Source organism: Amblyraja radiata, chromosome 12, assembly GCF_010909765.2.
Source record: "Amblyraja radiata isolate CabotCenter1 chromosome 12, sAmbRad1.1.pri, whole genome shotgun sequence".
Lineage (NCBI taxonomy): Eukaryota > Metazoa > Chordata > Chondrichthyes > Rajiformes > Rajidae > Amblyraja > Amblyraja radiata.
Window position 1 is genome coordinate 57,327,084 of NC_045967.1, and position 282,393 is coordinate 57,609,476.

Sequence of the window (282,393 nt, forward strand, 5' to 3'; positions counted from 1 at the left end):
GCCCCCCATTTTTACCCTGATCATAGCTGCTTACCTGCTTAGGTTCCCAGTGCTGAACACTCCCCTGGTCCCAGCTTTGACTGCACACCTAGTACTATTCCAGACCTTGACTCTGGATGCACACTTGGCCTTGCTCCCAGCCACTCTGCACTGACAATATATCTGGCCCACACATAAAGCCCCATATCTGACCCCCTGGACTTAACCTATTACGTTCAAGTCCACAGGTGCTTATCCAATGCGTTAATCTTTTATGGGGCACTTCACAGACCAAATTATGTATAACTAAATTTGCTACATCCATTGGCTTCCTTGTTATCTAACATGCTAGTTACTTTCTCAAAGAAGTCATCAATTGGTTGAACACAATTTCTCATCCATAAATTTATACTCACTCAGCTGTATAAGTATTCTGTTATCATTTCTTTCATTTTCAGAACAAACTGCCCTGAAATCATTTTCACTCGCAATATTTTCAGTATTTTGCTGTCTTCCTCTCAGCTGGGACTTATCCAAAATGCAAAGTCTAATAACTATATATTTGAGCAATATTATTCTATTAAATGTGATCTTGAGAGTACATAATATTTTCTGTGGTATTCATAACACAACAATGATAAAAAGATCTTTGTTTTGATTGCACCTACCAACATGCATACACTATTATATTACAGTTAATATGTACCGAGGGCAAATTTTTGTTCCAATGCTCCATATTCCCAATTACTTTTACATTGAAGTGATTGAAATCCAAGTGAAGTTTAAATGGCATCATAAAAGTAAAACCTCCGAAATGGATTCATTACATGGTTGGTTGGGGTCAGTATCAGCACAATTACTATATTAAACTTTGAATCTTCAGATGTCCTGGTTCAAGCTAAAACTAAAGAAAAATAATAATCTCCTCACACATTCCCCTGCAAGTATCTGTCACTCCTTTAAAATATGCCCCTTCTTTGAACAAGCTCTTAAATATCGCATCTTAATCAGTTTCCATCTGATTACACTCCTTGAGGATGTTCATCTACATGTTCAATTAATAAAACAATGAGATTGGGGACATTTCTATTCAACCTGTCAAAGGAATTGGGAGGGGGGGGGGGTTAGAAATAGTCAGCGAGGTAAACAAACATAATAGTTGAGTGGCAAATGACAATAGTGCCACCTTCCCAATATTTAACTGAAGGAAATAATGGGTTATCGGGGCTGTATGTTGTGACAGACAGCCTGACACCTTGCATGTAATTTTAATATTACACTTATCTCATCCCCCTGGAAATTCCGGATTAATAAATTAAGGTTTTGTCAACTAATTACAAATCAATAACATTAGCCAACTCCGAAACATGAAGCGCTGTGCATTGGGATCCAGACATCAAGGACAACTGGCCTCAGTTCCCCGCTCACATCTGGCAGTGTTCTCCGTCTGAACCAGAAGCCGTGGAGCGTTTTTGAAAGTGGGGAGGCTGAGCAATCACAGATCACTGGCCTTGGGGGTACCCGGTGAGGGAATGGAGCAACCGAGTGGGGGGAGGGTGTGAAAGGGGGGTATGCCCCCTCCCACGGTAGGGACTTTTTGAAATTTGATGTATTAAAATCATGTTTTAGTGCATTGTAGATGTATGATTTCGATGTTTTTTGTATTAAGAATTTTTAAGAGGTGACTTTTTAAGGGGTAACTTTTTCCACACAAGGGGTGGTGGGTGAATGGAACAATAGACAATCGGTGCAGGAGCAGGCTATTTGGCCCCTCGAGCCAGCACCGCCATTCTATGTGATCATTGCTGATCATCCACAATCAGTACCCCACAACAAGCTGCCTGAGGAGGTAGTTGAGGCAGGGACTACCAAACATTTAAGAAACAGTTAGACTTACATGGATAGGACATGTTTGGAGGTATGGACCAAAGGTAGGTAGCGTAGCTGGGACATTTTGGCGGGTGTGGGCAAGTTGCGCTAAAGGGCCTGTTTTCACACTGTATCACTCTATGACTACATTATACCTCCATCATGCATGAATGCTTCAAAATCAAGTGATCGGATTTTATTGCCATATACTCAAACGTAGAAACATAGAAAATGGGTGCATGAATAGGCCATTCGACCCTTCGAGCCAGCACTACCATTCAATATGATCATGGCTGTTCATCTAAAATCAGTACCTTTCCTGTTTTTTCCCCCATATCCCTTGATTTTGTTAGCCCCAAGAACTAAATGTAACTCTCTCTTGAGGACATCAAGTGAATTGGCCTGCACTGCCTTCTGTGGCAGAGAATTCCACAAATTCACAACCTGATCGCAGCCTGATCCATTCCGATCACCGGGGCGAATTTGGCAGCGACGCAATGCCTCCGACGTCTCCGATGGCCCAGGACTCTTGCACTGAGGCTGCTCCATGGCCGAAGCTGCAGCAAGCGACTCGACAGCCCGGCAAACACTTGCCAGCCCCGCTCCCCGTCCGCATCTGTCCCCGCCGCTGCTTCTGCTTTCAACACCCGTGGCCCATGCAGTTGATATAAGTTTTGAAATTTTCGTTGATCACAGAATTACTCACAGAGCGGGAGAAATTTGTGATCAGTGTGAGAATTTGGCGAAATGCATGATTCTCACGCACAATTCATGAGAGTTGGCTGCCCTGCCTCTCTATCCCCCTCTCTCCATCTGTCTCTCCCTCTCTCTCCTCTCACCCCCTCTATCTGTCCCCTTCCCTCTCTTATCTCTCCCCCCTCTCTCTCACCTCTCTTGCCCCTCTCTCACCCTCTCCCTCCCCTCACTCTCTTCCCCCTCTCTCCGTCCCACCTCACTCCCCCCCCTCTCTCCCCCTCTCTTTCCCCTAACTCTCTCTCCCCCTTTCTCCTAACTCGCTATCCCCCTCTATCCCTCCCTCTCTCTCCCCTTCTTACTTCTCTCTCTCCTCTTCCCTCTCTCCCTCTCTCTCTCCCCCTCTCCTTCTCCCTCCCTCTATATCTCCTCCGCTCTCCCCCTCTCTCTCTCCTCTCTCCCCCCCCCCATTTCTCCCTCCCACCTCATTCTCCCCCTGCTCTCTCTACCCTCTCTCCCCTCTCTTTTTCCTGTCTCTCACCTCTTTCTCTTTGCTCCCCTCTCTCTCTTTCACCCGTTTCTCTCTTCCCCTCCTCTCCCTCTCCCCCCTCTCTCCCTCTCCCCCCTCTCTCCCTCTTCCCCCTCTCTTTTACCACCCCTCTCTCTTCCCCTCTCTCTCCCCCCTCCCACTCCCCTTCTCTCCTACCCTCCCTCCTCCCTCTCTACCCCCTCTCTCTCTTCCCTCTCTCTCCATCTCCCCCTCTCATTCTCCCCCTCTCCCTCCCCTTCCCTCTCTCTTCCCCCTCTCTCCCACATCACTCGCCCCCCTCCCTCCTCTCTCCCCCCTCTGACCTACCTCTTTCTCCCCCTCTCTCTCTCTCTCTCCCCCTCTCCCTGCTCTCTCCACTCTCTCTCTCCTCTCCCCCCGTCTCCGTCTCCTTCCCCCCTCTCTCTCCCCCTCCCTTTGAGAGTCTCTGTCCCCGCAGAGACTCTCACGGCAGCGGCACAATGCTTCCGACGCCCAGGGACTCTTGCACTGAGGCTGTTCCATGGCCGGAGCTGCAACGAGTGACTTGCCAGCCCAGCAAACACTCGCCAGCCCGGCAAACACTCACCAGCCGGCAAACACTCGCTAGCCCCGGCTCCCCGCATGTGTCCCCGCCACCACTTCTGCTTCCATCCCTCCCTCAGCCCTGGCTCTCCAACACCCGCGGCCCATGCAGTTTATATGAGTTTTGAAATTTTCGTTGATCACGGAATTTCTCATGACAGAGCATGAGAAATTTGTGATCAGCGTGAGAGCGCGAGAATTTGGCCAAATGCGTGATTCTCATGCTCAAAGTGTGAGAGTTTGCAGCCCTGCAAATGATCTTGGTTAAAGACAGTCCCGTGTGCTGTTCCATTCTTTGACTTGCAGGTCACAGCTCTTAGAAAATAAAAATAAATGTGAATTTGGAGAGAGGTAGAGTGCAAGAGAGAGAGAGAGAGAGAGATGAAGTTACAGTTTGGAAGATGGGGGAAATCGTTTGGATTGGACAGAGAGGATGGGACTTCCATGTGTTAAGCAGCAATACAACAGACAGCTTCAAGTCATTTTCAACTCTGCACTTACCACAATGCCAAAAGGAATGATTGTATCATCACCTGCCTGGAGATGTGCTGATGACAGTCTGAGGGATAAATAAAAGTTATACCAAGGATAAACACGGGTTGTCACAGGATTATTTATTGAACAGTGAGCATTCAAAGAAACCAAGTACAACACAGTTGACAAAAGTGGGGGGTAAATAAGAGCTTCACCGAGGTTGGACAATTTGTCACGGGATTATTTATTAAACAGTGAGCATAGAATGAGACCAAGTGCAACATCAGTTGACAAAGGTGAGGGCTACACCGAGGATAAACACCTGCTGTGGAGGAATTATTTATTGAACAGTGAGCATAGAATGAGACCGAGTACAACAGTTGACAAAAGTGAACTTACCCACAGGCCGAAGTGTGAGAGTGGAAGAAAGCCCCGGCTTGGATCAGACCCGGACCCGCCGCCAGGGGCGATGGCCTGATGTCCCCATGTCCCGCTCCCGCCAAGCCGAGCGGCCGCCCAACAGCCGCCGCCAACCGCGCGCCCTCTGTAAACCGCCCGCTCATTGGCCGAGCGCTCGAGAGCTCGCTGGCCGCGTCGCGCGGCAGCCGACAGGCGCCATTTTGTGGCCGTTTTCCCGCCCGTCTCCAGCTCGACCACCGCCGCCGGACTCTCAGCTTCCCCTTTCACTGACAGACACGTCCCCCCTTTCCGCCTTGTCTGCCTAAACCTACGTGATCTCCCGGTTTCTAAACCCTTTAACTCCACCTCTCATTCCAAGAAAGGTCTCGACCCGAAACGACACCCATTCCTTCTCTCTCTCGAGATGCTGGCTGACCCGCTGAGTTACTCCAGCCAGTTTGTGCGTCTATTTTCTACGTCGACCTTTCTATCCTGTGCTTCCACCATTGTTTGAGTGGGCCCTAATGTAAATTGGATGAACAGCACCTCATATTTTGCAGATTATAACCCAGGGTATGATATTGATTTCTCTAACTTCAAGTAACCCTTGCATCCCCTCTCCCTCTCTCCCCAACCCTTGTTCTCAGATTAGTCCTGATTATTTTTTCTGCTTGTATGCCTCGTTGTCACCTTCCCCTCAGCTAACAATGAACAATGCGGAAGATGCTGGCTTAAACCGAAGATAGATACAAACAGCTTGAGTAAGTCAGCGGGTCAGGCAGCATCTCTGGGGGAAAGGAATAGGTGAAATGTCGGGTCGAGACCCTTCAGACTGAGAGTCAGGGTAAAGGGAAACGTGAGATATAGAGTAGCAATGTTACAAAATTTTGAGATTTTAAAAATCAAGTCTGTAATTTATCCCATCAGATAAAGCATAAAAATAAGTTTAATTTGACATCTAATTCACTTTCATATCTCAAGTATTTAAAAAGTTATGGCCATTTTCATACTCGGAAATGAACATCTTGTTCCCTATTGATTTTCTATGGACATAACAAAAAAGTTGTGATCGTGAACAGTCAAAAGCCCATAACTTTCTTAAAAATTAAGAGAACTGAATGAAATTTTCAGTTATCATAGATTGAAGCATTCTGAAACAAATATAAAATAATCTTACTTGGATGACCTGAAATTAAAGCATATAATTAGTTAGTTACCTAATTGTAGCTAATTTCAGACTTCAATTACTAGATCTAAACATCTATCCATATCTTAATAAATGATTAACATTTTTAAATAGCCTAAATGTCCAAATAATATTCACAAATAATTCACAATAAAACATGATATTTAAATCTCATTTACATTAATTTATAGGCCAAATGGAAGGAATTCAGTGTTCAATTGCTGTAAATAAATGCCCATTTAAATCAGCTTTCTAGTGGGTCTCTGTGGAACGCGCTGGTTTAGAACGTTCACATTGCGGTAGATTTGTGCCCCAAATGCCGAGAAAAATACTGCGCGATATAATGGGCCCAAAATGAGCTACTCGCAATATTAAATTTTGTATAAAAGGATCTTTAGAAGCCCTTTTGAATGTAAAAATATACAACCTACCTTCTGCTATTTTCTTTATGAGACCCTGCGGTTGCTGACGGTCGCGGGTTTAAAGTTTGATTTTTAAACTACTATAACTATTATTCAAGGCCTTTAAACCTAATAATAGCTTTTGCGACGGGGTCTATCAGCGATTTTTCGTTAATAATTAACTAGGCTGAACATTTTCGATTGGAACAGCTTAGAGAAAATCGCGTTTTAAACCCGCCCCCTCTAAACGGCGCCAAAATCGCGCACAACCTCAACGGCAGATATTCAGCGACGCTTCAGGTAGGCTTTGCAACATACCTATATAGAGGTGATGTAAAGATATAGAACAAATTAATGAAAGATGCAAAAAAGTAGGAGGTATCACAGAGGGGAAACTGAGAGACAATGTTTCAGAACTTGTCGGACTGAGGAGAAGAACTTCTTCAAATGGTCGCATCAAATGAGACAAAACCTGGTAATTAATCATGTTTTCCTTCTACTACACCATACTAGGGGTGATAGTTCTTACTTTCAAGGTAAAACCTCTTGAACCAGAACAATTGTAATTGTAGTTTCTCCTTTGATCTAACAGTGTGTCACTGCCCTCTCCTTACCCTTCAATGAGCTTCTTATCTCTCCCTCTCCTTTCTGGTATCTAAATTAGCTATCACGCACAACTTTCAAATATTTCAAAGCCACACTTTTGTGGTTTCAATGGTTACACTTTCACTGACCCATAGACCTCAATCAGTGAAGATAGGTGATAACATCTCCACTATTCTCAACATTGGTGCCCCATAAAGTTGCTTTCCTAGCCTCCTACTATACTCCCTATAAACTCACAACTGTGCAGCCAAATTCGATTCTAACTCCATCTACAAATTTGAAGATGACACCCACTGGGGTGAGCTAGATCACAAACTGACGAGACAGAGTGCAGGAAGGAGATAAAGAATTTAATGATATGATAGAGAACTTAATCACAGCTGGATAGCTCACAACCCAATGGTATGAAGATTGTATTTTCCAATTTTAGGTGACTTCTAACTAACCCCCACATCCCCCCCTTCAACGTTGCTGAAATCAAAATGGTTGAGAGCTTCAAGTTCCTTGGTGTTAATATTACTACCAATCTGCCGTGGACCAACCACATTGAAGCAACAGCCAAGAAAGCACACTGATGCTTCTACTTCCTTTGGAGACTGAAGAAATTTAACTTATCATTAATTACTCTTACAAACTTCTACAGATACACCATAGAAAGCATACTGTTGGGTTGCATCACAGCTTGGTTTGGGAACAGCTTTGCCCAAGACTGCAAGAAACTGCAGAAATCACATGAACCACACTCCCCACTATCGACTCCATCTACACTTCACTTCACAAAATTTGCACATTCTTCCTGTGACCTCATGGGTCTCCTCTGGATGCTCCGGTTTCCTCCTACATACTAAAGACGTCATTTTGTCGAATATTTGAACTCTGTAAAATGCACCTGATATATAGGGAGTTGAAGAGAAAGTGGTATAACATAGACCTAGTATGAATGGATGATCGATTGTCAGCAAGCTGTATCTCTAAATTAAACTAATGCTGAGGACTAGATTTTACACTCTACCTTTTCCTTTGCTCTACTGATTGTAGTTGAATTTAGCCTGATTTTACTTATGTGTAGTATTATCTGATCTGATAGGATAGCATGCCAAACAAAGCTTTTCACTGTACCTTGCCACATGTTACAATAATAAACTGCAATAGTTTTGGGTAGAAAGACAGTTGTAATATGGTCACATAATCACAATGGTATAGCGAGACACGAGTTGTTAAACAAAGTGATCTTTATTAAGTTGAACAAAGAACAGCTCACACGCGACTGGGGAGGGTTCTCCCAAAGTTCCATATATATCACAGGGCACACCCCTAAGCCACGTGACCACTTCTTCCCGCCAAACCTAGTCACGTGACCTTGCCAGTCCGAGGGCCGAGAGTTCACCCAACCTCCACCCCCAGAAACAGAAGCACGAAAACAAAAGGCAGCCGGACTTTGTACACAGGGGACACAACCGGTAATGGCGAAATCTGAAACGGCCGGGACCGCGGGCGTCCCCGACGACGAGGCTGGGCCACCTGCACTGGTTCACTAATGTCCAAATGGACCGGCTTTAGGCGAGCCACCGACATAGTTGTGTGCCGAGCCCCCCATGTCCAAAACAAAAGTGGCAAATCCATGCTGCAGCACCTGCAACGGACCCTCATCCGGACTCTGCAGCGGCGAGTAAGCGTTGCGGCGCAGGATCACATAAAACAGTCCTGGAGAGCAGGGTGAACATGGGAACGAACCATCCCATGGCGAGATGTCGGGACAGGAGAAAGAGCTCCCACCCTCTCCCGCAAATGAACCAACACATACGAGGACAGCTCCTGCAACCCACGGGCCGCCAAAACGAAATTCCCTGGAGCCGTAAGCTGAGTACCATAAACCAATTCCACAGAGGAAGAAGCAAAATCCTACTTCGAGGTGGTACGAATCCCCAGCAAAACCCACGGCAACTCATCCACCCACTCCTGGACCGTGAGCCACGCCTTCAGAGTGGCCTTGAGATGACGGTGGAACCGCTCCACCAAACCATTGGATTGTGGATGAAAGGCCGTCGTGTGGTGTAGCTGTGCCCCCAACAGGCGGGCCATAGCAGACCACAGCCCAGAGGTGAACTGAGCCCCCCGGTCCGGTGAAATATCTACCTGGACACCAAAACGGGCGATCCAGTAGGCGGTAAGGGCACGGGCACACATCACAGCAGAAGTATCAGCGAGTGGGATAGCCTCTGGCCACCGCATGAAAGGATCCACCACCGAAAGGAGATGCGTGACACCCTGGGACAGGGACAGCAGACCCACGATATCCACATGAATGTGGTTGAAAGACATGCCACATGAAACGAGCTGCCACCAACGCAATTGTCGCTCGGATGGAAGGGTGAACCTACCTGTGGATGATGTCGGACACCCGACGGCGCCAGGTGGCAGGGACGATGGGCCACAGCTGACCAGTGGAAACATCACACAGGACTGTAGCACCAGCAGGATCAAACACCAAAGTCTTCTTACACCAAACCGGAAATCACAGTACGGTAGGCGGGCATCTCATCCTCCAGCTGAGCAGCCGCCAAGGCAGAATAATCAATACCTGGGGCCACATCCAGGACAGCACCGATGGCGGAACAATGCATTGGCGACCCGGTTACTTTTACCCTTGATGTAACGGATGCTGTTTGTGAACTCCGAGATATACGCCAGCTGATGCTGTTGCCGAGAGGACCAGGGATCCAACACCTTTGCAAACGCAAAGGTGAGGGGTTTGTGATCAGTAAAGGCATTAGAATCCCGGTCCTCCAGGAAATAGCGAAAGTGTCTCACCACCAGGTATAATGCAAGGAGCTCCCAGTAAAAGGCACAGTACTTATGCTCCGCTGGGTTGAGTTCTCGGCTGAAAAAGGCCAGGGGCCGCCAGCACCCCTCGATCAACTACTCCAGCACACCACCCACAGCAGAGTCAGAGGCGTCAACCTTCAGGACGGTCAAGACTTAAGTCCTCGGGTGGACCAGCATCGTCGCATGTGCCAACGCTTCCTTTGCACCATCGAAAGCGGCCACAGCCTCGTCGGTCCACTGAACGCCTCGCTGCTTGCCGGCCGATAACCGCATGCTCCGAGCCACCGCAGCATGAACCGATGGTAAAAAGTCACGAAACCCACAAACTCCTGGAGCCCTCACACTGTGAAAGGGAACCGGTGAATGGCCTCTATCTTATCCAGGAGCAGGACCGCCCCGTACTGGGTCACACGATGACCCAGGAAATTAATCGAACTGATTCCGAACTGTCCAGATTGATGGCCAGGCCGTGCTCGCTGAGCTGCTGGCAGAGCAATTGGAGGTGGGCACAATGCTCCTGGCGAGAGCGGCAGGCAATGAGAATATCATCTAAATAAAACAGAAAGTCCAAGCCGCGACTCACCATGTCCATCAGGCAGTGGAAAGTCTGCGCGGCGTTTGTCAGGCCAAAAGGCATACGGAGGAATTCAAACAGTCCGAAAGGAGTGACAATGGCTGTCTTAGGCACATCCTCCAGTCGCACAGAAATCTGATGATAACCCTGTACCAGGTCGACCTTTGAAAAAAACTTGTCCCCAGCCAGATGGGCGGAAAAGTTCTGAATGTGTGGGATAGGGTATCGATCCTCAGTCGTGACGTAAGGAGATCGACTCAAACGTTGCAGCATGAATGAGGCGCTGCCCCTGCACATCCTAAAATAACCGTTTTGGATCGTTGGAGTCACGAATATAGCGAGACACGTGTTGTTAAACAAAGTGATCTTTATTAAGTTGAACAAATAACACCCACACGTGACTGGGAGGGTTTCCCAAAGTTTTATGTATATCACAGGGCACACCCCTAAGCCACGTGACCACTTCTTCCTGCCAAACCTAGTCATGTGACCCTGCCAGTCCGCGGGCCGAGGGTTCGCCCAATAAGTGGCCTAACCACAGGGTGGCGTTACAATGGGTTACATATCTGGTAGGAAAATGCATGTGCTATTCTGTGTTTGTTGAGACTAATTCATCTTACATTGTAATGTGTAAACAAACAAATCCTCCAGACATACGATGTTTGATCATCTGTAATGTAATAGACAAATGCAACTTTCTAATATTTTACATAGGTTACAGTGTTTTCAAACGATTGAGAACTTACTAGCTTTTGATAATTTTGATTATTGCTTTACCAAGAGGATGGAGAGACTGATTGTTTTCTCCAGTGTGCCAGAGGTTGAGGGGATGTAATGAGTCAACTCGAACACACATCAAGATACAACGCATCTATCTATATTACTAAAAGTCTATATTACTAATATAACCACTTCCTGTTGTTCTGTATATTGATTTTAGAAAATAAATGCTGCCACTTATGGCTGTGATTTTTGGCCATTGTACTCAGAGTCCCCTTCCCCTGCGCAGGACAAGAGGATTTTTCTCATCGATGAAAAATAAGAGTTATTAGTGTTTTAAAAATGTTGAGATTCTTTCTCCTGAAGGCCATGCCCCTTCCGGAGGGACTATAAACCCAGAAGTGTTATGTGCCTCAGTCAGTTTCTGCAAGATGGGGAAGCGAGAGGGTTACGAATCTCAGTCTGAGCTGTGAATAACACTGAACACATGTCTACTAAACAGTGAGTGGTTTTACTGACCTGTCAGTGCGCTTAATGTGGTTTGAAAATATAGTTTGGAAATGCTAAAGCTGTGTTGCCTTTGGTTTGGAAATGCTAAAGCTGTGTTGCCTTTGGTTTGGAAATGCTAAAGCTGTGTTGCCGAATTAAAGTTGCCTTGCCTAATTAAAGTTGCCTTGCCTAATTAAAGTTGCCCTGCCTAATTAAAGTTGCCTTGCCTTCTATATTACTAAAAGTCTAATCTTGACCACTTCCTGTTTGTGCTTTATATTGATTTTAGAAAAACGCTACCACATACGGCTGTACTTTTTGGCCATCTTACTTAGAGCCCCCCTCTGCTCATCAGGTGCCGAGAATTTTTCTCATCGATGAAAAATAAAAGAGTTATTAGTGTTTGGTGGCCTTGCACCCTGCTTGAAATGGAATTTCAAGGAATAGCCGTGTCAACTGCCAGCCCACCAGCCGTGAGTGAGTGAGCTGCCAGCACAACAGGCTTGAGTGACTGAGCTGCCAGCCCAAGAATCCATTCGATCTACAATGTCCATACTAGCCCTCTGGAAACCAGTCCCTTCAGCCCACAACACCCGTACTAGCGCTCCAGAAAGCCCCCCCCACTGGCCACCAATATTGGAATTGCTGGAGAGGTGGAATATTACGTTGGGGGACCAGCCCTCCCGTATGATTCTGGAACCCAACGGGTCGCACTTAGTCTAGTATTTATTAAATCTACATATAGCACCTCAAGGCTCTCGCAATTTCGCGATCTCCCGCAGCTGCGGGAACCCCGGACTTTAAACTTTCCCACGCTGGCTGTGGAACTCCCGACCCGACTGAGGATCCCAGGTACGGTACCTGGAGACCCCCAGGATGACCCCCAGAGCCGACGGGCTGGATCTCCCAGGAACAACGGAGCTGGAGCTGCCGACTTTGAGGGAACCCCCGTTCGTTACGGAGCTGGAGCTGCCGTCTGTGAGGGAATCCCCGTTCCAGCGCAGGTCCGCAGAAACAGCAGGTACAGCAAGTACAGTACCTGGAAACAAAGTGGAAGCCTCCATTGTGTCCGGAAACGTGGCCGACGGGCAGGACTCCAGGTCAGAATGAAGCGCTGGGGACTTTGGCCCCCTCTCCCTACTATCCTACTGGCTAATGTACAGTCCCTTGAAAATAAAGTGGAGGACTTAAGGGCAAGACTGCTTTATCAAAGGGAGCTGAGGGAATGCTCTGTGTTCTGTTTCACAGAGACATGGCTCACCCCCAGCTCCCCAGACTCAGCGGTCCAGCCTGAAGGGTTCTCCATCCACCGTATGGACCGTACCCTGGCATCTGGGAAAGGGAGAGGAGGGGGCATCTGCCTCATGGTCAACTCTGCGTGGTGTTCCGACGTGGCAGTCCTGTCCAACTCCTGCTCTCCACACCTCGAACATCTGGCGGTGAAGTGCCATCCCTTCTACCTCCCAAGAGAATTCACCTCCGTTATCCTGACCGCGGTCTACATCCCACCCCAGGCAGACGTCCGTCTGGCACTGGAGGAGCTGCACGCTGTGGTCAACAAACACCAGACGTCTTACCTCGAGGCATTTACCACCATTGCTGGGGACTTCAATAAGGCGAACCTCAAGAAACCACTCCCCAACTTCCACCAACATGTCTCCTGCTGCACCAGAGGACCTAACAACCTCGACCACTGTTACACCACCATCAAGAATGCCTATCGTTCTATCCCTCGCCCTCACTTCGGTAAGTCCGACCATACCGCGGTGCTGCTTCTTCCTGCCTACAGGCAGCAATTAAAGAGCGCACCCCCAGAAGTGAGGACAGCACAGAGCTGGTCGGGGGGGGGGGGGGGGGGGGGGGGCAGAAGAACAACTCCAGGACTGTTTGGAGTCTGTAGACTGGGCAATGTTCAAGGACTCGGCAACGGACTTGAACGAATACGCCACAGTCGTTACAGACTTCATAAAGAAATGTGTGGAGGACTGCATCCCTACAAAAACCTTCCGAGTGTTTCCCAATCAGAAACCTTGGATGAACTTTGAGATCTGCACTCTTCTAAAGTCCAGACACAGGGCATTCATGTCCGATGATACAGTGGCCTACATGAAGTCCAGATACGACCTTGGTAAGGCCATCAAAAAGGCCAAAAGGGACTTCTGCTCCAAACTGGAGGATGAGACAGGTGTTCGGCAACTGTGGCGGGGCCTGAATGCAATCACCTCCTACAAGGCGAAACCAGGAAGCAGCTCGAATGTCGGTGAAACGTCACTCCCTGACGAGCTCAATGCGTTTTACGCACGCTTTGACAGGGAGAATACTGATGTGCCTTCCCGATCCCCCATTCGCTGTGATGGCATTTCAGTCTCAGTCACAGAGGCCGACGTCAGGAAATCCTTCAGAGGGGTGAACCCCCGAAAAGCACCTGGTCCTGATGGTATACCCGGTCATGTTCTAAAAACCTGTGCGGACCAACTGGCGGGAGTTTTTACGGACATTTTCAACCTCTCACATCTGAGGTCTGAGGTCCCCACCTTCTTTAAAAGGGCATCAATTATACCGGTGCCCAAGAAGAGCAAGGTGACATGCCTCAATGACTATCGACCAGTGGCACTAACGACGGTGGTGATGAAGTGCTTTGAGAGGCTGATCATGGAGCAAATCAACTCCTACCTCGACAAAAACCTGGACCCACTGCAGTTCGCTTACCGCCACAACAGATCAACGGTGGATGCGATCTCGCTGGCCCTCCACTCCGCACTGGACCACTTGGACAACAAAAACTCATATGTCAGACTGTTATTCATCGATTACAGCTCGGCATTCAACACAATCATCCCCTCCAAACTGGTTACCAAACTCGCAGAACTGGGTCTCTGCGCATCCCTCTGCAACTGGATCCTCGACTTCCTCATCCACAGACCACAGTCTGTTCGTATTGGTGGAAATGTGTCAGCCTCGATAACAATCAGCACGGGAGCACCTCAAGGCTGCGTGCTCAGCCCCCGGCTGTACTCACTCTATACCCATGACTGCATAGCCAACCACAGTGCGAACTCCATCATCAAGTTCGCTGACGACACCCCTATTGTAGGGCGTATCACTGTCCATATGGTGCCAGCGCAATAACCTGGCCCTCAACACCAGCAAAACCAAGGAACTAATTGTGGACTTTGGAAGGAGTAGGAGGGGGACCCACAGCCCCATTTATATCAACGGTTGATGGTTGAAAGGGTCAAGAACTTCAAATTCCTGGGCGTGCACATCTCTGAAGATCTTTCCTGGTCCGAGAACACCAACGCAATTATCAAAAAGCTCATCAGCGCCTCTACTTCCTGAAAATATTACGGAGAGTCGGTTTGTCAAGGAAGACTCTCTCTAACTTCTACAGGTGCACAGTAGAGAGCATGCTGACCGGTTGCATCGTGGCTTGGTTCGGCAATTTGAGCGCCCTGGAGAGGAAAAGACTACAAAAAGTAGTAAACACTGCCCAGTCCATCATCGGCTCTGACCTTCCTTCCATCGAGGGGATTTATCGCAGTCGCTGCCTCAAAAAGGCTGACAGTATCATCAAAGACCCACACCATCCTGGCCACACACTCATCTCCCTGCTTCCTTCAGGTAGAAGGTACAGGAGCCTGAAGACTGCAACAACCAGGTTCAGGAATAGCTACTTCCCCACAGCCATCAGGCTATTAAACCTGGCTCGGACAAAACTCTGATTATTAATAACCACTTTCTGCTATTTACACTTTATCAGTTTATTTATTCATGTGTGTGTATATATTTATATCATGGTATATGGACACATTTATCTGTTTTGTGTAAGCAGGCTCTTGATAATATGAAGTACATAATAGGCGGAGTCGCTACTAACAAACACTATAATTGGCTAGTATGAAATAGCCAATCTACATCCTTGTAGAAACAAAAGAAGCATCGGTGGCTAAGCAATATAGGAGGGATGTTAATAATACATTTGCAGAATCACACAAAATCGCCATATCTAACGGGTGGCCTGCAAACCCTTCCAGCCTGTGTGTGGTACGAGTCTGCCTCATCTCCTTTCATTGGAGAAGAAACCGGGGAGGGGGGGAAATGACCAGTGCCCAACTGGCAGGGAGGGTCTGAAAGATTAATACTATGATGCAAACGTTGACTGAAGGGCAGAGTCAGTATGGGGAGACGTTATCTCAGAAATACGACAGGCATGTTCTGCTTGTTCTAGGGTTAAATCAGTGTTGCTGTCAAAAATTCCTCCCACAAGCTTATCCCGAGTGAGTTCATCCCGTAAATCACGAAAGCGACAGTGTGCAGCCATGTGCTTCAAACCGCCAATAAATTGTTCAATTTGTTCGTCAACCTGCTATAAACAAGCATAGAACTTGGTCCTTTCAATAATGTAGTTAGAGGGCAGGTCACACAGCTCTCTGAACTTTCTGATCAAAACCACAGGGTCGTCGATTGTTTCAGCAGGCACTCTGACATAACCATCATCTTCCAAAACACCAGGAGCAAAAGTAAAGTTGTCAGCACGATTCATTGCATCAGGTCCCGCCAAATTAAGCAGTACAGAGACACACCTCGGGGGGGGTTATTTCGATGAACGATGCGAGCATCATGAGTGTAGTCACGCACGAAAAGACGCCAGTGTTCAGCTTGTGGGAGGAATGCTTGACAACAAGCTACGAGGTGAGCCCCCTCGCAACCCCTGCACTGGGTCTGCAATTCGTTGTCAAAATTGCAACTATTTCCATGCTACAGGTCGTCAATTCTGTGCTGCCTATAGGAAAACCTGTAATTTCTGCAAGAAATTAAACCATTTTGCTCGGTGCTGCCATTCCCGTGTGACGCCTGCAACTTCAAGGACGAGCCTGCACCTGCTTCAACATGAGTTTACTGATTATGACTTCCAAGAACCTGATTCGCAATCCCACTTCTGACACCATGTAATGAGTCGACTCAAACACACATCAAGATACAACACATATTTATTAAATTCACGTATAGCAAGGATCTGCAGTAATCACATCACTGAGCTGCTATTCATTCTAACTAGTGTAAGCAGGCTCTTGATAATATGAAGTACATAGTAGGCGGAGTCACTACTAACAAACACTATAACTGGCTAGTATGACATAGCCAATCTACAGGGGATTCCTGATAACAGTATATAAAATTATGGGAGGCATAGATAGGATAGTCCGTCACAACCCTTTTCCCTAGATGGAACTATATCATAGTACATAGCTTCATGGTGACTTTAAGAATCATGTAACAGACTATAAAGCGAAGGCATGCAGTATCACTGGTGACACTGGGTCTTTTCCCAATAATTTACACTTTAAGTAGAAGTTCCATAGTGTTCGGGGAATCAGCAGCATCAGGGTTGTTTCGGTATCTTTCCCCTCTGTGCTGTTCCAAATATGGACCCCAATCAGGAGCTGATCTGCAAGCAGCAGAAAGTTTCTGCAAATAGAAAAGTGAAACATTTCATACATTTTATTTATACATTCTATTTACTTATACATTTTATTTGATTTTTTTCCATCATTAACTTACAACCAAGATCACAGTCTTAGAATAAAGAGGAAGCCATTTCAGACTGAGGTGAGAAAAAACCTTTTCGCCCAGAGAGTTGTGAATTTGTGGAATTCCCTGCCACAGAGGGCAGTGGAGGCCAAGTCACTGGATGGATTTAAGAGAGAGTTAGATAGAGCTCTAGGGTCTAGTGGAATCAAGGGATATGGGGAGAAGGCAGGTACGGGTTATTGATTGGGGACGATCAGCCATGATCACAATGAATGGCTCGAAGCGCCAAATGGCCTCATGCACCTATTTTCTATGTTTCTATCAACCTAGAAACCAATCAGGATTTGCTTCATTCCAAGACATGGCAGCTTATATGAAGCATGTAAATTTATCACAGGATGCAACTCTGATGTCCAAGGTTCCATTCATAGACTGCATTGAGATAATCTAAATTGAACATAGAACACAGCACACATATAGGCTTGTCAGCCCAGTGCCTGCACTGAACATGATGTCCAGTTAAACCAATCTCCTCTGTCTGCACGTGATCCATATCCCTTTATTCTCTGCATCTCGATGTGCATATCCAAAAGCTTCTTAAATCGACCTATTGTATCTGTGGCATGAGACATCAGATATCAGAATCAGTTATGTGCTTCAGTCAGATAGCTCTGTTACTGCCCCATATCTCTCCTCATCTTCCTGAACTCTAGTCTCTGGTTTCATGTGAAGATGAGAACTGGGACCCCCAGTCAGAGTCATACCTTATGCAGTGTGAACCAGACCAGACTGACTGACCTGTACCAACCCAAGCATCACACAAAGAACAGTGTGCTCAGAATCTGACTCAGAGCCCAAACTCAATTCAGAACCAATAGTCTGAAATCACTCTCAGAGCTTTCACTGATTATACAGCACAAGAAAGGCTCATTCATCCTCGGAGCTTCATCCCTCCACCCAACCCCTTACCACTTTGTGTCCATCCTTTACAAATATTCCTCAATTACCACAGGTGAAGCATTTCACAACCCAGTAATCTGTACACCTTCCTCCCCACTGCCTTCGCACAATGCAAGATATTGAATAAAACAACCACAGTCATCTTAGTGACGTGGATTTGCTCTTTGAAAAATGTCAAGGTGTTTCCTCACCTGATACAATGTGGAGCCCTCAGCTTGGCGAACACTCACGATGGCAATGATGGGGATCCACATAATGCAGAAGATGATCATACACCAGCCGAGTGCTACTGCCCAGACGGGGTACTGAACGTGTCCGAATGTTGGTCGGGTAAATGTCGCCAAAGACCAGGCTAAGATTACCTGTTTTAAATGATTTTACAGAGACTGATTAGAAAATGAATGATTGCCGGTGGTTCACTTATTTTCAGTTTAAAATTATTAGAAGATGTGACCTTACCACCAGCAAACACGGCGAGATAAAACACCAGCACACTTTCCACCACAGCCAGAACAGCCAGCTCCTCTCCCCAATCATCATCTCAATGTCCTTGATGAATCTGTTTACCCCTGTGGACAGCAGGAAAGCAGAGATGCTCAATCACTTGTTTTTGTTTCTCATGGTGTGTTAATGTTGCTGTTAAAGTCAGTTTCAGTTCAGTTCAGTTTATTGTCATGTGTACTGAGGGTTTTTTTTTGCGTGCTAACCAGTCAGCAGTAGGTCCTTCTCCAACAGTCCATGAGAAGGTGGTAGTGAGCTCAGTCCTGGAGGTGATGTTATTCCCAGTGTTGTTACATTGTAAGTTTGACATGATGAATTAGCTGTGAACCCACTTTGGAGGGTATTGTGGGTCTGGAGGCACATGTAGACCAGATTTCTGAATGGGATTTAGTGACAATCTGGTGGTGTCATGGTCATCTGTAAAGTAATTAGCAGGTTTTTTTTCAGTCCAGATTATTTCACTGAGTTTACACCTACCTTCTGTGTTGGATGTGATCTCATACTTCTGGATGTTTAGTCCAGGGTTTTCATTACCTACTACATTATTCATAATTTTTTCTACATTTTATAAGAACTAGGTCCAAATGAATGTATGAATGAAGACAAGGTGCAGAGGCAAGGAGAGAGGCAACATTGGATATAGAAAGGCGGGATTTAGGAAATCTCAGAAAGCAGGAGAGTATGGAGGCACAAGAGACTGGAGATGCTGAGATTAAGTTTAGATATTGGATGAAACAAAGTCTGAAAGGAATGGAACTTAATGTGGATCTGCTTAAATGTGTTCACTTTAGTTCCAGAAGCTTTAGACAACGTGAGGGCAGTCACAGAGCTCGGAGTGTGATATTGCTGCCGTAACTGAAGTTTGCCTTGAAGGGACAGGAATACCAGCATAACATTCCCAGACATTGGGATGCCACATTAGATAGACAGCTGGGTAGAAAAAGCAATACTATGTGTCCAGGCCCCAAGCACTCAGAGGGAGATGGAAAAGCAAATATCTGAGGAGAAGACTATTGAGATATTGCACAATGCATGTCATTCTGCAATACCCAGGATTTCTGCAAGTTCCCATCAATAACTACACAATTTTGCTCTGTGCATTCACACCCAGCACTATCATTCCTGCTGACTGTTCATCCGCTCCACACTGGGACATAGCCATAGAGCCAGAGTTACACAATGCATAATGGGTTGGCCAGAGGAAGAAGTGTTATTTTAAAGATTGACAAGCTTTCCATTGATCAGCCTAACAAGAGTACAGCAGTTGCGAGATTTTCATCCATTTCCTGTCAGATAAGGTGTAGTTTGGTACTTACTGTTTCCATCGAGGTACAAAATATGATAGTATGCATTCAAAGATAATACCATGCATGTCAGCAATCTCTTCTACAGAACCTGGATTGGTGTTGGCATTGCTCATAACAATGATTTAGCACATTGGCCCATCAGTTCTTAGCAACTCCTGGACTGTTCTTCCCACACTGGACTGGAAACAGGGTATTCTGAAAGTAAACCCTTGTCAGAGCAGGAGGGTGTTGGGAGGTTTCCAAAGAGGACACATTGAGGATTATGATAAAATATCTTCCCAGTACATGCGGACCCCAATGTCAGTGAATGTATTGAGCAGGATGAGCAAAAGATCAAGGGGAGCTTAACAAGAGTTCAATAACAACAGAAAACGCAGGAACCGTTCAAGTTGGCCAAAGAAAGAAAACGAGTTAATATTTCAGTTCAATAACCTATCACTACAATTGTAAACATTAGTAAACAGTGTTTTGTCTTGCAGGGAGGGAATGTTTGTGAAAGAGTACAGACCAAGATTGGCTCCTTATACTCTTGATCTACTCAATCCCTACCCTGCCATTTCTGCCCCAAGTGCCTCCCTTTGCTGTGTTTCCCCATATCCTCTGGCCTTCCCTCTCTGACACTGAATGATCAGTCCTCAGCAGAGGTAGACAAAAATGCCGGAGAAACTCAGTGGGTGAGGCAGCATCTTTGGAGCGAAGGAATCGCTCCATAGATGCTGCCTCACCCGCTGAGTTTCTCCAGCATTTTTGTCTACCTACGATTATTCCAGCATCTGCAGTTCTTTCTTAAACAGCCCTCAGCAGAGGCTACTTTATCATGCCTCTTTATCCTCCATATTAATAAAATCCGAGTCAGACTTGACATTGAATGCTATATGATCTTATGACTCATTCCCTGTCACATATTGGCCTCGGGAACCACTTGGGAAAAGGACTTTAAAGAGCTTCTTCATTATCCAAACATCTTAAAGCATCAAAGGCTCCTGATAGCAGAACCTAGTTAAGCTGTTTTTGCTTCCTCTGAAGATCGGATAGCAAAGATTTTAACAGTTATAGGCCAAATGCGAGTAAATGGGACTGGCTTAGGTGGGACACCTTGGACAAGTTGGGCCAGTGAACCTTCCATGTTGTGGACTCTGTGACTCCACACATACTTTGCAATTTAATGATTTGATTTGTTTCAATGCTTTTTATGTTGTGCATACCATATATCCAGCTAAGACCGATGAGTTCCAGCAGAGCGACTGTAACGAGAATCCATCCAGTACAGAAATAATCGGTTAAATGCATCCAGTAAATTCCTGCCTGAAGTTAAATGGAAAAATAGAAAATATTGCAAAAGGAATCCCAAGCATTCAAAGTTCCAAAATATAAAGCTAAGAGGATTAATTTTACTATAAATCATGCAATTCTACATTGCTTCATTTTCATTTATTAGAATCATAATCATAGAGCACGAAAACAGTCCTTATGCCCAAATAGTCTATGCCAACCAAGACATCCCATCAAAGCAAGTCCCATTTGCTTACATTTGGCACATATTGCTCTAAACCTTTTCTATCCACACACCTGTCTAAATGTCTTTTTAAATGTCATAGTACCTGCCTTAACTACCTCCTTTGGCAGCTTGTTCTATATACACACCACAAAAAGTTGGCCCTCAGGTTCCTATTAAATCATTCCCCTCTCATCTTAAACCTATGTCCTCTGGTTCTTGATACTCCTACACTACCCGGGGATTTATTGCATTATATTCTGGGATCAGATATATAGCTGTTTAGTTTAGTATAAAGATGCATGATGGAAATCGGCTCTTCGGCCACCGAGTCCATGCTGAGGATCGATCAACCGTTCTTTAGACATTATAAAACAGAAGATTCCTTTTGAAATTGAGGGACCAAAAAATAGCACAGAAGACCATTGTTCATGTTCCCTCGTGTCAATACTTGGAGCATTCATGATTTAGAGCAAACATACTTTAAAACATAAACAGGAAATGCTGGAGATACACACTCAGTATTAATGGAAATAGAAACCGGTCTATGGATTTGGTCAGAGAGCCATCGTCTGCTTCTTATTTGGGTTCCTGACCCAAAGCGTCAACGTGAACAAGAAGCATTTGTGTACTCCATCAACCAACTCTAGCATTCAGCATTTCAGTTTCCCAGCTGACATCAGGCTGCGTAGACTTGTCTTTCATTGTAACTTACCTTTTTTCATTGACCTTTCCTATATCTTCATGGGGATAATTGATAACAATCCATTTCACACCCTCATGGGGGGCTACACTTCAATCCATTAGTGTTTAAAATCACTTCATTTAAGTTGAATAACAAATGTTGTACCTACCTTGCAATTAACTCCATTTGGAGACACAAGTAACTGCAGATGCTGGTTTACAAAAAAAAAAGACACAAAGTGGTGTAGTAACTTAGTGGGTCAGGTAGCATCTTTGGAGAACATGGAGAGGTGATGCTTCCGGCCGAGACCTTTCTTCAGACCAACTCGAGATAACTCCATTTTCCTCACTGAGCATCCCAGATGTTTGAGCTCCCTCTCCTCTGGCCTGCCCAGCTTCTCCCCAACCCCAAAATATAATTTCAAGTTTCATGCTCTGAATTTCCCTTTATCTCTGATATTCCTCTAAATTGTAGCTCCCTCTTGTAATCAAACGTGGACACGTAGTAGACAACCTACCTGTGTTACATACACAAGACCGAGGAGAAATAGCAATGCACAAGCACCAGCCGTCAACAAAAGGCGTTTTGATTGCAGATGCTTGGGATACTGGTCCATAAGGGATGTTAGAATTGTTTCTGATGAAACAAAATGATAAATGAGGTTAGAATTATAAGCCTGTGATTAGTGTAGCAATGTTACAAAATTTTGAGATTTTAAAAATCAAGTCTGTAATTTATCCCATCAGATAAAGCATAAAAATAAGTTTAATTTGACACCTAATTCACTTTCATATCTCAAGTATTTAAAAAGTTATGGCCATTTTCATACTGGGAAATGAGCATCTTGTTCCCTATTGATTTTCTATGGACATAACAAAAAAGCTGTGATCGTGAACAGTCAAAAGCCCATAACTTTCTTAAAAATTAAGAGAACTGAATGAAATTTTCAGTTATCATAGATTGAAGCATTCTGAAACAAATATAAAATAATCTTACTTGGATGACCTGAAATTAAAGCATATAATTAGTTAGTTACCTAATTGTAGCTAATTTCAGACTTCAATTTACTAGATCTAAACATCTATCCATTTCTTAATAAATGATTAACATTTTTAAATAGCCTAAATGTCCAAATAATATTCACAAATAATTCACAATAAAACATGATTTTTAAATCTCATTTACATTAATTTATAGGCCAAATGGAAGGAATTTAGTGTTTAATTGCTGTAAATAAATGCCCATTTAAATCAGCTTTCCAGTGGGTCCCTGTGGAACGCGCTGGTTTAGAACGTTCACATTGCGGTAGATTTGTGCCCCCAAATGCCGAGAAAAATACTGCGGGATATAATGGGCCCAAATTGAGCTACTCGCAATATTAAACTTAGTATAAAGGGATCTTTAGAAGCCCTTTTTAATGTAAAAATATACAACCTAACTTCTGTGGTTTGCTTTATGAGACCCTGCGGTTGCTGGCGGTCGCGGGTTTAGAGATTGATTTTTAAACTACTATAACTATTATTCAAGGCCTTTAAACCTAATAATAGCTTTTGCGACGGGGTCTTCCAGCGATTTTTCGTTAATAATTAACTAGGCTGAACATTTTCGATTGGAACAGCTTAGAGAAAATCGCGTTTTAAACCCGCCCCCTCTAAACGGCGCCAAAATCGCGCACACCCTCAGCGACAGATGTTCAACGACGCTTCAGGTAGGCTTTGCAACATACCTAAGTAGTGGTGTGTCTCAGGGACCAGTACTGGGCCCATTGCTGTTTGTGGTTTATATCAACGATTTGGATTAGAATGTACAAGGCATGATTAGTAAATTTACAGATGACATTAAAATGGATGATATTGTAGATAGCGAAGATGGTTTTCAAAAGTTACAGCAGGATCTTGGTCAGTTGGACAAATGGGCTGAGGAATGATTAATCAAGTTTAATACAAGTGCGGGGTGTTGCAAATTGGGAAGTCAAACCAGGGCAGGACCTTCACAGTGAATGGCAGGGCTCGGGGAGTGTCGTAGACCAGAGGGATCTAGGAGTGCAGATACATAGTTCCTTGAAAGTAATTTCATAGGTAGATTGTATTTTTTATACATTTCGAATGTTTAAAAATAGAAAATAATTAAAAAATAACTTGAAAATTAAATGCAGTGAAGCCAACTAATACAGGAACATGAAAATTAGCTGAAACTTTGTAAGAGCCCATTGTCAAATTGAGATTATTGTGTTGGGAAACTGCAGGCGGTTATAACCATATAATATAACCATATAACAATTACAGCACGGAAACAGGCCATCTCGACCCTTCTAGTCCGTGCCGAACACGTATTCTCCCCTAGTCCCATATACCTGCGATCAGACCATAACCCTCCATTCCTTTCCCGTCCATATAACTATCCAATTTATTTTTAAATGATAAAAACGAACCTGCCTCCACCACCTTCACTGGAAGCTCATTCCACACAGCCACCACTCTCTGAGTAAAGAAGTTCCCCCTCATGTTACCCCTAAACTTCTGTCCCTTAATTCTCAAGTCATGTCCCCTTGTTTGAATCTTCCCTACTCTCAGTGGGAAAAGCTTATCCACGTCAACTCTGTCTATCCCTCTCATCATTTTAAAGACCTCTATCAAGTCCCCCCTTAACCTTCTGCGCTCCAAAGAATAAAGTCCTAACTTGTTCAACCTTTCTCTGTAACTTAGTTGCTGAAACCCAGGCAACATTCTAGTAAATCTCCTCTGTACTCGCTCTATTTTGTTGACATCCTTCCTATAATTAGGCGACCAAAATTGTACACCATACTCCAGAATTAGCCTCACCAATGCCTTGTACAATTTTAACATTACATCCCAACTTCTATACTCAATGCTCTAATTTATAAAGGCCAGCACACCAAAAGCTTTCTTTACCACCCTATCTACATGAGATTCCACTTTCAGGGAACTGTGCACAGTTATTCCCAGATCCCTCTGTTCACCTGCATTCTTCAATTCCCTACCATTTACCATGTACGTCCTATTTTGATTTGTCCTGCCAAGATGTAGCACCTCACACTTATCAGCATTAAACTCCATCTGCCATCTTTCAGCCCACTCTTCCAACTGGCATAAATCTCACTGTAGACTTTGAAAATCTACTTCATTATCCACAACCCCACCTATCTTAGTATCATCTGCATACTTACTAATCCAATTTACCACACCATCATCCAGATCATTGATGTACATGACAAACAACAGTGGACCCAACACAGATCCCTGTGGCACCCCACTAGTCACTGGCCTCCAACCTGACAAACAACCATCCACCATTACTTTCTGGCATCTCCCATTCAGCCACTGTTGAATCCATCTTGCTACTCCACCATTAATACCCAACCATTGAACCTTCTTAAACAACCTTCCATGAGGAACCTTGTCAAAGGCCTTACTGAAGTCCATATATACAACATCCACTGCTTTACCCTCATCAATTTCCCGAGTAACCTCTTCAAAAAATTCAAGAAGATTAGTCAAACATGACCTTCCAGGCACAAATCCATGTTGACTGTCCCTAATCAGACCATGTTTATCCAGATGCTTATATATATTATCTCTAAGTATCCTTTCCATTAATTTGCCCACCACTGACGTCAAACTAACAGGTCAATAATTGCTAGGTTTACTCTTAGACCCCTTTTTAAACAATGGAACAACATGCGCAGTACGCCAATCCTCCGGCACTATTCCCGTTTCTAATGACATTTGAAATATTTCTGTCATAGCCCCTGCTATTTCTACACTAACTTCCCTCAATATCCTAGGGAATATCCTGTCTGGACCTGGAGACTTATCCACTTTTATATTTCTCAAAAGTGTCAGTACTTCCTCTTCTTTGAATTTCATAGTTTCCATAGCTACTCTACTTGTTTCCCTTACCTCACATAATTCAATATCCTTCTCCTTGGTGAATACCGAAGAAAAGAAATTGTTCAATATCTCCCCCATCTCTTTTGGCTCTGCAGATAGCTGTCCACTCTGACTCTCTAATGGACCAATTTTATCCCTCGTTATCCTTTTGCTATTAATATAGCTGTAGAAACCCTTTGGGTTTACTTTCACCTTACTTGCCAAAGCAACCTCATATCTTCTTTTAGCTTTTCTAATTTATTTCTTAAGATTCTTTTTACATTCTTTATACTCCTCAAGCACCTCATTTACTCCATGCTGCCTATAATTATTGTAGATCTCCCTCTTTTTCCGAACCAAGTGTCCAATTTCCCTTGAAAACCATGGCTCTTTCCGATTTTTACTATTTCCTTTCAACCGAACAGGGACATAAAGATTCTGTACTCTTAAAATTTCACCTTTAAATGTACTCCATTTCTCTTCCACATCTTTCCCATAAAACTAAATGTCCCAATTTACTCCTTTTAAATCCTTTCGCATCTCCTCAAAGTTAGCCTTTCTCCAATCAAAAATCTCAACCCTAGGTCCAGTTCTGACCCTCTCCATAATTATATTGAAACTAATGGTATTGTGATCACTGGTCCCGAACTGTTCCCCAACGCATACCTCTGCCACCTGACCAGTCTCATTTCCTAACAGGAGGTCCAGCACCGCCCCTTCTCTAGTAGGTACTTCTATGTATTGCTGCAAAAATCTATCCTGCACACATTTTACAAACTCCAACCCATCCAGCCCATTTACAGAATGTGTTTCCCAGTCTATGTGTGGAAAATTGAAATCTCCCACAATCACTACCTTGTATGTAGACTCTGTGAGTGTTCAGATGGTGGGCAGTGTCCGGAGAGTGGCACATTATGATACAGTACATTGGGAAGGGGAAAGCTTCATGGACACTTTGTTCCACATCTCCGTTCTGAATGGCCTACAACTTATTCTTAAACTTTAGATTAAGTACTGCAGGAATGTTTGGTCAAGAAGGACAAGAAACTGCAACAAGCGATGCAAGCATGGGATCAAGAGGTGATATTGGAGGAGCCTCAGCCCTTGCATTTGTCTAATGGATAGACAATATTTTGACAAGAGCCCACAACACGGTGGAAAGTGTGAAACTTGACCACAATACTCATGGCATTGGGACTGTCCATGATGTGGTACGTAAATAAATGTAATAATGATGGTTGACAGTGTATTTAGTGGGGTGAATATACGTAATTATATGTATTCCCCAACACAAGACGCAAAGACTTTGCTGCTTGGCCAGTGCTAAGATTAAGGACATCTCAAAAGACTATTAAAATCACTTGGAGAGGAAAGGGAATTTCCAATTATAATGGCCCCTAGGGAACTAAAAATATAGATAGGACAATTAGGTACTGGTGAAGGAGAATCTAAATTAAAAAGATGAACCACAGACAATTATCTCCAGTTTAATAAACTGACCCCGAAGAACCCCACCAACTGAGGAAGCAGATGAGGACAACTTCCCCTCTTCATTCAGTACTCCAATTATTCTGATGTGTGGTAAAGCTTGGGGGGGGGGGGGGGGGGACAGACGGCATAATTAATATCCCAAGAACTGGGTGTAGTGGTTGTGGATGGCCCAAACCGGGAGTTTAGTAATCACTGGAGTAACTGGAAAACGGGTTACATTACAAACATTACAAACATGCCCAGTGATATTTACTTCACTTTTCACAATTCACTTCAATTGTTGACTCATTTAAAACAAGCAGCCAGATGCTACTAGAAGGCAATGAGTGGAGTATTGTCTGCACAATACAATACAAAGAACTGTTGCACAACAATGCCAAGAAATACATTCTGCACTTTGAATCTTTTTCTTTGTTCTAACTGTTGTACGAGTTTGACTTGATTGCATTTATGTATAGTTTCTGTATCTGATTTGATTGGATAGCATTCAAAACATAGCTTTTCACTTTACCTTGGTACAATAGACAATAGATGCAGGAATAGGCCATTCGGCCCTTCAAGCCAGCAGCGCCATTCAATGTGATCATGGCTGATCATCCACAATCAGTATCCCATTCCTGCCTTCTCACCATTTCCCTTGACTCTGCTACCTTTAAGAGATCTATCTAACTCTCTCTTGAAAGCATCCAGAGAATTGCCCTCCACTGCCTTCTGAGGCAGATAATTTCACAGATTCACAATTCTCTGGGTGAAAAAGTTTTTCCTCATCTCCGTTCTGAATGGCCTACAACTTATTCTTAAAATGTGGCCCTGGTTCTGGACTCCAACATCGGGAACATGTTTCCTGCATCTAGCGTGTCCAATTCTTTATAATTTTATATGTTTCAATAAGATCCAATCCAATCCAATCCAACTTTATTTGTTAAGCACTTTAAAACAACCAATGTTGACCAAAGTGCTGTACAGAAGAATAAACAAGACATCATAAACAGACAACATAACAGCAAAGTGCTTTACATAAATTAAATAATAAGTTCCATTACAAACCATAGAAAAAGGTTAAAAAAAAAATGAATAAAATGGACACAACACATTTTAGAGTTCAACACAAACGTCCCCCCACAGCAGAATCAAAACTTTCCACTGTGGGGAAAGGCACCTGAAAGTTAAGTCCTCTTCCACTGTGAGACACCCGAGTTCGGGGCCCATTTGTGGCCTTGCAGCCAGTCCGATGATTTTCAGAGCCCTCTTGCCGTGAAGATGGAACTTCGGCGTCGGGTAAAACATTCCTCAGCGGCTTGGAGAAGATCCTCTCTCATCCTTCTAAATTCCAGAGTATAAAAGCCCAGCCGATCCATACTGTCAACATATGACAGTCCCGCCATCCGGGAATTAACCTTGTGAACCTACGCTGCACTCCATCAATAGCACGAATGTCCATCCTCAAATTTGGAGACCAAAATAGCACACAATACTCCAGGTGTGGCCTCACTAGGGCCCTGTACAACTGCAGAATGAACTATTTGCTCCTATACTCAACTCTTGTTATGAAGGCTAACATGCCATTAGCTTTCTTCACTGCCTGCTGTATTTACATGCTTACTTTCAGTGATTGATGAACAAGGACCCACCAGATCTCGTGTACTTCCCCTTTTCCTAACTTTACACCATTTACATAATAATCTGCCTTCCTCGTTTTGCCACCAAACCTCACATTTATCCACATTATACTGCATCTATCATGCATCTGCCCACTCACCCAACCTGGCCAAGTCACCCTGCATCCTCACAGCATCCTCCTCACAGTTCACACTGCCACCCAACTTTGTGTCATCTCCAAATTTAAAAAAAAAAATGTTTTTGATAGGGGGCGCCGTCCTGTGTGGTATGGCTGCCCAGCCTGCAGCTGTCTGTTTTTCATCTTTTTTCTTATTTTTAGTTGAGTGTTTTGTTTTTAGGAGTCCTAGCCTTTTTTATGTGGGGGGTGGGGGGGTGGGGGGGGAGGGGGAAACTGCTTTCTAGGGTCTCCTACCTGGTCGGAGAGGCAGCTTTTCTCCAGGCTGCAATTTCGACCCGTCCTCGCGGCCTACCAGCGGGCCTGGAGCGGCGTTTCCTGAGGGGACCGCCCAGAACCTCGGTTTCGGTGGCGGCACAGCGCTGGAGCGCTATTGAGGAGCGGGCGATGCCTTGCCTGGGTCGCCGCGCAGGAGCTCCGGTGAGCTGAGACCGGCGATGAAACATCGCGGAGCTGCGGGTCTGTGGAGTGGCCAGCCGTGGGCGGCGGCGTTGACTTTAACATCGGGAGCCTGGGATCTCTCAGCGAGATCACCAGTTGTGGAGCTCCATCCGGCGCGGCCTTGTTGGCTTCGGAAGCCGCGGTCTCCGGTAAGAGAAGCGGCCGTTCCAGGTGTCCCAAGCTGCTGTGAGGATGCTCCCGACGCCGGAGCACCATCACCCCAGCGAGAATGGCCTGGAACATCAGGCCTCCGTAGAGGCAACTGTGGATGCCTCAATAGGCCCGACTATGGGTGAACTGGGGATGGGGACTGGACATTGTGCCTTCCCCCACAGTGGGAGCCATTGTAGGGGGATGTTATGTTTAAATTTCTTTATTATTGTTATGTCTGTATTCATTATGTGCTGCATTGGCAAGAAGTATTTCACTACACCTAGGTGTATGTGACTAATAAAATAACCTTTGAACCTTTGATTTGCTAATGTTACTTTTAATCCCTTCATCTAAATCATTAATGTATATTGTAGATAGCTGTGGTCTCAGCACCGAGCCTTGCAGTACCCCACTAGTCACTGCCTGCCATTCTGAAAGGGACCTGTTAATCCCTACTCTTTCTTTCCTGTCTGCCAACCAATTTTCTATCCATGTCAATACCCTACCCCCAATACCATATGTAATTTTGCCCACTAATCTATGTGAGACCTTATCAAATGCTTTCTGAAGGTCCAGGTACACTATATCTACTGGCTCTCCCTTGTCCATTTTCCTAGTTACATCCTCAAAAAAAGATTAGTCAAACATGATTTCCCTTCGTAAATCCATGCTGACTCGAACTGATCCTGTTACTGCTATCCAAATGTGCCGCTATTTCATCTTTTATAATTGACTCCAACATTTTCCCCTCCACCAATGTCAAGCTAACTGGTCTATAATTCCCTGTTTTCTCTCTCCTGCCTTTCTTAAAAAGTGGAATATCATTAGCTACCCTCAAATTCACAGGAATTGATCCTGAATCTATAGAGCACTAGACTAAGTAGGACCCGTTGGGTCCCAGCTTCATACGGGAGTGCTGGTCCCCCAACGTAATATTCCACCTCTCCACCAATTCCAATATTGGTGGCCAGTGGGGGGGGGGGGGGGGGGCTGAAAGAACTGGTTTCCAGAGGGCTAGTATGGACACTGTGGGCCGAACGGATTCTTGGGCTGGCGGCTGAGTCACTCAAGCCTGTTGTGCTGGCAGCTCACTCACTCACTGCTGGTGGGCTGGCAGTTGATTCACGGCTATTCCTTGAAATTCCATTTCAAGCAGGGTGCAAGGCCACCAAATTCAAGTGCAGTTTCTTACCACTTCAAGCAGGGTGCAAGGCCACCAAATTCAAGTGCAGTTTCATACCATTTCAAGCAGGGTGCAAGGCCACTAAAGACAGTGAGTTGTGACCTCTCCCTCCTCCATCTTGCAGAGACTGAGCCATGCCCACACTTCTGGGTTTTATAGTCCCTCGCCCCTCCCAGCAGAAGGGGCGTGGCCTTCACGGCATGATTGACAGGAGAGAGAATCTCAACATTTTTTAAAACACAAATAACTCTTTTATGTTTCATCGATGGGAAAAATCTTCGGCACCTGATGAGCGGAGGGGGACTCTGAGTAAGATGGCCAAAAATCACAGCCGTACATGGTAGCGTTTTTTTCTAAAATCGATATAAAGCGCAAACAGGAAGTGGTCAAGATTAGACTTTTAATTATATATAGGAGGCAAGGCAACTTTAATTGGGCAAAGCAACTTTAATTAGGCAAGGCAACATTAATTAGGCAACACAGCTTTAGCATTTCCAAACCAAAGGCAACACAGCTTTAGCATTTTCAAACCAAAAGCAACACTGCTTTAGCATTTCCAAACCAAAAGAAACACTGCTTTAGCATTTCCAAACCAAAGGCAACACAGCTTTAGCATTTCCAAACTATATTTTCAAACCACATTAAGGGCACTGACAGGTCAGTAAAACCACTCACAGTTTAGTAGACATGTGTTCAGTGTTATTCACAGCTCAGAATGAGAGATATGACCCTCTCGATCCTCCATCTTGCAGAGACTGACTGAGGCACTCAACATTTCCGGGTTTTATAGTCCCTCCGGAAGGGGCGTGGCCTTCAGGAGAGAGAATCTCAACATATTTTAAACACTAATAATTCTTTTATTTTTCATCGATGGGAAAAATCCTCTTGTCCTGCACAGCAGAGGGGGACTCTGAGTACGATGGCCAAAAAACACAGCCGTAAGTGGCAGCGTTTTTTCTAAAAATCAATATACAGAACAACAGGAAGTAGTCAAGATCATACTTTTAGTAATATAGATTGCAAAATGGTCACCAATTCATCCATTTGATTTCTAGAGCCATCAGACCCTGGGGATTTATCAGCCTACAGTCTCATCAGTCTACCCAACTCAATTTCCTGCCTAATGTGAATTTCCTTCAGTTCCTCCTTCACCCTAGGTCCTCTGGCTACTAGTACATCTGGGAGATTGTTTGTGTCTTCCTTAGTGAAGATCCAAAGTAACTAGTCTTCCATTTCCTTGTTTCCCTTAATAAATTCACTTGTTTCTGTCTTCAAGGGTCCAACTTTGGTCTTCGCAATTTTTTTTCCTCTTTACATACCTAAATAAACTTTTACTATCCTCCTTTATATTCTTGGCTAGCTTATTTTCGTACCTCATCTTTTCTCCAAGTATGGACTTTTAAGTTATCTTCTGTTGCTCTTTAAAAGTCTCCCAATCCTCTGGCTTCTCGCTCATCTTTGCTATATTATACTTCTTATCTTTTATTTTTATATAGTCCTTGACTTCCCAGTCACCCCTTACTCCCCTTGGAATCTTTCTTCCTCTTTGGAATGAACTGATCCTGCACCTTATGTACTATTCCCAGAAATACCTGCCATTGTTGTTCCACTGTCATCCCTTGTAGGGTATCTTTCCAGTTAACTTTGGCCAGCTCCTCCCTCATGGCTCCATAGAATAGAATAGAATGCCATTTTATTGTCACTATACACATGTACAATGAGATTAAAAGCAGCTCCTACTCAGTGCAGACATGTAATTAGTGCAAAAAACTAAAAAAACAAGGGGGGGGGGGGGGGTAAGGTGCACAGTTCTGCAGCGCTATATACATATCTATAAAAAGACAATGGATGAATAGAGTGAATAAATAGGATTCCTATATACAGTATGGGTTATTGCACATATTTAAAAAAATTACAGTTACAGTACAAATTACAGTAGGTGGATAGATGGAAGTCCGGGGGTTAGGCTGTGAAGTCAGTACATGTGTGAGTTCAGGGAGGTTATGGCTTTTGGAAAGCAACTGTTCTTGAGTCTGTTTGTCCTTGTTCTGATGCACCTATAGCGCCTCCCTGAGGGCAGCATGTCGAACAGGCCAAATGCAGGATGGGAGCTGTCCTTGATGATGTTCTTCGCCCTGCTGAGGCAGCGGGAGGTGTAAATGTCCATCAGGGAGGGGAGAGGGCAGCCAATGATCTTCTGTGCTGCCCTAACTACCCTCTGAAGCCTCTCCCTGTCTGCCATGGTGCAGCTGCCGTACCATGCTGTAATGCAGTATGTCAGCAGGCTCTCAATGGACGAGCGGTAGAAGGTCAGCAGCAGGTTGGAGTCCAGGTTGTGCTTCCTGAGGACCCTCAGGAAGTGCAGCCGCTGCTGAGCCTTCTTGATGATGTCTGTCCAGGAGATGTCAGCGGAGATGAGGACGCCGAGAAACCGGAAGGTGTAGACCCTCTCCACACACTCGCCGTTGATGTATAGGGGGGCTAAGTCGGTGCTGTGCCTCCTGAAGTCGACAATGAGCTCTTTTGTTTTCTTGGTGTTCAGAGCCAGGTTGTTTTCTGAGCACCAGGCTGTCAACTTCAGGACTTCCTCTCTGTAGGCTGCCTCGTCTCCCCTTGAGATGAGTCCAACTACTGTAGTGTCGTCAGCAAACTTGACGATGCGGTTGTTGTTGTGGGCCGGACTACAGTCGTGGGTGTTGAGACAGTATAGGAGGGGGCTTAGCACACAGCCCTGTGGGGAGCCGGTACTCAACATGCGAGTGGAGGAGAGGTGGGGGCCGAATCTCACAGTCTGGGGCCGGTTGGTGAGGAAGTCCTTTATCCAGGCACATGTGAGAGTGGGGAGGCCGAGAGTGACCAGTTTGTCGATGAGAATGTCCGGAATGATAGTATTGAAAGCTGAGCTGTAATCCACAAAGAGCATCCGGACGTAGCTCTGCCCCAGCTCCAGGTGGCTCAGCACAGAGTGGAGAGCTACGGTGATGGCGTCTTCTGTGGATCTGTTTGGGCGATAGGCGAATTGGTGGGGGTCGAAGTCTGGAGGGAGATAGTCCTTGATGTGCTGGAGGACCAATCTCTCGAAGCACTTCGTGATTACCGGAGTGAGGGTCACGGGACGGTAATCATTTAGGCTGGTGATGGGAGACTTCTTCGGCACTGGGACGATTGTGGCTGATTTTAGGCAGGACGGGATAACTGCCTGGTCCAGGGAGAGGTTGAAGATTCTGGTGAAGATGACGGTGAGCTGGTGGGCACACGCTTTGAGCACCTTACCAGGTACTCCATCTGGGCCGGCAGCCTTCTTGGGGTTCACTGCCAGGAGCACCCGCCTGACATCGTGCTCCCTTACAGTGAGTGGAGTAGTACAGGAGCCAGGTGAGGGTGGGAGCAAGGCTGTAGCAGATGAGTGCTGCTGTTGTGGTGTTTCAAAGCGGGAAAAGAAGCAATTTAGCTTCTCTGCCAGCGGCGCACTCAGGTCTTCTGTCGTTGTGGCACAGCCTCTGTAGTTTGTGATGTCTTGTATGCCCCGCCATACCTCCCGTGTATTATTGCTGGACAGGTGGGACTCTATGCTCCTCTTATGGTCCACCTTGGCTTTTTTAATTCCACTTTTCAGATCGGCTCGAGCAGCCCTGTACAGAGCTCTGTCACCTGACCTGAAGGCAGCATCGCAGGCTCTGAGGAGTGTGCGGACCTAGCTGGACATCCAGGGTTTCTGGTTTGGGAAAACCCGAATGTTTTTGTCCACAGTCACGTTTCCGATGCAGAACTTGAGATAGTCCAGTACCGTTCCTGTGAATGTTTCCATAGTCCGCTTTGTTCAACTGTAATATTGACACTTCCGATTTTCCCTTCTTCCTCTCAAATTGTAGATTAAAACTTATTATATTATGGTCACTACCTCCTAATGGCGCCTTTACCTCGAGTTCCCTTATCAAATTTGGTTTATTACACAACACTAAATCCAGAATTGCCTTCTCCCTGGTAGGCTCCAGTGAAAGCTGCTCTAAGAATCCATCACAGAGGCACTCCACAAACTCCCTTTCTTGAGGTCCAGTACCAACCTGAATTTCCCAGTCTACCTGCATGCAGAAATTTCCCATAGCATTACCTTTGTGACATGCCAATTTCAACTCTTGATTCAGCTTGCATCCTATATCCAGACTACTGTTTGGGGGCCTGTAGATAACTCCCATTAGGGGTTTTTTACCCTTACAATTCCTTAGTTCTATCCGTACTGACTCTACATCTCCTGATTCTATGTCACCCCTCAAATGGGACCGAATTTCATTCCTCACCCACAGAGCTACCCCACCCACCTCTGCCCACCTGTCTGTCTTTTTGAATGGACATACACCTTTGAATATTCAGTTCCCAGCCCTGGTCCTCTTGCAGCCATGTCTCTGTAATTCCTACAACATCATACTTGCTAAATTTCTAACTGAGCCTCTAGCTCATCCACTTTATTTCTTATACTTGTGCATTCATATGTAATACTTTTTTACCATTACTCCCCTCACCTTTCACATCGATTCCTATTTCACTTGGCCATTACTCCTATCCTTTTCTGAGCTTTCTGCCCGTTAATTCTGGTGTCTATCATACGTTTTCTTATACTCTCTTTCCCTTTAACTCCATCCTTATATCTACAGTTTGTCTCCTCCCTCCCTAGTTTAAACCCACACCCGTGATGCAGTGACAACCCTGCCTGCCAGAATGTTGCTCCCCCGTCTGTTTTTTTGTTGTTTTTTTTTAAATTTATTAGAAGCAATTTTACAAGGATAAAACGTTCGGCAGCTACAATTATACAATTATTGTACAGCTTCATTTTTAACCTTATAACCTAAATTAAGAAAAAGGAGAAAAGGAAACAAAGGGAGAACAAGAAAAGAAGAAAGGAAAGAATGAAGAGATAAAATAGAAAAGAACGAGAAAAAGACCCCTAAGCTGCCAAAGCAGTGCAGCAGAAAGAAAGAGGAATAAGAAAAGATGGAGATATACCTTGCCACTCCCCCCCCTCCCTCCAACCCATCGAAGCATCGGATTTAAATTTAAATTTGTATTTCACCATACTATTGTTGTAAAAATTCTGTAAAGTGTATCCATGTCTGAAGAAATTGATCTGGTTTTTCTGCCAAGACAAGCCTAATGTTTTCCAAGTGTAGTGTCTTGGACATATCTGTAATCCACATCTTCACTGTGGGGACTGTTTGTTTCCAAAATGTAAGTATTAATTTTTTCGCCATTATTAGGCCTTGGTTGAGGAAACGTCTTTGAAATATCGTTACCTTAGAACAGGCCTCTGACATACCTAATTTGATCAGTCTTATATCTGGGTCCAATTTAATTTTAAGTGTTTTGGAAAAGGTATCAAATATTCCCCTCCAGAAGTTTTTTAACTTTGTACAGGAAGCAAAAGAATGGGTTATGGTCACTTCTTGGAGAAGACATTTATCACAAATAGGAGAGACATTTGGTAAGATCTTGTTCAACTTAGACTGAGTAATAGAGTCTGTGCAGTACTTTAAATTGTATCAGAAAGTGCCTAACATTAAGAGAGCAGTAATGTATGTATAAAAGGCTTTCCTCCCAACTACCTTTGAGATTGATAAGCCCAATTCATCTTCCCATGCTCGCCATCATTTCAGAAGGTGGGATATGTGCAGTTAAAAGGGTATTGTAAATATAGAATATTAACTTACTTGTGTCCGCCTTTCTATTCATGCATTCGTCTAATATATCTGGGCCCTTAGAATGACAATCTTGCGGGTGTTTTCACGTCTCGGATTTGAAGATATCTACTAGCTTTCAAATGATATTTCTCCTGTAATTCTTGAAACGAGAGGAAAATCCCCTTCTCGTAAAGATCTCCCAGCGTTTAATTCCTGAGTTTTCCCATTGTGCAAACGCTTTATCTAAAGTAGACGGTTTAAACGAGGGATTGTTGGCGATTGGTAAAAGGAGCTAAAAATTTCTCAATTTGAGAGTTAATTTCAACTGTTTCCAAATTCGTAGGGTGCTATGAATTATCGGATTTTTCTCATACATTGAATTATTCAGATGCATTGGAGAAAGAAGAATCGCGCCTATATTGAAAGGCGAACAATCTTCCCTCTCCATTTTTAACCAGTTTACTTGTTGACGTATCATCCATCCAGTAGATTAAATTTTTAATATTAGTTGCCCAGTAATAGAAAAGAAAGTTGGGGAGAGCCAGTCCACCATTTTCTTTAGGTTTACATAAATGTCGTTTATGAATTCTATGAGTTTTATAATCCCAGATAAAATTTGTAATCACAGAGTCAAGTTTTTTTAAAAAGCTTTTAGGGAGATAAATCGGTATTGATTGAAATAGGTAAAGGAGTTGTGGATGGAAAATCATCTTTATAGCATTTACTCTACCTATAAGGGAAATAGGAAGTGTTTTCCAAAATTGAATAAGGGCATTTAATTTAGTGGAAAATTTAATGGTGGAAAATTTGCATGGAATAGAGAGATGTATTTTCTAGTCGCATAAACTCTCCCCCGCCTGTTAAGGTGCAACCCGTCCCTTTTGTACAATTCACCCTTACCCCAAAACAGATCCCAATGGTCTAAGAATCTAAATCCCTGCTTCCCGCACCAGCTCCACAGCCACACATTCAGATCCCCTATCTCCCTGTTCCTGTCCTCACTAGCACGAGGAACTGGAAGCAAACCGGAGATAACCACCCTGGAGGTCCTGCTTTTCAGCCTTCTTCCTAGTACGTGACAATAATAAACCTAAACTAAAGGGGCTGTCCCACTGCGGCAACCTAATCTGCGAGTTTAAACGAGTTTGCCCTCAACTCAAACTCGCAGCATGGTCGACACGTGGTCCTAAGAGTCCTATGAGGTCACTGGAACTCTCCTTCATGCTCGAGGGAAGTTCCTGAATACTCGCCGCCTCAGCTAGGTTGTGAAAAAATTTTCAGGATGTAGAAAAAACTTCCACAAGTAAAAATTGGTTGGCATGGTTCTTTTTAACTCGTAGTGCAGTGGAGTGGGGTCGCTATTTAGTTACAGGCAGTCGAGGGCAGTCGTTGGCTATCTCCTTCGCTGACCATGCATTTTAATTGGCTCACTGGAGTTTTCAGGAACAAAAAAAAAAGACCGGTAGGTAAAATGCCCGCTAAATTTTATTAAATGTTGTCTGACTTCTTAGAAGTGTCTCCACTCCTTCTCCTCCCCCCCCCCCCCCCCCTTCTCTCCCCTTCTCTCTCCTTCTCTCCCCTTCTCTCTCCTTCTCTCCCCCTCTCTCACCTTCTCTTCCCCCCCCCCCCCTCCGTGCTCTCTACAGGACTTACCGTACACTGTGCAGCCGTCTCTTACCTTCCTCTTCATCGTGGGTGTGAATTTCAGGCAGCGCTCCCCCGCTTTCCCTGGCTCCCGCCTTTGAGATATGTTTGTGTGTGTGTGCGGTCAGTCGATCCAGCTCGCGGTTTCATCACTGATGGTTGATCCAGCTCGAGGTTTTCCAGACGAGTGCCGTCGAGCTTAAAGGTCGAAGGCACTCTTCTGAATTCGCGGATTAGGTCGCCGCAGTGGGACAGCCCCTTAAGACTAAAGAAGCTAGGAATGTTCATCCATTATCGTACAGGCAGCAGAAATTTCTCATGGTATACAAGAACAATTCAGATAATTTCACTTCAAAAAAGGAAGAACTTCGCTTTCTTACCAAATGTTCCAAACTGAGTGTCGATTCCCAGTGTGATCAGCATGAAGAAAAACAAAGTGGACCATAGAGGAGCCCACGGTAACTGCGCAAGTGCCTCTGGGTAGGCGATGAAAGCCAAACCGAAACCTGAACAGTGGATACAATCAAGAGTCAAGTCTTTTGTTGTTATATATCCAACATAGAACAATGAAATTCTTACATGCAACAGCACAACAGAATATGTAAACATAGTACAATGTAAACAATATAATAAATGAGAGAGAGAAAAAAAGGTTTAGTGTGTGTGTGTGTATATATACACACATACTCACAAATACACATATATATGTACAGACAAAAAAACAAACAATAATAGTGTAATAATAACAATAAAAGTGTATTGTAGTTCAGAGCTTATTTGAGGTTGTAGTGAGGCTGTGGGAAGAAGCTGTTCCTGAACCTGGACCTTACAGTTTTCAGGTTCCTGTACCTTCTTCCCGATGGCAGGAGTGAAATGAGTGTGTGGCCAGGATGGTGTGAGTCTCTATTTTTGAGGCAGCGACTCCGGTAAATCCCTTCGATGGTGCGGAGGTCAGAGCCGGTGATGGACTGGGCAGTGTTCACACCTTTTTTTATTCTTATTAGCTCCTGGGCATTCAAGTTGCCAAACCAGGCCGTGATGCAATCAGTTAACATGCTCTCTACTGTACCCCTGTAGAAGTTCAAGAGAATCCTCTCTGGCACACCCCATATCCATATTCTTCTCAGGAAGTAGAGGTGTTCATGTACTTTCTTTATAATAAGTGTGCTGGGTCCAGGAAAGATCTTCGGAAATATGCACACCCAGAAATTTGAAGTTTTTGACTGTCTCCACCATTGTCCCGTTGATATAAACAATATTATGGATCCTCATCCAAAGTCCACATTCAGTTAATTGGTTTTACTGAAATTGAGAGCCAGGTTGTTGTACTGGTACCATTTGGTCAATCGGTTGATCTCACTTCTATACTCTGACTCATCACCATCTGTAATTCATACAACAATGGTGTTGTCGTCAGCAAACTTGAAGATGGAGTTTGCACTGTGTCCGGCTACATTGTCATGAGTATAGAGCGAGTAGAGCAGGGGACTGAGCACATAAATAGCTCGTTTTAAGCTTGCCCCATTCTAGTTTCAGTCAAAAATCACTGAGTCAACCACTTGAGCATCTAAACTTTATTTTGACAAATCACAATTACAGTTCCCATTACTGTACCTAACCACCGTGGGTTCGATCCTCATATCTGCCTGACCAAGCCCTATTTAACCTCGCTCAAGCAGAGACACTTCAGAAGGTCACATGGTCATAAGCGTTCTCCCAGAAGATCGACACAGGACCTCGTGGGAGTGTTCTTTTATAGGTCCACGGACCTTGAGGGGCCGAACCGCATGGGGGTGGTCTCTATACAGTCCAATAACAGATATCGATTAACACAGTATATGATAGACATTTCCCTAACCCAATAATACAGTGACTAATACATTGTATTCCAACGGCGCTTCTGAGAGGAAGCAAACATAGCAACATTTACCTAGATATTCAAGAAACCCAAACAAGGCTTAATACTTAATCCAATCAACATCTAGCAAAGTAAATCTTTGCAACATTATATACAATGTGTATGTCTGGTTTGCATTCATTCAATCCATTCCATGCAATTTGCAATAATTGTCAGGATCAGCAGATGTTCTCTTCCTGCAGCACTTATCTAGGCTCTAGACGAACTGACACCATTCTGCAGCTTGTCCTATTTCTGCAGGCACATTTAAATTGACCAAATGGCCTAGCAGCCCAGAAGCCTTTACTCAATATTAGTGTCCTGGCCTCTCCAATTTGGCCAGAATTAACAAGCACAAAGCCTTGAGGTGCTCCCGTACTGATTGTTATTGAGGAAAAACTGTTTCTACCAATTTGATCAGACAATAGTCTGTGGATGAGGAAGTCAAGGATCCAATTGCAGAGGGATGTGCAGAGACCCAGTTCCGTGAGCTCGGCAACCAGCTTGAATGCCATTTGAGGCACACAGAGGGTTGACAGAACTTTGTTTTGCTAGGATGGATAGAACAAATACTAAAGGACGTAACTTTAAGGTGAGAGGGGCAATGTTTAAAGGATTCTAGACCAAGGGAGACCCGTTGGGTTGCGGGGGGGGAGGGGGGGTTGGCCTTCGGCGTCAAACACACGCACACACTAACTACCCCCCACACACACTAACCCATCCCCCTGATATATTAATATTATTCATTCGCTCCTTTTACCCCATCCCCTGCCCTATCCACTCATGCATAACCCCCAACTGTGCAGACGCGGCTAGAGAGGGGGGGGGAGAGGGAGAGGGAGGGGGTAGAGATTGAGGGGTGGGGGGATACGCGGCATCACGGGAGGGCGGGTTCCAAACGCAATTCTCCACCACTCACCCATAGGTCCCAATATTCACCACTCCCTAGAGAGGGGGAGGGGGGTGCAGAGAGGGAGGGAGGGGCAGAGTGGAAGGGGACACAGAGAGGGTGAGGGGGCAGAGAGAGACGGGGGGCAGAGAGGGAGGGCCCCCTCATCCCCCCTCTCCTCCCTCTGCCCCCCTCTCCTTTCCCCCCACCTCCCCTTCTCCTCCCCCTCTCCCCCCCACCCTCCAACCCCCCTCTTCCCCCCACCCTCTCTCTTTCTTTACCCCGGGGAGGGAGTGGAGAGGGAGGGGGTAGAGGCACCACCTGCCTAGGTCGTAGAGCAGCAGCCTCCCCACCAGGCCCCGGGCCCGAGCGAGGATGCTACCGCCATGGACCAGAGTGAGGCCCGGAGCGATCTGAGGACAGTGAAAAGCAGCGGAGGGCCGGCCGATCATGGCTTTCGCGAGGGGAAGCACACCCACCAGTGTGTCAGACAATCGGACGGGGGAGAAGGAGAGGAGGTCATCACCTGTGACAACTGCCACGGCCACTTTTCCACTGCACTTGTCCGCGGCTGCGCTGAAATAAGGACCATCGTCGCCATGTTGTTGAACTTGAAGGAGCCCAGTGGAGCGCGCTGCATGACTTGATCACGTGTTTAACGGCTTCAATCCATGGCCCTGGGGGGGTGACCCATTGTGCCACATTGTGCCACGTAACGCGCAGCTCATGGCTGAACGTTTAAATCCTTGCGCAGCTTGCCGCGAGGAGCAAAGGCATTGTGACGTCATCCAGCTCGCTTCAGCAGTTAGATTTTTAAATTATTTCAGATTGGTGAACAATTTAGTAAAAAAACTCAGGAATTAATTCATCAATTTTTCAGATGAGGGGATTTTTGAAATCATGTGGTAAATCTCTACCAGAATATGTAAAAATTTCACCGTTACCGCGTCAGGTTTGCGAGGAGATGTGAATCGCATACAAAATTACACACACACACCCACACACAGAATTTTATATTATACTAGACCAAGTGCAGACCCGTTGGGGGGGGGCGACATGCGGCATCACACACACTAACCACCCCCACACGCACACTAACTGCCCCCCTTGATATTATATTAATATGATAAACAGTGTCTAGGTGACGCGACCGATGTTGCAGCGGCCTCTGCAGTCCGTCTGTCTTTTTTTTTTGTCCCGTTGAATGTATAGTTTTATTGTGGATTTTATATTGTTCTTAGCTGTGTATATGTAGGGGGGGGGGGGGGGACTTTTAAATATCTTCCCTGTACGGGTTACCTGACCTTTTCTCTGTCGGGTCTCCGTTGTCTTTGGGGCCTAGCACCGTGGAGCGGCCTCCGACCTGAACGACTTGGGGGCTCCAGTCGTGGTGCCGGCGGAGCTGCAGACTTACCATCTGGCCGACTTCGGAGCGTGGAGAGCTGTGTTGGCGCGCTGCTGCGGCCGGACTACAGAGCTCGGAGGCTCCAGCCGTAGGTCCGGTGGATGGTGACATCGGGAGCTCGCGGGTCCCTGGTGGGAGACTGCTTTTCGGAGCTCCCGCAACGGCAACTTCTGCCGCGTGAGTTGGGTTGAAGATGACCGAGAGCGGGGCCTTACATCGCCCGGTGCGGATTTAACAGCCATGGGACTTGGCATCGCCAGCCGGGGCCTCCAACATTGAGACCCGGAGCAGAGCCTTACATCGCCCGGTACGACCTTAATGGCCACGGGACTTGCCATCGCCCGCCAGAGGCTTTAACATCGGGAGAAGAAATGGAACACAGGGGAGAGACAAGACTTTGCCTTCCATCACAGTGAGAAGGAGATTCACTGTGATGGATGTTTGTGTAAACTGTGTTGGCTGTGTGTCTTGGTTCTTTTCTTGTGTATGACTGCAGAAACCAAATTTCGTTTGAACTTCTTTTGAAAAAATTCAAAACTGGCCGCGACTAAAAATAGGTTGCCGTTTTAAAACTCGGTAATTTTTTAGTCGAAGCCGGTTGCGATGCTAGTTGAAGGTGGTTGCCGGATGTTGCAGGTGGATGCCGGAGGTTGCATGTAGTGAAAGGTCTTACCACCTTCAACTAGCATCGCAACCGGCTTCGACTAAAAAATTACCGATTTTTAAAACGGCAACCTATTTTTAGTCGCGGCCGAATTTGAATTTTTTGAAATAATCGCCGGAACATAGAAGAAGCGGAAACCACTTTCAACCATTAGGGAGACTGACAAAAACCTCCGGGAACCTCTGGGAACCGCACGGAAACTTTGGGTGGGGCGCAAACTCTCCAGAGGTTTCCGTTCCATGGGACAGGGGCATAAGGAATCCTGTTTGAAGATTTATTTTATTCTGATTATTCCCAATGATGAATTACTGATCGCTTTTGATGAAACAAAAAGAATGCCAGAAATGATCAGCAGGTCAGGAAGCATCTGTGGGGAGATAATCAAACCGGTGAGGAGGGCAGTGAGGTTCCCTACTCCAGCACCATCTTCTCCGACAAAATCCAGTACAGCGAATCTGACACCACAGTTACCTGACTGAGCGACCTCTGAAACAGGCTTGTCCTGTACGTGAGCCATGTGTCCCAGGACGGAGAAGATGGCAAATCCGGCAAACACACTCGTGGCACAGTTCACCACACAGACAGTGATGGTGTCTCTGAAACAGTTGTTGTGGAATTTGTTGTAGGACGACAGGGTTATCAAGTTACCCCATCCCACTGCAAAAGAATAGAATATTTGTGTTGCAGCATCTTTCCAAACCTGTGGAACAGAAAATAAAATTAGTCAGCACAGGGATATTAAATTAAAACGTATTCAGCAAGTTTGGATCAGAGTCAGAACCATTTTCCCAGCATAAAAATAACAAATATGAGAGGGCATGGCGCTATGGAGAGAGGGACAAAGTTTAAAGAAGATGTGCAAGGTAAATGTTTTAAACATAGCATGGCAACTGCCTGAAAAACACTGCTGGAGCTGGTGGTGGAGGCAGATTTGAAAGGGGCGTTGAAGAAACTTATGGATAGGCACATGGATATGCAGGTAATGGAGAGATATGGATCATGTGCAGGCAGATGATCTCAGCATTATGTTGGGCAAAGACATTGTGGGCTTGTTCTTGTATTTTCATTTTCTCACCACTGACTTCTCACTTTTTCACTCAGAGGATGGTGGGTATATGGAACAAGCTGCCAGAGGAGGTAGTTGAGGCAGGTACTATAGGTACTGAGTTAATAGGCCCTTCAGCCCAATTTGCTGATGTCAACCAAGGCACCATCTATTCTAATCTCATTTGCCCTTGTTCCATATACACATCACCCTCTGAGTGAAACCATTGCTCAGGTTCCTATTGATTCTTTTCCCTCTCACAAAAATATGTCCTCTGGTTCTTGAATCCCCTACCCTGGGGAAAAAGACTCAATACATTTACCCTATCTATTCCCCTCATGATCTTATAGATCTCTATAAGTTCTTGCCTGCCCAACCGTTCCCTATAGATAGACACAAAATGCTGGAGTAACTCAGCGGATCAGGCAGCATTTCTAGAGAAAAGGAATAGGTGACGTTTCAAGTCTTGTTCATACTCTCCTTATATTGTGCACAATTTTGGTCTCTTAATTTGAGGAAGGACATTATTGCTATTGTGCAGCATAGTGCAGCGTAGGTTCATCAGATTAATTCCCAGGATGGCGGGACTGACATATGATGAAAGCATGGGTCGACTGGACTTGTAATCATTGGAATTTAAAGGATGAGAAGGGATCTTACTGAAACATAACATTCTTAAATGATTGGACAGGCTAGATGCAGGTAAAATGTTCCCAATGTTTAGGGAGTCCAGAACCAGGGATCACAGTTTAAGAATAAGGGGTAGACCATTTGGGACTGAGATGAGGAAATACTTTGTCACCTAGAGAGTTGTGAATCTGTGGACTTCTCTGCCACATAAGGCAGAAGCTCCAAAGACCGAATGGTCTACTCCTGCACCTATTTTTCTATGTTTCTATAGCTCAGGCCTTTGAGAACTGGTAACATCCTTGTAAATCTTGTTTGCACTCTTCAACTGGTAACATGACAATCGTTCAAGCCGATCATTTTAGGGCCTGGTTCTCTTTTTTACACAAATAGCTGATTCCGTACCAGTTAGTCTAACATCGGTGGTGGGGAAACTGCTAGAGTCAGTTATTAAAGATGGGATAGCAGCACATTTGGAAAGTGGTGAAATCATTGGACAAAGTCAGCATGGATTTACGAAAGGTAAATCATGTCTGACGAATCTCATAGAATTTTTCGCGGATGTAACTAGTAGAATGGATAAGGGAGAACCAGTGGATGTGTTATACCTGGACATTCAGAAGGCTTTCAACGAGGTCCCACATAAAAGATTAGTATATAAACTTAAAGCACATGATATTGGGGGTTCAGTATTGATATGGATAGAGAACTGTCTGGCAGACAGGAAGCAAAGAGTTGGAGTAAACTGGTCCTTTTCAGAATGGCAGGCAGTGACTACTGGGGTACTGCAAGGCTCAGTGCTGGGACCCCAGCTATTTACAATATATATTAATGATTTGGACGAGGGAATTGAATGCAAAATCTCGAAGTTTGCAGATGACACAAAGCTGGGGGGCAGTGTTAGCTGTGAGGAGGATGCTAGGAGGCTGCCGGTGACTTGGATAGGCTGGGTGAGTGGGCAAATGCATGGCAGATGCAGTATAATGTGGATAAATGTGAGGTTATCCACTTTGGTGGCAAAAACAGGAAAGTAGACTATTATCTGAATGGTGGCCAATTAGGAAAAGGGGAGATGCAACGAGACCTGGGTGTCATGGTGCACCGGTCATTGAAAGTAGGCATGCAGGAAGATTGTTCCCGATGTTGGGGAAGTCCAGAACAAGGGGTCACAGTTTAAGGATAAGAGGAAAATCTTTTAGGACCGAGATGAGAAAAACATTTTTCACACAGAGAGTGGTGAATCTCTGGAATTCTCTGCCACAGAAGGTAGTTGAGGCCAGTTCATTGGCTATATTTAAGAGGGAGTTAGATGTGGCCCTTGTGGCTAAAGGGATCAGGGGTTATGGAGAGAAGGCAGGTACAGGATACTGAGTGGATGATCAGCCATGATCATACGGTGCAGGCTCGAAGGGCCGAATGGCCCACTCCTGAACCTATTTTCTATGTTTCTACAGGAGCCACATTGCTTCCCACTCTTATTGACAATAGTTGCAGAACAAAATAGCATCAACAAGAAATCACTCGGGTCAGGCAAAATAATAGTGAGCCCTACTTAATACTACTTCAGAAGTTGAGCCAAGGTTCGGAAAATAGTTTTTACAAGAATGTTGCCTGTAGTAGGGGGTATTGTGACTTGGATAGGCTGGGAGAGTGGGCAAATGCATGGCAGATGTAGTATAATGTGGATAAATGTGAGGTTATCCACTTTGGTGGCAAAAACAGGAAAGTAGACTTTTATCTGAATGGTGGCCGATTAGGAAAAGGGGAGATGCAACGAGACCTGGGTGTCATGGTACACTAGTCATTGAAAGTAGGCACGCAGGTGCAGCAGGCAGTGAAGAAAGCGAATGGTATGTTAGCATTCATAGCAAAAGGATTTGAGTATAGGAGCAAGAAGGTTCTAATGCAGTTGTACAGGGTCTTGGTGAGACCACACCTGGAGTATTGCATACAGTTTTGGTCTCCTAATCTGAGGAAATACATTCTTGCCATAGAGGGAGTACAGAGAAGGTTCACCAGACTGATTCTTGGGATGTCAGGACTTTCATATGAAGAAAGACTGGATAGACTCGGTTTGTACTCTCTAGAATTTAGAAGATTGAGGGGGGATCTTATAGAAACTTACAAAATTCTTAAGGGGTTGGACAGACTAGATGCAGGAAGATTGTTCCCGATGTTGGGGAAGTCCAGAACAAGGGGTCACAGTTTAAGGATAAGGGGGAAATCTTTTAGGACTGAGATGAGAAAAACATTTTTCACACAGAGAGTGGTGAATCTCTGGAATTCTCTGCCACAGAAGGTAGTTGAGGCCAGTTAATTTGCTATATTTAAGAGGGAGTTAGATGTGGCCCTTGTGGCTAAAGGTATCAGGGGGTATGGAGAGAAGGCAGGTACAGGATACTGAGTTGGATGATCAGCCATGATCATATTGAATGGCGGTGCAGGCTCGAAGGGCCGAATGGCCTACTCCTGCACCTATTTACTATGTTTCTATGTATTACTTACAAGAAGAGGTTGGACAGACTTGCATTTTTTTTTCTGGATCGCCAGAAGGAAGACTTGAGAATATAACTCAGCGGGACAGGCAGTATCTCTGGAGAGAAGGAATGGGTGACGTTTCGGTTCAAGACCCTTCTTCAGACCTCTACCCGAAACATCACCCATACCTTCTCTCCAGAGATGCTGCCTGTCCCACTGAGTTACTCCAGCATTTTGTGTCTACCTTCGATTTAAACCAGCATTTGCAGTTCTTTCCTACACACGTGGGAGTATATAAACTGGGTTATCGCAACAACAGACACCATTCCCCCCATGATCTGTTATAATAATTTTCTGTATATCTGGTGAGATTCCCTGGTGAGATTACCTCAGCATCAACCAGCTTTGAGAAGTCCGACTGGTTTCCAATGTAGAATTCAATCCCTTTCCGGGCTCCCTCCAGGGTCAGTCCTCGGATCAGAAGTACGGTTAGAACTACGTACGGGAATGTTGCAGTGAAATAAACCACCTGGTCAGGGAGAGGGATTGTTAGATTGTTCTGTGTTGTTGTATATCTACACCACTGAATTCAATTAAAAGGCAAACAGGAGGAACTATAATCAAAGCAGAGGATAAAGCAGGAGAAACTGGATGAGAACTAACAACATGGAATTAAAGCATGGAATAGTCTTCACCCTACCATAGTTACCCAACCAGACGCAACAAATTTAAGGTAGCTGTTCTTCTCCAAGAGTCCTTATTTGCTTAAGTCCACCCTCCGCCACCTCCAGTTTAAATTCCATTTGGAATATTTTGGAGGCCCAAGAACCAAGAAGAACCAAGAACCAAGATGTATGTTTGATGCTGAGTTGCGCAGTGAACTAAATTTAAATGGCACATAAGAGATAATTTAGTGATACATCATGGAAACAGGCTCTTTAGCCCACCAAGTCCATGCTGATAATCAATCACCTGCTCACAATAATTCTATGTTATCTCACTTCCGCATCCACTCTCTACACATGTGGCAACTTACAGAGGGCCAATCAATCTACAAACCCACACGTTTTGGGGATGTAGGAGGAAACCGGAGCACATGGAGGAAACCCACGCAGTCACAAGAAGAACGTGCAAACTCCACACAAATAGCCCTGGAGTTCAGGATCGACCCCGTGTCTTTAGCGCTGTTAAGCAGCAGTTCTACCAACTACACCACTCGACAACCACCGACTGGACAATCATACTTTGTACCATGAATGCAGCGGATAAATAATGGAAAACAGATCACAATAAATTTGACATGAAATGTTGGTGGTGGATTTCTATGTCATTCTTCCTATTCAGTTGAATCACATTTCCCTAATTGGAAACCACCAGGTTACTGGGCCAGCCCTCATCTGTCCAATCACTGGGCCGGTGCTGATCAGCCTTCCAGCTGTATATTCACCCACAGTCCTGGAAGAGTGACTGAAAGCCTGAGACCAGGGGCCGGTTGCAGCAGTTTGGGGACTCGCTGCCATTCCTTCACCCAGGTACAATTTTCAGATGCCCCGCTCCCCTCGCACAGAACCAGTGGTAACATCAATGAGATTTCCTTGTGTAGAAACCCATATTTTATCACCAGAGTTTGACTCATTTCTTTAACCTTTCTGAAATTATTTTACCTTTCCTGAAGACTTGATTCCTTTAGACAGGGCGGCCCCAACTATCAGCCAGGCCAGAAGCAGACAGAGAGCCACGTGCCAGACAATCTCCCCCATCTCATCTATCGACCTTGACCGGTGTAAAACCTTCTTACTGAATAAGATGAAAATAAAATATCACAGCTCATGAATTAGTTCAGTATACGCCATCATTATGAGATACGAACCATGAGGCATTCAACCAATCATTTAATATGTTAAAAATCAAGTTTAGCATGTATCAAAGGCAAAACGCATAAAAGTTTGCCAAAAAAGCAATCAGCTTCCAGCACAGAAAAACCGAGGCAGAATAGTGGCACAGCAGTAGAGTTGCTGCCTGATAGTGCCAGAGGCCTGGGTTCAATCCCAACTATGTTTTGAAGAATGAACCCAGGAATTAGTAGGTTAGCCTATGATGAGCGTTTGTCTGCACTGGGCTGGAGTTTAGAAGAATGAGGGGGAACCTCATTGAAACATAGAGAATAGTGAAAGGCTTGGATAGAGTGGATGTGAAGAGGATGTTTCCGCTAGTGGTAGAGTCTTGGACGAGAATTAAAGGACATTCTTTGGAGGAATTTCTTTAGTCAGAGAAATCTGTGGTAAATCTGTGGAATTCTTTGCCACAGAAGGCTGTGGAAGCCAAGTCAATGGATATTTTTAATTTCAAGTTCAAGTTTGCATTTATTGTCACTTAACCAACTAAGGTACAGTGAAATTTGAGTTACCATACAGCCATATTAGGTGGAAATCAACAATACGCACAGCCACATAAAATAAAATTTAACATAAGCATCCACCACAATGAAATCCACATTCCTCACTGTGATGGAAGGCAATCTTCCTCCTTTCTACACCCGTGGTCGGGGCCGCTGCCGATGGTCTGATGTTCAAGCCCTCTCGTCGGGATGATCGAAACCCTGGCATCGGGATGGATGGGAACAGTCCGGCATGGAGCTCCCGAGTCGAGCTAGATAGGTTCTTGATTAGTACAGGTGTCCGAGGTTATGGGGAGAAGGCAGGGGAATGGGGTTAGGAGGGAAAGATAGATCAGCCATGATTGAATGGTGGAGTAGATTAGATGGACTGAATGGCCTAATTCTACTCCTATCACTTATGGGTGCTGTCTGTATATTCTCTCTATGACTGTGAGTTTCCTCTGGGTGCTCCGGTTTTCTTCCACATTCTATAAAAGGTTAATTGGCTGCTGTAAATTGCCTGTAGCGTGTAGGATGCAAAACTGTGATAACATAGAACTAGTATATGGATGATCGTTGGTTGGTGGCACTCAGTGGTCTGAATGTCCTCTTTCCTCGTATCTTTAAACTAAACTAGGCAGTGATAACAAAAAGATGCAAGAAACAAAAGCAGTGTCATATAACTTGGAAACAGGCCCTTCGGCCCAACTCATCAATGCTGACCACATTGCACATCTTAGCTGGTTCCATTTGCCTTGGTTTGGCACTTATCCCTCTAAACTTTGCTGCTAGAAAGAGCATGGTCTGAAATCTAGGACCATTTCAGAAGTCAGCAAGAGGGATCAAGAAACTGAGAAGGAAAGAGGTGATAGAATATTAGAACAAACTGACACAAAACATAAAAATGCACTGAAAAAACTCATAGAGATGCAAAAGGGAATTAGACAGACAATAGGTGCAGGAGTAGGCCATTCGGCCCTTTGAGCTAGCACTGCCATTCAATGTAATCATGGCTGATCATTCCCAATCAGTACCCTTGCCTTCTCCCCATATCCCCTGACTCCGCTATTTTTAAGAGCCCTATCTAGCGCTCTCTTGAAAGCATCCAGAGAACCCGCCTCCGCCGCCCTCTGAGGCAGAGAATTCCACAGACTCACCCCTCTCTGTGAGAAAAAGTGTTTCCTCGTCTCCGTTCTAAATGGCTAACTCCTTATTCTTAAACTCTTGCCCCTGGTTCTAGACTCCCCCAACATCGGGAACATGTGTCCTGCCTCTAGCATGTCCAAACCCATAACAATCTTATATGTTTCAATGAGATGCCCTCTCATCCTTCTAAACTCCAGAGTGTACAAGCCCAGCTGCTCCATTCTCTCAGCATATGACAGTCCTGCCATCCCGGGAATTAACCTTGTAAACCTATGCTGCACTCTCTCAATAGTAAGAATGTCCTTTCTCAAATTAAGGGACCAAAACTGCACACAATACTCCAGGTGTGGTCTCACTAGGGCTCTGTACAACTGCAGAAGGACCTCTTTGCTCCTATATTCGATTCCTCTTGTTATAAAGGACAACATGCCATTCGCTTTCTTCACTGCCTGCTGTACCTGCATGCTTACTTTCATAGACTGATGTACAAGAACCCCCAGATCCCGTTGTACTTCCCCTTTTCCCAACTTGACACCATTTAGATGGTAATCTGCCTTCCTGTTTTTGCTACCAAAGTGGATAACCTCACATTTATCCGCATTAAACTTCATCTGCCATGCATCTGCCCACTCCCCCAACCTGTCCCAGTCACCCTGCATTCTCATAGCATCCTCCTCAAAGTTCACACTGCCACCCAGCTTTGTGTCATCTGCAAATTTTAGATTAGATTAGATTCCTTTATTGTCATTCAGACCTTTCGGTCTGAACGAAATTTTGTTGCCTGCAGTCATACACAATAATAATAAATAACAAAACATACAATAAACAGACCACTGGGCCCGCGGCCGAACCTCCGAAGTGATGTCGCCGCCGCCTCAGCTCCGATTCGGGCCGCTGCCGAAAGCCGGAACACCACCTCAGCGAGTCGGGCCGCCACCGCCTCATCTCCGAGTCGGGCTGCTGCCGAAAGCTGGAACACCACCTCAGCGAGTCGGGCCGCCACCGCCTCATCTCTGAGTCCAACTGCCTCAGTTCCGAGTCGAGCCGCCGCCAAAAGCTGGAACACCACCTCAGCGAGTCGGGCCGCCACCGCCTCATCTCTGAGTCGAGCCGCCGCCGAAAGCTGGAACACCACCTCAGCGAGTCGGGCCGCCGCCTCAGCTCTGAGTCCTGCTGCCTCAGTTCCGAGTCGGGCCGCCGCCGAAAGCTGGAACACCACCTCAGCGAGTCGGGCCGCCGCCTCAGCTCCGAGTCCAGATTTGCTAATATTACTTTGAATCCCTTCATCCAAATCATTGATGTATATTGTAAATAGCTCCGGTCCCAGCACCGAGCATTGCGGTACCTCAAAACCTAATCTGGTTCGCTTACAGACCAAGATAGGAAAAATTATAACACTTATGTTTTGCAAGAATGTTTTAGAAAACTCCCACAAATGGTGATCCAGAGTGAGTATGAGACTCAAAGAATGAGGGGAAAAAAGAAAACATATTAGAGAAATTAATAGAATTTAAAATTAATATAATGCCAGGATTTGGTCATTTCATTTATCTGAAGCAGATAACAAGTAGTGGTTGTACTGGATTGGTTATAAACACTTGACAGATGCTTTGACAGTGTCTTGGACTTGTAATGTTAACATCAATTCTCTTCCCACCGATGCTGGTCGATCCTCTTTTTCTTCTGGATTTCTGAAGCTGGAAGCGAGGGACGTAAAGCGGTGGTCCGACCAGTCAGAGACCATGCTGCAAGATGCACTGAGCAATGTCGACTGGAATATGTTCCAAGCAAGTTCCAGTGACGTCAGCGAGTTCGCGGAAGCAGTCACGGACTTCATCGCAACAATAACCGACAACATCGTCCCCACGGTAAGGGTAAGCACCTTTCCAAACCAAAAACCCTGGGTAGACAGATCCGTTCGTGTTGCTTTGAGTGCTCGCACCGCTGCCTACAACTCGGGCCTGGCATTAGGAAACGGATGTCTACAAGGTAGAGTCCTACCGACTGCGAAGGGCGGTGAAGGACGCAAAAAGGAGGTACAGGGACAAGATGGAGTCACAGATGGAGCAGCAGGACACCAGAAGCCTGTGGCAGGGGCTACGGACTGTAACCAACTACCGGAGCACCCCACCCTCATCGCAAGTGCCGGCACCTCCCTAGCTGATGACCTGAACTCCTTTTATGCTCGTTTCAACATGGGCAACACCACCCCAGGTCTGCCGACTATCAACAATACCACCAGCGGGCTGGCAACAGGAGCTGAAGGGAGGAATGTGCACACATTCTCGCTGTCCGAGCATGACGTGAGGAGGGCTCTGACACGGGTGAACACGAGGAAAGCTGCAGGCCCCGATGGCATCTCGGGGCGAGTACTCAAGTCCTGTGCTACGCAGCTAGCTCCGGTGCTCACTACAATATTCAACCTCTCCCTGGACAAGTCCGTGGTCCCTGCCTGCTTCAAAAAATCCATCATTGTATCGGTACCAAAAAATGCCTCCCCAGCCTGTCTGAATGACTACCGTCCGGTGGCCCTTACCTCGGTAGTCATGAAACGCTTTGAGAGGCTGGTGAAGAAACACATCTGCGCCATCCTCCCTCGTAACATGGATCCGTTGCAGTTCGCATACCGTCCGAACAGATCCACGGGAGATGTGGTCTCCCAGGTTTTGCACACCGCTCTCTCTCATCTTGACAGTCAGAAGGGGGGCTATGTGAGGATTCTGTTCATAGACTTCAGTTCAGGCTTCAACACGATAGTCCCCACCAGACTGGCCGAGAAGCTACTGGAATTAGGGCTCAACACCCCCCTGTGTGCCTGGGCCCTGGACTTTCTCACCGCCAGGCCCCAGGTAGTCAAGATGGGAAGGAATACATCGAAGTCCCTCACCCTGAGCACAGGATCGCCCCAGGATTGCGTCCTCGGCCCCCTATTGTACTCCCTGTACACACATGACTGTGTGGCTAGGTTCAGCTCCAACTCAATAATTAAGTTTACTGATGACACTGTGGTGGTGGGCCTGATCTCAGACAACGATGAGAAGGCCTACCGGGAGGAGGTGGCTGATCTAGCACTCTGGTGCCAGGACAACAGCCTCCTCTTGAACATCAAAAAAACTAAGGAGCTGATCGTGGACTTTAGGAGGGCACATCATCCGAGGACGTACAAACCATTGAGGATAAATGGGGATACTGTGGATAGGGTGAGCTGTTTCAAATATCTGGGAGTCCACATCTCTGAGGATATGACATGGACATCACACGCCGCAGCACTCGTGAGTAAGGCAAGGCAGCGCCTTTACCACCTCAGGCAATTGAGGAAATTCAGAATGTCTCCGAGGATCCTCCAGTGCTTCTACTCAGCGGCTATGGAAAGCATCTTGTCCGGAAATATTACCATCTGGTTTGAGAATTGCTCTGCCCAGGACAAGAAGGCTCTGCAGAGAGTAGTGCGATCGGCCGAACGCACTATGGAAACTTCACTCGCCCCCCTGCAGGAACTATACATCAGGAGGTGCAACTCCAGAGCCAATAAAATCATGGGAGACCCCTTCCACCCCAGCAACGGACTGTTCCAGCTGCTACGGTCAGGCAAACGCCTCCGTTGCCATGCTGTGAGAACGGAGAGGTTGAGAAGGAGTTTCTTCCCAGAGGCTATTTGGACTGTAAACTCCTATCTCACCAGTGACTAACTTTATTGAACGTTTTTCCTTCCGCTCACAATATTTAAAATGTAAAAGAATATGTGATTGTGTTTATAGTTTGTTTGGTTGTTTGTTTGTTTGTCTTTTTGCACAAAAGTCCGCGAGCATTGCCACTTTTCATTTCACTGCACATCTCGTATGTGTATGTGACGAATAAACTTGACTTGACTTGACTTGACTTGACTTCTAGAGTTGCATTCATGTTGTTAAAGTAGAGTACATGACATTGCAGGCAATGTACTGGCTTGGACTAATGATTAATTAACGGGCAGAGCAATAAAAATGGATCATTTTTTGGTTGAGACACAGTGATCAGTGCAGTACCACAGGAGTCAGTGCTGTGACCCCAGCTTTCTCAATCTTAATCATTGTTAGAAAGGGGATCAAGTGTAATATATTTATAGGTTCATCAATGATATATGGCATAGTGATAATGTAAGGAAGATTCAAGGAAGCATCAGAGATTTGCAAACAGGTTTAGTGTGAAGAACAAAGCAGTTATAATAAGGGAAAATGTGAAGTCATCCACTTTGGCAAAAAAAGTAAAAAGTTGGGTTAAATTTTAGGAATGCAGAATGGTTTTGGTCGACAGATGGACCGCAGGGTTCTTGTATATGTATCAGAGAAAGAGGGTTTAGCAAGTAAATGTGAAGTAGAGTCATAGAGTCATGAAGTCATATAGCACAGAAACATGCCCTCTGGACTGCAGCCTATAACATCCTGAAGCCTCGGTCTGCGGAACTTCTAGCAGTAGGCATGCAGTGGACTTTACCATTGCGTAGCGGGCCGATCCCTTGCCGGGGATCGCTGGAGAAGGGCGCTGACCCCCGGCCTATAACTTCCTGAAGCCGCGGTCTCCGTTAAGGAAGTGGCCGATTAAGGAACTCCAAGCCGAGTGTGTTCGATCTTTCCCGACGTCGGAGCTTCCTTCATCCCGCCGAGCGGGCTTGCGCATCGGGCTGTCCGTAGTGGCGACTATGGAGTTGTCAAGGCCCCCGACCACAGATGAACAAAGGAGGAAGATTGACTGAACTTTATTGCCTTCCATCACAGTGAAGAATGCTGTGGTGGATGTTTATGTTAAATTCTATTGTGTATTATGTTCTTTTTAAATTGTATGGCTACATGGTAACTCATTTCACTGTACCTTAATTGGTGCATGTGACAAATAAATGTAAACCTTGAACCTTGGGCCAACTTGCCCATGCCGAACCAAGATGTCCCATCTATGCTTATCTTACCTGCCCACGTTTGAACCATCTCTCTAAACCTTTCCTATCCATGTACCTGTCCAAGTGTCATTTGAATGTTGTTGTAGCACCCGCCTCAGCTATCTCTTCTGGCAGTTAGTTCTATGCACCCACCATCTAAGATGGCACCCAACCGAAGCGACTCTTTGTGTGCTAGTCACAGAAGTGAATCTGCAATCACACATTATAACCGCTCCCCTCTTTTAAATCTCTACTCCTACGTCAACATTTCTTACTTTAACTATGCTCTTCTCAATCTCCTCTCAGATCTGTCCATTCTCCGACTCCTGGTACCGGAAGACCTATCGCATCAGTACCTCATTGGAGACCGTCGGACTATCTTTACTGCCTTTATCTTGCACTAAACATTATTCACGTTATTCCCTTTGTCATGTACACTGTGAATGGTTCGATTGTGACCATTGTCTTTCCGCTGACTGGTTAGCATGCAACAAAAGCTTTTCACTGTACTTCGGTACACGTGACAATAAATAAAACAAAAACGAAAAAAAGAGACTGTATGAAAAAAATGTCCCTCAAGTCCCCGTTAAATGTTTCCCCTCTCGCCTTAAACCTATGTCCCCTCGTTCTTGATTATGCTACTTTGGGGAAAAGGCTCATCCTATCTATTGCCCTCATGAATTTATACACTTCTATAAGACTACCCCTCAGCCTCCAAGGAATAAAGACCTAACCTGCCCAACCTCTCCCCGTAGCTCAAGCCCTCAAGTCCTGACAAAATCTTCGTAAATCTTTATTGTATTTGTTCCAGCCTAACAATGTTCTTCCGATTGCAGGATGAGGAGACCAAAAATGAACACAATACTACAAATGCAGTCTTGTACAACTGTAACATAATGGCCCAACTTCTAACATCAATACCATGACTGATGAAAGCCAGCATGCCACAGGGAATGGTTGGACAGGTAAGGAGTTGGGATGAGGCAACAGGATAATCTTCTAAAGGTGTATAACATCATGAGGGGAATTGATAGGGTGAAAGCACAGAGTGTTTTACCATGATAGGGGAATCGAGAACCAGAGTACACAGATTCAAAGTCAGAGGGCAAAGATTTGATAGGGACCTGAAGGACAACCTTTTCACTCAGAGGGTAGCGGATATATGGAATGAGCTGCCAGAGAAAGTAGTTGAGGCAGGCACTATAACAGTATTTAAAAGACACTTGGACAGGAACATGGACAGGAATAATTTACAGGGATATGGGCCAAATGCAGGCAAATAGATGTTGGTTGAATGGGCATGTTTCTGTGCTGTATGATTATGTCTCCAAGTCAAACTCTTATAATCATTCATCAAACCAGACATTCACTTGACTATCCTCCCCGGAGGAAGCGGCAGGCAGTATGGTGCCTCTTTCTCCAGCAAGTTACTTACTCCCAGTATTGCTCGGTGGGGCCTTGGTGAGGAACATAGATTTCCGATCCATTGGAACAGGTTTTGTTGTTTGCCTGCAGCCAAGTTGTATTCACGATGTCTGTATAACCGCTGTCCAGAGTGAGGTTGCAGAACGGATCTGGAAAACGTGGGTTGGCATTTACTAGATCATTTCTTTTGAAACAAAGAGACATTTCCAGTCAAATAATCAAGGTTACTGTTGTTCTCAGATTGAATCAGTCTGATCCCTTTAATCAGCTGAGAGAGGGCTCAGAAGAGTCAGACATAAAGAAACTGTCTGCTCTGGTTATCACTCGGTCAGTGATGGTTGATTTTCAATCACACTATAATGCTGGTACTCTGAATAAGCATAAGATTTATCACAACTCAATGCCAGACAAAAGCCAAAGCTCCCGACGATGGGGCGGCCTGCGGCTGTGGATTGGGAACGAGGCTGGAGGCCTTTACGATGTGCTGCGGTCTCGATGCCTCCCGGATCGTTGCGTAGAAGCCCGAGTCAGGGGTAGCGGCTGACGGAGCACGCGGCTGGGGCCCGGGTCCACACCACGGAGGTGTGAAGTGGGGCGTCAACAACGGTGAGACCTCTCGGCGGTGGTGAAGCCTCGCGGCGGCGTCGATGCCTTGCGGGTCGACAATCGATGATAGCATAGAGGACCATAGAAACATAAAAACATAGAAAATAGGTGCAGGAGTAGGCCATTCGGCCCTTCGAGTCTGCACCGCCATTCAATATGATCATGGCTGATCATCCAACTCAGTATCCTGTACCTGCCTTCACTCCATACCCCCTGATACCTTTAGCCACAAGGGCCACATCTAACTCCCTCTTAAATATAGCCAATGAACTGGCCTCAACTATCTTCTGTGGCAGAGAATTCCAGAGATTCACCACTCTCTGTGTGAAAAATGTTTTCCTCATCTCGGTCCTAAAAGATTTCCCCCTTATCCTTACACTGTGACCCCTTGTTCTGGACTTCCCCAACATCGGGAACAATCTTCCTGCATTTAGCCTGTCCAACCCCTTAAGGTTGGACCACCGTGAGGGAGGGGGGAAAACAATAGAGGTCCGGCGTGGGGAGACCACCCCGACGTGAGGGAGGAGGGGAGAGAACAATAGACAGTGGGGGAGGGGACAATGGACAATTGGGACCCGGCATGGGGGAACTCATGTGGGGTGGAACAAAAGGAGGAGCCAGCTTGCTGTGTAACTTTGTCAGCGCCGTAGTTGCAAGCAATGAATCTCACTGTGCCTAGTCACATGTGACAGTAAAGTATTCCTACTCCTATATTATGGCAGTTGGAATGTTGGTGCATTGGTAAAACGTTTGGTACGAGAATGAATGCCTCAGTCCAGTGAAACAGCTCGGATCTATTTCTTGTCATTGTGTTAGCAGGCTGGGATGGACCTGTTGACTGCAAATGGAATGTTTTCTGAGACATAAGGAAGCCACAGGATTATTCATAATGCAAATAACATCCATAAGAAGGAGGGAGGAGATGTTTTGTTGCGATCAGATACTGACCAAGAGCAGGGGTATCATATCTGGTTGGAAAAGAAGTAAAAGCTAAGTGCAGATTGGTCATGAAAATACTATCCGTGATGAAAAATCTTAAGATTGGATCATACATGTAATAATAATAATAATAAGGGATCAGCGGGTATGGAGAGAAGGCAGGTACAGGATACTGAGTTGGATGATCAGCCATGATCATATTGAATGGCGGTGCAGGCTCGAAGGGCCGAATGGCCTACTCCTGCACCTATTTTCTATGTCTATGTCTAATACCAAAGGGCACAACAGTGACTGGATGAGTCGTGATATTTAGATCGCCTGGACCTGTGTCGAATAAACATGAACAAACATAGGAAATAGGTGCAGTAGGCCATTTGGCCCCTTGAGCCAGCATCATTCAATATGATCATGGCTGATCATCCATAATTAGTATCCTGATCCTGCTTTTTCCCCCTTATCCCTTGATTCCATTAGCACCCAAGAGCTAAATCTAACTCTCCCTTGTAAACCTCCAGTGAATTGGTCTCCACAGCGTTCTGTGGCAGAGATTTCCACAGATTCACAACTCTCTGGGTGAAAAGGTTTTTTGCTCTCATCTCAGTCCTAAATGGCCTACTCCTTATTGTTAAACTGTAAATGTTGAATAATTATTGTACAGACATTACTAAAAAAACAGTACCTCTGGGTGTCCGACTGCAGGTTTCATCCGCACCCCACCAGCTGAAGCAGTCTGACCACGGCAGAGGGGATTGGAAGGAGGCAAACAGGTAGAATAGGCTGTAGGCGATGATGCAGTTGTAGGAAATTGCTGAAATCACTGATAGAAAGATCATAGTGATCCCCACACCTTAAATTAAGAAACAAACAGTTAAATCAAGAGTCAAGAGTGTTTTATTGTCATAGTAAGTAAACTGACTCATTCTTCCCCATTAGTTCAGTTGGCTGGATGAACAGTTGCCATTTTTATTACAAGGAGCCCTTCTTAATTGTAGAAATATGCCAGATGACCACAACTGCAGGAAATCACACTGCCTGGAGTTACTTTAGCTCAGACATCAAGTACATGCTTACATTTGATGTTAAAATCAACGTGTCAAAGTGCTGGAGGAACTCAGTAAGACAGGCAATGGACTGCAGGGAAATGGACAGATAATCTTGGGTCAGGACCTTTCGTCAGACTACAATTTTCGCTGAAGTAAGGTTTTGACCCAAAAACGTCATCTGTCCATTTCCCTCCACAGATGCCACCTGACCAGCTGAGTACCTCCAGCGTTTGTTCCAGATTCCAGCTTCTCCAGTCTATTGTGTCTACATAAAGTAATGGAGTCATAAAGCGCAGAAACAAGCCCTTCTGCCTAACTTGTTCATGTGGACAAAAATGCCCTGTCTCCACTTGTCCCACCTACCTGCTTTTAGCCCACATCCATCTAAACATTTCCATCTTTTACCAATTACTCCCCGTAACTTCCACCTGATCCGTTGTTTTCTGATGGAAGTATCATTAACCGGAGAGTTTACAGAAGATGCAATTCAGTTCATTTTGGGTTATTGTCATGTGTGCAGCGGTGCAATGAAGAGCTTTTGTTGTGTGCTGGCCAGTCGGCAGAGAGACAATACACGATTACAATCGATCCGTTTACAGTGCGTGGATGCATGATGAGGGAATAACGTTTGGTGCAAGGTGGGGTCAGCAAAATCCAATCAATGATGGTTCGAGGGACATCAAAGAGGTAGATAGTTCACCCAAAGAGTTATGAATCTGTGGAATTCACTGCCACAGAAGGCTGTGAAGTCCAATTCACTGGATGTTTTCAAAAGAGAGTTAGATTTAGCTCTTGGGGATGAAGGAATCAAGGGAGTTGGGGGAAAAAGCTGGAACGGTGTTCTGATTTTAGATGATCAGCCATGATCATATTGATTGGTGGTGCTGGCTCAAAGGGCTGAATGGCCTACTCCTGCATCTGTTTTTCTATGTTTCTGTTTCTATGTTTCAATCCATGTACCTGCCCAAATGTCTCTTAAGTCATTTGATGTTAACTTTCAGTAAGTGAGCCAAGATTTACACCTTAGTTCCAAACTTATAGAATAACTTTGTAGGGATGATATAAGATTCAGCAAAATAAACTCTGTTGCAATATTCAAGAATAAACTTTAATGGTGATTTGGAACATTGCGAAAGCGATCAAGACACCCAAAGTTACGAATTCCAACTGAACAGCAAGAATCTCATAACGTATGAGGAGCATTTCAGGGCTCTGGGTCTATACTCATTAGAGTTTAGAAGAAATAGAGGTAAACTGATTGAAACCCACCGAATAATGAAAGACCTGGATAGGGTGGATGTAGAGAGGATGTTTCCAGTAGTGGGAGAGTCTAGGACCAGATGCCACAGCCTCAGGATAAATTGATGTACCTTTAGAATGAAGTTGAGGCGGAATTTCTAGCCAGAGGGCGATGAATCTGTGGAATTCATTGCCACAGACAGCTGTGGTATCCAAGTCATTGGTTATTTTTCAAGCAGACTTTTATTGGCTCTTGATTAGTAAAGGCATCAAAGGTTCCGGGGAGAAAGCTGCTGCATCACAGCTCCAGTAACCTAGGTTCAGTCCTAACCTCCAGTGTTGGCGGTGTAGATTTTCCATGTTAACCTGTGATTGTAAGTTATGGTGTTATGTTTTGGTGACTGATGTTGCTCTTTCCGATCACCACTGTGTATTTTTTAAAACGACCATCTCTGCTAGCAGTATCAGAAAAGAACCAGAGGTGATCGAAAGGCGCTGTATCAATGAAAACACCGGCGCATTGTTTACTCAGGCCTATACACCACCACCAACTCTGCCCTCGGCCTCTGTCGATGACCTTGTGGATGGTTTTAGCTCCAATGTTATGACTCTTATGGATGCTATTGCACCACTAAAGACCAAGGTTTTATCTGGAAGGAAAAAGTCACCATGGAGAAATGCCACAGCAGTGAGATCCCAAAGAACAAAGTGTAGACAGGCCGAACGTAGGTGGCGAAAAACCAAACTACAGGTCCACTACGACATCTACAAAGACAACCTCCGTATCTATAATCAGGAATTGAAAGGGGCAAGGCAGTCCTTTTTCTCAGAGGTTATCAACAAAATTAATAATTCCCGCACCCTGTTTGCCGTTGTCGATAGACTGACAAACCCCTCATCATCAGTCCCTCCTGAGCTCCTGTCCAGCAAGTCGTGCAATGACTTTGCAGATTTCTTCACCGATAAAATTCTGAAGATAAGACAAACAATGTCTAGCTCCACCTCAGGGAACATGGCTTTGTCACCTATGCCTCCAGATTCACTAATGAATCTACAACATTTTAAACTTTTAGATTGTGCATCTCTGACTGAAACTGTTCAACAGCTAAAGTCCACTACCTGCTGTCTTGATCTGCTGCCCACAAGCTTCTTTAAAAATATTTTTAACAGTGTTGCACCAGAAGTACTGAACATAGTAAACACTTCCCTTCAATCGGGGCATTTTCCCAAAGCCTTAAAAACAGCAGTGATCAAGCCCCTATTGTAGAAGCCTAATTTGGATGCCTCAGCTATGAGCAACTACAGGCCCATATCTAACTTAGCATTTTTGGCAAAGATTATTGAAAGGGTAGTTTACCAACAAATTTACTGCTTTATGACCCAAAACAATATTTTTAATGTTTTCCAGTCGGGATTTCGGCCACATCACAGCACCGAGACTGCACTCACTAAGGTCCTAAACGACATACATCTAAACAGTGATGCATCAAAAGCTTCAGTTTTGGTACTCCTAGATCTCAGTGCTGCTTTTGATACGGTGGACCACAACATACTGCTTGACAGACTGGAGAAGTGGGTGGGACTCTCTGGTTCTGTGCTGGACTGGTTCAAATCTTACTTGAAAGATCGGGATTATTTTGTTTCCCTTGGTAATTTTGAATCAGAACGTACAAAACTCACATGCGGGGTTCCTCAGGGCTCCATTCTTGGACCCATTTTGTTCAACATTTATATGCTCCCCCTAGCTCAGATCATAGAGCATTTTAACATATCCTACCACACTTATGCCGATGACACACAACTATATATCGCAGTGTCACCACATGACCATAGTCCCCTACACTCACTGAGCCAGTGTGTCAAACATATCAATGAGTGGATGAACCAGAACTTCCTCCAGCTCAATGCAAATAAGACAGAAATTATTGTCTTTGGTCCCAAAAAAACAAGGCTAGAGGTGAGTGCTCAACTCGACTCAATTGCACTGAAAACCACAGACAAAGCCAGAAACCTTGGTGTAGTTATGGACTCAGATTTGAATTTTAACAGCCATATAAAGACCATTACCAGATCTGCTTATTACCATCTAAAAAATATTGCAAGAATCAAGGGATTTCTGTCCAAAGAAGACACTGAAAAACTTGTTCATGCATATATTTTTAGTAGGTTAGATTATTGTAATGGCATCTTTACAGGTCTCAATAAAAAATCAATTAAACAACTGCAGCTTATCCAAAATGCCGCTGCCAGAGTCTTGACCAACACCAAGAAAATGGACCACATTACACCTGTCCTTAAAGCTTTGCACTGGCTCCCTGTGTGTAAGAGGACAGATTTTAAAATTCTGTTACTGACCTACAAGGCACTGAATGGTCTAGGTCCAAAATACATCTCTGACCTACTTGTTGTATATGAGGCGCCTAGACTCCTCAGGTCTTCAGGGACAGGTTTACTCTGTGTTCCCAGTGTCAGAACTAAAAAGGCTGAAGCAGCATTGGGTTTTTATGCTCCACACCTGTGGAACAAGCTCCCTGAACACCTGAGGTGTGCACAGACTGTAAGCGCATTTAAATCAGGCCTAAAAACACTGTTGTTTACTATAGCTTGTCCATAACCCGACATGCAGGTAATCTTAACCGTCTAATTTTAACCCTTTTATGTGCTCTTTAAAATCGTTTTATTGTTTCATTGACGTTGTTTTATTATTCATACATTTGTCGTATTGCTTATTTTGCAATTTTTAATTATTCGTAATATATTTTTTTATTAAAGGTAATCAATTACAATGCTTCAAACAACTTTATATCAAATTAATTCAATTTGCATTAAGTAAAACACTAGTAATACTTATCTACTGTTTTTTTAGAAATAATGATAGAGAAAGAATAGAGAAAGAATAAATCATTAAGAGAGTGATTAAATAATAATTTGATTATATATAGGAAAGAAAAGAGAAACGAAAAAAAAAAAAAAAAAAAAAAAAAAAAAAAAAAAAAAAAAAAAACATTTTTAGTAACCACAATATGTATTATTAATAACACTACTACAAGTGATAGTATCAATAAAGACATATATGTAATTCCAATATAAAAATGAATTATTCTCACCAAATCCCGCAGGGTGCACGTCGAGCTGTGTTGCCAAGAACAGCTACTTCTCTAAATACTGTATATATGGAGACCATATCTGTTCAAAAGAATTAAACTTGTCCAATAGGACAAATCTAATTCTTTCCAGATGTAACGTCTCCATCATCTCTGTTGCCCACATTTTGGTTGTGGGGGATAATGTTCCCTTCCAAAATTTCAATATGATTTTTTTTCCAATTATTAAACAGTAATCAAAGAAATTTCTTTGATTTACTGTAAGTGATAGATGTAAATCCGGAATTCCAAATATTATTAGCTTTGGGTTAGGGTCCAATTTAACTTTGATGACTTCAGAAATAACTTTAAAGATTTCTGTCCAGTAATAATTCAATTTAGGACATGTAACGAAACTATGTATTAAATTTGCCTCTGCTTTCTTGCACTTATCACAAATAGCGGAGAGATTCGGAAAAATACTATTTAATTTAGTTTTCGAATAATGTAACCTATATAATACTTTAAATTGTATCAGTATATGTCTGGCGTTTAATGAACACCGGTGTATTCGTTGTAGACTTTCTTCCCAGTTTTCTTTTGTTATAGCCAATCCCATTTCATTTTCCCATGCTTGACGATATACTTCCGTTATTGGATTCTCCTTATCCAAAATGATGTTATATATATAGGCTATTAATTTTTCTGTATTTGGATATAAATTAAACAGTTCATCTAACAATCCTGCTTCTTTATTTTTATAATCTTGTGTATTGGATTTAATATAATCTCTAATTTGTAAATACCTAAACAAATGTTGTGGAGACAATCCATAAATATCTTGTAACTCCTGGAATAAAAGAAATTTTCCTTTTCTATACAGATGTTCTATCCTTGTAATTCCTAAATCATCCCATTGTTTAAACCCCCCATCTAATATAGCAGGTTTAAACGATGGATTATTCATAATTGGTAATCTAAATGAGAGATTATCCAAGTGTAGAGTCTTAACTATTTGTTTCCAAATACGTCTATTATTATATATTATTAGGTTGTCTTTATAATATTTTTTTTGTACTTCCGTTGGTGCAAAAATTATCGAACCTACATTGAAAGGTAGACAGTCCTCCTTTTCTATATTTAACCATGTCGGTTCATGATCCATATTTACCCACCAGAAATTCATATTCTTAATCTGAACAGCCCAAAAATAATATAAAAAGTTGGGAAGTGCTAATCCTCCATTTATCTTAGCTTTGCATAGATGTTTTTTATTTATTCTGTGATTTTTATAATCCCAAATAAAGCTATTGACAATATTATCAATTTTTTTAAAAAAAGTTTTCGGAAGAAAAAAAGGAATAGCCTGAAACAAATATAACAACTGCGGTAGAAATACCATCTTTATGGCACTTATTCTACCAATCATGGATATAGGCAGTGTTTTCCAATATAAAATATTTTTTCTAAGTTTATCTAATAGTTGAGGATAGTTGGATTTTATTAATGAGTTATGAGTTTTAGTTACGTTAATCCCTAAATATTTAAGTTTGTCTGTAACTACTTTTAATGGGTATTGTTGTAATGTATTAAGATTTATTCCTGTTATTGGCATAATCTCGCTTTTATCCCAATTAATCCTATACCCAGAAAATGCACCAAACTTAGTTATAATGTTTAGCAGGTTGGGAATACTAATTTCCGGTTTTGTAATATAAATCAAAACATCATCTGCATATAAAGAAATTTTATTAATTGTTGTATCAGTATTATAGCCATATATTTCAGGTTCAGATCTAATTTTTTCCGCCAATGGTTCTATCACCAATGCGAACAATAAGGGTGATAACGGACATCCCTGTCTGCATCCCCTAGAGAGTTTGAATTTGGCTGATAAAATTTGGTTAGTCAAAATTCTTGCCATAGGATTCGAGTATAAAATTCTTACCCATTTACAAAATCTATCCCCCAATTGAAACTTTTCCATTATATTAAATAAATACATCCATTCCACCTGATCAAACGCTTTTTCTGCATCTAGTGATATAACCGCTAGTTCCGTATCTCGTATTCTTTTTGAATATATAATATTAAACAAACGTCTGAGATTATGGGATGAGTAACGTTTTGGGATAAAACCTGTTTGATCATAATGTATTAATTTAGAGATCACTAAACTTAATCTCCTAGATAAGACCTTAGTTAATATTTTTTGGTCTGTATTTAAAAGGGCAATCGCTCTATATGATCCAGGATCTTCCAAATCCTTATCTACTTTAGGGATGAGTGTAATTGTGGATTCATTTAAAGATTCTGGTAATTTTCCTTGGTCATATGCATATCTATACATTATTTGTAATCTTGGGGAAATCAGATCTTGAAATTTTTTATAAAATTCTGCACTCAGGCCATCTGGGCCCGCTGCTTTTCCGTTCTTAAGCGAACTAATTGATTCTATAATATCTTTTACTGTTATTTCAGCATTTAACAATTCTCTACCTTCCTGATCTAAGCTATTGATTTGACATTCTTGTAAAAATATTTCCATACTATCTGTTTGTCCTGTTAGTTTTGACGAATAAAGATTTTTATAATATTGTAAAAATCTATCATTAATATCTTTTGGAGTAATTAATATATTTCCATACTCAGATCTAATTCCGTGTATCATCTTCTCATCTTCTAATTTTCTAAGCTGTCGTGCTAGTAATTTTTGTGGCTTATCTCCAAATTCAAAATACACTTGCTTAGTTTGTTGAAAAAGTTTAATCACTTGATTAGAATATATTTTATTTAATCTATATTTTACTGATGCAATTTTATTACTTAACTCTTTGGAAGGCTGTTTTATATTTTCATTATCTAGACGTTTTATCTCATTTTCTAAATTTTGTTCTATTTTTCGATTTTCTTTATTGAGATGTGCTTGTGCGGATATTATTGCGCCACGCATGAATGCCTTAAATGTGTCCCAAAATAGTGATGGAGAAGTTTCAGGATTATCATTAGTTTCAAAAAATAATTTAATCTGATCCATCACATATTTACAACAGTCATTGTCCTTTAATATCTGAGGGTTAAATCTCCAGGTAGTAGTTTTATTAGATATATCTTTTAATTTTATCTTAAATGTTAATGGCGCATGATCCGAGATGATAATATTATGATATTTTGCATCATACGTAAAGGGAAGTAATTTAGAATCTATTAAAAAATAATCTATCCTCGAATAGGTTCCATGTACGGGCGAGAAAAAAGAATATTCTCGTCCGGATGGGTTATCTAACCTCCAGATGTCTTTAATATTAGATGTATTGATAAAAGCATTTATGAATTTACTTGATTTCGAGGCAGCTTTCCTTTTTGCGGATGATCTATCTAGATAATTATCTAAAGTACAATTTAAATCACCTCCAATTATTAAATTGTGTTGAGTGGATATAGGAATATTATTAAATATTTTCTTAAAAAATAATGGATTATCAAAATTAGGGGCATATATATTCATTAAAATTACCTTTTTTGAATATAATTCCCCTGTAATTATTACATATCTGCCTTCTTTATCCTCTATAATAGAACTTTGTATGAAAGGTATACCTTTGCGAATAATTATTGCAACTCCTCTAGATTTATGAATAAATGTAGAATGATACACCTTAGAAATCCATTTAGCTGTTAATCTATGTTGAGCATCTTTTTTAAGATGAGTCTCTTGAAGGAAAATGACATCTGTCTTCAATCTGTTCAACTGAGCTAATACCTTTCCCCTTTTAATTGGTTCATTAATGCCTTTTACATTCCAACTGCAGAAGGTTACTCCATCACCCCCAGTCTTCACCTTTATATCATGCATTTTACTATTAGGGCGGCTTTTTTTGGAGTAGCCTTCTTGACTCACCCAGCTCCCCGTTGCACCCGGACATCAATCCAATGAGAATTTCTTTCCACCTTAATCCACATCTATGTCTTCTTAAACTAAATACACAATATCCTTCACATCTACATTCAAATAATATATAATATAAGATCAATAAAAAACAAAAACAATAAGAAATATCAATAATAAAAAAAAAGTAAAGGGTGTTAATAGGGTGCTCAGAAAAAAAAGAAACTACACTTGTATAGTGTGTAGTATGTGAAGGTGAAAGCCACACTAACGTGGCCATTAATCTAAAGACTTCCGTTTTTTTAATAAAAAAAAGATGTTGATTATACCAGCTCCTATCTCAAATGCTATATATATTGGGGTGGGGTACTAACTTTATATACTTAGTACTTAGTAATTATTTCTATTATTCATATTACTATTTGCTAATTACTAATATCAATTGTATTTAATACTATAATATGTAATACTATTATCATGGAATAATCAAATATTTTCTAATAATTAATACAGAACTACTACTAAATGCCCATTATTCAACTTCCTTCTAAGTGAGTATTTCATAACCACAGGTCGATGATAAAAGTTCAGTCCTCTCCTTCTCCCTCGGGTTCTTCCTCCGCATCTTCTCTCTCTTCATCTTCTGGCTTCTGCTGTATGCCTCGGGCGAATTTCAATGCTTCAGTATGCTTAACGAAACGATATTCCTTGTCATCATAAGTTACTCTCAGTATTGCTGGGTACATCAAGCCATATCTCAGATTCTTAGTATTCTGTACATTCCTCAGAATACCTTTTGTTTCTTTAAATAGAGCTCTTTTCTTGGCCACTTCTGCAGGGAAGTCTCTAAAAATACTGATGTTGTCTCCCTCGTATTTCAGGTTTCTCTTTTTTATTATTATCTTCATCATTTCTTCGAAGACATGGTCAAAGGCCACTTTTACAATCATTTGTCTGGGCGATGAACCTATCCCAGGCGCCCGTCTTAGAGCCCTATGTGCACGACTCAACAGGGGTTCATGATCCAAATTCAAAATATCCATTAAAAGTTTTGCAACAAATTTTCGAGGATCTTGACTCCCCTCACGACCTTCGCTCAGACCAACTATACGCAAATTTTTACGGCGTTGGCGTCCCTCCAGATCGATACATTTCTCGTTTGTTTTATGTAATAATTCTAAGAGGCGTTTGTTCTCGGCACGGAGTTTTTCGGTCTCCTTAGTATTCACTTCAGCAATTTTAGTTAGCTCTTTAATTGCTTCGCCTTGTTGGTCTAGCGAAATTATAGTAGGATCTATCTTGTCATCCAGCTTTCTTTCCATCCCAGCAGCTATTTCCTTTACATCCTCAATTTGAGTTTGTAACTCGGCATTAGCCTTTTCCTTCCACTCATCCATCATACTTTTTACCGTCGTTATAACTTGTTTTATTAAGTCTTCTTTATCTTCTTTATTTTTCTCGTGAGACACCAGCATATCCGCTTTTAAACTTTTTATCTCCTCCATATACTCCTTCCTCTGCTTCTTTATCTCCTCCATATACTCCTTCCTCTGCTTCTTTATCTCACCTAGAATGGTAGTCTTAAGTTCCTCCATTTCAGCTTTCCTCTGTGAGATATCTTCTTGAGAAGCAGAAGCAGCAGCAGCTCCAGAGCTGAGGCCAGTTTCCCTTCTCGTAGATTTTTTTCCAGCGGTGGGGGTGGGGGAGCGCTGGGTCATAATTTCTTCTTAAAATCGCGCGCCTGATGACGTCACGCACCTTTTAAACGCTGCCGGAGCCGTTCACAATCGATCTCCTGTGGTAAGTGCGTTTGTTTGACCCTTTTACCCCCGTTTTAAATTCAGTTTTTTTCGGAGCTGTAATGGCGCGATTCCACTCACATCGTGGCGCCAACCGGAAGTCGCAATTTTTAATTATTGACTATTTTATTTTTTCTTTCCTGTAAAGCACCTTGAATTGCTGTTTGCACGAATGGTGCTATACAAATAAATTTGCCTTGCCTTGCCTGTAAGGGTTTCCATGGGTGCTGCATTATTTCCCACATCCCAAAGAATTGGTAGATTGAAAATTAGAAACACTAGATGTTGGTAGTCTAAAATAAAAACTGAAAATGCTCAGATCAGATTAGGCAGCACCTGTGGAAAGAAAAGCAGAGCTAATATTTTGAATCGAATACCCTTCATCAGACCTGGGAAAGAGTGAAGACATTTCAAATTGCTCAGAGTTGTCTGGGCCCACTCCAAGGCTCGGACAGCATTATCGGGGGCCAGCACAAAGGTAGGACCGGTAACCAGCCTGAAGGCTCGTCGGAGCACGGCAGAAAGCTCATCTGGATCGGGGAAAAAGCCCAAAGGCTCATCTGACATCATCACCAGGAGGGAATTGGACACGTCGGGCATTAGAAGTAGACCAGTAGGAGGCTGATCCAGGATAATGGCTGCAGAGCCTTCAAAGTAGATAGGCAGAAGGCGTCCCTGGGACACAAAGATGGCTGGAGTAGCGGAGGAGAGGGATGTTGAATTGCTCCAGCACATCAAGCGCATGGGACGACCTGACTTTACGCTTTAAATAATGGAGCCAATAATGGCGGCACCTGCATGTGTACTATATGCAAAAGGAATTTCACTGTGTAGTTACATATGTGACAAATAAAGCATAATTGAACTACAAAAATAGACACATATTACTGAAGTACCTCAGCGGGTCAGGCAGCATCTCTGGAGCATGTGATTAGGTGACATTTCAGGTCAGGACCCTTCTTCAGACTGATTGTAGTAGGAGGGAGAAAGGTGAAAAGAGATGGGGTCGGACAAAGCCTGTCAAATGATAGGTAGATACAGGAGAGAGGGGTTTGATTAGCAGATGGGTGAACACAGGCAGAGTTGAAAGAAGACAAAAAACTAAGATTAAGAGTGAAGTGTGAAGCCAGAGGGGATATAGGTGGAAGGATACTGAGGGAAGGGGAAATGAGAGCAGAATAGAAACATAGAAACATAGAAAATAAGTGCAGGAGTAGGCCATTCGGCCCTTCGAGCCTGCACCGTCATTCAATATGATCATGGCTGATCATCCAACTCAGTATCCTGTACCTTCTCTCCATACCCCCTGATACCTTTAGCCACAAGGGCCACATCTAACTCCCTCTTAAATATAGCCAATGAACTTGCCTCAACTACCTTCTGTGGCAGAGAATTCCAGAGATTCACCACTCTCTGTGTGAAAAATGTTTTTCTCATCTCAGTCCTAAAATATTTCCCTTATCCTTAAACTGTGACCCCTTGTTCTGGACTTCCCCAACATTGGGAACAATCTTCCTGCATCTAGCCTGTCCAACCTCTTAAGAATTTTGTAAGTTTTTATAAGATCCCTCCTCAATCTTCTAAATTTTAGCGAGTACAAGCCAAGTCTATCCAGTCTCTCTTCATATGAAAGTCCTGACATCCCAGGAATCAGTCTGGTGAACCTTCTCTGCACGTAGTAGGCACGTAGTAGGCACGAAAGTAGGCATGCAGGTGCAGCAGGCAGTGAAGAAAGCGAATGGTATGTTAGCTTTCATAGCAAAAGGATTTGAGTATAGGAGCAGGGAGGTTCTACTGCAGTTGTACAGGGTCTTGGTGAGACCACACCTGGAGTATTGCGCACAGTTTTGGTCTCCAAATCTGAGGAAGGACATTATTGCCATAGAGGGAGTGCAGAGAAGGTTCACCAGACTGATTCCTGGGATGTCAGGACTGTCTTATGAAGAAAGACTGGATAGACTTGGTTTATACTCTCTAGAATTTAGGAGATTGAGAGGGGATCTTATAGAAACTTATAAAATTCTTAAGGGGTTGGACAGGCTAGATGCAGGAAGATTGCTCCCGATGTTGGGGAAGTCCAGGACAAGGGGTCACAGCTTAAGGATAAGGGGGAAATCCTTTAAAACCGAGATGAGAAGAACTTTTTTCACACAGAGAGTGGTGAATCTCTGGAACTCTCTGCCACAGAGCGTAGTCGAGGCCAGTTCATTGCTATATTTAAGAGGGAGTTAGATGTGGCCCTTGTGGCTAAGGGGATCAGAGGGTATGGAGAGAAGGCAGGTACGGGATACTGAGTTGGATGATCAGCCATGATCATATTGAATGGCGGTGCAGGCTCGAAAGGCCAAATGGCCTACTCCTGCACCTAATTTCTATGTTTCTATGTTTCTCCCTCTATGGCAAGAATGTCTTTCCTCAGATTAGGGGGGAATAGTGGGGGAAATGGATGTGCATCTAGGTAGGGCATGGGGAAGAGATTGGGGAAAAAGGCTGGTGGGAGGGATAGGCTATTATCCAAAATTAGAGAGCACAATGTACATATTATTGGAAAGAAGTTAGATTTAAATTGAGGAGAGGTTGGGGAGTGTTGGACCAGACAAATGGAAAGACAGGCAAAGGGATAGGGTGCGGTCATGGTGATAAATCATTGATGAGGGGAGGGGAAAAACTCAACCAAAGGAATATAAGAGCTATGAAATGCAACTGCATCAGAATAGCAAGCATGTCAGTTAACTATCAGTTATCCATATCTCTCATGAATTTAGATATTTCTATTGACCAAATTGACATAACTGAATGAGCATTCACCTTGTAACATTGGCACGGCTTTCCACACTGCAATTGGTCCACGACTGGCAAACTGCCCAAAGGACGATTCCAAGAAAAATACCGGCATCCCAGCCATTGCCAACATTAGTAAGTAGGGAATAAGAAATGCACCTGAAAAAATAACAACGGCATTTGAGAACAAAATTAGCTGAGGCAAATACGTACCTCTAACATGACCATTCTTTTCCCACCAACACTGACATTCTGATCAATAACTCCCGATTCTCAACTAATATGTACTTTGCTGGTAGACTCAACAATCTTCCTCTCCCCCCCCCCCCCCCCCCCCCAACCTCTATGTAACCAACTATCTACCACTCTACCCCACAACTGAGACATCAATCCTGAGAGAGAAAATGTATTTATCTTCAGTCTCTGTGAACTGAGACCATGCCAGGGCCCTAAATAGGTTCACTGAAGTAACTTCTGTGAATATAGTAACATAGCCCACATGGTAAGATAGCCCAGAAAGTTAAGGCTCAAGAATCTGTGGCATGCTGGTAAGCTGGATCCAAAGTTGGTTTGGTGAGAGGAGGCAGAGGGTGGCAGTTGATGGGTGTTTCTCGAACTGGAAATCTGCAACAAGTGGTGCACAACAAAATTGATGCTGGGATTTTTGATTGTAAGATATAATTAACTTGTATTATATAATTAAAGTCATAAGGCCATTTGGCCCATCAAGTCTACTCCGCCATTCAATCATGGCTCATCTATTTACCATATAATAACCATATAACCATATAACAATTACAGCACAGAAACAGGCCATCTCGGCCCTTCTAGTCCATGCTGAACACGTATTCTCCCCTAGTCCCATCTACCTGCACTCAGACCATAACCCTCCATTCCTTTCCCGTCCATATAACTATCCAATTTATTTTTAAATGATAAAATCGAACCTGCCTCCACCACCTTCACTGGAAGCTCATTCCACACAGCTACCACTCTCTGAGTAAAGAAGTTCCCCCTCATGTTACCCCTAAACTTCTGTCCCTTAATTCTCAAGTCATGTCCTCTTGTTTGAACCTTCCCTACTCTCAGTGGGAAAAGCTTATCCACGTCAACTCTGTCTATCCCTCTCATCATTTTAAAGACCTCTATCAAGTCCCCTCTTAACCTTCTGCGCTCCAAAGAATAAAGACCTAACTTGTTCAACCTTTCTCTGTAACTTAGTTGCTGAAACCCAGGCAACATTCTAGTAAATCTCCTCTGTACTCTCTCTATTTTGTTGACATCCTTCCTAAAATTAGGTGACCAAAATTGTACAGCATACTCCAGAATTGGCCTCACCAATGCCTTGTACAATTTTAACATTACATCCCAACTTCTATACTCAATGCTCTGATTTATAAAGGCCAGCACACCAAAAGCTTTCTTTACCACCCTATCTACATGAGATTCCACCTTCAGGGAACTATTCACAGTTATTCCTAGATCCCTCTGTTCAACTGCATTCCTCAATTCACTACCATTTACGATGTACGTCCTATTTTGATTTGTCCTGCCAAGATGTAGCACCTCACACTTATCAGCATTAAACTCCATCTGCCATCTTTCAGCCCACTCTTCCAACTGGCATAAATCTCTCTGTAGACTTTGAAAATCTACTTCATTATCCACACCACCTATCTTCGTATCATCTGCATACTTACTAATCCAATTTACCACACCATCATCCAGATCATTGATGTACATGACAAACAACAGTGGACCAAACACAGATCCCTGTGGCACCCCACTAGTCACTGGCCTCCAACCTGACAAACAGCCATCCACCATTACTCTCTGGTATCTCCCATTCAGCCACTGTTGAATCCATCTTGCTACTCCACCATTAATACCCAACAATTGAACCTTCTTAACCAACCTTCCATGAGGAACCTTGTCAAAGGCCTTACTGAAGTCCATATAGACAACATCCACTGCTTTACCCTCATCAATTTCCCGAGTTACCTCTTCAAAAAATTCAAGAAGATTAGTCAAACATGACCTTCCAGGCACAAATCCATGTTGACTGTTCCTAATCAGACCCTGTTTATCCAGATGCGATTTCTCCCTCCTAATCTCATTCTCCTGCCTTCTCCCCATTACATCTGACACCTGTATTAATCAAGAATCTATCTATCTCTGCCTTAAAAATATCCACTGACAGCCTCCACAGCCTTCTGTGGCAAAGTATTCCACAGATTTACCACCCTCTGAATAAAAAAAAATCTCATCTCCTTTCTAAAAGAATGTCCTTTAATTCTGAGGCTATGACTTCTAGTCCTAGACTCTCCCACTAGTGTACACAAACATCAAGACCCGGAGCAGGGCCTTACATCGCCCGGCGCGACTTTAAGTGGCCGTGGGACTTGCTAGCGCCCGCCGGGGGCTTTGACTTTGACATCGGGAGAGGAATGGAGAGCAGGGGAGAGACAAGACTTTGCCTTCCATCACAGTGAGGAGGAGATGCACTGTGATGGATGTTTGTGTAAATTGTGTTGGTGTGTGTCTTGGTTCTTTTCTTGTATGACTGCAGAAACCAAATTTCGTTTGAACTTTATGTGAGGTTCTAATGACAAATAAACGGTATTGTATTGTATTGTAGTGGAAACATCCTCTCCAGATCCACTCTATCCAAGGCTTTCACTATTCGGTAACTTTCAATGAGGTCCCACCCTCATTCTTCTAAACTTCAGCGAGTATAGGCCCAATGTTGACAAACGCTCATCATAGATTAACCTACTCATTCTTGGGATCTTTCATGTAAACCTCCTCTGGACCCTCACCAGAGCCAGCACATCCTTCCTCAGATATGGTGTCCAAAATTGCTCACAATATTCCAAATGCAGTCTTAGAGCCTCAATATTACATCCCTGTTTTTGTATACAAGCCCTCTTAAAATAAATGCTACTATTGTGTTTGCTTTCTTCACTACCAATTCGACTTACAGATTAACTTTTTAGGAATCCTGTACCAGCACTCCCAAGTCCCTTTGCACCTCCGATTTCGGGATTCTCACTTCATTTAGAAAATAGTCTATGCCTTTATTCCTACTACCAAAATGCATAACTCACACTTTGCTACACTATATTCCATTTGCCACTTCTCTGCCCACTCTCCCAACCTGCCCAAGTCCTGCAGAGTCCCTTGTTTCACGACATACCTGCCCATCCACCTATTTTCATATAATCCCCAAACTTTACCACAAAGCATTTAATCCCCTTGCCCAAATCATTAATATCCAATGTGAAGAGTAGCGGCCCCAGCACCGACCCTTGCGGAACTTCACTAGTCACTGGCAGCCAACCAGAAAAAGCCCCCTTTATTGCCACTCTTTGCCTTCTGCCATTCAGCCAACCTGCTATCCATGCTAGTATCTACCCTTTGATACAGTTCCTTGGGCTCTCACCTTCCTAAGCAGCCTAACGTGTGGTACCTTATCAAAGGCTTTCTGAAGATTTAAGTAAACAACATCAACTGACTCTCCTTTGTCTGTCCTGCTGTTTCTTCTTCACAAAGGCATGCTGACTTCGGACTATTTTATCGTGAACTTCTAAGTACGCCGTAACCTCATCCTTTATAATCTATCTTCTATTCATAACTAAAACTCTCATCTTGTTCTCTTCTGGTTTGCGTTGTTTTTACATTTGCACAAAAATGGTACAATAGCGCTAAGATTTCTCGCCACGTTACTTATCGTTGTCCCGTGCTGCAAATGCACCAAGTTTTGTTCCGATCGGTGGTATATTTTAAAAGTTATTAAGGTTAAATAATCTTAAAACTGTGCATGTGCAGATTGATCTCCCCTCCTGTCAGTCACGGCTGGGATGGCGATGTCCCTTCCTGCACCATCACAGCACTGATTGGTCACCTCTGCTGCCAGTCACCGGCCATGGCCCACCTCCCTGCCGGCGCGGCCCGCCTCTCTGCCGGCGCCCACCTTCCTGCCTGCACCCACCTTCCTGCCTGCACCCACCTTCCTGATGGTGCCCACCTTCCTACCGGCGCCCACCTTCCTGCTGGCGCGGCCCTCCTGCCTGCCTGCCGGCGCGGCCTTCATGCTAGGGATCCCGAGACCTGGGCGCTGGGCCTGGCTCTGAGGGCGTCGACGTCTGATGCTCCTCCGGGGCACGCAAGAAGGGAGAGGAGCGGCAACCTTGAGATCCTGGGGAGGTGGGGAGGGAGAATGGGGGGATTGAGGGAGAGGAGGGGGTAAGGAGGTAGAGGGAGGGGAAAGTGGAGGAGGTTAGGAGGGAGATTGGGGGAGGAGGGTGGATATAGGGAGAGGAGGATAGTAGGGAGAGGAATTATGGAAGGAGGGAGGGAGTGACTGAGGGTGGGGAAAAGGAAAGGTGAGGGAAGGATTGGGGAGGGTAGGAGGAGAGGGGGAAGAATAGGGAAAGTGGGGGAGGAGGGGGAGTAGAGGGAGAGGAGGGTGAGTGGGGGATGTAGGGAGTGGGGAATAGAGGGAGAGGAAGGCAGTGGGGGAGGTGAGGAGGGATAGTCGGGGATAGGGGAGGTAATGTGGGCGAATAAAGGGATAGGAGGGGGGTAGGGAGGTCAGGAGTTATGGAGGGAGGGAGTGACTGAAGGTAGAGGAAAGGAGAGGGAGGGATTGGGGAGGGGAGGAAGAGAGAAGAGGGTGGGTGAAAAGGGGGAGGGAGTGCTGGGGATGTGGAAAAATGAGCTGCGCCTGCACAATTGGGGGGCTATGCGTGAGTGGTGGAATATTGCGTTGGGGGAATGGGTCGTGTTGGGGAACTGGTGAGTGGTGGAATATTGCTTTGGGGGAGCAGACCTAACGGGTCTGCACTTACTCTAGTGGACTCTAAAATCTTACCAATCACTGAAGTCAGACTAACCAGCCTATTGACTTGTCTGATATGTATGGGCTATGTTTAGTAAGTTTGCAGACAACATGAACATTGGTGGAGTCATAGGTAGCAAAGAAGGTTGTTAAAGGATACAGTGGAATGTGTATCGGGTGGAAAGTTGGGCAGAACTGTGATAGATAGTTATTTATATCATACAAGTGTGAGCTAATACACTTTGGGAGGTCATTTTCTGGTAAGAGATGAAGAATAAATGGCAGGGGCTGTAAGAGTTTTGATGTATGGGGAGACCTTGGGCTGCAATCTATAGCTTCCTGAAAGGGACGACACAGTTTGAGAGAGTTGTGATAAAGCTGTATGACATGCTAACATTCATAGATCGAATATTGAGTATAAGATTTGGGACGTCCTATTGCAATTGCACAAAACATTCATTAAACCATGAAGGCAATCATTGTTCAAGCAGTAGTTGTTTCCAAATCATAATAATTCCAATTAACTAGAATGTTCCATCATCAGCAACAGAAGAGATATCTGGGTTATTAATTCTGACCTTGTTTACTTAAATAAAATTCAATTTCTATACAACCACCAATCAAGTAGAATGCAGATTGTACCAAATGTACTAGATATGCAAAAAGTATACCCGGAAAACCCCCCATTGAATACAATATTTAATAAATAATTTTAATAAAGATTAATAAAGTATCATTTTCCAATGCAATGTTACACTGAGACCTGACAACTGTTCTGGCAAATGAAATTCAAATTAAGCTTCCAGACAAATGCTGGCCAAACTTGCTATTTACATGATGGCATGCACATTGACACCCCTGGTTTCACCCAAACTGAAAACAGATTAACCAGTTATGTCAAAGTTAGACACAAAATGTTTGAGTAACTGAAAGGTCAGGCAGAATTCCTGGAGAAAATGGATATATGACGTTTCGGGTTGGAACTGTATGTCATTCCTGTGTGTGGATCTTTTACTCAGCACTGTTTGCCTGCATGTGAGCTACTAAACTCTTTGAAATATTTCAAAGGAATAAAAACATGTTGTGTAATGTAGGCCTTTCAATCAGGAAAGAGTATACCGTGGAGTTCAGCTGAATAAATGAAGCCACACAATGTCTATGCATGAGTACTAGACTCAGTCCAAACTATCCTTGACTTACCGAGTGACGAAGGGAGAAAATTTAGGCCTGGCACAAATAAACAAAATAAATGGTCAACACAATTTAGGAGTGAAGATGATATTTTGTAAAGACTGAATATCTGTGGGTGTGTCTAAAAATGTATATGTTCAAAAATGCCAAAGAGCTAGACATATAGAACATAGAACAATACAGCACATGAACAGGCCCTTCGCTCACAATGACTATGCTGAACATGATGCCAAGATCAACTCTTATCTGTCTGCACTTAATCAATATCCCTCCAAATCCATGTGCCTATCCAGAAGCCTCTTAAATGCCACTGTCATATCTGCCTCCATCACCAGTCCGATCAGCATGTTCCAGACACCCACCACCCTCATTGTAACAAAAACTTGCTCCACACATCACCTTTAAACTTTGCCTCTCTCACCTCAAAACTACGCCCTCTAGTCTTTGACATATCCATCGTTGCATGCGCCATTGCAGGAGTTCGCCATCCCTCGGCAGCAGTTTGACCACATTCACGTGGACATGATGGGGCCGCTGCCGCCGTCCCAGGACATGCCCTATCTCTTCACCGTGGTGGACCGCTTCACATGGTGGCCTGAAGCCATTCTGCTACCTGATTCCTCAACAGCCACTTGTGCTTGAGCCTTGGTGGTGCAATGGATCGCCCGGTTCAGTGTGCCACTGGACATAACATCCGACCGGGGGCCTCAGTTTACGTTGGAACTGTGGTCGGCCATGGCACGACCCCTGGGGGTTCGCCTACACCACATGACAGCGTATCATCCGCAGGCGAACGGACTGGTGGAGCGGTTTCACCGCCAACTCAAGGATGCCCTGAAGGAACGGCTGAATGATCCAGACTGGGTGGATGCTCTCCCGTGGGTTTTGCTGGCGATCCGCACTGCACTCAAGGAGGACTTGGCCTCCTCCTCCGCAGAGTTAGTGTATGGGTCTCCGTTGATGGTGCCCGGGGAGTTCGTCCCATTGGCACGGGGCCAGGTGGAGCAGCCTTCAGACACTCTGCAAGTTCTTCGGCAGACGGTGGGAAAGCTGGCGCCTGTGCCCACATCTCGTCTTGGATCCTTCCGTCCGCACGTTCCCTCTGCTCTGGAGGACTGCTAGTTCGGCTTCCTTCGTAGGGATGATCATCAAACACCTCTCCAGCGGCCGTACAAGGGTCCCTTCCGCGTCGTAGAGCATGGCTCATCTACATTCGTCCTGGACATGGGGGATCGGCATGAGACTGTTTCGATTGCGCGGCTGAAGCCGGCGCATATTCACGTTGATCGGCCAGTGCTGGTAGCGCGGCTCCGTATGCGAGAGCGCCCTCTGTCTAGGGTACCTCCTCCAGTGGCTACTCCATCCTCTGCACCTGTTGGTCAGTTGCCTGTTCCTGTGCCGGGCATGGTATGCACCCGAGCTGGCTGCCATGTGCGCCCTCCTGTACGTTTCGTGCGTCGGGTTCTTGGGGGGGTTCTGTAGTGGTCCCTGGGGGTTAGGCCGCTCCTTAGGTCATCCCACCCCGCTATTGAGGGACAGGGGCGTTGGTCTGCCACTTGGTTTCCCGAGGTCCTTCTTGGGGGTGTGTGTGTTCTCGCTGTGACATTAAACTACTGTTGAACCTGGCTGACGTCTGGCCTTTTCCTGACCTCGTCCAGGCCGCTACATTCTTGTGAAATCTGCTTTTCAGGTTCTGGATGCGCTGCACTTTGGCAGACCTTTTGAGGCAGCGACTGCGATAGATCCCTTCGATGGTGGGGAGGTCAAAGCCGATGATGGACTGGGCAGTGGTCATAACTTTCTGCATTCTTTTCCGCTCCTGGACGTTCAAGATGCCGAACCAAGCCACGATGCAGCCAGTCAGTATGCTCTCTACTGTGCACCTGTAGATATGGTGCCATATGCTGTCCATATGGTGCCAGCGCAATAACCTGGCCCTCAACACCAGCAAAACCAAGGAACTGATGGTGGACTTTGGAAGGAGTAGGAGGGGGACCCACAGCCCCATTTATATCAACGGGTCGATGGTTGAAAGGGTCAAGAGCTTCAAATTCCTGGGCTTACACATCTCTCAAGATCTTTCCTGGTCCGAGAACACTAATGCAATTATCAAGAAAGCTCATCAGCGCCTCTACTTCCTGAGAAGATTACGGAGAGTCGGTTTGTCAAGGAAGACTCTCTCTAACTTCTACAGGTGCAGAGTAGAGAGCATGCTGACCGGTTGCATCGTGGCTTGGTACGGCAATTTGAGCGCCCTGGAGAGGAAAAGATAACAAAAAGTAGTAAACACTGCCCAGTCCATCATCGGCTCTGACCTTCCTTCCATCGAGGGGATTTATCGCAGTCGCTGCCTCAAAAAGGCTGGCAGTATCATCAAAGACCCACACCATCCTGGCCACACACTCATCTCCCTGCTACCATATAACCATATAACAATTACAGCACGGAAACAGGCCATCTCGGCCCTACAAGTCCGTGCCGAACAATTTTTTTCCCTTAGTCCCACCTGCCTGCACTCATACCATAACCCTCCATTCCCTTCTCATCCATATGCCTATCCAATTTATTCTTAAATGATACCAACGAACCTGCCGCCCCCACTTCCACTGGAAGCTCATTCCACACCGCTACCACTCTCTGAGTAAAGAAGTTCCCCCTCATGTTACCCCTAAACTTCTGTCCCTTAATTCTGAAGTCATGTCCTCTTGTTTGAATCTTCCCTATTCTCAAAGGGAAAAGCTTGATCACATCAACTCTGTCTATCCCTCTCATCATTTTAAAGACCTCTATCAAGTCCCCCCTTAACCTTCTGCGCTCCAGAGAATAAAGACCTAACTTATTCAACCTATCTCTGTAACTTAGTTGTTGAAACCCAGGCAACATTCTAGTAAATCTCCTCTGTACTCTCTCTATTTTGTTGACATCCTTCCTGGGCGACCAAAATTGTACACCATACTCCAGATTTGGTCTCACCAATGCCTTGTACAATTTTAACATTACATCCCAGCTTCTATACTCAATGCTCTGATTTATAAAGGCTAGCATACCAAAAGCTTTCTTTACCACCCTATCTATATGAGATTCCACCTTCAAGGAACTATGCACGGTTATTCCCAGATCCCTCTGTTCAACTGTATTCTTCAATTCCCTACCATTTATCATGTACGTCCTATTTTGATTTGTCCTGCCAAGGTGTAACACCTCACATTTATCAGCATTAAACTCCATCTGCCATCTTTCAGCCCATTTTTCCAAATGGCCTAAATCACTCTGTAGACTTTGGAAATCCTCTTCATTATCCACAACACCCCCTATCTTGGTATCATCTGCATACTTACTAATCCAATTTACCACCCCTTCATCCAGATCATTGATGTCAAACAACAAAGGACCCAACACAGATCCCTGAGGCACCCCACTAGTCACCTGCCTCCAACCCGACAAACAGCCATCCACCATTACCCTCTGGCTTCTCCCATTCAGCCACTGCTCAATCCATCTTGCTATTCCTGCATTTATACCCAACAGTTTAACCTTCTTAACCAACCTTCCATGAGGAACCTTGTCAAAGGCCTTACTAAAGTCCATATAGACAACATCCACTGCTTTACCCTCGTCAATTTCCCTAGTAACCTCTTCAAAAAATTCAAGAAGATTAGTCAAACATGACCTTCCAGGCACAAATCCATGTTGACTGTTCCTAATCAGACCCTGTTTATCCAGATGCTTATATATATATTATCTCTAAGTATCTTTTCCATTAATTTGCCCACCACTGAAGTCAAACTAACAGGTCTATAATTGCTAGGTTTACTCTTAGAACCCTTTTTAAACAATGGAACAACATGCGCAGTACGCCAATCCTCGGGGACTATTCCCGTTTCTAATGACATTTGAAATATTTCTGTCATAGCCCCGGCTATTTCTACACAAACTTCCCTCAATGTCCTAGGGAATATCCTGTCAGGACCTGGAGACTTATCCACTTTTATATTTTTCAAAAGTGTCAGTACTTCTTTTACTTTGAAACTCATAGTATCCATAACTACTCTACTCATTTTCCTTACCTCACATAATTCAATATCCTTCTCCTGGGTGAATACCGAAGAAAAGAAATTGTTCAATATCTCCCCCATCTCTTTTGGCTCTGCAGATAGCTGCCCACTCTGTTTCTCCAATGGACCAATTTTATCCCTCGTTATCCTTTTGCTATTAATATAGCTGTAGAAACCCTTTGGATTTACTTTCACCTTACTTGCCAAAGCAACCTCATATCTTCTTTTAGCTTTTCTAATTTCTTCAGGTAGAAGGTACAGGAGCCTGAAGACTGCAACAACAAGGTTCAGGAATAGCTACTTCCCCACAGCCATCAGGCTATTAAACCTGGCTCGGACAAAACTATGATTATTAATAGTTTTGTCCGAGCCAGGTTTAATAGCCTGATGGCTGTGGGTAAGTAGCTGTGGGGAAGTAGCACACCAACCTGGCTCTCAACACCACCAAAACCAAGGAACTGATTGTGGACTTTGAAAGGGGTAGGATAGGAACCCACAATCACATTTATATAAATGGGACAAAGGTTGAAAGGGTAAAAAAATTCAAATTTCTGGGCGTGAATATTTCCGAATATCTTTCCTGGTTCCAGCACACTGATGCAATTATAAAGAAGGCACATCAGAGCCTCTACTTCCTGAAAAGATTATGGAGAGTCGGTATGTCAAGGAGGACTCTCTCGAACTTCTAGTGCAAGTTCAAGTGAGTTTATTGTCATGTGTCCCTGTATAGGACAATGAAATTCTTGCTTTGCATCAGCACACAGAACATAGTAGGCATTTACTACAAAACAGATAAGTGTGTCCATATACCATATATAAACAAGATCAGAGGTTTAGTTATGTATAGAAGATAAATAGACAAACAAGAAGTGTTTATGGTGGACACGTCTCTTTTCATTCCACCTGTTGTTGGATTTCCTTTCACTGCTGTTTCTACGGGTATTACAGTGGTTGCAAAACTGCTTTCTTTTGGTCCTGATCTTTCCCATGTTTTAGCAAAAGAAGAACCTTTGACAGTTGGCATTTGTTCCAGGATCCTGAATGCTTCCAAAAAGTGGATCTGACATTATCTCCACTTGCCACTCTAAGAAATCCACCAGATCAGGAAACTTAGCTCAACGTCCATGCGTTTTCTGTATCTGACATGCACTATCCCTCCACTTGTCTCTGAGCCTGTAAGGCAATTTTAGAAGGATAGTCTTCATATTGGTAGCAACATTCATTTCCTCCAGGTAGGTGAGATGTTCCATTGCATTGCAACAACCTCTAAGAAACAACAAAAAGGCATGCAATGCCTTCATATCCTCCGCCTTGATAACTGACCAAGCAAAGGCCTTGCTCATGTATGCACTGGCAATTTTGTGTTCATTACCAAGAGCTTTTGCCTTTTAGCTTCGATTCCCATCAACACATTCTGTCTTTGTTGCAGGCAGACAAAATGCTGGAGAAACTCAGCGGGTGCAGCAGCATCTATGAAGCGAAGGAAATAGGCAACGTTTCGGGCCAAAACACTTCTTCAGACCTTTCTGTCTTTGTTGCACCTGATCAGACCAATACTTATCTGTCTGTAGATTTAATTTAGCAGCTCCTTCTTCCATAAAAGAGCTCATTCCATGAGATACTCTTGAGCCGCTTCTGGAACCCTTGCCCTCAAGTATATTGATCCTTTCCTCAGTTTTCGACAGCTCCATCTCCAACTGTTCCATCTCTCTTTTGAAATGTTCTTCTTGTGCGTCATGCTCAAGCTTGGCTTTGGTTTCTGCCAGTACAGCCTCTGTTCCATTGCTCCTTTTGTGCCTCTAGCTCGTGCCTTTTTCTCCTGACGGCAGCCTGTTCCAAGAGAGCAGCCCTATCTGCTTGAATTTCACTACGAGCCGAGACCCTTGAAGATGCACATGTTGCATAACCAAATTTGGGACTTGATCTTCGTCTTGAGACATTTGAAATAGGTCTTCAGGTCTAATATTCCCTGGTTTACAACACTTGGTTGTTTAGCACCTCCAACCGTCGAGTGCGTAATTTGTTGTCCAATTTCAGATAACCACCTATTTACATCTTCCATTAAACCATCAAAAAATTCCATTCTTTCTTGAAACCACTTATTTTGCCTTTCACACTCCTCTTCAGGCAGTGGTATTTCCAGTAATGACTTGTGATTTCCTCTTACTTCATTGCAGAGTTTGATTAATGGAACCAGGTTAGATTGTACTTCCTTCGCATTTTCATCTAATTTCATGAGTTCCTTCAGCTTTTCAATTCACTTGTTAGCTTGATTACATACCGTGTGGCTTGACTTCTGGTGTCTTTCCAAGAACAATGCTTGGCCTTTGTCGGTGAATTTAATGGTTCTTTTTTTCACATTTTCCAGAATCCTGTTCCACTTCGCCCTCTTGTGGCGGAGCTTTAAACATACTGGTGGTTATCCCTTTAAGACGCGTCAATGTAATGACGTGTTGACGTAAAGCCATTTGCTTATCAGGCTGGAATTCAAAACAATCAGCGGGAATTCAAAACATAGATAACATAGAGACTCTCAAGGTCAGTGTTTCCATAATAACAGCCATTTTCAAGTCAGCTTCATGCAGCTTTTCAATCAAGCTTTTTAGCAGTTTCAATACAGCTTGCAGCCTTTTAAATACAGCCTTCTTGGCCATTCCAAATACAGCATCTCCTATAGAAGTTGTTCCAAGTAAAGCTTTTTAGCTTTTCCAATACAGCATATTGCAGCTTTCCAGTAAAACTTAATGCAGTAGCTGTCCATTTACTCACGATTCCCTGCGCTGACTTTCAAAGTTTCCAATCTTCGTATTCAGCTAAGCGCAGGTGGTGACCTTGTCCAGTTGACGACGTCAGGCAGATTCTTTGTTCCAGTTTTTGCTTCAATCCCACTCATAGAGAGGAGTTGTTTTACTTTAATGTAATGGCAATTTTAATCCTTTGCATTGTCATTACTAGACAGGCAGGGAGGAGTGAACAAATTTACACAGTCGATAAGAAAAATGAATCTTCCAGTCGTTATTTCCAGTTTTCATTGATTCTTTAATGGTTGTTGTAAAAACAAAGAAGTGAACATACCAGATCCTCTTTATTCTTATCCAAATTGTAGCTTTTCGTTCTTACTATCTGAACTGGTAAAAAAAATGCATTCCTTCTCTCCTGCCGGCTCCAGTCGAGCTGACCACTCCCAATGGTTTCGCTGGCCTAATGATTAGGCCCAAATTTAGATAAAGAGAGGCCCTAAGCTATTTCACTTGTGAGGCCCCCCCGCCCAATCCCCCACCCCCATGACTAGAGGACCATGACTACTCGACAGTGACAGTGTGAAACTTTTAGATCCTAATGTATGTTGTCATTAAACAGTTGGTTTTAAAATACATATTGGATTCACCGTGGAGTGGTAGGCCCTAATCCGATGTATGTCACACCCATCTACGTATCAAAAGACCACCCCTAAACGTACAAAATAATTCTGCAAGAAATATCTAGACAAAATAATAAAATATGCTAACAGTAATCAGCCTAAACAAGAATGGCTCCTACAGTGTCCAATTATATACATTGCAAGAAAAATGTATGATTTAAGGTTGTGAGATTTTTATCAACATTATTGAAACCACACTTTTACCCTGCATAATAAATGTATGTTTGAATTTAATGCTATTTCTAAATCAATTAATTGTTGACATGATTTCTGCCTTTCCCTCTTGAGTATTGTGAAACCTCTACAGTACCTCCTCCGTTCCTGTATGCCAGGTAAGGGAATCTCCAGACGTTGCCCAGACCCACAGCACAGCCGATCACTGAGAGCAGGTAGTCGGTCTTCGAGGACCAGTTGCTTCGCTCCACGTTCTCGTCACTTTCACCCACATCTCCATCGGCGGCAGACTGGGGAGAAACAGACAATGGAATCGTGGGAGTTTCATCTTGTCGGACCTCAAGCAATGAGAACCGTTCCCACCCACCATTCACACACTGAGCTATTCTCAGTATACAGCAATCAGATGGTAAGTTGTCAACATCCAGAACCCCACATGCTGCTCCTTTAGAGGCTGAGATGGTGAGAAATACTGGTAATGCAGAATCCAGGGCAAAAATCAAAAAGGGCAACTTTTCAGCATAATAGTATAAGGGGTATGAGTGTTGTAAAAACAAGCCTGAAGGCTTTGTGTCTCAATGCAAGGAGCATTCGTAATAAGGTGGATGAGTTGAATGTGCAGATAGCTATTAATGACTATGATATAGTTGGGATCACGGAGACATGGCTCCATGGTGACCAAGGCTGGGAGCTGTACATCCAGGGATATTCAATATTCAGGAGGGATAGACAGAAAGGGAAAGGAGTTGGGGTAGCGTTGCTGGTTAGAGAGCAGATTAACGCAATAGAAAGGAAGGACATTAGCTTTGAGGATGTGGAATCGATATGGGTAGAGCTGCGAAACACTAAGGGGCAGAAAACGCTAGTGGGAGTTGTGCACAGGCCACCTAACAGTAGTAGTGGAGTTGGGGATGGCATCAAACAGGAAATTAGAAATGCGTGCAACAAAGGTAAAACAGTTATAATGGGTGACTTCAATCTACATATAGATTGGGTGAATCAAATTGGCATGGGTGCTGAGGAAGAGGATTTCTTGGAATGTATGCGGGATAGTTTTCTAAACCAACATGTAGAGGAACCAACGAGAGAGCAGGCTATTCTAGACTGGGTATTGAGTAATGAGGAAGGGTTAGTTAGCAGTCTTGTTGTGCGTGGCCCCTTGGGCAAGAGTGACCATAATATGGTTGAGTTCTTCATTAGGATGGAGAGTGACATAGTTAATTCAGAAACAAGGGTCCTGAACTTAAAGAAAGGTAACTTTGAGGGTATGAGACATGAATTGGCCAAGATAGACTGGCGATTGATTCTTAATGGGTTGACGGTGGATATGCAATGGAAGGCATTTAAAGACTGCATGAATGAACTACAACAATTGTTCATCCCAGTTTGGCAAAAAAATAATTCAGGGAAGGTAGTGCATCCGTGGATAACAAGGGAAATCAGGGATAGTATCAAAACAAAAGATGAAGCGTACAAATTAGTCAGAAAAAGCAGCCTAAAGGACTGGGAGAAATTCAGAGACCAGCAGAGGAGGACAAAGAGCTTAATTAGGAAAGGGAAAATAGATTATGAAAGAAAACTGGCAGGGACAATAAAAACTGACTGCAAAAGCTTTTATAGATATGTGAAGAGAAAAAGATTAGTTAAAACAAATGTAGGTCCCTTGCAGTCAGAAACGGGTGAATTGATCATGGGGAACAAGGACATGGCAGACCAATTGAATAACTACTTTGGTTCTGTCTTCACTAAGGAAGACATAAAAAATCTGCCAGAAATAGCAGGGGACCGGGGGTCAAATGAGATGGAGGAACTGAGTGAAATCCAGGTTAGCCGGGAAGTGGTGTTAGGTAAATTGAATGGATTAAAGGCCGATAATTCCCCAGGGCCAGATAGGCTGCATCCCAGAGTACTTAAGGAAGTAGCCCCAGAAATAGTGGATGCATGAATGATAATTTTTCAAAACTCTTTAGATTCTGGAATAGTTCCTGAGGATTGGAAGGTAGCTAATGTAACACCACCACTTTTTAAAAAGGGAGGGAGAGAGAAAACGGGGAATTACAGACCAGTTAGTCTAACGTCGGTAGTGGGGAAACTGCTAGAATCAGTTATTAAAGATGGGATAGCAGCACATTTGGAAATTGGTGAAATCATTGGACAAAGTCAGCATGGATTTCTGAAGGGTAAATCATGTCTGACGAATCTCATAGAATTTTTCGAGGATGTAACTAGTAGAGTGGATAAGGGAGAACCAGTGGATATGTTATATCGACTTTCAGAAGGCTTTCGACAAGATCCCACATAAGAGATTAGTATACAAACTTAAAGCACACGGTATTGGGGGTTCAGTATTGATGTGTATAGAGAACTGGTTGGCAGACAGGAAGCATAGAGTAGGAGTAAACGGGTCCTTTTCACAATGGCAGGCAGTGACTAGTGGGGTATCGCAAGGCTCAGTTCTGGGACCCCAGCTATTTACGATATATATTAATGATTTGGACGAGGGAATTGAATGCAACATCTCCAAGTTTGCGGATGACACGAAGCTGGGGGGCAGTGTTAGCTGTGAGGAGGATGCTAGGAGGCTGCAAGGTGACTTGGATAGGCTGGGTGAGTGGGCAAATGCATGGCAGATGCAGTATAATGTGGATAAATGTGAGATCGACTTTGGTGGCAAAAACAGGAAAGTAGATTATTATCTGAATGGTGGCCGATTAGGAAAGGGGGAGATGCAACGACACCTGGGTGTCATGGTACACCAGTCATTAAAAGTAGGCATGCAGGTGCAGCAGGCAGTGAAGAAGGCGAATGGTATGTTAGCATTCATAGCAAAAGGATTTGAGTATAGGAGCAGGGAGGTTCTACTGCAGTTGTACAGGATCTTGGTGAGACCACACCTGGAGTATTGCGTACAGTTTTGGTCTCCTAATCTGAGGAAAGACATTCTTGCCATAGAGGGAGTACAGAGAAGGTTCACCAGACTGATTCCTGGGATGTCAGGACTTTCATATGAAGAAAGACTGGATAGACTCGGCTTGTACTCGCTAGAATTTAGAAGATTGAGGGGGGATCTTATAGAAACTTACAACATTCTTAAGGGGTTGGACAGGCTAGATGCAGGAAGATTGTTCCCGATGTTGGGGAAGTCCAGAACAAGGGGTCACAGTTTAAGGATAAGGGGGAAATCTTTTAGCACCGAGATGAGGAAAACTTTTTTCACACAGAGAGTGGTGAATCTCTGGAATTCTCTGCCGCAGAAGGTAGTTGAGGCCAGTTCATTGGCTATATTTAAGAGGGAGTTAGATGTGGCCCTTGTGGCTAAAGGGATCAGGGGGTATGGAGAGAAGGCAGGTACAGGATACTGAGTTGGATGATCAGCCATGATCATATTGAATGGCGGTGCAGGCTCGAAGGGCCGAATGGCCTACTCCTGCACCTATTTTCTATGTTTTTATGTTTCTATGTTTCTATGACAGAGACCTCAAACATTCATTGTCTAAATGAACATTTAAACAATGAAAGACCTGGATAAAGTGGATGTGGATATGTTTCCACTAGTGGAAGAGTTTCGGACCAGAGGGCAAGGTCTCAGAATAAAAGGATGTACCTGTAGAAAGGAGATGAGGAATTGTTTAGCCAGATGTGTCAGTGGAATTCATTGTCACACAGCTGTGAAGATCGTTTAGGGGTATTTTTAAAGGGGTGATAGACAGGTTCTTGGTTAGTAAGGGTGACAAAGGTTATGGGCTGGAGAATTGGGTTGAGAGGGAAAGATATATCAGCCATGATTGAATGATGGAGTAGATTTGATGGGCTGAGTGGCCTAAATCTGCTCCTAAGATTTTGTACATTCACAGCAGGTGAAACTAAAAAATATTCAATTGTTTTGTTAGTTTAGTTTGGTTTATTGTCATGTGTACAGAGATACAGTGAAAAGCTTTTGTTGCGTGTTAACTAGTCAGCGGAAAGACAATGCATGATTATAATCGAGCCATTCACAGTGTAAAATGCTAGTATAAAATGCGGAGGGTCAAGGAGTGAGGAACTTAACACAATTACGATTAATAGAGAGAAAGTGATGGAATTAAAGGCTGACAAGTCCCCTGGACCTGAAAACTAAAGTTAAAGGTCTTAAAGGAAGTGACTTCTAAGATGGTGAATTAATTGCTTGTGATCTTCCAGAGTTCTCTGAACACTGGTAGGGACCCAGCAAATTGGAAACACAACACCCTTATTCAAAAAAGGAGAGATGCAGGTAACATAACACTTGCCTTTAGGAAAATGCCAGAATCCATTTCGATAAAGAAATTAATCATAATATCACCGACAACGTGAGGGACAATCATGATCAACAATATGGTTTCATGGAAGGACAATCACATTTAATACATTTTCTATAGCTCTGTGGATGTAGTATTTTTGGATTTCCAAAATGATAAAAGGATCAAGGTCAGTGCTCTATCTTTGATTCCAGTGTGAAATGAGTAGGCAGCAAGGGCGTACTGATTGTGGATGATCAGCCATGATCACACTGAATGGCGGTGGTGGCTCGAAGGACCGAATGGCCTATTGTCTATCAAGTTTCAAGGGAACTGATAAAACATCACTGTTAATTCTAACATCCCCTCCAGCAGATTCCTGCTTTCTCTTCAAGAACAAAGAGACCCAGTAAGAAACCCTAAAGCGGCCTTTTCACGGGGCGACTTGACGCAAGAGTTAACCGGAGTTTAACATCGTGGGAACCTCGTGCGATAACAGTGCGGCATTCGTGGACCACCGTGGACCACCGTAGCGCTAACGGCAGGTCATCGTGTAACTTGGTCACTCGGGAGAAAATTCAAGAAAGTTTGAATTTCTCCAAGATTGACTTGTACACTTGTGGTTGAGTATTGCAACATTATATGAACGTAGTAGCCAGTGCGATATCCGTAATAACTCTTGCGGGTACCGTGGGAACTCCTGCGAACGGTGAACCCGGAAGCTGGACAGAGGGAACAGAAGGTGAGTAAAAATTATCTTATGTGGGATTGAATTTAAAAAATAAATAAAAATAAAGATTTACATCCGCATATGGACATCAACTTATTCATGAGTTATGTTAATGAGATTCAAGAAAATAACTATAATCTTTAAAAGGGACTTTAAAAGGGACTTTACTGAAAGGTTACGCATTTTTATGGTCCGTGAGAAATTTTTCACATGTACTTCTTTGAGAGATACAGGTCGGAGTCCTCGGGTCCAGGGGTCCGGAACGCTACCAATCAATGTTGTACAGAGACCCGTGTAAGGAGTGAACTGTACATGCTGGTTTAAACCGAAGACAGACACAAAAAGCTGGAGTAACTCAGCGAGTCAAGCAGCATCTCTGGAGAAAAAAAGCTGATGTTTCGGGACGAGACACATCTTCAGACTCAATTCCGATTATGCTGTCTGAAGAAGGGTTCCGGTGTTGGGGGAGTCCAGAACCAGGGTCCCAGTTTTACAGTCTACCGTGGGAACTCTTTAACTCAGTAAAGTAAAGTAGCCTTTATTGTCATATCAGCGCACAGGCAGCAGTTGACTGTTGCTCTATTCAGTTTCCCAGGGGGTCGGGACGGGACTGGAGTTGGGTGAGAAAGGTGGGGGAGTCGAGGGAGAGGAGGGGGAGACAGATGGGGGTGTCTTCATTTACTGACGGCGGGTGTCTGTCACTGAAACAGGCAGGTGAGATTTCACATCCACCTTGTGTGTGCCTCTCTCTCTCTCTCTCTCCCTCCCTCTTACACAGGCTGAGAGACTCTGCCTCTGTGAGTGTACGTCTCTTTCTCCCCCTCTCCCACACACAGTAAGACCGAGGTACTGTGCTCAGTCCATCTGTGTCTCCCACATACACAGTAAAATATGTCTCCAAATGAGCCAATTCAACCAAGGGAGGATATATATAGTGTGTGAAAAAAAAAGTTACATCATTTGTGTCACGTGTAGTTCACGATGTTCATTCAAGATTTAACGGGAATGCTCGGGAAACGGACAAGTCACTCGCACAAATAGCAGAAATGCCGAGTACCGTGGGAACTCTATCTACTGCCGTTATATCGTGCGAGACTCGTGCTGGACCACGACCTCTTCACTCTGACATCTTGCGTCAACTCGCCCCGTGAAAATGCCGCTTAACTTTCTTGATGTGGAACTGTTCATTGTTCTGCGCCTTTGCAGAATTAATTTTGTTGTACCTCTCCTGTCCTGGGTCCTTTTAAAAATATCATGACCAGAAAGATGCACAGGCCTCAAGGTCTAGTCCGATCACGTGTCGATACTTGGTCAGCTCAGTATCTTAAGTTTATAATGGGGATTGTGACTAGCATTTGCTGTTGATTCACTTACCCCATCAAACACCACCTGTTCCATCTGTGACATTTCTCACTGGATTCTTCAGTCACTTCAGAAATGTCTAGAGGCCAATGTCCTCAGCCTTAGTGGAATGCCTGGGAGGAAGAACTTGTTCAGCACAACTCTCCAACTATAAATACCAGCACTTGCTTTGCATTTTATAAACATGATGTAGTTTGTTGGGATATATAACCTCTAACAGTACAGCACAGGATCAGGCTCTTTGACCCACAGTATCTGTGTCAACCATGTCACCAATTTAAACTAATCCCATTGCCTGCTCTAATTCTGGCAATATTGCAATGAATTACTTCTACACCTTTTTCAAAGTCCCCACATAGGTCCAGAACTGCAAAAAATACTCCAATCAAGGTTTAATTAGCTGTAGCAAAACTTCCCAACTTTCATACTCAGTCCCAAACAACGAAGCCGCATATGTGACATGCCTTTTTTACCATCCTTTCTACTCATAGTTCCACTAGTGAGTTTGTATCATGAGATCCCTCTGTATGTCATGGAGTCATACAGCACGGAAGCAGGTCCTTTGGCACAACTTGCCTACGCCAACCAAGATGCATCATCTACGCTAGTCCCACCTGCCCTTGTTTGACCCATATCCCTAAACCTTTCCAATCTGTATACCAGTCTAAATGTATTTTAAATGTTGTTACAGTATCTGCATCAACCACCTCCTCTGGCAGCTCATTCCATATCCTTGCTATCGGAATAATGTAATTAAGATGGAATGAGTGCAGGAAAGATTTACGAGGATTTTGCCAGGACTCGAGAACCCGAGCTGCAAGCTCAGGACAAGCTAGGATTATATTCCCTGGAGGACAGGAGGCTGATGGGTGATCTTAGAGATCATGTTGGAATTGATAGTGTGAATACAGGGTCTTTTACCCAGGGTTGAGAAATCAATAACCTGAGGACATAGTTTTAAGTGGAAAGGGGGAAGAATTAATAGGAACCCAAGGGACAGCTTTTTCACTCAGAGGGTGATGGGTATATGGAATAAGCTTCCAAAGGAAGTAGATCAGGCAGGTACTATAACAACATTTAAAAGACACAGGTACATTGATAGGAATAATTTAGAAGGATATTGGCCTAATGTGGGCAAATTGGCTTTTCTTATATGGTGCATTTTGATCGGCATGGAGTGTTTGTGCCAGTTTCCATGCAGTATGAAGCCATGGCACTATGACTATCATAGGTAGTATACTTACAGTCAGATTAAATTGCACTCCAAGGTCAAAATCACATTCCTGGAATCAATTTGTTGGACCTTATTATCATCCCTTTAAATCTTCCATGCTGAACAAGGTGCCACATATCCCTCTAAACCTCAGAAGGCACAGAGTGCAGGAGTAGCTCACCAGGTCAGGCAGCATCTCAGTAGAATCTGGATTCAGAGTAATTGTAGAGGTGGGGGAAAGAAAGCTGGAAGAGAGGAGGGGCAGGACAAAGCCTGGCAGGTAATAGGCCAACACAGGTGAGAAGGGTTATTTGATAGGCAGATAGTTGGACAAGATGAAAAGACAGACGTTGTGTGACAAAGGATTGAATTATGAATTTTGAAGCTAGAGGATGGAATGTAAGGGGAGGTGAGGAATAGGTGCGAGTCCAGGTGAGCCACAGGGGAGAGGGGAGGAAATGGGAGGGCGGGTTATATGGGGGATGTTCATGTAGTTACCCATAATTGGACAATTCAATGTTCAAAGTGAAGTATTGTTCCCCCAGTTTGCATGTCACCTCACTCTGGCTTTGGTGGAGGCCCAAGACAGAAAGGTTATTATAGGAATGGAAAAGGAGTTAAAATGGTCAGTAACTGGAAGATCCTGCAGACTTTGGCGGACCAAGTGCACGTGTTTGGCGAAACAGTTGCCGAGTCAATGAGGGAGGAGGCATAGGGAGAATCACCCTGGTGTGGGGGTTGGGGTCCGTTGGAGGTGCATCGCGGTCAGTGACTGTGGGACACTTCTGCCGGTGGAGACGGAAGGGGGAGAGAAAGAGGAGGAGAGAGAAGGAGGAGAGAGAAGGGGGAGAGGAGGAGAGAGAAGGGGGCGGGGAGGAGAGAGAAGGGGGAGAGGAGGAGAGAGAAGGGGGAGAGGAGGAGAGGAGAAGGGGTGAGAGGAGGAGAGAGGAAGGGGAGGGAGGCGAGAGAGAGAGGAGGGAGAAAGGGGAGAGGAGGAGAGAGAAAGGGGAGAGGAGGAGAGAGAAGGGGGAGAGGAGGAGAGAGAAGGGGGAGAGGAGGAGAGAGAAGGGGGAGAGGAGGAGAGAGAAGGGGGAGAGGAGGAGAGAGAAGGGGGAGAGGAGGAGAGAGAAGGGGGAGAGGAGGTGAGAGAAGGGGGAGGGGAGGAGAGAGAAGGGGGAGGGGAGGAGAGAGAAGGGGGAGGGGAGGAGAGAGAAGGGGGAGGGGAGGAGAGAGAAGGGGGAGGAGGAGAGAGAAGGGGGAGGGGAGGAGAGAGAAGGGAGAGGAGAGAGAAGGGGGAGGGGAGGAGAGAGAAGGGGAGGGTAGGAGAGAGAAGGGGAGGGGAGGAGAGAGAAGGGGGAGGGGGAGGGGAGGAGAGAGAGAAGGGGGAGAGGAGGAGAGAGAAAAGGGGGAGGAGGAGAGAGAGAAGGGGAGAGAGAGAGAGAGAGAGAGAGAAGGGGGGGACAGAGAGAGAGAGAAGGGGGAGAGAGAAGGGGAAGGGAGAGAAGGGGGGAGAGAGAGAGAGAAGGGGGGGAGAGAAGGGGCGGAGAGAGAGAGAAGGGGGGGGAGAGAGAGAGAGAAGGGGAGGGGAGAGAGAGAGAAGGGGAGGGGAGAGAGAGAGAGAGAAGGGGGGAGAGAGAGCAAAGGGGGGAGAGAGAGAGAAGGGGGGGAGAGAGAGGCGGAGCGAGAGAGAGGAGAGAGAGAGAGGAGGGGGAGAGAGAGGAGGGGGAGAGGGAGGAGGGGAGAGAGAGAAGAGGGAGAGAGAGGAGGGGGAGAGAGAGAAGGGGTAGACGGGAGCCTGGGAGTTCTTTTCCCACACAAGCCAAGTTGAAAGCCGCCGAAGGTACGCATCCCTGGGGACAGCCCCCACTCTCTCACGGCCACCCTCCGCGGGCTGTGGATCACGTGGAGCGGAGGTGTGAGACAATGTTCATCCCTTCACAGTGATGTGATGGACGTGGGGGGTCTGGATCAATCACTGACAAGTCCCGTCCCCCGGCAACATCATTTTTGTTGAGCGGCAGTCGGTCCTTTGGCTTGTAGGCGACGGCGCCTTTCGGGTAGGTGGCGTTTTGACAGAACGGTAAGTTTACTTTTAGGCGACGCAGCTTTTCGGTTCGTTGGCTTTTAGGCGTCCCATCCTTTCAATTAGTAGGTGTTTTGTCTTTGTACTCTTTTGGTTTATTGGAGTTTCGGCCTCTTTTGCATTCGGTTCTTTGGCTTCGACTTCTTTGCTTCGGCTTCTCGTCCGCCGGCGCCACGTCCAGGTACCAACTGTTTCTGAGTTGTACAGCTCTGTGCCTATATGACTCAAATTAATCTATTTTATCATTGCTGAAGGAATTCTAGATTTCATCAGGATTTCAACTAAAATCATGACTTGTGCACAGATGGTGGGGACTGAATTTCCAACCTGTTGCAAGTATGGATCAGCAGACAGACACCAGACCCATAAAGGGGTTAAATTATGCATCAGAATTGAACTTCAGGGGACTCGAATAGATACAGTAACATAGATGCGTGCATGAACATGAGAGTACCTATAGTCAGGTTTAGAGATACAGCATGGAAACATAGAAAATAGGTGCAGGAGTAGGCAATTCGGCCCTTCGAGCCTGCACCACCATTCAATATGATCATGGCTCAATATGATCATGAACTCAGTATCCTGTACCTGCCTTCTCTCCATACCCCCTGATCCCTTTAGCCACAAGGGCCACATCTAACTCCCTCTTAAATATAGCCACTGAACTGGCCTCAACTGCCTTCTGTGGCAGAGAATTCTAGAGATTCACCACTCTCTGTGTGAAAAATGTTTTCCTCATCTCAGTCCTAAAAGATTTCCCCCTTATCCTTAAACTGTGACCCCCCTGTTCTGGAGACAGGCCCATCGGTTCACTGAGTCCACGCTGACCATCGATTACATTATCCCACTTTCTCATTCACTTCTTATACAATAGGGACAATTTACAGAGGCCAAGTAACCGGCAAACATGCACGTCTTTGTGATGTGGCAGGAAACCAGAGTACCCAGAGGAAACTCACGCTGTCACTAGAACTATGTGAATGGATTATTAGGACGGATGATTTCTTGATTAGTATGGATGATTCTTGATTAGTACGGGTGTCCAAGGCTATGGGGAGAAGGCTGGAGAAGGGTTAGGAGTGAGACATAGATCGGCCATAATTGAATGGTAGACTTGATTGGCCGAATGCTGTTCCTATCACATGATCTCATAGAAACATAGAAAATAGGTGCAGGAGGAGGCCATTAGGCCCTTCGAGCCAGCACCGCCATTCATTGTGATCATGCTGATCATCCCCAATCATTAACCCGTGCCTGCCTTCTCCCCATATCCCTTGTCTCCACTAGCCCCTAGAGCTCTATCTAACTCTCTCTTAAATCCATCCAGTGATTTGGCCTCCGCTACCCTTTGTGGCAGGGAATTCCACAAATTCACAACTCTCTGGGTGAAAATGTTTTTTCTCACCTCTGTCTTAAATGGCCTCCACTTTATTCTAAGACTGTGGCCCCTGGTTCTGGACTCGCCCAACATTGGGAACATTTTTCCTACACCTAGCTTGTCCAGTCCTTTTATAATTTTATATGTTTCTATAAGATCCCCCCCTCACACTTCTTAACTCCAGTGAATGCAAGCCTAGTCTTTTCAATCTTTCCTCATATGACAGTCCCGCCATCCCAGGGATCAATCTCGTGAACCTACGCTGCACTGCCTCAATCACAAGGATGTCCTTCCTCAAATTAGGAGACCAAAACTGTGCACAATACTCCAGATACAAAACTGTACTCAATACTCCAATACTTATGATTTTATGATTGATGGTCATGTATCGCTAAACTAAACTATGCTAAACTATTCTTGTGTACTGTCGGAAACAACATAAACTCATCAATACAAATGAGCTTAATGACATGTAACATAAATAGTTTTCTTACCGGTGCAAAGTAAGTGAGTATTCTCACAGACTGCCAAAGACTGTCTATGTGACAAGCATAGACCAGGCCATCGCAACAGGTGCCATTCTCAGTGTAAATGGCGACAAGAGCTACAGAGGAGCCACTGCAGCAAAATGCCAGTTAAATTACAATAAAAGAACCTCGGCTGCTGGGAATCTGAAATAAAAAAAGGCAAAAATCAATGTTTCAGGTCAGTGACCCATCATCGGGATGGGAAAATATAGAAAGCAAGTTAATTTTCAGTAAATGAGTTATTGCAGTAGTTAAAAATACCTGTGAAATCCATATACCACTCCCTTTGCCTGGCCTGAGGGTGTTTTGACCAGTGAGGCCTACAGACGTCTCCCGAAGCATCGACCTCACGGAGATGCTGACCAGACTACCAGGTCTTGGCCTTGAGGTACCACCAACCAAACCGACCGAGTGCAGGGCCCGACTGAGAGCAGGCCCAGACTTCCAGGAGGGCCCCACGCTGTATCCCGGCATTGAGGCCTGATGAGGCTGACGACCCGTCCTCACAGAGACGCCGATCCAACCAGATCTCACCGAGTGCTGACTTCGACACTGAGGAAGGGGAAATCGTGCTTGACAAATCTTCTGGGATTTTTTGAGGATGTAACAAGTAAAATGGACAAAGGAGTGTCAGTGGATGTGGTGTACCTGGACTTTCAGAAAGCCTTTGATAATGTCGCACTCAGGAGATTAGTGGGCAAAATTAGAGCACATGGTATTGGCGGTAGGGTATTGACATTGATAGAAAATTGGTTGGCAGACCGGAAGCTGGGGCCGCAGCTATTTACAATATACGTTAATCATTTAGATCAGAGGTCGGCAACCTTGTTCTGCATAGGGTGAGGAACCATGTCTGTGAGCGGATTGCGGGCCACATCTATCGCCATAGTTAATAAATGGAGGTAATAATACATCTATACTATTACTAAAACTCTCATCTTGACCACTTCCGGTCTGCATTGTTTTTAAACTTGTGCAAAAACGGTACCATATATCGCCACCTTACTCGCCTCCGCTCCAAGCGCACCAAGTTTTGTTCCGATTGACGGAAGATTACAAAAGTTATGAAGGTTTATAAAATCATGAGATCAGCAGATTGATCTTCTTGCCTGTCGTCACCATGAAGGTGACGTCCCTCGGGCACCCGCTGGAGAATAAACACCCCAGAGGCGGGGCTGAGTCCGTGACCATGTCCACAAGCCGCCGCTTGTCCACAAGCCACTGCCCGTCCACCTGTCTCCGCCCATCCACAAGCCACCGCCCGTCCAGAAACCGCCGAGAATAAAGCTGATGCAGCGGAGTGTGGGCTGTGTTCCGCGGGCGGGGGCTGTGATTCCGACAGGCGCTGGGGACGGGAGCAGCTGAGTGAACCTGGAGCCCCCCCCCCCCCATACCGGCCCCCACCACAACCCCCCCTCCACCACACCCCCCCCTCCACCACACACCCCCCTCCACCACACACCCCCCTCCACCACACCCCCCCCCCCCTCTCCACCACCCCCCCCCCCTCTCCACCACACAACCCCCCCTCTCCACCACAACCCCCCCCTCTCCACCACAACCCCCCCCTCCTCTCTCCACCACAACCCCCCCTCTCCACCACACCATAGCATGATTTTTCAAGCTGGCATTCCAACAGTCGCAGTTACGTTTTGAAGGCAATGATGTGTCCACACATTTCATGTATGAGTTGATTTCTTCCCTGAAGTTTAACATTTAAATTGTTTAAATGATCTGTTTAATGTACCATAAATGCTAGACTCAAAGGCCATTTAGGATCGCGAAATTCTGAGGCATTGACATTTTGTACCTTCGAGGAATGTTGCTATTTCTTCCTGCAGAGCGTATACTCTTTCTAACATTGCACCTCGACTGAGCCACCGAACGTCGCAGAAGTAGAGCAGGTCTTCATACTGGGCCTCTGCTTCATATGGTTGGTGTGCACACTTCCAACACATCCTCCAATTTCTACCAAGTACCTCCTTATACCACATCAACTATTGTTCCCACCTATCATTTGTTTGCTTTGCAAGGAGGGCTGAGAACACAAACCTGATCATGTGCATTGAACCTGTATTCTCTTTGACTTCCACCATAATGATGTTTCCGATCAGATTGTTTCAACCTTAGGAAACAGGTTAGGAAGAACCAAACTCAGTCTAGTTCTGAGCGTTCTTTTCATGAGAAGCTGGAGTATACCCCGTGGTAGATTGTGGTGTGGTACGATATTTAGGTAAGAAACTAGATAGCCGCAGTGACATTTTGAATTGCCTTCAAGAACTTGTTTCTTTAGAGCTTCTTTGACAAGTAATGCATCACTGGTCAAGCTTTTCTTACATGCATCATAAGCATTTTTTTGCTCTTTGGACCATACCCATTTTGCATCCTTTTTTAACAACTTGTGAAGAGGAGCTAGCTTTGTGGTTAATGGGTAAGAAAGTTTGAGTAATACTGTACCATACCCAGGAAGGAGTGAAGTTTATATGTATTCTGCAGTTTTGGGCCATTTGTTATAGCTTCAATCTATTGCTTCACTGGTTGTAGTCTATGATAATCCACTTTACAACCAAGATACACAACTTCTGACTGTAAGAATGCACATTTGCATCTTTTTAACTTTACACTGTGCTCATCAAGCTGCTTCAAAACTTTACTGAGTATCTCGAGATTCTCCTCCTCAGTATCAGTTGCAATCAGTAAGTCATCTTGATTGATCAAACAATGTGATATTCCTTACAGAATCTTGTCCTTGTTCTGGGAAGATTTTTGGTGCTGACATCACACCAGAGGGCACTTTTGTGTAGGAATACAGTCCCGTGTGTATGTTTATCATGAGGTACTGCTGGCTCTTACAGTCGCCATTTAGCTGGGCATATGCATGTGTAACTGTAGGTCTAGCCTCAAAAATACCTTGGAACCAGTAAGTTCAGCGTACAAATCTTGTGAGGTTGGTAATGGATACTGTTCATCATCTACTGCCTGTTTGATGGTCACTTTATTGTCTCCACACAATCTCACTGTGTTCTCCACTTTCGGCACCACTACTATTGAAATAGCCCAATCTCTGTGATCTGTTTTAAAGAGCACATCGTTTTGTTCCAACTTTTTGATTTCAGCTTTCACTTTACTTTTCAGTGAATATGGCACTGGTCGCTGTCTACAGTGGACAGATTTCACTTGGGGCCGAATCTTGATGTGTACTTGCTCACCTTTTATACCAGCGTAGTTGTCCTTGAACATAGCATGGTGTTTCTCCAATAACTGATCCAGTTTTGGTGGCGTTTCAACTTGACATATAGATTTCCAGACCAGTTTCAGTACGCTGAGACAATCTTTGCCCATCAACGTTGCCCTATTGACATAGCTCGTGACAACTATTGGCAGCTTCGGAGACTTGCCTTTGTGTTGTACATCACACACTATCTCTCCACATGTCTCCAATACTTCTCCTTAGTACATTTTCAGTTGAACATTTGTTTATGAGAGAGGTGTACAGCTAAACTTGGATTAATAGGTGTCTGGGCTTATAATTGTACAATCAGCAGCCATATTAATATGTGTAGTAATGTATTGATTATTTACTCTGACCTTTGTCTGAAAATCTTTCTTTCCAGACCCACCGTTTGGTTTTGTCTATCCTTTTGATCTGCTTTGTCCTGTGATGGTACTCGGCATGCTGATGCAATGTGGCCTTTCCTTTGAGCACGTAGAGACCTTGAACTGGCACTTATTTGCTTTGTGTTGGCCATTACATCGATCGCATGTATCTGTTTTTTTTGCAGAACTTTGATGTGAAGGCTTTTTTCCTATTCTGTCATGCTTGTGTTTTGGAACTGCCTTTTGACTGTTGACTGTGCCCGCATGTGTTGTTGGAACATCACATGCACTTTGAGATACCATCTCCATGGCCAAGGCAGTTTTGCATGCAAAAGCAAATGTAAGGGCTGGTGTGTTCAGTAATTTTGATTGGATTCGCTCATCCAGCAATCTGCATTCAAATCTATCACGCAAAGCCCGATCCAAAAATGTCCCAAAATTGCAGTATAGGGAAATTTCTTCAATGAGATAATGTACTCACCCACAGTCTCGCCAGACTTCTGGTTTCTACACTGAAATTGAGTGGGCATAGGGTAGAAGGGAGCATCAAGTTTTGAAACATTGAAACAACAGTTTCAAATGAAACATTCTTTACTTTCTCCGGGACTAGGATATTAGTGAGAATTGCATAAACTTCAGGCTCAATTTCAGTTAATAGAATGGCCTTTTTATGTTCTCTGATGGCCTGGTTTTGTGTTCCTGCACTTGATCAACATCCTCCATTTTTTCAGCTTCAATAATATTAATTGTATAAAAAAAACATATGATGAGCATTTGACGGCACAGGGCCTGTACTCGCTGGAGTTTAGAAGAATGAGGAGGGACGTATAGAAAGGCTTGGATAGAGTGGATGTTTCCACTAGTGGGAGAGTCTAGGACTAGAGGTCATAGCCTCAGAATTAAAGAACATTCTTTTAGGTAGGAGATGAGGAGGAATATCTTTAGTCAGACGGTGATGAATCTGAGGAATTCTTTGCCACAGAAGGCTATGGAGGCCTTCAATTAATATTTTTAAGGCAGAGATAGATAGATGCTTGATTAGTATGGGTGTCGGGGGTTATTGGGAGAAGTCAAGAGAATGGAGTTAGGAGGGAGAGATGATTGAATGGTGGAGTAGACTCGATGGCCGAATGGCCTAATTTGGTTGATATCATTTATGACCTTATGACAAAACATTTCCATTCGCTCACGGTATGTGGTAAAGGTTTCATGGTTCTTGTCGAAAGTCCCTAGTCGGCCAATGTATCCCATGGACATCATGTTGCCATGCAGACAATACAAAATTTGCCTGACAATCTCTAGATGATTTGTGCAGCTGTGTTTTACACTACAGTCACATGCATAAAAGGATCTGCAGACTATCGTGTCCAGTTCACAAACACCTTTGACAAAGCTCCGTATTTGCCATTTTAAATGTTAAATAATACTGCACATTGCAAAACAGTTCTGCACTGAATTTAACGGTTGATCCAATTCTCATCCCCATTTGTAAGATATTACAGTATGGCATAGACAGAAACGGACACAGGTTTCAGTGAAGCAGTTGCCAGTCTGGGTCTTCTATATTTTACAAAAATATACTGCGCATACATACTCATGCACATATTCAAGGGACTATGTGTACTAGACATCCCGTGAACCCGTTGGGCCCAGTTGGGCCCAAATTACGCAGGTGCGGATACTGGGTCCGGCAATCCTCCCCGTTGTGACGCCAGTCAAAATGATGATTTGTAAATGGCAGCTGGCTCGGCAACCCTCTCCCTACTGCGCTGGCGTGGCTGATGGGGCCGGCAAGTGGGGAGGGGCACGGCTTCAGGCGGCGGCAGTGGGGGAACTTTCTGGATGGCTAGTATGAGTGTTGGGGGCCGAAGGGACTGTTTTACAGAGGGCTAGTATGGACATTATGGGCCGAATGGATTCTTGGATTCATAGTTCACTCACTCACAGCTGGTGGGTTCACAGTTCACTCACTCACGGCTGGTGGGCTCACAGTTCACTCACTCACGGCTGGTGGGCTCACAGTTCACTCATTCACTGCAGGTGCGCTGACAGTTCACTCATGGCTGGTGGGCTCAATTCACTCACTCGCGGCTGTTGGGCTCACAGTTCACTCACTCGCGGCTGTTGGGCTCACAGTTCACTCACTCAGGCTGTTGGGTATCACAGTTCATTCACTCACGGCTGGTGGGCTCACAGTTAACACTCACGGCTGGTGGGCTCACAGTTCACTCACTCACTGCTGGTGCGCTCACAGTTCACTCACTCACTGCTGGTGCGCTCACAGTTCACTCACTCATGGCTGGTGGGCTCACAGTTCACTCACGGCTGGTGGGCTCACAATTCACTCACGGCTGGTGGGCTCACAGTTCATTCACTTACGGCTGGTAGGCTGAATTCACTCACTCAAGGCTGGTGAGCTCACAATTCACTCATGGCTGGTGGGTTCACAGTTCAATCATGGCTGGTGGGCGCACAGTTAACTTACTCACGGCTGGTGGGCTCACAGTTCACTCATGGCTGGTGGGCTCACACTTCGCTCATTCACTGCTGGTGGGCTGACAGTTCAATCAGGGCTGGTGGGCTCACAGTTCACTCATTCACGGCTGGTGGGCTCACAGTTCACTCACTCACGGCTGGTGGGCTCACAATTCACTCACTCACGGCTGGTGGGCTCACAGTTCACTCACTCACGGCTGGTGGGCTCACAGTTCAATCTAGTCACAGCTGGTGGGATCAAAGTTCACTCGCTCATGGCTGGTGGGCTCACAGTTCACTCATGGCTGGTGGGCTCACACTTCACTCATTCACTGCTGGTGGGATCACAGTTCACTCACTCATGGCTGGTGGGCTCACAGTTCAATCTAGTCACAGCTGGTGGGATCAAAGTTCACTCGCTCATGGCTGGTGGGCTCACAGTTCACTCACTCACGGCTGGTGGGCTCACAGTTCACTCATGGCTGGTGGGCTCACACTTCACTCACTCACGGCTAGTGGGATCACAGTTCACTCACTCATGGCTGGTGGGCTCACAGTTCACTTATGGCTGGTGGGCTCACAGTTCACTTATGGCTGTTGGGCTCACAGTTCACTCACTCACGACTGGTGGGCTCACAGTTCACTCACTCACGGCTGGTGGGCTGACAGTTCACTCACTCACTGCTGGTGGGCTCACAATTCACTCACGGCTAGTGGGTTCACAGTTCACTCACTCACGGCCGGTGGGCTCATAGTTTATTCACTTACGGATGGTGGGCTCACAGTTCACTGTTGGCTGGTGGGCTCACAGGCTGGTGGGCTCACAGTTTACTCACGGCTGGTGGGCTCAAAGTTCACTCACGGCTGGTGGGCTCACAGTTCACTCACTCACAGCTGGTGGGCTCACAGTTCACTCACTCATGGCTGGTGGGCTCACAGTTCATTCACTTACGGCTGGTAGGCTGACTTCACTCACTCAAGGCTGGTGGGCTTACAGTTCACCCACTCACGGCTGTGGCTCACAGTTCACTCACAGCTGGTGGGCTCACAGTTCACTCACTCACGGCTGCTGTGCTCACAGTTCACTCACTCACGTATGGTGGGCTCACAGTTATTCACGCACGGCTGGTGGGCTCACCATTCACTCATGGCTGGTGGGCTCACAGTTCACTCACGGCTGGTGGGCCGACAGTTCACTCAATCATGGCTGGTGGGCTCACAGTTCATTCATGGCTGGATGGCTGAAAGTTAACTCACGGCTGCTGGGCTCATAGTTCACCCACTCATGGCTGTGGCTCACAGTTCACTCACGGCTGGTGGGCTCACAGTCCACTCACTCAGGTTGGTGGGCTCACAGTTCACTCACTCACGGCTGCTGTGCTCACAGTTCACTCACTCACGTATGGTGGGCTCACAGTTACTCACGCACGGCTGGTGGGCTCACCGTTCACTCATGGCTAGTGGGCTCACACTTCACTCATTCACGGCTGGTGGGCTGACAGTTCACTCATTCACTGCTGGTTGGCTGATAGTTTACTCTCACTCACGGCTGGTGGGCTCACAATTCACTCACGGCTAGTGGGCTCACAGTTTACTCACTCACGGCTGGTGGGCTCATAGTTTATTCACTTATGGCTGGTGGGCTCACAGTTAACTGATGGCTGGCTGGCTCACAGGCTGGTGGGCTCACAGTTTACTCACGGCTGGTGGGCTCACAGTTCACTCACGGCTGGTGGGCTCACAGTTCACTCACGGCTGGTGTGCTCACATCTCACTCACAGCTGGTGGGCTCATAGTTTACTCACTTATGTCTTGTGGGTTCACAGTTCACTCACGGCTGGTGGGCTAACAGTTCACTCACTCACGGCTGGTGGGCTCACAGTTTACTCACTCACGGCTGGTGGGCTCACAGTTCACTCATTCATGGCTGGTGGGCTCACAGTTCACTAACGACTGGTGGGCTCACAGTTCACTCACGGCTGGTGGGCCGACAGTTCACTCACTCATGGATGGTGGGCTCAGTTCACCCACTCACAGCTCACTCACTCTCCCACACACACACGCCCTCCATCTTTCACACATACACCCTCCATCTCTCATACACACACGCTCCATCTCTCTCACACACACACACTCCATCTCTCTCACACACACACACTCCATCTCTCTCACACACACACACACACACACACACACACTCCATCGCTCACACACACACTCACACACACACACACACCATCCATCTGTCACACTCACCCTCCATATCTCTCTCACACACACACACACACACACACACACACACCCTCCATCTCTCTCTCCCACACACACATGCCATCTCTCACACACACACACAAACACCCTCCATCTCTCACACACACCTTCCATCTCTCACACACACCCTCCAACTCTTCCTCTTCTTCTTCTTGCATATGGTGTGCACATGAAGGACAACTTGTTCTATTTGATCTTATTTGATTGTGCACGGCAGGTTGATTGCATTCGACGAAACAGGGCGGGCCACTTGAAGGTTGCAATCTCCCACCCCAACCCTCCATATCTCACAAACACACACACCATCCATCTCACATACACACACTCCAACTCGCACACACCATGCACCCTCCACCTCTCACACACACCCTCCATCTTTCTCACACACACACACACACCCTCCCTCTCACACACACACCCACACCCTCCATCTCTCACACACACACACAATCTCTCACACCCACACCCTCCATCTCTCTCTCTCACACACACACACACACCTTCCATCTCTCACACACACACACAATCTCTCACACACATGCCCTCCATCTCTCACACACACACACACACACACACACACTCCATCTCTCTCTCTCCCACATACGCACCCGTTCCCCCAACACTCTCGCTCTCTCGCTCTCTCTCTCCCCCCAGAGAAAACCCATGTGGTCACGGTGAGAACATGAGGATCAAACCCAGGTGTCTGGCGCTGTAAGGCAGAAACTCTAGCACGCTCCACCGTCCCACTTCTACTGGGGTGGAGTGAAATCCATTCAAAAATGTTAACTGGACAGCGGAAATATTTTGGAGTCATTGCAATAACTTTCTGCTGTTAGAGAAAGTAAGCCATGTGTTAAGTAAATGTTCTCTTCCCCTGCTCTTTGCATCAGTTTGCAAATTTTACTTCTACCTTGTCAATAAAACAATCGATAAAGAATAACTGTACTTTGGTCTCTGAATTCTAAAGATAATACAATTGGAGATATTGTCCATTTGTTTGCCAAAGTACTCTGGGACCTTGGATGTAACTAATCAGAGCAAAGAGAGCATTTAAATTATATACTGCATAATAGACTGGCTTCTTTCCATGGAAGAGTTTGTTGTACTTTGCACCCTTTAGCAAATATACGGTGGTAGGATTATTCAGCAGATGCTAAGAGCAGTTGAAAGACACAAGTAAATAGAAGTCATTTTTCATTAATATCCAAAAATGAGCAAGCAAGCTATTCCGTTAGTTAGTCTCTCACAGAATGACTATCAGACACACCCTCCAGACGACACAGTGAGTATTTTTTTAACAAAATAAGTATATACTGATATAAGACCTGAGGGATACTGTGGATTTGGAGATTTGAATTGTTACAAATTTGAATGTCTCACTGGAATTTAGGGACCAAAATACCAACTATTAGCTGCCAATTAAAGAAGAGCTGAATATTCAACAATACACAAAGAGCTGGAAGAACTCAACGGGTCAGGCAGCATATGTGGAGGTAATGAATAGGTGAAGGTTTGGGTTGGGACCATTCTTCAGCTTTCAACCTGAATCATCGCCTAGCTATCCTCTCAACAGATCTGCCTGACTTGCTGAGCTCCTCCAGCACTTTGTGTTTTACTCAAGATTTCAGTATCTGCAGTTTCTTTCGAAAGCTGGATTTTCTGAAGTATGTGAAAACTCTTCTTTGCAGAGTTCTAGTTAGGTTGTGTATAGCTTTTGTCAGTCATTCCCTCTCTTTCCTTAGGTTTCCCCTAGCAGTGAACACGTGGGTGAAAGTGATGAGAACGTGGAACGAGGCAACTGGTCCTCGAAGACCGACTACCTGCTCTCATTGATCGGCTGTGCTGTGGGTCTGGGCAACGTCTGGAGATTCCCTTACCTGGCGTACAGGAACGGAGGAGGTACTGTAGATGTTTCACAATCCACACGAAGGAAAGATAATAATAAAGGAAAGAATGCATTGATTTAACAATGTAAAATTCAATGTTTGAGATAAATATTTGAATGTTAAACTGTAATGATGAAATGAATGATGAACTGAATGTCTGAACTGTCCAACCACCCTTCACTTGTATCCACCTATCTCTTGCCAGGCTTCATTCCACCTCACCTATTTTTTCCAGATTTTTCCCCTACTGCAATCAGTTTGAAGAAGAATCCTGACTTGAAACATCACCTATCCATGTCCTCCAGAGATGCTGACTGACCCACTGAGTTACACTAGCACTGCGTTTTGCTGAACCTTGGAACTGTTGGTTGTTTATAATGTTTTGTTTCCGAGAATGAGGATGATGATTGCCCTGAAGGTCTGGAGTCATGCATACATCAGTCTATCAAGTCCTGGCAACAACCTCATAAATCTTTTCTGCACTCTTTTCAGCTTAATTACATCCTTCCAACAGTAGGGTGACCAAAAGTGAACACAGTACTACTAATACTGCCTCACCAACATCTTGTACAACTATAACATCTTATCCCAACTTTTATACTCAATACCCTGACTGATGAAGGGCAAAAAACCCCTCAAAGAGCTAGAAGAACTCAGCAAGTCAGGCAGTATCTCTGGAAGACATGGATAAGTACCAGAAGCCTTCTTTACCATCCTTGTCCATCTTGGTAACACAAATGAGGCTTGACCACAAGAGATCAGCAAACCTGATGCCTTAATATCCAGTCAGAATGTTGGCATCTGTAGTTCCGTGGCTTGTCCTTGCTGTCCTTTCTTCAATCTTCCAGAGCTTCAGCTGTGGCTAAAGATGATGCAAATACCTCTGCAAGGGCCTCCAAGTGTGCAAGTTCAGCTCCCAGGGATGTATTTAGATGGTTTATCACAAGGGCAATATGTAGATGACAAACAGGAGCGAACCAGGATATATCTTCTATCTCCGGGAGTCTAGTAGTATTGATGTGGATTGTCAACAGTCTCTCAGTCTTTATCATTGCGTCCACGATAAAGTTCCTGTGTGTTGGCAGTGATTAAGCCAATTGGTAAAAATTTACTGATGAACAGAGGCCCAGCGGTAGAGCTGCTAGCTCACAACGCCAGAAACCCAGGTTCGATCCTGAGTACGGGTGCTGTCTGTATGGAGTTTGCACATTTAGTTTAGAGATGCAGTGCGGAAACAGGTCCTTCAACACACAAAGGACAATTTACAACCTAAGCCAATTAACCTACGAACCTGTACGTCTTTGGAATATAGGCGGAAACCTGAACACCCGTGGAAAACTCACGTGGTCCATAGGGAGAACATACAAACCATACAGAGAGTATCCATTGTTCTCCCTGTGACTGTTGGTTTTCTCCAGGTGCTGCGGTTAGCTCTCACATTCCAAAGAAATGCAGTTTTGTTGGTTAATTGTCCTTTGATAATAGCTTCTGGTGTGTGGGGAGTGGATGAGAAAGTGGGATAACATGGAATGGGTGATCGATGGTCGGCATGGATTTGGTTGGCTGAAGGGCCTGTTTCCACGCTGAATCTCTAAACTTATAAGGATTTCAATTCATTAATGAGAATCCCAGAGCCAATCCATCTGGTGCACTGATCATGCTTTGAGGAAAATACTTGGATTGGGGTTCTACTGGATGAAGCTGGATGAAGTTTCAACAAAATCAGTGTAGTTTCATCCAAAAATTATAACATAGCTCAGGGAATGCTGCATTTAATGCTATAGTCATCTATTCATGCATGTTGGGTCCTTCCAATTCCAGAATCAAAATCTATGTAGAGGAGTTTCAGTTGGGAGTACAATTGTGTGTTCACCAATCAGGGCTGGCCTTAGGAAGTGCGTGGGCCCAATTGGGAACTATTTTCATAGAAATATAATTATATAATTATAAATTAGTCATATTCAGGCACGTGTCGTGAGTAAACAGAAAATAGGTGCAGGAGCAGGCCATTCAGCCCTTCGAGCCTATACCGCCATTCAATATGATCATGGCTGATCATCCAACTCAGTATCCTGTACCTGCCTTCTCTCCATACCCCCTGATCCCTTTAGCCACAAGGACCACATCTAATTCACTCTTAAATATAGCCAATGAGCTGGCCTCAACTACCTTCTGTGCTAGAGAATAGTAAGATTAAACGAGAACTTACCAGTTTGAAGTTTGATCTTTATTTTATGAGGAGTAACGTTGAGGGAATACGTGAAGAACCCCGCTAGGATGCATGCGTGTCATTCTTCAAAGCAGCGGTGTGGAATCACAGGTAACTATAATGACTAAACATAGTAAGATTAGAGAAGAGATACCAGTTGAGTATATGATCAAGGGTGGGAGCAGAGGGCATGTATTCCCTCAACGTTACTCCTCATAAAATAAAGATCAAACTTCAAACTGGTAAGTTCTCGTTTAATCTTACTATTTTACTTCGGAGTCACGTGAGTGACTACGTGAAGACTTTAAAGCTCTGTGATTTCATGCCGTGGAAAAAGTCCATGCCTCACTTCTGCCTTGATTGTGGGGAGAATAGTGTTAACATCATTAGATATCAATACGATATTGAAACAACGAAAATGTTTTATTAAATCCAAATCATAGCCCCTATTTATGGGTGAAATCATATTACAGAACTTAAAAGTGTTTCTGCAAATGTTCCAGGTTCTATGACCGGTTTATGATAAAATCGTTGGAACGTTCTTTCCGTTGACCATCCTGCAGTCTTGAGGATTTGGTCCATAGGAACATCCAACTGTATTGCTGCTGATGTGGCTGCAGCCCTGGTGGAGTGAGATTTAAAAACATTAGTATCTACTCCTGCCTTTATTAGGACCTGTTTTAGCCATCGTGAGATGGTCTGGGCTGTTACTTTTTTATGTGGCTGTTTGTGGCTAATTAACAGTGCCATTTCTTTCCCTCTGATGATTCTTGTCTGTTCCATGTATAATAGTAAGTGAGTTACTATACAGAGGCGATCATCCGTCGGGTAGGCCCTGAATTCTATTTTTTGCCCTGCTGTTCCCTGTCTGTTCTGTTTAATTAAGTCATGGATATGAAAAGTCAAATTCCCAGATGAAATAGTCAAGTTGTCCAGCCTTAGTTTTTGTAGCGACTGGACCCTTTGTGCCGTGACCAAAGCTATCAGCATGACCATTTTCATAGTTTCTGTAGGGACAGAGCTGTAGGTGGAGACCAGTTTCTCAACATGGTCAATACAATGCTCACGTCCCAAATTTGGGTGTACCTGGTTCTTGGGGGATTCGTATTGAAAATGCCCCTCATGAGTTTGGTTACCAGGGGGTGTGTCCCTACAGAATGCCGCTCTGTTCCTTGCCACAGGTAGTTTGACAGAGCACTTCTGGCGCAGTTGATGGCACTGTAGCTGAGCCCCTCATCGTAGTGAAGGCTGGCCAGAAATTCCAGAACAGACGGAATGTTGTTTGATCTGTGGTTGAGGTTATTGTCGTGACAGTACTTCCCCCATTTCTTGATGTGCACCAAGTACTGTTTTTTGGTGGACTGTCTGTGGGCCGATGCAATCATGTCCATTGTTCGGTCCGTCAGTCCCAGGTGTTGTAGAGGCGCTTTTAGACTCTACAAATTAATAAGTTGGTATGTGTATGACAGGGGTGACTTTCCTGTGTTACTGGATGGACCAGTAAATTTGGTCTATGTTGAATGGTGATGCACGGTTCTAATGCCATGTCTAGTATCACCGGGAACCATGGTTGAGTAGGCCAATTGGGTACTATAAGAATACCAGACGCAGAGTCTTGTTGTATTTTCCTTAATACCCGACTGATGAGGAAGAAAGGAGGGAATGCATAAATAAACAATTTCCCCCAATGCAGCAAAAATGCATCTGTAGCTGCTGCCCCAGGGTCTGGTTACCATGAAACATAACTTGGTAACTGGTGATTTAGCCTGGATGCGAAAAGATCGATATCTGGTGTTCCATACCGTGCTGTAATTTCAGCAAATACATTTTTATCCAACATTCATTCAGTATTTTCATTGACTTTGCGTGACCTGGTGTCTGGCACTAAATTTAGTTTACCTGGTAAGTAGGTAGCTGATATCCAAATATTCCTCTGGATACACCATTGCCAAATTGTGTTGGCCAGATTGTCACATGATGTCGATTTATTTCCACCCATATGGTTAATATATGCTACCACGGTGGTGTTGTCAATTTGTAGACTAACATGCTGGTGATTTATCCCAGAACAATATGACTTAAGGCCATGGAATGCACTTAACATTTCCAGGTAGTTTACACCCCGTGCTTTTAATAATGATGCCTCCTGTGCATTCCATCTCCCTCCACAGCTCGAGATGGAATTGGTGGCTCCCCAACCAAGTGCACTGGTATCAGTTTGCAGTACCATAGATGGGTTGCTGATAATTATTGGGTTGGAACAATACTTGATGTTGTGTTCCCACCATTTTAGTTCTATTATGGCCTCTGTAGGTAGCTTCATTGGTCTGTCAAAATGGCCACCATTAATTTTGAGTGCTCTTATTTTAGCTCTCTGTAAATTTCGATAGTGTAAAGGTCTGAATTGTGTGGCTGGAAATGCGACCACGATTTTCGCAATAATTCTGGCTACCAGTCTAATGGATGGTTTGGTGATGTCAATGATTTCGCTGCAAGCCTCTTTTAAGGCTGTAACCTTTTCTTTCGGCAACGTCACTGACATGAGAACTGAGTTAATGGTGAACCCCAGGTAATCCATTTTTGTTGAAGGCGTTAATTTAGACTTAACTGGATGGATGATGAATCCCAGTTCTTCAAACAATTGTTGCGTGGCTGTTACTGCTAGTTTAGCCAATTCCAAAGTTTTGCCAACAATAAATATGTCATCCAGATATGCCATTACCATGTTTTTGTTTTCGCAGTAACGCCAGGGCTGGTTTCAAAATTTTTGTGAATAACCTGGGGGCTGAAGTTAGACCATTTGGTAGTGCCCTGTATTGCCAGCGCTGTCCCATCCAGTTGAATTTTAAATAACATCTGTGGTCACCTCTTATGGGTACTGTATAGTAAGCATCTTTTAAATCGATGCTTGCCATATAGTAGCCTTCGGAAACTAATTGCTTAGCAGTAACAAAGGTTTCCATTTTGAAATGAATATATTGTACAAAGATATTTAAAGTTGTCAAATCGATGATGAGCGGCAACCACCATCTTTCTTGTTTTTTATAAAGATATTGGACACGGATTCCTGTGATTCGTGTTGGGTGTGTTCAATTACTCCTTTTTTATATAGTCATAGTAGTTCAGCATGTGCTTTAGATTTTTCTATGCCTGAGAGCACGAACATTCGGTTCGGTACATGCTGTACTGGTGGGTTATGTTTTAATATAAATTCTATGGTATAACCCTGGATACTGCTTAGAATGTAAGTGTCTGAAGTTATCTTATTCCATGCATCCAATTAAATCGTAACCTCCCACCAACTTTCGTGCTCCCTTTAATTTTTAAGGAACCAGACCCACCTACCTCCATGGTTACCAGTGGTAGGTGTGTTATTTCTTCGGCATCCTCCGTGGACGTTGAGGCGCCATTGTTTGGGTCTGTTGTTGGGTTGAAGGCTTGCGCATTTTCCAGGGTGGTCGGTCTGGGCCATGGCCTAAAAAAGACCGCTGTTGGGTGCTCCTGGTTTTCGCGCTTGCTCCGATTTGTGTTGACCATCTGGGGGGTCCGTAGGGTTGATATTTTTGGCCGTAGTAGGTTTTGGTTGCTGCTTTTATGAGCCCCAGTGTTTTCGCCTCTTCATCAAGTTCCTTGACTTGTTTAGGTAAATCCCCTCCAAACAATAGAATTGGCGGTTTGGAGGTTCCTGGTTTACAGAGGCCGGCAAATTTGGGGTCTAATGCTGGTTGGATTGCACTTTTTCTAATGTTGTTCAACTCATACTGTGAGTTGCACAGTAAAGCCAGTGCATCCTGGTGTTCTTGGGTCATGTTTTGCTCCTTCAAAGTGCGGGCAAAAGCTGTTATTCCTGCCGTTAAGACTTTTAGGACTTTTTGAATTTTTAAATCACTGGTTCGAATTGCTGTCCCCACATGTTTCCAGATGCACTGGTTTACACTGGGAACATTTAATGACTTGCAGTTCCCTGGAGGTAAAATGCCGTGCCATGGTGTCTGATAGAGCCAGTGCCTGTAGTTGATTAAACGACATATAATCAATGCTAGCTGCTATCTTCGGCTCCAGGTCTTGCCCAGTTTGGTCTGGTTGCAAAAACTGGGTCACCATGTCCAGCATGTCTTCTTTCACCCCAGGCTTACTGGGGGTATGTTGTTCCCTGTTCAGGGTCAGCCCAGAATTGATCCTCCGTGTTCTCCTCTGATGAGGAAGAGACACTATGCAGCCCCACAAGGGGTACTGCTGTGGGGCTTATTGATTGCCCACTGTGGATAGCCTCTATCTCCCGGAGTCTGCCACTTTGGAGTATTTCCTCCAGCAGCCGCTCCAACTGGCTCTTATGCTCTCGGGCATAGGCCACTCGCGGCTGCTCCAATTCCTGCAGCCGCTCCAACCGGCTCCAATGCTCACGGACACTGGCCGCTCGCGGATGCTCGTCATCCTGCAACCGCTCCAACCGGCCCCATGCTCACGGGCACTAGCCGCTCGCAGCTGTTCCTCGTCCTGCAGCCGCTCCAAACGGCTCCAATGCTCACGGGCACTGGCCGCTCGCGGCTGCTCGTCATCCTGCAACCGCTCCAACCGGCCCCGGTGCTCATGGGCACTGGCCGCTCGCGGTTGCTCAAAGTCAGACTCATCTGAGCCTGGCATTCGATCCGTCTTTTGCTTCGCTTTCCCGCCCGGCTGAGGAGTGGATTTGGCCGGTACGGGAGCGAAGTCGGGCACAGCTGTTCCCATTTCGAGAGATTGACGTGCCGTCGGCTGCTGCTGTTGCTGCTGGCTGCCCGCAACTCCGCGGTTCTCCCCCTCCAGCTTTTTCGCAGCCTTCCTTCTAGTCGCTCTGTCCATTTTTCCACCTGCAAGGTAAGTTGGAAAAACGCAGAGTCTCCTTACCTGCTGTTGTCGGCTTTTTGATTCTGCCGCTTAAGGGGAACGTCCTTCCCCCTGCTGTGACTCGTTGCAATGCGTGTAGCGATATGACACGCATGCGTCCTAGCGGGGTTCTTCACGTAGTCACTCACGTGACTCCGAAGTAAAATTCCAGAGATTCATCACTCTCTGTGTGAAAAAAGTTTTTCTCATCTCGGTCCTAAAAGGTTTTTTCCCTTATCCTTAAACTGTGACCCCTTATTCTGGACTTCCCCAACATCGGGAACAATCTTCCTGCATCTAGCCTGTCCAACCCCTTAAGAATTTTGTAAGTTTCTAAAAGATCACCCCTCAATCTTCTAAATTCTAGCGAGTACAAGCCGAGTCTATCCAGTCTTTCTTCATATGAAAGTCCTGACATCCCAGGAATTAGTCTTGCGAACCTTCTCTGTACGGCAAGACTACGGCAAGAATGTCTTTCCTCAGATTAGGAGACCAAAACTGTACGCAATACTCCAGTTGTGGTCTCACCAAGACCCTGTACAACTGCATCAGAACCTCCCTGCTCCTATACTCAAATCCTTTTGCTATGAATGCTAATATACCATTCGCTTTCTTCACTGCCTGCTGCACCTGCATGCCTACTTTCAATGACTGGTGTACCATGACACCCAGGTCTCGTTGCATCTCCCCTTTTCCTGATCGGCCACCATTCAGATAATAGTCTACTTTCCTGTTTTTGCCACCAAAGTGGATAACCTCACATTTATCCACATTATACTGCATCTGCCATGCACTCACCCAGCCTATCCAAGTCACCTTGCAGCCTCCTAGCATCCTCCTCACAGCTAACACTGCCCCCCAGCTTTGTGTCATCCGCAAACTTGGAGATGTTGCATTCAATTCCCTCGTCCAAATCATTAATATATATTGTAAATAGCTGGGGTCCCAGCACTGAGCCTTGCGGTACCCCACTAGTCACTGCCTGCTATTGTGAAAAGGACCAGTTTACTCCTACTCTTTGCTTCCTGTCTGCCAGCCAGTTCTCTATCCACATCAATACTGAACCCCCAATACTGTGTACTTTAAGTTTGTATACTAATCTCTTATGTGCGACCTTGTCGAAAGCCTTCTGAAAGTCCGGATATAACACATCCACTGGTTCTCCCTTATCCACTCTACTAGTTACATCCTCGAAAAATTCTATAAGATTCGTCAGACATGATTTACCTTTCGTAAATCCATGCTGACTTTGTCCAATGATTTCACCACTTTCCAAATGTGCTGCTATCCCATCTTTAATAACTGACCCTAGCAGTTTCCCCACTACCGATGTTAGACTAATTGGTCTGTAATTCCCCATTTTCTCTCTCCCTCCCTTTTTAAAAAGTGAGGTTACATTAGCTACCCTCCAATCTAGAGCTAGAGAGAGACGAGATGGGGAGAGAGAGCGCGAGAGAGAGAGAGAGAGAGAGAGAGAGGGAGGGAGATGGCGAAAGACAGAGAGACACAACGTGGGTCGGTAGGTAAATTGAATGACTAACATGCACACCAAGAAGAAGCTCGGCAAGAAGAATACCTCAATCATGATGGTGAGTTTTAAGAAATTCTCAATGTGTCATCAATGCAACGATCTACATTCCTCAGTAAATGTAATTGTGTTTTGAACAAGTATTAATGACACGCGTGAATTGTATTCAAAGGAGCGCAGCGTCATTAATACTTGTTCAAAACACAATTACATTTACTGAGGAATGTGGATCGATGCATTGATGATACATTGTATAACTACTTGTTAACTACTGGCTGTTAACAAGTGCTAACAGTAGTAGTTAACAAATCGTTTGTGTCTGATGGCCGTGCAGCGGTTGTTATCCTTGTTCGTTTTGTAAAAAAATCCATATGGCAAATTTTTTTAATTCATCTTTATTTAACAAAGCAAATTTGTATTTCCGTATGAAATATGGAAAATTAACACGAGGCCCCCCCTTAGGCGCGGGGCCCAATTGGGAGTAATCGGTCCAATCGGCTTAAGGCCGGCCCTGTCACCAATGATAATGGATCTGCAGTAAACAATGCAGCATTAATTTTGTGCCCAGTTCTATTTGTGACTCTATTGGAAAGTGCAATGCAGGGACTGATGGTGTATATTAACAGAATGAAGACACATGGAACTACAGCTGCTGGTTTGAGAAAGAAAATGTGCCTGAGTAACTCAGCAGGTTAAGGAGCATCTCTGGAGGACATGGATAGGTGACATTTTGGGTCTGCACCCTTTCTTCAGATTCTAACCCATTGAGTTTAGTTTAAGTTTGTTTAGAAATACAGCATGTAAGCAGGCCTTTAGCCCATCGTCCATGCTGATCATTGATCACCTGCTTACACTAGTTCTATGTTATTCCACTTTCTCATCCACTCTCTACATGCTACGGGCAATTTAGATGCCAATTAACCTGCAAACCCACATGTATTTGGGACATGGGCGGAAACTGGAGCATCCGGAGAAAACCTATGCAGTTACAGGAAGAATGTGCAAACTGGACACCGACAGCATTTGAGGTCAGGGGCGAACTGGGTTCTCTGGCGCTGTGAGGTAGCAGCTCTAGCTGCTGCATCACTGTGCTATCCAGCATCTGCAGTTCAATAAGGAACTGCAGATGCTGGAAAATCGAAGGTACACAAAAATGCTGGAGAAACTCAGCGGGTGCAGCAGCATCTATGGAGCGAAGGAAATAGGTAACGTTTCGGGCCGAAACCCTTCTTCAGACTGATAGGGGGTGGCAGGGAGAAGAAAGGTTGGAAAAAGGAGGAGGAGGAGCCCGAGGGCTGGGGGATGGGAGGAGACAGCTCGAGGGCTAAGGAAGGGGAGGGGACAGCAAGGGCTAACTAAATTGGGAGAATTCAATGTTCATGCCCGCCGGATGCAAGCTCCCCAAGCGGAATATGAGGTGCTGTTCCTCCAATTTCCGGTGATGCTCACTCTGGCAATGGAGGAGACCCAGGACAGAGAGGTCGGATTGGGAATGGGAGGGGGAGTTGAAGTGCTGAGCCAACTGGGAGGGGGCGTTGAAGTGCTGAGTCAGGTAGGTTCTTGCGGACCGAGCGGAGGTGTTCGGCGAAACGATCGCCCAACCTCCGCTTAGTCTCACCGATGTAGATCAGCTGACATCTAGAGCAGCGGATGCAGTAAATGAGGTTGGAGGAGATACAGGTGAACCTCTCGCACCTGGAACGACTGCTTGGGTCCTTGAATGGAGTCGAGGGGGGAGGTAAAGGGACAGGTGTTGCATTTCTTGCGGTTGCAACGGAAAGTGCCCGGGGAGGGGGTGGTATGGGAGGGAAGGGAAGAATTGACAAGGGAGTTGCGGAGGGAGCGGTCTTTGCGGAAGGCAGACATTGGGGGAGATGGGAAGATGTGGCGAGTGGCGGGGTCACGTTGGAGACAGACAATTTCATGTGTCTGCTCTTGCTTGAATGCGCTGTACAGGTTAATTCACCTTTCCCTTCCCCTGTTTTCCAGGAGCATTTCTCATTCCCTACACAGTCATGCTGGCACTTATTGCAATGCCAATGTTTTTCTTGGAAACTTCCTTCGGGCAGTTTGCCAGCCTTGGTCCTGTCGCAGTGTGGAAAGCTGTGCCAATACTACAAGGTTAATGTTTATTTAGTCTTCATCTGTTTAATAATTAAAGAAAGGAGAAATATTGGGTGATGTTGGTACTGTGTGAGAGGGGAAAGGGGAAGATATCAATGGGTCAGCTGGATTAATTTTAAGCATTTTATAACATTAGTGTAAAAAATATAGCCGGAATACATAATTCACTCAAATATTCAGCTATAAATTTCCACCTAACTTGCGGTATTAACCAACCTTAGAAAGTTTTTACTAACCCTTGTGTTGTACATTTTACAAAGACAGATAGAGACTCTGAAGCGACACACACAGAAAGTCAAATGCTTTCATTTCCTCATTTCAAGCAGTCAATTAATAACCCAATATGTGGCCAATAATTATCAAAAATAAAGTTGTATTTCTTTACATTTATTTCAATTATGGAATGGAAAGGTGAACCATGTTGAGAATGCCGGCACCACAACCCCTCACCAACTAAGAATGTGCACACATGCATGTTTGTCCATCACACAGTCCATCAACATCAGTGTCCAATCAGTGCTGGTTTCCCTCGCGCAACTTGTTCAGTGTCCGCTCTCTCTCACGTGATTGGGTTCCCGCCACATATCGCTCCGACACTTCCTGTTTGCCGTGACTCAATAAACCCGTGTTTTCATGCACCATGGTCGTTCTTGCTCTGCGCATACATAACATTTGGCGACGAGGATTCCAGCACCCTCTCCATTCTGGGCTGCAGCTAATGCTAACAACGTCCGAAACCTGGCTGCAATGGAAGAAAACCTTCCAGGATTACGCCCAACATCTACCAATTTTGACACCAACGGCGAAACTGGAGGAAAGCGACAAAACTCAAGCTGCTTCACATACACTTGGGTCAACTCAGTCAAAAATACTTTGATGCACTACACTTACAAGGTGAATCAGATTTGACCAGCATATTTGCATCTCTCAATAACGATTGGGGGGGGCAAGACAATGTTTTTACGGCGTGCTTCCAAATCTCGCAGCAGCGACAGGCTCCAGAAAAGAACATCAACGATTTTATTAAGAGACTAACTATGGCTGTATTAGAATGCAAGCATAAAGATATCCAGACAAACAAGTTCGAAGAAACAATATTCATGCAGGCGTTGATTATCGGGACCGGTGACAAAAAAACACACGAGAGCCATTTGTCTGAGTCTGAAAAGCATGATTTGTACTGGGACAACGCCTGCTCCACTGCTTGTTATAGGGAAGCAATGGGGAAGGGTCTTACCCAGCTTCAATCTAATCATTCACCGCTGATTCAAGCAATATGGGATCGAGAACCGCCTCCCAAAGACGTCAATGTTTGCCAACGCCAACCAACCCATGACTCACAGCTACGACCACGTCAACCTTCACAAAGGTTGACATGGTCGTAGCTGCAGTGAAAGTCACATACAGGTGTCCGACTGCAAGCACAAAAACACAGTTTGCAGGATCTGTCGGAAGGTAGGACACATCGAGAAGGTATGTTTTGCAAAGCAACGTGCCAGAGGGAAACGGCAAACTTAGACTCACAACTCCACATGAGTAGACGACCATTACATAGACGTTGGGACCATTTTCAAAACACATGGGAAGAAAAGTCAGAGCCAGCCTCCATACATGGTGACGCTGACAGTACACAACCAGCCCATGAGGTTTGAACTGGATACAGGTTCAGCCATCAGTTTGATAGGTGAGTTGTCGTTACGCCAAATACCAAAATTACAGCGCCCAGACTCGGTCTTCTGCAGCTACACCGGAGATAGTATCGATGTACTTGTAGTTTTTATGGCAGAAGTTGCTCATCATGGCGACTTGTTCCATTTACCAGTGCATGTGATCAGGGGAGGCCAACAATCGGATAGAAATTGGATGAACACAAAAAATAGGTACTTCGAGCCAGCACCACCATTCATGGCTGATCATTCAAAATCAGTACCCTGTTCCGGCTATTTCCCCATATCCCTTGATTCCCTTAGCCCGAAGTGCTAAATCTAACTCTCTCTTGAAAACATCCAGTGAATTGGCCTCCACTGCCTTCTGTGGCAGATAATTCCACAGATTCACAACTCTCAGGTTGAAAGGGTTTTCCTCATCTCAGTCCTAAATGGCCATCCTCTTATTCTTAAACTGTGATCCCTGGTTCTGGACTCCCCCAATATCGGGAACATTGTTCCTGCATCTACCCTATCCTCTAAGAATTGAATATATTTCCATAAGATCCCCTCTCATCCTAAATTCCAGCAAATACAAGCCCAGTCGACCCATTCTTTCATTATATGACAGTCCCACCATCCCGGGAATTAACCTAGTGATCCTACGCTGCACTCCCTCAAAAGCAATAATGGCCTTCCTCATATTAGAACACCAACGTTGCACACAATACACCAGGTTAGGTCTTACCAGGGCTCTGTACAACTACAGTAGGACCTCCTTGCTCACAAACTGAAATCCTCTCGCAATGAAGGCCAGCATGCCATTGGATTTCTTCACTGCCTTCTGTACCTGCATGCTTACTTTCAGTGACTGATGTACAAGCACACCCAGGTCTCGTTGCACCTCTCCTTCTCCTATTTAAGTTCAAGTTACATTTATTGTCACATGCACCAATTGGTACAGTGAGATTTGAGTTATCATACCATACAAAGAAAAAAGAGCACAATACACAATAGAGTTTAACATCAACGTTTCCCACTGTGAGGGAAGGCAATAAAGTTCCGTCATCTTCCTCATTGTTTACCCGTGGTTGGGGCCTCCACAGTCGCCGCTACGGCGGCCCGATGTTCAGGCCCTCTCGCTGGGATGATGGAACTCTGACATCGGAATGGAAGAACACACTCAGCGGCTTGGAGTTTCTGAATCAGCCACTTCCTACCGGAGACCGTGGCTCCCGAAGTCCACAGGCCAAGCTGGGTGGAGATTCAACACTGGTCACCCTCGGCAAAGGATCCCAGGACTCCCTGACGTTAAAGTCAGTGCCGCCCGTGGCTGGAAGCTCCGCAAACGACAGCTCCACGGTGTTAATCAGCAGGCCCAACACTCTGGAGCTCCAACACAGCGATCCCCGGTAAGGCATTGCCTACTCCTCGATGGAATTCAGTATTGTGCCACTGCCAAAGCTCTGGCTGGTCTCCGGCAGGAAAGGGCGTGCCAATCCAGTTGGTTGGCTGCAAGGAGGGAGCGGAGATATGACTCGGAGAAAAGACGCATCCTTGACCGGGTAGTGACTGGGAAATGGTTTCCACTCTTCCCCCTCCCACCTCCACATAAAAAAGACTAAGAAACCTCCAAAAACATACTTTTAGACAGACTAAAAACAACAAAAAGGCTGAAAGGACGGACAAATTGTTGGCGAGGCTGCCGCGCGCGGCGCCACCCGATGACCAGAATTCTGACATGATTATTCTGAGACCAGTATTCTGACACCATTCAGATAATAATCTACCTTCCTGTTCTTGCTACCAAAATGGATAACCTCACATTTATCCACATTATACTGTATCTGCCATGCTCCTGCCCACTCACCCAACCTATCCAAGTCACCCTACAGCCTCAAAGCATCCTGCTCGCAGCTCACACTTCCACCCAGTTTTATGTCATCCGCAAACTTAGAGATGTTACATTTAATTCCCTCATCTAAATCGTTAATATATATTGTAAACAACTGGGGTCCCAGCACCGAGCCTTGCGGCACCCCACTAGTCACTGCCTGCCATTCTGAAAAGTTCTCTATCCATGTCAATACCCTACCCCCAATGCCATGTGCTCAGATTTTGCACACTAAACTCTTGTGTGGGGCCTTGTCAAAGACTTTTTGAAAGTCCAGACACACCTTATTTACTGGCTCTCCCTTATCCATTCTACTTGTTACATCCTCAAAAAATTCCAAAAGATTAGTCAAGCATGATTTCCCCTTCGTAAATCCATGCGGACTTTGACCGATCCCATCACTGCTTTCCAAATGCGATGCTATAACATCTTTAATAATGGACTCCAGCATCTTCCCCAAGACTGATGTAAGGCTAACTGGTCTATAATTCCTCGTCTTCTCTCTCCCTCTTTTCTTAAAAAGTGAAGGTACATTGGCTACCCTTCAGTCCACAGGAACTGATCCAGAGTCAAGAGAACATTGGAAAATGATATCCAATGCATCCACGATTTCTAGGGCCACCTCTGGGATACTCTGGAATGCAGACCATCTGGCTCTGGGGATTTATCTACCTTCAGTCCAAACTGTTTACCTAACACCATTTTCTGACTAATGTGGATTCCCTTCAGTTCCTCCCTCTCACTAGATCCTCGGTCCCCTAGTATTTCCAGGAGATTGTTTGTGTCTTCCTTAATAAGGACTGAACCAAAGTACTTGTTTAACTGTTCTGACATTTCCTTGCTTTTCATTATAAATTCATCCCCTGCCACGAATTGAAGACCTATATGCATCCCTCTCAGGAGGACAGCAGTTCTCAACATTAGACCTGAAGCATGTCTATCATCAAGTCACGCTGGATAAAGAGTCTTGGGACATTACAACAATCAACATACTATTTTGCTACATGCGGTTACCATTTGGAGTGAGTTCTGCCCCTGGTATATTCCAGTGCCTTATTGATAACCTAGTTAAGGATGTTCCTTATGTGTGTGCTTACCTTGATGACATATAAGTAACCAGTACGTCAGAGGCACACCATCTTGAAACACTGGTCAGGGTACTTTCTCGCCTAAAGGAAGCTGGCTTTACACTAAAGTGAAAAGTGCACATTTCTGACTGACTCAGTCGATTACCTTGGCAATAGAGTTGATAACCATAATAGACAGCCAGTTGATAAACATAGAAACATAGAAATTAGGTGCAGGAGTAGGCCATTCGGCCCTTCGAGCCTGCACCGCCATTCAATATGATCATGGCTGATCATCCAACTCAGTATCCCGTACCTGCCTTCTCTCCATACCCTCTGATCCCCTTAGCCACAAGGGCCACATCTAACTCCCTCTTAAATATAGCCAATGAACTGGCCTCGACTACCCTCTGTGGCAGGGAGTTCCAGAGATTCACCACTCTCTGTGTGAAAAAAGTTCTCATCTCGGTTTTAAAGGATTTCCCCCTTATCCTTAAGCTGTGACCCCTTGTCCTGGACTTCCCCAACATCAGGAGCAATCTTCCTGCATCTAGCCTGTCCAACCCCTTAAGAATTTTGTAAGTTTCTATAAGATCCCCTCTCAATCTCCTAAATTCTAGAGAGTATAAACCAAGTCTATCCAGTCTTTCTTCATAAGACAGTCCTGACATCCCAGGAATCAGTCTGGTGAACCTTCTCTGCACTCCCTCTATGGCAATAATGTCCTTCCTCAGATTTGGAGACCAAAACTGTACGCAATACTCCAGGTGTGGTCTCACCAAGACCCTGTACAACTGCAGTAGAACCTCCCTGCTCCTATACTCAAATACTCAAAGATAGGTGTCCATCCTCAGGACCACAATATCAAAGCTGTAAAAGAGGCCGCACGCCCACAGAACGTTGCACAGTTGCGCTCTTTCCTTGGGCTAGTTATGCATTACAACCGGTTCATAAAACAGTTGGCTACAGTGTTGAAGCCCTTGTACCGATTACTCCAGAAGGACCAACACTGGGTATTGCCAAAAGCCGAGCAGAGAGCATTCGAACAAATAAAAGCAGCCCTCAGTTCCAGGTTAAAGGGGCTCTACAGGTTGGTGGGCCCGACAGCCCTTCACCTGAGTTTCAACCATTTACGAGCCATCGACTTAAACTAAACTGTCTGAATGGCTGTCTATTATGATAATTGTTCCCCCTCAAGGCAACAGGCGCATACTCCGTGACTTGCACGATGCTCATCCTGGTGTTAGAATGAAGGGACTGGCGAGAAGCTACGTGTGGTGGCCTAAAATTGATAGAGATATTGAGAATATGGTACGCACTTGTTCCATTTGTCAGCTAATGCAGAATGCATCCCCCAAAGTTCCCCTTAAACCGTGAGCATAGCCCGATTCTCCTTATTTTGCACTGTTTTGGGGACACATGTTTCTAGGTATTGTTGATGCCCATTCGAAGTGGATAGAGGCGCTACCTACTCATATGTCGTGTACTTCGGCAGCTACTGTATCTAAATTACGATCAGTCTTTGCTACATTTGGCATTCCGGAAATGATTGTATCTGACAACAGCACAGAATTCAAGGAATTTGTGGAGAAGAATGGTATTAGCCAGAATAGTAAATACCACCATGGGTATATGACAACAGCACCTTATCACATAGAAACATAGAAAATAGGTGCAGGAGTAGGCCATTCGGCCCTTTGAGCCTGCACCGCCATTCAATATGATCATGGCTGATCATCCAACTCAGTATCCCGTACCTGCCTTCTCTCCATACCTCCTGATCCCTTTAGCCACAAGGGCCACATCTAACTCCCTCTTAAATATAGCCAATGAACTGGCCTCAACTACATTCTGTGGCAGAGAATTCCAGAGATTCACCACTCTGTGTAAAAAATGTTTTTCTCATCTCAGTTCTAAAAGATTTCCCCTTTATCCTTAAACTGTGACCCCTTGTTCTGGACCCCTTGTCCTGTTCTTGATGCATCACGCAGCATCAAATGGTCTTGTTGAGCATGCAGTGCAAACGGTGAGACGAGGCCTCATGAAACGAAAGCAAGGTGACTTGATGGCAAAATTAAATTGTTTCCTTTTCCATTATCGGTCCATTCCAAATGAATTAGCGGGCACATCCCCAGCTGAATTAATGTTCAAACGTCCTTCATGTACCAGATTCGAGCTTCTACAGCCGACCATCCAGAAACATATATATGCAAAAAACAAGAGGCCATGAAGCAGAACCATGAGACCCACACCAGGCTGCAAACATTTAGCACTGAGGACAAAGTCTACACTCGACTCGCACACAAAGAAAGCTGGCAATCAGCCGTTGTCCGACATTGTAACAGTCAAGTGGCTGAACTAGAACTCTCAGACGGAGAGTTGTCAGGCGACATCTACGCCAGAGAACAGATGAAACACCCAGGGAAGAGACCCTGGCGGACGAAGCCATCGTTCAAGCAGGTGAAACAACAGATACAACACCATGTGATGAAGGGCTTCCATGTGTACAGACCTCTTCAGCAGGTGATCAAGAAGACACCGAGATAGAAGATGCTCCCCTGCGTCGGATGGTCGACTGGTAGCAGGCCGTATAAAAGCGGGAGTCATTTCACTGTCTTTCTATGTCCAATTGAATTGATTTTGTTTGTTTTTTCTCGCTGCAATCCCCTCCTATGGGGGGAGGGATGAACCATGTTGTGAACGCAGGCGCCATGACCCCTCACCAGCCGGGAACATGCACACGTGCTTGCCTGTCTATCACACAGACCATCAACATCAGTGTCCACTCAGAGCGGGTCGCCCTTGCGCCACTTGTTCGGTGTCCGCATTCACTCACGTGATTGGTCCCCGCCACATCTCTCTCTGTCACTTCCTGTTTGCCGTGACTCAATAAGCCCGTGTTTTCATGCGCCATGGTTATTCTTGCTCCGTGCATATGCAAACTAAAAGGAAGGAAAGGAAAGATACAGAATGGAAACAAGCCCTTCCACCCACCAAGTCCACAGCAACCATCAATCATCCTGTTCACACTAGTTCTACGTTATCCCATTCTCTCAACCACTCCCACAAACCGGGGGCAATTTATAGAGGCCAGTTATCGTACAAACCTCCATGTCCTAGCAATTTGGGAAATAATTCTAAATTTCAATGTTATTAAGCTGGAAAGCGTGCAGAGAAGTTTTACGATGATGTTGCCAGGACTCAAGGGCCTGAGCTATAGGGAAAGATTAGGCAGGCAAGGACTTTATTCCTTGGTTCACAGGAAGGCGAGAGGCGTATAAAATCATGGGGGGAATAGATAGGTGGATGCAGAGTCTTTAACCCAGTGTAGCGGCATCAAGAACCATAGGACAGGTTTAAGGTGAGAGATAGGAACTTGCAGGGCAACTATTTCACTCAACATGAACAAGCTGCCAGAGGAGGTAGTTGAGGCATGTACGATAACAACATTTATAAAATATTTTGTGGATAGAAAAGATTTAGAGGGATATGGACCAAATGCAGACAAATGGGACTGGCTTTTATGGGGCATCTTGGAAGGCATGGATGAGTTGGGCTGAAGGGCTTATTTTCGTGCTGTATGACTATGAGTATAATATAAATATAATTTATAACATAAAATATAATGGGGCCAGAGAATAGCTGAACAAAGCTAATTTACCCGATCAACTGAATCTATGAAAGATTTTTTACCAATTAAATATTTACAGAGTAATAGAGTCTTACAGCATAGAAACTGGCCCTTCGGCCCAACTTGCCCACACTGGCCAACATGTCCCATCAACACTAGTCCTACCTGCCTGGGTTTGGCCCATATCACCCTAAACCTGTCCTATCCCTGTACTCGTCTAAATATTTCTTAAACGTTGCAATACAATCTGCCAGTAAACTTGAAGTAAACCTCTTTGTTCCATTTCTAGGTGTGGGAATCACTATGGTCCTTTTCAGTACAATTATTGATATTACCTACAACTGCATCATCGCCTACAGCCTGTTCTACCTGTTTGCCTCTTTCCAGTCCCCCCTGCCGTGGTCAGACTGCTTCAGCTGGTGGGGTGCAGATGAAACCTGTAGTCGGACACCCAGAGGTACTGAGCTAACTCTGTTGGGTAATGTAATGGATTCCCAGTAATCTATCTAGTGGACATGTGTCCACCCGTTGGTCTGAGGGGCTCCATCCCTAGTATACCCACATCATCCTGTGGACTGTGCATCATTTTATACTCATTTTTGAAATACGGCTTATGTTTATTGTTGTTACATGTACCGAGGTACAGTGTTTTGTTTTCGGATTGTGAAAGGGTGTTTTCAATGCCATTTCATTCCATCATTGGTACATTTTCTTTAGTCTTTAGAATTTCTTTATTCAGACGGTGGTGAATCTATGGAATTCGTTGCCACAGAAGGCTGTGGAGGCCTAGTCAATGGATATTTTTTAAGGCAGAGATAAATAGATTCTTGATAAGTAGAGCCAGGATTTTGCCATAAATGCCATGTGCCTTTTCATACCTTTTTTGATGATTTCACCAGGATAATGCCTTTTTCACGATCAAGTGAGGGGCTAGGCTAGATGCAGGAAGATTGTTCCCGATGTTGGGGAAGTCCAGAACAAGGGGTCACAGTTTAAGGATAAGGGGGAAATCTTTTATGACCGAGATGAGAAAAACATTTTTCACACAGAGAGTGGTGAATCTCTGGAATTCTCTGCCACAGAAGGTAGTTGAGGCCAGTTCATTGGCTATATTTAAGAGGGAGTTAGATGTGGCCCTTGTGGCTAAAGGGATCAGGGGGTATGGAGAGAAGGCAGGTACAGGATACTGAGTTGGATGATCAGCCATGATCATATTGAATGGCGGTGCAGGCTCGAAGGGCCGAATGGCCTACTCCTGCACGTATTTTCTATGTTTCTATGTTTCTAAGTGCCTAAATCAACCTTTTTTGCTAAAAGGTCATGCTATTTTCTCTAGTTATACCCTGATTACAATGACGTTTTCTATGTTAACACGTCAACATTAATGTTATTATTAACATGTTAACATAGTATAAATTACAAGAAAATTTCCACCACCAAGGCGAAACCGGGGGCGCCACCGCCAGTCATTCATTAATTTGTGCCGCTGCCCGCTGGTTCAGTCTTCTCCAAAATCTACTTATTGCTTCCAATTTTGCAAACTTCCCACAAGCTACCACTTCCCTTGAGAAATGTGGCAAAACATTAGTGAATAACTTGCAGGTTTTCAACAAAGTAACTGATGATATTCGTAAAGTTCCAAGCGATATAGATAAAGACATACAAGGAAAATGTGAAAGAGTGATTTTAGCTAACAAAGAGCTTGAAGAAATAGAAAACATAGCTAAAGTTCTCAAACGTAGTTGTAATGCACAAGATATCGACACGAATATAGAGTCTGTAGCTTGTTTCGTGGTATGCACCAGTGACCTCAGCTGAGGTAGAAAGAAGTTTTTCTCAACTGAAGCATATTCTGTCTGACAGATGGCATAGTTTAACTCCAGATAATTTGAAAAAATGCTAGTAATTATGTGCAACCAGGCAACTTTGGTCATTTGGTAGACAAGAGTGCTTGAGAAACTCAGCGGGTGCAGCAGCATCTATGGAGCGAAGGAAATATGGAGAGTTTCGGGCCAAAACCCTACAAATGTAAAGCACTTTGGCCAACGAGAGTTGTTTTTTAAATGTGCTATATAAATAAATGTGACTTGACTTGACTTGACTTCACCACCTTAACCCTAATTTTCGTCATTTAATGTAGTATACCTTTATAATATCAGTTTTAACCATATTTTGGTGGTGGAAATACATGCCTTTTCGTGCCTTTTTTGTAATTTTATCATGCCTTTTTGCTTGCCTATTTCAGAGATTTTTAGTGCCTAAACATCCTGGCTCGATTGATAAGTATGGGTGTCAGGGGATATGGGGAGAAGGGAGGAGAATGGGGTTGAGAGGGAACGATAGATCAGCCTTGATTGAATGGCGGAGTAGACATAATGGCCCAAATGGTCTAACCTGCTCCTGTCACTTATGAACATGACGACATTGGTGAGGCCATGCTTGGAGCACAGTGTTCAGTTTTAATCAGCCAGCTATACGAAGGGTGCAATTAAGCTGGAAGGAATGCAGAGAAAATAGCAGAAATAATTCTCAGTGAAATGTCCCACCCCACATTTTCCAGATCCGCTCTGCAACCTCACTCTGGACGGCGGATATTCTGAAGTCGTTAACACAACCTGGCTGCAGGCAAACAACAAAACCTGTCCCAATGGATCAGAAATCTATGTTCCTCACCAAGGCCCAAGTGAACAATACTGGGAGTAAGTAATGCTGCAGAGAATGGCACCTCATACATTCATATTTATATCAATAACTTTCCTCAATCTGAAACATCACCCATTCCTTCTTTCCAAAGATGCTGCGCCCCGCTGAGTTACTCCAGCATTTTGTGTCTATCTTTGGTGTAAACATTCAACTGTAGTTCATTCCTACGCATTTGGTGAGGGATTCTTGTTTTATCAAGAGCAGTTTGATTAAGTTTAGTTACACCAACATGTTTAGTTTAATTTAGAGATACAGCGTGGAAACAGACCCTTTGGCCCACCAGGTCCACGCCAACCATCGATCACACTAGTTCTATGTTATCCCACTTTCTTATGTACCCCATAGACACTAGGGGCAGTGTACTCCCACTTCTCCAAAGATGTTCGAGTTTGTAGGTTAAATGGCCTCTGCAAATTGCCCCGGATGTGTAGGGAATGAACTGGCAATCAGTTGTAGGTGTGGAGTCGGTGGACCAATTTTTTCATGCTGTACCTTCCAATCAATCTATCCATACAGACAACACAGACCCAGGTTGATGGAGCCCTGAGGCAGCGGCAAACTGAATACAGTTGGTTCATTAACCTGTGACAATGATAACTAAATCGTATGAATGTTGCCACATTTAACAACGCCAAAAAGTATAGAAGATTTGCAACCTAGGAGGAGGCCATTCAGCCTATCACATCCTTGCTGGTTGAAATAGAGCCATTCCACCCCAACATCACATTCAACAGCAGGTCTTTTGCTCTGAGTTCACTGCACTTCAAGCACGATTAATTTCCTGAGTGGTTGCATATGCGTAAGGTATTGTCACATGAAGAGCCTGCATGCTGATATGTATTTAAATTTGACAGAGTAATTTGGAGGACAGTGGGAGGAATAAGACAATGTCACAGGATTACATGGGATCTGGGTTCAATGTTGAGGACTCCCAGCACTGCCCTCCCACTGTGCTGTCGCCACTGGTGGGTCTGTCTTGCTGATGAGCCAGGGCATACCCAGGCTTTCAAGTGGAGGCAAAAGAGACTGCAGATGCTGGAGACACTAGGAACTGCAGATGCTGGTTTACAAAAAAAAATACTGGAGTAACTCTGCAGATCAGGCAGCATCTGTGGAGGATATGGATAGGCAATGATTGAGGTCAGGACCCTTCTTCAGACTGGTTGCAGTAGGGTGGAGAAAGCCCAAAGAGAGGTGGGGTTGGAACAAAGATTAGCAAGTGATGGGTAGATTCAGGTGCGGATGATTGGCAGATGGATGAGCAATGGCTAGAAATGAGAGGACTGAAAGTGTGAGATAAGGAGGCAAGGATTAAACAGGTGTGAAATGTGAACCCACATGAAGGATTATAGGTGGAAGGGAATGGGAACAAAGAAAGAGAAAGGGAGAAATTAGTGATAATCCAGGTGGGCTCAGGGAAGAGAGGAGGGAAAAAAGGGGAGTGGCTGTTGGTGGTAGCTAAAAATGTAGAATTCAACATTCATTCCATTGGGCTGTACGCTACACAAGCGGAACATGAAGTGGTATTCCTCCAGTTTGCATGCAGCCTCACTCTTGCAATGGAAGAGGCCCAGGACAGAAAGGGCAAATTCATGTATAATTAACTAAATATTTTTGTGCTCTTTATTTAATGCTGACTGATACAAAATGTCTTCTGTTGTCATTTTATTTAGAAAGTTTGTTTTACGCCGCACAAGTTCAGTGGGCGAGACAGGGGAGATAGTCTGGCACTTGGCCCTCTGTCTGCTTCTGGCCTGGCTGATCGTTTGTGGAGCACTTTCTAAAGGAATCAAATCTTCAGGAAAGGTGAAATGATTGCTGACAAACAGCACTAAACAACTGGTGACAATGTACAGATTTCCACATTTATAAATCTGCTTTAAAATTACTGTGGGTAACACACAAAGAAACCTGCAGAGGGAAATAACATCATAACAAAGAACCCAATTAAAAAAGATGACAATACAGAAATTAAGGAAATGGTTGACTTATTGAAAAATTCCTTATGTATTCATTCCAGAGGAAAAGCTGAATTTTGATGATGTTATAGGAGTCCGTGTGCATTAACCATTAAAAACTTCTGGCTATGAACTGAAAGTAATCAATAGGGCTGATCACTGGGATTTGGAAATTGATGGCAGGTCAAAAGTTAGGTTTCCTGCAACTAGTGGCTCTCCTTTGAATCTCCAAAGACTTTCCATGTTCGATAAGGCACCACCTTGGCATGTGGTACAACATGCTCCATCTGTTGTAATGTGCACAAATCCAAGAGTAATCTAGAAACTCGACAGCAAGCAGGGAGAAGTTAAATGATCTGTTAGATGTACCGAGTCTTAGCAATTTGGCAGATTTGCTTTTATAGGTGCTATAGCTTTAAGCATCACTGCACAAGTTGCTGAAACATAATGGATTGTGGATTGGACATAAAACAAGAAATTGTACTCTGAGAGTTGGAACAGTTTCTCTGAGTTCACAGTTCTTGCTCATGATGATTTAATTTGTTCATTGGTACTTAATCGTCATGTATCTACATATTGTGAAATTCTTTGATTTCTGTAAATTCGGTAAAATCATATAAATTAGCACAGTCATAAATAAGTACAAAAATGCAACGATTGTAGTGCATGAATAGTAGATGTCACCAAGGCAGTACGCAAAGGGAGAACGTCAAAACAAAGAACTGCAGATACTGGTTAATACACAAAAGGACACAATGTGTTGGAATAACTCAGAAGGTGAGGCAGCATCTCTGGAGAACATGGATAGGTGATGTTTCTGGTCGTTTGGTGATGTACCCGATCAATCAATCGATTAATTAATCATTTAATGCTCTCTTATTTGCTAATTTTAGATTTGCAGCGATAATTATTTGTGAGCCAAGGTATACACAAAGCGAAAGTCTGTGTATGGAATTAGTCGTCAAATAAAGCAGATAAGACTCGAGGAGTGAAATGAAATGCTCAAGGGACCACATTCCCCAATGTGTGCCTCCTAAGATTGCAAAATAAGTTAGAGTAAATTTGTGGTGCATAATTGATTCACAATGGGCTTCTCCTCTAAATATTGTAGAATTTAAATTCTGTTAAATGCGCTTCTCAATTATGTGATGTGAATAATAATCTTTAGCTCCAATCTTTTTACTTAGTGTAGACACAAGGAATTGCACATGCTGATTTACAAAATAAGACACAAAGTGCTAGAGTAACTCAGTGGGTCAGGCAGCTTCTCTGGAGAACATGGTTATGCTGTAAAAGGTTCCTGACCAAAACCACCAATTTGTGTTCTCCAGAGATGCTGCATGACCCACTGAGTTACTCCAGAAGCTGTCTTTTTTTATTTAGTGTTACACTAAATCAAATATTGCAGATGTTAAATCAGGAACAGAAGACAACCTAACAATCCTTTTCCACGTTCAGGTGGTTTATTTCACAGCAACATTTCCGTACGTGGTTCTGACTGCACTTCTGATTCGAGGACTCACCCTGGAGGGAGCCTGGAAAGGGATTGAATTCTACATTGGAAGCGAGTCGGACTTCTCAAAGTTGGCTGATGCTGAGGTAATCTCACCAGGGTAATCCACCTTCTTTTGGCTGAATATTTCAATCAGATATTTCCACGTTTCTGCTTCTTTCTTCATGGATGAAATATTTAGCTAAAGAAATGAATGCTGTTTTGAATTGTGACATGAATAATTTTATTAATGTAAAATCATTCATTGTATTTTGGTTTAGAGGTCTGAAAAAAATGCAACTGAACAGCTTTATTGTGAGTATGTGCATGAAGGAACTGTAGTTGCTGGTTTTAACCAAAGATAGACACAAAATGCTGGAGTAACTCAGCAGGACAGGCAGTATTTCTGGAGAGAAAGAATGGGTGACGGTTCGGTTCGAGACTGAGGTAGGTCTTAACCTGAAATGTCAACCATTCCTTCTCTCCAGAAATGTTGCCTGCCCTGCTGAGTTACTCCAGCATTTTGTGTCTATCTTTAGCTTTATTATAGGTGTTGGTTTAGATTTATTATTGTCACATGTACCGAGGTATAGTGAAAGGCTTTGTTTTGCATCCTAGCCAATCAACCATATCATATACTATACATAAATACAATCAAGCCAAACTCAAGTACATTGGGTGAGCAGAGTGGAGAACATGGTTCTCAGCATTGCAGTGCACCTGTTCCAGAGACAAAGTCTAATGACAGCAATAGGGAGAGGTGAATCGGACAGTACCCTAGCTTATGGAAGGGCCATTCCTTTGCCCACTTTTACAGTTAATCAATATCCTATTGTAACATTGGACAACCTTCTTCACTGTTCACTATAATAACAATGTTGGTCCCATTGGTAAATTTAACTCTGTGCGAACTAATTATAATTTCCATTCACCAGGTCTGGAAAGATGCAGCAACACAAATATTTTATTCACTTGCAATTGGCTGGGGCAGTTTAATAACCCTGTCGTCCTACAACAAATTCAACAACAACTGTTACAGAGACACCATGATCGTCTGCATCATTAACTGTGCCACGAGTGTGTTTGCTGGATTTGTCATCTTCTCCATCCTGGGACACATGTCTCACGTACAGGACAAGCCTGTTTCAGAGGTCGCTAAGTCAGGTACCTGTGCTCTTAGACTTGCCATTTTCTGTTGTGATTTAGATCTGGTGATGGAGTGGAGGTGATGAGCAAGAGATCAGCTGGAAGGTAATTGGAAAGGAGAGATATAGGGGAGGGAAGATATGGGGAGGGGAGAGGGGAGAGCAAGGTATGGGGAAATGTAAAATAAACATGTAAGAATGTGGAAGAGAGAAGCATGTTGAGGCTGGGCACTCAATCTGGATGTTAGATTAATTAATGGACTTTTGAAATATAAACAACATTATAATCTTTTTCTTTTGTACATAATTAATCTTATCTGACCAATTGTGTCTCCCATTCAGGTTTTGGTTTGGCTTTTATCGTGTATCCAGAGGCTTTAGCACAGTTGCCGTGGGCGCCTCTTTGGTCCAGCCTCTTTTTCTTCATGCTGATCACCCTGGGACTCAGCAGTCAGTGTGTTGCTGTCGGTAAGAGCCACTTCAATTCCTTTGTCAAGTCTTTGCCACTTCCCTAAAATCAAGTTATCTGGCTCTTGAAATTGGGTAGTGCTGAAATTTGCATACAATTCTAATAGTCATATTTTTGTTAAATCTTTTAACAGTCTTTCAGAGCTGTTTCCAATACTAACCCTCATTCCTTTACTGTGCAGCAAGAACAAAAAAAAAAGAAATTGGAGGGAATGCAGTCTTTCCCTTGTATGGAAGGGAAATAAATATTTAGACAGGTACATGGATAGGAGAGGTTTAGAAGGATATTGGCCAAATGCAGGTAGGTGGGACTAGTTGGCCAGTGTGAGCAATTTGATCCGAATGGCCTGTTTCCACGCTGTAAGACTCTATGACTATGATGTTAGAACATAGAACAAAGAACAGTGTAGTATAGGAACAGGCCCAATGCCCCACAATGTCTGTGCTTAATTTGGGCCAAGCATGGTCAGATGGGACTAGCTTAGATGGGGCATCGGTGGGTTGGGCCGAGGGCCCTGTTTCCATGCTGTATGACTCCTCTGCCTGAAACATTGGAGGGACTCCACTTTGTAACTTCATGAGGGGACCATTACCAGGAATGTTTGAGCTCTACCCATGGTTGAAGTATGGTGGAGCAGACTGGTGACTTTAATGCTTGCCCAAGTCCTTTAATGCTTGCCCTGCCCAATCACTCTCTATAGCTCAGGCCCCCAAGTCCTGGCATCATCCTCGTAAAACTTCTCTGCACTCCTTCCAGCTTAATGCCATCCTTCCTATAGCAGTGTAACAAAAACTGAACACACTGCCGTTTATTGTGAAGGTCCTGCCAACTTCTGTACTCAGTGCTCTGACTGATGAAGGCCAATGTACCTACCTTCTTGACCACCCTGTCTACCAGTCACCCCCAATTGGGAAGAAGAAGCTGCCACATCTCTTCTGCTCTGCACGGTGTTGGAACATCCAGCGCGATGATTCTCTGTGATTTTGCAAATTATTAATTAAACTTGTTTAACTTTAATTTTATTAGAAGCAGTAATAACAACCCTACTGGATCAGTTCCCTGGCTTTCTGCGATCAAGGCGTCTGTTTCTTACAGCTGCTGTTTGCCTGATATTTTATTTGCTCAGCCTAACCTGCACAACACAGGTAAGGCGCAATTCAATAGTATCTTCATAGGCCAGCTTTAACTTATCATGTGAGAAATTTTATATGATTGAATAATAGAGAATGACTAGTTATTTAGCTTGTTTAACTTGCTTGACAAATCACATAATATTCTGACTGTGAAATACTTCACAGCATCTAAATCTGGGACACAATCAACTGCAGATACTGGCTTACAAAAAATCCTACAAAGTGCTGGAGTAGCTCAGCAAGACAGCCAGCATCTGCAAAGAAATGAATAGGCAACATTTCAGGTCGAGACCCTTCTTCAGACTGGTGGTAGTAGGAGGGGGGAGAATTCTGGAAGAGATGTGGGGAGGAGTGAGAAAAAGTTTGGCAGGAGATAGGTGGACAAAATGTGTAAAAAAAAAACTGCAGATGCTGATGAAATTCGAAGGTAGACACAAATGCTGGAGTAACTCAGCAGCATCTCTGGAGAGAAGGAATGGGCGACGTTTCAGGTTGAGACCCTTCTTCAGAGTGATGTTGGGAGGGGGCGGGACAAAGATAGAATGTAGGCGGAGACAGTAAGACTAGCAGGAGAACTGGGAAGGGGAGGGGATGGAGAGAGAAAACAAGGGCTATCTGAAGTTAGAGAAATCAATGTTCATATCGCTGAAGTGTAAACTACCCAAGCGTAATATGAGGTGCTGTTCCTCCAATTTGCACTGAGCCTCACTCTGACAATGGAGGAGGCCCAGGACAGAAAGGTCAGATTGGGAATGGGAGGGGGAGTTGAAGTGCTGAGCCACCGGGAGATAAGGTAGGTTAAGGCAGACTGAGCTGAGGTGTTCAGAGAAACAATCGCCGAGCCTGCACTTGGTCTCGCCGATGTAGAGAAGTTGACACCTGGAACTGCTTTCTGCAGAGACCGTTCCCTCCGAAACTTCCTGATCAACTCGTCCCTTCCCACCCAAACCATCCCTCCCCAGGTACTTTCCCCTGCCACTGCAGGAGATGCAACACCTGTCCCTTTACTCCATCCAAGGACCTAAACAGTCTTTCCAGGTGAGGCAGAGGTTCACTTGCACCTCCTCCAACCTCATCTACTGTATCCGCTGTTCCAGGTGTGGACAAGACCAACCAGATCTCAACAGCATTTTTCCAACAGCAATAAGTGTGTCCAATAGGTGTTGGCCTTTCCAACAATCCCTGTGACAGTGTGATAACAATAGTCAATCAATTAATTTATGGCCACTAAACTACCTGGTGTCTCACCCACAATCCCAGTACCAGGAAGATGCCATTCATCTGGGCCATTTTATAGTGCCCAGAGAGGATGCCACAGAGCGGTCAGGGTCACAGTGTGGAAACAGTTCAAATGTGAACACTCGGAAGCATTTAAATGGAGCATTTTACAGTTAGACTTAAAAAATCTGGCAGCACTGGGGCTGTGCTGGTGTCTGGGTAACACATTCGCTCTTGTTCATATTAATTTTAAGTATAAAAGTCAGGAAGTCATGCACAGCTTAATAAAACCTAGGAGTATTGCATGCAGTTCTGGTCACCACATCATATGAAGGATGTGGAAGTTTTGCTAAGAGTATAGAAGAGGTTTACCAGAATGCTGCCTGGATTAGAATGTATTAGCTATAGAGAGAGGCTAGTCCAGGGGTGGGGAACCTGCAGCCTTATGGCCGCCAGCGGCCTTCTAGGCCATTAAGTGCGGCCTTTTGAATGAATCCAAATTTTGTCATTGGCCAAATAAAAGATGTCACAAAATGGAGAATCTCTGCATTTCCAAAGCCTGCTTGGACTCTCTCTGTGTGAAAGTTTCAAGCTGTGAGTCACAGCTCCAAGGAGTCTGGACCCTAGATGGAAGTTGAGGATAAGGTGATGTTCAGATGTCCTTCCTTTTGTTAATATGTATGAGGGTTTTGCAGAAGAGCTGAGCAGGTTTGCAAATGCATGATTAGGATGAATTAACCCTCAACGTAACAGAACAACTTCACGCAATACTCCAAAAGGAAAATATATATTATTCAATCGCTTCGGATGAATCAACTGATACTACTAACTCGGCGCAGGTTTTATACTTAATTCGGGCCATAACAGAAGATTTTCTTTGCTACGAAAAGTTACTCGCTTTGGGCACTCTTACGGGTAGAACACGAGGAATAGATTTCTTCAACAACATTCAACATAAATGTCGTGAAGTTGGACTGGATTTGGTTAATTTAGTGAGTGTATGTATAGACAGTGCACCTTCCATGACAGGAAAACGTGAAGGGTTTATTGCACAGATAAAAAAGGTATTATCAGATCCAGATCGTCTCATTTATTTTCTTTGTATCTTACATCAGCAAAATCTCTGTGCTAAATCTATTATCTTAAGTGACACTTTGCAACAAGTTATAAGTATTGTTAACTATATTCGTGCAAATGCAACACGGCATCGTCAGTTTCGTAATATATGCTAAAGTTGGATGATGAGGCATTCAGTGTGGATTTGCCATATCATTGTAAAGTACATTGGCTATCGCAGGGACAGGTGTTAGCAAAATGTTTATCTTTGCGAGAACAGGTAGTTAAATTTCATGAAGAACAGAATCAGCAATGTGAAATATTGAAAGAAGATTTCTATAGAAATACTGCATTTCTGTGTGATAGCATGTCAAAGCAAAATGAATCCTCCTGCTCATCAATGACCTTCGCTAACTGGGGAACTAACATTTGTTTCTTTGCAAGGTAAAACTAAGTCTATATATGATATATGGCAAAAAATTCAAGCATTTCGAAAAAAACTATCTTTCTTCAAAACTCTTCTTTTTCAAAATGAAATTTTGGATGAACATTTTCCCCAGTTAGCGAAGGTCATTGATGAGCATGAGGATTCATGCGAATCATTTGAAGAATATGCAGCTGTTATAGACTTATTAATTAAAGAATACAATGAAAGATACACTGACTTTGAGAATCATGACATCACACTCAAATTAGCATTTCAACCTCACCTAGTTGATGTCTCCAAGGCTCCTAAAGAGCTACAGATGGAATTGATTGAGCTCTCAGAAGTTGACATTTTAAAGTCCTTATTTGACGCTAAGAAAGATTCAATTGAAATAGGGAAAAATGCAGTAGAATACCCATATCTTCGGCAACATGCATGAAAAGTGCATGCATATCTGAATGGTGGCCGATTAGGAAAAGGGTAGATGCAACGAGACCTGGGTGTCATGGTACACCAGTCATTGAAAGTAGGCATGCAGGTGCAGCAGGCAGTGAAGAAAGCAAATGGTATGTTAGCATTCATAGCAAAAAGGATTTGAGTATAAGAGCAGGGAGGTTCTACTGCAGATGTACAGGGTCTTGGTGAGACCACACCTGGAGTATTGCGTACAGTTTTGGTCTCCTAATATGAGGAAAGACATTCTTGCCATAGAGGGAGTATAGAGAAGGTTCACCAGACCGATTCCTGGGATGGCAAGACTTTCATATGAAGAAAGACTGGATAGACTCGGCTTATACACGCTAGAATTTAGAAGATTGAGGGGGGATCTTACAGAAATTTACAAAATTCTTAAGGGGTTGGACAGGCTAGATGCAGGAAAATTATTCCCGATGTTGGGGAAGTCCAGAACAAGGGGTCACAGTTTAAGGATAAGAGGGAAGTCTTTTAGGACCGAGATGAGAAAATCATTTTTTACACAGAGAGTGGTGAATCTGTGGAATTCTCTGCCACTGAAGGTAGTTGAGGCCAGTTCATTGGCTATAATTAAGAGGGAGTTAGATGTGGCCCTTGTGGTTAAAGGGATCAGGGGGTATGGAGAGAAGGCAAGGATGGGATACTGAGTTGGAAGATCAGCCATGATCATATTGAATGGCGGTGCAGGCTCGAAGGGCCGAATGGCCTACTCTTGCACCTATTTTCTATGTTTCTATGTAAGTACTTTCTTGCTTTTCAACCACTTAATGCTGCAAATCTACATTCTCCTACATAACCTAATCAAGACGCCCTTAAGGTCACAAATGACGGATAGCCATCTGGAAGATCAGCTGAAACTGCGTACCTCCATGTTACAACCAAATATTCAAATGCTTTCCCACAAAAAGCAGTGACAACAAAGTCTTTAAAAGATTAGTTAACTTTAGAATTAACAAAATGTTTTCATTTTCTAGAAGTTAATGCATAGTCGTTAGATTTTTACAAAATAATGTACATTTTGAAGTATATCTAATTGAAGTTTCTTGGATGCGGCCTTATTAGATTACAGCTAACTTAATACGGCATTCCATCATGAAAAGGTTCCCCACCTCTGGGCTAGTCAAACTTGTATTGTTTTCTCTGGAGCGTGGAGGTTGAGGGAAGACCTGATATAGATAAAATTATGGGAGATTATAAATTTTAAACATTCAGTATAAAATTATGATAGGGTAGACAGAACCATTTCCCCAAGATGGAAATATCAAAGAATACAGGACATAGCTTCAAGGTAAAAGGGACAAAATTCAAAGGACACTAGACCAAGGACACTATCTGCTCCCCCAACACAATAATCCAGCACTCACCTGTTCCCCCAACGCAACGGGGGGGGGGGGGGGGGGGGGGGGGGGGGGGTGAGGGGTGAAGGGGTGAAGGGGGATGTGAGGGCAGGGCGGAGGGGGGTGTTTGGGCAGGTGGGTTGTGGGGTGGAAGGGATAACTTTATGGCTTTGCATATTTTGTGTCCTTCTCTTGCTCAGAGCAAATTTCAGAACTATGTGCATTGAAGTCTCTATGGTTTCTGAGTTGTTGTCAGGAATGTGAAGTTGGAGAATGACCTTGAATAACTTTATCAGCAGCTGGTCTATAAATGGGATTGAATTCCTTTAACACGGTGTTGAGAGTTGTCCGTATTACTTTCAAAGCATATTTGGTCCGCGATGGGAAGTGTGTGGGAGGGAGGGATGGCGGGTGAGGAGGGAGCACCACGCTGTGGGAGGGAGGGGCTGTGAGGAGGGAGAACTGTGCTGTGGGAGGGAGGCAGAGTCCGCGGGCACTGATCCGAGCGAAGCCGTGGGGGGGTGAGGACCTGGGGGGGCGTGGACCCGAGCGAGGCCACGGGCGGGTGTGGACCCGAGCGAGGCCACAGGCGGGCGTGGACCCGAGCGAGGCCACAGGCGGGCGTGGACCCGAGCGAGGCCACAGGCGGGTGTGGACCCGAGCGAGGCGGCGGGCTTGCGCCAACCCGAATGAGGCCACAGGCCGAACCGAGCGAGGCCGCATCTTCAGTGCGACTGGGCCAGGCGGGCCAGACAAAGGGAGGGGGTTTCCAGAACATTCCAGTGTGGCACCCCCCCCCCCCCCCCCGCGAAGGTTCAGTAGTTTATGAAGTTAAAACCTTTGGGGAGGTGGAGAGGGCGGCGGCACCCTCCCCTTGCGGGGGCATTGTGATGTCATTTGAAGCGGCTTGATGATTCTGTGGCCGTTTTGGCTTTTTCTTTTAACTTTAATGATGAATAACTTTTGAACTATGGCATGAAATGTGAAGAGAACCTGTTTATTGTATCGACCGGATTAATGTGAGTAATAATCTGTAAAAATTTCAACTCTAGCAAGTGGGTAGAATAACATACACACACACACACGTATACATACATACAAGATGAGACTTTTATAGGTACACTAGACCAAGTGCAGACCTGATGGTTCTGCTCCAAAAACGCAGCAGTTCCCTACCCATAGCGAAAATGGGTACTGCAACTTAAGCCGTTCCCAAACGTAAGTGAAGCTGATCACTGCTAGCCAAGCCATTGTGACGTCATCAGTGAAAGCTGGTCGTTTTAAATTTAAAGTCTCGAGGGGAAAGATGTACAGGACAGGTTTTTTACACACAGAGTTGTGGGTGTCTGGAACACTTTGATGGTTCATTATCTCAGGCATCCCATGCAGCAACCTTTCAATGATTTTATTTTGTTTCAGGCTGGAATTTACTGGTTAAACTTAATTGATCATTCCTGTGCTGGATGGGGTATTCTTGTCGCTGCCAATCTGGAACTTATCAGTGTGAGCTGGATATACGGTAAGTACAATCTATGCATAATGAACTGTAGATGCTGATTTACAAAAAAAAATGACACAAGTTGCTGGAGGAACTCAGCGGGTCAGGCAGCATCTCTGGAGAACGTGGTTCAGTGATGTTTTAAGTGGGGTAGGAGGAAGCTGGAAGAGAGGTGGGGAGGAACAAAGCCCTGCAAGTGGATATGCGTGAGGGGGGTGGGGGTTGGGGATGGTTAGTCCTCGATACTACTAGCCAATCTGTGCTCTTCATCCACAAAATCCCCTGCACGTTATAGAGGCATAGAGTGATACAGTGTGGAAACAGGCCCCTCAGCCCAACTTGCCTACACTGGCCAACATGTCCCTGCTACACAAGTCCCACTTGCCTGCATTTGGCCTATATCCCTCCAAACCTGTCCTGTTCATGTACCAGTCTAACTGTTTCTTAAACATTGGGATAGTCCCAGCCTCAAGTACGTCCTCTTGCAGCTTGTTCCATACACCCACCACCCTTTGCATGAAAACATTACCCCTCAGATTCCTATTAAATCCTTTCTCCTTCACCTTAAAATTAAATATTTTCCCCTTCACCTGCTGTTTGGTTATGACTGCTTGAGTTCATTTTTCCACCACTCATAGAGTCATAGAGTGATACAGTGTGGAAACAGGCCCTTCAGCCCAACTCGTTTTATTTTCCCCTTCACCCTGAACCTTGCTGGTATGTCCTCTGGTCCTCTGTGCATCTACCCGATCTTTTCCTCTCATGAATTTGTATACCTCTATGAGATCTCCCCTCATCCTCCAGTGCTCCATGGATAGTGCCCCAGCCTACTCAACCTCTCCCTATAGCTCGGACCCTCTAGTCCTGGCAACATCCTTGTAAATCTTTTCAGATCTTTTCTGACAATATCTTTCCTATAACATGGTGCCCAGAACTGAACACAATATTTTAATGCGGTCTCACCAACGTCTTATACAACTACAACATGACCTCCCAACTTCTGTACTCATTTTCTTGACTTACTGGAGGGAACATCCTGACCTTAATTTGAATAGTGTATTGCGACTTGACTGAGTTTCTTCTAGAGGCTGGTGGAATAGTAAGGCAGCTTCTGCACCATACATCACACAGACCAGCCGGTCACACAGACTAGACTCTCTACCAATGACCCCACTCATTCCTGCTTTTCCTTGCTTCCATTGGTTAGAAGCCTGAAAGTGCGCACCACTAGACTCAGGAAAAGTTCCTTCCCGTCTGTTATCAGGCTTCTGAATGGGCCTTCCATAAGCATGGATACCATCCAAGTCACCTCTACCCCATTGTGGACATTGGACACTTTCTCTGGAACTGATGCACAACAAGGCTGAGAACTATATTTTGCATTGTATCTTCCTCTTGATCTATCTATTGTAATTGAGTTCAGCTTAGACACATAGTTAAACCGCTTGGAAACTTGCCCATGCCGACCAAGTTGCCCATCTATGCTAGATCCACATGCCCATATTTAGTACATATCCCGCTAAACCTTTCTTATCCATCTACATGTCGAAATGTCTTTTAAATGTTGTTATAGAACCTGACTCGACGATTGAACAGCATACAGCTTTGGTCTCCTAATTTGAGGAAGGACATCCTTGTGATTGAGGCAGTGCAGCGTAGGTTCACGAGATTGATCCCTGGGATGGCAGGACTGTCATATGAGGAAAGATTGAAAAGACTAGGCTTGTATTCACTGGAGTTTAGAAGGATGAGGGGGATCTTATAGAAACATATAAAATTATAAAAGGACTGGACAAGACAAGCTGTATATATTTATATTATGGTATATGGACACACTTATCTGTTTTGTAGTAAATGCCTACTATGTTCTGTGTGCTGAAGCAAAGCAAGAATTTCATTGTCCTATACAGGGACACATGACAATAAACTCACTTGAACTTGAACTTGAAAGATGCAGGTAAAATGTTCCCAGTGTTGGGTGAGTCCAGAACCAGGGGCCACAGTCTTAGAATAAAGGGGAGGCCATTTAAGACTGAGGTGAGAAAAAACGTTTTCACTCAGAGAGTTGTGAATTTGTGGAATTCCCTGCCACAGAGGGCAGAGGAGGCCAAATTACTGGATGGCTTTAAAAGAGTTAGAGCTCTAGAGGCTAGTAGAATCAAGAGATATGGGGAGAAGGCAGGCACGGGTTATTGATTGGGGATGATCAGCCATGATCACAATGAATGGTGGTACTGGCTCGAAGGGCCAAATCTCCTCCTCCTGCCCCTATTTTCTATGTTTCTATGTTTACCTTCTCTTGCAGTTCATTCCATATACCCACCATGCTCTGTATGAAAAAGTTGCCCCTCAGATTCCTATTAAATCTTTTTCCTCTTACCTTAAACCATGATGGTATTTATGTTTATTATTGTCTGATTTGATTGAATAGCATGCAAAACAAAACTTTTTGCTCTACCTCGCCTAAACCAAACCCAAAACTGTCTGCATTTTCATGTTTCTGGGGACAATTTGCTATTTTTCAGCTCAGGTCAAAGGAGATATATAACGGAACCCATCTACCCCAGCATAGTTCTGATGTACAAGCCTTTCCTAAAGTAAGTTCCCGGTCTTCAGAACCACATGCAAGCAATCCTCACAAAGTGTGCATTAGCCTTTATCAGTCAGATTATTGATGTTGGGAGATCATGTTATACAAGATATCGGTGAGGCCACATTTAGAGTATGGTGTTCAGTTTTGGTCATCCTGTTATAGGAAACATGTTAAGATGAAAGAGTTCAGAGAAGGGGGATGTTGCCAGGACTCGGGCCTGAGCAACATCCCCTATAGGGAGGGCAGGCTAGGAATTTATTCCTTGGAGGGCAAGAGGATGAGGGCTGATTTCAAAGAGACGTACATCATGAGAGGAATAGATAGGGTAAATGCACAGAATCTTTTCCCATAGTAGTGGAATCAAGAAACAAAGGACATAGGTTTAAGGTGAAGGGAGAAAGATTTAATAGGAACCCGAGAGGCAACCTTTTTTAAACATAGGGTGGTAGGTAAATGGAACCAGCTGCCGAAGGATGTACTGGAGACAGGTACTATCTCAACGATTAAGAAACATTTGGACAGGTACATGGATAGGACAGGTTTAGAGGGATATGCGCCAAACACAGGCAAGTGGGACTAGTGTAGATGGGGCACGTTGGTCGGTGTGGGCAAGTTGGGCCGAAGGGCCTGTTTCCATGCTGTATGACTGTGAGTGTCTTCAATCTGAAACATTGCCTCTGCTTTGCTTTTACCTGACCTGCTGAGTATACCAGGTGTTTTTTTCCATATTTAATATTTTCAAAATCCCTAGTTTTTAGATTTTCAAACAATTTTCTTCTAGTGAATCAAATTAGACACAGGAGTAAATTTGTTCGAAGAATGGTCCAGACCCAAAACGTCACCTATACTTTTCTTCCAGAGATGTTGGCGGACCCACTAAGTTACTCCAGCACTTTGTGTCTGTATTATTTGCTCAAATTGCTTGAAATCCTAACTGATGTCAGTGATGTCCATTTTGATACGGACCTCGAAACTGGACAAATCAAACTGATGTAATGCCTGGATTCTTGTTGTCCACAGGAGTCAACAGATTCATCAAGGACATTGAGATGATGATTGGGGAGAGGAGTTGGCTCTTCTGGCTGTGGTGGAGAGTGTGCTGGCTATACGTATCTCCGTGCTTGATGGCAGTAAGGAGATCTTGAGATCTTACAGCAGTTTAAACAGAGTAATTAGCAAGTGGTTGCTCCATCTCCTATTTCTAACATGTTTTTGTACAGGCAATCGTAGTGTGGTCTCTGGTAACATTCGCCCCACCAACATATGGGCTTGTTGAATACCCTGTCTGGGCAACAGCTCTCGGCTGGTGTATGATCATCTTCTGTATTATGTGGATCCCCATCGTTGCCATTAAGAGAGTTGTCCAAACAGAGGGCTCCACTCTGTGGCAGGTAAGGGAACACCTTGAAGTCCGTGAGAGAGGAAAGACTCGCGATTCAAGAGAATATCTCTGTCAAACTAGCAATGTGCAACACAAGCGATCTATGTCTTCAGCTTTTCTGCCAATCTTTTAAAACATGTAAATCTTTTGCAATTAAAAAAAATCACAATTTACATGACTTAATGGCAAGAATATGGTAGAAGTAGAGAGGAAGGCACAGGAAATGTAAGATTTTAGTTTAGTTTTATTACTATCACATGTACCAAGGTACTATGAAAAAACGTTGTTCTGTATGCTTTTTATTCAGATCAGGTAACACTTTAGATAAATACAATCAAGCCAAACTCCAGTACCATAGGAAGAGTGAAGGTGAGGATACAGAGTGCAGAATATAGTTCCTGGCATTGTCAGTTCCACAGACATAGACCAATGTCCGCAATCAGGTAGAGATGAATTGGACAGTAGCTTAGCTTATGGAAGGACCATTCAGAAGCCTGATAACAGAGGGAAAGAACCTGTTCCTGAGTCTGGTAGTGTGCGCCTTCAAGCTTTTGTACTTCTGCCACAAGAGAGCACACAAAAACAATATAATCTTTCAAATTATTTTTCACAGAAAATTTCTGCCACATGCACATCAGCTCCTGATTGGGGCCCGTACTTGGAACAACACCGAGGGAACAGATACAGGAAGGGGCCTGAATCTGCAGACGTCCATTTACAGTGTACAGCTCTGAGCAGTCCCTGAGATACGAAAGTGGCAGGGAAGTTTCTGTTTAATTTGTAAACAATTCCCTGGCAGTTTGTAATTTATTCCCACTTTAGCATCAGTGGGAGTAGTCCTGAACAATCAGCATCAGTGACTTGGGAGAAATCCCTGTATCATATTTTATATCTTACTTGCTTATTGCTCGATACCAGTTCAGATTCAGTTTGGTTTATTCTCATACACACCACGGTGCCATGGAATTCTTTGTACACACAAAGCATACAATATAGTAAAGGGATTTGTTTGTCTGACCTGCCTGAATCTTGCCTTCAGATGGGGCCCAGTAACCCTATTAATTACAGCTCAGATCAGGACCGCACACAAAGGAACTCTCATACAACAGCGGAGAGTCTCTCGAACAAGGTAGTTTAATCAGGCCTTGCCACAGGGGAAGCACGACTCGAACACACATCACTGACACAAAAAACATAACAATCTGTAGTATTCGTGTTATGATGGTTACATATACATTTTACACTTTCAAACTAATTCATCAGCAACCCACCCTTCCTTACAGTATTTGTTACTGGTTTACTAGGAGTTACCTCTATCTGTTTGACAGCCTGGACTTTATCTCATAGAGTCATAGAGTGATACAGTGTGGAAACAGGCCCTTCGGCCCAACTTGCCCACACCGGCCAATTTGTGCCAGCTACACTAATCCCACCTGCCTGCGCATCATCCGTATTCCTCCAAACCTGTGTTATCCATGTACCTATCTAACTGTTTCTCAAAAATGATGGGATAGTCCCAGCCTCAACTACCTTCTCTGGCAGCTTGTTCCATACACCCACCACCCCCTCACCTTGAAGCTATGTCCTCTGGTCCTCGATTTCCCTAATCTGGGCAAGAGATTCTGCGCACCTACGTGTTTTATTCTTCTCATTGAGTTTCAGATTAGGAAAGGGGAGGTGCAATGAGACCTGGGTGTCCTTGTACATCAGTCACTGAAAGTAAGCGTGCAGGTATAGCAGGCAGTGAAGAAAGCAAATGGCATGTTGGCCTTCATGGCCTGCGGTTGTACAGGGTCTTGGTGAGACACCTGGAGTATTGCGTACAGTTTTGGTCTCCTAATCTGAGAAAAGACATTCTTACCATAGAGGGAGTACAGAGAAGGTTCACCAGACTGATTCCTGGAATGTCAGGACTTTCATATGAAGAAAGACTGGATAGACTCGGCTTGTACTCGCTAGAATTTAGACTGAGGGGGGGATCTTATAAAAACGTACAATATTCTTAAGGGGTTGGACAGGCTAGATGCAGGAAGATTGTTCCCGATGTTGGGGAAGTCCAGAACAAGGGGTCACAGTTTAAGGATAAGGGGGAAATCTTTTAGGACCGAGATGAGAAAAGCATTTTTCACACAGAGAGTGGTGAATCCCTGGAATTCTCTGCCACAGAAGGTAGTTGAGGCCAGTTCATTGGCTATATTTAAGAGGGAGTTAGATGTGGCCCTTGTTGCTAAAGGGATCGGGGGTACGGAGAGAAGGCAGGTACAAGATACTGAGTTGGATGATCAGCCATGATCAAATTGAATGGCGGTGCAGGCTCGAAGGGCCGAATGGCCTACTCCTGTACCTAATTTCTATGTTTCTATGTTTTCTATGTTTCATTGCGAGATAATTTGAGTTTAGGAGCAAGCAGGTCCTACTGCAGTTGTTCAGGGCCCAGGTGAGACCACACCTGGAGTATTGTGTGCAGTTTTTGACTACTAATTTGAGGAAGGACATTCTTGCTATTGAGGGAGTGCAGCATAGGTTCACCAGGTTAATTCCCAGGATGGTGGGATTGACATGCAGTATGAGGAAAGAATGGGTCGACTGGGCTTGTATTCACTGGAATTTAGAAGGATGAGAGGGGATCTTATAGAAACATATTAAATTCTTAAGGGATTGGACTGGCTAAATGCAGGAATAATGTTCCCCATGTTGGGGGAGTCCAGAACCAAGGGTCACAGTTTAGGGAAACGGGGTAAGCCATTTAGGACTGATATGAGGAAAAACATTTTCACCCAGAGAGTTGGGAATCTATGGAATTCTCTGCCACAGAAGGCAGTGAAGGCTAATTTGCTGGATGTTCTCAAGAGAGAGTTAGATTTAGCTTTTAGGGCTAATGGAATCAAGGGATGGGGAAAAAGCAGGAACGGGGGGGGGACTGATTCTGGATGATCAGCCATGATCATATTGAATGGCAGTGCTGGATCGATGGGTCGAATGGTCTACTCCTGCGCCGATTTGCTATGTTTCTATCTTGAACATATCTTTACCATATTGACCTCCTTATCCATCATCCTTTTCCAATATGTACACCATGTTAGAAACTTTACAATTTTCTTATAGAACATGGAACAGTACAGCACAGGAACAGGCATTGGAACCCACAATATTGGTGCCAAACATGGTGCTAAGACCAATTCTAATATGCCTGCACATAATCCATATCTCCAGGTTCAAACCTGACCATGGGTGTTTTCTGTAAGGAGTTTGTACATTCTCCCTGTGACCGTATGGGTTTTCTCCAGGGGCTCTGATTTCCTCCCACATTCCAAAGACAATTGGCCTCTGTAAAATTATTCCTAGTGTATGGGGATTGCTGATTGGTGCAGACCCGATGGGACGATGTATTTCTAAACTAAATTAAACGAAAGGAACTGCAGATGCTGGTTTACAAAAAAACACGCTAATTGCTGTAATAACCCAGCCGCTCATCTCTAGAGAACATGGGGTGGGGGGGGGGGCGACCGTTCTTCAGACTTCAGTGTTTGGTCCAAGGAGAGCAGGAGCATTTACAGTGGTATTGATAACAGAGTTCCTGCATCACAAACACACAAAGTCAAAGATAATCATGGAAAGAGAGAACTACCTAACAAACTACCCACCTACCCAAAAAAAGACACAAAGTACTGGAACAACTCAGCGGGTCAGACAGCATTTCTGCAGAACATGGATAGGTGATGTTTTAGGTTGGGACGCTTCTTCAGACTTCAGTCACCCCTCCCACTCACTCCACCCACCTTCCCTAGACTCCATGTGTACTGCTGCTGAATCAGTCACCTATCCATGCTCTCCAGAGATGCTGCCTGACCCACTGAGTTACTCCAGCACTTTGTGTTTTATGGAACTTTGACCGATGTGCAGTCATTGCAATCTGAAGGCAGTGTGATTTTTACCGTAATGTTCTGTTTCCTGTCAATCATTAAATTTTGCTAATGTGTTCTAAATTACTTTTTGTCAAGCTGTGTATCATTTTAAACCATCCATTTTATAGCTTTACAGAAGGTCAAATGAACTGATAAATCAACCACTATGTTTATCCTGTATTTCTGGCCTTTTAATTACAAAAGGGACATCAGTTTGTACAGAGGATGAATAATGACATTGATCCTGAGACAGGAATGGCAGGGAATGGTGAAGGTGTGTTCCAAACCAATGGGAGCTGAGTGGCTCCAGCCCATCATCAGTGGTGCATTGAAGGAACGACAGCAGAGAAGAAACGCCACCAGCCCTGATGGTCTGGACAATATCTACAATTCTCTGCAATTTCTTGCGGTCTTGGATGGAGATGTTCCCAAACCAGGCTGCATCCCAATGTATCCCAATAAAATGCTTTCTACAGTATATCAGTAGAAGCTGGTGAGGGTTGCTGGGAACAGGCCAAACTTCCTAAGCTTTCTCAGGAAGTAGAGGCATTGGTGTGTTTCTTGACCATTGCTGGTCGAAGATGAATTACTGGCGATATTTATTCCCAAGAACCTGAAGCTTTCAACCATCTCTACTTCAGCACTGTTAATGAATACTAGGGTATGTGTACCCAATTTCCCACCTCCCCCACACTCCTCCCACTAAATCCCCTTGCTCTCTCATCACACTCTGCCCCCCTCCCACTGTTGTTCCCCTTCTGCAACTACACTCATATTCCTTCCTTCCCTGTCAGATTCCAGAATCTGCAGCATTCTGTTTTCCCGCCCTATGTTGCTATCTCCATCCTTCCGCCCTCCACCTGATTGCCACCTGCGTATCGTCCCCGCTTCACCTGCATCCACCGATAGATCTGTTTAGTTTGTAGATAAAGCAAAGAAACAGGCCCTTCAGCCCACCGAGTCCACGCTAACCATCAATCACCCATTCACACTAGTTCTATGTTATTCCACTTTCTCACACCTTCCCCATACACTAGGGGCAATTTACAGAGGCCAATCAGCCCTTTGAGCCAGCACCACCATTCAATGTGAATATGGCTGATCATCCCCAATCAGTGCCCCGTTCCTGCCTTCGCCCCATATCCCCTGACTCTGCTATCTTTAAGAGCCCTATCTAGCTCTCTCTTGAAAGTATCCACCGCCCTCTGAGGCAGAGAATTCCACACTCACAACTCTCTGTGCAGAAAAGTGTTTCCTCGTCTCCGTTCTAAATGGCTTGCCCCTTATTCTTAAACTGTGGCCCCTGCTTCTGGACTCTCCCAACATCGAGGAACATGTTTCCTGCCTCTAGCGTGTCCAACCCCTTAATAATCTTATAATCTACAAACCTGTATTTGGGCTGTGGGAGGAAACCGGAGCACCCAGAGGTAACCCATGCAGTCACATGGAGGATGTGCAAACTCCTCCATGTGACTGCATACAGACACAAGCAAGGTCAGGATTAAACCCTCTGGCAGCTCATTCCCTTTACCCACCACTCTCTGAATGTGAAGGTTGCCCCTCTGGTTCCTATTAAATCTTGCCTCTCTCACCTTAAACCTATGTCCTCTGGTTTTTCATTCCCCTAACCTGGGTAAAGGACTGTGTGCTTTTACCCGATCTATTCCTCTTGTGACGTTAAACATGTCTATATGTTCACCCATCAGACTCCCATGCTCTAAGTATTGGCATGGTTTTAACCAGAAATGATCACTGAGGGGCTTTGTTGCAGGTTCGATGGAAACTGGATCAGCTAGCACCGTGCAGTGCAATCTAATCCAATTTAACCAAGAGACTGTAAGAGAGTTGCACTGAAGAATTTAACATAACAAAGTTGAGGAGAAGATGGCAGATATATTCAAACTTAATGACATCTTTCCGACAGCAGGGTGACCAAACTGAGCCAGGAGGAGGTAGTTGAGGTAGGTGCTATTTCAGCATTTAAAAGACAATTGGACCTGTACATGGGGAGGAAAGGTTATGCGGAATATGGGCCAAATGTGGGAAAATGGGACTAGCTTAGATGGGGCATCCTGGTCAGCATGGGCAAGTTTGGCTGAAAAGTCTGTTTCAATGCAGTGTGGTGCTAACACTCTTGAAATTCTGAGCATTGGCTCTTTGATCCAAGGCTACCTTCCACTACTATTTATAGTTAACTCTGGGTTTAAAATTAATGCAGAGTTGAGCAGACTTTTCAAGATTATCGTATATTGTAAATCATTACACATATTTTGTTTTTTTTGTTGTTATTTTTAGTGTGTTTACAAAGTATATATTAATGTTCTCTGGTTTGTTTTATGTGGGGGTTGGATCGGAGGTGCGGGGGGGGGGGGGTCGTGGGAAACATTTTCTCAATCTCGTACCTTGCCGGAGAAGCAATTGTTTTCCGGATCGTATCTCCGGTCGCTCTGCGGCCTAACATCGTGGAGCTGGATGCCTTGCTCGGGACTGACTTTGAGCCCCACCGCAGGTCGTGGACTTACCATCAGAGTCGATTCCTTCCTGGGGATTGATGCGCGGCCTGCGGATTTCACCATCGGGAGCTCGCAGACGTCGGGTAACTCCAAAAGCCGCACGACGTTCGATTAGCCCCAACCCGAGGTCCAATCGCCCGGCGCGGGGGAGCTGATATTTCCCACCGATGCAGGAACTTGATCACCCTGATGAGGAAGGCCCATCACTAGCTACGAGAGTAAGATTACCCTGTCAACAGAAGGTTAGAGGCCCCCGACCGCTGGAGGACAAAAAGGGAGAGATTTAATTTTTTTTCACCTTCCATCACAGTGAGGAATGTGGAGGAGTCGCTGTGATGGATGTTTATGCTTAAATGTATTTTGTGTGTTCAGGTGCTTTTTATTGGTTGACTGTTTGGCAAATTAAATTCCTCATATGTTACAAAACATACTTGGCTACTAAAATATGATTATGAGTACCAATTCTACTTTAAGAGAAGTAAATTATCCAGTTAATTTGTGCCATTCTGATCAGCTTCCTGAGCTCCTGCTTTCAAAATGGAAAATCAAAAATGCACAATACCTGCGCGTTGGCACTGTGTGCTCCAAAATGAAAGAATAATCCTTCATCTATAAATTAATTAACAACATAAAAATGATTGGACCCTGGATCCACCAGCTTTTCAGTAGACCAAGATACACTTATTTTAAACAGTGCAAGGCACTTGCCTCTGGCTGTGGAAGAGGTATTCCCAGGAGTAGAAATAAATCAGAATCAAGAGGGGACAAAATACAGAGCGACTGGATAAAGTAATCTCAAGAAGGACTCCCTAAACATCTCGGAGAATCATTTATCATTGCCACAAAATGGATGAGAGAGAATTTGCTTTATCGGACCATGACTGTCAAGCACACAGTCCAGGTGTGAAAGTGAGTATTTGATCAGAGACACCAGCAATTGTCAATAACATGCTGATGATCTGGGCATTTTAGTTATGTGTAGCAGAGTTTCCCGAGGAGTTCAGAAGTGATGCAAACTGCAGCCGATTCCTGGTAAGTGGGTGGCGCGACCGACGTTGCAGCGGCCTCTGCAGTCCGTCTGTCTTTTTCTTTTGTCCCGTTGAGTGTAGTTTGTAGTGTTTTTTTAATTGTTTTTAACTGTGTATGTGTGGGGGGCGGGGGAGGGGGAAGGGGGGTGGGGGAAACTTTTCAATCTCTTCCCTGTACGGGTGACCCGACCTTTTCCCTGACGGGAGTCCGTTGTCGTTGGGGCCTAGAATTGTGGAGCGGCCTCCAACCGGAACGACCTTGGGGCTCCAGTCGCAGAGCCTGTGGACCTACCATCATGGAGCTGGCCGGCTTCGGAACGTGGAAAGCTGTGGTAGCGGTCGGCTGCGGTCCGACTTTGGAGCTTCGGAGGCTCCAGCCGCACGCCCGGTGGACGGTGACATCGGGTGCTCGTGGGTCCCTGGTGGGAGACCGCTTTTTGGAGCTCCCGCAACGACAGCTTCTCCCGCCCGAGTTGCGGGGTTTAAAATGACCTGGAGCGGGGCCTTACATCGCCTGGCGCGGCTTTAACGGCCGCCGGACTTGCTAGCGCGTGCTGGGCATTCCAACATCAAGACCCGGAGTGCGGCCTTGCATCGCCCCACATGGCCTTAATGGCCGTGGGACTTACCATTGACCGCCGGGGGCTTTGACATTGGGAGAAGAATGGAGTGCAAGGGAGAGACAAGACTTTGCCTTCCATCACAGTGAGGAGGAGATTCATTGTGATGGATGTTTGTGTAAATTGTGTTGATGTGTGTCTTGGTTCTTTTCTTGTTGTATGACTGCAGAAACCAAATTTCGTTTGAACTTCATTTGAGGTTCAAATGACAATAAACGGTATTGTATTGTATTGTATTGTAAATGAAGAAGATGCCGTGTTTCCATGGATGTCCAATCCCTCCATACGTCCACCTCCCACTGGGACAACTTGAGGGCCCTTCCTTGTTCCTGGACCAGTGCCCCTGTCAGGCCTTCTTGCTCCGAATCACTCCTTGCCTGAACCCTCATATTGAATAACTCGTCTTTAAATTCCCCTCACTTCTCCAAATAAGAGATATTGCCTCAGGAACCTTTCAAAATCCAAGCCATGTCTGTGTCTTTATGGGACAGGTAGTACATTTGATGGTTACATTAATGCCTCCTCTTACTGAATGATTGATTGGAAGATACAGCAGGGAAATAGGCCCTTTCATACCAACCCATTCACACAAATTCTAGTCTCATTAAGTCCCAGTTTTCCATTCTCCCAGTTTTTGCATCTCTGTCACATCCACTGTGACCATATTGTGATTCACACAATCAGAAATATCACAGCTATCTCCTCTACCATGGGTTCCATTCCACTATAGTTGACAAGATATTCCATCAAAGCTAGTTCCATATGTCCACTTTTGGTCCATATCCCTCTAAACCTTTCCTATCCATGTACCTCTCCATGTGTCTTTTAAATGTTGTGAAAATACTTGCCACAACTACCTCCCCTGGCAACTCGTTCCATATACCCACCACCTTCTGAGTGAAAACCTTGCTCCTCAGGTTCCTAGTAAATCTTTCCCCTCTCACCTTAAACCTATGTCCCAGTGGTTATGTCCTGGTGACAATTTCCTGGTTCTTATCACCTTATCACTTGCCCCTTTTAAATTATCTAAAACTATCTTTCATGTTTATATTGTCCATATCTAACAAGGCAATGTCTTATTTGAGTTCATTGACTTGAAACATCAACATATTTTTCCTCCACAAATGCTGGGAGACCTGATACTTGATTATCTCCAGTAGTACACTTCTAAAGCTTTTTTTTTGCATATGATTCATTGTTTCTGTAAACTGTCCCCCTTTTTGTTTTGAGATCATATCTAAAGATGACTGACCAGTTGGTCATTTCCCCTCCCTCCCCCAGTCTGCCGCCGATGAACACGTGGGTGAAAGTGACGAGAATGTGGAGAGAGGCAACTGGTCCTCGAAGACCGACTACCTGCTCTCAATGATCGGCTGTGCTGTGGGCCTGGGCAACGTCTGGAGATTCCCTTACCTGGCGTACAGGAATGGAGGAGGTACTGTAGATCTTCCACAATCCGAGGGAAAGACAGAAAAAAGCCAACAATTCATTGCTTTATAAATAGCATTAAACTCAAGGAATGTTAATTACACAAAGTTCCCACTCTCATTGGACAGAAGATACAGAAGCTTGAAAACGGCACCACTAGACATAGAAACTGCTTCTTCTCTGTTATCAAGCATCTAAATGGTCTTTCCATAAGCTATGGAAGACCATTCAGAAGCCCACTCACCTCTACCCCGTTGCAGACATTGGACTTTGTCAATGGAACTGATGCGCTACAATGCTATATTTTGCACTCTGCTCTACTGCACTTGAGTGCATTGATGTATATTATCTACCTGTTTGGATAGCATGTAAAACAATGATTTTCACTGTACCTTCGGACACGTGACAATAATAAACCTGAACCTAAACCTATTACAATGCAAACAAGGTGGTTTTAAAATATCTCCATTCAGCTAGAAATATGCAACACAAGCTTCCTCTGTCTTCAGTAATTCTGTAAACTTTTAATATATTTTAATCTTTTGCAATCAGAAAAATCATAATTAACAAGACTTCATAGTAAGGATGTGGTAGAATAGAAAAGGGAATCGGGAGATATTAGGGTTTACATTTAGGTTGAAGTTTATTATTTTCACGTGTACCAAGGTACAGTGAAAAGCTTTGTTTTGCATTCTATCTAATCAGATCAGATACTATACATAGATACAATCAGTTTAAACTCAAATACAATAGATAGAGCAATCGGGAAGGTACAGAGTGCAGAATATAGTTCTCAGTTTAGTTTAGAGATACTGTGCGGAAACAGGCCCTTCAGCCCACCAAGCCCGCGCCGACCAGCGATCCCCATACATTAATACTGTCTGACACACACTGGCGACATTTTTTACAATTACACCAAGCCAATTAACCTACAAACCTGTACGTCATTGGAATGTGGGAGGGAACCGCAGATCCCAGAGAAAACCCATGCAGGTCACGGGGAGAACGTACAAACTCTGTACAGACAAGCACCCGTAGTCAGGATCGAACCCGGGTCTCTGGCGCTGTAAGGCAGCAACTCTACTGCTGTGCCACCGTGCCGCCACAAAGCAGTAAATATAAACCTAAACCGAGTCTCAAGAAAAGTCCTGACTCAAATGTCATCGATTCATGTTCTCCAGAGATACTGCCTGACTCACAGAGTTACTTCACCACTTTGAGCTTAATCCTTAAGTGCCAAGTGTTTGACCCATCCTGGCTTTCCTCTGATATGTCCTCCAGCAAATATGTCAGTCTTCACATTAAATCAATAAATTGATAATTAGAGGAGATTTAAACAGTACATTAGATCCCTATTTGGACAGATCGTCAACTCAAATGAAAACAAAATCCAAGTTGTGTGAATTATTAAATTCATATATAAATAGTGCAAATATAAAAGACTTGGAGAATTGAAAACCCCTCAGTGCGAGAGTATTCATTTTATTCACTAGTGCACAAAACATATTCAAGAATTGACTATTTCTTAGTGGATGCCAAATGTATTCCCATACGTATAACTCAAAATATCATAATATTATTATATCCGACCACTCTCCCTTAACCTTTAGGGTAAAACTACAAGGAATATCGGAGAAACAGACAAATTGGAGATTTAACCCACAAATTCTAAACGATACGGCATGTTATGACTACCTTAAGTCGCAGATTAAATATTTTTTTCAGACAAATGACTTTCCGGAAACACCTGCCTCCCTGCTCTGGGAAACATTAAAGCGTTTGTGAGAGGATGTATTATTGACTTTCAAGCTTCCCAAAACAAGAAGAACCGAGCTGAACAACATGAGCTAAAAAGACAGATAAAATAGAATAGAATAGAATAGAATGCTATTTATTGTCATTCAAACCTGGGTTTGAACGAAATTCCATTTCTACAGTTTTTTACATTACAAACACAATCCAAGACCCACACTTAACACAGTTTACATAAACATCCATCACAGTGAGTCTCCAACATCTCCTCACTGTGATGGAAGGCAAAGTCTTTTATCTCTTCCCTTTGTTCCTTCTCCCGCGGTCCAGCAGTCCAACTGCAGTGTCAAGGCGAACTGGGGCTCCGATGTTAAAGCCCCCGGCGGGCGATGGTAAGTCCTGAGGCCGATTAAGCCACGCCGGGCGATGTTAGGCCCCGGCTCCGTGTCTTTAAACCCGCGATTCCAGCGGCAGAAGTCGCCGTTGCGGAGCTCAGAAAAGCGGTCTCCCACCAGGGACTTGGAGCTCCCGATGTTCCCGTCCACCGGGTCTGTGGCCGGTGCCTCCGAACTCCAAAAGTCGGGTCGCAGCCGCACGCCACCACAGCTCTTCCCGCTCCGAAGTTGGCCAGCTCCGCGATGTCAGTTCCGCAGGCTCTGCAACTGGAGCCGCCAGGTTAGTCCCGGCCGGAGGTCGCCGCCGGCTCCACGATGTTAGGCCCAACGACATCCGAGGCCCGACATGGAATAGTCGGGTCCCCGCACAGGGAAGAGATTAACGGTTTCCCCCACAGCCCCCCCCACCACCCCCCACATATACACAACTGACTCAAAGACATACATTTAACAAGACAAAAAATAAAAAAAGACAGACGACTGTAGTCGAGCCGCTGCCGTTAGGCGCCGCCACATACATAAAACAGCTACTCATAGAAAATACGATCGCTTCCTCTATTATAAAACATAATACAATTGCTGCTCTCAAATATAGGATAAATCATATACTTTCAGCTCAAATCTTAAGGCTTTTCCAGCTCAAATCTTAAGGCTTTTCCAGCATACTAAACAAACACACTTTGAATTTGGAGACAAGCCACAGAAGTTGTTAGCTCGTCAACTCCGCAAACTAGAAGACGAATGCACAATTTACAAAATCAGATCAGACGAGGGAGACTTGCTTACACTAACCAAGGACATCAACGATAGATTTTTGTAATTTTATCAGACATTATACTCAACAAAAACAACCGTCAACTCTGCGAACATGCAAAACTTTCTGCAGAAATGCAACCTCTGGTTTAAACGAGAGAGAGAGAGAGAATTATTGGGCGCAGAAATAACTACGATAGACATTGAAGAGACCATTAAGTCTCTGAAAAACGGGAAGACCCCTGGCCCCGATGGCCTGAACAATAAATTTTATAGCAGAAAAAGCATTTTATCAAGTGGAATTGTCCTATATTTTCTCTGTGATGGAAACATTTCAACTCGGTGAAAACTTTTGTTCATGGGTGAACCTCCTATATAAAACCCGAACAGCTAGAATACTGACAAACCAAATGTTGTCACCCAAATTTCACTTATCCAGAGGTTGTAGACAAGGATGTCCACGATCCCCTCTTTTATTTGCCCTCGTTATAGAACCACTCGCCGAGAGTATCAGATCTCACCCAGACATCCACGGGTACAATACTAAACATACAATTAATAACATTTCTTTATACACAGATGATGTATTACTATACTTCACAAACCCCGAAATTAGTATTCTGAGTTTATTAAATCTCATAACTCAATTTGGTTCATTTTCCAGATATAGAATTAATTGGAATAAAAGCGAAATTATGCCAATAACGGAACAAAATCCATCTATACTTCAACAATTTCCTTTTAAAATCGCCTACAAAAAAGTTTAAATACCTTGAAATCTATGTGACCAGGAAATATATGTCTATTCAAATGAAATTTTCCTTTTTTAGTTACTAAATTACACAGAAACATCCAATTTTGAAAAACACTTCCCATCTCACTAGTTGGTAGAATTAATGCTATAAAGATGATCTTTCTCCCACAACTATTCAAGTCAAGTCAAGTCAAGTCAAGTTTATTTGTCACATACACATACGAGATGTGCAGTGAAATGAAAGTGGCAATGCTCGCGGACTTTTGTGCAAAAAGACAAACAACCTATAGACACAATCATAACACACATATACCTTTACATAATAAATATTGGAAGGAAAAACGTTCAGTAGAGTTAGTCCCTGGTGAGATAGGCATTTACAGTCCGAATGGCCTCTGGGAAGAAACTCCTTCTCAACCTCTCTGTTCTCACCGCTTGGCAACGGAGGCGTTTGCCTGACCGTAGCAGCTGGAACAGTCCGTTGCAGGGGTGGAAGGGGTCTCTCATGATATTGTTGGCTCTGGAGTTGCACCTCCTGATGTATAGTTCCTGCAGGGGGGCAAGTGAAGTTCCCATAGTGCGTTCGGCCGAACGCACTACTCTCTGCAGAGCCTTCTTGTCCTTGGCAGAGCAATTCCCAAACCAGATGGTAATGTTCCCGGACAAGATGCTTTCCACCGCCGCTGCGTAGAAGCACTGGAGGATCCTCGGAGACACTCTGAATTTCCTCAATTGCCTGAGGTGGTAAAGGCGCTGCCTTGCCTTACTCACGAGTGCTGAGGCGTGTGATGCCCATACCATATCCTCGGAGATGTGGACTCCCAGATATTTAAAACAGTTCACCCTATCCACAGGATCCCCATTTATCCTCAATGGAGTGTACATCCTCGGATGATGTGCCCTCCTAAAGTCCATGATCAGCTCCTTCGTTTTTTTGATGTTCAAGAGGAGGCTGTTATCCTGGCACCAGAGTGCTAGATCAGCCACCTGATCCCAGTAGGCCTTCTCATCGTTGTCTGAGATCAGGCCCACCACCACAGTGTCATCAGCAAACTTAATTATTGAGTTGGAGCTGAACCTAGCCACACAGTCATGTGTGTACAGGGAGTACAATAGGGGGCTGAGGATGCAACCCTGGGGCGATCCTGTGCTCAGGGTGAGGGACTTTGATGTATTCCCTCCCATCTTGACTACCTGGGGCCTGGCGGTGAGAAAGTCCAGGACCCAGGCACACAGGGAGGTGTTGAGCCCCAATTCTATTAGCTTCCCGGCCAGTCTGGTGGGGACTATCGTGTTGAAGGCTGAACTGTAGTCTATGAACAGCATCCTCACGTAGCCCCCCTTCTGGCTGTCCAGATGGGAGAGAGCGGTGTGCAAAACCTGGGAGACCGCATCGTCCGTGGATCTGTTCTGACTTATTCCAAATATATATCTTCCAAAATTGATTCAATTATTATTAATTTTATTTGGGATTATAAGACCCATAGAATAAACAAAAGACATCTATGTAAGTCTAAGGCTAATGAAGGATTAGCTTTACCAAACTTTCTATTTTATTATTGGGCGGTTAATATTAAAAATATAACCTTCTGGCTGGATGACACTGATCAGCAGCCAGATTGGCTAAAGATGGAGAAGGATTGTTTACCTTCTGACATAGGCTAGATTCTTTTAGCTCCAATAAATTTGAATAAAAAAACATATGGAGGAAACCTGATTATACATAGTGTTATCCGTATCTGGAAACAATTAAAATTTACTTTAAAATTGGGTAATTTATCTCTCTTCCTCCCTATTGCAAATAACCCTTCTTTCAAACTGTCCGTCTTAGATAAAAGATTTGTTCAATGGAATTTAGATATTTACAACTTAGAGATTATGTAAAATTATATATGCAAGATTATAGATTTAGGGGTCCAGAAATCCTTGATGAATGTCTGAACCGACATTCCAATACAAACAAACTAATATTTTATATTTATAATACCCTTTTAAATACTGACATTCCGTCATCAGAGTCATATGGACGAGCATGGGAGGATGAATTGGCTCAACCCATAATGAAAGACAGATGGGATGAAAGTTTACAATATATACATCATTGCTCGTTAAACACTAGACATTCCTTAATACAGTTTAAAATATTACATAGATTACACTATTCGAAGACAAAATTAAATATGATCTTCCCAAGTACTTCCCCTCTCTGTGATAAATGCCAATTTCAAGAAGCCAAATTAACTCACACTTTTGTAACCTGTATAAAAATGCAAAATTATTGGACGGACATTTTAAAAATGATCTCTAAAGTTATCGATAATCAACTGGACCCAGATCCAAAATTAATAATATTAGGATTATCGGAACATACCACAAACTTTACGATAAGCCAGAGACACTTCCTTGATTACAGTTTAATAACTGCGATAAAAATGAATACTTATATTTTGGAAAAACCCAGCAACCCCCACAATTAAAATGTGGATTACCGAAATGACCGAGACCTTGCATTAGGAAAAAATAAGATTTGTCTTAATTGACAAACCAGAACTATTTTTTAAAATATGTTTTTTTTTAATGTAAACTGGTTTAACACAAAATTAAAGTCAAATCTTGGGTTTAGTGTTGGATGAACAACTATACTCAACATCTCCCGGATCTAAGGTACACAAAAATGCTGGAGAAACTCAGCGGGTGCAGCAGCATCTATGGAGCGAAGGAAATAGGCAACAAGGGCAGAGTCCCCCTAGTCCTCACCTTTCACCCCACCAGCCAGCAAATACAACAAATAATCCTCCGCCATTTCCGCCACCTCCAACGTGACCCCACCACTCGCCACATCTTCCCATCTCCCCCTATGTCTGCCTTCCGCAAAGACCGCTCCCTTCCACAACTCCCTTGTCAATTCTTCCCTTCCTTCCCGTACCACCCCCTCCCCAGGCACTTTCCATTGCAACCGCAAGAAATGCAACACCTGTCCCTTCACCTCCCCCCTCGACTCCATTCAAGGACCCAAGCAGTCGTTCCAGGTGCGACAAAAGTTCACCTGTATCTCCTCCAACCTCATCTACTGCATCCGCTGCTCTAGATGTCAGCTGATTTACATCGGGGAGACTAAGCGGAGGTTGGGCGATCGTTTCGCCGAACATCTCCGCTCAGTCCGCAATAACCTACCTGAACTCCCGGTGGCTCAGCACTTCAACTCCCCCTCCCATTCCCAATCCGACCTCTCTGTCCTGGGTCTCCTCCATTGCCAGAGTGAGCAACACCGGAAATTGGAGGAACAGCACCTCATATTCCGCCTGGGTTGCTTGCGTCCGGATGGCATGAATGTTGAATTCTCCCAGTTTTGCTAGCCCTTGCTGTCTCCTCCCCTTCCTTAACCCTCGAGCTGTCTCCTCCCATCCCCCCGCCCTCGGGCTCCTCCTCCTCCCTTTTTCCTTCCTTCTCCCCCCCACCCCCCATCAGTCTGAAGACGGGTTTCGGCCCGAAACGTCGCCTATTTACTTCGCTCCATAGATGCTGCTGCACCCGCTGAGTTTCTCCAGCATTTTTGTATACCTTCGATCTTCCAGCATCTGCAGTTCCTTCTTGAACACATCTCCCGGATCTATCTCCACAATCTTTATATTTGTAATCTCCTTTCTTGCTTTCTATTAGTTTACACTTTCTCTTATCTCTTTCTTTCTTTATTTCTTTTCTTTAAAAAAAACTTTAAAAATTGAAGCTATGTAAGAACTCTGTAGCTAGTTTGTCGTTTATTATCATTTGTACATATGCTTTTAATAAAAATATTATATGTAAAAAAAAAATAATCAAGAAATAGCTCAGAGAAGGGCAGAGTTCTTAACCTGGCCATAAAGGCTCGTTGTCCTGGTGGTATTGCAGGGTCGGCCTGGCCAAGCCTAGGCATTGTTGTCCTTCACCGCTCCGTGCTACTGACCTCTTGGAGGGGTGTACAATCCAGCCGAGCCCCAGGCTGCTGCAGGGCCTCCAGTGGCCCACTCGACTGTCGAGGTGTACTGCACAGCCTCCCTCAGCCGGTCTGCTTACCGGCCCTTTGTTCCTGTGTCTGCCGCTGGCATCTTGAAACTCTTCACCTCCAGGCCTCTGGGATGAGCAGGGCTCGGCGGCTAGAGTCTTGGGGACGGGTGTCCCAGCCCCCCTGCTGCCGGGGGTTGGGCAGGGCACCACAGTCTGCCGTGCGGATAGCACCTGAGGTCAGGATTGAACCCGGGTCTCTGGCACTTTGGCAGCGGCTCTACCATCTGTGCCATGTCCATCAATGTGCAATCTCTCTTCAAAATATTCTTGTGGTCAATCGAGAATTCAAATTAAATGCTAAAAATACTACAATTGCTGGAAATCTGAAATAAAACAAAACTAAAATGCTGGAAATATTCGGCAGGTCAATTAGCTTTTGTGGTAAGTGAGACAGTTATTGAATTTTCTCGAATAAAATTAAGTTAATTTTATCCATTGGCGTAGATGTAAATAAGACTATATTTGTGGAAATGATAGACATTGGAGAATAGACAGATACAGAGACAGATGGATACCACTGTGCACAGGGCCCAAGCTGTGGGTGTAAGTAAGATATTTCAGCTTCCTCTTTGTATCCTCCTCTTTGCCCTGAAGGCTTTTTTTGCCCATTAAAATTCTTCATTGTATCTTCCAGGTGCATTTCTTATTCCTTACACACTAATGTTGGTGATGGCTGGGATGCCCGTATTTTTCTTGGAATCCTCCCTTGGGCAATTTGCCAGCCGTGGCTGTATCCGTGTGTGGAAAGCTGTGCCAATTCTGCAAGGTTATTGTGAAATTATCAACATCTCAACAAACTTGGTCAAAGTTTAGAACAGAATACAGTATGTAGGGAGAGGATGAGAGAGTGGGATAACATAGAACTTGTGTGAACGGGTGATTGATGGTCAGCATGGACTCAATGGCCCAAAGGACCTGTTTCCATGCTGTATCACTAAACTAAACTAAACTAAACTATTCAAGCGGAATATAAGGTGCTGTTCCACCAATTTCTGTGTGGCCTCACTGTGGCAATGGAGTAGGCAAGGAACAAAAGGCCGGTGTGATAATGGGAAGAGGAGTTACTTTAAGCTACAATGTTCTGCTTACGTTTTAGAGCAACACAAAGCATTTCATTACATGAGAGTCACAGAGGGGTCTGAAGAAGGGTCTCGACCTGAAACGTCACCCATTCCTTCTCTCCAGAGATGCTGCCTGTCCTGCTGAGTTACTCCAGCATTTTGTGTCTACCTTCATTACATGAGAGAGTGGTCACTTCATATGGGTTGTGATAGTTCCACAAAGGAGTTCAGATGACCCCATTATCATCTCCACAACAACCACGCAGTCAGATCCTGCTTCCTCACTTGCCCTGTGGAAACTTACTACAACTCTTAAAGCCTATAAATGTGGATTTTTGTTAATGTTTAAAGAACATGTGAAGCATTGTAAATTATCATATAAAGACATGAGCAGGTACAAGTATTTCAAATATTAACATAACTTTGCAATTCCTTACATCATTTATTTCCAGTTATGTTTTCACCATTCGGTGGGCTCCTTTATTGTAACTTTTTTTCCAGATCAAGTTTAGCACAGAACATAGAACAGTACAGGACAGGACCAAGCACATCACCCACGATGTCTGTACCAAGACCAACTCTTACGTAATCCATATCCATCCATTCCCTGCATATCCATGTACCAATCTAAAAGTCTCTAGAATGCCACTATCGTATCTGCCTTAACCACCTCCCTGTCAGCACATTCCATCATCTGTGTAAAAACATTTGCCCTGCACATCTCCTTAAGCTTTGTCCCTCTCACCTTAAAGTTATGCCCTTTTATCTTTGATACTTCCTTCCTGCAAAAAAATTCTGCCTGATTACCTGATCTATGCCGCTCATAATTTCACCTGTTTTTATCAGGTCTCCCCTCAACTTCCAGCTTTCCAAAGAAAACAATCCAAGAATATCCAATCTGTAGCTAATCCCCCCTGATCCAGGCATCATTTTGGTAAACCTCTTCTTCACTCTTCACAAAGCCTCCACATCCTTCCTGCAATGGGAACTGCACCAGAACTGCACGCAGTACTCAAAATAAGGCTTAACCAAAGTCCTATAATGCTGCATCGTGACATCCTGACTCTTATGCCTCCAATGAAGGCAAGCATACCATACCAACTTTCTTTACCAGTTAGCTCAACATTCACTGCCTTTGTATTAATATAATCATATCCATTCAGTTAAATTCTAGACTAGAAATCCTTCAAAGCCGAACCTACACTAACCTGGTGCAAGTCTCAAAGGAATGATCAAATATACACTGTCTGCAAATCCATAAGAGTGAAGTTCATGCACACTGCACACAAATGTCTGTAGACCATAGGTAGTCCAATTTGCCTCCACATTTTCTCACGTTGGTGGGGGGATCTTATAACAGTGGTTTACTGGGACAATTTTAACAGAAACTTCAGGTGCTTGGAGGGCAATGGGGATGGTGTTATACAATATTGACTATTGGGGGTGGACCCCTAGTACAGAATTTAGATTGACGTTTATTATTCTCATATGTACTGAGGTGCAGTGAAAAGTGTTGTTTCACAAACTAACCAATCAAATCAGATAATACCATCCATAAATACAATCGTCAAACCCAAGTGCAATGGGGAGAGCGAAGGGAAAGAAGCAGAGTGTAGATTATTGTTCTCAGCATTGTCATAAGGTCATGTGATAGGAGAAGAATTAGGCCATTCTGCCCATCTAGTCTATGCCACCATTCAATCATGGCTGATCCATCTCCTCCTCCTAACCGCTTTCTCCTGCCTTGTCCCCATAACCCCGGACACCCTTACTAATCAAGTGGCATAGAATTCGACAGTTTCACCTCCCCCTGACTAAATAAATTCCTCCCCATCTCCTCTCACGGTAGGTCCTAGCCCTCCAGTGAACACAGATCAGCCCGATCTGAATCTTCCCAACATTTTAGTAACAAAGACCTCTTGTATAATCAGCTGAATGGAAATTCAGGGCTACCCTGATGTTGTACAGATTTCCAGGAGCACTTCAACACCTGTGTTATTGGTTCCCCAGCTCATTAGTAAAACTAACCTGTATATAACCCTTATCTTGAGGGACATGAAAAGCCACAGAACAGCTACAACTATGATATCACACAGTGTGTTACATTGAAATTGCAATATATTTCTATACATTTCTAATCCAAACTCTGTTCTGTTCTAAGGTGTGGGGATAACTATGATGATTGTGGTTACATTTTCCAACATTTCCTACAACTGCATCATCGCCTACAGCCTGTTCTACCTGTTTGCCTCCTTCCAATCTCCCCTGCCGTGGTCAGACTGCTTCAGCTGGTGGGGTGCAGATGAAACCTGCAGTCGGACACCCAGAGGTATCGTGTTAATATCTCTAACAGTTCTGGAGTAACTCAGTGGGTCAAGCTGCCTGTTGCCTGTCTATGCCCTTCACAGGTACTGCCTTGCCTGCTGAGTTACTCCAGCAGTTTGAATCTGTTTTTGTTAACCAGCATCTGCAGTTCCTTGTGCCACGGTATTAATGCCTGTTGTGTAACAACTGTGGAGCAAAGATCAGTCTGAACAATTGAAACATTTGGATTGAATAAAATGGCCTAATTGTAACTTGATCTCCCAACTTCTATATTCAAAACTCTTGATTGATGAAGGTCAATGTGCCAAAAGCCTTTTTTGACCATCTTACCTACCTGCGACTCGACCTTCAAGGAACTATGTACCTGCACTCCTAGATCCCTCTACTCCCCAGAGCCCTACTATTCACTGTGTCGGTCCTGCCCATGTTATACTTCCCAAAATACAACACCTAACATTTCTCTTTTCTTATCAAGATCTTAGAAATATTGAGCCTTGTGTTGGCTTTAAAGGCCCATTGTCCTGGCGGTAACATTGGGTCAATACTGTAGGGGGTCATGGAATCATCCGTGAAAATCTACCATCATAGACAGAGTGATCACCAGAGCTGGACTCTGCTGTGAGCAGAGTGTGCAGACTGTTCCTCTGTCCAACTGCACTGAACTCTCAATCACCTGATAACCGGGATCTGACTCATTCAGTCAGAGAACAACAGGGGTTGGCATCGGTCCATCTGTGAGAGATGATGGTGCAGCTTTGACGTTATCCTACTTGGAGACGGCAATGTTTCATCTGTGGTTGCATCTCCTTCTGGGGCTGACACAGGTGAAGTTGCTTCTGGCCGTTGGGCTGGGACGTGTGTTACTGTGGCATTTGACCATTTTGTGGCGTTGGTGCCTGACTTTATGTGCTGTCGTAGTGCTTCATACCCGCCTGGAGTGACCCTGATTATTTGTATGGAAATGAATCTTTGTTCCAAAAGAAATGTTCTTCTCATCCACACCCCACATTTTCCAGATCCGCTCTGCAACCTCACTCTGGATGACGGGTATTCTGAAGTTGTTAACACAACCTGGCTGCAGGCAAACAACAAAACCTGTTCCAATGGATCGGAAATCCATGTTCATCACCAGGGCCCCACCGAGCAATACTGGGAGTAAGTAACTTTAATTAAGTAAGTTTTCATTTAATTATATTTATACAATGAAGACCTTGTGAAGTGTTTTCATTAATGTTTTTATATTGAATGTAAAAACCCCCAGTAGAGCTTCTAAATATTTATTTATCCAAGTTGCCCAATGTCATGTCATATTTTCGGTGTCCTTGTATCTAATGCCCTCTAATCCAGGTAAACCTCTTCTGCTTCCTCTCCAAAGTATCCACATCTGTCCTGTCGCAGGGCGACCAAAACTACACACCATACTCCAATTTTAGCCTAAGCAAAGAGCTGCAACATGACTTCACAAAACCTTACATCCAAAGTGCCTACTGATTTAGGCCAAGCAATGTCATTTACCCTCTTTACCGTTCTATGTATTTGTGTTGCCACTTCCAGGGAGTTATGGACCTAGAACCCAAGATCCCTTGGTACAACAATGCTGTTAAGATTCTGGCATTAACTATATTCTTTCCCCGTACATTTGACATCACAAAGTGCAGCACCTCACAGTTATTCGGACTAAACTACAAAACCCTCCCCATCTCCCTTTTTTACCCCAACCATCCCCCCCTTTCACTCTCCCCCTTGCCCCTGTGCTCCACCTGGACTCACACCTGTTTAGTTTAGTTTAGTGAAAAGCTTTTGTTTGTGTGCTATCCAGTCAAAGGAAAGACTTTACCAGAGTATAATCACACTATCCACAGTGCACAGATATAGGATAAAGTCCAATAGATTCCATTGACAGTGCTTTGTAGGGCAGAGAACAAGACACGACCAGAAATATCTGCAAACCACCCTGGCATTCACTTTTGAAAGAAGGCATTATTTTTCAATCAACAATAATTGCAATATGTGTTTGGCAGCAGATACTGTTTCTGTCTCACAGCTCCAGGTATCCGGTTTCAATCCTGACCTCGGGTGCTGTCTGTGGAGTTTAAATCTTCTCCCTATGACGAAGTGGGTTTCAACCAAGTCCTCTGGTTTCCTCCCAAAGATGACCTTTGGCATTAACTGGTGGTTGTAAACTACCTTTGGCGTAGATGCAGTAAGTGGTAAATGAACCGGAGCGGAGATGCTGCACATGTGAGCGAGTATAAGCTGCAAAACTACAGCTACATAAGGACAGGACAAAGAGGGGTGATGATAGACAGCATGGACCTGATATGCTGAGTGGCCTCTTTTTATTAGAGGAACCAAGCTGAAAGAATAATTGTAAAGGATGTCAAATGTCAACTACATATTTTGTTCCAATTCATTGCAGACTTTTATTGTTTAAATCCAAATCATGAATTGAGCATTCTGTTGGTTTATAATCTAGCAGTGATGTGTGATGAAGAATGCTGTTAAATGATATGTTTTTCTGTTGTTGTTTTGTTCAGTAAAGTGACTTTACGGCGGTCAAGTTCCATGGATGAGACAGGGGAGATAGTCTGGCACTTAGCTCTCTGTCTGCTCCTGGCCTGGCTGATTGTTGGGGCCACCCTGTCTAAAGGAATAAAATCTTCAGGAAAGGTAAAATTAATACAATGAGTTTTACTGTTCAGAACAGAAAACAATACAGCACATGAACAAACCCTTTGGCCCACAATGTCTGTGCCGACCATGACAGCAAGTGAAACTAATCCCAGCTGCTTGTACATGGTCTATATTCTCCCACCCATGCCTCTTCATGTGCCTGTCTAAATGCCTCTTGAATGTTGCAGTTGTATCTGCTTCCATCACCTCCCTGACGATGTTCCCAGGACTTGAGGGGTTGATCAATATGGAGAGGTTGGGCAGGCTAGGACTTTATTCCTTATAGCGCAGGAAACTGAGGGGTGATCTTATAGATCTTGTAAGATCATGAGGGGAATAGATAAAGTGACTGCATTGAGACTAATATGTATAGAACAGTAGGGAATCTAGAATGAGAGAACATAGGTTTAAGGTGAGAGCAGAAAGATTTAATAGGAACTTGAGGGGCAACTTATTCACTCAGAGGGTGGTGGGTATATGGAATGATCTGCCTGGGGAGGAATTTGAGGTAGGTTAATCACAATGTTTAAAAAAACATTGGACAGGTACCTAGAAAGATTTAGTGTGATATTAGACTAAGTGTGACCGGTTGGGTCCCATGTTCACACGGGAGCATTGGTCCCCCAACACAATATTCTGCCTCTCCTCCAATTCCAATATTGGTGGCCAGTGGGAGGGTGGGGCTTTCTGGAGCGCTAGTATGCGTGTTGTGGGCCAAAGGGACTGGTTTCCAGAGGGCTAGTATGGACATTGTGGGTCGAATGGATTCTTGAGTTGGCAGCTCAATCACTCAGGCCTGGTGGGCTGGCAGCTCTGTCACTCATGCCTGGTGGGCTGGCAGTTCAGCCACTCAGGGCTGGTGGACTGGCAGTTCAGCCACTCAGGGCTGGTGGACTGGCAGTTCACCCACTGACGGCTGGTGGGCTGACAGTTGACTGACTCACGGCTGTTGTGTTGGCAGTTGATTGACTCACGGCTGTTGTGTTGGCAGTTGATTGACTCACAGCTGGTGGGCTGACAGTTCACTCATGGCTATTCCTTGAAATGTCGTTTCAAGTAGAGTGCAGGCCACCAAACTCAAATGCAATTTCATACCATTTCAAGCAGAGTGCAGGCCACCAAACTCAAATGCACTTCATACCATTTCAAGCAGAGTGCAGGCCTCCAAATTCATTTCATACCATTTCAAGCAAAGTGCGGACCACCAATTCATTTCATTTCAAGCAGAGTTCAGTTCACTCACGCCGTAGACTCACAGTTCTGGACTCAACTGTCACTCACAGTCTTCCAGGGTGACTGATCCAGGTCTTTATTCTGCTGCCCCCCACCACCCACCCCGGAAGGGGTGTTACCTTCATCATGGTGATCGACAGGCGAAAGGACCAATCAGCTGATCTCAAGATATTTTAAACATTCATAATGTTTGTAATTTTAATTGAAACAAATATCCGACCCGTTCAAGGCAGAATGGTTCTCTTGACTGAAAGTACAACAGCATCTCCCCAAACCTTTGGTATGTGCCCTCATTCCAAACACTCGTCTCTGAATCTGTGACTCTGGATGAATTTCCAATTTTGAAGGAGTCATGGTCAGGACTGGCCCAGGGTTTGGGCAGTTTCACGGCCTGGTTTCAGTACGGGAAACTGAGCTTTAAATGGTCAGGGGAAAGATGAAGAAACCTGATCTATATACCAGTTTCAATATATTCATTGCTAAACAGAGAGATAAATTAAGGAGAATGGTATTCTGTCATTTTCATTTGGCTAAATGGAGACATAAAGAACTGCAGTGTAAACTGCAGTGTCCTGTAAAGAACTGCAGTGACTGGTTTACAAAACAACCTACAAAATGCTGGAGTAACTGCGTCAGGCAGCACCTCTGGAGGACATTGAGAGGTAACGTTTGGAGTCAGGTCCCTTCTTCAGACTGAATTGTCTTTCATGTTGTCCTGTCCCATCCAGCTCCACACAATCTCTTATTTCGCCAACTGTATCCTCCCTGCTACCTAACTGCCAATACTGAGGTGGTAAAGATCACCAGTCTGAAGAAGGGTCCCGACATGAAAGGTCGCCTATCCATGTCCTCCAAAGATGCTGCTGACCCGCTGAGTTACTTCAGTACTTTGTATTTTTGTTGATTTGTTTTAAAGTGCCTTTCACGCAATAATTTCATCAAATTCATTATCTGTTCAACTACAGTTCTTCAAGTGAGTCCTTTAATTTGGTGTTAATTTTAATTTTAACTGAATTGAGTGGTGTCGATGTACAACAACATAGGACAATCTAACAATTCCTCTCCCTGGCCAGGTGGTTTATTTCACTGCAACATTCCCGTACGTGGTTCTGACCGTACTTCTGATCCGAGGACTGACCCTGGAGGGAGCCCAGAAAGGGATTGAATTCTACATTGGAAGCCAGTCGGACTTCTCAAAGCTGGCTGATGCTGAGGTAATCTCATCAGGAGGAACTCCATATGTTGGGTTCAATCAAATGCCTTTTTGTTTTGCTAAATTCCCTTGTGTGCTGAACAAATGATATTTAACATATATATTACATTCCTGTTCACATTCTGGAAAAGCAATATCAATTTACATCTGTGAAACCAAAGTTGAAACTGAGACCTTGTCATCCTGACCATCCCAGTGTTTGAATGTAGGCAGAGGGTATCAGAGAGAGTCATAGAGTCATACATTGTGGAAATAGGCTCTTTGGCCCAATTTGTCCATGCCGACCAAGATGCTCCAAATAAGCTAGTCTAACCTGCTCACATTTGACCCATTTCCCTCCAAACCTAAACACTGCATTCACTCAATCAATTCCCTTCATGATTTTATTCACCTCTTTAACCACTTTGTGCACTCCAAGAAATGAAATCCTAGCCTGTCCAACCTTTCCCTGGGACATTCAAGTCCTGGCAACATCTTCGTAAATCTTCTCTGTACTGAACATGATATTCCAAATACGGCCTTAGGTCTTTGTGTACAACTGTAACATAATGTCCAAATATACTCTTGACGGACTTGACGACAAACAAACTTAAATTGTTGAAATTCTCAGTTAAGATTCTGTTTTGCTTTGCTTTGGTTATTTATTTATTTTATTTTTATTCTTATTTTATTATTATCAATATTTCTTTTTTTTCCTCTTTAGTTTAGGGGGGTTTTGTTTTTTCCTTTTTTCTTTTTCTTTTTGTCTTTTTATCTTTGTGTTTTTTTTACATTTATAAATTTCCTTTTAAAGATTTAACTATATTTACACAGAGACCGGGAGGTCTATATTCATTGTGTATTTTGACACTGGTCTCATATTAGGTTATACCTATTATTAATGTAATCCTGATCCCTATGTATCAATACCATTGTTATGTTTATCATTATTCTTTTTGCTCTTTTATGTTATATTTTTGCTTTTTTTGGAGAAAAAAAACAATAAAAAGATTTTAAAAACAAAAAAAACAAAAAAACAAATATACTCTGTACTCAATACCTAATGTCCCAATATACTCAATACTCTTTAACATAATGTCCCAATATACTCTATACTCTCTACTCAACACCCAGACTGATGAAGACCGATATATTGAAAGCCTTCTTGACCACACTATCTACCTGTGGCAGCTAGATCGGACAGGGCAACATGAACATGATGTAATGATTATTTTGTTACCTTCTTTTTGAGATTCATTGAAAGTTTTCAGACTCAACGTTTGTGATGGCAGAGAGCAGTGCCCTCTGTTGGTTATCATTCCCTGGCTGACGCACGTTGCTGTCACTGTGAGAGGGCAGTCTCCTCCGGGGGAAGAATTGTTGTGTGTGGAAACAGCAGGATCGGCCTCAACCAAACTGACTTCAGCTTTGTCAAGTCTCTAACGTTTGGACTGAGAAGGGCGTGTGATGTAGTCTGAGTGAATTTAATGTTAGGTTACATACCGGAGGAGAGAAAAACTGAGGAACTGAAAGAGACAAGGTAAAAAGTAGCAGGTGGTGTGATTTTATTAATTTAAAAACATCTCCACTGACAACTGAGGCATGGATAGGTTAAACAATTTCTTCGTTTAGTTGTAGTTATATATTACAATTAAACACATGGCTTTTGAATCTCTTGACGCATAGATAGGGTTGGCAGTCAGAACCCTTTCCCCAGGATGGAAACATCAGAGACTAGAGGGCATACCTTTAAGGGCCTGTCCCATGAGCATGCGACTGCATGCAGCAAGCGCGACCTAACGTGGTCGCTTGAGTCGTACGGCCTCGCGGAGCCGGTCCCAATTCGATCGCCGGAGCCATATGGAGTTGTGCGGAGCTGGTCCCGACATCGCGCAGGGCTCTGGAAAACTGACAGTGTTCAAAAATTCCGAGCGGCAACGGCCTGCCGGCCCGCTGCCGCGTTGAGGACGTATGCACCGTCTCGATGGGCATACACAGCGTCTTGACGACGTACGCAGCATCTTGACGCCGTATGTCACGCGCGAACTTCCCGCGGACTTCGCTCGAACTTCACGTCACTCACTCGACCTCCGCGCGGCCCCCGTTTCCGGTTTGGTCACACTCGCTGCATGTAGCCGCATGCTGGTGAGACCGGCCCTGTACGGGGATCACTCGACCTCCACGCGACCCCCAAGTGGCCCCCGCTTCCGGTTTGGTCGCGCTTGCCACATGCTCGTGGGACAGGCCCTTTAAGGTGAGAGGGACAAAGTTGAAAGGAGATATGCTGGGCAAATGTTTCTACATAGAGAGTGGTGAGTGCCTGGAACACGCTGCCGAGGATGGTAGTGGAGGCAGATGCGATAGTGGCATTTAAGTAGCTTTTGGATAAACACATGGATATGCAGGGAATGGAGCAAAATGGGTTATGTGCAGGCAGACAAAAGTGTGGCACAGGCACTGTGGGCCGAAGTGCCCCCTCCGGTCCTGTACTGGTTTGTGTTCTATGTCATTTTAATGGAATTGCTCATTTGCAATAGAGGTGTATTAGCAGAAAGGGTCAGGGCAGTAACTCACACTTACAGTACCACATCATTTAAACAAAGGGATACAAGTCTTGAACTTTGTGTGTTGGGTTTACTTTGCTTCCACATGATCTAGAGATCATGTTCTCCAGAGATGCTGCCTGATCCACGGACTTACTCCAGCACTTGGTATCTTTTGTTTAGTCTGGAGTAATTGTGGTGATACTACATGAAAAGATATTGTTCACCAACAACAGAAAAGCTTTCAGTCTTTGTCTTTGTGTTGTTGATTTCTGTTCTACTTATATCGATTCCAATTTTAATTCCACTAAAATCATTTAGCCCATTCTGTGCTGACTAATGCTGTCTTTGTTCACCAGGTCTGGAAAGATGCTGCAACACAAATATTCTACTCGCTTGCAGTGGGGTGGGGGTGTTTGATAACCCTGTCGTCCTACAACAAATTCCACAACAACTGTTACAGAGACACCATCATTGTCTGTGTGGTGAACTGTGCCACGAGTGTGTTTGCCGGATTTGCCATCTTCTCCGTCCTGGGACACATGGCTCACGTACAGGACAAGCCTGTTTCAGAGGTCGCTCAGTCAGGTAACTGTGGTGCCAGAATAATTGTACTTGAAAACAGTACCGGAGTAACTCAGTGGGTCAGGTAGCATCCCTGGAGAACATGGAGAGGTGACGTTTCAGGTTGGGTGCCTCCTTCAGACTTATTGTTCTGGATGTTGATGAAGCAGTGAATTTCACAGCCTGCGTAGGAATGTTATGTCATTGAATCCGCACCAGAAATGTCATGGTGAAGTAGAAAAACTAGAAATGCTGCCCACTGACCAGAGCGGCAGATTAATTAGCTAGATGGCGCTCAGCATCTTTACCTCAGTTTTACTTTCTTTCCACTTGCTGGAAATGGAATCTGATCATGGAAAAGTGAGGAAATTAAGGATATTCAGGATAAGGATAAGAATATTGGCTCCAGAGAAATTTCTCCCTCACCACCTTTTAATCGTCATGTCAAGTTTATTTGTCACATACACATACGAGATGTGCAGTGAAATGAAAGTGGCAATGCTCGCGGACATTGTGCAAAATGACAAACAAACAAACAAACTACAATTCATATTAAATATTGTGGGCGGAAGGAAAAAGGGAAAAAAATAGCAATTAAAAAAAAAAAAACAGTAGAGCAGTACAGTAAGGTTAGTCCCTGGTGAGATAGGAGTTTACAGTCCTAATGGCCTCTGGGAAGAAACTCCTTCTCAACCTCTCCGTTCTCACAGCATGACATGCACGGCTGAACGCACTACTCTCTGCAGAGCCTTCTTGTCCTGCGCAGAGCAATTCCCAAACCAGATTGTAATATTTCCGGACAAGATGCTTTCCACAGCCGCTGAATAGAAGCACTGGAGGATCCTCGGAGACACTCTGAATTTCCTCAATTGCCTGAGGTGGTAAAGGCGCTACTTAGTTTTTTTGATGTTCAAGAGGAGCCTGTTAGCCTGACACCAGAGTGCCAGATCAGCCACGTCGTCCCGGTAGGCCTTCTCATCGTTGTCTGAGATCAGGCCCACCACCACAGTGTCATCAGCAAACTTGATTATTGAGTTGAAGCTGAACCTAGCCACACAGTCATGTGTGCACAGGGAGTACAGTAGGGGGCTGAGGACGCAACCCTGGGGCGATCCTGTGCTCAGGGTGAAGGACTTCGATGTATTCCCTCCCATCTTGACTACCTGGGGCCTGGCGGTGAGAAAGTCCAGGGCCCAGGCACACAGGGGGTTGTTGAGCCCTAATTCCAGTAGCTTCTTGGCCAGTCTGGTGGGGACTATCGTGTTGAAGGCTGAACTGGTGTCTATGAACAGCATCCTCACGTAGCCCCCCTTCTGGCTGTCAAGATGAGAGAGAGCGGTGTGCAAAACCTGGCAGACCGCATCGTCCGTGGATCTGTTCGGACGGTATGCAAACTGCAACGGGTCCATGTTGCGAGGGAGGAAGGCGCAGATGTGTTTCTTCACCAGCCTCTCAAAGCATTTCATGACTACCGAGGTAAGGGCCACCGGACGGTAGTCATTCAGACAGGCTGGGGAGGCATTTTTTGGTACCGGTACAATGATGGATTTTTTGAAGCAGGCAGGGACCACGGACTTGTCCAGGGAGAGGTTGAATAATGTAGTGAGCACTGGAGCTAGCTGCATAGCACAGGACTTGAGTACTCGCCCCGAGATGCCATCGGGGCCTGCAGCTTTCCTCGGGTTCACCCGTGTCAGAGCCCTCCTCACGTCGTGCTCAGACAGCGAGAATGTTGCACATTCCTCCCTTCAGCTTCGGTAGCCAGCCCGCTGGCGGTATTGTCGATAGTCGGCAGACCTGGGGTGGTGTTGCCCATCTTGAAACGAGCGTAAAAGGAGTTCAGGTCATCAGCTATGGAAGTACCGGCACTTGCGGATGAGGGTGGGGTGCTCTGGTAGTTGGTAACAGTCCGTAGCCCCTGCCACAGGCGTCTGGTGTCCTGCTGCTCCATCTGTGACTCCATCTTGTCTCTGTACCTCCTTTTTGCATCCTTCACTGCCCTTCGCAGACGGTAGGACTCTACCTTGTAGACGTCCATGTTTCCTGATGCCAGGCCCGAGTTGTAGGTAGTGGTGCGAGCATTCAAGGCAACACGAACTGACATGTCTACCCAGGGTTTTTGATTCGGAAAGATGCTTACCCTACCGTGGGGACGATGTTGTCGGTTATTGATGTGATGAAGTCCGTGACTGCTTCCACGTGCAAAATGTTATGTTTATTATTGTCATGTGTACAGAGGAAGAGTGAAAAGCTTCATTTTGCACGCCATCCAATCAAGTCAGGTAATACTATACCAAAATACATTCATGCCAAACTCAAGTACAATAGGTAGGGAAGGGGAAGATACAGAGTGCAGAATATAGTTCCCAGCATTGTAGTGCACCAGTTCACTACTTCCTGTACATTGGCAGCATATGGGTGACACAGTGCCACAGTTGATAGATCAACTTCCTCACCACGCCAGAGAACCGGGTTTTAGCCAGACATTGGATGTCGAATGTGTGGAGTTTGCACGTTCTTTCTCAGGTGCTTCAGTTTCTTCCCAAACTCCAAAGATGTGCGGGTTTGTAGGTTAATTGCCCTCTGTAATTTGCCACCGGTGTGTAGGAAATGGATTAGGAAGTGGGATAATCTAGAAGTAGTGTGAACGGGTGATCGATGGTCGGCGTGAATTCATTGACTGAAGGGCCTGTTTATATGCTAAACAGTTTCTAAACTGAAAGAAACCAAATTGAACAATGAATTACACATGGGAGACCAATGAAGTTTTATTAATAAACTAGAACAAGTGCAGACCCGTTGGGTCTGTTTCCCCAACGGCGTTTGCGGGGGGGGGGCTGCGGCATCACACTCACATTAACCACCCCCCAAGCACACAGATGGGGGGAGGGGGGGTGAGAAGAGGGGAGGTACGGGAGAGGAGGAGGAGAAAACGGGACAGATTTGGGAGGGAAAGGAGAGCGGGGTAGGGGGTGAGAGAGGGGGATGGGGAGAGAGATGTGGGGGAGGGGGGGAGGGAGGGGGAGAGGGGTGGGGGGAGAGAGGGGAAAGAGTGGGGAGGGAGAGTGGAGGGGGAAGGGGGGAGAGGTGGAAGAGTGGGGAGGGAGGAGGAGAGAGGTAGGGGGAGTGATGGAAGAGGGACAGAGGGGTAGGAGGAAGGGGGCGGGTGGAGAGAGGGAAGGGGGTGGGATAGAGAGGGAAGGGGGTGGGGGAGAGGGGTGAGGAGAGGGAAACATAGAAACATAGAAATTAAGGGGTAGCGGGAGTGGTGGAAGAGGGACGGGGGAGTGGTGGAAGAGGGACAGAGGGGTAGGGGAAGGGGTGGGCGAGAGAGGGGAAGGGAGGGGAAGAGAGAGGGGTGGGGGAGGGAGAGGGGTGGGGTAAGGGGATAGAAGTGGAAGAGTGGGAGGGAGGGGTAGGGGGAGTGGTGGAAGAGGGACAGGGGGGAAGGGGGTGGTGGTAGAGAGGGAAGGGGGGTGGGGGAGAGAGGGATGGGTGGGAGAGGGAGAGGGGTGATGAGAGGGAAACATAGAAACATAGAAATTGAGTGCAGGAGTAGGCCATTCGGCCCTTCGAGCCTGCACCACCGTTCAATATGATCGTGGCTGATCATCCAACTCAGTATCCTGTACCTGCCTTCTCTCCATACCCCCTGATCCCTTTAGCCACAAGGGCCACATCTAACTCCCTCTTAAATATAGCCAATGAACTAGCCTCAACTACCTTCTGTGGCAGAGAATTCCAGAGATTCACCACTCTCTGTGTGAAAAATGTTTTTCTCATCTCTGTCCTAAAGGATTTCCCCCTTATCTTTAAACTGTGACCCCTTGTTCTGGACTTCCCCAACATCTGGAACAATCTTCCTGCATTTAGCCTGTCCAACCCCTTAAGAATTTTGTACGTTTCTATAAAATCCGCCCTCAATCTTCTAAATTCTGACGTGTACAAGCCGAGTATATCCAGTCTTTCTTCATATGAAAGTCCTGACATCCCAGGAATCAGTCTGGTGAGCCTTCTCTGTACTCCCTCTATGGCAACAATGTCTTTGAGCATTGGTCATTGTGACATCACACAATGGAACGTTCACCAGGGGCTGGGGCTGTGGCTGCTTCTATGGGTGAGAAGCCAGCTTTTTTGGAACGTTCACCAAGTGCTTGTGCTCCTGCAAAGGCATATGTAAATGAATCCATTCCGATTGGACATATGTGTAAATGGATCCATTCCGATTGGACATCTGTGAGTATTGGGCATTGTGACATCACACGATGGAACGAATCAAAAGGCAGAAAGGCAGCTGGACGACAGGTGGCAGGCACACAGTTTTATATATTAACTAGACCAAGTGCAGACCCGTTGGGTCTGTTTCCCCAACGGCGTTTGCGGGGGGGGGGAGGGGGGGGCTGAGGCATCACACTCACATTAACCACCCCCCAAACACACAGGTGGGGGGAGGGGGGATGAGAAGAGGGGAGGGAGGGGAGAGGAGGAGGAGGATTTGGGAGGGAAAGGAGAGCGGGGTAGGGGGTGAGATAGGGGGATGGCGAGAGAGATGTGGGTGAGGGGGGGGGGGAAGGGGAGGGAGGGGAGGAGGGAGGGAAGGGGAGAGGGGTGGGTGGAGAGAGGGGAAAGAGTGGGGAGGGAGAGTGGAGGGGGAAGGGGGGGAGAGAAGTGAAGTGGAAGAGGGAGGAGAGGGATGGGGAGGGGAGAGAGATGTGGGGGGGAGGGATGGGGACAGAGAGGAGGAGAGAGGGGTAAGAGTGTGGAGGGAGGGGGAAGAGTGGGGAGGGAGGGGGAGAGAGGTGGGGGGAGAGGGGGGAAAGAGTGGGGAGGGATAGTGGGAGGGGGATAGGTGGAAGAGTGGGGAGGGTCAGAGGGGTAGGGGGAAGGGGTGGGGGGGAGGGGAGGGAGGGGGAAGGGAGGGGGAGAGAGAGGGGTGGGGAAGGAAAAGGGGTGGGGTGAGGGAGAGAAGTGGAAGAGTGGGGAGGGAGGGGTAGGGGGAGTGGTGGAAGAGGGACAGAGGGGTAGGGGGAAGTGGGCGGGGGGAGAGAGGGAAGGGGATAGGGTAGAGAGTGAAGGGGGGTGGGGGAGAGAGGGATGGGTGGGAGAGGGAGAGGGAGAGGGGTGATAAGAGGGAAACTTAGAAACATAGAAATTAGGTGCAGGAGTAGGCCATTCGGCCCTTCGAGCCTGCACCTCCAGTCAATATGATCATGGCTGATCATCCAACTCAGTATCCTGTACCTGCCTTATCTCCACACCCCCTGATCCCTTTAGCCACAAGGGCCACATCTAACTCCCTCTTAAATATAGCCAATGAACAGGCCTCAACTACCTTCTGTGGCAGTGAATTCCAGAGATTCACCACTCTCTGTGTGAAAAATGTTTTTCTCATCTCGGTCCTAGAAGATTTCCTCCTTATCCTTAAACTGTGACCCCTTGTTCTGGACTTCCCCAACATCGGTTTCTATAAGATCCCCCCTCAATCTTCAAAAATCTAGCGAGTACAAGCCGAGTCTATCCAGTCTTTCTTCATATGAAAGTCCTGACATCTCAGGAATCAGTCTGATGAACCTTCTCTGTACTCCCTCTATGGCAAGAATGTCTTTGAGCATTGGGCATTGTGACATCACACAATGGAACGTTCACCATGGGCTGGGGCTCCTGCAAAGGCATATGTAAATGGATCCATTCCGATTGGACATATGTGAACATTGGGCATTGTGACATCACACGATGGAACGAATCAAAAGGAAGAAAGGCAGCCGGACGGACTTACGGCAGGCGGCAGCCACAGACTTTTATATAATAACTAGACCAAGTGCAGACCCGTTGGGTCTGTTTCCCCAACGGCGTTTGCGGGGGTGGGGGGCTGAGGCATCACACTCACATTAACCACACCCCAAACACACAGGTGGGGGGAGGGGGGGTGAGAAGAGGGGCGGGAGGGGAGAGGAGGAGGAGGAAACGGGACAGATTTGGGAGGGAAAGGAGAGCGGGGTAAGGGGTGAGAGAGGGGGATGGGGAGAGAGATGTGGGTGAGGGGGGGGGATGGGGAGGTGGGAGGGAAGGGGAGAGGGGTGGGTGGAGAGAGGGGAAAGAGTTGGGAGGGAGAGTGGAGGGGGAAGGGGGGAGAGAAGTGAAGTGGAAGAGAGGGAAGAGAGAGGGATGGGGAGGGGAGAGAGATGTGGGGGGGAGGGATGGGGACAGAGGAGGTGGGAGGGGTAAGAGTGTGGAGGGAGGGGGAAGAGTGTGGAGGGAGGGGAGAGAGAGGTGGGGGGAAAGAGTGGGGAGGGATAGTGGGAGGGGGGAGAGGTGAAGAGTGGGGAGGGTCAGAGGGGTAGGGGAAGGTGTGGGGGGGGAGGGGAGGGAGGGGTGAGGGAGGGAAAGGGGTGGGAGGGAAAGGGGTGGGGTGAGGGAGAGAAGTGGAAGAATGGGAAGGGAGGGGTAGGGGGAGTGGTGGAAGAGGGACAGAGGGGTAGGGGGAAGTGGGCGGGGGGAGAGAGGGAAGGGGATAGGGTAGAGAGTGAAGGGGGTGGGGGAGAGAGGGATGGGTGGGAGAGGGAGAGGGGTGATAAGAGGGAAACTTAGAAACATAGAAATTAGGTGCAGGAGTAGGCCATTCGGCCCTTCGAGCCTGCACCTCCAGTCAATATGATCATGGCTGATCATCCAACTCCGTATCCTGTACCTGCCTTCTCTCCACACCCCCTGATCCCTTTAGCCACAAGGGCCACATCTAACTCCCTCTTAAATATAGCCAATGAACAGGCCTCAACTACCTTCTGTGGCAGTGAATTCCAGAGATTCACCACTCTCTGTGTGAAAAATGTTTTTCTCATCTCGGTCCTAGAAGATTTCCCCCTTATCCTTAAACTGTGGTCCCTTGTTCTGGACTTCCCCAACATCGGTTTCTATAAGATCCCCCCTCAATCTTCTAAAATCTAGCGAGTACAAGCCGAGTCTATCCAGTATTTCTTCATATGAAAGTCCTGACATCTCAGGAATCAGTCTGGTGAACCTTCTCTGTACTCCCTCTATGGCAAGAATGTCTTTGAACATTGGGTATTGTGACATCACACAATGGAACGTTCACCATGGGCTGGGGCTCCTGCAAAGGCATATGTAAATGGATCCATTCCGATTGGACATATGTGAACATTGGGCATTGTAACATCACACGATGGAACGAATCAAAAGGAAGAAAGGCAGCTGGCAGCCGGACGGACGGACGGCAGGCGGCAGCCACAGACTTTTATAAGATAGATAGATAGATAGATAGATAGATAGATAGATAGATAGATAGATAGATAGATAGATAGATAGATAGATAGATAGATAGATAGATAGATAGATAGATAGATAGATAGATAGATAGATATCACCAGTCAAAAGAAGTAGCTCGAGCCAAAATGTCATCTATTCATGTACTTTGTGTCCAGGCTATGATCTTTTAAAGATAACTATCTCTGAATGATTTTACTACAGTGCTGTTTGCATCAATGTATGACTGAATCATTTCCATTGTATCCACTGTTCAGGTTTCGCTTTGGTTTTCATCGCCTACCCAGAGGCTCTTGCTCAGCTGCCGTGGGCTCCCCTATGGTCCACTTTGTTTTTCTTCATGCTGCTCACTCTAGGACTCGACACTCAGTTTGCAGCTGTAGGTGAGAGTTTTGTTACTTTATTCAACCCATCTCCTTTAGGTTTTACAAGATACAAGATACATTTATTTGTCACATGTACCAATTGGTACAGTGAAATGTGTGGTCGTCGTACAGCCACACGACCTAATAAAGAGCACAGAACACGATAGTCTTTAAAACAGACATCCCCACACAGCGGGATCAAAGTTTCCCACTGTGAGGGAAGGCTCCAAAATTCAGTCATCCTCCTCTGTTGTCCTCCCGTGATCGGGGGACTCCCAAACTGCCGCTGTCGCCGCTACGGGCGACCCGATGTTCAGGCCCGCTCATCGTAGTGACGGAAGTCCGACGTCGGAACTGGAGGACATCCTCCGTGGCTTTGACATCCGAATCGGCCACCTCCTACCGGAGTGCACAGCTCCCGAAGTCCTCAGGCCGTGTTGGGCGGAGATTCAATACTGGCGGCCCTCGGCAAAGGGCCCCAGGGCTCCGCGATGTTGAAGTCAGCACCGGCAGCGTTGGAAACGCTTCAAACCACAGCTCCACGATGTTGAAGCAGCAGACCCAACACTCCGGAGCTTCAATGGCGATCCCAGGTAAGGCATCGCTCGCTCCGTGGTGAATCCAGCGCTGTGCCGCCGCTGCTGGAGCTCTGGTCCGGACCCCGGCAGGAAACGTCGCTCCAATCCAGGTGGTAGGCCGCGAGAGGGGAGCGAGAACGCGACTCAGACAATCGCCAGGAAGTGACTGAGAAACGGTTTCCCCCTTGCCTGTACACTGTGAATGGCTCGATTGTAATCTTGTACTGCCATTCTGCTGACTGGTTAGCATGCAACAAAAGCTTTTCACTGTGGATGTGAATTATGTGAGGAAAGACATTCTTGCCATAGTGGGAGTACAGAGAAGGTTCACCAGACTGATTCCTGGGATGTCAGGACTTTCATATGAAGAAAGACTGGATAGACTCGGCTTGTACTCGCTAGAATTTAGAAGATTGAGGGGGGATCTTATAGAAACTTACAAAATTCTTATGGGGTTTGACAGGCTTGATGCAGGAAGATTGTTCCCGATGTTGGGGAAGTCCAGACCAATGGGTCACAGTTTAAGGATAAGGGGGAAATCTTTTAGGACCGAGATGAGGAAAACATTTTTCACACAGAGAGTGGTGAATCTCTGGAATTCTCTGCCACAGAAGGTAGTTGAGGCCAGTTCATTGGCTATATTTAATAGGAAGTTAGATGTGGCACTTGTGGCTAAAGGGATCAGGGGGTATGGAGAGAAGGCAGGTACAGGATACTGAGTTGGATGATCAGCCATGATCGTATTGAATGGCGGTGCAGGCTCGAAGGGCCGAATGGCCTACTCCTGCACCTATTTTCTATGTTTCTATGTCTATGTTTCTAAGCCGTCTGTGTGAAAAAGTTGCCCCTTAATAGATTCCTATTAAATCCCTCTCACCTTAAGCCCTTTTTGGAATGGAATGTGAGTGAGATTCATTCAGCTCCAATCCTACACTCTGGAAGTCTGACCTGCACTTCATCCCTGTGATAGTTTTCATGTTGCTTGAGCATGGGATGACCAAAGGTCAATCTCTCCAAGGAATGTCCATTGTTGCTCATTCCTGGATAAACAGAATGGTGGACGTAGATGATCCCTGCCTTGCGCAAGGGATCGCAGTGAGGGAGGTCCCCTTGACTTTGGTGGGCTCTACTTGTAACTCCTTCCCTCGCAGCCCACGCCTAGACCTAGTGTCAGACATCTCTCCATCTCCTCACCTGCTTGGGCTTCAGGTATGCACGGGCAGATGGACAGTTAAGTCAAGAGAGTTTAATTGTCATATGTACCGACAACGGGACAATGAAATTCTTACTTGTAGCCGCATAACAGGCCAGTAAAGCACAATAAACACAATACCCGCGGATAACATAAAATAAACAAAAATAGTCAATAAATAAATAACCCAAATACTTGTGCATAAAAGCCTGTAGTCCCTACTGCAAACCAAGATAGCCTATAGTTCATAGTGTATTTTGTGTTTTGTAGTGTTCCATGATCTGGTAGTTGTTGAGGAGAAGCTGTTCCTCCACCAATCCGATGTCCAATGACCTGTAAACAGAGAATTAAAGGCACAGATCAATCTCTGGCCCATATACAGGGGAAACTATCTGCTCACTAACCTACTGCAGTGTTCGACTGTGTTTCTAATAGGTTGACAGCTTCAGTTATGAACTGAACTTGGTGTGTCAGCAACTCAGCGGATCAGGCGGCATCTGTGGAGTGAATGAACAGACAAAGTTTCTGGTCCGGGTACATCTACAGGTGACATTTCTGGTCGGGACCTTTCTTTGTGTCACCTGCAGATGGCTCTCAATCTGAAACGCCACCTGGCATTCCCTCCATAGATGCTGCCTGATCGTTGAGTTACTCCAGTACTTTGTGTCTACTGAAGATTCCAGCATTTGCAGTAATGAACAATGCAGATAAATGTCATTTTTGGCACCTGTGGCTGCTATATGTTATCTCAGTGATTATGAGTCTGTCTGTTTGAGTTTTAATTCAATGCCCTGATCTATTTCCCAAAACACTACATTTCGCTGCCTCAGCCCTGTACCTGTTGTATTGTGTCCCAGGATAATAATTGTGTAGTCTGGGGCTTTTTAAAAAATGTTTGCCACAACCAACGTAACCAGATTGGGACTAATCGCACATCCATGTCTGGTTGCAGGGTGTTGAAAAATTAAACATACATGGAAATATCAAATACTAGAGAGCAAAGTTTTAAGGTGAGAGGGGCAAAGTTTAAAGGAGATGTGCGGGGCAAGTCTTTTTACACAGAGGGTGATGGGTGTCTGGAACGCACTGCAAAGGCTGGTGATGGAGGCAGATACGATAGTGGCATTTAAGAAACTTTCAGAAATACACATGGATATGCAAGGAATGGAGGGATATGAATCATGTGCAGGGAAATAAAAGTTGGTCTCGTTATCATGTTCGATCTTTCCTGTGCAGTACTAGTTTACATTGTATTTTCTATGTTCTATTAAATCAACTTATTTCAAATTTTCTTTTAACAGAAATAATTATAACAAACCTAGTGGACCAGTTCCCCAAGCTGCTGCAATCAAAGCGTCTTTATCTGACCGCTGGAGTTTGCTCCCTGATTTATTTTCTTGGTCTTGTGTTTGTAACAGAGGTATGGTGCCCTTTTGTATATTATATGTGTCCTACTCGTTATAACCCCATGAAGTCAGACATTTGAGTAAGGAATAAAGAAGGATCTATTCAAATGGACAGATGGTGTTTCCAATTGCTTGATGTTGAACCATGATGATGTTGGACTGACTGACCTCTCATAGAGAGGGAGATCTGAAAACGTCACCTATTCATGTTCTCCAGACATACTGCCTGACTCGCTGAGTTACTCCAGCACATTGTGTCCTTTTTTGAACTCTCATGAAGTCTGCTTGAATGATGAAACTCAGCCTACACCTTATTCGCATTTCCTGGAGTGATGAATTAGATTCACAGGGTCATACTTTCTGCCCAGACTGTGAATGTCCATTGATAGATTATCTTCCTTGGATGGCCACAATAGTCTGAGAGGTACCTGCTCAGGGCTTGCTCACACTATGGCTTAGTGCTATCGTGTCACACTCCCCTCGAGTGACAACTTTACCAGGAACTTCCGTGAGCACACCATGGGCAATGGTTTATGACTGGGAATGTCAAACCAGGCACTGAAGATGACTCGGGCAAGTTGGGCCTCGTGGGGAGAAGGTACAATAGCAGCCAGGAGCGGACAGCCACCCTATCCTGAGGGAGTTTTTGAATATACAGGATCCTCACCAATGTCTAACAGACTCTGCTTCTGTGAACTGTAGGACGTAGTCTGTAGTGGCATTTCTCAGTTTAGTTTAGTTTAGAGATACTTCATGGAAACAGGCCTATGGCCCACCAAGTCCATGCTGACCGTCGATCACCTGTTCACACTAGTTCTATGTTATCCCACTTTCTCATCTACTCCCCCTCCGAACCAGAGGCTATTATCAAAGACCAATTAACCAACAAAACTGCATGTCTTTGGAATGTGAGAGCTCACCACAGCACCCGGAGAATACCGGAGCATTCAGTGGAAACCCATGGTCACGGAGAACGTGGGCACCCGAGGTCAGGACCTGGGTGCCCACGTCTTTTAAATATTGTTATTGAACCTGCCTCAACTACCTTCTCTAGCAGTTCATTCCATACACCCACCATCCTCTGAGTGTAAAATTGCTCTTCAGATTCCAATTAAATCTTTCCCCTCTCAGCTTAAACCTATGTCCTCTGGTTCTTGATTTCCCAATCCTGGGTAAAAGACTCTTTGCATTCATCCATTCAATTCCCCCTCATGATTTTATACACCTCAATATGATCACCCCTCAGCCCTCTATAATTCTGAAGTGGTTCTGGAATACCCAATCAAGATTGATATCATATTCTGACCAATTCAACCCATGCAATACAAATAATTTCCCAATTCATCATCTTTACATCCAACTCCCAACTTAAAATGTTACCTATCCATGTTCACCTGAGATGCTGCCTGGCCCATTGAGTTATTCCAGCATTTTGTGTCTGCTCACAGATTGTGTCACATTTCTCATTTCCTATTTGCCTTGCATTTTGAAAGTTGAAAGTTTGTTTTTTATAAAGGACTACTTTCCTTTTAATGTTAGGCTGGAATTTACTGGATAAACTTAATTGATTATTTCTGCACTGGATGGATTCTCATTATAGTAGCTCTGTTGGAACTCATCGGTCTAAGCTGGATTTATGGTAAGTATGGTGTTTAATTTAGGTATTATTAGTTTTAAAGATACAACATGGAAAATGGCCCTTGGCCCATCGAGTCCATGACAACCCATCAATCACTCATTCACTTGAGTTCTCTGTTATCCCTCCTTTGCATCAGCTCCCTGTACATTAGGGGCAATTTACAGAGGATCACTTAGCTGACAAATCCACATATCTTTGGGATTTGGAAGGAAACGGAAGCACCCAATGAAAATCCGCGTGGTCACAGAGAGAACATGCAAACTCCACACAGACACCACTAAAACCCCGGTAAGGCAGTGACACTCCCATGTACCACAGTGCTGAATGAGGCAATTAAACTAATTAACTAAACCAATTTGCTAAGAACACATTGTTAGAAGGAAAAATAAATGGATTGGGTGATCTGATACATATATCCTCTTACCTAAAGACTGATGGTAAGGAAATAACTCTCCTCTATTGCTAGTCTTTTACCCCTCATTATGCCAAAGCCATTGTGAGACAGACCAAGGTATCTGCATCTAAAGAATGGTCCTGACCAGCAAAGTCAACGGTCCATGTTCCACACAGAAGCCACTATGGTGGAGAGAATGAATGATAGGGGGCAAGCAAGAGTACTACTCTGTCCCCGATGGTGCTGAGCTTCCTCAGATTTGTTGGTGCTTTACACATTGAGGCAAGAGGAGAGAGTTTGATCACATTCCTGGTGTATGCTTTGCAGATAGTAGCTCATCCTCTGAGCTGCTCCAAGTAAAACACATAGTGTTGGAATAGCTCAGCGGGCCAGGCAATGGAGGAAATGCATAGGGGATGTTTTGGGTCAGGACCCTTCTTCAGATGTCCTGCATAGATGTTGCCTGACTTGCTGAGTTCCTCCAACACGGTATGTTTTACTCAAGATTCCAGCATCTGCAATTCCTTGTCAAAAACTTGTCCCTATCCAAGACATTACTTCTTCTCCCAATGATGGATAGAAGGTACAGATCCTTGAAAGCGCACACCAGGAACAGTTTCTTCCCCTCTGTTATCTGGCTTCTGATTGGTTCTTCCATAAGCTTGGCAACTGTTCAATTCGCCTCTACCCTATTACAAACATTGGACTTTATCTCTGGAACAGGTGTGCTACAATGCTGAGAACTATATTCTGCACTCTGTATCTCCCCCTTTGCTCTACCTATTGTTCTTGTGTTTGGCTTGATTGTCTTTATGTATAGTATTATCTGATTTGATTGGATAGCATGCCAAAAAGCTTTCCTCTGTACCTCGGTACATGTGACAATAATAAACCTAAGAGGTCTGTCTCTGATTTGAATTCCTGGGAACATTGTACTAATGACTTTAGTGACATGTCCAAGAAAATACCTCTTGTTTCCTACATCGCCTGTGTTGTCATTTAACCAACTCACCCTTCCCTCCACTCAAGGTCTTTCAGAAAGCCTTCGATGAGGTCCCACGCAGGAGATTAGTGGGCAAAATTAGAGCACATGGTATTGGGGTAGGGTATTGACATGGATAGAAAATTGATTAGCAGACAGGAAACAAAGAGTAAGGATTAACGGGACACTTTCAGAATGGCAGGGAGTGACTAATACGGTGCTGCAAGGCTCGTGCTGGGGCCGCAGCTATTTACTATATACATTAATGATTTAGATGAAGGAATTAAAAGTAACATTAGCAAATTTGTAGATGACACAAAGCTGGGTGGCAGTGTGAACTGTGAAGAGGATGCTATGAGGATGCAGAGTGACTTGGACAGGTTGGGTGAGTGGGCAGATGCATGGCAGATGCAGTATAATGTGGATAAACGCGAGGTTATCCGCTTTGGAGGCAAGAACGGGAAGGCAGATTATTATCTGAATGGTGTCAGATTAGGAAAAGGAGAAGTACAACGAGACCTGGGTGTCCTAGCACATCAGTCACTGAAAGTAAACATACAGGTACAACAGGCAGTGAAGAAAGCTAATAGTATGTTGGCCTTCATAACAAGAGGAGTTGAGTATATGAGCAAAGAGGTCCTTCTGCAGTTGTACAGGGCCCCGGTGAGATCACACCTAGAGTATTGTGTGCAGGTTTGGTCTCCTAATTTGAGGAAGGGCATTCTTGCTATTGAGGAAGTGCAGCATAGGCTCACGAGGTTAATTCCTAGGATGGTGGGACTGTCATATGATGAAAGAATGGAGCGCCTCGGCATATATTCACTGGAATTTAGAAGAATGTGAGTGGATCTTATAGAAACATATAAAATTATTAAAGGATTAGACAAGTGAGATGCAGGACACATGTTCCCAATATTGGGGGAGTCCAGAACCAGGGGACAAAGTTTAAGAATAAGGGGTAGGCCATTTAGAACTGAGGTGAGGAAAAACTTTTTCACACAAGAGTTGTGAATTTGTGGAATTCTCTGTCTCAGAAGGCAGTGGGAGCCGATTCACTGGATGCATTCAAAAGCATATTGGATGGAGCTCTTAGGGCTACTGGAATCAAGGGGTATGGGGAGAAGGCAGGAACGGTGTACTGATTGTGGATGATCAGCCATGATCACATTGAATGGCGGTGCTGGCTAAAAGGGCCGAATGGCCTACTCCTGCACCTATTGTCTATGTATCTATGTAAGGTGATGGGGGAAATATTTAATAGGAACATGAGAGGTAGCTTTTTCACTCAGATGGTCGTGAGTATATGGATTAAGCTACCAGAAGAGGTAATTGAGGCAGGTGCTATAACAACACTTAATAGACATTTGGACAGGGGCATGGGTAGGAAATGTTTAGAGGGATATGGGCCAGACACGGGCAGATGGGACCAGTATAGACGGGATATCTTGATCGGCCAAATGTCCTATTTCATGCTGTATGACTCAATTACTCTATTTTGCTCAGTTTCTTCAAACCACTGTGATCTTCAGTGTGACCACAGTGTGGGAGTTGTCACCTCCAGGTACTGTGAGGATCACCACTAGCTTCTCAAGGGCTGTCAGGGATGGACTTTAAATACTGACCTGCCAGCAGTGTGAGAGGGGACATAACATGTGATTGAGTATCTCTGCTTTCCTGCTGTCCACAGGAGTGAACAGCTTCATCAAGGACATTGAGATGATGATTGGGGAGAGGAGCTGGCTCTTCTGGCTGTGGTGGAAAGTGTGCTGGTGTTTTATCTCGCCGTGTTTGCTGGTGGTAAGGTCACATCTTCTAATGATTTGAAACTGAAAATAATTGAACCACCGGCAATCATTCATTTTCTGATCTGTTCTGTAAAATCATTTAAAACAGGTAATCTTAGCCTGGTCTTTGGCGACATTTACCCAACCAACATTCGGACACGTTCAGTACCCCATTTGGGCAGTAGCACTCGGCTGGTGTATGATCATCTTCTGCATTATGTGGATCCCCATCATTGCCATCGTGAGAGTTTTCCAAGCTGAGGGCTCCACATTGTACCAGGTAAGGAAACACCTTGACATCTTTCACAGAATAAATCCATGAAATGATGCTGAAGTTGATGTTAATTCAGAAGATTGGACAGTAAGGATTCACCATGTGGAGTTATTGGATCTAGGTATGGATAGCAGTTGGAAAATGTGGAAATTGTATCAGGATTGTTGGGGATTGAGTAGCATTTCCATTTATTCCACGCATTTGGAGTATTGTCTTCAGTTTTGGTCCATGGCCATTGGCTATAGGAAGGATGTCATTAAGGTGGAAAGAGTTTAGAGAAGATGTACAACGTTATTGCCAGGATTTGGGCACCTGAGCTGGAGGGCAAAGTTGGGCAGGCTAGGACTTCATTCCTGGAGCACAGGAGGCTGAGGGATGATCTTTTAGAGGTGTATAAAACCACGAGGGGAATAGATGGGGAATACACAGCATCTTTTATCCAAAAGAACCAAAGGGTTTAGATTTGAAGTGAGAGGGGGCAAGATTTAATAGGAAAAGGGCAACGTTTTCTGTGTGATGGGTAGATTGGAATGAAAGGCAAGAGGAGGTAGTTGAGCCAGGTACTATAACAACATTTGAAAGTGTGAGTAATAGGAAGATGTGGGGCAGGCTACGACTTTACTTCTTGTAGTTCAAGAGGCTGAGGGGTGAATTTATAGAGCTGTATAAAATCATGACAGGGATAGATTGAATGGCACTTTGAAGCTGTGAGGCATCAACTCTACCTCTTGCAAAAACTGCCATATTGGAGTTTGCACAGAGGACTATTTTGGAAACACAATTAGAATCAGGGGCATTATCTTGTATGGAATAGTAAGAAAACAACAACCAAAAATATGAAACTTTTCACTTTCCGTTCCACAGAAGCTTTCTACTGCTTGTTCATCAGCTCCAGATTGGGGTCCATACTTGGAAAAGCACAGAGACGAACGGTACAGGAACAAGACAAAATCAACTGAAGTTTCTAACCAACTGCTTGTTCTTCCAACTGAGATTGGAACATTTAAGGACGTTTCTTAAACTTGTAAGCCATGGCTTGAGGTCTGTAGTTAATCTGTAACCTGAGTGGGTGTTCCTTGGAACAGCCAGCAACTTGCTGAAACATACAAGGGCATTGATCTTGGTTGGGCTGGGTTGGGGGAAGATTACTGAGCAGCAGAGTTACTGCACCGTGACCATTTGTACACATCCCTCATGACTCCTGGGGTGAATGTATGAGATTCCAATCATTTAGTTTAGAGATACAGCGCGGGAAACAGGCCCTTTGGGCCCACCGAGTCTGCGCCGACCAGCAGGCCGCACACATTAACACTATCCTATACCCACTAGGGACAATTTTTACATTTACCAAGCCAATTAATCTACATACCTGTCCGTCTTTGGAGTGTGGGAGGGAACCGATGGTCCTGGTGAAAACGCACGCATGGGGAGAACATACAAACTCCATACAGACAGCATCCGTAGTCAGGATTGAACCCGGATTTCCGATGCTGCATTCGCTGTAAGGCAGCAACTCGACCGCTGTGCCACCGTACCGCCACATTGATGTCACTGTGTCCCATCAGGGGGACCAAGATGCCCATCTACTGTAGTTCCACCTGCCCACATTTCGTCCATATCCTTCTGAAACTTTCCTATCCATCTACCTTTCCAAATCAATATTACTACAACTCTTCCTTTGTGTGTGTGTGTGTGTGTGTGTGTGTGTGTGTGTGTGTGTGTGTGTGTGTGTGTGTGTGTGTGTGTGTGTGTGTGTGTGTGTGTGTGTGTGTGTGTGTGTGTGTGTGTGTGTGTGTGTGTGTGTGTGTGTGTGTGTGTGTGTGTATGTATCTCTGTGTGTGTGTGTGATATCGGGGCACAATCTGGTTAATTCTTATTTTCTTCCAAACACTAGGCCACAACCTTCCGATTTTCACACATCCTACTCACATTTTTACCCTGGAGGCTATAAACATCTTCCCGTGGCATTACCACATATATTTCTGAACTTTTTGATCCCTAAAATTTTTAAAACAGCACAAACTCACCCCTTTTGAGAAAGAAAAATCCGACTGACGTCAGATTGTACTCGCTAGGCGGGACGGGACACTCCGGGAGGGAGGGGCACTCCAGCGTTCACGGCGAACGAGGAGTGGACGCGGCTACCAGCCGCCCAGTGCCCTGCGGCCGCCCAGTGCCTGGTGGGGAGGCTGCTGCCACGGGGTCAGGGACGGTGACGTCGGAATCTGCACTGGAGCCCAGGCGGCGGCTGAGCTGACGGCTGGAGGCTGCCACTGGAACCAAGGCCTAGCCTGGTTCTACGGCCAGGGCTGCATCGAGTACGAGAACCAGGCCGAGTTCCAGGCCCTGGCACTGCTCTATCACCTGGGTAGGTCCTGGGGCAGAGAATGGGAGTGAGGAGAGGAAGATGAGGGAAATGAGGAGGAGGGAGATGGGGTAGGCTCTCCACCCCCTTCCCTCTCTACCCACCTCCCCCTCACTCTACCCTCCCTGTGTGGGAGTGGATAAGAAAGTGGGACAACTAGAAGTAGTGAACGGGCAATCAATTGTCAGTGTGGTCTGACATGGAAGATATTCTGTAGTACAGAAGCTTTCATTTTCATCGATGCAGTTCAGGTTCCACAGTAAAAAAATTCAAAACCAAATATGTAGGAATTACAAGTTTTGGAATGTTAAAGGTGAGATTGTGGGAGCCCCTGAGTGCTGAGGGATACAGGAATGAGAGGCCCTGAAAGATGAGACTGGTAAAGCCACTGAGCTGTTACGTGCAAGAGGATAAGGGCCTGAGAGATGAAAGTACCGACTAGCCTGTTGCCCGATTATCTCAGAGACAATGTGGAACATTCTGTAGGAATGGGCCTGAGCTATAGGGAGAGGTTGGCAGGCTACAAAGTGACATCACAGGTAGATAGGGTGGTAGAGAAGGCTTTTGGTACATTGGACTTCATCAGTCAATGATGAAGGCCAATGGAGCGCAGGAGGCTGAGGGATGATTTTAGAGAGGTGTATAAAATCATGACGGGAATAGATTGGGAGAAAGCACAGGGTTTTTTACCTTGGGTAGTGGAATCAGGAACCAGAAGAGATGGGTTTAAGGTGAGAAGCCCATTCCTTCTCACCAGAGATGCTGCCTGTCTCGCTGAGTTACTCCACCATTTTGTGTCTAAGATTTAAGAGGAACCTGAGTGACACCTTTCTCACACAAAGGGTGGGGACATATGGCATGAGCTGCCAGAGAGGGTAATTGAGGCAAGTACAATAACCATTTAAAAGCGTGAGTTGGGTAGAATAGGACTGCCTGTATGGAAGTTACATGTCTACCCTGTGACTGCTCCAGTTTCCTCTCACATCTCAATGACGTGTGGATTTGTAGGTTGATTGGCCTCTGTAAAATGCCCCTGATGTGTGGGAGTGGATAAGAAAGTGGGATAAATAGTAGTAAACGGGCAATCAATTGTCGGTGTGGTCTCAGTGGGCCGAAGGGTCTGTTTCCATGCTGTATATATACAAAATAAAATAAAGTAAAATAAACCTTAACAAACTAAAAGCAAAACAAACCATAATAAGCCACACCAAACCAAACCAAATAGCAAGAACTGCAATACAATTTGTCCAACAACTAGCCACTATAATGCAGCAGAGACAGGGAAGGATGTGGAAGTACTGTTTTTCTCACATTGAAGCTGTGTGGTGAAAGGACTTTAAGAACATCTTTACCACACATGATCAATATAACACTATTATGTAATGTACAATTTATTTGTTTCCTTCTTCTGAATGCACAGTATTCCACCGTGTGGCTCCAACAAAGGCTGCCTCGTTAACAGTCTGTCTGTCCCTTCTTCTATATTGTGTGTTTGTATGTGTTAAATGTATGTTTTTAGTGTTCTTTAGCTTGTTTTATGTGGGGGGTGGGAAGGCAGAAGTTGGGGGAAACCTTTTCTAATCTCTTATCTCGACGGAGATGCGATTTTTTTCCGTATCGTATCTCCGTACGCACTGCAGCCTAACATCAAGGAGTTGGTGGCCTTTGCTGGAGACCGACTTTGGGGAGCTCCACCATCACGGAGCTCGCGATCCCTGTTGGGATCGACTTTGGAGCTCCACCGCGGGTGCCTACGCACTTTAACATCATGAAGCTCGCGGACTCTGGTCAGTCACCAACTTCGATCACCCCGACACGGGAGCTTCGACCGCCGGCTGCGGGAGATTCAATCGCCCCGACTGCGGATGGTCCGACTGTCCCGACCGTGGGAGCATAAAGAAGAAGAAGTTGGACTTTATTGCCTTCTATCACAGTGAGGAATGTGGGGGATCCGCTGTGATGGATGTTTCTATTAACTTTTATGTAGTTGTGTGTTATGAGTTACAAGCTCATAACAGACTGAAAGTGGCAACACTAGCAGAAAGAATGGTGAAGAAGGCATATGGTATGGGCTAGGGGATTGCGTATAAGAGTCAGGAAGTCGTGATGCAGCTTTAAAGGACATTGGTTAGGCCGCCTTTGATGTCTTGTGTGTAGTTCTGGTCACCACATTACAGGAAGGCCGTGGAGGCTTTGGGAAGAGTGCAGAGGAGGTTTACCAGAATGAGACCAAGGTTAGCTTTAGGGAGAGATTGGCCAGACTTGGATTGTTTTCTCTGGAATGGCGGAGGTTAAGGGGAGACATGATAGAAGTATAATAGCATTAATGACCTGGAGGTAGGAACTATGTGTAAAGTTTCTAATGTAAAGGAAATATTTTTTGCACTGAAAATGGCAACATATGCTTACTCGTATGTGGGGCAACTTTTTCACATGTAGGGTGGTGGGTATATGGTACGAGCTGCCAGTGGAAGTGGTTGAAGCACCACTCACCCGTTCCCTCAATGCAAGATTCCACCACTCAATCGTTCCCCCAACACAAGCCGCTCCTCCTCTTCACCCTCCTGTTAAAGTTCAATTACGTATCACAGACAAGTCAAACACAAAGTAAGGCAAGATACTTTTATTCGCTGGCGGGAGTGTGCTGGAAGCACCTTAGCTTCCCTGTCACACATTCTCCGAACAAAGAAATGTTTGTACAGCTATAGTCATTTCTTATCAATAAACACACCCAAGTCTGATATAGCATGATTGAAAGATTCTGTAGCCTTTCAGGAAATTAGGAAGGCTAAACCCATATCAAGCTAACCCAATAACAAGTTATTAGTAAACTTTGCAATGTCAGCAGTATTCTTCAAACTTGGCTCAGGCATCTGCACATGTTTCTGCTGTATGCATTCATTTTAGCTTCTTGACCAATTGTTTAGACAAAGAAGGACAGTCAACTCCATTTTGTGTCAAGGTTAGCATAGATTCATTATTATCTGGAGTTATGTGCCCTGTCCTTGATTCTAGAAATGTATTGCATAAAATGTGTCCCGTCCTGCCTTGCGAATGCATTGTGACGTCACTGGGGATTTTTTTCCGAAATGGGTGTTTTTAAAACTTTAAACTATTATTAAGTTCGGAAATCTAGGTGGGAATGCCTCGGGAAGATGATTATCGTCTCGACGGGAAAAATGTGAGTAGGATATGTGAAAATGGGAAGGCTGTGGCCTAGCATTTGGAAGATGGTAGGAAAAGTAGATTGACACATTGTCAGCACAAGCACAAACAATAGGAAGAGTTTTAATATTATAGAGATATACAAGCACACCCAGGACTTGTTGCACCTCCTCTTATCCTAATCTGACACCAATCAGATAATAATCTGCCTTCCTGTTCTTGCCACCAAAGTGGATAACCTAACATTTATCCACATTATACTGCATCTGCCATGCATCTGCCCACTCACTTAACCTATCCAAATCACGCTGCAGCCTCATAGCATCCTAATCGCAGCTCACATTGCCACCCAGCTTTGTGTATTCCGCAAACTTGGAGATGCCACATTTAATTCCCTTGTCTAAATCATTAATATATATTGTAAATAACTGGGGTCCCAACAACAGGCCTTGCGGCACCCCACTAGTCACTGCCTGCCATTCTTCGACCCACCGAGTCCATGTCGACCATCGATCACCCGTACACATGAGTTCTATGTTAGTCTACTTTCTGGGCCACTCCCTACACACTAGGACCAATTCCACAGAGGCCAATTAACCTTCAAACCTGCAGGGTCATTGGGATGTGGGAGGACACTGGAGCACCCAGAGGGAACCCATACGGTTATCAGGGGGAACAGATCCTGGGTCTCTGGCGCTGTGAGGCAGCAGTTCTACCAGCTGTGCCACTATGCCGCCCTATTGTATTACCAGGATAAGAATAGATTGTCATAGAGTCATACAACCCAGAAACAACTGTGCCCAACTCGTCCATGCCAAGCAAGATGCCCCATTTAAGTTAGCCTATTGCCCACATTTGGTCCATATCCCTTTAAACATTTCCTATCCTATCCATGTATCTACCTGGTAAAATGTTTGTCCAAATACATTTCTCTCCACATTCTTTCATTAAAGTAGAAACATTTTTATCACTTCTATCCCAAAACCAGTAAAAAAATCAACTCCACTTTCATTTGATATGATTTGTTACGTCATGACTTTCGTAATTAATAATTAGGTGTCACCGTCGCAGCTTCTGTTCTGAATATTCAGTATTGAATAAAGTTGGCTTCCATCAACCGTGTCGTGGAATAGTGATGAGCAGCCAGTGAAACAGGTCTGACTTTAATCTGCAAACCCTGAGCCCAGAAAAAGACTGAAGCGGCTAACACCAAAGATCTAAGATCCTATCATGTAAATATGTGACAGGTTCGGTTCATGCATATTCAACAATTATACTATAAAAGTTATATAAATGGAAGAAATCAATAGTTCTATACTGGTGCTAATCCCATTAACTTCCTTGATAAAGTAAAATTCAAGGAAAGTTAACAAAACTGGGAAATTAAATTGTGATAATTTTAGTTAAATGACAATACATTGTTGGGAGTGGGAAAGTTCTACTTTTTGGATGAGTTGGTGAACTTTCAGTTAAATGTAAACGATCCCATGATCACTATTTTACATCCCGATTGATAGTTATGTAGCAAAGAGCTTGCAAATGTGAGTTTGTTTTCACCATATTTTCTCTCAGCAACCCTCAGCATTATTATTTACATCTGGAGCAATTATCTTCTTCACTGAATTTAATACATCATATGTAATTGATGTTCCCTTTGTTTTTTCCGTGCCTTCCTGTATATTGTGAAACATCTACAGTACCTCCTCCGTTCCTGTACGCCAGGTAAGGGAATCGCCAGATGTTGCCCAGACCCACAGCATAGCCGATCATTGAGAGCAGGCAGTCGATCTTCGAGGACCAGTTGCCTTACACCATATTTTTGTCACTTTCACTTACAGGAGCAGTCTGGGAACAAGGGAACAAAACTCTGATTAGATGCTGTCAAACTGAAGCTCTTGCAGAATGGATCATTTCTAACCTGTGCAGGAACACTCAGCATTTAGCAGCATGGGATGGCTCATTGGAATTCCCCCGGGGAACATTTGTAACACTCCCAGTTTTGTGTGTCTATATTCTTATATGGTGATAAAATACTCACTCTATCTTCAGACGGGGACATTTGACAGTCTGAGAATCTAGAAAAGGCTAATGTTCCCGTGTCCATGTATGGACAGCGATGAACCATTCATCCACTTGTGCTGAGATTGTTGAGCAGAACACTTACATCCAAAGGGTCGTTCGTCATGCTCTTGCTCTGGGACTCTAGTTCAGAATATTTCCGTCCCACACCAGACAATGACTTCCACGGTCAGGAGGCAGAACCTGTTGTTGTTTGAAGGGAATCCAACTTGGTTAAGATGGGGTGAGTAGGGTTGCTGGCTTCTCCTCCAGACGAGAAATTTCCATTGAGTTCATTTAATTTTGTTTCAAATGTTTCTGGAACTGCACCAATGTCGTCTGCTAAGATTGCCATCCAGAATTTGTGTGTGTGTGTGTGTCTACACATGCATGTCAAGTCTGTGTCAGAACTTCATCACATGTTATTCCACAGTTTGTGGCAGCACAGTGAGGCAGCTGATAGAGTCACTGCCTCACAGCACCAGATACATGGGTTCGATCCTGATGTTGGATGCTGTCTGTGTGGAGTTTGCACGTTCTCCCTGTGACTGAGCATGTACTCCATTTTCCTCCCACACCCCAAATACATGCAGCTTCGTGGGTTAATTGGCCCTCTGTAAAATTGTGTCTAGTATGTAGAGGATGAGAAAGTGGACTAGTATAAACTAGTGTGGATGGTGCTCGGTGATCAGTGTGGACTCAGTGATATCTCAAAACTAAATGAACAAATTTGAGCCGCATAGCTCATGTCATCCGTTGTTGGATCAAAAACTGAAGACTGAACCAGGACTCTTGGGTACAAGACCAAAAATAAAGAATAGAGTGAACACAACACAACATTTTCCTCAGAAATAACCTTTATTATTCTCAGAGCAAAGATTGAGATGTAAGCAGGCCAGAAAAAGCTCGGCCAGACGCCACAAGATGCTTATGAACAGAGGGGTCCCACAATCCCAGCCACAGTATCTATAAAAGTACATTGTATTCTCCAGTTCTAGTTTCCCCTATTACCCCTCTCTACCATATGCACCACCTGATTGCCCACCCATTTATTCCTTAACCACCCATACCCCCAATCCTCTTCCACCTATATTCCTTCCTCTGGCTTCACATTTCATGTTTCTTCTCTCCTTATCTCACATCATTTGTCTTTTCATATCTGGCCTTTGTCCAACCATTTTCCAATCAATAACCCCCCTCACCTGTAAGCACCTGTAACTTGCAGACTTTGTCCTGCCCCCACTTCCCTGGAAGGATTGATCACATGTGATGTCGGGAGAGCCAGTCGATTGAATAGAGAATTGCCTCATGGAAGGAAGCAGAGGGTGACGGTAGAAAGTTGTTTTTCAAACTGGAGGTCTGTGATTAGTGGCGTGCCTCAGCAATCGGTGCTGGGCCCATTTCTGTATGTAGTGGATATCAACAATTTGGATGAGAATGTACTAGGCATGATTAGTAAGTTTGCAGATGACACCAAAGTGGGTGATATCGTGGATAGGGAAGATGGTTAACAAAAATGACAGCAGTATCTTGATCATCTGGGCAAGTGGACTGAGGAATGGTTAATGGCGTTTAATGCAAATGTACCAGGTGTTGCATTTTGGGAAGTCAAATCAAGGCAGGATCTTCACAGTGAATGGCAGGACACTGGGGAGTGTCGTGGAACAGGGGATCTAGGGATATAGGTACATAATTCCCTGAAAGGGGCATCACAGATGAAAAGGGAGGTCAAGATGGCTTAATGGTATTGAGTATGGAAGTTGGGATGTTATGTTACAGTTGTACAAGATTTTGGTGAGGCCTCATTTGGAGTATTGTGTTCAGTTTTGGTCACCATGCTACAGGAAGGATGTAATTAAGCTGGAAAGAGCGCAGAGATGATTTATGAGGATGATGGCAGGACAAGGGTCTGAGCTATCGGGAAAGGTTGGGCAGGCTAGGACTTTAGGTTGGAAACCTAGGAAAGGTTGGATAGGCTGAGTGCCCCCACCCCCCCACCCCCAGAAATATTTCAAATTTCATTAGAAACGGGAATAGTGCCGGAGGATTGGCGTACTGCGCATGTTGTTCCATTGTTTAAAAAGGGGTCTAAGAGTAAACCTAGTAATTATAGTCCTGTTAGTTTGACGTCAGTGGTGGGAAAATTAATGGAAAGGATACTTAGAGATAATATATATAAGCATCTGGATAAACAGTGTCTGATTAGGAACAGTCAACATGGATTTGTGCCTGGAAGGTCATGTTTGACTAATCTTCTTGAATTTTTTGAAGAGGTTACTCGGGAAATTGATGAGGGTAAAGCAGTGGATGTTGTATATATGGACTTCAGTAAGGCCTTTGACAAGGTTCCTCATGGAAGGTTGGTTAAGAAGGTTCAATGGTTGGGTATTAATGGTGGAGTAGCAAGATGGATTCAACAGTGGCTGAATGGGAGATGCCAGAGAGTAATGGTGGATGGTTGTTTGTCAGGTTGGAGGCCAGTGACTAGTGGGGTGCCACAGGGATCTGTGTTGGGTCCACTGTTGTTTGTCATGTACATCCATGATCTGGATGATGGTGTGGTAAATTGGATTAGTAAGTATGCAGATGATACTAAGATAGGTGGGGTTGTGGATAATGAAGTAGATTTTCAAAGTCTACAGAGAGATTTATGCCAGTTGGAAGAGTGGGCTGAAAGATGGCAGATGGAGTTTAATGCTGATAAGTGTGAGGTGCTACATCTTGGCAGGACATATCAAAATAGGACGTACATGGTAAATGGTAGGGAATTGAAGAATGCAGGTGAACAGAGGGATCTGGGAATAACTGTGCACAGTTCCCTGAAAGTGGAATCTCATGTAGATAGGGTGGTAAAGAAAGCTTTTGGTGTGCTGGCCTTTATAAATCAGAGCATTGAGTATAGAAGTTGGGATGTAATGTTAAAATTGTACAAGGCATTGGTGAGGCCAATTCTGGAGTATGGGGTACAATTTTGGTCGCCTAATTATAGGAAGGATGTCAACAAAATAGAGAGAGTACAGAAGAGATTTACTAGAATGTTGCCTGGGTTTCAGCAACTAAGTTACAGAGAAAGGTTGAACAAGTTAGGGCTTTATTCTTTGGAGCGCAGAAGGTTAAGGGGGGACTTGATAGAGGTCTTTAAAATGATGAGAGGGATAGACAGAGTTGACGTGGATATGCTTTTCCCACTGAGAGTAGGGAAGATTCAAACAAGGGGACATGACTTGAGAATTAAGGGACAGAAGTTTAGGGGTAACATGAGGGGGAACTTCTTTACTCAGAGAGTGGTGGCTGTGTGGAATGAGCTTCCAGGGAAGGTGGTGGAGGCAGGTTCGATTTTATCATTTAAAAATAAATTGGATAGTTATATGGACGGGAAAGGAATGGAGGGTTATGGTCTGATCGCAGGTATATGGGACTAGGGGAGAATACGTGTTCGGCACGGACTAGAAGGGTCGAGATGGCCTGTTTCCGTGCTGTAATTGTTATATGGTTATATGGTTAACTGTAATCACGCACATCGACCCAGCACAGACATATTTGCACTTTAGACTGTTTTACTGTTATTTTTTTTATAAATCATGTTTCTCGGGGAATCTAAATTTTATTAATTGTTCAAGTTATGACTATCGAATACCAAATCTCATTGCACCTATGTGCAATGACAATAAAATATATTATTATTATTATTGTTATTCCTTGGAGCGCAGGAGACTGAGGGGTGATCTCATTGAGATGTATAAAATCATGAGGGGAATAGATAGGGTGAATGTACAGTCTTTTCCCCAGAGTAGGGGAATCAAGAACCAGAGGACAAAGGTTTAAGGTGGGAGAGGCAAGATTTAATAGGAACCTGAGGGACAACATTTTCACACAGAGGGTGTTGCGTATATGGATCGAGCTGCCAGAGGAGATAGTTGAGCCACGTATTATAAAAGACAAAGATAGGAAAGGTTTAATGGGATAAGGGCCAAATGTGAGCAGGTGGGACTAGATGGGGCATTATGGGCAGCGTGGGGATGGGGGCCAAAGGGCCTATTTCTGTGCTGTATAACTTTATAACGGTATGCTCTACTACTCAACTACTTATTCTGGCAGCATGTTCCAGAAAATATTTAATTAATATTTAAATTCAATACTATTCAACTGTGGTGTCGGAGGGCTGCCTCAAAAACTGGGAGTGGTTGAGCAGCACTGTGATCAATCAGAACTCTATTTCCTGGGTGAATAAAGATTTGCCTATGTGTACAGATGTGTTTCCAGCGGACCTTGGGTAGGGACATTTCTGTGTGCCATCACTTAATTGTGAATATTTAAGTGTTGGGAATTCAGGCAATGTGCCCCTCACTGCAGGATATATACCCTGCCACTTGCTCTTGTGATTTGATGTCTATTCTGGTCAGTGTTGCCCCTCAAGCTTTAGGAGGTGGGTTACAGAACAATACCGTCTGACAGAAGGGCACAGCTGAGATTCCCTGTCGGCTACGGACTGAGATCGTTTTGAGAATTCCAGTGATTGGCTTTAAGATATTTCAGTGATAGTTTAGTTTAGTTTATCAATTATGAATGTATCAATTTATGAGCAAACATTCCCAGTGAAAGGTAAACCAAAGATTCTCCATTCTATCAGAAGTTTTGATTTCAACTAGTTTGGTAAAGGGATTGTGTAAATCTAGCTGCTCTAGTGCATACAGGAACCAAAGTTATAGCTACAACTAGAAAAAGATTCTACACAAAAATTTTGCAAAGTTAGGGAGTGGCAGCAGTCCAATAATAAAGGATGATATTAGAATAATCCCAATGAATGACCCTGGAATGATCATTGAAGGAGACAAGATGTCATCAGTAACATGACAACTCTTTGTGTACAACCTCAGTGTAATCTACTATTCTTATATTACAATCCTTGTATTCTTGTACTTGGGTATTATTGTATGTATGATTTTATTGAATGGTATATAAACATAGAATTTGACTGCACTTAGGTACAGATGACCACAAAGTACCATTGCCCCATTGGTGCAGAAGAGCAAGAGGTAGAATAAGTCTGAGGACTTGAAAGGGACCAATCATGTTTGATGCTGTCAAAACTCTGAGCATCAACTTTGCCTCTTGTGATCAGTAATCTGACGAAGTGGTGGCCATTGCTGAAAAATATCAATGTGGAGCAGGGCTTCTGATCCCTACAATACTTTGTGCCTAATTTAAGGAAACCTGGCCATTGTACACTGTAGACACAAGGAACTGCTGATGATAGTTTACAAAACTAGACACAAGGTACTGGAGTAACTCAGCAAGTCAGGCAGCATCTCTGGAGAACATGGATAGGTGACATGCATAGGCAACCTGAAACGTAACCTGTCCATGTTCTCCACAGATGCTGCCTGATCCACTGAGTTACTCCAACACTGTGTGAAATGTCACCTATCCATGTTCTCCAGAGATGATGCCTGGCCCATTGAGTTACTCCAGCACTTTGTGCATTGTTTACTATAGATGGGAATTGTTATTTACCAGTCCACATTATTGTAAAATGACTTGCTTGTCACACAAAGTCTTTTACTAGATAACTTTATTATATGCACTACACACACTATGCACTAGCTGTCCGTGGTGATCACTGGAGCTAGAGAGCGAGCTGGAGGTGGGGAAGCTACAATTATACAAGAGAAAATGGGGAGTGGTTAGTAGTGGTGAGGTCACTATGTTAAAGGAGCATGCACTGATCTACATCCTTCCTCTTGGAAACAAAAGCATTGCACTTGCACAGAGCGACCACGGCTCATACGCTAGAATTAGAAACCGCGCAGGGAACAGTTAAAACATATCATGATACAGGCTACTCAAACACCCCGTAACGGACAGGCGGCTTGACCAACCGCCCAGAGCGGGTGCGCAACTCGCCTTCCCCCTCAACCGCAGGAGCCGCAGGGACGGGGGCAGGGACAGAGACGGGAGATCCGGGTGAAGAGCGCCCAGGGGAAGGAGGAGAACGGGGAGGCGAAACAGGTACACTCGCAGGCGAGGCAGGAGAAGGAGGCTGGCGTGAGCGGGGCACAGAGAGCTGAGAGGGCAGTGTCCGGGACATGCGAGGAGTGACAGGGGCAGGAGGAGTTTCGGGCAGGGGGGAAGGGACAGGCGGTGAAAACGGGTCTGCGGAGGCGGAGCAGGCTCGTTGACAAGCAGCAGGTGCTGGCGGGACCGACGGTACACGGTGCCCTCGTAGTCAACCAGGTATGACCGGGGAGAGTCAGCATTGCCAACGACAACGGCCAGCCGGTAGTGACCGGAGGGGGACTGCATCCGGACAACCTGGCCCGGGAACAGACGGGGAAGGGGACGGGACGACCTGTCAAAGGAGCGCTTCTGGATGGCCTGCTTCTCGATGATGCGCTCCTTGACAGCGGCAGGGCTCCGGACCGTGGGCTTGAGGGATTGCTGAGAGACCGGGAGAGGAGGGCGAGTGGTGCGGGACATGAGGCGCTGGGCAGGCGAACCGAGTGCGGGGTCCCGGGAAATGTTGCGGAGGTTGAGGAGGGCAAGGTAGAAGTCAGAATGAGAAAGCCGACAATGTTCCAGCAGCTCCTTGGCGCTGCGGACAGCGCGCTCCGCAAGGCCATTGCTTTGCGGGTACTCGGGGCTGCTGGTGATGTGGTGAATGTTCCAACGGGCGGCGAAGGCACGGAACTCTGCGCTTGAAAACTGGCTGCCGTTGTCGGATTGGAGAGTCACCGGGGACCCAAAGGTTGAAAAGTGGCGGCGAAGCTTCCCAATGACGGCAGCAGACGTGAGGGACGGCAGCTGGTCCACCTCGAACCAGCTGGAGTAGGAGTCCACCAGGACCAGGAAGTGTTTGCCACGCCATTCGAATATGTCAGTGGCGACAGCCATCCATGGCAACTCGGGAGCCGGTTGCTGCATGAGTGGTTGGCGCTGTTGATGGGGCCGGAGACTGTTGCAGGCAGTACAGGCGGAGACCCTGTCCCGGGTTTGACCAGGGACTGCATCTGCCAAGAAGGAACAATGTTAACGTTCAGTACCATCAGGTCAGACGATTCGTATGGATGGCGGGCAACGGAAGGGAGCGGCGCACGGGACAATGTGTCGGCCACGAACATCTCCTTGCCCTTGCGGTACACAATCTGGAACGTGAAACGCTGGAGCTGCAGCATCACCGCTGCAAACGGGAAGAGGCAACATGGATGGGCTTGTTCAAGATAGAGACCAGCGGCTGGTGGTCAGTTTCAATGGTGAAGGTGTTGCCCAGAATGTAGTCCTTGAATTTGGAGCAGGCGAACACCACGGCAAGGAGCTCCTTCTCGATCTGAGCGTAGCGCTGCTCAGCAGGGGTCATGGTGCGAGAAGCATAGGAAACAGGCAGCTGCTGGTCGTCATGGAGCTGCAGGCAGGCGGCACTGAGGCCGAACTGAGATGCATCGCAAGTGAGGACAATTGGTCTGTTTAGATCGAAGAACTTGAGAGTCGGGGTGCGTGCGAGCTTGGACTTCAGGGCCACGAATGCCGACTGGTGATGCGGGAGCCAGACCCAGGCATTGTCCTTCTTGATCAGCTCCCTCAGGGGGGCACTCAGTTCGCTGAGGTCGGGTATGAACTTCCCCAGGTAGTTGACCATGCCCAGAAAGCGCTGCAGGCCGGGCACGTCGGTGGGAGCGGGCATTTCGGTGACCGCTGCCGTCTTCTGGCGGTCTGGCTTTAGACCCCCGGCCGTGAAAACGTGGCCTGCGTAAGTGACTTCCGGAACGCAGAACCGACACTTCTTCGGGTTGAGTTTGAGATTGATCTCACGAGCCCTGTCCAGGACTTGGCGGAGGTGCAGGTCGTGCTCAGCGACGTCCCTCCCGTACACCAGGATGTCATCCACAATGATAGCGCACGGCAACCCGGCAAACAGCTGTTCCATGGTGCGCTGGAAAACCTCGCTTGCTGAGTTGATCCCAAAAGGCATGCGGAGAAAACGGAACCTGCTGAAGGGTGTGATAAAGGTGGTCAGGAAGGATGAACGTTCATCCAGAGGGATCTGCCAGAAGGAGCTCTTGGCATCTAGGACCGAGAAGACTGTGGCCGGACCGACCTGTGCAGCGACGTCCTCCACCGTCCGCATGGGGTAGTGCGGGCGTTTGATAGCAAGGTTCAGGTCTTTCGGGTTGATGCAGATCCTGATCTCGCTCGCGTCCTTCTTGGCAGCGACGACCATGGTGGAGACCCACCGGGTGGGAGCACTCACCTCCTTGAGGATGCCCATGGCCACCATGTCATGTAGTGTGGACTCCACGCGGCCCTTCATGGCAAAAGAAATGCGGTGGGCCGGTCTAATCACCGGGTTGACCCCCGGGTCAACAACGATTTTGTAAGCACAGGGCAGTTTGCCCAGAACGTCATCAAAACGGTCGGGGTACTCGCTCAGGGGGTCCATGGGGGCCTGCACCAGGTGGATGTCGCGGTGGAAAGAGACCAAGCCAAAGTCCTGGCATGCACGGGCGCCCAGCAGGGTGATGTTTTCAGAATCCAGCAGGAGAAAAGTGAGGGGCCGAGAGTTCTCAAGAACTGTACAGATAAACGTGGCCTTCCCCACAGGGAACAGAACACCTCCCCCATAGGTATGAAGGCGGGAGTCATCGGGAGTAACCCTCTCCCCAGATCTTATCTGCTTGAAGAGGCTAACAGACATAACATTGGCAAAAGCACCAGTATCGAACTTCGCAGGGAAGGAGTGGCCATTCACAGTAACATGTACAGAGGGATCCGTTATCAATGCAGGTGCACCCAAAAGCGAAAACACAGTTGAATCACCATGGGAGGAGCTCGTATCAGAGTCAGGGAGTTCATCCGACTGGTACTGGGAACAAGGCGCGCTATCAGAGTCCACAAGGTTGTTTAGACTCCTTCTTGGAGCAGGGACAGGTTTCCCATGGGATCGACATGCCGCAGAAAAGTGGTTCAGCTTCCCGCAGGAATTACAAGTTTTACCCTGCGCTGGGCAAACGTTGAATTGGTGGGAAGAGAAATTGCAATTAGGGCAGCGACGAGGGGTGACCTTAGCGGGTGCAGAGGCGGTGAACCGGCGAGGCGGGCTATTGTTCCGCTGGCGGCCAGCAGCACCGGTGAAGTTGATGTCCTGGGACACCGGTTGAGATACGGAGCCAACAGCAGAGGCCATGCGAGCGGCATGCATAGCTTCCCTTATCGTTAGATCAGGCTTCATCAGGAGCTCATCACGCAGCTTAGAGTTCAGGAGACCGTTGACCAGGACATCCCTGATCATTTCGTCCGGGGTTATCGTTTCAAGGCGGCACCGCCGAGCCATATGACGCAAAGAGGTAATGAAAGCGTCAATATGCTCACCGGGAATTTGACGCCTTTGGAAGAACTTAAAGCGCTCGATAATGTTATTGGTAGGGATATCGCAGAGGGCAGTGAATTTAGCCATGAGACATACCGGGTCGCGACGGTCTTCACCAGGGGCGAACTCGAACGAGGCATAGTGTTCCATGGCCTCCGGACCTGCCAGGTTGAGGAGCAGGTGAGCCTGTACAGCAGGAGTGGCATCAGGATGAGCGATTGCAATATAGTGTTCATAGTCGCGCTGGAAGACAGTCCAGCGGTGGACGATGTCCGTGTCAAAAACGAGCGTGTCGGGACGACGACACGAGTTGGACATAATAAAAAACAGGGGGATGGGGACACAACTGGGAGAAAGCAAATAATAAAAATAAAGCCGATGAACAGGAGACGCGAGTCTACCGCTGTGACACCATGTAAAATGACTTGTTGGTCACACAAAGTCTTTTACTAGATAACTTTATTATAAGCACTACACACACTGTGCACTAGCTGTCCGTGGTGATCACTGGAGCTAGAGAGCGAGCTGGAGGTGGGGAAGCTACAATTATACAAGAGACAATGGGGAGTGGTTAGTAGTGGTGAGGTCACTATGTTAAAGGAGCATGCACTGATCTACAATTATACAATGGCTTTAATCCTATAAATTAACCGCAGTGGTTGTGTGGGGTATAAACAAATGATTATGGTGAGTCTAATGTTCAGTAATTCCTCCCTGAATCCAACCTATACCAAATTGATGACCTTGTATTTCAGCAGACTGCTGGTGGCTGTTGCAAAGAACTCTCTAAAATTAAGGTACGATATCTAAGCAACTACTGGTCTCGAGGTCCTGGTAACACATCCTCTCTAAACTGTTGATATGTCAGATGCGATAACCAGTTGGACTTGGTTTGGATCATCTGCAGAATGAGGATACTTTCGGTATCTTTCTCCTCTGTGCTTTTCCAAGTACGGACCCCAATCAGGAGCTGATCTGCAGGCAGCAGAAAGTTTCTGTGAAAATAATTTTGTTCTATTATAATCCCAGCATTATACCGGCATTTAAGAGACTTTTGCAGAGCAGGGAATGGAGGGATATGGATTATGTGCAGGCATAGAAGAGTTGGTCTTTGTATCATGTTCCGTACAGACATTGTGGGCCGAAGGGCCTGTTGCTGTGCTTATTTTTTCAAAGTTTCATTAAAGCTGTAAAGCCACAGCAAGTGAGAAATTTAATTGTTCAGTTCCTGGAGCACATGAACAATTAAATATTCTTGGCTCTTGAATCCTTCTGATGTAGTTTTAGTTTAGTTTATTATTGTCACATATACTGAGGTACATTGGAAGCTTTTTGTTTGCATGCAATCCAGTCAAAGCAAAGACTATACATGAATATATTCATTATTTCGGATTCCATGAAGGCCACCAGGCCTGCAGTGTAGCTCCATAGCTTCTGTCTTTATTTTAGATTTCCAATATTCTTGTTTTTTGACATATCCATGTTCTCCAGAGATGCTGCCTGACCCACTGAGTTACTCCAGCACTTTATGTATTTTTTGTTAAACTAACACCTGCTTCTTGTTTCTTGTTTCTACTAGTTTTTATTAAATGTTTATTTCAAAATACTCGTCAATAGCTACAACATCAAATTGCCAATAATAAGCCAGAACAAGTAAACCGCAGACATTTTACAAAGGTTCATTTTATTAACCAATGATAAGCTTTTAATGGTGTTCTCATCCATAATTTTGTTATTAAAAAAAGCACAGATTGCTTTAGTAAGTCAGTGAGCCAGGCAGCATCTATGGGAGACATGGGTGGGTCATGTTTCGAGCTGGGACCCTTCTTCAGACCAGTTATTGTTGTTGGAGCAGTGGGGGAGAAAGCTCAGAGGTGGGGGTGGAATGCGGTCTGGAAGTGATAGGTAGATACAGGTGCCTTTGGAACCTTTCTACCTTGTGATACAATGCATTTTTAGTCAGCCTTCCTCATTCTACTCTCTGTAACAAAGCTCATTCTTTTTGGAAAGGGAGGGTTCTCTATTTGCCTGAAATTGTTACCTCTTGACAGCAATGAGAGCATTGTGTAACCTTACAACATAGAATGTTACAGCACAGGACAGGCTCTGTAGCCCACAATGTCTGTGCTAAACATGATGCCACGACCAACTCCTATCCACCTGCATGTAAACCATATCCCTCCATGCCCCCTAGATATCCATGTGCCCATAAAAACCTTGGTCTCCAACAGATATTCTGAATGGTTCTCTTCACACCTCACTCTCTGTGTATCTTAGACCAGAATTGTGTTCTCACTTTTCTAATTGTCATGAAGGATCATTAACTTTAAATGTATCTCTATTTTCCTCTACAAATGCTCCCAACCTGCTGAGCATTTTCTATTTTTTAATTTCTGATTTTCAGCATCTGCTGATTTTTAGTTTTTGAACTCCTAACACGTGTTACTTAACACATTAACTTTTCTACTTTGTTAATGAAGGTTGAAAGTGTCACCACCAGACTCAGGAAGAGCCCCTGTTATTGGGCTTCTGAACCGTCCTTCCATAAGCTAGGGTACTATCCAATAAACCTCTGCCTCATTGGGGACATTTGACTTTGTCTATGGAACTGGTGCACTACAATGCTGAGAACAACTGTATATTCTGCACTATATCATCTAACTGCACAACATGCAACTGTACCTCAGTACACAGAGGAATAATAGTGTCATAGTCACACAACATGGAAATATGTCCTTTGGCCCAACTTGTCATGCTGACCAAGATGCCCCATCTAAGCTAGTCCCATTTGCCAGCACCTAGCCATGTCTAAACCTTTCCTATCCATGTACCTGTCCAACTGTCTTTTAAAAGTATCTTCCTCGACTACCTCCTCTGGCAGCTCGGTCCATATACCCACCACTCCCCTCAAATTTGTATTAAATCTTGGCCCTCTCACCTTAAACCTATGTACTCTGGTTCTTGATTGCCTTACCCTGGTAAATGACTGTGCAATAACCCCTATCTAGTCCCATCATGATTTTATACAATTCTCTGATTACCACACAGCCTCCTGCACTCCACAAATAAAGTCCTAGCCTGGCCGAATCTTTCCCTATAGCTCAGCCCCTCGAATCCTGACAACGCCCTCATAAACCTTCTCTGCACTCTAAACCTAAACCTACCAACAATTGTACAGTAAGTGATTGGGGTAAACTTGTTAAAATTCCTTTCTTTAGTGATTATGGGATAAAACAGTGCTTCCTTACCTGGCACAAGTTGGTGCCCTTAGCTTGGGCAACTCTCACGATGGCAACAATGGGAATCCACATGATGCAGAAGATTGGTATAGACCAGCCAAGAGCTGTTGCCCACTCTGGGTACTCAACAGGTCCATATGTAGGCATGGAAAATGTCGCCAAGGACCAGAATAATATTACCTGTGCCAAATGATTGGACATAACAAGAAATAATTTAATGAGACTTGGTCTGTAGTGGGATTGTTTTCAGTTTACATGTCTTACAAACTTGATTGAGGTTTTTGATGAGATGACAAAGGTAATCGGGGCCAGGTTGGGCAGTAAATGAGGAGAGGGCAGTAAAAGATGGCCACATGGATTTTAGTAAGACGTTTTATCCTTCGTTGCCGGCTGATCCAGAAGTTTAAGATGCATGGGATCCACCAAAGATGCAATGATTCGGTCATTTAGATTCAGAACTGGTTTACCAATAGAAGTCAAAGGGTATAGGTGGAAGGGTGTTATTCTGGCTGGATGTCTGTGATCAGCGGTGATCCGCAAAGGTATGTAAATAGAAGTAGTAAATGACTTGGACAAAAATGTAGACAAGTTAGTGAGCAAGATTGTAAAAAACACAAAATTGATTGGAATGTGGACAGTGAAGATGGTTGTCAATGGATAGAGTGGGATATTGATCAGTTATACATTCGGGTGGGTAAACAGTAAATGGAGGTTCATCCATGCAAGTGTAAGATGTTGCACTTTGAGAAGGGAAAGTACACAGTTAATAGCAAGACACTTAACAGAACTGATGTACAGAGGTATCTTGTGGACCAAGTCCATAGCTCCCCGAATGTGGCAATGCAAATTGATAGAATGGTAAAACAAGATATGGTTTCTTGCATTCACCAGTCGGGGCAACGAGTGCAAGAGTCAGGAAGTTATGTTTTAGATTCATAAAACCTTGGTTAGGCCACATTTGGAGTACTGTGTGCTGTTCTAGTTGACCATTATAGGAAGGATGTCGGGGATTTGGATTGGGTGCAGAAGAGGTTTAATAGAACACTGCCTGGATTAGAGGGCATTAGCTATAAGGAAAGATTGGACAAACTTGGGTTGTTCACTCTGGAACATTAGAGGCACAGGGGCAACTTGATATAAATTGAAAGGCGTAGATAGAGCAGACATTTTCCCCAGATGGAAATGGCAAAGACTGGAGGACAGAGCTTTCTAGTCAGAGGGTGAAAATTTGAAAGGAGATATGGAGAGTATGTTTTATTTTTACACAGGAAGTGGTGTGTGCATGGAACACCATGGTTGAGGAGGCAGATATAATAGTGATGTTTGAGAGGCATTTGGATAAGCACATGAATATACAAGTAATGGGATGATATGGATCATGTGCAGGCAGAGATTAGTTTAATGATATTGTGGCAGCCATTATGGGCCAAAGGACATGTTTCTGTGCTCTCAACTTCTATGTTCTAAACCAATAAATATTGCAAAGTTTCCTTACTGCCAGCAAGCTCGGAGAGATGAAAAGCCAACACACTTTCCACCACAGCCAGAAGAACCAAATCTTGCTCCCAATCATCATCTCAATGTCCTTGATGAACCTGTTTATTCCTGTCAACAACAAGAATGTGGATTAGCATTCCGCTCCTCATCAGAACTGTCCCCACCATCGACTCCTTTAAGTCACGACTCAAAACCTATTTCTACTCCCAAGCGTTTTTGAGCCCCTCTGATGGGGCGCTGTAAACAGTTTATGTATGTATTGTTATGTCTACCGTTGTATGTATCAAATTAGTATCTGCACTGATGTGAAGCACTTTGTTCAACGTGAGTTGTTTTTAAACGTGCTATACAAATACATTTATTATTATTATTATTATTATTATTATTATTAAGAAAGCACGGACAGGCAATGAAGTGTCTTCTCTGGTCTTTAGTACAGCACTTTTATGCACACATCTTGCATTAGGAACAGATTCAATTGTAAAATGGATGCAATGTTAATTTCAAACAAGGTAAGAGTCTTATCAAGAAGGGGAGGAGCCATCTTGGTGAACGGCTGCTAGCCAGCAGCCGTCCGTTTTAAATTCGTTTTTTTTAATAGTTTTTAGTGAGTCCTGTTTTTTGTTTGTAGGGGATATGGTCTTTTTAATGTGGGGGGTAGGTGTAAACTTTATTTCTAGGTCCCTACCTGGTCGGTGTGGCAGCCTTTTCTCCGGGCTGCCCGTCGACCCGTCCTCGTGGCCAAAGATCTTATAAGATCTTTGCTCGTGGCCTACCAGCGGGCTTGGAGCGCCGTTTCCTGGTGGGGTCCGCCCAGCACCTTGGCCTCGGCGGCGGCACAGCGTTGGAGCGGAGTGGAGCGGAGCGGAGCGGGCGATGCCTTGCCTGGGTCGCCGCGCTGGAGCGACGCGCTGGAGCGACGCGCTGGAGCTCTGGCGAGCTGGACCGCCGAGAGCAACATCTCCGGGCTGCGGGTCTGCGGAGCGGAGAGGCGGCGTGCGGAGAGGCGGCGGTGCGGAGAGGCGGCGCCGACTTTTTCATCGGGAGCCTGGGAGCTCCAAACCGGCGCGGCCTTGTCGGCTTGGGCAGCCGCGGGCTCCAACCAGGAAGCGGCCGTTCCAGGTGGCCCAGCCGCCGAAAGGACTCTCCCGACGCCGGGGCAAGACCCGGTGAGAACGGCCAGGGACATCGAGCCTCCGTAAAGGCAATTGCGGTGGCCTCAATAGGCCTGACTTTGGGGTGAACATGGGGTGGGGACTGGGCATTGTGCCTTCCCCCACAGTGCTACCCACTGTGGGGGGATGATTTTTTTGTCTAATTGTAGTCCTGTAGGTCTGTGTCCAAGATGACTGCCGTGAAGAGAGAGTGGACGCTGGCGCGCTTTGGCTGCCGCTGCTCTCTCTTCACACTGTGTTTTTGATTTTCTGTTTTTGGATTGAATTCTGTTTTTAATTTGTGTCTCTGTGATGTCTTTATTACTTGTTATATTCCGATTATATGTTTTTATTCCGATTACTATGTAAGGTGTCCTTGAGATGTCTGAAAGGCGCCCATTAAATAAAATTTATTATTATTATCATTATTATTTCTTTCAATATTTCATTCTCTTGCAAAGAAATAATCTTTAATTCTCGATTTTTCTGCCTTTGGCAAGAATGCCATCCCTTCCTTCCAATATCCTTGACTGGAACTCCTCCCACCCTGACTCACGCAAGGATACCATTCATTACTTTCAATTCCTCTGTATCCTTGCAAGATAAGGCTTTCCAATCTTTCTAATGTTCTCTGTCTTCATTAAACCTGTCTTCTCACCTGCTCGTGGATGAAGCCCTCATCTGTGTCCCACCATTCTGCTCCTGTGATTCTGTGTCATCATAATTGGGGGATATTACGAAATGACGTCCATAATAACATGGGCTTCATTGAGCCTGCACTACCATTTATATGCATCATGAACTTAAGTCACTTTACATAAAGCATAGAACAGTACAGCACAGGAACAGGCCCTTCAGCCCACAATGTCTGTGATGAACATGATGCCAAGACCAACTCTTTTTATAGATCTGCAATTAATAGACAATAGGTGCAGCAGTAGGCCATTCAGCCCTTCGAGCCAGCACTGCCATTCACAGTGGTTGATTCAGGCTGTTGTGGCTGATCATCCACAATCAGTACCCCGTTCCTGCCTTCGCCCCATATCCCTTGACTCAACTATCTTTAAGAGCTCTATCTAACTCTCTCTTGAAAGCATCCAGAGAATTGGCCTCCACTGTCTTCTGAGGCAGAGAATTCCACAGATTCACAACTCACTGGGTGAAAAGGTTTTTCCTCATCTCAGTTCTAAATGGTCTACACTTCATTCTTAAACTGTGGCCCCTGGTTCTGGACTCCCCCAACATCGAGAACATGTTTCCTGCCTATGCCGTGTTCAATCCCTTAATAATCTTATATGTTCCAATAAGATCCCCTCTCACCCGTCTAAATTCCAGTGTATACAAGCCCAGTCGCTCCATTCTTTCAACATATGACGGTCCCGCCATCCCGAGAATTAACCTTGTGAACCTACGCTGCACTCCCTCAATAGCAAGAATGTCCTTCCTCAAATTTGGAGACCAAAACTGCACACAATACTCCAGGTGTGGTCTCACCAAGGCTCTGAACAACTGTAGAAGGACCTCTTGGTTCCTATACTCAATTCCACTTGTTATGAAGGCCAACATGCCATTAGCTTTCTTCACTGCCTGCTGTATCTGCATGCTTACTTCCAGTGACTGATGAACAAGGACCCTCAGATCTCGTTGTACTTCCCCTTTTTCCAACTTGACGCCATTCAGATAATAATCTGCCTTCTTGTTCTTGCCACCAAAGTGGATAACCTCACATTTATCCTCATTAAACTGCATCTGCCATGCATCTCCCCACTCACTCAACCTGCCCAAGTTACCCTGCATCCTCATAGCGTCCTCCTCACAGTTCACACTGCCACCCAGGTTTGTGTCATCTGCAAATTTGCTCATGTTACTCTTAATCCGTTAATCTAAACCATTAACTTCTCCAGTTCCCTCCATTCCCTGCTTATCCATGTGCCTATCCAAAAGTTTCCTAAATATTAGTCATATCTGCCTCCACGGTCACCCCCTGCAGCACGTTCCAGGCATCCACCAACCTCTGCTTAAAAACTTGCCCCAAACATCTTCTTTAAACTGTGCTCCTCTCACCTTAAAGCTATGCCCTCCAGTCAAACTGTGCAACTCCTCCCCCTTCTGTCGTGGGGTAAACGGATCCCCCCCCCTCCCCTCCCCTATCTTTGCACATCCCCAATCCTTTCCACTCATCACTTTAATTTCATGTTTCATGTATCTTGTGTTATTATGACTGTTGGCAGATCAATTTCTCTCCTGGGATAAATAGTTCTATCGTATTTGATATCTCCATCCTTTCGTTCAAGAGTGAAGTCCTTCAGACAACATTTCTATCAGCAATTAACAAAAGCTGTAGCAATGCCTAATCAGCCATCAACAGCTACAGCCCAGGAAGTACAAGGTATTAAGGGTGAAGGATGTAAAAAGCACTGCCTGGATCAGGGTGAGTTTTGAGCAACAAAGGGAAAGGATTTTGACAGTTCAGGCACATTTTTTTCTTTACTGGCCACATTTGGTTCAGAAGGACTTACTATATTACATCATCCGATTAACTTGTTCATTTGTTCATTTATTCCAATCCTCAAGAACAAAAGGGAGTACAAAAAGTAGTGAACACTACCTAGTCCATCATAGATACTGACCTCCCCACCAGAGAAGGGATCGATAGGAGGCACTGCCTCAAAAGGGCAGCCAGCATCGTCAATAACCAACACCACCCTGGCCATGCTCTCATTTCACTGCTACAACTGGGAAGATGATACAGGAGTCTGAACACCTTGACCACTCAGTTCAAAAACAGCTTCTTCCCCATAATGATTCACATTCATCCATTCACTGCGCATCAATATGCCTATCCAAAAGTCTCTTAGGCACCACAATTGTATCTGCCTCCATCACCATCACCACCAGGTGGCAGCACATTCCAGGCCCCTACCACCCTCTGCATGAAAAAACCTGCCTTCCCTCCCATTCCTTTTTTCTGTTTATTAAGCTATCTATGATTATTGTGTTTATAGGTCTGTTAGTGTCACAGCAAGTAAGAATTCCATTGTTGTGTTTAAGGTACATAAGACAATTAAACACTCTTAACTTGATCATCATGCATTTAGTGTTTAACAATCTAATTTAGAGTCAGCACTTTCCCTGTTGTGTTTACCATAAATCCAGCTCAGACCGGTCACTTCCAACAGGGCCACAATCAAGAGAATCCACCCGGTGCAGAAATAATCAATTAAATTCAACCAGTAAATTCCAGCCTAAAATTAAAGCCAGAGTTAGAAAATGTTGCAACACAAAATCACAGCATCAACATTAAATTTAGACTTCCAACGAGATTGGAAACTTCCAAAATGTATCCTGCCTTTCCTCACCTTTCAAGGCTTGTACGACATCTCTTTCTGGCTCTCTAACTCAGCAATGCATTTAATGCTAATGTCCACATGGTTTTATAGCTAAATATGAGCAAAAGTGCCCAGATGATGTTTGAAACCACATGGCGATCAAAATACGAGGGTACAGTTTTCAGGTAGATAGACACAAGATGCTGGAGTAACTCAGCCGGACAGGCAGCATCTTTGGTTAGAAGGAATGGGTGACGCTTTGGGTCGAGACCCTTCTTCAGACTGAGATTTCAGGTGACAGGAGATTTAAAATGAACCTCGGGTTCAATTAACACAGAGGGGTTGATATTGGCAATGCACTACCAGAGGATGTGGTGGGATCATAGAAACATAGAAAACAAGTGCAGGAGTAGGCCATTCGCCCCTTTAAACCAGCACCGCCATTCAATATGTTCATGGCTGATCATCCAAAATCAATACCCCGTTCTGGCTTTTTGCCCATATCCCTTGATTCCCTTAGCCCTAACTCTCTCTAGAAAACATCCAGCGAATTGGCCTCCACTGTCTTCTGTGGCAGGGAATTCCACAGATTCACAACTATCTGAGTGAAGAAGTTTTTCCTCTTCTCAGTCCTAAATGGCCTACCTCTTATTCTTAAATTGTGACTTCTGGTTCGGGCCTCCCCCAATATCGGGAACATTTTTCCTGCATCTAGCCTGTCCAATCCTTTAAGAATTTTATATGTTTCAAAAGGATTCCCTCTCCCCTTCTAAATTCCAGCGAATACAAGCCCAGTCGATACATCAGTCCTGCCATCCCGAGAATTAACCTGATGAACCTACTGCACTTCCTCAACAGCAATAATTTATTTCATCAAAATAAGGGTCCAAAATTGCACACAATGCTCAAGGTGCCATTTCATCAGGGCCCTGTACAATTGCAGTAGGACCTCCTTGCTCCTAAACTCAAATTCTTTGGCGATTAAGGCAAACATGCCATTACCTTTCTTCACTGCCTGCTGTACTTGCATACTTACTTTCAGTGACTGAGGTACAAGCACACCCAGGTCTCGTTGTACCTCCCCTTCTCCTAATCTGACACCATTCAGATAATAATCAGCCTTCCTGTTCTTGCCACCAAAGTGGATAACATCACATTTACCCACATTATACTGCATCTGCCATGCATCTGCCCACTCACCCAATCTATCCAGTCACCCTGCAGCCTCATAGCATCCTCCTTGCAGTTCAGACTGCCACCCAGCTTTGTGTCATCCGCAAATTTAGAGATGCTACATTTAATTCCCTCGTCTAAATTGTTAATATATATTGTAAACAACTGGGGTCCCAGCACCGAGCCTTGCGGCACCCCACTAGTCAATGCCTGCCATTCTGAAAAGGACCCGTTAAATCGGATATAATTATTATATTTAAGAATCATTTAAACACTTAAGTAAGCAAGACCTACAATTATATGGTCCCAATGCGGGCAAATGAGATCAATGTAAATGCACAAAAAGTCCAGCGTTGATGCGCTGGCTAAGGGCAGCACTTGTGTGCAGTATAATTCCAAGTTGCCATTTTGTGTATTGCGGGGATCAGGAATTTGTCTTTTCTTATTGTGCTCATAAGTGATAGGCGCAGAATTAGGTCATTCAGCCCATCAAGTTTACAATTGAATCATGGCTGATCTAGCTTTCCCTCTCAACCCATTCTCCTGCCTTCTCCCCATAACCCCTGACACCCCAACTAATCAAGAATCTGTCAATCTCCACCTTAAATATATCAATTGATGGCTTCCACAGTGAATTCCACCGATTTACCACCATCTGACTGAAGAAATTCCTCCTCATCTCATTTCTAAAGGTGCATTATTTTATTCTGAGGCTGGGCTGAGGGTTCCTTGTTGTACAGGGACATGAAGCTTTTATACATTCCATCAATCAACAGAAGGATCAAAGCAGTCTACTGAGCTAAACTCAGGTTGAAGAAATGTTCTCTTTCAATGAACTTTGCTATTTTCATTTTCCTTTCTCTCCATAGAGCTAATTGTCCTCTTCACACTTGACCCCGCAATGTCCACATAAACTGTTTAAAGTCTCATTAGTTTAATTTATTTTGTAATATTCTATCTTTACCTAATTAGCTTATTTTACCTGCCAGATGTTCCTGGCATTTGGAATGCATCTGTTTCTTCCATTGTTCACTCAGTGCTTACCCTGTTGTTTCTACACATTGTCAATGCCCTTATGTTGTTTCTATTTCCAATGTAAAGTGTTAGCCCATAGTTCTGTTCTTTCAATCTCATTGTATAGATTACAATCTAGTCCCTGAAAGTGGCAATACAAGTGGCAATGTAGCCAATTGTGGATGCAGCACAGACCATCACACAAACCAACCTCCCTTCCATTGACTCTATTGATCCCTCACGCTGCCTCGGCAAGGCCAGCAGCATAATCTTCTTCACCCTCCCATCGGGCAAAACATATACAAGTCTGAAAACATGCACTTCCAGATTCAGAGACAGTTTCTTCCCAGTTGTTATCAGGCAACTGAACTATCCTACTGCAACCAGAGAGCAATCGTGAACTACTATCTACATCATTGGTGACCCCCCCCCCCCCCCCCCGAACTATCTGTGATTGGACTTTACTAGCTTTATCTTGCACTAAACATTATCCCCTTATCATGTATCTGTACACATTGAATGGCTCGATTGTAATCTTGTATTGCCATTCTGCTGACTGGTTAGCACGCAACAAAAGCTTTTCACAGTGGATTTGGATTATGTGCAGTCCAATAAGGATTGGTCTTAATGACATGTTTAACAGAGACATTGTGGGCCAAAGGACCTGTTCCTGTGCTATTCTATGTTCTCCACAAAATCCTTTAGCTGGAGCAGGGGTGATGGGTAGAACAAAGATGATGTGAGAAAAACAATTGTCGGTGTTTCTGTTCAAATCCCAGCATTAGGACAGTGAGATTCTTCCTTAAATCCTGTTCTCATCAAGTTTTTAATCAGCTATGACAGCACTAAACATAAAAAAACAATTAAAGAACATCATACCTCTGTAACAAACAAGGCTGAGGAAATAAAACAACAAGCAAATTCCACTTGTCATATAAATACGTTTCAATTTCAACATCTTAGGAAACTGGTCCAGCAGACTTGTTAGAACTGTTTCTGGGGAAAGAAATGTTTAAATCGATGATAATCAGTGTTCCACAGTATTCCCTCATAAGGTCAGAAGGAATAGGAGTAGATTTCGGCCATTCGGTTCATCAAGTCTACTCTGCCATTCAATCATAACGGATCTGTCTCTCCCCCCCTAACCCCATTCTCTTGCTCTCTCCCCATAACCTCTGACACCTATACTAATCAAGAATCTATTTATCTCTGCCTTAGAAATATCCACTGACTTGCCCTCCACAGCCTTCTGTGGCAAAGAATTCCACAGATTCACCACCCTCTTATTCACCACCCTCTGACTAAAGAAATTTCTCCTTATCTCAATAGACAATAGGTGCAGGAGGAGGCCATTCAGCCCTTCGAGCTAGCACCGCTATTCACTGTGATCATGCCTGATCATCCACAATCAGTACCCCGCTCTTGCCTTCTCACCATATCCCCCGTCTCCGCTATCTTTAAGAGCTCTATCTAACCCTCTCTTGAAAGTATCCAGAGAATTGGCTTCCACTGCCTTCTGAGGCAGAGAATTCCACAGATTCACAACTCTCTGGGTAAAAATGTTTTTCCTCATCTCCGTTCTAAATGGCCTACCCCTTGTTCTTTAACTGTGGCCCTGGTTCTGGACTCCCCAACATCGGGAACATGTTTCCTGCCTCTTTCGTGTTCAATCCCTTAATAATCATATATGATTCAATAAGATATCCTCTCATCCTTCTAAATTCCAGAGTATACAAGCCCAGCCCCTCCATTCTATCAACATATGACAGTCCCATCATCCCGGGAATTAACCCTGTGAACCTACGCTGCACTCCCTCAATAGCAAGAATGTCTTTCATCAAATTAGTGGACCAAAACTGCACACAATACTCCAGGTGTGGTCTCACTAGCCTTGTACAACTGCAGAAGGATCTCTTTGCTCCTATACTCAACTCCTCTTGTTATTAAGGCCAACATGCCATTTTACTTCGGAGTCACCTGAGTGACTACGTGAAGACCCCGCCAGCACGCATGCGCGACTTAGCGTCTCACACAGTGCGACAGCGACGAACGGGAGTACGAGCTCTCCCGCAACAAGTTTTAAAAACGGGACATCCAGGTAAGTAAACTTTACTCAGAGAGTGGTAGCGGTGTGGAATGAGCTTCCAGTGGAAGTGGTGGCGGCAGGTTCATTGGTATCATTTAAAAATAAATTGGATAGGCATATGGATGAGAAGGGAATGGAGGGTTATGGTATGAGTGCAGGCAGGTGGGACTAAGGGAAAAAAGTGTTCGGCACGGACTTGTAGGGCCGAGATGGCCTGTTTCCGTGCTGTAATTGTTATATGGTTATATGATTACTCTGAGGTCATATTTTTGGAACCCTTGTTCTGCTTTACTTCACAGGAACATGAACAAGGGAAAACAACCAAAGAAGGTTGTATCCCGTCCGACTGCAATGGACCAGGAGGGTCCCAGCAGTGGGGGGCGACCGGCGGCACCTGGACCGCACACGCTGTGGTCCTCAGTCACCGACAACATTTCCGAACCAAGCCCAGCGCCGCTAGCACAGCTCGAACAACCGCAGCGGGCTGGAGGCAAGGCTAAACGGAAGTCGGACCGGCCAGTTTACTCGGATGAGTCCGGTGCAGAAGACTCACTTCCCGTGAGCAGCAAAGGTGGCCGTTTGAGCCGTATGGAAAGGCTCATGGAGCAAATGCTCCACCGAGACTTGCTCCTGGAGATGGGGCAAGCTCGCCAAGGGAGCACAAGCACTCCTGCTCCAGTGGATTATCAAGCACTGGCCATCGCATCACCCTCAGCAGAGGGGAGCGTTGGCGACCAGGACTGGGCTGGTCAAGAACAGGGGTCACTGGCTGAAGAGCATAGGAGTATGCTGGGGGTACGGGATCAGGAAGAGCTGCTGGGAGTGGTGAACCGCTACGCGGCAACACCGCGAGCGGGACGGCCGTTACAGCCTAAACTGGCGGCCAGCATTGACTACCTGTCCTTTAAACCACTCCAAGAACAGGTAGTCAATGAGGCATTGGATATTTCCATGCCTTCCGAAAATTGCATTTTGCTCAATGTGCCTGCCGTTAACAGTCAAATCTGGGGGTACATTGGGCAAGGTATCAGAACCCAAGAACTTAAATTGCAAAAAATACTGAAGCTCCTGACGTCGGCCATCACTTCATAAGCTCGGTCCGTGAACAGGGTTGACATGACAACAAACCAACAGGACACCCTGGCTCTACTGTGCAACACACATAAGACCTGCCCTCAACCCAAAATTTGCAGGACTGTGTAGAACGCCGACCTCAGAACCACATGGTACTGGTGAAAGCTCGGGGCCCGCACATCATCCCCAGAAGTCTTTTTTAGGACAGGGCCCAGAGCGGGCCCCATGGAAAATGCGCCACCCCCCCCCCCCCCCACAGCACCACCCCGACAGACAAGGAACCAGAAGCCCAAGAAGTGAACACTCTACCAATAACAATGGAGGTAGGTGGGTCTGGTTCCTACCAGTACATAAAAGGTGGGGGGATTGTGCTAACAGGGGGAGACTACACCTGTTTTTGGAAGCATGGAGGACTATCACACTTGATAATTATATACTAAAAAGTGTTCAAGGATATAAAATTGAATTTATTCAAGAAAATATGCCACCAGTTCAGCATGCACCCCAAAGGGGATTTACCCTCTCACTAAAAGAAAAACATGAGGGACAAGCAGAACTGGTGAGGTTACATACAAAGGGAATCATAGAGAAATCTAAACATGAACCTTTGGAATTCGTATCAAATATATTTACTAAAACCAAAAAAGATGGGGATGTCGCACCTTCATTGACTTAACCACATTGAATACTTTTGTTAGGTATATACACTTTAAAATGGAAACATTTGTGACTGCCAAACAATTGATTTCCAAAGGATACTTTATGGCAAGCATCGACTTAAAAGATGCATACTATTCAGTACCCATTCATAAGGATCATCATAGTTACCTAAAATTTAACTGGATGGGCAACCATGGCAGTACAAATCGTTGCCTAATGGCCTAACATCAGCCCCAAGACTGTTTACCAAGATATTTAAACCAACCCTGGCAATATTAAGAAATAAAAACATATTGTCACGGCATATCTTGATGATATTTTGATAATAGGCAAACCCATGGAATTAGCTAATTCAGCAGTATTAGCTACTAAACATTTGTTTGAAACCTTGGGGTTTGTCATATATCCAGATAAATCTAAGTTGACGCCATCCACAACTATGGACTATCTGGAATTCACAATTAACTCAGTCCACATGTCTGTAACGTTGCCAAAAGAAAAATCTGCAGAATTGGCACAAACCTGTAACAAATTAATGGTTAACAATCAACCAACCATTCGATAAGTGGCAAGAGTAATTGGAAATTAGTAGCAGCGTTTCCAGCTACCCAGTTTGGAGCTTAGCATTATCAAAACTTACAAAGGGCAAAGGTGCAAGCGTTAAAACAACATGCAGGTCACTTTGACCGAACCATGAAATTACCAATCGAAGCAATATCAGAGTTACACTGGTGGAAAGAGAACATTTGGCATAGTTCCAGTCCCATCATTATCAATAACCCAACATTAACAATACAAACAGATGCCAGTGCTCAAGGCTGGGGAGCAACTAATACCATATCCAGTACAGGTGGTAGATGGACTAATCTTGAATCATCACTACTACAGACACTGGGTATAAACTATTTGGAAATGTTGGGTGCGTTCTATGGATTAAAAGCATATTGTTCAAATATGCACCATTTGCATGTCCGTTTGCAGATTGACAATACCACAGTGGTGGCCTATATTAACCATATGGGCGGGATAAAATCGATATCATGTGATAATCTGGTCAACACAATCTGGCAATGGTGTGTCGACAAACATATTTGGCTATCAGCAACTTACCTACCACGTAAGCTGAATACAGTGGCAGACACCAGGTCACGCAAATTCAATGATAACACCGAATGGATGTTAAACCCCAAAGCGTTTGCTGAAATTACAAAGCAATATGGAACACCAGATATTGATCTCTTTGCATCCCGACTGAATCACCAGGTACCAATGTATGTCGCTTGGGAACCAGACCCTGAGGCAGCGGCGATGGATGCATTCTTGCTGAACTGGGGGAACTATTTTTTTCTATGCTTTTCTTCCCTTCTGCCTCATCAGTCTGGTACTACACAAAATACAGATGGACTCTGCTTCAGGCATTTTGGTAGTACCCGACTGGCCTACACAGCCATGGTTCCTAGTGGTCCTTGACAGGGTCATCAATCAATCAATCAATCAACCTTTATTGTCATCTTGCAAGCAACAGTTGTACAGTGCAAAATGAAAAGACGTTTCCCAGGGAATAGCGGAGCATCGCACATGAAATTTAAAACATTTCACACATAATAACACTAAAAACAATCCAGTCCCTGATGGAACAGTATAAATAGTTAAAAGCAGGTAAAACAACAATGTTAAAATACAGTAAAACCAATCATAAAAATGTCCGGGGTAGCTGATTTGAGTGGCCAGTGCCAGTTATTAAAGTGGCCAGTGCCAGTTATTAAAGTGTCCGTGCCAGCCGCAGAATCAAGTGACTGTGAGTACAGAGTGACTGTTTAGCAGCCTCACAGCCTGTGGCAGGAAGCTGTTTAGCAGTCTTGTAGTCCGGGCTTTGATGCTTCGATATCTCTTGCCTGATGGCAGGAGATCCAGGTGTATGTGGAGGGGGTGCAGTTTGTCCTTAGCAATTCTCTGAGCTTTTTTCAGACAGCGGCTCTGGAACAGTTCTTGTACCGAGGGTAGGGAGACGCCAACGATCCTCTCTGCTCCCCTCACTACCCTCTGCAGAGCCTTCCTGTCCGAGCAGTTGCAGGTGGAGTACCACGTATTTATGCAGTACGTGAGTACAGACTCCACCGTACCCCTGTAGAAAGTCCTGAGGATGTTGGTGGGGAATGAGGCCTGTTTTAGTTTCCTCAAGAAGTGCAGTCGCTGATGGGCCCGTTTGACGGTCCCAGTGGTGTTCCTGGACCAGGTGAGGCTGTCTGTAATTTGCACACCGAGGAACTTTATGCTCTCCACTATCTCCACTGTGGTGCCACTGATGTTGAGGGATGTATGCTTTGGCTGCGCCCTCCTGAAGTCGACAACCATCTCCTTTGTTTTGTCGACATTTAATTCTAGATTATTTTTGCCGCACCAGTCCACTAGTTGTTTTACTTCCTCCCTGTACATTGATTCGTCATCTCCGCTGATGAGTCCCACCACTGTTGTGTCATCTGCGAATTTTATGATCTTATTGTCCCTGAATCTAGCAGCAGTCATGTGTGAGCAATGTGAACAACAGCGGGCTGAGCACACACAGCCTTGAGGGGAGCCGGTGCTCAGCGTGATCGAGCCTGAAGTGTTCTTGCCAACACGGACTGACTGCGGTCTCTCTGTCAGAAAGTCCAAGATCCAGTGACATAGGGTGGTGTTGAGGCTCAGCAGGGTTAGTTTCTCCACAAGTCTCTGTGGGATGATGGTGTTAAACGCTGAGCTGAAGCCAATGTACAGGATTCTGGCGTATGTGTTTTTGTTTTCCAGATGCGTGAGTACTATGTGCAGCGTGGTAGAGATGGCATCCTCCGTAGAACGGTAGGCGATAGGCAAACTGGAGGGGGTCTAACGATGAGGGGAGGCTGGCAGTAATGTGGGGTTTCACCAGGCGTTCGAAACATTTCATTATTATTGGGGTCAGGGCGACAGGGCGGTAGTCATTTAGGCAGGCAAAAACTGGTTTATTCGCTCCCATGAACCACCCATGACCATTCCCAGTGGACCAGATCTACTGATCCACCCTGTCTCAGGCAAAAGTCACCCATGCCATGACAGAATAAACCTGTTGGGTTGCAGATTCTAAAAAGACCTTTACTGGACCTGGGATTGTCAAATAGGACCATGGACACGATGACAGCATCTCACCGACTTTCCACCAAGAAACAATATCTCTTCAGTATCAGAAAATGGGAAACGTACTGCTGAAGAACAGGGACAACATACAGATCAACTACCATAACAAATGCACTGGAGTTCCTGGCCAGCCTTCACCACGATGAAGGTCTGAGCTATAGCACTATCAATTATGCTAGGAGTGCACTGTCAGCCTATCTGAGGCAGGCACCAGGACAACAGGCCATAGGGTCTCACCCGCTGGTGTCCAAATTAATGAGAGCTGGCCACCAGCCAGATCCCCCACTCTGGAACAGCTAACCCTGAAAACGGCTATGCTTATGGCGTTAGTCTCAGCACAAAGGGTCCAGTCCCTTTACCTACTCAGACTGGACAATATGATCATAACATCAGAGCAAATAACATTCACCATTCAAGAGCTGGTAAAACAGAGCAGACCAGGAACATCAGGACTCATTATGCAATTCCGGGCGTACCCACCTGACCCCCGTTTATGTGTCATGACACACCTACTACTATATATCAACACAACCAAAGATTCCCGAGGGAGAGAAAAGGCACTATGGGTCAGCCACAAAAAGCCACATGGTCGGGTGTCGAGCCAAACCATCTCTAGATGGCTCAAACAGGTATTGGGAGCTGCTGGAGTGGATACTGATATTTACACATCTCACTCCACCAGGGCAGCATCCACGTCGGCAGCTAACAGAATGGACGTGCCATTGGACCACATCCTGGCAACAGCGGGGTGGTCCATGGAAAGAACTTTCCAAACATTCTACAGCAAGCCATTAGTAAAACCTGTTTCATTTGCAGAGAGAATTTTAGACTCTGCAAATATATAATTTAAGCCCGGGGGAGCATTATTTTCTTTGTTATTGTTTCAAATAAATACCATTATTGTTTTATAAACAGATTCATGTTTGATTACGATAACATACTTCCTCCCTTGGATGACTTCGGCAGTGAGTGAAGCATGGACTGTTACACGGTTTGAAATCACAGAGCTTTAAAATACAATACAATACAATACAATACAATTCAATTTATTTCACATCACAGTGAACTGTGGTATTGTCAATCTTCACATAGTCACTCACGTGACTCCGAAGTAAAATAGTAAGATTAAACGAGCTTACCAGTTTGAAGTTTGATCTTTATTTTATGAGGAGTTACGATGAGGGATTGCGTGCCCTCCGCTCCCACCTTCAATTATAAAGGTCAACTGGTATCTTAGTTCTCCTTATCTTTACCATGTTTATTTCAATTATTGTGTTGTTTCTGTGATTCCACACCGCTGCTTTGAAGTATGTCGCGCATGCGTGCTGGCGGGGCCTTCACGTAATCCCTCATCGTAACTCCTCATAAAATAAAGATCAAACTTCAAACTGGTAAGTTCTCGTTTAATCTTACTATTAGCTTTCTTCACTGCCTGCTGTACCTGCATGCTTACTTTCAGTGACTGATGAACAAGAACCCCCCAGATCTTGTTGTACTTCCCCTTTTCCCAATTTGACACCATTCAGATAATAATCTGCCTTCCTATTTTGTCCACTAAAATGGATAACCACATTAAACTGCATCTGCCGTGCATCTGCCCATTTTACTTCGGAGTCACGTGAGTGACTACGTGAAGAAGACTCCGTCCAGCCGCACACGCGTCATAACGCCAGACGCATAGCGCAGTGACCGGTAGAGAGGGGTAGAGCTCCTCCAGCGGGTAAGTTTAAAAAGCCTCAAGGTAAGTGTTTTCACTTCACTGGAGGTAGCTTTCTTGTGTGAATAGACTTGTGGTTGCAGTGTACAAGTCTGTAATGGAGAAAATAGTTAAAGGGAAGGCTAGGCGTGCCGCCAGTAAAACTCCTGAAGACCGCAGGTCTGTGGGAAACTGTATACGTAAAAGTGCCATGAGGCCTACCATCCACCCCAAGGTTGCGGCGCTCTGTAAACCTACTAACATTCAATTGCCAAATCTGCTCTTTGGTTCATCATCGGCTCTGACCTTCCTTCCATCGAGGGGATTTATCGCAGTCGCTGCCTCAAAAAGGCTGGCAGTATCATCAAAGACCCACACCATCCTGGCCACACACTCATCTCCCTGCTACCTTCAGGTAGAAGGTACAGGAGCCTGAAGACTGCAACAACCAGGTTCAGGAATAGCTACTTCCCCTCAGCCATCAGGCTATTAAACCTGGCTCGGACAAAACTCTGATTATTAGCAACCACGTTCTGTTATTTGCACTACCAGTTTATTTATTCATGTGTGTATATATTTATATCATGGTATATGGACACATTTATCTGTTTTGTAGTAAATGCCTACTATTTTCTGTGTGCTTAAGCAAAGCAAGAATTTCATTGTCCTATACTGGGACACATGACAATAAACTCACTTGAACTTGAACTTGAACTTGAGAGGACTTCGCCAAAAGGGTGAAACATCTGAATGAAGAGGCAAAAACCGTGGGGATGATGAAACCACCGGTGGTCGGCAGAGCAGTTCGAAGGCAGTTTCCCTACCGATGTGCAGTGACTGGGGCCGGTGAAGGGACATGTCGGTTTTCCCCAAATATGCGTCACTGGCGCACTGCTCCTGGGGCACGTGGAGGTTTCAGTGTTTCCACTAGGAGCAGGGGACAACATTTTCCACTGGTAACCTCAGAGGTAGGTGGGTCTGGTCCTGATGAAAACATATTAAGTGAAACACACTTACCAGTTGGAGGGAGGTTACACTTCTTCCGAAAAGAGTGGCATGAGATAACATCTGATGCGTTTATACTGTGCAGTATAGTAGGGCTTAGATTTGAATTCTACCCCAATTGTGTCCACCCACTCAGCATGTTCCAAGCCGGACATGTATTTTCTCACAAGCAGAGAATATTGAGATTCAGGCAGAACTTGAAAAATTGTGCAAAAAAGGGTTAATTGAGAAGTCAGTTCGCCAACTACACTAATTTGTGTCAAGTATTGCTTATTGCTCTACTATGCATAACTTGCATGTTCAGGTTCAGATCGACAACACTACGGCAGTAGCGTATGTTAATCATATGGGTGGAATCAAGTCGGCATCTTGTGATAGATTGGCAAACTTGATCTGGAACTGGTGTATTACCAGAAACGTTTCGGCGATCTACCTACCAGGTAGATTTAACATAGTGGCAGACATAAGGTCACGCAAATTCAATGACAACACAGAATGGATGTTGAATCATGACATATTTAATGACGTTGTTGCACGGTTCAGAATGCCAGAGATTGATTTGTTTGCATCCAGACTTAACCACCAGTTACCTAAATATGTTTAATGGGAACCAGATCCTGGGGCAGTAGCGGTGGATGCTTTCTCGCTGCATTGGGGTGGAATGTTTTTGTATGCATTTCCTCCATTTTGTCCCATCAGTCACTGGCCTACACAACCATGGTTCCCTCTCATGTTAAAAATGATCACACAGCCTCTTATGATTATTCCCAAACAGGAAAACCTACTGGGGCACCCTGTAACTGGTGATTGGCATCCTTTACATGATCGTATTGGTCTGTTGATTTGCAGATTCTAAGGAGGCCATATCTCGGAAGAGGACTATCAGATCGTACCGTGGATGTTATTGCGGCGGCCTGGAGGGATAGTACCCAAAAGCAGTACATTTCTTATACGTTAAATGGGAGGTGTTCTGCTTACGGCAGAATATTCCATACCACACGGCAGATATCCCAGACGTGTTAGAGTTCTGTCAAATCTCTATTTCGATCTTAAGTTAAGCTATAGTGCGATCAATACCGCCAGAAGTGCGCTCTCTTCATATTTATGGAGGGAATCAGGACAATATCCTGTAGGGTCATACCCTTTGGTCTCTAGGTTTATGAAGGGAATTTTAAATTCCAAGCCTCCTAGACCCTGGCATACAGTAATCTGGAATGTAAGGGATGTGCTTATGCTCCTTCATCAGTGGACTCCTGTTTCAGCTCTGTCTTTGACCAAAGTCACCATGAAGGTAGTTATGCTCATGGCAATGGTTTCAGCACAATGGGTGCAGACATTGCAGAAGCTGCGAATAGACAGGATGGAAGTATCTGCAGATGCCATTACGTTCTATGTCTATGATTTGCTCAAGCAGAGCAGACCTGGGATGACGGGGTGTAAGTTGATTTTTTCAGCATATCCTACAGATCCACGCCTATGTGTGGTGTCACATTTGCGATGTTACATCGAAGCCACCAGAACCTTAAGAGGTGCAGAATCAGCATTCTTTATCAGCCATAAGAAGGTGTCGGTTCAGACTATCTCAAGGTGGCTGAAGCAGGTGCTGGTTGATGTAGGTATTGACACTGACAATTTCAAATCCCATTCCACCAGGGCAGCATCAACATCTGCGGCCAGGGAAATGTACGTCCCAATAGACCATATCCTCGCGGCTGCAGGATGGTCAAGTGAACGGATGTTTTACAAATACTATCACAAGGCGATTCTCAAACCTGGGGTATTTGGTGATTCTGTTTTGAATTCAGTCTTATACGTTTTTTCCCCCTGGGATAGAAGGGGTTGCTATTGTTTTGCTTTATAAATAAACCGTTAATTGTTTGCTTCAATGTTATGGTTTATGCATTGTTGATTATTTTACTCATTCTGAGTCAATCAGTGCAGTGAGACGCCTGGATTTGAATCTACGGCATGAAATCACAGACCTTTGAAATCTTCACGTAGTCACTCACGTGACTCCGAAGTAAAATGGTAAGATTAAACGAGAACTTACCAGTTTGAAGTTTGATCTTTATTTTATGAGGAGTTATGTTGGTGAGTACATGCCCTCCACTCCCAACCCTCTCTCACAAAAGGTCATCTGGTAGTTCTAGATTGTTGTTCTTACTATTATACTTCATTTGTTACCTGTGATTTCACACCGCTGCTTTGAAGATTGACGCGTGTGCGGCTGGACGGGGTCTTCTTCACGTACTCACCATGTGAATGAATGCAAAGTAATTAAAAAGAAATAACTGAAATATCATATTTACATGGCCCACTATCTCGAAAGTAAACTAAAGTAATTTGATAATTTATAATTGTAAATATCAAAAGTGTTGTTAAATTTGACAGAGCCGCTCTTACCTAAAGTTGCAAACAAAGTGTCGAGTCCCAGCGTGAGCAACATGAAGAAAAACAATACGGACCAGAGAGGAGCCCACGGCAGATGTGTTAAAGCCTCTGGGTAGGCGATGAAAGCCAAACCGAAACCTGAACAACAGACACACATTCAGGTATTTGTTCTTAAATATACTGTATTTATATTGTGTAGACAAGCAGGTATACTGCACCTTGGAGTGATGTAATATTGAGATGTGCAGCATTATATGAAGCAATTGATGTTTCATTGAATTAAATGGAATTGAATACTGGGTTCGATGTACACAAGTATATGATTCATTAATAAATCTGATAAGATCTCCTCCTTCACTGGTTCACTACATAAATTGACACTCAGTGGGTAGAAGAGTGGTGGGACTGGACAAGGGAAGTTGCTCAAAATGATAAATATTTACTGTAACTAAAAATTGTTCCAGTGTTGAGACCCTAATTCCATTTTCCAAAGATCCCATAGTCATACAGCATGGAAACAGGCCATTCAGCCCAATTGTCCATGCTGACCAAGATGCCACTTCCACACTAGTCCCAGTCTTTTGCATGAGCTGAGATTCATGTAAGATTTTCAGTTCTGGTTCAGGTTCATTTATGAATATCTAGATTTAAGTTTAGGTGTAATATTGCTGCACATAACGAGGTCCAGTGAAAATCCTTGTTTTGCATGTTATCCACAGATCAGATAATATTATACATTAATACATCAAGCCACACTGAAGAAGGAAGGGAAAGATACAGAGTGCAGAATATAGTTTCTCAACATTGTAGCGCACCAGTTCCAATGGCCGCAATGAGGTTCCTGAGACTGGTGGTGCACGCTTTCAAGCTTCTGTATCTGGTGCCAGATTGGAGCAGGGAGAAGAAGGAATGAGACGTCTTTGATTATTTTGGCTGCTTTTTTGATGCAGCCTGAAGTGTAGATAGAGTCAATGGTGGGGAGTCTGGTTTGTGTGATAGACTGGGCTACTCTTTGCAATTTCTTGCCGGCTTGGGCAGAGCTGTTCCCAAACCAAGCTGTGATGCAACCTGACAGTATGCTTTCTATGGTGCTTCTATAGACATAAGGGCCTGTCCCACTTGCATGCGATTGCATGCGTCTGGCGCGTCCAAACGTGGTCGCTTGAGGCGTATGGGCCGCGTGGGGCCGGTCCCACTTAGAAGCGCGGAGGAGTATGGAGTTGTGCGGGGCTGGTCCCAACATTGCGTGAGGCTCCGAAAATCCCGCACTGTCTGAAAATTCCGTGCGCCAACGGCCTGTCGCCCCGCAGGCGCATTGAGGGCGTATGCAGCATCTTGACGGCGTACGCGGCATTTTGACATCGTACGCAGCGTCTTGACGGCGTATGCCTAGCGCGTGGTGTTGCGCGATGACGTCACCGCCCGGCATGCCATTGCGTGATGACGTCACCGCCCGACACCCAAATTCAGTCGGCCCGCCTCCTGCCCAGCTGATTGGTAAGTATGACGCAAATGACGTTACGCGCGAACTTAGCGCGTACTTACCGCGAACATAGCGCAAACTCCGCTTCTGTTTGGTCGCGCCAAACGCAAGCAGTAGCATGCAAGTGGAACAGGCCCTTTAGTCACTGGAGACTTGCCAAATTTCCTCAGTCTCCTCGGCAAGTAAAGGCATTGATGTGTATTTTTGGCTGTTGCTAGCTCCTTCATCTTGCTGACATTGAGGGGGAAATTGCTGGCCTGACACCGTGATACTGTTCTCTATCTCCATCCTGTACTTTGTCTCATCATTGTTTGTGATCTGACCCACCACAGTGTGTGGTGTCATCTGCAAACTTGTAGACAGACCATATTTGGCCAGAAGGTAGCGAATGCTACAAACACAATGCGATTCTCCAATTGAAGAGGTGCAGCTTTAATTAATGCAGACTAAGTGTTGCAAGCATATTGAGGTTGGTGCCGGTTACAGGCATCAACTGTAATGCAAATGACCAGCCAGTACCTATTTAGTATGCAAGTTACACAGAAGCAAGATCTGCCTCCTGAGCCTAACTGCTGCCTTGATGTGGTTTACACATTCTCCACGTGACTGCACGTTTCACTCGGGTGCTCTGTTTTTCCTGCATTGTAGTGGAACAACTGGCAGATCTGCTGCCCCACAGCCCCGGAGACCTGGGTTCGATCCAAACCTCGGTTGCTGTCTGGGTGGAGTTTGCATGTTCTCCCTGTGGCCGTGTGGGTTTCCTCAGGTTGCTCCGGTTTCGTCCCATATTCTGAAGACGTGTGGGTTTATGGGTTAATCGGTCTCTGCAAAATTGTCCCAGTGTACAGGGAGTGGATCAGAAAGTGGGATAATATAGAACTATAGTGAATGGATGATCAATGGTTGGCATGGTCTCAGTGGGCTGAAGGGCCTGTTTCCACACAGTATCTTTCAATCAATCAACACAGATGTATGGGTATGTTCATTGACGAGTATAAATTAGTCCTCAGTACAGTTTATCGGCAAAAAGAATCAAAAAGGGAAGTTTATAATTAGTAAATTGTAAAGGAACAATGAGAAGGAGCAATGGGACTAATGGGATTGCTTCCATCAGAGCAAGCATTATACTGATGGACCGAACGGCCTCCTTCAGTAGCACCAATACTACAGAATATTTTTCAGATTTCACATTTCCTTTGAAAGCTTTACATAAACAAAATACACTGTCAGTAATTTGTAATTCTACCAATGGTAGGGGAATTAAGAACCAGGGTGCTGTCTGTGTGGAGTTTGCAGGTTCTCCCTGTGACCGCATGGGTTTCCTCCGGGTGCTCCAGTTTCTTTCCACATCCCAAAGACATGCAGGCTTGTAGGTTAATCAGCCGCTGTCAATTGGCCCTCATGTGTGGGGACTGGGTGCAAAAGTGACATAACATAGAACTACTATGTACGGGTAATCAATGGTCGGCCTGGGCCCAGTGGACTAACGAGTTTGTTTCCATGCTGTATCTCTAAACTACACTAAACTAAGTCTAAGGGAGGCATGAGATCCCCTGCTCAAATAACCTTCAGCACAGAGTGGAGACCACAGTTACCTGACTGAGCGACCTCTGAAACAGGCTTGTCCTGTACGTGAGCCATGTGTCCCAGGACGGAGAAGATGGCAAATCCGGCAAACACACTCGTGGCACAGTTCACCACACAGACAATGATGGTGTCTCTGTAACAGTTGTTGTGGAATTTGTTGTAGGATGACAGGGTTATTAAGCTGCCCCAGCCCACTGATATAGAATAGAATATCTGAGTTGCAGCATCTTTCCAGACCTGGTGAATAGAAGATGGAGTCAGTCAAATTTAACAAACTCATTCAGCATTAATATAGTACGTAAAACAGTAGAGCACAGGAACAGGCTCTTGTCCACAATATCTGTGCTGAACTTGATGCCAAGATCAACCCATATCGACCTGCATATGATGCATATCGCTCCATTCCCTGCATTGCCCTGTGCCTAACCAAATGCCACTATTCTGCCTCCACCACCACCCCTGGCAATGTGTTCCAGGCCCCCACCACCCTCTGTACAAAACACTTGTCCCACACATCTCCTTCAAGAAGAAGGGCAATAAGGCTGTGCCTGAGACTTACAGACCAGTTTCACTGACCAGTATTACATGTAAGATCATGGAACACATCACTCACTCTCACATCATGGACCATTTCGAAATGAATGGGATACTGGTGGACTCACAACATGGCTTCAGAGCAAAAGGTTCAACAGAAACACAACTTATTGTCACTATTGATGACATCACAATGGCATTAGATAAGGGGAAATCTATGCATATGGGAATTCTGGACTTTTCGAAAGCTTTCGATGAAGTTCCTCATGAAAGGCTCCTAGGAAAACTAGATTACTACGGCATCAGAAATAGTCTACATAACTGGATTAGGGACTTTCTCACAAACCGGAAGCAGAGGGTGGCCTGTGAAGGAAACATTTCTTTAGAAGAACAAGTACTGTCACTGTTGTTCCTGATGTACATTAATGATCTACCTGAACACATAAATTGTAAAACAAGACTCTTTGCAGATGATTGTCTTGTATATTCACCTGTCACGATGTAGAGGATATGAACTCCTTACAAGAAGACCTTGAGTCCTTGGAATTATGGCAAAACACATGGAAGATGAGCTTCAATCCAACCAAATGCTCAATTATGATAATTTCAAACAAGAAGAAACCACCTACTCGAGACTATGTCTTCTGTGGACAATACTTCATCGTACAAGTTCACAACTTGGAGTTCATCTTGATAACAAGCTTTCGTGGAGGGAACACGTGGACAACACGGTCACTAATACTGCACTGCCGACTACAAATTCAGAAGGTTAACTTCTGGCCCTCTCGCCTTAAACCAATGCCCTCTAGTATTTGACGTTTCCACGCTGGGAAAAAAGGTTCTGACTGTCTACCCTATCTCATAATTTTATATATTTCTGTCAAGTCTCCCCTCAGCCTCTGATGGTCCAAAGCCACCAATCCAGTCCTGTCCAACATCTTGTAGCTACAGGGAGAATATGGGATGCAATATTACCACGGTTCTATTGTACGGGTGCTAAATAATGCTTCCACTGGCCAACAGTAGTGGCATCATTCAGCCACCTTATCAACGCTCCGTTGCCTGGGCTTGACTGATTCCTCTTGTTATTTAGCAAGAGATAAGATGTGATACCCAAAGAGATGAGATCTCTTGCACTCTTGTCCTCTGGGCTTTGTTGTCCTACTGCAAGCTGGAACAAAGAAAGCTCCACCGTGTTAAATTAAGTCAGATATCAAACAATAAATGACTAAACATGGCTTTCATCAACTAGTGCAAAACCAAAGATAAAACCTGAGATAAAATACCATGATAAAAATGAAGGTAGACAAAAATGCTGGAGAAACTTAGCAGGTGAGGCAGCATTGATGGAGCAAAGGAAATAGGCAACGTTTCAGGTCGAGACCCTTCTTCAGACTGATGTGAGGGTGGGGGGGGGGGGGGACAATTTACGGTGGGCCTAAGCTTGGTCTCACCGATGTAGAGCAGCTGACACCTAGAGCAGCGGATGCAATAGATGAGGTTGGAGGAGGTGCAGGCGAACCTCTGCCGCACCTGGAAAGACTGCTTGGGTCCTTGAATGGAGTCAAGGGGGGAGGTAAAGCGACAAGTTAAGCATTTCCTGCGGTTGCAAGGGAAAGTGCCAGGAGAGGGGGTTGTTTGGGTGGGAAGGGAATTGACCAGGGAGTTACGGAGGGAACGGTCTCTGCGGAAAGCAGACAGGGGAGGAGATGGGAAGATGTGGCCGGTGGTGGGATCCCGTTGGGTGTGGCGAAAATGTTGGAGGATTATTTGTTGTATGTGACGGCTGGTAGGGTGGAAGGTGAGGACAAGGGGAAATCTTCCCTTGTTACCAATGGGGGGATGGGGAGTGAGAGCAGAGTTACAGGGTATAGAAGAGACCCTGGTGAGAGCCTCATCTATAGTGGAAGAGGGGAACCCCCATTCCCTGAAGAATGAGGACATCTCCGATGCCCTGGTGTGGAACACTTCATCCTGGGTGTAGATGCGGCGTAGACGGAGGAATTGGGAGTCGGGGATGGAGTCCTTACCGGAAGCAGGGTGGGAAGAAGTGTAGTCCTGATAGCTATGGGAGTCAGTGGGTTTATAGTGGATGTCGGTCAGTCGTCTATCATCTGCGATGGTGATAGTGAGGTCAAGAAATGGTAGGGAAATGTCGGAAATGGTCCAGGTATATTTGAGTGCTGGATGGAAGTTAGTGGTGAAATGGATGAAGTCAGTGAGCTGTGTATGGGTGCAGGAGATAGCACCAATTTAAAAGTGAGATATATTTTCCTCAAACCCAGCCAATACATAGAAAGGTGATTTGTTTACCTCAGCATCAGCCAGCTTTGAGAAGTCCGACTGACTTCCAATGTAGAATTCAATCCCTTTTCGGGCTCCCTCCAGGGTCAGTCCTCGGATCAGAAGTACAGTCAGAACCACGTACGGGAATGTTGCAGTGAAATAAACCACCTGGTCAGGGAGAGGGATTGTTAGATTGTTCTGTGTTTCTGGGACGACATTTACATTCAATAATTAAATGGCAAATATAAGATTTCACTTAAAACAGTGAATGAAGCAGAGGTGAATTACAGAAGTAAAAACACTGGAACTACTCTACAGGTCAGTGGCAGTGGAGAAAAATATAATTTAACCATTCAGTTCAAGACTGTTCTTCAGAACCTGTCATCAGTCTGAAACATTTACTCTCTCTGCAGTGCCACTGACCTGCTAACCTGCTTACTGTTACAGCATTTAAAAGACACTCGGACATGTACGTGGATAGGGAAGGTTTAGAGGGATATGGGTTAAATGAGGGCAGGTGGCACGGTTTAGATGGGGCATCTTGCTCAGCATGAACGAGTTGGGCCGAAGGGCCTATTTCTGTGCTGTATGCCTCTATGTCTCTATATCCAGGATTTTTTAAATTTCAGATATGGGCAGGAACGGTTTAGAGGGATATGGGCCATACACGGGCAGGTGGGATTGACTTAGATAAAGGCATCTAATTCGGCATGGATGAGTTGGGCCGAAAGGCCTGTTTCTGTGCCGTATGATTCTGTGACTATCTCTGGCATCTACTTTACTTTGGTTTCTCTTTAATTGGAACATTAGAACAAAAGAAATAGAAGCAGGAGTTGGCCATTTGACCCCTCATGCTTGCTTCAGTTTTCAGTAAGATTGATGGCTGATGTTTCATCTCTGTGCCATTGTCCTGCATTAACTCAACACCCTTTGATTCTTAAATATACATAAAGAGTGTATTTAACTCAGAGCAGTAGGGTAACCCAAGTGTAAATAGCACTTCCTCAGTTGGGGAGGAATTGGTTACAGTATCTTTAGTATATTGAATTCAGCTTCTTTGTCATTGTCACTGTCAGATAGGCTCATCTATTATGGAAATCCAGTCAATCAGCCAGCTTAGAATTGCCCTGAGTTAGGTTTAGGATCAGGTTCAGGTTTATTATTCTCATGTGTACTGAGGTACAGTGAAAAGCTTTGCATGTTTTCCAGTCATGTCAGCTAATACCGTACATAACTACATTCAAATTGTATTCTCTGGAAAGCTGAAGTTTGCGGGGAGACCTGATAGAAGTATACTGCCTTGAAAGTGGCGTCACAGGTAGATAAGGTGGTCAAGAAGGCTTTCGGCACATTGGCCTTCATCAGTCAGGGTGTTGAGTATAGAAGTTGTGATGTTATATTACAGCTGTACAGGATGTTGGTGAGACCACAGTTGGAGTATTGTGTTCTGATTTGATCACCATGATAGGAAAGATGTTAAGTTGAAAGAGTGCAGAGAAGATTTACGAAAATATTACCAGGACTTGATGGCCTGAGGTATAGTGAGAGAAAATGAGATTTCCTTGTGTAAAAACCCATCCCTTCTCCCCAGAGTTGGACCCCTTTCTTTTACCTTTCCTGAAGATTTGATTCCTTTAAACAAGGCAGCTCCAACCATCAGCCAGACCAGGAGCAGACACAGGGCTAATTGCCAGACGATCTTCCCCGTCTCATCCATGGAATTTGAACGGTGTAAAACTCCTTTACTGATTGAAATATATAAAGGAAACAACTTTTACAAGATCCCTTCCACACAATCACTTTACATAAAATGCATCAGTGAATTTACACGAATGAAATATTTCTCAATTTAATGGTGTGACTTCAAATTGCTACCAGAATTAAAAGTGATTCTCATTTATACTTTTTTCATTCTGCCATTCTTCAGATTTTTGTATCACATAATAGGAATCTTCTTTTAAATGGGCTTGGTCGATGAGATTCTCCACTGAGTTCACTTGTAGTTGAGTGTGCTACTTCTAAAACAACTTGGGTTAATCGGGCAGCACAGTGGGCAGCGGGTAGAGCCATTGTCTCACAGCGCCAGAGACCTGGATTCACTCATGACGGGTGCTGTCTGTGTGGTGCTTGCACGTTCTCCGTGACTGCATGGGTTTCCTCTGGATGATCCGGTTTCCTGCCACATCCCAAAATTGGGCGGGTTTGTTGGTTAATCGGCCTCTGTAAATGAGTGTGTGGGGAGTGGATGAGAAGATATGAAAATGGGATAACATAGAACTAATGTCAATGGCTGATTGATGGTTGGCTTGGACTCGATGGGCCAAAGGGCCTGTCTGTTTCCAAGCTGAATCTCTTAAAAACGAAACTAAACTGTATGCCCTAACTAATGCCACAACTTCCCATTGTTCAACTCTAAATCGACAGATTAGACACAATACCACAATGTTAATTAACACAACAAAACAGATATCACTAAAAGATAAATACAGCTATTTAACTTTGGTGAAGCTCTACTTTTAAGAGCATGAAAATTAAAAAAAAATATTTTGAGGTATAGCAATGCAAATATTATTAAAATAAACCGGCAAGTGTTAACGTAGTGTTATTAACAACTGGATGAGTCAATGGTGTCAGGTTAATGTAGAACATACTGTACATTGACACAAACAGTTAGGTTATCCAAAGCAAATTACACTTCCCTCATTAAACAGGACAGCTTGTTGACCACCCACAAAGGGAAGCCACTGTTGTAGCAGTGTAGGCTGTCGATGTAAATGCCAGCAACATGTTACTTACTCCCAGTATTGCTCACTAGGGCCCTGGAAATGAACGCAGACTTCTGATCCATTTGAGTAAGATTCATTGCTTGCGTGTAGCCACGTTGTGTTAAGAATTTCAAAATATCCATTGGCCACACTGAGATTGCACAGCAAATCTGGAAAATATGAAATGTGGACACTGGGAACTGTGGAGGAAATGTGTAGCATGGCCGTCCGAAGGAGGGGGTGCATTGGGTGCGACCGCACCCCCCTTTTTTTCTCCAGAGTAAGAAAAAATCCAGAGAAATCAGCATTTCCACTTTGTTGGAAATCGCCTGAAATTCTGGTTCCGGCCCGCTGGATGATTTGGGAGAAACAAATGCGCCATTGGGGAAGCGACGCAAAATGACGCTGTCTCTCCGCGCGTGCGCAGTGGGCCTGGGCGGGATCAGACTGCCATTTGTACTCCACCCATTCAGCTCGATGCCTCGTGTCTACTCCAGGTAAGTAGTGGAATATTGCGTTGCAGGAGGGGGAGTCTGTGAACTGTGGACCCAGCGGCTGTAACCCCAACACCAGACCCCGCTGCAGCGGGGCCCGCTCCCCTCACCTCCCCACGCCGCCGGGGCCCAAGCCATCTTCCACCCACGCCACCCCCGCTGGGCCCCCGCCGCCCCCGCTGGGCCCTACGCCAACCCCGCTGACCCACGCTCGGCCCACGCCACCCCCGCTGACACCCGCTGGGCCCACGCCAAATCCCGCTCGGCACAGACCACCCCTGCTGACCCCCACTGGGCCCAGGCCACCCCCGCTGACCCCCGTTATGCCCACACCACCCCCGCTGGGCCCACGAGACCCCCGCTGGGCCCATGCCACCTTCATCTTCGGTCCCCCCCCACCAGAAAGAGGGGGGGAGAGAGAGAGAGAAGGGGGAGAGGAAGATGGGGGAGGGGAGAGGGAAAGGGGGATTATCTTTAGTGAGATTGCAAAATTAAGGTAGGTTTTTAGAGCGATTACATTTTCTTCATATGAATAATTTTAAACAATATCAAATAATATCACACAATTGGAACTGCTTTTTTTCCCTTGATAACAATACTGAAAAATATGAATTCCATAGTTTGTGACAAATATACATTGTAATGTGATCATTATAAATAGATGTAACATTTCCATTTTGAGATTGGTGGTGGGGGGGGGGGTGGGGGGGGGTGGGGAGTGGGGGCAAATATGTGTCAAGCTGATAGCTTAATCGTTAAAGAGTTAAAAGATAGCCTAATCGATAAAGAGCTGAGAAGAGGAATCAGAGCTGCCATGGAAAGGTACTCTGAGAAGTTAAGGAGCAAGTTATCAGCTAGTGACTCTTCTTCAGTTTGGAAGGGCATGCCAGAAATCGCCAGCTATAAGCGGAAAACCCCCCGCTCTTTGGGAAATCGTCAGATGACGAACGACCTGAATGAGTTTTACTGCAGGCTTGAAAATCAGAAACGTAACCCTGAAATCCCCTCCCAACAAACCCAGCCAGACCCCAGTCTGCAAAGAATGGACCCTGCACCCTTTCCTTCCCATTCACAACTTCACACCTACTTAAGGCAAGACTCCAGTATGAAAAGAGTGGACCCTTTCCCACCCCAACCAACACTTAACACCCACTTGCAGCCTGACCTCAGTCAGCAAAGACTGGGCCCTTTTACACCCACCCCACTCCAATCCCCACTTCACACCCAATTACTCATTTTTAACCAGTCCCTACAAAGATGTACTGTCCCTGCCTGCTTCAAAGTCTCCACTATTGTCCCTGTACCCAAAAAGGCAAGGATTACTGGTCTTAAAGACTACAGGCTTGTCGCACTGACCTCTGTAGTCATGAAGACCCTTGAAAGGCTTGTGCTGGCCAAGCTGAAAAATATCACAATCCCTCTGCTGGACCCTTTGCATTTTGCATATTGGGCCAATAGATCTGTGGATGATGCAGTCAATCTGGGCCTGCACTTCATCCTCCAGCACCTAGACCGCCAGGGGACCTATACGTGGATTTTGTTTGTTGATTTTAGCTCTACATTCAACACCATTGTGCCAGAGCTACTGTGCTCCAAACCTTATGAGTTGACTGTGCCTGAACCCCTCTGCCGGCGGATCACCAGCTTTCTGACAGACAGGAAGCAGCATTTGAGACAGGAAAGCATATCTCGGACCCGCAAACCCTCAGCATTGGAGCACCGCAAGATGCGTACTCTCCCCTCTCCTCTACTCTTGCTGCACCTCCACAGACACCTCTGTCAAAGCTTCTCAAGTTTGCGGATGACACAACCCTGATTGGACTGATCCAGGATGGGGATCTCTGTACTCTTTTCAGTTTGACATCTTTCCTATAACATGGTGCCCAGAACTGAACACAATATTCTAAATGTGGTCTCACCGACGTCTTATACAACTGCAACATGACCTCTCAACTTCTATACTCAATACTCTGACTGATGAAGGCCAAAGTGCCAAAATGCTTTTGGACCACCTGATATACCTGCGACTCGACCTTCAAGGAACCATCAACCATTCCTCTGCCCACCTGGCTAATTGATCCAGATCCTGCTGCAATCTTCCACAACCATCTTCACTATTTGCAAATCCACTCACTTCTGTATCAACAGCAAACTTGCTAATCTTGCCCTGTTCTGTGATGTTTCAGAGTGCTGGAGTAACTCAGCGGGTCAGTCTGAGTATAGAAGTTGGGAGGTCATGTTGGAGTTGCATAAGAAGGTGGTGAGGCCACATTCAGAGTATTGTATTCAGTTCTGGGCACCATGTTATAGGAAAGATGTCATCAAAATGGAAAGGGTATAGTGAAGATTTACGAGGATGTTGCCAGGACTGGAGGGCCAGAGCTATAGGGAGAGGTTGAGTAGGCTGGGACTCTATTTCATGGAGCACAGGAGGATGAGGGATGATCTAACAGAGGTGTATAAAATCATGATTTGAATAGATCTGGTTGAGTCTTTTGCCCCAGAGTAGGTGAATGGAGGAGCAGAGGACATAAGTTTAAGGTGAAGGGCAAAAGATTTAATAGGAATCTGAGGGATATATTTGTCACACAAAGGGTGGTCAGTGTATGGAACAAGCTGCCAGAGGAGGTAGTTGAGGCTGGGACTATCGCAAAATGTAAGAAACAGTTAGACAGGTACATGGATAGGACAGCTTCGGAGGGATATGGATCAAACGTGGGCAGGTGGGACTAGTGTAGATGGGACATGCTGGGCCGAAGGGCCTGTTTCCACACTGCATCACCCTATGACTATCTTTTCCTCTCAAACCCATTCTCCTGCCTTCTCCCCATTACCTCTGACACCCGTATTAATCAATAATCTATCAATTTCCTCCTGAAAAATGTCCATTGGCTTGACCTCCACAGCTGTCTGTGGCAATTAATTCCACAGTTCACCACCCTCTGACTTAAGAAATTCCTGCTCATCTCCTTCTTAAAGGAATGTCTTTTAATTCTGAGGCTGTGGCCACTGGTCCTAGACTCTCCCACTAGTGGAAACATCCTCTCCACATCCACTCCATCCAGGTTTTTACCAGGCTGGGACAGACGGCAACAGCTTCACACCGTGTCCCAAAGCTTGTGTCCTGTCCTGCATCACCCAAGGCAGCAGAGACATTATAGGAGAGGGCAAGCACCGTAACAAAGTAGCTCACGATGGTTTGGGTAACATTCAGGAATGTCTATGCATGTCACATCATGAATATTACTGAAGAAGGGTTGTGACAAAAAATATAATCTATACCTTTTCTCCAGAGATGCTGCCTGACCCGCTGAGTTACTCCAGCACTTTGTGTCTATTTTCCCTCCACCCATCTGCCCAAACCCACTCTCCCCCTCCTCTCCTATGTTCCTTTCCACCCATAAACCTCTCTCTGCCTTTATACTTCACTCCTCTTTCAAATTTGCTCTACTTATCTACATGCATTTTTCTTCTTAACTTTTTAGACATAGAGTGATGCAGTGTGGAAACAGGCCCTTCGGCCCAACTTGCCCACACCGACCAACATGTCCCATGTAAACTAGTCCCACTCACATGTGTTTGGCCCATATCCATCTAAATCTGTCCTATCCATGTACGTGTCCAAATGTCTCTTAAACAGTAGTATAGTCCCAGCCTTAACTACCTCCTCTGCCAGCTTGTTCCATACACCCAGCACCCTGTGTGTGAAAAAGCTACCTCACAGATTCCTGTTCATTTCTGATATATTGGTCATAAATTTGATGCAAAAATGCTCCAAAATAAGGCTCACAATGCATCAGAGAGCATCTAAAACCCCTGAGCTTCGAGGCACATCACGCTTTGCGCTCCTGATGTACGCAGCGCACACATTATTTCACATTAACATTTTTGTAATCCTGTCATGCCACCCCCCTTTTTGAAAAGCTTCGTACGGGCCTGTGTAGAAAAGAACTGTAGATGCTGGTTTAAATCAAAGATAGACACAAAATGTGGAGTAACTCAGCAGGACAGGCAGCATCTGAAGAAGGGTCTCGACCCGAAATGTCACCCATTCCTTCTCTCCGGAGATGCTGCCTGTCCCACTGAGTTACTCCAGCATTTTGTGTCTACCCGGGAACTGTAGATGTTTGTTTACAAAAAAAAACACAAAGTGTTGGAGTGTCTCTGGTGGTCAGGTAGCATCTCTGGAAGACAAGGATGCTTTGGGTTGGGGCCCTTCTTCAGGCTAATTGGAGTACGAAGCTGAAAGCAAGAAAAGAGTTTGGGGTTGGCTAGGCAAGAGATAGGTGGGTACAGGTGCGGGGGGGGGGGGCTTTAATTGCCAGTTGGTGGACAAAGAACATATGAAAAGATGTCAAAAAAGGTTGTGAGGTGTGGAGAGAAGAGGTGTGAAATGTGGATCCAGAGAGAGGTGGAGGAAAGGGCAGTGGGGTAGTGGGAGAAATAGGGGAACATCTGGGTGAGACACAGGAAGCGAGGGGAGAGAAAAAAGAGTTGGGGTGGGGGGGGGTGGGGGTACAATCTTCCTGCATCTAGCCTGTCCAACCCCTTAAGAATTTTGTAAGTTTCTATAAGGTCCCCCCTCAATCTTCTAAATTCTAGCGAGTACAAGCCAAGTCTTTCTTCATATGAAAGTCCTGACATCCCAGGAATCAGTCTGGTGAACCTTCTCTGTACTTCCTCTATGGCAAGAATGTCTTTCCTCAGATTTGGAGACCAAAATTGCACACAATACTCCAGGTGTGGTCTCACCAATACCCTGTACAACTGTAGTAGAACTTCCCTGCTCCTATACTCAAATCCTTTTGCTATGAATGCTAACATACCATTCACTTTCTTCACTGCATGCTGCACCTGCATGCCTACTTTCAATGACTGGTGTACCATGACACCCAGGTCTCGTTGCATCTCCCCTTTTGCTAATCGGCCACCATTTAGATAATAGTCTACTTTCCTGTTTTTGCCACCAAAGTTGATAACTTCACATTTATCCACATTATACTGCATCTGCCATGCATTTGCCCACTCACCCAGCCTATCCAAGTAATCTTGCAGCCTCCTAGCATCCTCCTCACAGCTAACACTTCCCTCCAGCTTTGTGTCATCCACAAACTTGGAGATGTTGCATTCAATTCCCTCGTCCAAATCATGAAATATATATTGTAAATAGCTGGGCTTTGGTACCCCACTAGTCATTGCCTGCCATTGTGAAAAGGACACATTTACTCCGACTCTTTGCTTTCTGTCTGCCAGCCAGTTCTCTATTCACATCAATACTGAACCCCCAATACCGTGTGCTTTAAGTTTGTATATTAATCTCTTATGTGGGACTTTGTCGAAAGCCTTCTGAAAGTCCAGATATAACACATCCACTGGTTCTCCCTTCTCCACTCTACTAGTTACATCCTCGAAAAATTCTATAAGATTCGTCAGACATGATTTACCTTTCATAAATCCATGCTGGCTTTGTCCAATGATTTCAACACTTTCCAAATGTGCTGCTATCCCATCTTTAATAACTGATTCTAGCAGTTTCCCCACTACCGATGTTAGACTAACTGGTCTGTAATTCCCTGTTTTCTCTCCCCCTCCCTTTTTAAAAAGTGGGGTTACATTAGCTACCCACCAATCCTCAGGAACTACTCCAGAATCTAAAGAGTTTTGAAAAATTATCACTAATGCATCCACTATTTCTGGGGCTACTTCCTTAAGCCTATCTGGCCCAGATACACAAGCTGCCTGACCTACTGAGTTACTCCAGCACTTTGTGTTTTTTTTCAGCAGATGTATATATTTGGATTTCCAGAAGACTTTCGACAAGGTGCTTCACAAAAGATGAAGTCATAAAATGTAGACACCAGGAACTGCAGACGCCTGCTTATAAACAAAGAAACACAATGTGCAAGAGTAACTTAGTGCATCAGGTAGCATCTGTGGAGAACATGGATAGGTGACGTTTCGGGTTTGGGAGGGTCATGTCCCTAAATGTTGCCTATCCATGTTCTCCAGAGATGCTGCTTGACCCACTGATTTATTCCAGCACTTTGTGACTCTTTTGAAGTCATAACATGTAGGTATGGATCGAGGCTGGCTCACAGGTAGGAAGTAGTGAGTATGGATAAAGGTTGGCATTGTCAGTGTGTCAACCTGTGACCAGTGGGCTGTAACATGCTGGGAACACAGCGTTTACCATATATGTAAATCACAAGATGCTTTTCCTTGATTTTACCCCAGCATTTCATCGGAACCATTCAACAAATGAACGAACAGCTCCTTGGATGGAAAGTTAAAATGGTAGACACCTAAGCTTGGATCCGCCATTGTAGAAACTGTTTTGAAAAACAGGCCCAGTCTGCTCCTGATTTCTCTAATACAAGCACTAAATGCAGAAGACTAAATTGGAAGCAATACAACAGGATTGCTGCCTTACTGGAAGGCTCACCCCGACTTTAGATGCTGTGGGGAGTTTGCACGCACTCCTGTGGGTTTCATCCGGGTTTTCTAATTTCATCCCACAGATTAATTTTAGGTTAATTGGCCTCTATTGGCCCAAGAGCGTCGTGCATAGATGAGAAAGTAGAATAACATAGAACTAGTGTGAACATGTGATCGATGGTCAGTGCGGACTCGGTGGGCCTCAGGGTCTGTTTCCATGTAGTATCTCCAAACTAAACTAAACAAAGCTAGATGCTCCATGATCTACAGAGTATTTCAAACATTCTCTATTTTTATTGAAAGTTCAGACACCACTTGTAGCACCAGTCTCTATTACTGTCTTTAATTCAACACGGTGATAGAGCAAGAGCTTAGTTGGTGCCTAGCCTTTACCCAACAGGGTTCGCTCAGTACCTCTGGGTGTCCGACTGCAGGTTTCATCCGCACCCCACCAGCTGAAGCAGTCTGACCACGGCAGCGGGGATTGGAAGGAGGCAAACAGGTAGAACAGGCTGTAGGCGATGATGCTGCAGTAGGAAATGATAGCGAGTGAAATCACAAGGACCATGGTGATCCCAACACCTTAAAATAAATGGTGAACAGTAGTTTAGAACAGAAACTAAATGAAATATATTCCCGCACAAAGATTGTTAATCAGGTTGTGATAAAATACCCTCTACAGCCTGACACCCATCCCATCACAACAATCTGATCAACAACTGTGAATGGCCCAGTTTAGAGATATTCACATTTTCTTCCACCAACACCATAACACGCTGCAGTTATGACAGGAGCTGATAACATCTCTCAATGCTTGATCTCTCCCATCAAGATAAATATAACAAAGTATTTACTTCCACGTTGCACATGATCCTAACTTGGATGTGAGTTACCCCTTTGTCATTGCCAAACGCTGAAACTCATTTCCCAACATGCTTTCAGAAAGCATTTGATCAGGTCCCACATAGGAGATTAGTGGGCAAAATTAGATCACATGGTATTGGGGTCGGGTACTGATGGATAGAAATTTGTTTGGCAAACAGGAAACAAAGAGTAGGGATAAACCGGTCCCTTTCAGAATGGCAGGCAGTGACTAGTGGGGTGCCACAAGGCTCAGTGCTGGGACCACAGCTGTTTACAATATACATTAATGATTTAGATGAAGGGATTAAAAGTAACATTAGCAAATTTGCAGATGACACAAAGCTGTGTGGCAGTGTGAACTGTGAGGATGATGCCAGGAGGATGCAGGGCGACTTGGACAGGTTGGGTGAGTGGGCAGATGCATGGCAGATGCAGTTTAATGTGGATAAATATGAGGTTATCCACTTTGGTGGCAAAATCAGAAAGGCAGATTACTATCTGAATGGTGTCAAGTTGGGAAAAGGGGATGTAGAACGGGATCTGGGGGGTCCTTATTCATCAGTCACTGAAAGTAAACATGCAGGTACAGCAGGCAGTGAAGAATGCGAATTACATGTTGGCCTTCATAACAAGAGGTTGAGTATAGGAGCAAATAAGTCCTTCTGCAGTTGTACAGGGCCCTTGCGAGACCACACCTGGAGCTTTGTGTGCAGTTTTGGTCTCCAAATTTGAGGAAGGACATTTTTGCTGTTGAGGGAGTGCAGCGTAGGTTCACGAGGTTAATTCCTGGGATGGCGGGACTGTCATATGTTGATAGAATGGGGCGGCTAGGCTTGCATTTTCTGGTGGATGGAGAGGGCGGGGAGGGGGGTAGAAAGGGAGAGGAAAGGGGGTAGATATTGAGGGGTGGGGGCGGGGCGCGGCGTCACAGGGGAGGGCTGGTTCCCGAATGCAATAGTCCACCACTCATCCCTTGGTCCCAATACTCACCTCTCCCATGAAATTTTTGAACATTTTCATAAATAACTCGAGAAATATTGCATGAATTTTTCAGATAAGGCAATTTTTGATTTCATGGGATAAATCTCTACCAGAATATGTAAATATTTTACCATTAGCACCTCATTACTGGGCCCGCACCTGTCCTCCACCATCACCCTGAGCACGGCACACCACAGGGCTGTGTACTAAGCCCCATGCTCTACTCCCTCTTCACTCACGACTGTGTCCCTGCATTCGACACCAACACCATCGTGAAGTTTGCAGACGACACAACAGTGATTGGGCTGATCACCAACGGTGATGAAACAAACTACAGAGCGGAGGTGCAGAACCTGGCGGACTGGTGCGCCAATAACAACTTGGCACTAAACACCACCAAGACCAAGGAGCTGATTATTGACTTCAGGAGGTCCCATACTGGAGAACACTCTCTATTTACGGGGAAAGTGTGGAGAGAGTGTCCAGCTTTAAGTTTCTGGGCACTCACATTTCAGAAGACCTCACATGGTCCACAAACACCGCCGCGCTGGTCAAGAAGGCACAGCAACGACTGTTCTTCCTGGGGACATTAAAAAATACTGGTCTGCCCCAACAGCTGCTGACAACGTTCTACCGCTGCACCACAGAGAGCATATTAACGTATGGCATCTCTGTGTGGTATCTCAGCTGCACGGAGGCGGAGAGGAGAGCTCTTCAGCTCGTCGTCAGCAGAGCCCAGCGGATCATCAGGACAGAGCTACCAGCCTTGGAGGGCATCTACCACACGCGGTGCCTCAGGAAGGCCCTCAGCATCCATAAGGACTCATCACACCCCTGTCACGGTCTGTTTCAACTACTTCCCTCCGGCAGACGTTACAAGGCCTTCTACGCCCGAACGTCCAGACTCAGGAACAGTTTTATCCCAAGAGCTATAGCGGCTCTGAACCGGCCCTAATGAGTGCCCCCCCACCCACCCCCTTTGGACAGTCTCCCTCAGATGGTCACGTCAATCAATTCAGCTTGCTTATTTATGTATTGTATTTATTTACCTTTCTTGTACATCAGTGGAGCTGCACACTAAATCTCGTTGCACTGACGTGCAATGACAATAAAAGATATTATTATTATTATTATTTCTTCGAGTAGATGTGATCGCACACAAACAAACAAATACACACGCACACATCCACATCCAAGATCAGACTTTTAATAGTTATATGATACAAGATTATTAAGGGTTTGAACACGCTAGAGGCAGGAAACATGTACCCGATGTTGGGGGAGTCCAGAACCAGGGGACACAGTTTAATAATAAGGGGTAAGCCATTTAGAACGGAGATGAGGAAAAACTTTTTCACACAGAGGATTGTGAAACTGTGGAATTCTCTGCCTCAGAAGGCAGTGGAGGCCAATTCTTTGGATGCTCTCAAGAGAGAGTTAGATATTGGGTTTGGCCAATAACATTGGGTTGGCGGCGCGACCGACGTCGCAGCGGCCTCTGCAGTCCGTTTGTCTTTTTTTATTTTATTGTCCTGTTGAGTGTATAGTTTGTGGTGGGTTTTTGGACTGTGTATGTGTGGGGGGCGGGGGCGTGGGTGGGGGAAACTTTTAGATCTCTTCCCTGTACGGGGACCCAACCTGTTCCCTGTCGGGTCTCCGTTGCCGTTGGGGCCTAGCACCGTGGAGCGGCCTCCAGCCGGAACAACAGCTCAAGTCACGGAGCCTGCGGAGCTGCGGAGCTGAGGACCTACCATCGTGGAGCTGGCCGACTTCGGAGCATGGATAGCTGCGGTGGCGCGCTGCTGCGACCCGACTCCGTTGGATGGTGACACCGGGAGCTCGCGGGCCCCCGGTGGGAGACTGCTTTGCGGGGCACCGGCAACGGCGACTTCTCCCGCTTGAATTGCGGGGTTGAGAGTGACCTGGAGCGGGGCCTTACATCGCCCGGTGCAGCTTTAAATGGCCGCAGACTTCCTAGCGCCCGCCGGGGGCTCCGACATTGGGACCGGAGCAGGGCCTTACATCGCCCGGCGCGGCTTTAAGTGACCGTGGGACTTGCTAGCGCCCGCCGGGGGCTTTGACTTTGACTTCGGGAGAGGAATGGAGAGCAGGGGAGAGACAAGACTTTGCCTTCCATCACAGTGAAGAGGAGATTCACTGTGATGGATGTTTGTGTAAATTGTGTTGGTGTGTGTCTTGGTTCTTTTCTTGTATGACTGCAGAAACCAAATTTCATTTGAACTTCATGTGAGGTTCAAGTGACAAATAAACGGTATTGTATTGTATTGTATTGTATTGTATTGTATTGTATTGTATTGTATTGATAGCGCTCTTAAATATAGCGGAGTCAGGGGATATGGCGAGTAGGCAGGAACGGGGTACTGATTATGGATGGTCAGCCATGATCATATTGAATGGTGGTGCTGGCTCAAAGGGCCGAATGGCCTACTGCTGCACCTATTGTCTATTGTCTACCACTGTGAGATTACTTTCATTGGAAGGACAAACAGGGCAGGGCCTTCAAAGTGAATGGTTGGATCCTGCAGTGTGTTGAAGAGGAGAGGGATCTTGCAGCAGAGATATGGCGATATGCTGGTCATGAAGGCTTTAGGTACATTGTCCTTCCATCAGTCAGGGTATTGAGTGTAAAAGTTGTGACATTATGTTAGAGTTGTAGAAGACGTTGCAGAGACCGCATTTGGAGTATTGTGTTCAGTTTTGGTCACCCTGCTACAGAGAGGAGATTGTTAAGCTGCAAAGAGTGTGGAGAATATTTCCGAGTATATTGCCATGACTCAGGTGCTTGAGCCAAAGGGGGAGATTGAGCAAGCTGAGACTTGACTCCCTGGAGAGCAGGAGGAGGAGGGGTGAAGTTCCTGCCCTGGTTGGACCTCCCAAATTGCAACACCTCACACATATCTGTGATAAACTCCATAAGCCATTCTTCAGTCCATTTTCCCCAGCTGATCAAGATCCTGCTGTAATTTTTGATAACCATCTTCCCTAGCTACAAAACCACCCACTATCGTGTCATCTGTAAATTTACTAATCATGCCTCCTACATTCTCATCCAAATTGTTGATAGAAACCACAAATAGCAACATGGGCCCAGCACTGATCACCAAGGCACACCACTAGTCACAGGCCTCCAGTCCGAAAACCTTCCACCATCTCTCTCTGCTTCCTTCCATGAAGCCTTCCTTCAATGAAGCCATCAGAAGATATGAGCCTTCTCTAATCAGTCCCTATCTATCTATGTGTGTTTGTATTGTACAGCTTTCAGCATGGGCCATCCATCTGTGGTATTGTCTCAGCTTCTATTTTACCCTTTTATTTCCTTCAGGAATGGATCTCGTGCAGAGCCTAACATGCTGGTTATGTCTCACACCTCCCATATTTTATTTGTCTAAGTTCTTGTATGTTCTCACTCTCTAATTGTTCCTTGTCACTCATTGACAAGATAACATTAACCCCACAGTGACCCCAGTTTTATTCTCATAGACATCCTCCTACCCACCACCCCAACACCCTCTCATCTGTTTAACAAGCTCCTTGTATCCCGCTAAGATATGACAAAGGATCTTTTACATAAAACATTGCCTCAGTTTCCCCTTCCACAGATGCGGTCTGACCTATTGAGTGTTTTCAGCATTTTCTGTTTTTATTTTAGATTTCCAGTATTTGAAGCATTTTTTGATTTTCATTTAATGTCTGATGTTTTCTTGTTGGATATGGATCAAGTCAAGTTTATTTGTCACAAGATGTGCAGTGAAATGAAAGTGGCAATGCCTGCGGATTGTGCAAAAAACTACAGAACAGAATAGATCAAAATCAGTATTTACATATTAGATCTTTGCATGTGTATCAACAGCACAGTGATGCAGCTGGTAGAGTTGCTGCCTCACAGCACCAGAGACCTGGGTTCGATTCTAACCTTGGGTCCTGTCTGTGTAGAGTTTGCCTGTTCCATCTGTGAACATGTGGGTTTTCTCCGGGTGCTCTGGTTTCCTCCACATTCCATAGATGTGCAGGTTTGTAGGTTAATAGGCCTCTGTAAATTGCCAGGTGTGTAGGGAGTGTATGGGAAAGTGAGACGTGAACAAGTTATCGATGTCGGTGTGGACTCAATGGGCCGAAGGGCCTGTTTACATGTTGTATAGAAACATAGAAACATAGAAAATATGTGCAGGAGTAGGCCATTCGGCCCTTCAAGCCTGCACCGTCATTCAATATGATCATGGCTGATCATCCAACTCAGTATCCCATACCTGCCTTCTCTCCGTACCCACTGATCTCTTTAGCCACAAGGGCCACATCTAACTCCCTCGTAAATATAGCCAATGAACTGGCCTCAACTACCTTCTGTGGCAGAGAATTCCACAGATTCACCACTCTCTGGGTAAAAAATGATTTTCTCATCTCGGTCCTAAAAGACGTCCCTCTTATCCTTAAACTGTGACCCCTTGTTCTGGACTTCCCCAACATCGGGAATAATCTTCCTGCATCTAGCCTGTCCAACCCCTTAATAATTTTGTAAGTTTCTATAAGATCCCCCCTCAATATTCTAAATTCTAGCGTGTACAAGTCTGTCCAGTCTTTCTTCATATGAAAGTCCTGCCATCCCAGCAATCAGTCTGGTGAACCTTCTCTGTACTCCCTCTATGGCAAGAATGTCTTTCCTCATAATAGGAGACCAAAACTGTACGCAATACTTCAGGTGTGGTCTCACCAAGACCCTGTACAACTGCAGTGGAACCTCTCTGCTCTTATACTCAAATCCTTTTGCTATGAATGCTAACATACCATTCGCTTTCTTCACTGCCTGCTGCACTTTAGTCAATCAATGCAAACAATTTTATAAAAATCTAGCTGATATTAGACTGTGAACAGTGATCCAGCAAGACTGTTTCATCTTTAATCGTATAACATAACTAAGCCCAGTACATTAGTATAGTTCAATCCAATATTCCTCATATAACGTGTTCCAAACGGCGCTGATAAATAAACATGAACCTTGTAGTATTGGCACGGCTTTCCACACTCCAACTGGTCCGCGGCTGGCAAACTGCCCAAAGGACGATTCCAAAAAAAACATCGGCATCCCAACGAGTGCCAGCATGAGTGTGTAGGGAATGAGAAAGGCACCTAGAAAATGTAAATGAGGACTTCATTAGAGAGTACAAGCATGACTGGGGGTTACAGAGTCCTTCTGAACATCCTCGTTTCTGGCAGGTGACCACCACACACAAATCTCTAAGGTGATGAGCTATATTTACAGTCACTGGGAAGACCATTGCCTTCATCAATGTTTAGAGGGATCTCAGGGTCTAAGTCCATTGCTTCCTGAAAGTGGCAGCAAAGATAATAGTGGGAAAGAAGGAGTATTGTTTGCATCCCTTCATTGGTTGGCATTGAGTATAAGAGTCAGGAAGTCATGATGCAGCTTTATAGGACTTTGATCAGGCTGCATTTGGAGTATTGCGTTCAGTTCTGGTCACCTCATTACAGGTGGGATGTGGAGGGCTTGGAAAGGGTACAAAGGGAGGATGGAATATAGGCAGAAGGGGACGGGGAGTGGGAGAAGGTGCTTGGATTTACTCGCATTTGGAAGAGAATAGGCTAATGAGGAACAGTTGTCATGGCTTTATCAGAGGCAGGTTATGTCTTAAACAATTTAACTTTTTGAGGAGGTGACAAAAGTGATGGATAAGGGCAGGGCATTGGATGTTGCCCACATTGACTTTAGCAATCTTTTTACAAGGTCCCTCACTGTGGGCTGATCCAGAAGATTAAGATGCAAGGGAGCCTCTGTGATTTGGTCGTTTGGAGTTAGAACTGTCTCAATAATAGAAAACAAAGTGTTATGGAGGAAGGATGTCCTCCTGGCTGGAGACTGAAGGCAACACAGAATTGGTGTTGTTGTTGAGAGTGAAGAAGGCTGTCAAAGGATACAACAGGATTGAAATCGATTACTGAGACATGGCTGCAGGAGGATCGGGCCTGGGAACTTAATATTCAGGGTTATACATCCTATAGAAAGGACAGGCAGGTGGGCAGAGGACTTGGACTAATCATTTTACTGCTATCCAAATGCTCCATTATTACCTCTTTAATAATTGACTCCAGCATCTTTCCCACCACCGAAGTCAGGCTAACTGGTCTGCAATTCCTCGTTTTCTCTCTAGCCCCTTTCTTGAAAAGTGGGATAACATTAGCTATCCTCCAATCCACAGGAACTGATCCTGAATCTATTGAACATTGGAAAATGATCACCGATGTGTCCACTATTTCTGGAGCCACCTCCATGAGGACCCTGGGATGCAGACCATCAGGCCCAGGGGAGTTATCATCCTTCAGTCCCATTAGCCGACCCAATACTATTTTTCACCTAATTACAATTTCTTTCAGTTCCTCTACTCCCTTAGATCCTCTGTCCTCCAGTACATCTGGGAGATTATTTGTGTCTTCCTTAATGAAGACAGATCCGAAGTACCTATTCAACTCTTCTGCCATTTCCTTGTTGCCCATAATAATTTCACCCGTGTCTGCCTTCAAGGGACCCACATTTGACTTTGTTACTCTTTATCCCTAAACTCTGCTGGTGAGGGATGGAATTTAGTCCCTTGCGAGGGAAGACATAGGGACTGACGAGGTAGAATCACTGTGGCTTGAGTTGACGGATTGTAAAGGCAAGAAGACACTAATTGGTGTTATTTACAGACCCCCAAATAGTAGCCGGGATGAAGGGTGTATGTTGCAGCAGGAGTTAAAACTGGCATGTAACAAAGGCAATGCCACTGTGGCGATGGGGGATTTCAATATGTATGTAGACTGGGAAAATCAGGTTGGTTCAGGACGCCAAGAAAGAGAGTATGTAGAATGCCTCCGAGATGGATTCTTAGAGCAGCTTGTAATGGAGCCGACCAGAGAAAAGGCAATTCTGGATTTAGTGTCGGCCAATGAACCAGATATGATAAGAGAACTTGAGGTAAAGGAACCGCTTGGAGGTAGTGATCATAATACGATTAGATTTAATCTGCAATTTGAGAAGGAGAAGGTTAAATCGGAAGTGTCAGTGATGCAGTTGAACAAAGGGGGCCATGAAGGCATGAGAGGGGAGCTTGCCAAGGTAGACTGGAAAGGGATCCTAGCAGGAATGACGGTGGAACAGCAATGGCAGGAATTTCTGGGCATAATCCGGAAGACACAGGATCATTTAATTCCAAAAAGGAAGAAAGATTCTAAGGGGAGTAGGAGGCAACCGTGGCTGACAAGAGAAGTTAGGGATAGAATAAAACTAAAAGAAAAGATGTATAACATCTATAGAAAGGACAGGCAGGTGGGCAGAGGACTTGGACTAATCATTTCACTGCTATCCAAATGCTCCATTATTACCTCTTTAATAATTGACTCCAGCATCTTTCCCACCACCGAAGTCAGGCTAACTGGTGGCTGACAAAAGAAGTTAGGGATAGAATAAAACTAAAAGAAAAGATGTATAACACAGCAAAGAGTAGCCGGAAGCCAGAGGATTGGAAAACTTTCATAGGACAACAGAAGGAAACAAAACAGGCAATACGGGCTGAAAAAATAAAGTATGAAGGGAAGCTGGCCAGGAATATAAAGAAGGACAGTAAAAGCTTCTTTAGATATGTTAAGGGATAAAGAGCAACAAAGTCAAATGTGGGTCCCTTGAAGGCAGACACGGGTGAAATTATTATGGGCAACAAGGAAATGGCAGAAGAGTTGAATAGGTACTTCGGATCTGTCTTCATTAAGGAAGACACAAATAATCTCCCAGATGTAGTGAAGGACAGAGGATCGAAGGGGGTAGAGGATGTGAAAGAAATTGTAATTAGGTGAAAAATAGTATTGGGTAGGCTAATGGGACTGAAGGATGATAACTCCCCTGGACCTGATGGTCTGCATCCCAGGGTCCTCAGGGAGGTGGCTCCAGAAATAGTGGACGCATTGGTGATCATTTTCCAATGTTCAATAGATTCAGGATCAGTTCCTGTGGATTGGAGGATAGCTAATGTTATCCCACTTTTCAAGAAAGAAGCTAGAGAGAAAACGGGGAATTGCAGACCAGTTTGCCTGACTTCGGTGGTGGGAAAGATGCTGGAGTCAATTATTAAAGAGGTAATAATGGAGCATTTGGATAGCAGTAAAAGGATTAGTCCAAGTCAACATGGATTTATGAAAGGGAAATCATGCTTGACTAATCTTCTGGAATTTCTTGAGGATGTGACAAGTAAAATGGATGATGGTGTACCAGTGGATGTAGTTACCTAGACTTTCAGAAAGCCTTTGATAAGGTCCCGCATGGGAGACTGGTGACTAAAATTCGAGCACATGGTATTGGGGTAGTAGGGTGTTGACGTGGATAGAAAATTGGTTGGCAGACCGGAAGCAAAGAGTAGGAGTGAACGGGTCCTTTTCAGAATGGCAGGCAGTGGTGAGTGGAGTGCCGCAAGGCTCTGTGTTGGGGCCGCAACTGTTTACCATATATATTAATGATTTGGAAGAGGGAATTAGGAGCAACACTAACAAGTTTGCGGATGATACTAAGCTGGGTGGCAGTGTGAACTGTGAAGAGGATGTTAGGAGGTTGCAGGGTGACCTGGACAGGTTGAGTAAGTGGGCAGATGCATGGCAGATGCAGTATAATATAGATAAATGTGAGGTTATCCACTTTGGCGGCAAAAACTAGGGGGCAGATTATTATCTCAATGGGGTTAGGTTAGGTAAGGGGGAGGTGCAGCGACACCTGGGCGTCCTTGTACACTGGTCATTGAAAGTTGGCTTGCTGGTACAGCAGGCAGTGAAGAGAGCTAATGGAATGTTGGCCTTCATGACAAGAGGATTTCAGTATAGGAATAAAGAGGTTCTTCTGCAGTTGTATAGGGCTCTGGTGAGACCACATCTGGAGTATTGTGTACAGTTTTGGTCTCCTAATTTGAGGAAGGACATCCTTGTGATTGAGGCAGTGCAGCGTAGGTTCACGAGATTGATCCCTGGGATGGCGGGACTGTCTATGAGGAAAGATTGAAAAGACTAGGCTTGTATTCACTGGAGTTTAGAAAGATGAGAGGGAATCTTATAGAAACATATAAAGTTATAAAAGGACTGGACAAGCTAGATGCAGGAAAAATGTTCCCAATGTTGGGCGAGTCCAGAACCAGGGGCCACAGTCTTAGAATAAAGGGGAAGTCATTTAAGACTGAGGTGAGAAAATACCTTTTCACCCAGAGAGTTGTGAATTTATGGAATTCCCTGCCACAGAGGGCAGTGCAGGCCAAGTCACTGGATGGATTTAAGAAAGAGTTAGAGCTCTAGGGGCTAGTGGAATCAAGGGATATGGGGAGAAGGCAGGCACGGGTTATTGATAGGGGACGATCAGCCATGATCACAATGAATGGCGGTGCTGGCTCGAAGGGCCGAATGGCCTCCGCCTGCACCTATTTTCTATGTTTCTAAATCACTTACAGATATGGGTGGAGAAATGGCAGATGGAGTTTAATTTGGGCAAGTCTATACTTTGGGAGGTCAAAGGTAAGGGGAAAATGTACAGTTAATTCAGGGCCCTTAACAGCGTCAATGTCGAAAGAATCATGGGTTCCAAATCCATTGTTCCTTGAAAAGAGCAACAAAAATAGATAGAGAGATAAAGAAGGCGTACAGTATGCTTACCTTCATCGGTCGGGACATTGCATATCACAGTCGGGGTCATGTTTATAAAACCTTTGATTAAACCGTGTTTTGAGTGTTTTTGCCGTTCTTATCCCCCAATTACAGGAAGGATGTGGAAGCTTCGGGGAGAGTGCTAAAGAGATTTACCATGATGCTCCTTGGATTAGAGGGTGTTAGTTATAAAGAGAGGTTAGACAAACTGGAATGTTTTCTTTGGAGTGTCAGAGGCTCAAGGGAGACCTGATAGAAATATATAAAATTATGAGAGGCATAGGTAGGGTAGAATCTTTTTCCCAGGATTAAAATGTTGAATAGTTTTGGGGTGAGAGGGGGAAGTTTAAAGGAGATGTGTGGGGCAGGTTTTTCTTTGCACAGTTTGCAGTAGGTGCCTGGAATGCCTGCTGGGGTTGGCAGTGAAAGCAGATACAATAGTGGTGTTTAAGTGGGTTTTAGATAAACACATGAATATGCAGTGAATGGAGGAATATGGATCATGTGTCGGCAGAATTTGGTATCATGTTCCACACAGACTTTGTGGGGCAATTGGTCTGTTCCTGTGCTGTAGTTCTATGTTCTATTCTGTGTCTATTGAATTTAATATTATTTTTCCCGTTCTTATGCCTTTCTCTTCCATGGATTGTGGAACCACTACAGTACCTCCTCCGTTCCTGTACGCCAGGTAAGGGAATCTCCAGACGTTGCCCAGACCCACCGCACAGCCGATCACTGAGAGCAGGTAGTCGGTCTTCGAGGACCAGTTGCCTCGCTCCACATTCTCGTCACTTTCACCCACATCTCCATCAGTGGCGGCCTGGGGGAGAAGGAAGGAGATTATCGGACAGTTTCCACCCACCGCTCAGTTCGCTGTTGGAAAACTCCCAACCAAGGAACAGCAACAAAGAAACAAGGAACTGCAGATGCACCAAAGTACCAGATTACACCGATGATAGACACAAAGTACTGGTGTAACTCTGCGGGTCAGGCAGCATCCCTGGAGAACATAGATGGGTGACTTTCGGGTCGGGCCCCTTCTACAGACTGTTTGCGGTGGGGGGGGGGGGGAAGCTGGGAAGGAGGAGGGCAGGTCCACCCTGGTTTTTCGCGGGGAAGTTGGGGACACCGGGAACGGCAGATGCTGGAGCCTTGAGCTGGAGGAACTCAGCGGGTGTGAATCAAATGTGGAGAACCTAAAGAAAGGTGCCGACACAAAACGTGGTCTGTCCATCCCGTTCATGCATGGGCGGAAATTGCTTTTGAAACATGGGGGGGGAGGGACAATTGCCTGGTGGCCCGATGACAAGTGTGGATGACGATTAACAATTTTATCTCCTCCCATCAAAAGTTTCTTTTATATATGTTTTTGTTAGTTTGTGAAAGATTACATGTGTTGCGCTCTCTCTCTCTCTCCCTTTCCTCCGAGGTTAGTTCTTCTGTTTATCTTTATTTGCTTCAGTGTTCAGTGTTTTTATCACATTGTAGCTTTTGAAAGATTTAAATGGGTATTGGACGGTCGTTAAGGGTCGGGGCCGTGAGCACGGGATTCCTTACAGTCCTCATTCACCCACGTTATTTAGTAATTTAGAGAAAATGATGGGTAAAAATGACTAAATAATGTGGGTGAATGAGGGACTGTACCTGCTGCCAGGAAGCCCGTGCTCACGGTCCGGACCCTTAATGACTGTCCGAACGGTCCGATACCCGTTTAAATCTTTCAATACCTACAGCGTGATAAATAACACTAAATAAAACTGAAGCAAATAAAGGCAAACAGAATAACTGACTTGGAGGAAGGAGAGAGAGAGAGGGAGAAAACAACACACAAGCTTTTCGCAAACTAATGAAAACATACATAAATAAACTAACAAAAATAAACATAAACGTACTTAATTATTAAAAATTCATACAACATCCCTAAATGATGGGTTACAATTACTAAATATCGTGGGTGAATGAGGGGCTATACCTGCACACCTGCTCGGCCGCCGGATCCTTTAATGACCCTCCGATACCCGTTTAAATCTTTCCCATCCACCAATTCATCCAAATTTCACAAAGAAGGGTCGAGACCCGAAACATAGAAACATAGAAACATAGTTACCTATTCCTTCTCTACATAGATGCTGCTTCACCCGTTGTGTTCTTCCAGCATTTTTGTCTGCCTCCAAAGTTCAAATGGTAGTTATAGATACATAGAAGATACATAGATACATAGAAAATAGGAGCAGGAGTAGGCCATTCGGCCCTTCGAGCCTGCACCGCCAATCAATATTATCATGGCTAATCATCCAACTCAGTATCTTGTACCTGCCTTCTCTCCATACCCCCTGATCCCTTTAGCCACAAGGGCCACATCTAACTCCCTCTTAAATATAATAATAATAATAATAATGGATGGGATTTATATAGCGCCTTTCTAATACTCAAGGTGCTTTACATCGCATTATTCATTCACTCCTCAGTCACACTCGGTGGTGGTAAGCTACTTCTGTAGCCACAGCTGCCCTGGGGCAGACTGACGGAAGCGTGGCTGCCAATCTGCGCCTACGGCCCCTCCGACCACCACCAATCACTCACACACATTCACACACATTCACACACAGGCAAAGGTGGGTGTCTTGCCCAAGGACACAACGATAGTATGCACTCCAAGCGGGATTCGAACCAGCTACCTTCCGGTTGACAGCCAAACACTTAGCCCATTGTGCCATCTGTCGTCCAATGAACTGTGATCCCTTTAGCCACAAGGGCCACATCTAACTCCCTCTTAAATATAGCCAATGAACTGGCCTCAACTACCTTCTGTGGCAGACAATTCCAGGGATTCACCACTCTCTGCGTGAAAAATGTTTTTCTCATCTAAAAGATTTCCCCCTTATCCTTAAACTGTGACCCCTTGTTCTGGACTTCCCCAACATCGGGAACAATCTTCCTGCATCTAGCCTGTCCAACCCCTTAAGAATTTTGTAAGTTTCTATAAGAGCCCCCCTCAATCTTCTAAATTCTAGCGAGTACAAACCGAGTCTATCCAGTCTTTCTTCATATGAAAGTCCTGACATCCCAGGAATCAGTCTGGTGAACCTTCTCTGCACTCCCTCTATGGCAATAATGTCCTTCCTCAGATTTTGAGACCAAAACTGTACGCAATACTCCAGGTGTGGTCTCACCAAGGCCCTGTACAACTGCAGTAGAACCCACATCAGACAGTTTTAAGAAATTCTCCCGTGAACTTTATTGAAAGGAACGCGTCAGTAATACTTGAAAGGTTAAAACACAATTATATTTACTGAGGAATGCATATCGATGTATTGTTTGGTGACACGTAGATATAAGTGTTAATACGATGTTAACAGTAGTAGTTAACAAGCCATAACAGTGACAGTTAACACATTGTTTTTGTCTTAGAGGAATGAAGTGATGAATGACTCCAATCGTTCTGTAGTACTTATTGAAACCGAGAGCTTTTTTTAAAAATCTAAAATTCCAAGGCAGTTTTGCTTTTGCTGCAAACTATTTCGTGCATTGTATGAGGAATAGATGAGCGTTTATCATTACCAAAGGATGATGTTTAATTATTTTCAGAGTCTGAGCCAGCTGACCATGCATGCGGCCACGGCTATGCAGCGTGCAGTCGGATGGGAACCGATTGCAAAATACATTTTTCACAAAACATGGGGGGGGATTGTCCAACACCTCTCAAAACATGGAGGGAACATGTCTCACCTGTCGTCCCCCCCCCCCCGGATTTCCACCCGTGCTCACGGGTCTCCAAGTTGTAACAGATCCTCGGATTAGGTACTCACTGCGTTCTCAGCCGAGCGTGGTGGGCGCTGGGACTGTGTCAAGACAAAGTCGATCTTGTCCATTCTGGAGAGTGGCTTGTGTTTGTCAACGTGGTCGCAGCAAGAACATGCATTTCAGGATGTCTGAGTCGTAAATCTTTAGCAAGCCACGCCTACTCCATTCAAAATAAGGCCAGTAGGTTTTACTGCTCCCGGGCATGGATGTCATCCAGCGTCACACCCACATCATCAGCGGTTAGGGTTGCCAACTGTCCCGTATTAGCTACCCTCCAATCCACAGGAACTGATCCTGAGTCTATAAAACATTGGAAAATTATCACCAATGCATCCACGATTTCTAAAGAGCCACTTCCCTAAGTACCCTGGGATGCAGACCATCAGGCCCTGGGATTTATCAGCCTTCAGTCCCATCAGTCTACCCAACACCATTTCCTGCCTAATGTGGATTTCCTTCAGTTCCTCTGTCACCCCAGATCCTCTGGCCACTACTATATCAGGAAGATTGTTTGGGTCCTCCTTAGTGAAGATGGATTCAAAGCACCTGTTCAACTCATCTGCCATTTCCTTGTTCTCCATAATAAATTCACCTTATTTGGTCTTCAAGGGTCCAACTTTGGTCTTAACTCATTGTTTCCTCTTCACATACCTAAAGAAGCTTTTACTATCCTCCTTTATATTCTTGGCTAGCTTACTTTCGTACATCATCTTTTCTCCCTGTATTGTCTTTTTAGTTATCTTCTGCTGCTCTTTAAACATTACCCAATCCTCTTGCTTCCCGCTCATCTTTGCTACGTTGTACTTCTTCTCCTTTATTTTTATACTGTCCCTGACGTTCCTTGTAGCCATGGTGACCCCTTACTCTCCTTGGAATCTTTCTTCCTCCTAGGAATGAACTGATCCTGCACCTTCTGTATTATTCCTTGAAATACCTGCCATTGTTGTTCCACTGTCATCCCGGCTTGGGTATCTTTCCAGTCAACTTTGGCCAGCTCCTCCCTCATGTCCCCATAGTCCCCTTTATTCAATTGCAACACTGACACCTCCGATCTACTCTTCTCCCTCTCCAATTGTAGATTAAACTTGACCATATTATGGTCACTACCTCCTATTGGCTCATTAACCACAAGTTCCTTTATCAAATCCGGTTCATTCCATAACACTACATCCAGAATTGCCATCTCCCTGGTAGGCTCCAATACAAGCTGCTCTAAGAATCCATCACAAAGGCACTCTACAAAGTCCCTTTCTTGGGGTCCAGTACCAACCTGATTTTCCCAGTCTACCCGCATGTTGAAATCTCCCATAACAACTGTAGCATTACCTTTGCTACATGCCAATTGTAACTCCTGATTCAACTTGTGCCCTATGTCCAGGCTACTGTTTGGGGGCCTGTAGATAAGTTCCATTAGGGTCTTTTTACCCTTACAATTCCTTAGTTCTATCCATACTGACTCCACATCTCCTGTTTCAATGTCACCCCTTGCAAGGGACTGAATTTCATTCCTCACCAACAGAGCTACCCCATCCCCTCTGCCCAGGCCTTTCATAATAGTGTTTCACGAAGGAGTGGAAATGAAAACTACAAATGAAGAGATCGCTTATGATTCTGGAGCACTACACAAGTGGATATGCAAAGTAGCTTGTAATAAGATGTCGAAATTTGCCTGCAGTAGAGGGCTATCAAATGGCAAGAAATTTGCTTAAAGAATTGTAGACGCAGCGCAGGCCATCACACAAAACAACCTCCCTTCTATTGAATCCATTTATACCTCACGCTGCCTCGGCAAGGTCAGCAGCATAATCAAGGACGAGTCCAGCCCAATCACTCCCTCTTCTCCCCTCTCTCATCAGACAAAAGGTATAGAAGTGTGATAACGCACACCTCCAGATTCAGAGACAGTTTATTCCCAGCTATTGTCATGGAAATGGTTTAATCCTACTACAACCAGAGAACAACGCTGAACTACTATCCGCATCTGATGTCCCTCGGACAAAGTTTGCTGGCTTTACCTTGCACTAAACGTTATTCCCTTATCCATTTATGCCCTGTAAATAGATTGATTGTAATCACCTAGGATGCTGACAAAGTTCCAAAGCGTGACGACTCACCCTTATGTTTACAGACTCAGTGCCCTACCCTTGTACACTCAGTACGTTTGTGCCTAATGTAAAACAGCATAGTTACTGAAATATACGTAGAAAAATAATTTCCCTGTAGTTTGGTACACGTGGCAACGAATTATTGATTAAAGGTGTCTCTCCACCGCCCTCTGAGGCAGAAAATTCCACACTCACAACTCTCTGTGTGAAAAAGTGTTTCTTCATCTCCTTTCTAAATGGTTTACCCCTTATTCTTAAACTGTGGCCCCCTGGTTCTAAACTCCACCAACATCGGGAACCTGTTTCCTACCTCTAGCGTGTCCAAACTCTTAATAATCTTATATGTTTCAATGAGATCCTCTCTCATCCTTCTAAATTCCAGAGTGTACAAGCCCAGCCGCTCTATTCTTTCAACATATGACAATCCCGCTAACCTGAGAATTAACTTTGTAAACCTATTCTGCACTGCCTCAATGGCTGGAATGCCCTTCCTCAAATTTAGAGACCAAAACTGCACACAATACTCCAGGTGTGGTCTCACTAGGGCCCTGTACAACTGCAGGAGGACCTCTTTGCTCCAATACTCAACTCCTCTTGTTATGAAGGCCAATATGCCATTCGCTTTCTTCACTACCTGCTGTACCTGCATGCTTACTTTCAGAGACTGATGAACAAGGACCCCCAGATCCCATTCCATTTCCCCTTTTCCCAACTAGACACCATTCAGATAGTAATCTGTCTTCCTGATTTTGCCATCAAAGTGGATATCCTCATATTTATCCACATTAAACTGCATCTGCCATGCATCTGCCCACTCACCCAACCTGTCCAAGTCACCCTGCCACCCAGCTTGTGTCATCTGCAAATTTTGCTAATGTTACTTTTAATCCCTTCATTTAAATAATAATATTTATTGTAAATTGCCTGCAATCCCAGCACTGAGCCTTGCGGTACCCCACTAGTCACTGCCTGCCATTCTGAAAGGGATCTGTTAATCCCTACTCTTTGTTTCCTGTCTGTCAACCAATTTTCTACCATGTCTGTACCCTAGCCCCAATACCATGTGCTCTAATTTTCCCCACTAATCTCCTATGTGGGAGACCAAAACTGTACGCAACTCCAGGTGTGATCAGCCTATGATCACATTCAATAGGCAATAGACAATAGGTGCAGGAGTAGGCCATTCGGCCCTTCGCTGGCTCGATGGGCCGAATGGCCTACACCTGCACCTATTGTCTATTGACATTACAGGAGAAAAGACTAAGATTCTATTGGGTACCATGAATGAAGAGAAACGTTGCGATAATCACCATATTACAGGAAAGGAATATCTAGTCTGGATGAAGCCAATTATATACAAATATTGATGTGTTTACACATGAGACCATGCCTGTTCTTCATCTAAATATAACAAAGCAAGAAGACTTGAAACAATGGCCTTACTTCTGCAGTTCCCGGTGTCCCCAACTTGCACGCGAAAAACCAAGGTGGACCTGCCCTCCTCCTTCCCAGCTCCCCGCCTCCCTCCCTCCCCATCGCAACCAGCCTGTAGATGGGGCTCGATCCGAATGTCACCCATCTATGTTCTCCAGGGATGCTGCCTGACCCGCTGAGTTACTCCAGTACTTTGTGTCTATCATCGGTGTAATCTGGTACTTTGGTGCATCTGCAGTTCCTTGTTTCTTTGTTGCTTATCCCCCTTGGTTCCTTGGTTGGGAGTTTGTACAACAGGGAACTGTGCGGTGGTGGAAACTGTCATTGGGGGATAAGAATGGCAAAAATACTCAAAATGCGGTTTAATCAAAGTTTTTTATAAACATGACCCCGACTGTGATATGCAATGCCCCGACCGATGAAGGTAAGCATACTGTACGCCTTCTTTATCTCTCTCTATCTATTTTTTTGTTCTTTTCAAGGAGCAATGGATTTGGAACCCAAGATTCCTTTCGACATTGATGCTATTAAGGGCCCTGAATTAACTGTACACTTTCCCCTTACTTTTGACCTCCCAAAGTGTAGACTTGCCCTGATTAAACTCCATCTGCCATTTCTCCACCCATATCTGTAAGTAATTACAACCCTGTTGTATATTTTGACAGCCTTCTTCACTCTCAACAACAACACCAATTCTGTGTTGTCTTCAGCCTCCAGCCAGGATGACATATTTCCACCATAACACTTTGTTTTCTATTATTAAGACAGTTCTAACTCCAAACTACCAAATCACAGAGGCTCCCTTGCATCTTAATCTTCTGGATCAGCCCACAGTGAGGGACCTTGTAAAAACCTTGCTAAAGTCAATGTGGGCAACATCAAGTGCCCTGCCCTTATCCATCACTTTTGTCACCTCCTCAAAAAGTTCAATAGTTTAAGACATAACCTGCCTCTGATAAAGCCGCGACAACTGTTCCTCATTAGCCTATTCTCTTCCAAATGCGAGTAAATCCAAGCACCTTCCCCCACTCCCTGTCCCCTTCCGCCTATATTCCATCCTCCCTTTGTACCCTTTCCAAACCCTCCACATCCTACCTGTAATGAGGTGACCAGAACTGAACGCAATACTCCAAATGCAGCCTGACCAAAGTCCTATAAAGCTGCATCATGACTTCCTGACTCTTATACTCAATGCCACCCAATGAAGGGATGCAAACAATACTCCTTCTTTCCCACTCTATTATCTTTGCTGCCACTTTCAGGAAGTAATGGACTTAGACCCTGAGATCCCTCTAAACATCGATGAAGGCAATGGTCTTCGCAGTGACTGTAAATATAGCTCATCACCTTAGAGATTTGTGTGTGGTGGTCACCTGCCAGAAACGAGGATGTTCAGAAGGACTCTGTAACCCCCAGTCATGCTTGTACTCTCTAATGAAGTCCTCACTTACATTTTCTAGGTGCCTTTCTCATTCCCTACACACTCATAGAAACATAGAAACATAGAAAATAGGTACAGGAGTAGGCTATTCGGCCCTTCGAGCCTGCACCGCCATTCAATATGATCATGGCTGATCATCCAACTCAGTATCCTGTACCTGCCTTCTCTCAATACCCCCTGATCCCTTTAGCCACAAAGGCCACATCTAACTCCCTCTTAAATATAGCCAATGAACTGGCCTCAACTACCTTCTGCGGCAGAGAATTCCAGACATGCACCACTCTCTGTGTGAAAAAAGTTTTCCTCATCCCGGTCCTAAAAGATTTCCCCCTTATCCTTAAACTGTGACCCCTTGTTCTGGACTTCCCCAACATTGGGAACAATCTTCCTGCATCTAGCCTGTCCAACCCCTTAAGAATTTTGTAAGTTTCTATAAGAGCCCCCCTCAATCTTCTAAATTCTAGCGAGTACAAACCGAGTCTATCCAGTCTTTCTTCATATGAAAGTCCTGACATCCCAGGAATCAGTCTGGTGAACCTTCTCTGTACTCGCTCTATGGCAAGAATGTCTTTCCTCAGATTAGGAGACCAAAACTGTACGCAATACTCATGCTGGCACTCGTTGGGATGCCAATGTTTTTTTTGGAATCGTCCTTTGGGCAGTTTGTCAGCCGCTGACCAGTTGGAGTGTGGAAAGCCGTGCCAATACTACAAGGTTCATGTTTATTTATCAGTGCTGTTTGGAACACGTTATATGAGGAATATTGGTTTGAACTATACTAATGTACTGGGCTTAGTTATGTTATTCGATCAGAGATGAAACAGTCTTGCTGGATGACTGTTCACAGTCTAATATCAGCTGGAAGGTTGGACAGCTGGCCGAGCAGCCAACCGACATGAGCGAGGCACTGCTGCTGCTGCACTCCATGGGCTGCATTATGTCGGGACACGGCGCTCTGACCCGACAGACCCCTGAATCCGAGTAGTAGCAGTCAAATACGGGACAAGGGCGGTCCCATATGGGACAAACCAATTTAGCCCAATAAATAGGATGACCTGGCTAATACGGGACAGTTGGCAACCCTAACCGCTGATGATGTGGGTGTGATGCTGGATGACATCCATGCCCGGAAGCAGTAAAACCTACTGGCCTTATTTTGAATGGAGTAGGCGTGGCTTGCTAAAGATTTACGACTCAGACATCCTGAAATGCATGTACTTGCTGCGACCACGTTGACAAACACAAGCCACTCTCCAGAATGGACAAGATCGACTTTGTCTTGACACAGTCCCAGCGCCCACCACGCTCGGCTGAGAACGCAGTGAGTACCTAATCCGAGGATCTGTTACAACTTGGAGACCCGTGAGCACGGGCGGAAATCCGGGGGGGGGGGGGGGGGGGGACGACAGGTGAGACATGTTCCCTCCATGTTTTGAGAGGTGTTGGACAATCCCCCCCCATGTTTTGTGAAAAATGTATTTTGCAATCGGTTCCCATCCGACTGCACGCTGCATAGCCGTGGCCGCATGCATGGTCAGCTGGCTCAGACTCTGAAAATAATTAAACATCATCCTTTGGTAATGATAAACGCTCATCTATTCCTCATACAATGCACGAAATAGTTTGCAGCAAAAGCAAAACTGCCTTGGAATTTTAGATTTTTAAAAAGCTCTCTATTTCAATAAGTACTACAGAACGATTGGAGTCATTCATCACTTCATTCCTCTAAGACAAAAACAATGTGTTAACTGTCACTGTTATGGCTTGTTAACTGCTACTGTTAACATCGTATTAACACTTATATCTACGTGTCACCAAACAATACATCGATATGCATTCCTCAGTAAATATAATTGTGTTTTAACCTTTCAAGTATTACTGACGCGTTCCTTTCAATAAAGTTCACGGGAGAATTTCTTAAAACTGTCTGATGTGGGTTCTACTGCAGTTGTACAGGGCCTTGGTGAGACCACACCTGGAGTATTGCGTACAGTTTTGGTCTCAAAATCTGAGGAAGGACATTATTGCCATAGAGGGAGTGCAGAGAAGGTTCACCAGGCTGATTCCTGGGATGTCAGGACTTTCATATGAAGAAAGACTGGATAGACTCGGTTTGTACTCGCTAGAATTTAGAAGATTGAGGGGGGCTCTTATAGAAACTTACAAAATTCTTAAGGGGTTGGACAGGCTAGATGCAGGAAGATTGTTCCCAATGTTGGGGAAGTCCAGAACAAGAGGTCACAGTTTAAGGATAAGGGGGAAATCTTTTAGGACCGAGATGAGGAAAACTTTTTTCACACAGAGAGTGGTGAATCTCTGGAATTCTCTGCCGCAGAAGGTAGTTGAGGCCAGTTCATTGGCTATATTTAAGAGGGAGTTAGATGTGGCCTTTGTGGCTAAAGAGATCAGGGGGTATGGAGAGAAGGCAGGTACAGGATACTGAGTTGGATGATCAGCCATGATCATATTGAATGGCGGTGCAGGCTCAAAGGGCCGAATGGCCTACTCCTGTACCTATTTTCTATGTTTCTATGTTTCTATGAGTGTGTAGGGAATGAGAAAGTCACCTAGAAAATGTAAGTGAGGACTTCATTAGAGAGTACAAGCATGACTGGGGGTTACAGAGTCCTTCTGAACATCCTCGTCTCTGGCAGGTGACCACCACACACAAATCTCTAAGGTGATGAGCTATATTTACAGTCACTGCGAAGACCATTGCCTTCATCGATGTTTAGAGGGATCTCAGGGTCTAAGTCCATTACTTCCTGAAAGTGGCAGCAAAGATAATAGAGTGGGAAAGAAGGAGTATTGTTTGCATCCCTTCAGGGTCTTGGTGAGACCACACCTGGAGTATTGCGTACAGTTTTGGTCTCCAAATCTGAGGAAGGACATTATTGCCATAGAGGGAGTGCAGAGAAGGTTCACCAGACTGATTCCTGGGATGTCAGGACTGTCTTTTGAAGAAAGACTGGATAGACTTGGTTTATACTCTCTAGAATTTAGGAGATTGAGAGGGGATCTTATAGAAACTTACAAAATTCTTAAGGGGTTGGACAGGCTAGATGCAGGAAGATTGCTCCCAATGTTGGGGAAGTCCAGGACAAGGGGTCACAGCTTAAGGATAAGGGGGAAATCCTTTAAAACCGAGATGAGAAGAACCTTTTTCACACAGAGAGTGGTGAATCTCTGGAACTCTCTGCCACAGAGGGTAGTCGAGGCCAGTTCATTGGCTATATTTGATCATATTGAATGGCGGTGCAGGCTCGAAGGGCCGAATGGCCTACTCCTGCACCTAATTTCTATGTTTCTATGTTTCATTGGGTGGCATTGAGTATAAGAGTCAGGAGGTCATGATGCAGCTTTATAGAACTTTGGTCAGGCTGCATTTGGAGTATTGCGTTCAGTTCTGGTCACCTCATTACAGGTAGGATGTGGAGGGTTTGGAAAGGGTACAAAGGGAGGATGGAATATAGGCGGAAGGGGACAGGGAGTGGGGGAAGGTGATAGGATTTACTCGCATTTGGAAGAGGATAGGCTAATGAGGAACAGTTGTCGTGGCTTTATCAGAGGCAGGTTATGTCTTAAACTATTGAACTTTTTGAGGAGGTGACAAAAGTGATGGATAAGTGCAGGGCATTGGATGTTGCCCACATTGACTTTAGCAAGGTTTTTACAAGGTCCCTCACTGTGGGCTGATCCAGAAGATTAAGATGCAAGGGAGCCTCTGTGATTTGGTAGTTTGGAGTTAGAACTGTCTTAATAATAGAAAACAAAGTGTTATGGTGGAAATATGTCATCCTGGCTGGAGGCTGAAGACAACACAGAATTGGTGTTGTTGTTGAGAGTGAAGAAGGCTGTCAAAATATACAACAGGGTTGTAATTACTTACAGATATGGGTGGAGAAATGGCAGATGGAGTTTAATCAGGGCAAGTCTACACTTTGGGAGGTCAAAAGTAAGGGGAAAGTGTACAGTTAATTCAGGGCCCTTAATAGCATCAATGTCGAAAGGAATCTTGGGTTCCAAATCCATTGCTCCTTGAAAAGAACAAAAAAATAGATAGAGAGAGATAAAGAAGGCGTACAGTATGCTTACCTTCATCGGTCGGGGCATTGCATATCACAGTCGGGGTCATGTTTATAAAAACTTTGATTAAACCGCATTTTGAGTATTTTTGCCATTCTTATCCCCCAATGACAGTTTCCACCACCGCACAGTTCCCTGTTGTACAACTCCCAACCAAGGAACCAAGGGGGATAAGCAACAAAGAAACAAGGAACTGCAGATGCACCAAAGTACCAGATTACACCGATGATAGACACAAAGTACTGGAGTAACTCAGCGGGTCAGGCAGCATCCCTGGAGAACATAGATGGGTGACATTCGGATCGAGCCCCATCTACAGGCTGGTTGCGATGGGGAGGGAGGGAGGCGGGGAGCTGGGAAGGAGGAGGGCAGGTCCACCTTGGTTTTTCGCGTGCAAGTTGGGGACACCGGGAACTGCAGAAGTAAGGCCATTGTTTCAAGTCTTCTTGCTTTGTTATATTTAGATGAAGAACAGGCATGGTCTCATGTGTAAACACATCAAATATTTGTATATAATTGGCTTCATCCAGACTAGATATTCCTTTCCTGTAATATGGTGATTATCGCAACGTTTCTCTTCATTCATGGTACCCAATAGAATCTTAGTCTTTTCTCCTGTAATGTCAATAGACAATAGGTGCAGGTGTAGGCCATTCGGCCCATCGAGCCAGCGAAGGGCCGAATGGCCTACTCCTGCACCTATTGTCTATTGCCTATTGAATGTGATCATGGCTGATCACACCTGGAGTATTGCGTACAGTTTTGGTCTCCTAATCTGAGGAAAGACATTCTTGCCATAGAGGGAGTACAGAGAAGGTTCACCAGACTGATTCCTGGGATGTCAGGAATTTCATATGAAGAAAGACTGGATAGACTCGGCTTGTACTCGTTAGAATTTAGAAGATTGAGGGGGGATCTTATAGAAACTTACAAAATTCATAAGGGGTTGGACAGGCTAGATGCAGGAAGATTGTTCCCGATGTTGGCGAAGTCCAGAACAAGGGGTCACAGTTTAAGGATAAGGGGGAAATCTTTTAGGACCGAGATGAGAAAAACATTTTTCACGCAGAGAGTGGTGAATCCCTGGAATTGTCTGCCACAGAAGGTAGTTGAGGCCAGTTCATTGGCTATATTTAAGAGGGAGTTAGATGTGGCCCTTGTGGCTAAAGGGATCACGGGGCATGGAGAGAAGGCAGGTACAGGATACTGAGTTGGATGATCAGCTGTGTGAAATATGTGTGAACCTTCTCTGTACCCCCTCTATGGCAAGAATGCCTTTCCTCAGATTAGGAGACCAAAACTGTATGCAATACTCCAGGTGTGGTCTCACCAAGACCCTGTACAACTGCAGTAGAACCTCCCTGCTCCTATATTCAAATCCTTTTGCTGTGAATGCTTACATACCATTCGCTTTCTTCACTGCCTGCTGCACCAGCATGCCTACTTTCAATGACTGGTGTACCATGACACCCAGGTCTCGTTGCATCTCCCCTTTTCCTAATCAGCCACCATTCAGATAAAAGTCTACTTTCCTGTTTTTGCCACCAAAGTGGATAACCTCCCATTTATCCACATTATACTGCATCTGCCATGCATTAGCCCACTCACCCAGCCTATCCAAGTCACCTTGCAGCCTCCTAGCATCCTCTTCACAGCTAACACTGCCCCCCAGCTTTGTGTCATCCGCAAACTTGGAGATGTTGCATTTAATTCCCTCGTCCAAATCATTAATATATATTGTAAATAGCTGGGGTCCCAGCACTGATCCTTGCGATAACCCACTATTCACTGCCTGCCATTGTGAAAAGGACCTGTTTACTCCTACTCTTTGCTCCCACTTCCCGGCTAACCTGGATTTCACTCAGTTCCTCCATCTCATTTGTTCCCCGGTCCCCTGCTATTTCCGGCAGATTATTTATGTCTTCCTTAGTGAAGACAGAACCTAAGTAGTTATTCAATTGGTCTGCCATGTCTTTATTCCCCATGATCAATTCACTTGTTTCTGAATGCAAGGGACCTACATTTGTTTTAACTAATCTTTTTCTCTTCACATATCTATAAAAACTTTTGCAGTCAGTTTTTATGTTCCCTGCCAGTTTTCTTTCATAATCTATTTTCCCTTTCCTAACTAAGCCCTTTGTCCTCCTCTGCAGGACTCTGAATTTCTCCGAGTCCTCTGGTAGACCACTTTTTCTGGATAATTTGTATGCTTCATCTTTTGGTTTGACACTATCCCTGATTTCCCTTGTTATCCATGGATGCACTACCTTCCCTGAATTATTCTTTTGCCAAACTGGGATGAACAATTGTTGTAGTTCATCCATGCAGTCTTTAAATGCCTTCCATTGCATATTCACCGTCAACCCTTTAAGAATCAATTGCCAGCCTATCTTGGCCAATTCATGTCTCATACCCTGAAAGTTACCTTTCTTTAAGTTCAGGACCCTTGTTTCTGAATTAACAATGTCACTCTCCATCCTAATGAAGAACTCAACCATATTATGGTCACTCTTGTCTAAGGGGCCATGCACAACAAGACTGCTAACTAACCCTTTCTCATTACTCAATACCCAGTCTAGAATAGCCTGCTCTCTCGTTGGTTCCTCTACATGTTGGTTTAGAAAACTATCCCGCATACATTCCAAGAAATCCTCTTCCTCAGCACCCCAGCCAATTTGATTCACCCAATCTATTTGTAGATTGAAGTCACCCATTATAACTGTTTTACCTTTATTGCACGCATTTCTAATTTCCTGTTTGATGCCATCCCCAACTCCACTACTACTGTTAGGTGGCCTGTACACAACTCCCACTAGCATTTTCTGCCCCTTAGTTTTTCGCAGCTCTACCCATATCGATTCCACATCCTCCAAGCTAATGTCCTTCCTTTCTATTGCGTTAATCTCTTCTCTTACCAGCAATGCTACTCCACCTCCTTTCCCTTTCTGTCTATCCCTCCTGAATATTGAATATCCCTGGATGTTCAGCTCCCAGCCTTGGTCACCCTGGAGCCATGTCTCCGTGATCCCAACTATATCATAGTCATTAAAAGCTATCAGCACATTCAGCACATTCACCTAATTACGAATGCTCCTTGCATTGAGACACAAAGCCTTCAGGCTTGTTTTTACAACACTCTTACCCCTTATATAATTATGTTGAAAAGTGGCCCTTTTTGATTTTTGCCCTGGATTTGTCTGCCTGCCACTTTTACTTCTCACCTTGCTACCTATTGCTTCTACCTTCATTTTACACCCCTCTGTCTCTCCGCTCACACATTTAAGACACCCTTTCCCTTCAACTCCATCCTCGACTATCCCATTTGACACCCCACCCCCCTTATTCAGTTTAAAATCACCCGTGTAGCAGTGGCAAACCTGCCTGCCAGAATGCTGAGTTCTCCCTCATGAAGTTTCTAAACTCAGCAATGAGCTTTGCTTTTCTCCAACCTCGTGGTCGAGGCTGAATAACTGCTTCAGATTAGATTGCACCATCTTCCCATTCTCATCTGATGTGCTAGTGGCCAAAGGATCTGGGGTGACGGGGAAACTGAAGGAAATTTACATTAGGCAGGAAATGGTGTTGGGTAGACTGATGGGACTAAAGGCTGATAAATCCCCAAGGCCTGATGGTCTGCATCCCAGGGTACTTATGGAAGTGGCTCTAGAAATCGTGGATGCAGTGATGATAATTTTCCAATGTTCTAAAGACTCAGGATTAGTTCCTGTGGATTGAAGGGTAGCTAATGTTATCCCACTTTTTAAGTAAGGTGGAAGAGAGAAAACAGGGAATTATAGACCAGTTAGCCTGACATCGGTGGTGGGGAACTTGCTGGAGTCAATTATAAAAGATGAAATAGCCACACATTTGGATAACAGTTGCAGGATCGGTCCGAGTCAGCATGGATTTAGGAAGAGCAAATCATGCTTGACTAATCTGAAAAATTTTGAGGATGTAACTAGGAAAATGGACAAGGGAGAGCCAGTGGACGTAGTGTACCTGGACTTTCAGAAAGCATTTGTTAAGGTCCCACATAGGAGATTAGTGGGGAAAATTAGAGCACATGGTATTGGGGCTAGGGTACAGACATGGTAGAAAATTGGTTGACAGACAGGAAACAAAGAGTAGGGATTAACGGATCCCTTTCAGAATGGCAGGCAGTGACTAGTGGGGTACCGCAAGGCTCAGTGCTGGGATTGCAGCAATTTACAATAAATATTAATTATTTAGATGAAGGGATTAAAAGTAACATTAGCAAATTTGCAGATGACACAAAGCTGGGTGGCAGGGTGACTTGGACAGGTTGGGTGAGTGGGCAGATGCATGGCAGATGCAGGTTAATGTGGATAAATATGAGGATATCCACTTTGATGGCAAAATCAGGAAGACAGATTACTATCTGAATGGTGTCTAGTTGGGAAAAGGGGAAATGGAATGGGATCTGGGGGTCCTTGTTCGTCAGTCTCTGAAAGTAAGCATGCAGGTACAGCAGGTAGTGAAGAAAGCGAATGGCATATTGGCCTTCATAACAAGAGGAGTTGAGTATTGGAGCAAAGAGGTCCTTCTGCAGTTGTACAGGGCCCTAGTGAGACCACACCTGGAGTATTGTGTGCAGTTTTGGTCTCCAAATTTGAGGAAGGGCATTCCAGCCATTGAGGCAGTGCAGAATAGGTTTACAAGGTTAATTCTCAGGTTGGTGGGATTGTCATATGTTGAAAGAATAGAGCGGCTGGGCTTGTACACTCTGGAATTTAGAAGGATGAGAGAGGATCTCATTGAAACATATAAGATTATTAAGAGTTTGGACACGCTAGAGGTAGGAAACATGTTCCCGATGTTGGTGGAGTTTAGAACCAGGGGGCCACAGTTTAAGAATAAGGGGTAAACCATTTAGAAAGGAGATGAAGAAACACTTTTTCACACAGAGAGTTGTGAGTCTGTGGAATTTTCTGCCTCAGAGGGCGGTGGAGAGACACCTTTAATCAATAATTCGTTGCCACGTGTACCAAACTACAGGGAAATTATTTTTCTACGTATATTTCAGTAACTATGCTGTTTTACATTAGGCACAAACGTACTGAGTGTACAAGGGTAGGGCACTGAGTCTGTAAACATAAGGGTGAGTCGTCACGCTTTGGAACTTTGTCAGCGTCCTAGGTGATTACAATCAATCTATTTACAGGGCATAAATGGATAAGGGAATAACGTTTAGTGCAAGGTAAAGCCAGCAAACTCCGGTCAAGGATAGTCCGAGGGACATCAGAGGCGGATAGTAGTTCAGCGTTGTTCTATGGTTGTAGTAGGATTAAACCATTTCCATGACAATAGCTGGGAATAAACTGTCTCTGAATCTGGAGGTGTGCGTTATCACACTTCTATACCTTTTGTCTGATGAGAGAGGGGAGAAGAGGGAGTGATTGGGCTGGACTCGTCCTTGATTATGCTGCTGACCTTGCCGAGGCAGCGTGAGGTATAAATGGATTCAATAGAAGGGAGGTTGTTTTGTGTGATGGCCTGCGCTGCGTCTACAATTCTTTAAGCAAATTTCTTGCCATTTGATAGCCCTCTACTGCAGGCAAATTTCGACATCTTATTACAAGCTACTTTGCATATCCACTTGTGTAGTGCTCCAGAATCATAAGCGATCTCTTTCATTTGTAGTTTTCATTTCCACTCCTTCGTGAAACACTATTATGAAAGGCCTGGGCAGAGGGGATGGGGTAGCTCTGTTGGTGAGGAATGAAATTCAGTCCCTTGCAAGGGGTGACATTGAAACAGGAGATGTGGAGTCAGTATGGATAGAACTAAGCAATTGTAAGGGTAAAAAGACCCTAATGGAACTTATCTACAGGCCCCCAAACAGTAGCCTGGACATAGGGCACAAGTTGAATCAGGAGTTACAATTGGCATGTAGCAAAGGTAATGCTACAGTTGTTATGGGAGATTTCAACATGCGGGTAGACTGGGAAAATCAGGTTGGTACTGGACCCCAAGAAAGGGACTTTGTAGAGTGCCTTTGTGATGGATTCTTAGAGCAGCTTGTATTGGAGCCTACCAGGGAGAAGGCAATTCTGGATGTAGTGTTATGGAATGAACCGGATTTGATAAAGGAACTTGTGGTTAATGAGCCAATAGGAGGTAGTGACCATAATATGGTCAAGTTTAATCTACAATTGGAGAGGGAGAAGAGTAGATCGGAGGTGTCAGTGTTGCAATTGAATAAAGGGGACTATGGGGACATGAGGGAGGAGCTGGCCAAAGTTGACTGGAAAGATACCCAAGCCGGGATGACAGTGGAACAACAATGGCAGGTATTTCAAGGAATAATACAGAAGGTGCAGGATCAGTTCATTCCTAGGAGGAAGAAAGATTCCAAGGAGAGTAAGGGGCCACCATGGCTACAAGGAACGTCAGGGACAGTATAAAAATAAAGGAGAAGAAGTACAATGTAGCAAAGATCAGCAGGAAGCAAGAGGATTGGGTAATGTTTAAAGAGCAGCAGAAGATAACTAAAAAGACAATACAGGGAGAAAAGATGATGTACGAAAGTAAGCTAGCCAAGAATATAAAGGAGGATAGTAAAAGCTTCTTTAGGTATGTGAAGAGGAAACAATGAGTTAAGACCAAAGTTGGACCCTTGAAGACCAAATAAGGTGAATTTATTATGGAGAACAAGGAAATGGCAGATGAGTTGAACAGGTGCTTTGAATCCATCTTCACTAAGGAGGACACAAACAATCTTCCTGATATAGTAGTGGCCAGAGGATCTGGGGTGACAGAGGAACTGAAGGAAATCCACATTAGGCAGGAAATGGTGTTGGGTAGACTAATGGGACTGAAGGCTGATAAATCCCCAGGGCCTGATGGTCTGCATCCCAGGGTACTTAGGGAAGTGGCTCTAGAAATCGTGGATGCATTGGTGATAATTTTCCAATGTTTTATAGACAGTTTTATAGAAACGTCACCTATCTATGTTTTCCAGGGATGATGCCTGGTCTGCTGAGTTACTCCTGCACTTTATGCCTTTGTTTTGTAAGCCAGCATTAGTAGTTCCTTGTTTCCACACTCGGACTTTGTTCCTTGGAGCAGAGGAGGGTGAGGGATGATCTTATAGTTGTATAAGATCATGAGGGAATAAACATAATGAATGCACAGTTTACCCATTGTAGGAGAATCAAGAATTAGAGGACATAGGTTTAACATAACATAAAAACATAGAAAATAGATGCAGGAGTAGGCCATTCGGCCCATCGAGCCTGCACCGCCATTCAATATGATCATGGCTGATCATCCAACTCAGTATCCTGTACCTGCCTTCTCTCCATACCCCCTGATCCTTTTAGCCACAAGGGCCACATCAAACTCCCTCTTAAATATAGCCAATGAACTGGCATCAACTACCTCCTGTGGCAGAGAATTCCAGAGATTCATCACTCTCTGTGTAAAAAATGTTTTCCTCATAGAAACATAGAAACATAGAAATTAGGTGCAGGAGTAGGCCATTCGGCCCTTCGAGCCTGCACCGCCATTCAATATGATCATGGCTGATCATCCAACTCAGCGTCCCGTACCTGCCTTCTCTCCATACCCTCTGATCCCCTTACCCACATGGGCCACATCTAACTCCCTCTTAAATATAGCCAATGAACTGGCCTTGACTACCCTCTGTGGCAGGGAGTTCCAGAGATTCACCACTCTCTGTGTGAAAAACGTTCGTCTCATCTCGGTTTTAAAGGATTTCCCCCTTATCCTTCAGCTGCGACCCCTTGTCCTGGACTTCCCCAACATCGGGAGCAATCTTCCTGCATCTAGCCTGTCCAACCCCTTAAGAATTTTGTAAGTTTCTATAAGATCCCCTCTCAATCTCCTAAATTCTAGAGAGTATAAACCAAGTCTATCCAGTCTTTCTTCATAAGACAGTCCTGACATCCCAGGAATCAGTCTGGTGAACCTTCTCTGCACTCCCTCTATGGCAATAATGTCCTTCCTCAGATTTGGAGACCAAAACTGTACGCAATACTCCAGGTGTGGTCTCACCAAGACCCTGTACAACTGCAGTAGAACCTCCCTGCTCCTATACTCAAATCCTTTTGCTATGAAAGCTAACATACCATTCGCTTTCTTCACTGCCTGCTGCACCTGCATGCCTACTTTCAATGACTGGTGTACCATGACACCCAGGTCTCGCTGCATCACCCCTTTTCCTAATCGGCCACCATTTAGATAATAGTCTGCTTTCCTGTTTTTGCCACCAAAATGGATAACCTCACATTTATCCACATTATACTGCATCAGCCAAACATTTGCCCACTCACCCAGCCTATCCAAATCACCTTGCAGTCTCCTAGCATCCTCCTCACAAATAACCCTGCCCCCCAGCTTAGTGTCATCCGCAAACTTGGAGATATTGCCTTCAATTCCCTCATCCAAATCATTAATATATATCGTAAATAGCTGGGGTCCCAGCACTGAGCCTTGCGGTACCCCACTAGTCACTGCCTGCCATTGTGAAAAGGACCCGTTTACTCCTACTCTTTGCTTCCTGTTTGCCAGCCAGTTCTCTATCCACATCAATACTGAACCCCCAATGCCGTGTGCTTTAAGTTTGTATACTAATCTCTTATGTGGGACCTTGTCGAAAGCCTTCTGGAAGTCCAGATACACCACATCCACTGGTTCTCCCCTATCCACGCTACTAGTTACATCCTCGAAGAATTCTATAAGATTCGTCAGACATGATTTACCTTTTGTAAATCCATGCTGACTTTGTCCAATGATTTCACCACTTTCCAAATGTGCTGCTATCCCATCTTTAATAACTGACTCTAGCAGTTTCCCCACTACCGATGTTAGACTAACTGGTCTGTAATTCCCCGTTTTCTCTCTCCCTCCCTTCTTAAAAAGTGGGGTTACGTTTGCTACCCGCCAATCCTCAGGAACTACTCCAGAATCTAAAGAGTTTTGAATGATTATTACTAATGCATCCACTATTTCTGGAGCTACTTCCTTAAGTACTCTGGGATGCAGCCTATCTGGCCCTGGGGATTTATCGGCCTTTAATCCATTCAATTTACCCAACACCACTTCCCGGCTAACCTGGATTTCACTCAATTCCTCCAACTCCTTTGACCCATGGTCCCCTGCTATTTCCGGCAGATTATTTATGTCTTCCTTAGTGAAGACGGAACCAAAGTAGTTATTCAATTGGTCCGCCATATCCTTGTTCCCCATGATCAACTCACCTGTTTCTGACTGCAAGGGACCTACATTTGTTTTAACTAATCTCTTTCTTTTCACATATCTATAAAAACTTTTGCAGTCAGTTTTTATGTTCCCTGCCAGTTTTCTTTCATAATCTATTTTTCCTTTCCTAATTAAGCCCTTTGTCCTCCTCTGCTGGTCTCTGAATTTCTCCCAGTCCTCCGGTATGCTGCTTTTTCTGGCTAATTTGTACGCATCATCCTTCGTTTTGATACTATCCCTGATTTCCCTTGTTATCCACGGATGTACTACCTTCCCTGATTTATTCTTTTGCCAAAGTGGGATGAACAATTTTTGTAGTTCATCCATGCAGTCTTTAAATGTCTTCCATTGCATATCCACCGTCAACCCTTTTAGAATTGCCAGTCAATCTTGGCCAATTCACATCTCATACCCTCAAAGTTACCTTTCTTTAAGTTCAGAACCATTGTTTCTGAATTAACAATGTCACTCTCCATCTTAATGAAGGACTCAACCATATTATGGTCACTCTTGCCCAAGGGGGCACGTACAACAAGACTGTTAACTAACCCTTCCTCATTACTCAATACCCAGTCTAAAATAGCCTGCTCTCTCGTTGGTTCCTCTACATGTTGATTTAGATAACTATCCCGCATACATTCCAAGAAATCCTCTTCCTCAGTACCCCTGCCAATTTGATTCACCCAATCTATATGTAGATTGAAGTCACCCATTATAACTGTTTTGCCTTTGTCGCACGCATTTCTAATTTCCTGTTTGATACCATCTCCAACTTCACTACTACTGTTAGGTGGCCTGTACACAACACCCACCAGCGTTTTCTGCCCCTTAGTGTTTCGCAGCTCTACCCATACCGATTCCACATCCTCCAAATTAATGTCCTTCCTTTCCATTGCGTTAATCATCTCGGTCCTAAAAGAATTCCCCCTTATCCTTAAATTGTGACCCCTTGTTCTGGACTTCCCCAACATCGGGAACAATCTTCCTGCATCTAGCCTGTCCAACCCCTTAAGAATTTTTTAAGTTTCTATAAGATCCCCTCTCAATCTTCTAAATTCTAGCGAGTACAAGCCGAGTCTATCCAGTCTTTCTTCATATGAAAGTCCTGACATCCCAGGAATCAGCCTGGTGAACCTTCTCTGTACTCCCTCTATGACAAGAATGTCTTTCCTCAGATTAGGAGACCAAAACTGTACGCAATACTCCAGGTGTGGTCTCACCAAGACCCTGTACAACTGCAGTAGAACCTCCCTGCTCCTATACTCAAATCCTTTTGCTACGAATGCTAACATACCATTTGCTTTCTGCACTGCCTGCTGCACCTGCATGCCTACTTTTAATGACTGGTGTACCATGACACCCAGGTCTCGTTGCATCTCCCCTTTTCCTAATCGGCCACCATTCAGGTAATAGTCTACTTTCCTGTTTTTGCCACCAAAGTGGATAACCTCATATTTATCCACATTATACTGCATCTGCCATGCATTTGCCCACTAACCAGCCTATCCAAGTCACCTTGCAGCCTCCTAGCATCCTCCTCACAGCTAACACTGCCCCCCAGCTTCATGTCATCCGCAAACTTGGAGATGTTGCATTCAATTCCCTCGTCCAAATCATTAATATATATCGTAAATAACTGGGGTCCCAGCACTGAGCCTTGCGGTACCCCACTAGTCACTGCCTGCCATTGTGAAAGGGACCCGTTTACTCCTACTCTTTGCTTCCTGTCTGCCAGCCAGTTCTCTATCCACATCAATACTGAACCCCCAATACTGTGTACTTTAAGTTTGTATACTAATCTCTTATGTGGGACCTTGTCGAAAGCCTTCTGAAAGTCCAGATATAACACATCCACTGGTTCTCCCTTATCCACTCTACTAGTTACATCCTCGAAAAATTCTATAAGATTCGTCAGACATGATTTACCTTTCATAAATCCATGCTGACTTTGTCCAATGATTTCACCACTTTCCAAATGTGCTGCTATCCCATCTTTAATAACTGATTCTAGCAGTTTCCCCACTACCGATGTTAGACTAACTGGTCTGTAATTCCCCGTTTTCTCTCTCCCTCCCTTTTTAAAAAGTGGGGTTACATTAGCTACCCTCCAATCCTCAGGAACTACTCCAGAATCTAAAGAGTTTTGAAAAATTATCACTAATGCATCCACTATTTCTGGGGCTACTTCCTTAAGTACTCTGGGATGCAGCCTATCTGGCCCTGGGGCAAGATTAGAGGACATAAGACACTGAGCGGCACCTTTTTCACTCAGTTGAGTCCCAGTCACACGAGAGGCCTGGTCCCCCGATGCAACCCATTCCCCAACGCAATATTCCACCACTCACCCATAGTCCCTAACTGCGCAGGTGCAGCTCATTTCCCCTCATCCCAGAGCACTCCCTCCCCCTCTTCATGTGTAGGAGGGGAGAGGGGAGTGTGTG

General features: G+C 44.8%; 4 protein-coding genes across 5 annotated transcripts; 2 read left to right on the plus strand and 2 right to left on the minus strand.

Annotated features, from left to right (window-relative positions):
• Nucleotides 1-16,300: 16,300 nt before the first annotated feature.
• LOC116979250 (sodium- and chloride-dependent neutral and basic amino acid transporter B(0+)-like) lies at nucleotides 16,301-98,757 on the minus strand. The gene is made up of 16 exons (XM_033030850.1): nucleotides 98,539-98,757; nucleotides 97,518-97,694; nucleotides 92,362-92,462; nucleotides 86,138-86,291; nucleotides 72,348-72,479; nucleotides 59,166-59,333; nucleotides 56,952-57,090; nucleotides 48,746-48,878; nucleotides 47,470-47,610; nucleotides 43,403-43,631; nucleotides 38,457-38,582; nucleotides 22,325-22,443; nucleotides 20,833-20,932; nucleotides 18,279-18,388; nucleotides 18,011-18,181; nucleotides 16,301-16,796 (listed from the first exon to the last, which is right to left on the minus strand). The coding sequence occupies exons 3-16, from the start codon at nucleotides 92,392-92,394 to the stop codon at nucleotides 16,665-16,667; spliced, it is 1,887 nt and encodes a 628-aa protein (XP_032886741.1). The 5' UTR covers nucleotides 92,395-92,462; nucleotides 97,518-97,694; nucleotides 98,539-98,757; the 3' UTR covers nucleotides 16,301-16,664.
• Nucleotides 98,758-107,002: 8,245 nt separating this feature from the next.
• Nucleotides 107,003-147,387, plus strand: LOC116979246 (sodium- and chloride-dependent neutral and basic amino acid transporter B(0+)-like). Of its 2 annotated transcripts, XR_004413654.1 has the most exons (15): nucleotides 107,003-107,175; nucleotides 107,647-107,792; nucleotides 118,372-118,503; nucleotides 127,034-127,201; nucleotides 129,305-129,443; nucleotides 131,121-131,253; nucleotides 132,864-133,004; nucleotides 133,833-134,061; nucleotides 134,385-134,510; nucleotides 135,538-135,656; nucleotides 141,576-141,675; nucleotides 145,268-145,377; nucleotides 145,468-145,638; nucleotides 146,242-146,541; nucleotides 146,572-147,387. XR_004413654.1 is itself a non-coding variant. In XM_033030846.1 (14 exons), the coding sequence occupies exons 1-14, from the start codon at nucleotides 107,104-107,106 to the stop codon at nucleotides 146,371-146,373; spliced, it is 1,929 nt and encodes a 642-aa protein (XP_032886737.1). In that variant the 5' UTR covers nucleotides 107,004-107,103; the 3' UTR covers nucleotides 146,374-147,387. The 2 variants fall into 2 exon arrangements, 1 of the variants encoding a protein (XP_032886737.1); XM_033030846.1 differs by having other exon boundaries at nucleotides 107,004-107,175; nucleotides 107,636-107,792; nucleotides 146,242-147,387.
• A 7,558-nt stretch (nucleotides 147,388-154,945) lies between these two features.
• Nucleotides 154,946-191,326, plus strand: LOC116979315 (sodium- and chloride-dependent neutral and basic amino acid transporter B(0+)-like). Its single transcript, XM_033030922.1, has 13 exons — nucleotides 154,946-155,129; nucleotides 163,455-163,586; nucleotides 166,043-166,210; nucleotides 167,223-167,361; nucleotides 168,744-168,876; nucleotides 171,186-171,326; nucleotides 174,207-174,435; nucleotides 181,950-182,075; nucleotides 185,129-185,247; nucleotides 186,773-186,872; nucleotides 189,936-190,045; nucleotides 190,142-190,312; nucleotides 191,171-191,326. The coding sequence occupies exons 1-13, from the start codon at nucleotides 155,060-155,062 to the stop codon at nucleotides 191,324-191,326; spliced, it is 1,794 nt and encodes a 597-aa protein (XP_032886813.1). The 5' UTR covers nucleotides 154,946-155,059.
• A 16,777-nt stretch (nucleotides 191,327-208,103) lies between these two features.
• On the minus strand, nucleotides 208,104-261,787 carry LOC116979316 (sodium- and chloride-dependent neutral and basic amino acid transporter B(0+)-like). The gene is made up of 14 exons (XM_033030923.1): nucleotides 261,649-261,787; nucleotides 258,506-258,659; nucleotides 253,169-253,300; nucleotides 246,725-246,892; nucleotides 239,413-239,551; nucleotides 238,229-238,361; nucleotides 236,644-236,784; nucleotides 233,805-234,033; nucleotides 230,739-230,864; nucleotides 219,541-219,557; nucleotides 216,291-216,390; nucleotides 211,990-212,099; nucleotides 210,504-210,674; nucleotides 208,104-208,250 (listed from the first exon to the last, which is right to left on the minus strand). The coding sequence occupies exons 1-14, from the start codon at nucleotides 261,709-261,711 to the stop codon at nucleotides 208,104-208,106; spliced, it is 1,830 nt and encodes a 609-aa protein (XP_032886814.1). The 5' UTR covers nucleotides 261,712-261,787.
• Nucleotides 261,788-282,393: the final 20,606 nt, after the last annotated feature.

Bases quoted from the DNA above. Each gene is read 5' to 3' on its own strand.
- LOC116979315 (XM_033030922.1), top strand. From the start codon at position 155,060: ATGATCGGCTGTGCTGTGGGCCTGGGCAACGTCTGGAGATTCCCTTAC. The intron at 182,076-185,128 runs GTGAGAGTTTTG...TTCTTTTAACAG, and splicing joins CACTCAGTTTGCAGCTGTAG to AAATAATTATAACAAACCTA. The intron at 185,248-186,772 runs GTATGGTGCCCT...TTTTAATGTTAG, and splicing joins GTCTTGTGTTTGTAACAGAG to GCTGGAATTTACTGGATAAA.
- LOC116979246 (XM_033030846.1), top strand. From the start codon at position 107,104: ATGAGCAAGCAAGCTATTCCGTTAGTTAGTCTCTCACAGAATGACTAT. The intron at 131,254-132,863 runs GTGAAATGATTG...TTCCACGTTCAG, and splicing joins GAATCAAATCTTCAGGAAAG to GTGGTTTATTTCACAGCAAC. The intron at 133,005-133,832 runs GTAATCTCACCA...TCCATTCACCAG, and splicing joins CAAAGTTGGCTGATGCTGAG to GTCTGGAAAGATGCAGCAAC.
- LOC116979250 (XM_033030850.1), bottom strand. From the start codon at position 92,394: ATGTCACAGATGGAACAGGTGGTGTTTGATGGG. The intron at 72,480-86,137 runs GTACTGTAGAGG...TTATTTTTTCAG, and splicing joins GGCATACAGGAACGGAGGAG to GTGCATTTCTTATTCCCTAC. The intron at 57,091-59,165 runs GTACTGTTTTTT...CACGTTTTCCAG, and splicing joins CTGCAGTCGGACACCCAGAG to ATCCGTTCTGCAACCTCACT.
- LOC116979316 (XM_033030923.1), bottom strand. From the start codon at position 261,711: ATGGACAAGATCGACTTTGTCTTGACACAGTCCCAGCGCCCACCACGC. The intron at 238,362-239,412 runs GTAAGTAACATG...TATTTCAATCAG, and splicing joins CCTAGTGAGCAATACTGGGA to TAAAGGAGTTTTACACCGTT. The intron at 230,865-233,804 runs GTAACTGTGGTC...TCTGTTGTTCAG, and splicing joins TTCAGAGGTCGCTCAGTCAG to GTTTCGGTTTGGCTTTCATC.